Here is a 288,358-nt window from a genome sequence, read left to right on the forward strand (position 1 = left end):
CATCATAAATGAAAGGGGAGCCCCAGGAGAAGAATGGTTGAGAAATCAAAGGCAGGTGCAGAATCAAGTTGTGGGGGTCACTTGTGAGGTCCAGCAATGGAGGCAACGTGATCTTATCTCACTGCCATTAACCAATTTTTGTGGCTTTGTGAGAACTTTTTCATACCTAGGAAATTCAGATCATTTATCCTAAGACACAAATACCTGGCTCCCTGCCACAGTTCCTGGATGGATGCTCTAGAAGTGGTCCTTAAACTGGGATATGCCAGTTGGGCGCAGCCTGAGGAAGGAGTATTGGGTAGGAGCAGTGTTGAGTCTGTGCTGGTCCATGAGTGTGTTTGGGCTGGGCGGGGAGTTTTCCCATGTTCAGAACCCAGTTGCTGGATCTGGGGGAGGAGCACATATTTACAACTTCATTCAGGGATCAGACTCCAGGAATCTGCTAATGATTAAACTGTGTAATCCATTGAAAGTTATTAGAGACCTTTGGAATTCGTGCTTGTTGGCATGTAAGAGAATTGAAGGCACTTCTAGAACGTGTTTCCTAAATTCACACATCCTCTGCATCACACCATGAATGTACTTCTGCTAAAAAAAAAAAAATAAAAAAGATACTACATCAGGCTCAGAAATAAAACCTCTGAATCAAGCTGCTCATATGACCCAGCTGCTTATTGACTGAGGGATGATCTGTGAAGGGAAACCATAGGGCATTGTTTTGTGACAAGTCAATCTCACAGTGAGATGCGTGAGCTGTGAGGATGCATTCACTCATCAGCCAAAATCTGCTCAAGGGTTTGGGTGGTTTACTGTCTACATTCCTGGAAGCATTCAGTGCAGAAAAGGCCAGTTTTTCCTTAATAATTCCAGCAGATTCTTCAGGATGTAGAAAGGAATGTATTTGGGCTCTGAGAGAAACAATATTTTCGTTCAATGACTATTCACTGAATGTTGACCATGGGCCAGGCACTGTCCTAGGTTCTTAAAGTACATCAGGGGATAAAACTCACAAAGATTCTCTGTCCTGGGGATGGTGTGTGTGTGTATGGAAACTGACAATAAGTAATAAACATAATAAAGTAAGTAAATATAAAGTTTGTCAGAAGGAGATAGGTGCTAAGGGAAGAAAAATGCTAAGATAAGAGGTATCGGGAGTGCTGGAGGGGGACAGTGGCAGCATTTAAAAAGCAGTCAGGGGACTTCCCTGGTTGTCCAGTGGCTAAGACTCCATGCTCCCAGTCAAGGAGCTGGAGTTCAATTCCTGGTCAGGGAACTTGATCCTGAATGCCATTAACTAAAAGATCCTGCATGTTGCCACTAAGACCTGGCACAGCCAAATAAATAAATACATGAATATTTAAAAAATAAAAATAGCAGATAGTCAGGGTGGACCTCATTGAGAAGGGGGGATCTGGGCAAAGATATGAAGGAAGTAAGGTCCACATGTTACCATGGAGAGATGACAAGCCCTCCTGTTTATCTCTGCATCTCTTCTCCCAAGAATCTAGTCAAATACTTTATAGGCAGTAGTGGTTTAGTAAAACTTGACATAAATTAAAGATGACCAGACATTTCTTCAGTATGAAATGGGTGGCTTTTCAACAGATGAATGGATGAAGATGTGTTGTACAGATAGACTGAAAGACAGACAGGCAGATAGACAGAAAGAGAGAGGAAATGGAATGGAATACCACTTAGCCCTAAACAAGAATGAAACTTTGCCGTTTACAGCAACATGGATGGATTTGGAGAGTATTATGCTTAGTGACACAAGTCAGACAGAGAAAGGCAAATATTGTATGATATCACGTGTGTAAACAGTAAAACAAACTAGTGAACAATACTGAAACAAGCTCACAGATGCAGAGAAAAAACTAGTGGTTACCAGCAGGTAGCGGGAAGGGGAGGGAATATTCGGGAAAGGGAATTAAGAGGTACAAGCTACTATGTATAAAATAATCAAGCTGCAAGGATATATTGTACAGCACAGAGAATATAACCAGTATTAAATAATAACTACGACAAAATTAAAGATGACCAGACATTTCTTCAGCATGGGCTGGGGTACCTTTTCTCAGAAAGGGAGATGAATAGTTTTATCCTTGATGTGTCTCTGTTTTCTTTTCTTTTTAAAATGTCTATTCATATCCTTTGTCCATTAAAAATTTTTTTATTTATTTATGTTTATTTGGTTGCACTGGGTATTTAGTTGCATGTGGGATCTAGTTCCCTGACCAGGGATTGAACTCAGGCCCCCTGCGCTGGGAGTGCTGAATCTTTGTCACCAGACTCAGCCACCAGGGAAGTCCCTCTATTTTCTGTTTTTATTCTTTCACTATCCTCTTGCCCTTTGCAATCTGGAGTCTGTCTGGATCACCCTAATGAAAGGACACCATTTTCGCCTCAGCCAAGCTCTAGTTAAAGGTGAATGCTTTTTCTTTTCAGCAACCACATTCTAGCTAGTGATGCTACAGGAATGTGTACTGACTTTCCCCTTTCTGGTGGCTACAGGGTCAAGGCAATTCTAGGACACAGCTTTTTTCTTCTTCCTCCTCCTGCTATGAGAATCCTGGTAGGAAAGCAGGAAGAAAACCCTGCCTCAGCTGTCAGAGGGGTAAGCTGTTAACTTCCTTGATTCAAGGGGAAAATAGAATTGATTGACAGACTAGAGAGAGCTGTTCCTCATTTACCCACCAGAAGATATTATATGGCTGTAAGCAGTGTTCAGGAGCATGCGAAGGTAATAAACTATGTGTATAAGCTCAGTTCTCCAGGGAAGGAGAGCGGCTGCCAAACCCACACTCAGATTGTTTCTTTCTCGTTTTTTTTTTTTTTTCAGGTCCTCTGTGCATGCCATGCTTAATGAAGGTAATAAAAAGGTAAGATTATAAAGAAGAAAGAGACCCATCAAGGACGGAAGTTGCTTTATTTGCTCTCCTGTCAAGGAATTCTTCTCAACCCATCAGCATTTCAACACAGAAGGGGTGACTGGCTGAATGGAAGGCGTAGAACAGAAGAGCAAATCAGGGTCAGATGGATTATTCAGTGGATTTGCAGTGGCCCCAGCTTTATCATAGTTTTTTTTTTTTCTTTTGATGGATATCTACCCATCCACCTCTCAAGAGACTGATAGCTTGTTCTCAAAAAGTGGAGCAGTTTTCATTTTTGTTTTTGGCAAAACATGTGCGGTTCAGCATGTAGGATTTTAGATCCCTGGACAGGAATTGAACTGATGCTCCCTATATTTTGAGTCCTGAGTCCTAACCACTGGACCACCAGGGAAGTTCCTGAAGCTGCTTCTTGATCTTTGAGTACTAGGCGGTGTGTCAAAAACCAGGTCAGAGCTCAGACTCTGCTGTACTGGGCCATCTTAGACAGGTGGTGTGTTGTCTATTTGCCTCCTCCACCAGTCTGAGTACACAGCTGGGTGAACTGCAGGCACCAAGTCAACATTCATATAATTAGGCTCTTCTATGCCTTTGGAGAAGTCAATGGCACCCCACTCCAGTACTCTTGCCTGGAAAATCCCATGGATGGAGGAGCCTGGTGGGCTACAGTCCACGGGGTTGCTAAGAGTTGGACATAACTGAGCGACTTCACTTTGACTTTTCACTTTCATGCATTGGAGGAGGAAATGGCAGCCCACTCCAGTATTCTTGCCTAGAAAATCCCAGCGATGGGGGAGCCTGGTGGGCTGCCGTCTATGGGGTCGCACAGAGTCAGACACGACTGAAGTGACTTAGCAGCAGCAGCAGCAGCAGCATGCTTTTGGTGCCTCAGTTTCCTCAGCTGTAAAATAGTATCTAATACACCAAAAATGCCCTCCCCATTTTTTCCAACTGTACATGAAAATACTTCATCAACACATTATTCACTAGACTGAGATTAAGTCTATGGAGCTTATTAACTCCTTAAGGTAAGAGTCTTTGTAAATAAACACTAGAGAGTATTGCCTTGCCTTTCCTGGAAATTTCCAGGTCGTAAGAAGTCCCGGGAAGTTCTGACAGGACAGGATAATCATGTTACCATTGCACATAAAGGACATATGTTGAACACAGTATATCAGATTCTGTGCTTCTCTGTGTTAATTTCTTTAACCCTCACAAGATAGGGGTGGGGACTACTATTCTCCCCATATTATAGATGGGAAAACTAAGCTCATAGAGCTTGACTAGCTACGTTTCCTAATATTAACAGTTAACAAGTAGCAGAACCAAGACTTGAACTTGGCCATCTAGCCCTAGAAATTTGTCTTGTAGCTACCAAGCTAGAACAGCTCTTCAGAAAAGACTTTCACTGGAATCTTAAGCAAGCTTTGCTGTAAAGGAAATATACAGGCTCCCAGGTGACTGCTCTTTATTTAGAGTTTGTCACCTTCCTCTTCACTGCTCATTTTTTTTTCCCCCTAGTTTAAATTTAAGAAGAATTGCTGGGGCAATTATTCGTTTTGACAGGCAATATAAATAGCCATAGAAATCCTTCCTGTTCATGGATTCAGCAAATACAGGCCACTGTATTTACAATGGGCTAAGGACAACGGGAATTATTTGGAAGCCACAAATTTTGTCCTCCAAGAGCTTTGCTGTCCATCAGAGAAACAAGAACAAACCCCTGAATCCTGAAAGGACATGGTTGGTGAAACAATGTGTTTTATGTATCCAAGGGGAGGACACAGACACTCTGCTTTGTAGAAATTGAACTTATAAGGGAGATACAAAGTCAGGGAGATGTCTTGGGGAGGGGGCAACTTGACCCCAACCTTGTGGGGTGGATAGGACTTTGATGGGAGTGGAGGTGACAATGCAGTTCCAGCCTAGTGTTACTGGCAGGGGTTACCCTAGAAGTTCCTGGAGCTAGACTGGTGGGGTTCAACCCCTGGTTCAATGACTTATTAGCTTCAAGTCCTGAGGAACTTCCCAATTTGACCTCTCTGAGACTCAGTTTTCTCATCCAGAAGGAGGCAGACTGAGGGAAAGAGAGAGTCCCAACAGATGAAGTGTTCCAAATAGATAAGAGGAGCATGATCTGTTAATGGGTAACCTGAAGCAGAGGGGTGACGGAAGAGGGAGGGTTATTAACCTCATCCTCTATAACTGAGGGAAAGAATAGTCATTTGAACCAGCAAGCGCAGTGAACTTAGTGAAAGAATGGTCATTAGAACCAGCGATCGCAGTGTAGAGGGAGCCGCCTCTCAGGGAGCACTGCCCTTTATAAGAGGGGCGCAGCTGGATTAAAGGTGAAGGAAACAGAACAGACTAGGACAACGGACGCCTCAGCCGCGACCCTCCCACCGCCTGCCTGGCTCCGCCCCTCTCTCCCTATTGGTTGAGCCCAACCAGGAAGCCACCTCCCGCGGGAACTGGGTGGGATCCCACAGGTCAGGCCCCCAGGATGCGAGTCTGTGAAGACAGGCAGATCGCGGGTCTGGAGGGCAGGACAGAAGATACCTGTCACAGAGGGGGAACACGGAAGGCAGGTAAGGTAGGCTGGTGCCATTTTGTCACTGTGCTGGGATATGATTCTGAAGGCAGTGGGACCGTGGAGAGTTTTTGAGCAGAAGGGACACAGTGACAGAATCAAATCAACGCTGGGATGGAGACCGTCTGGGCTATTTTACCTCAGGATCCCTGCCCATCTGGTGTTATACACTTTCCTTGAGGCAACCAGAGCAGCTGCCAGGACCTTCCCTCCTACCCCTAAGGGCAGCAACTCCTGCCTTCAGTTTGTGGCGGGATTCCCCAAGAAAACTCTTTTTTTGGGATTGCCCCTCTCTCTCCTTTCTTAACTGTTTTAAAATCTTGCGGGTTTTAAAATCTGCCCTGATAACTGTAGCCTGGTTGGCTTTGAACTTTCTAGAAAGACGGAAAGCTGGATCTGAAGCAGCTACTTGAACCACAGTCTCACAGCTGTGATAGAGCCAAGTCACCAAACACCGGTTCCGAAGGAAAACGAACGTGCCTCATTACGGCCTGGCGCAGATCCCTCTGACAGACGCATGAGGTAATGACTCCAAATGAGCACCTTCCCACGGACAATTGGAAAAGAGGCTTCACATTGTGCTTCAGCCCGTAATTCGTTTGCTGTAGAAATGACTGCGCTGGTTGTACTGCACATTTCCTCTCTGAACAATGCCTTTATTGAATCAATTTAAATATTCTTGGAAGGAAGCACTTTGTGACAGAAGCAACCTGATGCCTGGATGTGGGCTTGAAACATGGAGGTGACCCTGGAACCCAGTCTTTAAGGGCTGTTTCTCTACCTGCTGATGGCTGTGTGTACATCTGCCTTGCCACAAAGGATTTGACCCTGTCTTTTCCCCATCATTTTTGGGTGGAAAAAGACTGTGGGGGAAGTGGCAATGGAAACCAGCAACAGGGACCTCAGGGAACGGATGGATTTGTTCCTGTCCCTTTGTGAGGGGGGCTTTGAAGAAGATGTCGGTCTAGAGATGGCTTGAGATGAGATCAGTTGGGAAGTTTCAGCTCTTCTTCCTTCCAGGTGCTAATTCCAAGCCTCTGTACCCCAAACCAAGGGTGCTACTGCTTCCTCAGAAAAACAATTGAACGGTAAGACATTACATTTCATTCTAGAAAGACATTAGTTCTTGTGCCTCTTATCCAAACCGTAGGCCACTCAGAAAGCTGGCTGATTGCAAAGAGGCTCGATTTCAAGGTGGGAGGAGTAAATGAGACTCCATTTCTGATGAACACAGATGAAGTTGCAGTTTGCCACTTTCAATCAACGACACTGGGTGAGAGCAGTAAAGGTCACCGCCAACCATGTGTTATAAGAAAAATCTGAGATCCCTTCGCATTCCGGTCCTCAAGGGCAGTTTTCTGCCTCTTCCTGCTGTGCCCCTTGCTTAGAGGATGACAGATGAATCTGGACTGGGCTTCAGTTTTGCTTTTGGTTGCACATAAAATAATTGCTTTAGAAACAATACCCTTGTGATTAAAAAACCACTGCAGCTAAAAATATTGAAATCAGGAAGCATCCCAAATAAAGGATTTGCCAAACACATCATCTAGGACAAAAAATTTTGCTGGCAGAACGTAAAATAAATATCAAAAGACTAAACTAATAAGGCACTAGGAAGCGCTAGAGTTCTACTGGGTACCATTTGTCCAAGATGTTTATACATCTCCACGTAATTACAGCTAATCATATAAACTCTTTGTTTCAGCTTGAAATCTGTTCAGGTTAACACCTTCACTTCTGTGTTGATTATTTCTTTCCCATCTTCTGATCTCCTTCTGCCTCTTTTTTTTTTTTTTAAAGAATAAATTACTGTCAGAGCATGGGCTTGCAAAGCAGGGATTTGAGTCTATCTAATTATTTTTCCCTCCTTTCCTCATCTTTTTATTTCCAGCAACTCCCAGATGCACCTCAGATTCTCTCAATAAATCCTTATTTTTTTTTTTATCTGTTATGCTGATCTCCCTTCTTCCACTACCCCCCTTTCTCATTCTTTCTTATTTCCTTAACTGCATTTTCTTTGTTTTATAGGATAGTTATAAGTTATACACATTCAAGTCTTGTGGATGGATTGTTCTGTTTCGTGGGCTAAGGCAAATATATGTCATGATACCAACTTATTCTCTTGGAAGAGGAAGTCTGGGACTTCCCTGGAGATCCAGTGGTTAAGACTCTGTGCTTTCACTGCAGGGAGAACAAGTTCCATCCATGGTTGGTTCAATCCCTGGTCAGGGAACTAAGATGCCATGTGCCATGTGGCTTGGCTGACAAAAAAGAGAGGGAGAGAGAGAAAGACTTACACTGAAACCAAGACTATTCTTACTCCTTTGTCCGTGCTTTCCCTGACCAACTGACCAAATGCAAGTTGGGCAACAGAAGGGGTGAACAATGGTCATGGTCGTAGTTATAATCCTCTCCTTATCCCCTAAAGGGAAGCTGTACCCAGGGACTGGAAATTTTGTGAATAGACTGAGGTGTTCCATGAGAGAGATGGGAGTTCTATACTTCTATGGTTTGAACATCTGTGTTCCCCCCAATTCACCTCCAAGTGATGGCATTAGGAGGCAAGGCCTTTGGGGAATGATTAGGTCATGAGGGTGGAGCCTTCATAATTGGGGTTAGTGCCATTGTAAGAAAAGGGCCCACCCAGGGAGCTAAGTTGTCCCTTCGGCCATGTGAGGGCTCAGGGAGAAGGTAGCTTAGCTGTCCATGAAGAATGTCCTCATCAGAATCAATCCGTTTGCATTTTGACTTTGGACTCTCCAGCCTCCAGACTGTGAGAAATAAATTTCTGCTGTTTATAAGCCACCCAGGTAATGGTATTTTTGTTACAGCAGCCTGAGATAGATACAGCCTGGACTGAGATAGATAGAGAGCAGTGTTTTTGAGACATGAAAGGCAGAAGCCAGATGATGCTAGGGTAGAACAGGGGGTCTGTCTCATCCATTCCTTCCTTCAGCACCCATGTCCCCAGAATGGAGAGAGTCAAGGGCAACCGCAGGCACCAGGCAGAGCTGGTCTTCCTGTTGGACCTCACACCGCCTGACTCATCATTCCCTTGGATTATCACTGTTGGTCATAGCTAGGCATGATCCCAAGGTTCAGAGGTAGGAATTTTTACTTTTCTGTGTTCCAGAAAGGCCACCGGGATGTTTGAGTAACATTGTTTTAGAATATTTTCCCTTCTGCAACATTTCAGTTTATTTGACATTCTCCCACCATTAACAAGGAGAAGGCGATGGCACCCCACTCCAGTACTCTTGTTTGGAGAATCCCATGGATGGAGGAGCCTGGTGGGCTGCAGTCCATGGGGTCGCGAAGAGTCGGACACGACTGAGCGACTTCCCTTTTCACTTTTCACTTTCATGCATTGGAGAAGGAGATGGCAACCCACTCCAGTGTTCTTGCCTGGAGAATCCCAGGGATGGGGGAGCCTGGTGGGCTGCTGTCTATGGGGTCACACAGAGTCGGACACGACTGAAGTGACTTAGCAGTAGCAGTAGCACCATTAACATCTCCAACGTTAAAACAATACGGCATCAGTTTGCTTCCCGCTCCCTGTGATTTCAAATTGCACCTTTTCCGATGGCTCAGTCCACAATGACCTTTCCATTTTGAACTCCCCTATGTAATACTCAAATCTCCACGAGGGTGGGCACTGCCTTTTGCTCTCTTTGGATTCCCAGCATTTAGCAAAAGGCATGCCATGGGAATGGAGCTCAAGAAATACCTTCCAGCATTTACCACCTATAGATGGTGTTTAAATTTTTTTTTTCACTTAAATATATTTTGCTTTCCAATGGGATTGTAGCTGTTAGAGGGCGTTGCCTGCATCACCACCTCAGAGTGTACTGTTTTTTTTAAGTAGTAGCTCATTAGAGAATTGTTTCAATGATGATGATTAAACTCCGTAAATATTTTATTGAATCCTTTCCCTGTGCTGAGGTTCCCTTGTGGCTCAGCTGGTAAAGAATCCGTCTGCAATGCTGGAGACCTGGGTTTGATCCCTGGGTTGGGAAGATCCCTTGGAGGAGGGCATGGCAACCCATTCCAGTATTCTGGCCTGGAGAATTCCATGGACTGTATAGTCCATGAGGTCACAAAGAGTAGGACACAACTGAGCAATTTAACTTTCACTTCACTTTCTCTGTGCCAGAAAGTGTAGTGGCTACATAGGATGAAAGCATGAAAAAAAAAAAAAAGAGAAAAAACTTTGGAAGTCATAATATACATGATAATAGTAACAAATCTCTGGGGTCTGGCAAAGTGATGCACCTTATTTGAATAGCTAATAAGGTGTAGACCCGATTTCATTAGATGATTGAATGGTATCACCGATGCAATAGAGATAAACTTGGGCAAACTTCAGGAGATGGTGAGGGATAGGGAAGCCTGGAGTGCTGCAGTCCATGGGTTTACTCGACTTAGCAACTGAACAACAATAAACCGAATTTCAGAAGTACTCTGGATTTATCATCTGATCACCTGACATGATTAATGCAAGGCAGGGATTGAATTAAATATGTTTGAAGTGTTCTGAGTTTTTTAGTTTTTTGAGTCAGTGAACTGCATGTATTGCTTCTCATGTAATAACTTGCCCAAAGAAAATCTGAACCAACCATCCACACAGGCTCCGTGCTGGGCACTGGGCAGAGAGAGAGGATGTATTGGATAAAATACAAAGCCTCCAGGACTCACGAATGGGACTCACACCAGCACTGCTTACCCCTCCTGTGAGGCTGATCTGCTAAGTGCAAGAAAAAAAGATAAAAACCAAGTGTTACAGGAATGATTAATTTTGACTGCAGTGATCCTGGCAGACTTCACAAACAGACTGACATTTGAGTTGGACCTTGATATTGGATTTTGACAAGCAGAGACTGCAGGAAAGACCAACTCAGGTGAAGCAGGATAAACAAAAGCATGGAAATCTGAAAGGTTCTGCCCTCAGTAGGCAAGGAAAGTATGAGTTGGTTGGGGTTGGAAGACATTTTTCAGGGGCTGTGAATGATCTGACACGGGTTGCCCTGGCATTTTCAAGGTCAAATTAGGCCTCTGGTCAAGTTTTATTTGGCTCAGCACTAGGTTTTACATTTTTTAAAAAAAATTGCTACCAGCATTTAAAAATCAGGAAGTTTCACATACACGTACAGATTTTGGTGGTGGTTTAGTCGCTAAGTCGTGTCCGACTCTTGGGATCCCATGGACTGTAGCCCGCCAGTCTCCTCTGTCCATGGGGTTCTCCAGGCAATAATACTGGAGTGGGTTGCCATTTCCTTCTCCAGGGGATCTTCCTGACCCAGGGATCGAATCTGGGCTTCTGCATTGCAGGCAGATTCTTTACCGACTGAGTTATGAGGGAAACTTCTGTTAAAAAAACAATCCAGCAGTACCGTGCCTCTGGGTGACAAGTGGCTGAAATTGAGTAATGGCTGTTCCTTACAGATAGGCAAGTGGAGTTCTGCAACTTGAAACCATCTCTGGGTAACTGGCCGCCGTCAAATGGCATAGACAGGCAGGTGAGTTTGTGCTCTCTGACCCAAAAGCTTTACTGACTGCTGTGTGCTGGGAGAGCGGGTGTCTGTTTCAGGGAGTTTGATCCAAGTGGGGGACTTAGATGCACATATGGATGGCTCTTGGGAGTTGGCAGACTCTTCAAGGAAGGAAACGTGTTGGAAGGTCATTCCAGATGCTGCTCCGAGAAATCTTGTTTGTCTAATGAGATCCTCAGCTGACACACCTGGTGGATTTTGAAAGGAAGGGGATAATGACCCTCACAGTTTAAAAAGATCTCTTTCCATGGCAACCCATGATGCTTTTGTCAATTTGAGAGCTTGTTAGCCTCCCGGTCTCTGGTTTACCTTTCCCTGATAAGTGAGTTTTCTTTTTCTTCTGGAATGCAGGCTGGCAGCGTGCCAACAAGAATTGGAATTCATTTTCGGAACAAAGGAGGACATGTAGGCATGTTTTTCTCTTTCATTTCCTTTGTTCGGTGCTTATGCCAATCAGGTGTTCCTACTCCTTGGACCTTTGTGAGCTAACTTTTCATTTCCCTTTGGCTCGTGGAAAAGGGCACTTTGGGTGCACTGACTGACGCCTATGCATTTGTGCTAGACTTTGGACGTGAAGGCATAGGAGCGCCCCTAAATGCAAGCGTATGATGATACACACACAAAATGCAGGTGTTTGCGGACTTCGCACGCGGGCAGATGTCTGAGCTCTAGTTCACAGGCCAACAGGCTGAGCCTGCTGCCCAGTCAGAGTGAGAGGTTCCTAACTGACAAAACCTCCTTTTTAGAAGAATAAAATAGAAGGTTACTGAGTCTTCAAGCTAATCTGTCTAATTAGATGCCTCTGAGCAAAATGCATAAAATTTGCATGAATTATCCTAACAGGCGAAGCATAGGACAGAGGAAGGAAAAACTACAGGAAATTTGCATTTTGATGGGAGTAGGGGAGGCCTGGAGACTATACTCCAGAAGGTCCTTTCTGCTTTTATGTTTAGGAACTACACTCAGGAGGAGCTGCCCTGTGCTGCATGTTGTCAGCAAAGACGGCCCTGGCATCCTTGGCTTTGCAGGCAGCTCCTCCAAGTCTTGTCTGCGGACTGCCTTCCGGGGAAGCTGGGGTCGAGCCCAGTGGGAGGAAGGTTCCTTAAATTAAGGCAGTGCCAGGGGACTGGGGTAATCTGTTTCAGTACTGGCCTATCCCGGGCTGGAGGGACAGTTACTACCTCTTGGCCTCTAGGTGGCGCTGTTGCACCTACTGTAAGAAGCACTTTGTAGCTACATCCCTGATATATTTAAGATGGAGGGAGGGGAGAAAAAGAATATTGAATAAAATACAGCTGCCTCTTCCTGCTGCTCTCCTGTTACCCACTTCCTAACATCACAACCCTCTCCACCTAGGCACAGCCGCTCCATGAAGCCTAAAGGACACGATACGTTGTTTAACCTCGTATGCTTTGTTTAAAGCCAGTGGTTCTTTTAGTTCCTTTGCTCTGTGTGCACATAGCAAGCTCAGGGATAATTCACCGGAGAGCTAAAGTCCCCAAGATAATACTAGCTTCTCTCCGTTTTACTTCCCCCACCCCTACCCTCTCAGTTCTCTTTGTTGCTGGGATGTTCACACTGCGGTGGGAAGCTGGACTGCTGTAGAGGCCTTTCTTTGGACCCGGAGGCAGCGGTTAATAATGGAAATGAGGGCTGAAGGGAGCAGGTGGGCAGTGATGTCACAGGGGAGATGGTAACCTGACCCAAATGGGGAAGGGACAGAGGGAAGAGAACCCATTACTGCCTCTCCTTTTCCATTCTTCCTGGCCGTCTTAAAAACCTGTCTCCTCCTGGGCTGACAGGTTTAGGCCAAGTTTGCGGATCACATTCTGATGTCTCACTAGAGGTAATAATGTGGAGACGGAGAGGGACGTGCTTATTTATTAACATACCCTCTGTTTTCCTGGTGCTGAGACTGGGCATCCTACTGACCCGTTAGACAAAGGCTTCAGAACAGTCCTAAAGGTGTTTGCAAAAAATATGGTGGGCCTATTGGGAGATGGGACTAATTCTCACCACATCATAGCATATACTGTCTGCCCTCTGTATCTGTGGACTTTGCATCTGCAGATCTTATTAATACATCTGCAGATTTTGCATCCATGAGTAAGGAGGGCCAACCACATCCACTGTAGGTCACTGTTTTGCATAAAGGGCTTGAGCACCCGAGGATTTTGGTGTGAGCTAGGGCTCCTGGAGTCAAGCCCTTGCTCCTATGGAGGGGAGGGCTGATTGCAACGAACAAGAGGGAAAGATCCGGGGGAAAAAAAGAGATAATATTTGGCAGCACTATAAAGTTGGCAAAGATGTTTTCTCTCTGATATTAATCATCTCCTTTCCTCCAAATAGCAGTGTTATCCCTACCTCACCTGGGAGGGTCTTGGGTCCATTCAGTGACTTGTACAAGTTCACAGAGTGAAGGAACAGAGCCACTTCTTAAAACCAGGCGGCCTGCCTCCAAGTTCTACTCTCTCTCCATAGCTGTTTTATTTTTATCCAGAACAGATTCTTCAGTTGGGAAGCAATAATCAAGTCTAGCCATGAACATTTGCCTTACTTGCCACCCAAGAATCAAATCGAGATATGCTTAGGGCAAAGTAATAAAAGAGGCAACAGTCTTTTTTTTTTTTAATGAAAATTCTGACTTGACTTTGACTTGAGAAGCAATAACCTTAGGGTATATTCTTTGTTAGCTTTCAATTCTGCTGTAGTTTTTTGTTTGTTTTGAATTTTAGTTTATCATTTTATCTGTTTGAGCCTTAATGGTACCCTCTGTAAAAGAGGTTGAATAAACTTTATCTAGGCCTTGGGCATCAAGGGAAAATAAATTAATGTTTTACGAGTCACTCAAGGGTCTTTGAATGAAAAATTCAAGACAAGCATTAGTTATTTTTATCATTGTTTTAATAGCAATTTATTAAGCCCAAACCTTAGGGAATCATGGAAGAATATATGATTTCCCCTGCCTGATTACATCTTTGAGTTTTGTAAAAGTTTATAATGGATGAAACAGTACTTAACAGCTTCATAAACCAAACTGTTACGCACGTTTAAATGGTCTTCACTCTTATTATCTTAACTAATGAATTTTGCCAGGCGTCTCTGCTATAGCTGTATGATTTATAAAGATTATATTTACTTTTTCTCCTTATAAGAACCTAATGAGACCAAATTGGTTGCATGTAATCAGCCACTGGCCTTTTTCATCTCTTTGGGTTTTATTTACGAAAGCTTATTAGAGCAAACGTACTGAGTAATAGGCAGCGATCGCTAGGTTTTGCCTAATGATCCCAAACAGCCGACACAGAATGCAGATAATGAAATGACAAGCTGATTAAAATGCAAAGAGAAAAGGAAATGTACTGGGGACCCTTTCGAAAAATCCTTACCTAGGCAGAACACCCATTAATGTGTTTTCAACCTGAGAACGTCTTCTCGTATTGAGACTTGCAATGAGATTGTGACACACGTCTCAGACGATGCATGCTGAGCTCTTTGTTTTCCAACAGTGTGGGGCTGGGTTACAATAGATGCACAGGTGATTGTGCAGAACGGTGACTGCAGTGGCCCCAAAGTTTGGATGACCCCTAAGCCACTAACATGGCTATTTTCCTCCCAGAATCTCTTTATTAGAGCCAACATCTCATACAACTTGGGTCGATATGATCCAAGTTAGAATTCATCACATGTCAATCCAATCCCCCCTCAAAGACAGAAGCAAAGTGCATGATGACAGGGCTGGACCAAATACCCCCTACCATCACTGGTGTATCACGATTCCGCACAATCTTTAGTTGTCTTTCATCCAGAGCATCTTTTTTTCTGTTTGTGATGATGTTCCTTTCATTTTACTAAAGTGAAGACTTGCCACACTCTCGGCAGAACATTGAGCTGATTTTTTTCCTAACCTGACTTCAAAGGTCCTCAGGGATGAGGGCCAACTTTATTGTTTTCCCAGATGTAAACCTTCACTGTTTTGTCCTCTATAATGTTCTAGCCTGTCATGATTTGGCCATTCATAAAACTTTCTAGAACTGTTTGAAGCGCTTCATACATTTGTTTCCTCCTGTACGACCTATTGGTGTAATGCATTGGCTAAGTTTATTACCCTTTGGGTGAACAACTTCCTCTGTAAAGTTGCAAAAGATGTCCCCTTATACTAGTATTTGGAGACTTGGCAAATAAATTTGTTTTTACCTTCTTCACATTATTGAAGATTTTACAGTTTAATACAATGTTCTCTTTCTAGTCTTCACATTTCTAGGCAATTGGACCACCACTTGGTTTGTGAAACATTCTCTTTAGGCTAGTCCATTAGGGTAGCAACATTTGGGTTATTTGTTGACTTATTCAGCCCTTTGCTCTGAATAAAATTTGTTTCCTTCACCTGGGCTATACTGTACTCATCTAGAATAACCAAAAATAAAGGATAAAAGCAATCATGGAATCAGAATGTTAGAGGCCATTCTTACTGTAGGGTGAAGAAAGTCCAGCTTGAAGAAAGAAGATGACTTGCCCAAGATCACACTGTTAGTTGAAGAGCAACCTGGATTAGAAGCGGACTGTCAGGCTGATGTTCTTTCCAAGGTCTTAAGGTCCAGTGGACAACTGTTGTTCCTGCTTTGTTTTGGTTGTTTTGTTTTTATTGTTGTTGTTGTGCAAATGTGACCACAAGTTCATGGTCAAAAAGTATCGAGACTGGGACTTCCCTGGCAGTTCAGTGGTTAAGACTTTGCCTTCCAGCGCTGGGGGTGCGCAGCTTTCCTGGTGGCTCAATCAGTAAGGAATCTGCCTGCAATTCAGGAGACCTGGGTTCGATCCCCGGGTTGGGAAGATTCCCCTGGAGAAAGGAATGGCTGCACATTCCAGTATTCTTGCCTGGAGAATTGCATGGACAGAGGAGCCTGGCGGTCTACAGTCCCCAGGGTCACAAAGTGTTGGATGTAACCAAGTGACTAACGCTCTACTTTCTACACTTGCAGAGAGTGTGGGTTTGATCCATGGTTGGGGAGCTGAGATCCCACGTGCTGCGGAGCCAAAAAACCCCAAATATAAAAAAACAGAAGCAATGTTGTAACAAATCCAAGTAAGACTTTAGAAATGGTCCACATGAAAAAAAATCGTAAATAAAAAGTATTAAGGGTGAGATTATAAGTCAGTTATCCCAGTCAGTGCTCCTCCATCCCCTACATACCTCCTGTTCTGATGAGTGTGTTCCTGGCCATGCTTACCGAATGCCCAGTGCCACTTCCTGTCCTTCCTGTCCCCTCTACCCACCAATGTGATGTATATGGGGTGTGGTCCTTGCTGTCCCCCCTGACCTTTTCTGCTGCCCTCCATCAACGTGCCATGTGGTCCCTGCTTGGAGATTTCCTGATCTGGTACCATAGGGTGGCCTGGGGACTCTGAAGGATAACACTCTTATAGGATATACACCATTTCCAGCTGAGATACTCAGGGCCCCAAATTTGTGGGGTTTTTTTTACGCCTTTCTTCCTCTTGTAGCCAGAAGTGGGGTCTGGCTGCTCGTTGATCAAAAGCCAGTAAAGAGGCAAGTTTGGTGGAAAGTTTGCTTTATTTTAGATGCCGGAAACTGCAGCAGGGAAGGGCAGACTCCTGTCCAAAGGTGGACTCTCTTCCTTGCCCCCGCCACCCCCACTGACAACCAGTGGACAGGGGCTTTTATAGACAGAGGGAGAGGGCTACATATAGAAACAGTTCTGACAGTCATCTTGAAATTGGTCAGCAGTGATCCGACCAGCGTCATCTTGATTGTTTTAAGTACAGTCAGTCTTCAGTTCCAGGATCAGTTTGTTCCCAGTTCCTTGAGGCCAGTTCTTAGAATAGTGGCAGCTGATGTCATGGCTACAGTCCGGTCATCATGTAGTTAACTTCTTAACTGGTGGAGGTTTCAGTATCTGTAAGACAGCTCACCGGATATGGCTCAGAATATTACCTATAGCCCTTGAGAAGGAATGAAAAGTCCTTGACTTTGCTTCATGGCTAAATTATCATTGTTTGGTCTCCTTTGACTGTTTCCCTTTGTTGCTACATTTTCTCATTTCTCTGATTTCCTGGCAAAGTTTTTCCACAGGCAAAAGGCAGATTGAGGACATGGGGTGGGGGTGTGGGGGAGAGGACCATAAGTGTCCTGTTCCATTTCACTCTTATTACAATGACACAAAGTGTGAATACTGTGGAGCCCCGGACATCGTGACCACCCCATGGGATGATTTTGCATGGAAGAGCCTTTTCCACTGCCTTATGGCTTTCAGGAGTTGTTTTGAGGCTGCAGGTGGTCCTTCATGTATGATTCTGAACCTACCTTTTGCATAAAGGCTGCAGTTCTGCTATTTTGATCCTCCTCCATCTTCAGGTCTTTTCCTCCCAGAGGTAGGCATGGGGGTTGATGTGACTGGACATTGAACTTAGCCAAGAGCAGCATAAGGGCACCTGGGACAGGGCACTTGAAGGCAAGAACTCAAGGGAGAGGCATATAGAGATGAGGGAGGAGGAAAGATAGGTTTTCCTATTCCCACCGTTTCATTGCTGTTCATTACAACTCTCCTCCAGCAGCTGTGGTTCACTTCGTCCTCACTTTGTTGTGTTTTATAGTTGTTAATCTCTTTCCTGAGTTTCTCCAGTTCTGCTGCTTGGAATGCTCTCATAGGCACATTTCTTCTTGAATGGCTGAGCAATTTTTCTGTGTTGCATTGTCTTGGAGAAGTTTTCCTTCGTGAACTCTCTCCAATTCTCCGCCTGTTGGTGTTAGATGTTCTTGACATTTACTGGTGCTTTGTGGGTTTCTGGATTTGAAGCAAACATTGTCTTTCGAATTCTGAGCCTAGAAGGATGATATTTCAGAGCTCAGTGCCTCCCTTGGCTGAAAGAATTGCCCAGACTTTAATGCTGTGCATTTATGGGCATCTTGTAATAACAATGGTGGATGTTATTATGAGTCTGTTACCCTGAAGACTGCAAAGTGTATCTACAGGGCTTGCTTCACGGAACTGCCCAACCTGCCTGCCTGTGTAAAGGTTCCAGGTACCTCAGGGCTCTACCTTTCTTGTCACTGTAAACTCATGAGTAGAGATGACATAATTTCTCTTTTCCAAACTTTGCCCTCTACCCCCACCTCCTCCCCCGCCTTTTGAAGAATGCTATGCACACAGTGGGCTCTCAGTTTTCTAGATGGGCTTGTAAATCTCAATCCTTAACTTAAATGCCCCCAGCACAGCTTTACTGTAATTTAAGAAAACCCAATATATAAAAACTAGAATTTACAGAAACATATTATTTGTATTACAAAAGGATTTATCATACGGCTTCCTCTAATAACAAACTCCTTTAGCGGATTCAAGTATTTTTTTTCTTAGAAGGCAATTTAATGTAAATGGAAACAATAGATGAATTTGGCTAAGGGTCATAGTGATTGCATAAAACAGGAACCTTTGCTGCTTTGAGACTCAGGGCTAGGTATCTCTTTTGATCATATAATTTTGTCATATACAGAGGTAACTGTTATTATTATGAACCACATGTTCTCAATTTATGGAAATAGCCAGTACAGTAAGGTTAAGAAATATAGAACTAAAGAGCAGCCATCTCCTGGGTTTCAGCCTAGATACCAAGATCTATCCTATCATTGGTAAGTGGAAAGGGAATTGCACACACACACACACACACACACACACACGCACACACACCCTCTCTTTCCTAGGTAGGAAGAGTACAGGGCACTGGCCTGCAACCCAGAATAACCCTGGCTTTGCTTGTGTACCTTCCCTGATGCTGCTCCGACATGTCCTAAACTCCCTGATACTCTATCTTTGCCCAACCGGGTGGACAGCTTCCCAGCGACTGAGGTTTTTCCAGGGGTCATGTATGGGTGTGAGAGCTGGACTATAAAGAAAGCTGAGCACCGAAGAATTGACGCTTTTGAACTATGGTGTTGGAGAAGACTCTTGAGAGTCCCTTGGACTGCAAGGAGACGCAACCAGTCTATCCTAAAGGAAATCAGTCCTGAATATTTATTGGAAGGACTGATGCTGAAGCTGAAACTCCAATACTTTGGCCTCCTGATCTCAAGAACTGACTCATTGGAAAAGACCCTGATGCTGGGAAAGATTGAGGGAGGGAGGAGAAGGGGACGACAGAGGATGAGGTGGTTGGATGGCGTCATCGACTGGATGGATATGAGTTTCAGTAAACTCCAGGAGTTGGTGATGGACAGGGAGGCCTGGCGTGCTGCAGTTCATGGGGTCGCAAAGAGTCGGACACGACTGAGTGACTGAACTGTACCGAACTGAGGTCATCCCCCCTGCCCCAGGGCAGAGTAAAGAAGCGGACCCCAAGGTTCCCCAGCTGGCCCACCACCGGGCTCAGCTCAGCCGCGGTAGGAAACGCGCCGTCCCTGGCTTTTTCCTCTGATGGAAATAGTCGCGACCTCTCAGCCATTTCTCTCTCACTCTCACTCTTGAAAGCCAATTTCCTGCTCCAATCTTATTCTTCTGAATAGAAACACGGAGCTTGCATGGAGAATGAGAAACTACTGTATCACAGGAAGCAATCACACAGAACACAAAAAGCCATTCAAAGTAATTAAACGACTCCCATCCCCTTTTCTCTATTTCTTTTCAGCTCCGCGCTGATGGGCTGTTTATCTTCGCCACCACAACAGCGGCAGCCTCAGCAGCTGAGGAAGCGGCGAGCCGTTTTCTGCCTCGGCTCCTGCCGAGAGGGCAGAATTAAGACAAACACTTTCATTCTTGGCTGCCAAAGTGTTTTAGCTTCTGAAAAGCAAGGCAGGTAAACGCCATCACCCCCGTAAGGAAATAAATAAATAAAGCCCTGGTGATGAGAGAGAAGCTCTCTGGGTGATTTTCCACCTGGAGGAGGAAAAAGGGGTGGGACCAGTGAGGATGGGGTGGGAGGCTTCGGGGAGCGGGGAAGGATGGGGAGCTCATTGTTTCTAGCTCCTGGAAGCTTTTGTTCTCTTTCTGCTGGGGTAAGGAGGCTGGGGCTTAGGTCCCAGCTATGCGAGAGCTTGCCAGTGACCTAAAAAAAGGGTGATGTGTTTGCAGCAGGCTTTGCTGGAAAGCAAAGGGGACCGCCCTTTTCCAGGGCAGTTGCAGAAGAGAGAGAGAGCTAAGAGGCTGGCCTGAGGGCTTCAACAATACCCCCGCCCCCACCCCCACCCCGCCTCCCTTGTCCTGGTCCCACCATGTCTGTGGCATCGTGTCTTAGGGCTTAGAGCCAGAGAGACAGGGAAGATCTGAAAGTGGGTCACTAGTCTCCACTCTTCTGTCTGCCCAGTCTCACTAATGCAGCTGGAATGAATTTGTTCGCTTGCAAAAAATCAATGTTTCTTCCAAATACATGGCGTTGGGATGCTGATGAGAGAGAGCCTGAGGAGGTTGCCTAAGAAAGGGCTTCTGGGCTGTCAAAAAGTCGGTCACTCTGTCAATAGCACATTTTAGGTGGGACCTGAGAGGTGTCAGAACGCATCCACAGGAAAAAGCTCGAAGCAGTGGAGTCTCCAAGGGGCAGGCTGCGCTGCTTTGGAATGCAGTCCCCTTGCGTTGACTCATACCTGCTCTTACCCCTCAATACCAGCCCTGCTGGTATTGACCCATTTTGGGTTTTAAGAAACTTTGGTTCCAGTAAACAACCTTGCCCAGATAGAAAACTGTGCAGAAGATGGCCATAAAATGCCAGATCAAGCTACACGGACCATCTCAAGTCTACCTGAAGACTAAAGAACCTGCATTCCATTCCTCACTCACCACCGTCACCGTCGATTCACTGTCACAGGTTTAGCTTCCTGGTTTCTGTCAATTTCACTGCAGGTCCAGAGGCCCTGGATCCACTTCTTTCCTAGTTCCACCAGCCCTGCATGGAGTGGCCTTGTTTGGTTCAGTCTGGGGAGCTGGCACCTCGCCCAGTCCCCACTGACAGACCTGCAGTATTCCGCGCTCATTTTGCATCTGTCATTATCTTTCGTATGCAAGGAAGTTTACCGTGCACTGAATGCAAATGGGCAATATATATCTTGCATTTTATTATTTTGAGCCTTTTGTTGCCAGGGACAGTCCTGCCTTGCCAGGATTCATCCACAGGACCCTCGGTACGTGGTTTCCCTTGCTTGCCTGCCCCTCCTTCTTTCTGAAAGCTGCATTTATCCAAGGTCTCTTTCCGTGGAGGCCTCTGTGCCCTCCTGCTCTGGCCCATGGGGTAATGGGAATGCCCACACTTCAGATGGCAGAGTCTTTGTGGGACAGTTTACTTCAACCGTGACCCGGATTTTGGGGGGCAGGGTAGTGGAGAGGAAAAACTTGCATACCTTTCACCTATCTTATATGAGACTATTTCAGCAGATAGAGAACTATGAAAATATTTCCTGATAGGTCATATCGAACGATGCTGTCTAGACAGGAATGTGAAATCCTTTTTCCCCCTTTTAAACATTTTTAACAGGACCTAGTCTTGCTATACTTTCACTTGCTTTGCAAAAGTGTTCAATATGCTAAATGAAAATGATAATTCAATTTATTCTCTCAGTAGGAAACCTTGTAAGGTACAAGGGAGGTGGGGCATTACCTACTGGAAATTAAATTGACTCTTTGGGGGCAATGGCGAAAGATCTTGGAAATCGTGACTCCCAGGGCAAGTGCCTTGACATTCAAAGGTCACTAGGGTTAATATGCCTCCTTAAACACTCCTCTTACTCCATAGGGTGGCTTCAGGTAATGTGACACATTTTAATTCTGACTTTGGGTGAGAATTGGAACTAGTAAGTCGGTGGGAAATGCTTTCTTTTAATAATATTTTCTTGGAGATGTAGCCAGTGAATATTTCTGGTTTTAGGACAAGGGGGTATCCACAGTTGAATGTCAGACACCAGCAGGGACATCGTTCAAGGAGAGAGAGTCTGTCAAGGTCATGGAAGGTTGGGGTGACTGGAATTGCTTCCAAGCTGTGGTTGAATTTGAGAAGGCACTCAAGAGAACTCAGAGTCATATAGCAGAAAGGTCTACTACTTCATATATTTAGTTATACTCCATCAAATCAACCTTGATTTCAACAGGACTTCCAGTGTATAGAATTTCAAGTTCTCTGTTTTTTGTTCCATAATATTCTTTTTTACAAAGTCTTTGTTGAAGTTGTTACAATATTGCTTCTGCTTTATGTGTGTTTTTTTGACCAAGAAGCCTATGGGGTCTTAGCTTCTCAACCAAAGATCGAACCTGTACCCCCCTGCTTCCGAAGGTGGTCTTAACTATTGGACTGCAAGGGAAGTTCCTGTTCCATAATATTCTTATCCATGAAAATGTTGACAATTTGAGAATGTTTCAAATTATCCTTGTTGTAAGCTCAGTGGTAAGGCTTAGCTCCTGTTTCTTGATTACTGTAAAGTCTCCATTGGTTTATCATTTGTTGAAGTGGGTTGACCCACCAAGGGAAAGCCTGGTGCAAATTAAATAGGAGAATAAAAATTAAAAAAAGAATCAAGCACTCGAGGGAATTTGTTTTCATAAGTTTGAAGGCTACTTGTTTTGTTTGTATCTATAATGCTGTGATGGAGAAGGAAATGGCAACCCACTCCAGTACTCTTGCCTGGAGAATCTCGGGGACAGGGGAGCCTGGTGTGCTTCTGTCTATGGGGTTGCACAGAGTCAGACATGACTGAAGTGACTTAGTAGTAGCAGCATGATGCTGTGAGGCAGGGTCCTTGAGTGGGGTTATTTTAGGTCCTTTGTACTTGAGTGCGTGTGTGAATGTTCCAGTTGCCATGACACCTCCCTCCTTCCTCTTTGTAATAATTTCTCTTTACTTTCCAAATAAGTGGGAGAGGTCTCCTGAACATTATCTCATAAGGGGAAAACCCATGCGACCCAGAGGGTCATTCTGATCCTCAGTAACACTAATGGCAGCATGTCTATCCAGGTGGCGCCAGTTTCTTGTGCCCATTTTCCCAAAGTCACCTTGATAGTCTGGTTCATTCTGTCAACCATTTCTGAGCTTTGCGGCCTATTCACTGTATGTGGTTTCCATTTAATTACTGCTTTGCAAACCAGTTGGAGTAACTCAGCCACAAATGCAGGCCCATTATCTGATCCTATACTCCTTGTGGAGTCCTAGCAATAAAGGATTGGAAGCAGCAGACATTGTTTTAGCGGCTTGTTTTAGCAACTTGACTGGACCACAGGGAATCCAGATGTTTGATCAAACATTACCCTGGGTGTCTGTGAGGGTGTTTCTAGATGAGATTAACATTGGAATCCATAGACTATGTAAAGCAGATTGCCCTCCCTATATGCACCATTTCTTTAGAATACATCTCCACCCAATCTGTTGAAGGGCTGAGTAGAACAAAAAGGCAGAACAAAAAGAACAAAAAGAACAAAATGCAGAACAAAAAAGACACATACATTTAGTTGTATCCAATTCTTTTCAACCCCAAGGACTGTAGTCTGCCAGGCTACTCTGTCCATGAGATTTCTCAGGCAAGAATACTGGAGTGGGTTGCCATTTCCTTCTCCAGGGGAATCTTCCTGACCCAGGGGTCAAACCCAAATCTCCTGCACTGGCAGGTGAATTCTTTACCACTGAGCCACCTGGGAAGCCCTTGGACTTGAGTGACATATAGGCTGTTCAGTAATCATTTTTTAAAACAAAAATATTATTTCTTCTGAATGAAAAAGAAATCAGTGCTTGTTCAGTGTTTGATGGTCAGGATCTACAGTTGCTGAATGGACATGTGGAAGTCTGTATTATTACAAATGGAGTCCTCATTCAAAGATTGTATGATAGTGGGCAGTATTAGTCCATTCCAGAGAAACAGAATAAATAGAAGAGGGAGGCAGGGTGGGGGGGAGAGGGAGGGTGGGAGAGAGAAAGAGAGGTAAAAATGAGATTTATTATAAAGAAATGATGCATGGGATTATGGAGGCTGAGGTTTCAAGATTTGCAGTTGGCAAGCTGGAGACATCAAGAGAACTTATGTTACAATCCCAGTTTGAGTTTTGGAGGCCTTTTCTCAAAGGCCTGAGAACCAGGAGAGCTGATCCTGAGTTCTCAGACAGGAGAAAACCATTATCCCAGCTAGAAGACATTCAGACTTGTTCTGCTCAGTCCTTTGACAGATTGGATGGAACTCACACATATAGGGAGGGCAATCTGCTTTACCTAGTTTATGGATTCCAATGTTAATCTCATCCAGAAACACCCTCACAGACACCCAGAGTAATGTTTGATCAAATATCTGGATTCCCTATGGTCCAGTCAAGGTGACACAGTTAATGAACCATCATGAAGTTACTATAGAGGCTTAGCTTCCTGAGTCAGCTCTGCAGTGTAAACTAAAAACCTAGGAAAATGACTTTGTAAAGCCTACCCAGCATAGCATGATGTGATCCCATCAATTGCAATCTTAAAGACATCCTAAGGAAAGAGCTGTTTCAAAGAGACAGAATACATTTTCATCTGCTCTGGCTTTCCCTGCCCAGACTTACTCTGCCAATGTTTCAGGCTGCCCCTTATTATCAACTTACATAATTTGGAGAAGGTTGAAACAGTGCCCAGGATTCAGGATGGTATATGGATCTACTAATCCTTTCAGTGGGCAATTGGACTTTCCTTGAGTATACAATTGGGAGCTAAGTTTCTCATGGCAGCAGTTGCTGCTGGTCCCGAATTTAATTATTACATACTTTTGTATTAATAAGTGCAAATACAGCACTGCTGGGCCAAGAATACAGCCTCCAATCTGTTCCCAGGCTTAAAAATCACCAGCGCCTTCAGAGGAGAAGTGCTCTTCATATCACTAGTGCTGCCATTTTGGAAATGTCAATGATTGCTGGGTTTGTCCCATGGAAGACTTTGGCTCTGGGATATGAAGTGAGAAAAATGACATTAGCTTTGTAGGACCCCTTGTAGAACAGGCAGCCTCTTTCTGCCATCATCTTCGTATCTCTTAGGAATTTTTTCAGCCCCTTTGGCAACTGAACACCCTTTCCATTGACTGTGGGATATTAATGGGTCATGTAAACAAAGAACCAGTGAAACTAATTGAAAACAAAAATTTAGTCAAACAGCCATTTAGGGTCCAAGGGAGGGAGTTGGAGAGGAAGTAGATAGCAGACAATAGGCAATATGATATCAGATAATCATTTTTTTAAATGTATTACCCCCAGTGAATTTATTGAATGTGTGAGCAGGTTTCCATGAAACCAGAGCAGCCAGCTGAATGGTCAATTCAGTCAATTAGCACTGGCTTCTTTTCAAGCTTGTTCTCAGAGGCGTATATAAATTATGCAGGGTTGGCTCCAGGCTTCCATGCAGGTAAAACGTTTGTGAGAAAGCAACCTCTTTGCCCTCTCAAAATGTGCTCCGTTTGCAATTCCTAAGGCTGTGTGGTTTCCTATCATGGTAGGGTTGGGCTAGAGATGGAATTCTTTGCAGTTTGAAAACCTGAAACCAACACAATGTGGAGCCAGAATAGAACAGGCCTGGTAATTACGAATCTAACTATTGTCTTCTTTCAACCAGACAGAAACTTGGAAGATGAGTAAAAAGGTTGAAATCTATACATATTTTCTTGCATGTTATTAAACTAAAGAAATAAAGCTTCCCTCGTGGCTCAGTGGTAGAGAACCCTCCTGGCAATGCAGGGGATGCAGGTTCGATCCCTGGGTTGGGAAGATCCCCCAGAGGAGGAAATGGTAACCCACTCCAGTACTCTTGCCTGGGAAATCCCATGGACAGAGGAGCCTGGTGGGCTATAGTCCATGGGGTCGCAAAAGAATCAAATATAACTTAGTGACTAAACAACAATACCCCTAGAATAGTCTTATTAGAGACTCAAAAAGTTTATGACTATTTCCCCAACCCTATATCCTTCAATCAGATGTCAGTTCATGCTCTTTGGACCCCCTTGCAAAATTTTGTGCTGTTTTCTCTTCCTCCTCCTCCTTCCACTCCAATCAGGCACTACAGTTTTTTGAGCATTTATCTTATTTCATTTTACTTAATAAATCCTTCTTGCAACTCAGAAATGCCCGTATTTATCTTCTTATATTTTCCAGACTCCCAGCACAATGAATTATGCATATATTTTGCAAATAAGTGAATGAATGAATGTATACTCATCTTGACTTGAACCTTACTTGTAGAACCAGAGGCATGATTCAAATTCACAAAGAGATAGTACACTCTAAAATGCTGAGAGTTGAATTTGAATGTCAAAATCACTTTTTTTTAAAACAAAAAAAGCCTTTCCCCATGGTACATAGAGGGGCATAGCTATTTTTGAAAATGTTGATAGACAATTCCTGCAAGTTTGTATAATGTGAAGAAAAAGTTTCAAAATTGTAACACTTTTGTCCTAAATCAATTGGTTTGGAGAATACCTCCTTTATTGCATGTCTTAAATTTTATCTTGTGAAACATGGCATGTATACAAAAAGGTTTATAAAATGTATATATCCAGTTTAAAGAATGATATTAGAATAAACATTCACATAACCACCACTCAGGTTAAGAAATAAACTATTACCTTAGAAATGCCTTTGTGTTTTCTCTGAGAAAGCCTTATCACACATTCCTCTCTTGTACTCACAGACAACCACTGGATGTTGAATGAATCATTTCCTGTTTTTTATACTTTCAATTTCTTTTCTTTATACTTTTAATGAATGCATATCTATGAATAGGTAGTCAACAAGGTCTTGCTTAATGTTTTCTAACTTATATATAATAATGTTCTTGGATGGAAAGATTTAATATCATGACGATGTCAGTTACTCCAAGATTGCATTAAATTTGATTCCCAGATTGAACAAAATTTACATATATTTAGTAAATTTAAAGAAAAATCTCAGTGTTTCTGGGAAGCTTGGGAATATAATTCTTAAGTTTATGTAAAGTGGGGAAGGGTCAAAAATAGACAAGACACTCCTCAAAAAATGGCAAAAAATATGTTGTGTAGAATGGGGCCTTTACCTAATGGATATCAAGATTTTTCTTTTTAAAAAATTATTCTATTTAATTGGAGTGCAATTGGTTTACACTGCTGTGTTAGTTTCTGCTGTATAACCGCATGGATCAGCTCCATGTACACATATATTCCCTCCTTCTCGAGCCTCCCTCCCCCCACCACCTCCGCCCATCCCTCTAGGTCATCTCCACCAGCTTCCTCTGTCCATAGGATTCTCCAGGCAAGAATACTCAGATGGGTTGCCATCTTCTCCAGGGGATCTTCCTGACCCAGGGATTGAAACTGCATCTTGCATATCCTGCATTGGAAAGTGGGTTCTTTACTTCTAGCGCCACCTGAGAAGCTCCAAATAGGTTCATGATAAAGCTAGAGCGATTAAGATGGGGTGGCATTGGTGCAGAGACTGACAAGTAGCCCCCTAGAGCAGGGTAGTTAGATCAAAAGCAGGTTCATGATTATGTGGGAACTTCATATACAGCAGAAGAAGCCCTGCAGACCATCAGAAAAATGAACTGTCTATCTAGCAAACCATGATCCATATGAACAAAATAAAATTGGATCTCTTACTTCAAACCATATACAATAATACAGGCCTGCTGCTGCTGTTCCTAAGTTGCTTCAGTCGTGTCTGACTCTGTGCGACCCCATAGACGGCAGCCCACCAGGCTCCCTCGTCCCTGGGATTCTCCAGGCAAGAACACTGGAGTGGGTTGCCATTTCCTTCTCCAATGCATGAAAGTGAAAAGTGAAGTGAAGCTGCTTAGTCATGTCCAACCCTCAGCGATCCCATGGACTGCAGCCTTCCAGGCTCCTCTGTCCATGGGATTCTCCAGGCAAGAGTCCTGGAGTGTGGTGCCACCGAATTAAAAATGAATATGAAGGTTAAGAGGGCTTCCCAGGTGGTGCTAATGGTAACCCACCTGTCAGTGCAGATGTAAGAGATGCGGGTTCGATCCCTGGGTTGGGAATATCCCCTGGAAGAGGGCACGGCAGTCTGCTCCAGTATTCTTGCCTAGGGAATCCCATGGACAGAGGAGCCTGGCAGGCTACAGTCTGTAGGCAGAGTCAGACACGACTGAAACAACTTAGCATGAACACACCCACACATGAAAGTTAAGAGAGTCAAAACTATAAACATTTGTGAAAAAATGTAAGAGAGTATCTATCATTTCTGGCTACAAATGACTTCTTTCACAAGATGATTGTTAAAAAAAAGCACAGACATAAAGGAAAAGTTTGATAAATTCAACTACATTAAAAATAAGAACTTCTGTTCATCAAAAGACACCATAAAGAGACAAACCATAAACTGAGAGAAGATATTTTCAACAAATGTAACTGACAAAGATTTAGTATCCTGAACATATAAAAACCTCTTATGAATCATTAAGCAATAGGAAAACAGCTAAATTCTAAAAGGGGCAAAAGACAGGAATATAAATTTCAGAGAAGAGGTAACCTATAACCAATAAACATATGAAAAGATGCTCAATGTCATTAGTATTCAGTGAAATGCAAATTGAAATCACAATGAAACTTTATTGCATATCTACCAGATGGGCAAAAGTTAATAAAAGGTCTCTCTCTACCCTTTGTGAAAATGTGGAGAAATAGAACGGAATCTCTGATCCACTTCTGGTGGAATGTAAACTGGTTCAAAACAGTGTGACATTAATAAATTGAAAAGCACTGTATTGTGCTGTCTTATTAATAGAAAAAAGTGATGACAGGGAAGGTGGAGGTCCTTGGAATTATCACTAGATGCTCTTAGAAGTCAAACTGTTCGGAGGAAGGTTGGGATATACATTACTGGTTGAGGAAACTCTTGATGGCTTTTTTGAAGCTTGGTATTTCTTCATGGGTCAGTTTGTTTCTTAGAAAACAAGTGAAGTTTCATCAATTTCATAAATCTTTGGCACTAAGAACTGGTTTATGTAACTAAAGTAATCACAGTGTAGCTCTGCCATGCACACAGCTTTGGTGGGACCTATACTTGTGGTGTTAGGAGTGTATTAAGTTAGAAATGGTGCTGTGTTCTGCTTCATCGCTCAGTTGTGTCTTACCTTTTGTGACCCCGTGGACTGGAGCCTGCTGGGCTCTTCTGTCCATGGGATTCTCCAGGCAAAAGTATTGGAGTGGGCTGCCATGCCCTCCTCCAAGGGATCTTCCCAACCCAGGGATCGAACCCGGATCTCAGGGATGGAACCCAAGTCTCCCTCCCATTGCAGTCAGATTCTTTACTGTCTGAGCCAAAAGGGAAACCTAAGAATACTGGAGTGGTAGCCTATCCCTTCTCCAGGGGATCTTCCCAACCCAGTAATCGAACTGGAGCCTCCTGCATTGCAGCCAGATTCTTTACCAGCTGAGCTATGAGGGAAGCCCTAGAAGTGGTGGGGGAATCTCAAAGGTTGTCCTGTCTAAAAGCTCTTATCACTGGTCCCGAGTGGGTTGGAAATTTCAGGTCTCGACTAATGGTATATAGACTGGGGAGTAAGTTAGGTGAGTTATAATGCCTCAGGTAGAATTCTAGCTCTTCCAGGGACTATATTTATTTATTTTTAACATTTTATTTTATATTGGCATATAGCTGATTAACAATGTTGTGAAATTTTCAGATGGACAGCAAAGGGACTCAGCCATGCATATACTCAAGGGACTTTAAAAACACTGTGAGTTGACTGTACATTTCTAGTGGCATGTACTGTAGGAACAAGAAGAACGGTTAAAAAAACACCATAAACTGATTATGCTTTTAATATGATTGACAATAGTTGTAGTTGCTCTTGTAAATATTGTGTATATTATAGAATGAATTTAAAGAGTGTCTGTGGATAATCTAATTCTATCGTTCCTGACATCGTTGAGAACTGTATTTCTTTATGTGGGAGAAAGGAAATAGAGATGTAAATTTGAAAATATTAAGTATAAACTTTGAGGTCTGAATTTGAAGTGGTATTGAAATGAGTATAAACTCATCATGTATTTTGTCTTAATTGTTTTCTTAGTTCTGTCCATGAAAGAGGTCTAGAAGGAATGCTCAATTCAGCTGTTGCTCAATTCAACTAGACATGTTCAGTCTCTAAGTCATGTCCAACCAACTTTTTTCGACTGCATGGACTATAGCCCGCCAGGCTCCTCTGTCCATGGGATTTCCCAGCAAGAATACTGGAGTGGGTTGCCATTGCCTTCTCCCGGGGATCTTCCCCACCAGGGATCGAACCTGCATCTCCTGAATTGGCAGGTGGATTCTTTACCACAGAGTCACTTGAGAAGCCCTGCTTAATGCGGTGGCAATATGCAGATTGTTGTCTTTAAATACCACTTCTACTAAAAGGAACCAGCAATCCTTGGAAAGATGTCTGGGAAAGGAAATTACATGAAATTAATTTGGAAAATGTTGTCTGGACAAATAGCAATGCAGCTATCAAGAACCACTAGGGTTTTGCCAAAAAGTTTCAGGAGGCAACTTGAGTTTGGCCAAATATGGATTAAAAGAATATCAGTAAACATAACTAGGCTGCTCTGTCCATGGAGTTCTCCAGGCAAGAATACTGGAGTGGGTAGCCATTCCCTTCTCTGGGGATCTTCCCAACACAGGGATCTTCCCAACCCAGGGATTGAACCCAGGTCTCCCAAATTGCAGGCAGATTCTCTTCTGTCTGAGCCACCAGGGAAGCCCAAATTTAAATACACATAGAATTAAATCCATGAGTTTACCATGAGTTAATAATAACCCTGAGAAAACAAACCTAACTCTCCATCGTGGAATGTTGCCAGTGAATCCACTTATTTAGAAAACTGGTATTCTAAATACTAGTTTTAGAAAAAGGGAAAGAATTTAGAAATTAGAAAAAGGGAAAGAATCAAGCATTTATGCTGTTATTCCCATGAACTATATGATTGGATAACTGAATGGTAGATATTGGGAAACTAATCATTATAGAAGTATTCCTGCTAGTTAATGAAGAAGGAAGGTGAAATTAGAATATCACCATTCGTCATCCCCTAGCAATGGCACCCCACTCCAGTACTCTTGCCTGGAAAATCCCATGGACAGAGGAGCCTGGTGGGCTGCAGTCCGTGGGATTGCGAAGAGTCAGACGCCACTGAGCGAATTCAGTTTCACTTTTCACTTTCATACATTGGAGAAGGAAATGGCAACCCACTCCAGTGTTCTTGCCTGGAGAATCCCAGGGACGGGGGAGCCTGGTGGGCTGCAGTCTATGGGGTCGCACAGAGTCGGACATGACTGAAGCGACTTAGCAGCAGCAGCAGCAGCAGCAGCAGCAGCAGTGAAACCACCGGATCTAGACGGTGAACATCTGTGGCTGCTACCACTGTAAAAAGAGAAAGAATCAGGCGTTATGGACCTCATCATGGAAGAGCACACACTTCTCATGAAACAGTTTGCTAAGAAATCAAACTTGAATCTGGTTGCTCCTCTAGGTCAAGCCAGCAGTACAGGAAGTTCGAAGAACAAAGAAACACCTTTGACGACAACATGGAGGTGTAATTAGTGGAAGTCAGACTGTTCGAATTTCTATAAGACAAATGATTCGGTTTCCTTAACAAGTAATTTGCAAGATAAAAAGAAAAAGAAGGAAGGAAGGAGGACTTCCTTGGTGGTCCAGTGGCTGAGACCCCCGTGCTGAGGGCCTGGATTCGATTCCTGGTCAGGGAACCAGATCCCACATGCTGCAAATTAAGACCCAGAGCAGTCAAATAAATAAATAAATATTTAAGAAAGAAGGAAGCAAGGAAAGAAAGAAAGAAAGAAAAAAGAAAGACGGAAAGAAAGCAGGTGTTTATAAGTTAAACAAGCCTGACAAGCCAAGATGTGCATCAGTTGGAAAGGCTGGGCTTTATCTGGAGCTTGATCCAAACAAGCAAACAGGAAGAGCCAATCAAAAGCATTAGCTTTGTTCTTAATGCTTAAAAGTATTTTCTTAAAAATAAGTTTATTCTCTGTAAACCTTAGTTTCCCCATCTATGTACTAAAGATAGTAAACATAGCCTCTCACATACGACTTTTGTTACTGTTTTATTGCTAAGTTGTGTCCGACTCTTTTGAGATTCCATGAACTGTAGCCCGCCAGACTCCTCTGTCCATGGAATTCTCTAGGCAGGAATACTGGAGTGGGTAGCCATTTCCTCCTCCAGGGGATCTTCCCAACCCAGGGATTGATCCCATGCCTGTTGCATCTCCTGCACTGACAGTCTACCTGCTGAGCCACTGGCAGAGCTGGCACTCAAATTCAGGTTTCCCGGCTGCTGTGTTCAGGGCTCTTTTTCCTCCCTCACACTCCATCATCATCCATGTCACTGAAGTCTAAATGACAAAGGAAGAAAAAGGCCTAAGTACAAAGGGCACATTATGATCTTTGCAATATTGCCAGAAATCCTTGTGAAATAGGAGAATTTACTGAAAGATGTGAAAATAATGTTGTACGTCCTCCCATTCTGCCTTTATACCTTCAGTGTTTCCTGAATATCAGACCAGTTGAGAGTTGCCTGGTGAAGCTCTACAACCTTAATGAGAGAAGAAGGAAGGAGGACATGCTCTTTAATCCTCAAAATAGCTTTGAGCATTAATATTATTGTTATAACCATATTTCAGATGAAGAAACTAAGGATTAGAAAAGTTAAGTGTCAGCCAAGGTCACTTAACCAGAAGGAGACTGACCTATGACTCAAATCCGTCAGTGCTTTTTATTTTTTTAAAATCAGTTTTTATGAAAGTTGCAAGATGAATCAGCCATCAGTCCAGTTCAGTCGTTCAGTTGTATCCGACTCTTAAGCCATCAGTTCAGTCCAGTTCAGTCACTCAGTGGTGTCCGACTCTTAAGCCATGCATATACCCACAGCCCCTCCCTTTCGGATTTCCTTTTCATTCAGGTCACAGTTCACTCAGGGTTCCTGTGCTATCTATACAGCAGGTTCTCATTAGTTATCTATTTTATAAATAGTACCAATAGTGTATAAAATGTGATTTTTTTTATATTCCATCATCACAGAGATAAAGCATAGACTTTAAAAAGGGAACAGTTCTGGTATTTTCATAAATCGAGAGGCAAAACCTTGTTCACTAGTTAAAAGAAACTAGCTGTTTCTCCACTCTTTCCCTTCAAAATGTGGCTTTAAACCCTAAAATGCGATCATTGTTAAGACCAAAAGTAATGGCCACAGTAAGATCTCAGTTATTCCAGTTTTAAGTGCTTCATGTACCTATTATTCCTTAATTTAAGGCCCTATCCATTATCATCAGGCCCATCTGATGTGCTCTTACACTTCCCATCGGGGGCCCATTCAATTCCTTTGTGGTCATTATGCATTAGCAGAAGGAGAGAAATTTCAGTGAAGACACTACCAGTATTAAAATTAATTTTTCTCTTATTCTTGTAATTTGCTGTCATTATCATGGAAATCATATCTTCTTAAGACTGTAGAAAATTCTCTCTTCTGGTTGTTTTAATAAAAGATTGTATTTAGGGATGTCAATTGAACCTTGATTGTGAGCTACATGTGAATTAAGGAGCTGAAAGAAATGAACTTAAGATTAACCAGTGTTCAGAAAGAAATCATCTTACTGTCACTACCAAGTCTTTGAATTCCCGGATGTTTGAGAGAAAGAAACTCTAGAATCACAGAATGAAAATTAGAGAATATTGTTTAAATGGGAGAAGAGGAAGACCAATATGTTTTTTGATAGTTCATAAATTACTCTTTTTTTTTTTTTTACTACTTCTGTCACGTAGTTTTGTGTCTTAACGAGATCTACTATGCAGTCTGTATATTACACATTTTTAGAAACTGACCTGAACTGACTTCTCAACTACTAGCCCCTCTGCAGGATTGAGTTTTGTCATGGATGGTTCAGAAATTAAAATGATTAAACTGTTACGTGATTGAGTTTACAAGAGGGACCTGCTGATGTGAATGAAATCGACTCCAATTCTATCATTATAATGAAATATCTTTAACTCTCAAACAGATATTAGTATCATCGCTGCTCAAAAATCACTGCAGAACTTTTCATACCAGAGCATCACTCACAGAATTCCAATTTGTCATAGGTATTGCAAGAATCATTGAATCTTCTGGGCCAAAAACAAAACAAACAAACAAACAACAAGCAACCAAATCAGTGCCAGGGCTCACTGTAACCTGGATCAGTAGAGATTTCCTCTAGCTCTGGGCTTCAGTTAAAAGCTTTATCCTTGGGCTTTGCTGGTGGTCCAGTGGTTAAGAATCCGCCTGCCAATGTGGGGAACACAGGTTCAATCCCTGATCAGGGAAGATCCCACATGCAGTGGGGCGATTGAGCCGTGAACTGCAACTACGGAGCCACAATTTCTGAGGCCGTGAGCCTGAGAGCCCGTGCTCTGCAACAAGAGAAGCACCACAATCAGTCCCAGCGCCGCAGCTAGAGGATAGCCCTAGCTTGCTGCGACTAGAGATAGCCTGAACACAGCAACACAGACTCAGCACAGCCAAAAATCAAAATGAATAAATGAACTATAGAAGGAGTTTCATCCTTGATACATGAGTCAGAGCAACACATCAAAAATGACATGTTTTGATTTCAAAAGGTGAAGCTGAAACTCCAATACTTTGGCCACTTGATGCGAAGAGCTGACTCATTTGAAAAGACCCTGATGCTGGGAAAGATTGAGGGCAGGAGGAGAAGGGGACGGCAGAGGATGAGATGGTTGGATGGCATCACCGACTCAATGGACATGAGTTTGGGTGGGCTCCAGGAGTTGGTGTTGGACAGGGAGGCCTGGGGTGCTGTATCTCATGGGGCCGCAGAGTCGGACACGACTGAGTGACTGACCCCAAGTGCTCAGCCCTTTTATTTTATTTTTTGGTAGTACTTGGGGATATAAAGTAGAACAACTTGTCTTTCACTTTGGAGGATGGCCAGTCTAGACCACTGGACTTCCAGACTGTTCCCTGAGTTGAATCATCTTGGCATTTATTGCCCATCTGCCGTCACACCACCTGAAGCTTCTTGGTCACCACATTCTACTCATGTGATGTCATCAGTAACATGGACCAGAATGATAGTCTAGGACATGGTGAGATCCTCAGAATCCCTGTAAACAAAAGGTTTGGATAGTTTTTTTTTTAATTTTAAAAATTAAAGAAAAAGATATTCTGGCTGTGCTGTGCAGCATGTGAGATCTTAATTCTCCAACCAGGGCTTAAACCTGTGCCCCCCGCAATGGAAGTGCAGAGTCCTAACCCCTGGACCACCAGGGAGGTCCCCCAAATTTGGATAGTTGATGTGGCCCTGGAGTAAGAGAGTCGAAGTTATACTCCTGACCAAAAATGCATAGTAATCCACTTCTGGTGATTTCTGTTCCATGCTTTAGAAAATGAAGCATTTTCCAGATCAAGGCTAATTTTCCAGATCAGAAGCTAATTTCTGCTTCTACCTGCTTTATTTTTTGTGCTTTTTACTATAGCTACCAGATGGAGAATGAGCAACCATGGGCCCTCCCAAAATGAAAAGGCTTTCTACTGAAAAAAAAAAAAAATAAAAAGGGATTCTCACTATTTTTTTTTTTTTTCCGCATTGTTGGGCTCTGAAGAAGAAAGGAGATCTTCAAGGGGCAAGTTAAAAAAAAGGAAACAATATAAACTGAAACTAAAATTGTAAACAATGAGCACATTTGAAGAGGTTGTCTGCAGGGATTTTACACCACGTGCACCTGCATATCTTCCCTCTGTTAAGTGTGTTTTTTGAGGATACGTGAATAAGGCTTCCCAGGTAGCACAGCGGTAAAGAATCTGCTTTCTAATGCAGGAGACATGAGTTCTATCTCTGGGCTGAGAAGATCCCCTGGAGAAAGAAATGGCAACCCGCTTCAGTATTCCTTCCTGAGAAATCACATGGACAGAGGAGCCTGGCGACTGGGCACACACGCATGCATGCACTCTAGAAACAAAGGGCTTTGGGTAGTTGAGAAATGAGGGAGTTAAACTCAAGACTCCCAGATCCACCATGTGAGACTGGGAATGAACTGTGGAGATCCCAAGAAGTAAGGCCTCTCTGGCTTTCACTAGAAGCAAAACTAAATAATAATATACAAATAGTGCTGCTTATTTAACTTATGTGCCGAGTACATCATGAGAAACGCTGGGCTGGAAGAAGCACAAGCTGGAATCAAGATTGCCTGGAGAAATATCAGTAACCTCGGATATGCAGATAACACTACCCTTATGGCCGAAAATGAAGAAGAACTAAAGAGCCTCTTGATAAAAGTGAAAGAGGAGAGTGAAAAAGTTGGCTTAAAGCTCAACATTCAGAAAGTGAAAATCATGGCATCTGGTCCCATCACTCATGGGAAATAGTTGGGGAAACAGTGGAAACAGTGATAGACTTTATATTTTGGGGCTGCAAAATCACTTCAGATGGTGACTGCAGCCATGAAATTAAAAGATGCTTGCTTCTTGGAAGAAAAGCTATGACCAACTTAGACAGCATATTCAAAAGCAGAGACATTACTTTACCAACAAAGGTCCGTCTGGCCAAAGCTACGGTTTTTCCAATAGTCATGTATGGATGTGAGAGTTGGACTGTGAAGAAAGCTGAGCATTGAAGAACTGATGCTTTTGAACTGTGGTGTTGGAGAAGACTCTTGAGAGTTCCTTGGACTGCAAGGAGATCCAACCAGTCCATCCTAAAGGAAATCAGTCCTGAAAATTCATTGGAAGGACTGATGATGAAGCTGAAACTCCAATACTTTGGCCACCTGATGCAAAGAACTGACTCATTGGAAAAGACCCTGATGCTGGGAAAGATTGAAGGTGGGAGAAGAAGTGGATGACAGAGGATGAGATGGTTGGATGGCATCACTGACTCAATGGACATGAGTTTGAGTAAGCTCTGGGAGTTGGTGATGGATAGGGAGGCCTGGCGTGCTGTAGTCCATGGGGTCGCAAAGTGTCGGATACGACTGAGCAACTGAACTGAACTGAATGTAAAGAGGAATGTCTTCTCAGTTTAGATTCTGAGGTTTTCCACAGGTCAAAATCAACATTATGGGCTCACAAGTCATCTTGAGGGAGAGAGATAACATTTAGTTCCTTAAAGATTTCAGACGATGGAACTATTATATATGGATATAACTTTGTGTATTGATTTTCAATTGTTACTGTATCTTGTTAACAGAAATCTAGTGGGTTAAAACAACACAAATTTACTCCTGTACAGTTCTGGACTTTAGACATCTAAAATCAAGGTGTTGCCTGGAATGTGTTCATTTTGGAGGCATCAAAAGAGTAAAAGGTTTCTGTTACTTTTCCAGCTTCTAGAGGCTGCCTGCGTTCATTGGCTCACAGCCCTTGCCTGCATCTTCAAAGTGCATCTCTTTAACTTCTGGTTCCATTGTCCTATTTCCTTTCTCTGACGTCATTTTCTTGCTTTTCTCTTATAAAAGAACTCTTGTGATTTCATTACCCTGGGTCAATCCAGGTAATCCAGGATGATCTTCCCATCTCAAGGTCCTTAATCACATCTGAAAAATCCCTTTTGCCATATAAGTTAATATTCACAGCTTTAGGTTATTAGAATGAGAATATCACTGGGGCGGGGTGGGGGGAAGTATGTTATTCTGTGTACTACACTATGCATGAATATTTAAAGATTTTTTTTTTAAGAATGGAATGACAAAAATGACAAGGACCATGGCAATAGATGAGTGACCATATAGATTTGAAAAGAACCAAATAAAAATGTTAAAGTAAAATGCAATTTTGTCAGTTAAAAATAAAGAGATGATGTGGGCCAAACAGTATATGCAGCGGAAGAGAGAACTAGTGAACTGGAAAGTAAAATTGAAGAGTAATTCAGTTGGATTAAAAAGAAGGAAAGAATAAAGAAACCAATATCAAGAATGAAAAAAAGGGCATTGCTACATACTTGACAGACATTTTTTAAAAATGAAGCTATCATAAATAATTTTATTTGAGCAAATATTTTAAAAGTGAATAAAATAGATAATATTTTGGTCAAAAGCAAAGTCAAATAAAGGTGAAGACTAAATATAATCTGTAAATTTTGTGACGTAGCCATTGTACATTTAGGGAGAGCTGTTGAGGAGTAATGATGGGGCAGAAGCCAGGTTAGAAGAGGTTTACAAGAGAGTAGACAGTAACCATGGAGATCTATGGCGTGGGCTGGTGCTCACTGCTTTTGGGCCCAGATGGTACTGCAATAGTAGGTTTCAGGTCTTCAGCAGCTATATTTTGGCATGGCTAGAACAAGCATGGGCTGACAGCACGGATCCTGAGCTCTCAATATTAGAAGGCTTAAGTGTGGATTAGATGTCAATTCATGGTTTTATCTAGAGTTGGCTCCATAAACCACACATTGGTACTGGAGAGCTAACATATTTGGCTTGATTGACTCACCCTAGTTCCTTTAATGTCAAGCCTACAATAAAATTATTCTTGTTGATCCAGACCATCTGAGAATTTCCCACACGATTCTGGTTTTCTTTCAATAGAGAGATTTAGTCTTCCTCCATAGCAGATGTTTAAGCCTCAAAGGGAGTCTAACTTTACTACTTAATTAATAGTGAACAGGATCCAGTTATAGGATTAGATAGCCCAATGCATTAAAACAGGCTTTGAGCCCAAACTCCTGCCTCTAGTTACTTGCATTTGGGGATGGAGATTTGACAGGAAGGGGAGATTTGCTCCTGCAGCCCATTTCCAGGAAGTGACTTTCATCTGAACTACATTGATGGTACTTCTCCTTGGCATCACATCTCTTGTGTTAGAAGATCTTGGTTTTATAGAACAGCTGCAGCATTGTTTCAGATGAGATTGCAAGTAAAGTCATGGCAGGGAGTCTGTTAATGAGACAACCTCAAAAATTCAGCCTAGGAAAAACCTCCTTCCCTGGGGTTAGTATTAAAATTTTTATAAATAATGTCCACATGTGCTTAAAATGGAAGTGTTTGGTTCAGTTTATGAAGTTTACTTTCTGGATAAAATTCAAGTAATTTATTCAGCTTAGAACTTCTCTTGGTCCTTAGGGATCAACAAAGAAGGGCAGGAGGCATGAAACTATGCATGTACATCCCCTGAGGAATAACTCAGGGAGAGAGCCAGCCAATAAGAGCCGCTGTGCTCTTCCACAAGCTCCCCCTGGGTACCCCTTGCTTGCTTGATTCTCTCAGGGTTTCTTTTCTTGGGTGTTTCATCCCCCTTGATTATTATTTTTTAAAATTGCATGTATTTATTATCATTATTAGGAAAAATTGGGAATTTCAGGGCATTTTTAAAAAGAAAATGTAAATTATCTTCAGTTCATCATCCAGGAAACTTCTGTTAATTGTCTGATATGTTTCCTCCTGATCTGAGGAGTATGTCAGCTCTAGATTCCAGACCACTTAGGTCCAAATCCTGCAAAATATTAGCTGTGTGACCTTAGGGAAGTTGTTTTCTTTCATTTTTTTAAAAATAGAATATTACTCAGCCATAAAAAGAAACGAAATTTGGTCATTTGTAGAGATGTGGATGGACATAGGGAGTGTCATACTGAGTGAAGTAAGTCAGAAATAGAAAAACAAATATCATTTATTAGCTCATATATGTGAAATCTAGAGAACCAGTATGAAAGTGAAAGTGAAGTCGCTCAGTCATGTCCAACTCTTTGCAGCCCCATGGACTGTAGCCTACCAGGCTCCTCCACCCATGGGATTCCCCAGGCAAGAGCACTGGAGTGGGTTGCCATATTTGCAAAGAAGAAATAGAGATACAGATGTAGAGAACAAATGTATGGATATCAAGGGCAAAAGTAAGGGGTGGGAAGAATTGGGAGGTTGGGATTGACACATATACACTGTTGATAAAACAGATAACTGTGATAGTGAAGGACAGGGACGCCTCGAGTGCTGCGATCCAGGGGGTCACAAAAAGAGTCAGAGATGACTCAGCGACTGGACAACAAGAAATGAGAACGTACTATAGAGCACAGGGAACTCTACTTAATGCTTTGTGGTGACCTGAATGGAAGGAAATCCAAAAAGGAGGGGTTCTATGAATATGCATGGCTGATTCATTTTGCTGTACAGTAGAAATAGCTCAACATTGTAAAGCAAGTATAGTCCAGTATAAATTAATTGGAAAGTATTTCTTTGTTTCTTCTTTCCCAGGAAACTGGAGCTTCATCAGCTTGTTTTCCTTTCCCTTAGAGTTTTTCCCCCCAATAACAACCTATTCCTACACTTCAAAGTAAGGACACTGGATAAAGAGGAAAAGTTGGAAGAGGACACCTGCAAACCTCAGACCAATCTAAACAGAGTCACAGTAGTTGGTCAGGATCTTAGGGAGAGTGTATGAACAGGAGATGTTAGCTGATAAGAAAAAGGACTCCATCCTGAAATGTCTTCTTCACCTTACTCTTGTTCATTCTCCATTTCTCATTTTTGTTCATGGCAGGAGGTATGTGTATCTTATATTAAAGAAACGATCAATCATTTTTTATAACCAGGAGTGTTTATCATTTGTCTTCAAGGTAAAATGTGTCCTACAGAATACACAGTGTAAAGATTTTTAGACTGAATTCATACACCTGTTTCTTTATAGGAAGGGAGAGTATCCTGTATCTTTGGGCAACTATATGATATTGGGCCACATGGTAGATTGTTAACTTCCAATGAGTCTTACCTTATAGTATTCAAGAACTTATGTATTCCTCTCCCACATGGACTTGACCTGGGTCATTGGCTTGCTTTGGCCAATGACCCAAGTAAGACATAGTCAAATGCATGCAAATTGGGGCTTTATTCTTGGAATGTGGCCCTAGGCCGTTGCCATGTCAAAAGCCAGGATGAAAGGCCACAGAGAGTGAGGGGCTGAGCCGTGTCAGAGTCTTTGCTGAGCCTCACTGCTAGCAGCCTTTCCAGCTGGGTGAGCCACATGGTGTGCACCGAGTGAGTTCAGCAAGGAGCACCCAATCAATCGATAGGATCCCCCCAAATAATGTCCCCTCTTAAGAAAAGCAGTAAGTTTGGGGGTGTTTTATTGCACAACAATAACTAAAATAGGCCAGCATCTTAAATTACCCTATTACATTAAAAAAATAATGTATTTATTTTAATTGGAGGCTAATTACTTTACAATGTTGTAGCGGTTTTTGCCATACATTACATGAATCAGCCATGGGTGTACATGTGTCCCCCATCCTGAACCCCCCTCCCGCCTCTCTTCCCATCCCATCCCTCAGGGTCATCCCAGTGCACCAGCCCTGAGTGCCGTGTCATGCATCGAACCTCGACTGGCAATCCATTTCACGTATTTTAATATACACGTTTCAATGCTGTTCTCTCAAATCATCCCACCCTCGCCTTCTCCTATTACATTTTTTAGGGTAATTATATTTACGATATTTCACAGTAAATCATTAAGTGTAGACCTATACATGTGGAGAAGGCGATGGCACTCCACTCTAGTACTCTTGCCTGGAAGATCCCATGGACGGAGGAGCCTGGTAGGCTGCAGTCCATGGGGTCGCAAAGAGTTGGGCATGACTGAGCAACTTCACTTTCACTTTTCACTTTCATGCATTGGAGAAGGAAATGGCAACCCACTCCAGTGTTCTTGCCTGGAGAATCCCAGGGATGAGGGAGCCTGGTGGGCTGCCGTCTCTGGGGTCACACAAAGTTGGACACGACTGAAGCGACTTAGCAGCAGCAGCAGCAGCAGCAGCAGACCTATACGTATCCCTGGAGATATACATTAAGGACCAGACTGATGGTTGTCAGGGACTCGGAGAGGAGGTGGAATGGGGAGATGCTGGTCAAATGGTACAAACTTCTAGTTATAAGAAGTTATAAGATGAATAAGTTCTGGGAATCTAGTGTACAGCGTGGTTACTCTAATATTGTTATAGGTACTTGAAAAATATTCAGAAAGTAGACCTTAAATGTTCTCACCACACATCCACATAACTAATTAAAAGTTAGCTGTTAACTAATTTTATTGTGGCCACCACTTCATAATGTATACATATATCAAGTTATCATTTTGTACACCTTAAACTTACACAGTGTTATATGTTAATTATATCTTAAGCTGGAAACATTTTTTAAAAAAAGACTATATAGAAACGGGACAACTTCCCATAAGGCAGAATGAATTCGATTGTTCAGGACTCTATGTTTATATACTCTGTAATTAAGGAAGGTTGGGCCCAAGGGTACATGTAATTGGATGGCTAGAGAAGACATATGGATGTGTGTATTTGTTATGTGCATGTACATTCAGAGAAAATGAGAGAAAGAGAGAGAGCCATCAGGGAAATGATTGGAAGGAAGCTGGTTAAATAGATATGGTTCTCAGTGGGTGATGATGTCCCAAACAACGCAGGTGGGAGAAACATGCTAACTTGCTAGTTCAGGACTTAATGATTAAAACAGTCTCCACGTGGTGTTGAAGCGCCATCTCATAATTAAAAGTCAGGTGAATAAAATCATTGGTATTCCATGGGATTCATTCCTACAATTCTTTTTTACGTTTTCTTTATATTGGTTTGAAATTCTTTGCAAATTAAGTATTTAGTGTTGGAACCACAAAGAAAAACGGGGCACTGATAGGTATACACTACCGTGTATGAAATATAAAAGTAGTGACAGTGTACTGTATGGCACAGGGAACTCTACTCAGGGCTCTGTAATAACCTAAGTGTGAGGGAAATCTAAAACAGAGGGGGTATGGGTATATGTAGAACTGATTCACTTTGCTGTACAGCAGAACCTAACACAACATTGTAAAGCAACTAAACTCAAATAAAATTTTTTTTTAAAGGCAAATAGTCTTACTTCATACCAAGTTGCCTATAGGACTGTACTGCTGCTGCTAAGTCACTTCAGTCGTGTCTGACTCTTAGCGACTCCATGGACTGCATGGAACCTACCAGGCTCCTCCATCCATGGGATTTTCCAGGCAAGAACACTGGAGTACTCCAATTTTTTTTTTTTTTTTTTACTACACAAGATGCAGAAAAAATAGACTTTTCCCAACGAATAGGAAAAGACAATATATTAAAGGATATTCACATTAGAATTATGTTTGTGAAGCAATGCTAAGCCTTATTGAAAACGTTCTTATGTGTACAGGTATGTGCATGTGTGTTTTGCAAAGCACATTTTCAGTAGCTAGGATGTTTTGCAAGTCGAGGTTTCACAGCCCTTGTACCATCATTGAGGACACTGAGGCTTTAGGAGTTGGACAGTCTACTGGTTACCCCCTTCTTTTCTGAACAGCTTCACTCCCTGTATACCTACAATGGTATTTTGCAGTGAAATGAAATGAATCGTTTTGCAATAAACACTTCCCACAGATCTGCAAAGTAGTGAGGAAACTATGAATAAATATGCACCTAATTAGTTTTGATTTATAATAAGCAATTAAAATGTACACACCCACCCATCCACCCACATCCACACTCGCATAGATACATCACCGCATATATGAAAAGACACCGCGACTCCTGTTCCCATTTGGGATCTAAGCCTCTTGACTGTTCTGGCATAGAAACCCACTTTCCTGTTAGATGAGAAAAACTGGAAGTGGTATTAATCAAATCCTTCTCACTGCTTCCCTAATTATCTTGCTGTTATAACAGCGATGATTTCTTGGGAAGAAATCACTTGATGTGAAGTGAAACGCTATTTGCCTAACACTCCATCCAGAGTCACCAGGTTGGATGGCTTTCTCTCTCCCTAGAAGGTGGTAAGAGCTCACATGGAAAGAAAGCAGGTGTGGCCTTGGGATGTGGTATGTCCAGTGTTGCTTGGAGTCTAATGATACCTTGCCCTGCTGAGGAGTATGAAGGAGAATTTCAGCCAGCTTCTTTCTAAACGATTAGCTGAAGCACTCTTCTTTGCACTCAAATCATTTTTAAATTACAATCTTACTTCTTCCCTCTTCTCACTTTATACCCTCCACCTGCATTACAGGGCTCCACCACCCACATTCTCTTTGAAAATTGAAGTATCTCTAAGCCAGTGTCCATGAATTTGAGTCCACTCCAGGAGATAGTGGAGGACAGAGAAGGCTGGCGTGCTGCAGTCCATGGGGGTTGCAAAGAGTCGGGCACGACTTAGTGACTGAACAACAACAATGTCAGTGTCCATGGTGATGTTGTTCACAGCGTGTCTGCAATGGCTTCGGGTTAAACGACCAGACTTTTGTTTAACAGCAGTGTGGCTGAAGGTGTGGTCTGGAGACTCAGTGCCTCTGCAGAGGGCAAATGGGACTCCAGGGACAGTGTAAGGTGTTTGCACTTGCTCTCCCATGGCTGTGCTAGAATTTTCCTGGGAAACAAACACAGAGCAAAAAAAGAAGTTTCTGCATTCCTAGGAAAACCAAGCTGAAGACCGATGAATCGAATTCTCCTACCGGCATCTTTGAAGTGCCTCGTAATGTGTGCCAGTCATCTTTTCTCAGTCCCCCTCTGTTAGAGACCAACCGTCTGGGTTCCTTGTTTAAGTTTCTTGTGAAAACACAGATCCTTGGAATCTCTGGGAATAGGAGGTCTAGCGTGGGAGCCAGGAGTCTGTGTGTTGTACAAGTACCTGGAAAATCCTTATGCTCACCAATGCTTGAGAACTTCTGTTCAAGATGAGTGAGAGGGACTTCCCTGACTTGCCAGTGGTGAGGACTTCGAGCTTCCATTGCAGGGGGCAAGAGTTCGATTCCTGGTCAGGGAACTAAGATCCAATGGCCAAGGCGGGGGTGGGGGGGAAAGATGAGTGCAAGCTTAGGTAGAATGAGGATTAACACCTTGACACACAAGACTACTCTTAGAATGAGGTTTGTAATTCACTGAGGATGATGTTCTTTTATTTTCCTGAAGTGATTTGTATCATCAAAGTCCTATTTGTGTGCATGTGTGTGTGTGTATGTATACATATATACATATTTATCTATCAATCTGAGGCATTTGGTCTTCAGAATCAGTAGAAAAAGGACGTTAACATGTATCGAGTGTCTACCACCAGTCAGGTACTCTGGCCCCATTTTCCTGTTGTGCTCAGTGGCGAGTTGTTTCCGACTCTTTGCAACCCCATGGAATGTAGCCCACCAGGCTCCTCTGTCCATGGGATTTCCCGGCAAGGTACTGAAGTGGGTTGCTACTTCCTCCTCTGAGAGATCTTCCTCACCCAGGAATTGAACCGGAGTCTCTCAAGTTTCCTGCACTGGCAGGTGGATTCTTTACCACTGTGCCACCTGGGAAGCCCTTTACTGTTGTTACATTATTTTATGCACATGCTGAACAGTAATGCCACCTTCATGTTATGGAAGGGATTGGAGGGCAGATATTAATGATTGACTTTGTGCTCATAATCTATCATATGTGAGCATAGCAGAGGCTGTCAGTGGTCCCCCTGTGTTGATTGTCCCTTTCTTTCTATGTGATAAACTAAAGCTCTTTGTAACTGGGCACATGGACCTAAGGACGAATGATTGCATTCTCCAGCTTTCTTTGCAGCTGGACGTAGGCATGTGATAAAGTTTAGCTCTTGGTATATAAAGAGAAGCCATGCAAAGCTTCCAGAGCTATCCTTTTGATATTTTCCATTTTATTTGATTAACTTTTATCTTGCAGAAAATGCCAAAATTTTAGGAAAGTAGAAAGAATAATATAATAAATTGCTAGGTAGCTGTTACCCAGCTTTAATAGTTATCAACACTCTGTGAATCTTATTCTATTTCTTCCCCATCCTCTACCCACTTGCAATGCCCGTCTACCGTTCTGGCCATGAAATACCTCTGAGAGGTGAGATATACATTGCCCTCGCCCCTTGTTACTTCCTTCCAGCTGGAACACATATGTGACAGGTGACACCTGAGTAAATATCTCCCATCACAGGTGAAAGTTACAAATTGAAGATGGCAGAGAAAAAAAGAAAGAAGGACCCTGGATTTCTGATATGTTTTTGAATTCATCCTTGCATCCTGGACTATATACTGCTAGACTTTTGTGTGTGAGAGAAATATGTTTCTGCAAAGTTTAAGCCACTGTTCTATAACTTGCAGCCAAAATTATCTCTAATGTTTACTGTGGGTCAAGTAGAAGACACCACTGAATCTTTCTTAACAAAACAAAACAGCACCAAACCATTTTTGTCCACATTCCTGGCTTAGAAATTCAATGTCACACACAAAAATGAAATTGATAATTAAAGATGTTCACATCATCTCACATGCTAGTAAAGTAATGCTCAAAATTTTCCAAGTCAGGCTTCAACAGTACGCTAACCATGAACTTCTAGATGTTCAAGCTGGTTTTAGAAAAGGCAGAGGAACCAGAGATCAAATTGCCAACATTTGTCACAAAGAGTTGGACACGACTGAGCGACTGAACTGAACTGAGCTGAACAGATTTCAAATGATCATCAGTGAAGTCTTTACTGTAGACTTGGTATATATAGGCCACCAAGTTGGAGATGTGTTGATTATAACATGACTTTAGTAGTTGAATAATTAAAGTTAGTTAATAGAAATTGAGGTAGAGACTAATTATAATTTGTTCTCTATTATCTGCTTCCCCCCTCACCTTTACAGTAGGCCCCAAGTGTTCAGCTAAACACATGGCCCTAAAGTGTACATTTCCTGGCCTTATTTGTATCCAGGGGCCATCAGGTTACTAAGCTCTGAACAATGGAATGCAAGTTGGAGAGAGATGTTAGGCTTGAGGGAAGTATCTACAGGTGACAGACAAGCTCTTCTGTGACTCCATTCTCCCCTTCTCACTGCCTGGGATGCAGATGTGATGATGGGAGCATGCAGGCTTTTGGGACCATGAGGTAGAAGCCTTGTGTTGAGAGTCTGGAGTTAGAATGAGCCCAGCCCCAAACCGCTTACCTCTAGACGTCATTTCTGTGTGAGAGAAATACAATTCTATTTTATTTAAGTCATGTTATTTCAGGTTTTCTATTGCTTGCATTCACACCTAATCCACTCTGATTAATATTCTCACACTTAAAAGAAAAAACCATGAAGTGTGACTGAAATTTGAATTTTGTTTAGGTTAGCTGGATTTTTATATAATCAAGGCTACCATAATGTTTTAAACAGATCATACCTTGAGTACATGATTTATAATTTCTTTTTTTTTTTGCCGTACTTCACGGCTTGTGGCAGAGAAGGCAATGGCAACCCACTCCAGTACTCTTGCCTGGAAAATCCCATGGACAGAGGAGCCTGGTAGGCTGTAGTCCATGGGGTCGCTAAGAGTCAGACATAACTGAGCAGCCTCACTTTCACTTTTCACTTTCATGCATTGGAGAAGGAAATGGCAACCCACTCCAGTGTTCTTGCCTGGAGAATCCCAGGGATGAGGGAGCCTGGTGGGCTGCTGGTCTATGGGGTCACACAGGGTTGGACACAGCTGAAGCGACTTAGCAGCAGCAACACAGCTTGTGGGATCTTAGTTTCTCGACCAGGGATTGAACTCAGGCCACTTCAGTCAAAGTGCTAAGTCCCAACTCCTGGACTGCCAGGGAATCTCCTATGATTTGTAATGTACAATTGCAAATATGTGTTGAGAAGGCAGTACAAAATATTAATCCTTGTCCTGAGTCTATACGAGAAAGTAGACTTGTTATAAACACACTCCTTCCCATCTTTTTCTTATAGCCATTACCTAAAAATTCCTTGTTCCCAAATCTTGTTTTGATATTCTTTTTGGAGTCTCCAATGTAACTATAGACACTTGGTCATGGGAAATGGAATATTCCCTGCTGTATCAGTAAACAAATGATGTCACAGTCATTAGCAAGTGTGCCACCACAGATGGTGAACCCTGAGGGAACTCAGGAAGGAAAGAATACCTGCCATCTAGCAGCCCTCAGACTGCAGCCACTCCCCACAGTGAGCCCGGAGGAAACACAAGATGTGAAAACATAGCTTACTAACCCCAGATAGCTGAAGGGCATATCAAAGGAATGATTTCAGTGAGCCCAGACTCTTGCATCTTCCTATACATAGAAAAGCACAAAGTTCTTTAACTTGGGACGTCTGGTTTTCTTTAATTTGCAATAATCTTTTGACATTCAGACTACCTGCCCTTTGTTGCAAAACTTCTGTATAACCTGGATCCTCCCTTCACCTCTTCAGAGCAGTTCTTTCAGGGTTAATTGAGATGTTGTCTCCTGGGCTTAAGTCCTAAAAATGTCTGCTGAATAAAACATAACTCTCAACTTTTAGGTTGCTAATATTTTTTAAGTCTACAGTTAAAAACTCTAGATATTCTTTGAATTAGAAAACAGATGGGTGGGCACAGTGAGTCTCTCCTCGTTTCTTCTTTCAATCCCACCCTCTGACTTTCTTTATCCCACTCTGTGCATTGGGAGACTGGCCAGTATGAAACCTATCAATGAGTTCTCTCACTTTGCAGTTAGATGAATAGCAGGCACTCACAGGTGACAGGAAAGGCAGGAAGAGTAAGTCAGGAAATTTATTCTGATGGCTTTCTAACTTGGCTGCTTCTCTTGAGTAAAAGCTTATATCAATCAGCAACTTCTACATTAAAAAAAGTGTTTCCCAACTTAATGACTGTTAAAAAAAACAGCCTTTCTTTAGATCATGGTTCTGAGTGGTGGAAAATTATGTTGGGCTCAGTTGGCTAGTTCTGGTCTGAGCCTGGCTTGGCTGGGCCATTTTGGAATCTGCAGTCAGTTTGTAGGTGGTCTGGCTATTGACTGGCCCAGGATGGCATCCTTGAGAAATTTGGTGGTTGGCTGACTATCACTTGGGACAAAGCAAATAAGGACTTTTGTGTCTTGTCATCCAGCAAGCCTCTAGGTCATTCTCAAGGAAGTTGGGTGGGTTTATTTATTTATTTTTGGCTTTGCTGGATCTTCATTGTTGTGCGGGTGCTTTCTCTACTTGTGGTGGGCAAGATTCTCATTGTGGTGGCTCCTCTTGTTGTGGAGCACAGGCTCTAGGGATCAATAGTCCTCAGTTCAGTTCAGTTCAGTTGTTCAGTCGTGTCCGACTCTTTGTGACCCCATGAATCGCAGCACGCCAGGCCTCCCTGTCCATCACCATCTCCTGGAGTTCACTCAGACTCATGTCCATCGAGTCCGTGATGCCATCCAGCCATCTCATCCTCTGTCATCCCCTTCTCCTCCTGCCCTCAATCCCTCCCAGCATCAGAGTCTTTTCCATTGAGTCAACTCTTCGCATGAGGTGGCCAAAGTACTGGAGTTTCAGCTTTAGCATCATTCCTTCCAAAGAAATCCCAGGGCTGATCTCCTTCAGAATGGACTGGTTGGATCTCCTTGCAGTCCAAGGGACTCTCAAGAATCTTCTCCAACACCACAGTTCAAAAGCATCAATTCTTTGGTGCTCAGCCTTCTTCACAGTCCAACTCACATCCATACATGACCACAGGAAAAAGCATAGCCTTGACTAGACGGACCTTAGTCGGTAAAGTAATGTCTCTGCTTTTGAATATGCTATCTAAGTGGATCATAACTTTTCTTCCAAGGAGTAAATGTCTTTTAATTTCATGGCTGCAGTCACCATCTGCAGTGATTATGGAGCCTCCTCAAAAAAAGTCTGACACTGTTTCCACTGTTTCCCCATCTATATGCCATGAAGTGATGGGACTGGATGTCATGATCTTCGTTTTCCTACATGGGTTTAATTGCACCACATGTGGGATCTTCCTGCACCAGGGATCAAACCTGTGTCCCCTTAATTGGCAGGCAAGTTCTTAACCACTGGACCAGGGAAGTCCCTGGATAGGATTTTAAAGGAGCAAGTGAAACACACCAGAGGTCTTGGGGCCTCATCTGCTACATTCTGTTGACTGATGAAACACAAGATCAGCTCATATTCAAAGGTTGGGGCAGGGGAAGACACTCTGGGTTTTTAGTAAAAAAAACAACTACAAAGCTGTATTGCAAAGGGATGCTATGCCCTTGCACAAGAATTGGGGTCCTTTTGATAATCTAATAAGTCACATCCTCCATCCAAATCTCTCTTCATCCAGTTTTTTTCTCTGAGTTTGTGTAAGTTTTCTCTGTGTTTGTTCATTATCCTTAGGGGTGCTAATGACTCATGCTGTCATTAGCAGATTGCTAAGCTGTCCTTGTTCATACTTTCCTAAAGAGACAGCTTCACTAAACTTTCCTGTTATCCAGCTTGAGTTTGTCTTCTGTTCTCCACCAAGATCTAGCCTGAACTATTGGAGTTTTTCTACAAAACCTGGCAAGCAAAATATCTGTTTTTACCTCTGGAAATCTCTCTTTTACGAAAAAAACAAAAACTTTAAACTCGTGAAAAAAAATGTGAGAGCTAACAAAAATTAAACCATCTTTTTGAAATATAGAACATTTTCCATCTTTATAAATGGAAACATAGAAATCTAGATAAATCAGGAAAGCAGAAATGAAGAATGTGCAGAAGAGGAAGCCAACAAGGAACAAGCCTTGCTGCATGACTACACAGAAAATCTCAGAAAACGGAGATGTCTGAAAGTTGAGATAAAGGATGAGGAGAAGGACTTCCCTGGCAGTCCAGTGGTTAAGACTTTGCCTTCCAATGCAGGGAGTGTGGGTTAGATCTCTGGCCAAAGAGCTAAGATCACACACGTCTTGTGGCCAAAAAACCAGAACATCAAGTGGAAGCAATCTTGTAACAAATTCAATAAAGTCTTTAAAAATGGTCTATATAAAAAAATCTTTAAAAAAGAGGATGAGAAAACAGGAGGATTGAATAAGGTCTGCAGGAAGGGTGACTAGAACCCCTAGGATGCCTTCTAAACCCTTGTGAAGACAGCTGGGTTTTCTAGAGAAATTGAATCCTTGAGAATCTGGATTTGTGGATAACGGACATAGTGATGAGCAGGAGCAATTTGCCTTAATGAGAACAGGAGATGTGAAATGAGAATGCATACACTAAAATATCAGAACCCATGGCTCCCTGGCCATCTCTCAGCCTTCACCATTCCAAGAATGCTTGTAGCCAGGTACTTACTGCTTTTATGCTGGCATAGCAGAAAATTGGGGCCTTCCTCTCTGCTGAAGTTGGCTGTTCCTAGAAAAAAAGATCTATAGATACTGACATTTGGATGTCCCCCAGTGAAAAGGTCAGGCCCTGACAGATGATAGTGGAGCTCACTTATTGACTATCTACCTTATACCCAGAAGTTCCATTTAGCTGCTCAATGCCTCAGTCCTCAATATGCATTAAGACAAGGATCACTGCATAATCAAGAAAAGCATCAAACATGACAGTGTCAAAAATCAACCAAAGGGAGTAAGAATAAACTTGAGAATACAGAAACAATGCAGAGAGCAAAAGAAAATTTTAAAATAAAATACACAAAAAACCCAGCAGAGCTGTGATCCGTATTCTCAGATCCATAAACGTAGATATGTCCATAAAACAAAAATAAGATAGACTGACCAAAAGCAACAACAACAACCCCCACTCTCTACCCAAAGGCAACATAAAGGAACCAGGCCTAACTCTTGGAATGTAAAATTATAACAGCAGAATATTTTTTCTTAAAATTTTTACATTATTTTTAATTGGAGGATAATCCCTTTACAATATTGTGATGATTTTCTGCCACTCATCAACGTGAAACAGCTACAGGCATACCCGTGTCCACTCGCTCGTCAGCCTCCCTCCCACCTCCCTCCTCCCCCCACCCCTCTAGGTTGTCATGGAGCACCGTCTTTGAGCTCACTGCATCACACAGAAAATTCCCACGGGTTATATGTTTTGCATATGGTAATGTATATGTTTCAGTGCTGCTCTTTCAAATCATCCCACTCTCTCTTTCCTCACTGAGTGCAAAAATCTGTCCTCTATGTCTGTGTCTCCTTTGTGGTCCTGCACGAGGGATCATCAGTACTCTTTCTGGATTCCATACATAGATATTAGTATACAGTATTTGTCTTTCTCCTTCTGACTTACTTCACTCTGCATAATAGGTTCTAGGTTCATCCACCTCTTTAGAACTGACTCAATGCATTCTTTTTTTATAGCTGAGTAATACTCCACTGTGTGTATATACCACAAATTCTCCATCCATTCACCTGTTATGGACATCCAGATTGCTTCCATGTCTTTACTATTGTAAACAGTGCTGCTCAGTTGAAGAGTTAGAAGATAAAGTTGAAGAAAATTCCCAGAATGTATGAAATGAAAAAATGATAAAAATTGGGGGTTCAATTTAAGAGCCCTGGTGTCAATTATAGGAATTTACAATAAAGGAAAAGAGAAATTGTAGAGGGCATACCAAAGAAATAATTTAATAAAATTTCTGCAAAGTGAAAAGCATGAGTTTTCATGTATGAAGGATACTAAGTATTCACCATAGTTAATAAAAAAAATCACATTGACTTCACTGAGGGTCCAGTGGTTAAGACTCCAAGCTTCCACTGCAGGGGGTATGGGTTTGATCCCTGATTGGGGAACTAAGATCCCTTATGCCATGTGGTATGGCCAAAAAATGAAATATAAAAATGAGTCCAGCACTAGAAGGAATATGGGATGAGATCCAGGAAACAAGATGCCCATGGGAGGGGGGTAATGGGCATTCCCATGATAAGGGTAGAAGGGTATTTTGTTACCCTTATAACAAAAATATTTGCAATAGGACAGGACAGAATTTTCAAAAGCAGCTGTTCCATACTGGAGCATCGCCAGGCAGGGGTGGACGAGGTTCTTCATCTGCCTGCATTTTGTGAGGGTGAAGAGCTCAGCTGTCAGAAGCTAGAATCGCTGGCTTTCAACTCAATTTCATCACTTACTATCCACGTAGCCAAATTAATGAATTTAATTATCTGTTTTGCAAAATGGAATAATAATAGTCCTACCACATAGGGTTGAGGTGAGGACTAAATTCATACATGTGGAGGGTTTAAAATAGTTTCTGGTACATATGTGCTCAGTTGCTCTTGGCTTTTTATTATTAAAAATGTTTCAGAGTTCTGTTGGATATTTTGGGAGAGGAATTATTGATAGGCTTATGGAATATTGAACAAATACATCTCTTTCCATGACTCAATTATAAATATTGAAGTAGTGCAAGTTACAGATATCAAGGCTATTTACCATGAAAATTATGTGAGCATTTACTATTGATTTTACCAACACTGTGGTTTAAGTGCTTTGGGAGGTTGGTGGAGGGTGTGGTATGTGTGGTGGGGGAAATAAGTTAGGTGAATGGACATCAAATGATAAACTATCAAATTGTAAACTCAAGTATAGCAGTATAAGCATATTATTTATACAGGCAAAGAGTTAATATTGATTGTCTCTAGAATTGGGTATTAGAATGCAGGAAATATTGATCTCTATTATGAGCCCCATGACACTGTTTCTCTTTCTCTTTATTTTTCACTTTTGCTCCATCGCACTGTTCAATTTTTAAAAAATATGTACATGGGTACTTTGATAAAAATTAAAAAAATAATTAAATTAACATACGCTATAGAACACATTTAGCAAGGTAGGCAAGCCACATAAGCTTTATTATCAACAGTGATATATTTAAAATTCTTTGATTTTTTTTTTGTCCAAAAATTAACTTCAGGGATTTGGAAATTGCAAATATTAAGCAATCTTTAAGTCTTGTCTCTAGCAATATTTCAAAGCCAATAGTGCTCAATACAGCTGCAAATAAAAATCATTTGGGTTATACGTTCTAGTCACCTAGGGAACTTTTAAAACTTCTGATGACTCAGATCAATTAAGTCAGAATCTCTGGGAGTGGATCAAAAAATCAGTATTTTAAAACTCCCCAGGTGATTATTATTTGTGACCAAAAATGCAGACAACTGTATGAAAATATTCTGAGTGATATTTGATACACTTTTTTCACTCATAGGCTTTATAGTAAGCAATGCCCACATTCATCAGCTTGCTAGGAACAGATGTGAAACTGGAGATAGCTTACATAAATAGATAAATATAAAGTATAAATATATGTATGTGTGGGTGGTTATGGGTGTGTGTTTCCTACGTACTGTAATTTGGATTAAGATCACGTTTGAGCACTTCTTTTGTTAATTTTGTCAAACCAAATCTTTACACACTTTTTTTTTTATTAGTTATTTAATGCATGAGTCAGATTCCCAAGTCTTAGAGGTTTATATAGTGATTTCTATTGTTGAAACATGCTGATTTGTGTGAATACAAGATTTACTAATGAACTAATGAATAATAACTAAATTATACTGGGAAGACCTAGTATTAATTACCATGGAATTCATACTGCAGTTTATAAATCAGATAAAAAATCCAATAATTATAAGACAATTGCTATGTAATTACCTTGACTTCACATAGTAATTACAGGATAATTTTGTCAATAGTTCACATCATATATCCATAAAGAGAACTGCTATTACTTTGCACCCTGGAGTTAAAAATAACTGGCTAGATTATTTTAGCATTGCTTTAGGAGGGGAAACAATATATGATCTTTAGTTTAGGATGTAGATATCATCTCAGATTTAGTTTGTAACCTGCTCAGAACTTGGCACTGTAGTCACTGATACCAGAGATATTTAACAAGTTAATGCAATTAGGATGGAAGGATTTAAGCATTCTATTATTCTGTAACATCTGATGTTTAAATTAAAATCATAGCTGCTGAAGCAGATGAAAGTGGATGTGGAGGAATGCACTTTGATTAAGAACAATTATAACATGGTAGAAAATGCTGCTCTTTGTTTGAAGATACAACGGGGAGAGTTTTATTCTCCCTGAAATGGAGTTGGTCAAAGTCTTCGTTAGCAAGCGGGTAGAGTATGACTTGCTTGGCTCTTTGCAGGGAGGTTTTTCTTTTTTCCAGATGTTTCAGCTCCTCTGGCAGCACACTGTGCTAGGAACTAGGGAAGAGACATCCAAGAGAAGGAGGAAGCAATAGAATTGCTGCGAAATGAGGGAAAAACCTAATACCGTCCTCTGCCCAGCAGAGGTGCTTACAGTCTAAGGCCAAATCTAAAGAAGGACAGGGCCTTTCCTGGTGGTCCAGTGGTTAAGAATCTGCAGTGTGATGCAGGAGACACAAGTTCGATCCCTGGTGGGGCAACTAAGATCCCCATGCCGCGGTGCACCTGAGCCGGCCCACAACTAGAGTCGGTGCACCACAGTAGGAGATCCTGCATGATGCAGTGAAGATCCCGTGTGCTGCAAGCAAGACCTAAAGCAGCTGAATAAATATATAAATATTTAAAAGAAGGACAAACATGTTTCTGCCCACATGCGAGTAGAGCTGAGTATGTGGATTCTCTTCCTGTGGTTCAGCATAAAGATAACACATGTACCAGTGACAGGTGAGTCATTTCTGGGAGTGATGGAAAGACAGTGTTAAGACTTAGATGTCTATGTCTTATCTCTACCATCCACACAAATGGGTAATCCTTGACAGACAGCATCCTGGGGGAACAGATAAATCCCACACAGGGTGGGGTTCAGGAAAATGTGCAGAAAATCCTCTTTTTTCATTTAGGGTCATGGAAGTCCTCAGGTATAGAGTTGAGAAGATGGTCCTTCAGAGACTCTAGGCTGAGGTACTGGATAACTCTGGATTTGGAACATTTTATTCTAACTGTTTACAGTAAGAACCGCAACAATCTTGGAAAGGTTATAAAAATGAAGTTCATGTTATATATCATGCATTCTTTATCCATTCATCTGTCAATGAATATTTAGGTTGCTTCCATGTCCTGGGTGTTGTAAACAGTGTTTCAACGAATACTGGGGTGCGTGTATTCTTTTAGACCATGTTTTTCTCCAAATATATGCCCAGGAGTGGGATTGCAGGGTCCTATGGTAGCTCTATTTGTAGTTTTTTAAGGAATGTATATACAATGGAATATTACCCAGCCATTAAAAAGAATGAAACAATGCCATTTGCAGCAACACAGATGGGCCCAGAGAGTATCACACTAAGTGAAGTAAGTCAGAGAAAGACAAGTGTCGTATGAGATCACTCATTTGTGGAATCTAATTTTTTAAATGACACAAATGAACTTTTTTTCCAAAATAGAAACAGACTCACAGTACGGTTACTAGGGGGAAGGGTTGAGGGAAAGGATACTTAGGGAGTTTGTGATCAACAGGTCACACAGCTGTATTTAAAATGGATAACTAACAAGAACCTACTGTAGAGCAGAGAACTCTGCTCAATGTTATGTGGCAGCCTGGATGGGAGGGGAGTGTGGGGGAGAATGGATGCATGTATACGTATGGTTGAGTTGCTCTGCTGTGCCCTTGAAACTAATACAACAATGTTAATTGGCAGCATTCTGATATAAAATAAAAAGTTAAAAAAAATGAAGTTGAATTAAATGATAACACCCAGTCTATTAACTCTCAAAGCTTTCTTGCTGGGCTAAGGATGCCCAAAACTCAGCTCCTGGAACCACGGGAAGGTTTATAATTAGGAACCACAGAGGTGTTTGGAACATCTTTGAACTACAGCAAAATAGGCTGCAGACTTCCTGATTCCTGTCCACCCAAACATAATGAGGTCATTGCTGGTGGATCGATAAAGCAGTGAAACTACAAACAGGATGCAAACTGCACTGGGGCAAGACTTTGCAAGTGGAACAAATGCTTCTCTAAATGTACCCTTCTTATCCTGAAGTCTGAAATGCCCACCAAATTAGGGGGGAAAAAAAGAACTCCAAGTGAGGTCTTTAATGCCTTCCACTAAGTATCTTCCTGTTAACTGAAGTCTTTTCTCCCACTGTGCACTAGGGATGTATCCAGTAACTCAGTCACCTGGAATCTCATCTTTTTCTAGGCAAAGCTGGCAGTTTCTTGTTACCAGACTCTTCCCTTTATCTGAAACAACTCATCCATCAGTATGTCTCCTGCCCAAATCTTGTTCTTTAAGGTCCAGCATAAATGTTACCTCTGCCAGAAAGCAAATTCTTACCACCTCTCTAAAGAGACTCCTCTCTTGGAAATCCTAGACATAGTCTCTCTTTATTTTTATACACATCTTCTCTATTGGCTCTTAAGTTCCTGGGAGCAGGTACCATGATTTACACATCTTCATATTATTGCAAGATATGTATTAACTTTCACAATACAGTTGAAACTGAAGTGAATGTACTATTGGTATTTCTTTTTTTAAAGTCCAAGCATTTTTAGGCTATATAAGTGACTGAACTCCCAGAGTGCTGATCCACGGAGTAAACATTTTCATTGTGGGATTTTTGACCAAAAAAAAGGTACATTTTATCCTAGAAGTATTTTCTTGTTATCCTTCTGATGACTATTAACAACTTGCTTTATTCCCGTGTAATTGTTTTCCTTTCCTTTTTTTTTGTTGGAATATGATTGCTTTACAATGTTGTGCTAGTTTCTGCTGTACAGTGAAGTGAATCAGCTCCACATATTCATGCATCTTCTCCCTCTTGGCCCTCTTCTCCCCACTCCATCCCACCCCTCGAGGTCCTCACAGAGCACTGAGCTGAGCTCCCTGTGCTCTACAGCAGGTTCCCATTAGCTATCTGTCTTACACATGGTGGTGTATGTATGTCAGTCCTGCTCTTCCAGTTCGTCCCACACTCCACTTCCCCACTGTCCACATGTCAGTTCTCTGCCTCTGTGTCTCTATCCCTGCCCTGAAAATAGGTTCATCTGTACCATTTTGACACTGAAGGTTCAAAGGTGATGTCTTTGAATAATGTTAACAGGAAAGCTAAGACTATATTATTAGACATAAGTGGCAATTTTGGAGGAGTTAAGGTATAGTTCCCTTATAGCTTTGCAGGTACCGTCAGATTTGAAAGTGGGAGTCTTGAAAAAGAGGTCATGTGTGCTGTTGGAGGAGCCTGGATAGGGGGTTCAGGAGATCAGGGCTGCCCATTTTCCTCCATAACTAGCCTTGTTGTTTCCCTCAGTAACTGTGGGGCAGGCCGGGGAACACCTCTGCAAAATCAGGGATTTAGCTTAGGTGATCGCCAAGGCATCTCTGAGCTGTAAGCCTTCGTGGGTCTTAAGACCAACATGCTGTGAATAAACACCTTGGAGAGAAATGCTCCAATGAAAAGGAAATAGATGGCGGTGATGAAACTTTGAACTGCTGTATTGGAAATGGTAAGTATGAAGCACAGATCATTTTTCCTTCAGATGTGGTCCCAGGAAAATCGTGGCTAGATATCCCTCTCTCCCTTTCCTTATTTCCCCAGTCCTTTATCCTTGTCACAGTCCCAAGGGCATTGTTCTCATATTTCTCAATGGATCTCAATGAAAGTGGAGCAGAAGGCAGGTTAAGGTATTGCTTCTCTTGCAGAACTCTTTACGGGAGGCACAAGAGGCCTGGCAAGTTTCCAAGGCCCCAAGAAGCATGGGACAGGCCCCGAAACTGTCATCCCATCCACCCTCATCTCCGGAAAGAGTTGAGCAATTAGGATAAATCACTGGTTCTGATTCTTTGAGAAATGTCTGCTATTATAATTTCCATTATACTGGCACCATCACCTTCAAAACAGCTGAAACGATTTTAGCTGAAATCATTTTCCCAGAACATGTGGAGTTAAAATGTTTCAATTATCAGGGTACTACAGGGCTGCGGGATCAGCCAGGGAAGAGAGGTACTAAATTTGCTTTCTGCCCAGTCATCACTACATCACGAACAAGCATGAGGTTCCCACCGTCACAAACGGACTGCTCCTCAGCCTTCCGTGACAATGGCGATTTATCACAAGGGCATGTGTGTGTCCCTACAGAGTTGGATGTTAATGTACATTAACTGAAAAACAATCCTAATTGCGTTCTGTGATTAATCAGTGTATTATACAAACACTCTTACCAGGTTGCTATTTCTATCTCCGTGGTGTAATTGACAAATCTTCTGAATTATATTAATGTAGGATGAATTAGAATCTAATTATCTGGAAAGTTCAGATTTTAAAGAAAGTAACTCAAGGTCTTATAAGCAGTATTTTCTTGGAAAATTACAGGCTAGCAGCTGTATAGGTTCATTTCTCTGAAGTGACTCAGTTTTTCTGACTGAGCAAAGTATACATTCATTTTTACCATTTCTTGTCTTCTGAATTGTTGAACATTCAGTTGGCTTTCATTTCTCTTGACCAAGACTTATTTGAAATGACCCTAGAGATATCTTGCAAAACTGTATTAGACTTTAATGAGAGATTGGAATATGGTGATGAAACATGATTTACAAAGTAAAGAACAGATCCTTTGTGAGAGTTTTGATTATTTGTTTGTAGCTTCAGCCTGATTGTAATGAGTGGTGTTTCTTTATTGGCTCCCAAAATGTTTGACTTAAACAGACCAAGGAAATGCAAAGGCTATCCATTTGTCCACTATAGAAGAAAGTAGTCAATCAAAGACTTGGTTCCTATCTCAAAGGGAGAGGCCACTGGGATGAATTTAACTCAAGGCCATTTATAAATATGCTGAAGAGTAAAACAAGACTGGAAAATGTCATGATTAATTGTCCTGGAGACAGTCATAGAAAAATACTACCATTTTTCTAGGGAGCATGCATCCCTTACAAAATGAAGTCACTTCTCCCCGAACTACCCAAAAAAAGTGGCCAGCAGAAGTGTACCCTCCAATAATTCAAAAGTAACTTTAGATGCTCCAGTTGATTTACCTTCTTAATTATGTTTCACATCACTTGACACCCAATAAAAACTCAGCATATTTTCATATTGTTTACAGTTGAATTAATCTTTCAAAAAAAAAAAAGGTGAACATTCTATAATCTATAAAGTAGTTAGGAAAACAGATCTTTCCAATCTTAAAGGAAAAGGACCACAGAATCACAGCCCCAAACTTCATTCACAGCTGCTGTAAATAAGTTATATAATCTTCTGGAGATTATATAATCATTTGGCAATTTGAATAAAAAATTGTATAATATACATTTAAAGAAATACAGCAATTCCCATTCTGGGAGTTTACCATGAAGAAATAATGTGTGTATAAAGATATGCTGCATGTATCAGAAATATTCCACACAGTTTGGCTTATAGTGCCAAAAATCGGAGCCAAAGTAAATATTCAGGAGCAGAGACTTGGTAGCATAAATTAGCAATCATGAACATGGAGGATGCAGGTCATATTTTTTTGGAATATAGTGTTAAGTAAAAAACGAAACAAAATGTAGGGTATGAAGCCATTTTATAATTGAAAATTACTTTTTCAGGTATAGGAAGAAGTCTGGCAGGCTATGAATTAGTTTTCAACTGTGTTTTTATTTCTATTTTTGTTCATTTGTTTTCTTATTTTTGGAGTATAGTTGATTTACAATTTTGTGTTAGTTTCAGGTGTATAGCAAAGTGATTCATTTATACATATATGTGTGTTCATTCTTCTTCAGATTCTAATTGTTTTCCTAAGTTGCTGTACCATTTTGTATTCCAACTGGTAAGGTATGAGAGTTCTAGTTCCTCTGCCTCCTTGTCAAACGCTTGGTATTGTCTTTTTTTTTTTTTAATAGTAGCTGATATCTGAAATATTTATAAATACTAAGTCACTTAATCCTATTAGATGAATAGTATGATTCCTCTGTAACTCACAATAAATAATAGTAATAAAAATTTAACAATTACTTAATAATAAATAGATACCTCATCAGTTTTACTGATGAAGAAACCAGAAGAGACATCAAATTACTGTCTTAAGATTTCACAGCCAGTAGGTGGCAGGACGGCATTGAAACCCAGGCAGTTTAACCTAAGAACACATGCCCTTAGTATTATACTCTGCTTTGATGGTCTTTCAATCAGTATAGGAGAGAAAGGCTTTTAATATTTCCTCTGCCAGCTTGAAAGTTCATCTATTTCTCATCTTGGAAAGTTATGCAAAATTTATTGAATTTCAATTTAATTTTCCAAAAACTGTGCAGTGTGGTTCAGCATAGCACATTCCCGTCAGCTAATTAAAGGATGTCAGTAGGCTGGCTCCTGAGAGATCTTTCAGAGCGTCATGAACTTGCTGGGCTCCCTATGGCCCAGAAACTTGCTCTCAGCCCTGAAAACCAGAAGCCTGATCCTTTTGGTGTTCCAGAAATGAGTAAACTCAGCCACGCTGGAGAAATCAGGATACAAAGTTCATCAAACACTGATCCATTAAACACAATGGTAATTTATTAATTTACAGTGAGACATATGATGATCAAAGAGAACAAAAATTTATTTTTATTTGATGACACTCCTTCTCCCTGTAGAAAAGCTTTGTCGGAGCCAAATGATCATGTGAAGTTTTCCAAATGTACCTAGAAACTTAAGTAGGAGAGTTCACTGTTTTTAATAGCCTGAAGGCTTTAAACACTTATTCACAGAACTAAGTCTTGGTAGTTTGTACCTGAAATACTCTTATTTTTCATTTCCATGGTTTGCGTCAGTCTGCCCGGGGACCACTGAGAAAGATCAAATGCTTTGAATGAAAACGCCCAACATCTGCCTTTTCATCGTTTCACCTCTCATCTCCTCACTGATATCACGTTTCCTTAGACATGGATCTTTGGCCTAATTAAAATCAATTCTTATTCATCTTCAACCATCTAATATTTGTTGATGATCTATTATGTGCTAAGACATTTTAGAAGTAGGGGATATAGATTATTCTAGGAATCATTCTATCCTTTTAAGATTTTGAGGTATCTCTTACATGATAAATAAGGCTGCCCTAAGAAGGTTATATATTGACATGAAATAGATCTATTTCCACGAAGTGCTAATCTTTGATTTATCTTGGTTGTTAAACATAAAAATTTCTTTTATTTCCCCAATCTATAGAAACTCCACTTTTTTAGCAAATTCATTTCCCCCTTAATCCTTTCTTATTACCACCAATCAGAAAAGTATCCTCTGCTGCTTTTGAATTAGGAAAGTGCTTTCGTTTTAGGTCATATTTTACTGTGCTTCAAAGTTATTTGTACATATATTCCCTAGTTTTCCAGATGATAAATTTACTGAAGACAGAAACTAAAGCATATTAGCTTTAGCACTCTAGCAGGTTCTTAGCCACTTGAAGGAGCTTAATGACATAAATCTACAGAATGAAAAAAGGATGGGAAGACTTTCCTGGTGATCCAATGGTTAATATTCTGTGCTCCCAATGCAGGGGGCCTGGGTGCGATCCTTAGTCAGGGAACTAGATCCCATATACTGCAAGTAAAGATCCTGTGTGCTGCAACTAAGACCTGGTGTAGCCAAATAAATATCAAAAAAAGAAAAGAAACAGAAAAAAGGATGGGGCAAATAGTCACCTCAGTTCTATGTATGAGTCCTATTGTTCTCCATTCATCCCATCACACGACTTTTTTCTTTAGCTCCGTACATGTAGATGGGCCACTATTTTCAGGCAAGGTCCACATTTTGTTCCCTTCTGCCACCTTAAAGCCCTCATCATGGACCACGGCCCCAGGAGTGCCCTTCTTTCCTCTGGTTCCTCCTTTGCTGAATCTAATTACAGGTGTGCAGGCTGCAGCCAGCCCTTCCTCCCTCCACTGGCTGCAAGGGACATTCCTGACCTAATGGTCTGACCTGCAGTGCCACCGAGGCAGGTTTGTGCTGGCTCTCAGTCTGATGCAAACAGCAGAGAGAAACGACGATGCCCTGCTCAACTCTTCCCCAGTTAAGCTGTCATTGAAAAGGAGACACCTGCTACCCAGAGAGTCTTTATGTTTCACTTTACCACAGGAGTCTATGGTGGACTTGTCAACTGATGGCTCTGGGGCTAAGTTGGGAAAAAATTACATTATCTTCCCATGAAACTACCAAGTAAGGAGGGAAGTTTCCTGTGTATGATTGGATGCCGCCACAACACAGCCTTATGGATGGTACAGAAGCACAAGCTATATTTTAGAAAAGGAGCTGTTCTATGGAAGAGCAGAACAGGGGTGGACAGTATCATTGTGCAGGTAGTGTGCTGGAGTCAGTGTGGGTCTTAGTTCCATAGCAGCTTTCTCTGTCATTCTGGAATTGTTTGTCCAAAGACGGCAGCATAAAACCGTGGATATGGCATCTTCTGAATTTAGTATAGTTTGGGAGGAAGGAGGCAAAAGTGTTTAAGTCCCAACTCTATAACTTATTGTTTGACTTTGGGCAAAATGTTTAACTTCTTTGAATCTACTTCTTTATCAGTATTGTGTGGAGGTTGTTGTTCAGTCACTCAGGCACGTCTGACTCTTTGTAACCCCATGGACTGCCACACGCCAGACTTCCCTGTCCTTCACCAACTCCTGGAGCTTGCTCAAACTCAGGTTCACTGAGTCGGTGATGCCATCCGGCCATCGCATCCTCTGTCATCCCGTTCTCCCACCTTCAGTCTTTCTCAGCATCAGGGTCTTTTTCAGTGAGTCAGTTCTTTGCATCAGGTGGCCAAAATATTGGAGTTACAGCTTCAGCATCAGTCCTTCCAATGTATATTCAGGACTGATTTCCTTTAGGATGGACTGGTTGGATCTCCTTGCAGTCCAAGGGACTGTCAAGAATCTTCTCCAACACCACAGTTCGAAAGCATCAGTTCTTCAGTGCTCAGCTTTCTTTATAGTCCAACTCTCACATTCATACATGACTACTGGAAAAACCATAGCTTTGACTATATGGACCTCTGTCAGCAAAGTAATGTCTCTGCTTTTTAATATGTGTGGGGGTTAAAGTTTGCCTAACTAGTTCTTCTTTTTTCTTTAACAAATACATTTATTTTTAAATATTTATTTATTTTATTTTTGGCTGTGTTGTGTCTTAGTGGTGCAGATCTTTGTTGACGTATGCCAAGTTCTTTCTAGTTGAGTTGTGGCTCACGAGTTTAGTTTTCTTGCAGCAGGTGGGATCTCAGTTTTCTGATCAGGGATCGAACCCATATCCCCTGCATTGGAAGGTGGATTCTTAACCGCTAGATCACCAGGGAAGTCCCTGTCTAACTAATTCTAATAGTTTAAAACTATGATTAATTAATGTGTCTCAACTCCTATACTTAACATTACTTAAAGTGCCAATCAGCATCATTTTTACAAGGGAGAAATTTTTCTTGAGATTTACAGGGAAATCTCCTGTGCTCCGGGTGGGGGAGGGGCAGTGAATAGTTTAAATTATGGGATAGTTTTTCAGAAATGCCATTTTTATTACTTTCAAACGGGCACAGTAAATATGCTAGGCTAACAAAATGTTGCCAGGGTGTTTTGCCAAATATAGATCTTTGTGTGAATGTATCAGAATGATAGGTAATTAACTTTTATTGTTGATACATCAGTGTGAGCTCTGAAAATGTTTAAAAACTGTTTATTCCCTTAAGTGGTTTCACAAGTACCTTTGTCTCTAGACTCTTATTTACATGATATCCTGTGTAAAATTCGGTGCAAAGATGAAGCTGAAATAGTATTTTTCTCTACTACCAGACCTTAAAGACGAGTGTTTACGATGTTTGGAATGACGAGGAGCTGGTATTTTCAAGATTTTGCTGGATGCATTTTTCTTAAGCTTTTCCAGCTTTCGTTTGCTTATTTGGTTTGCTGAATCTTCGTTGTTGCATGCAGGCTTTCTCTAGTTGTGGCGAGCAGGGGCTGCTCGTCATTGCTGTGGGTGGGATTCTCATTGCAGTGGCTTCTCTTGTTGCAGAGCACAGACTCTAGGCTTCCTGGACTACGGATTGAACCCGTGTTCCCTGCACTGGCTGGCAGATTCTTATCCACTGGACCACCAGAGAATTCCTGGATGCATATTTATCAATCATTATGAAGCTCTAGAATCCTGGAATCTTTGCAAGATTTTTCTTCATATCAGTGCCATTGATTCAGAAATTTTGCTTCCTTGTTTGGTTCAGCTTGAAGTTTTAGCTTAACTTGAAAACTCCAAGAGGTTCTTTGGAGTTGAATCTCTTTTACTCAGTGAGTCACTGAGCACCCTCTGCTCTCCAGATTCTATCTATCTTTGTAATGACTAGAACCTTTGTTCCTATTTTCTTATCCTGTGGGTGCATGCTCAGCTGCTCAGTCATATCTGACTCTTTTGTGACCCCATGGTCTGTAGCCTGCTAGGCTCCTCTGTCCATGGGATCTTCCAAGCAAGAATACTGGAGTAAGTCACCATTTCCTACTCCAGAGGATCTTCCAGACCCAGGGAATGAACCTGTGTCTCTTGCTGTCTCCTGCATTGGCAGGTGGCTTTTTTTTTTTTTTTTAAATCACCAGCGCTTCTTGGGAAGCCCATTTGTGGAATATCTACCATGAGTAAACTGTACAGGACTGAACAAAGATGAATAAGACACAGCTCTGCTTTTAGGAGCTTGTTCACAACCTAGCAGAGGAGGCTAATTCCTTTATAATTATATTTCTGTTTTCTAGGAGAACTGATTTTTCCTTTGTCCTTAGGCTTCAGTATCTACCACATTCTGCTGAAAGAAGCTAGCCCCTTTTCTGCAGTGGTGACAACAAAAGGCACACTTTTGATTAGGCTTAAACTATGCCAAGAGAGAAATGACCTCAAGACAATATTACTTGGCTTAATTGCAGCTTCCACAAAGCAAACAATTTACTAAATTATTGGAAACTGCAAAATAGCCTAGTGATATATTGAAAATCCCAGAACAAGTGAATAGGGATAAAGAATAATGGGATTTTTTTCATTTTTGCTTTGAAACAAGAAATTAAACTCAGTTCTTGGTAGTGGGTTGGAGGGAAGGGATGAGGAGAATTTTGGCTCAAAGTGGCATCAAGTGATAGCTCACATGAAGGAAGAAAAAAAACGAGCTAGGGTGTCTTGACTGCCTTTACCTGTTGACAGAGAAGCAAAGCCAGGTATGCCATCTGCGTAGTGTGACCTCAAGGCCAAGATGACTTACAATGGTTCTTCTCCTGGCTGGCAGCAACCAAAACTCCCACCATTAGTGTTTGCAGGTAGGTGCTTTCTGGAGATATTTACTCCACAGATGGATTAAGACTTCGTTACCTAGAAGGTTAATGTCTTAGATAGCTTATATATAGCACAGCTTTACTTATCTAGTGCTTGGTCAGTTGCTAAGTCATGTCTGACTCTTTGTGACCCCATGGACTGTAGCCCGCCAGGCTTCTCTGTCCATGGGGATTTCCCAGGTGAGAATAATGGGGTAGGTTGACATTTCCTTTTCCAGGGGATCTTCCAGATCCAGGGATCGAACCTGTTGTCTCCTGCTTGGCAGGCGGATTCTTTACCACTGAGCCACCTGGGAAGCCCAAAGAGCCCATAAAATTAAGTTTCCCCTAAGGGTGGCAAGGAAAGCATCACTGACTCAATGGACACGAATTTGAGCAAACTCTGGGAGATACTGGAGGACAGAGAAGCCTGGCCTGTTGCAGTCCGTGGGGTCCCAAAGAGTCAGACATGATTTAGCGGCTGAACAACAACAACAAAAGGTGGAGCAGTGGTAAAGAATCCGCCTGCCAATGCAGGAGATGTGGGTTCGATCCCTGTGTCAGGAAGATCTTCTGGGGGAGGAAATGGCAACCCATTTCAGTATTCTTGCCTGGAGAATCCTATGGACAGAAGAGCTTACAGTCCATGGGGCTGCAGAGTTGGATATGACTTAGCGACTAAACAACAAGGGAGTGAAGTGAGCTGGGGGAAAAGAATGAGAGATTGATAAAGTTTGATGAAGGGTGGGTAGGAGAGAGAGGAGAGAGAAAACAATTTAGAGTTGCTGATTGGTTTTAGAAAAATGTGTTGAAGGTTTTGATCTTCCGAGGGCTAGAGAAATTAGAGTCCTGCCTTCTCTCTTCTTTATCTTTTCCTTATCCAGAGGGATGGCTGAGGTCACTCAGCATCCAATGGTAACATGTGTGAGCTTACTTGTAAGGTCAGGAGTGATGGTTTTGCTATGAACCAAACCAGACACCAGGAGACTCCTGTCCTGAGTAAGAGAATATTTCCATGGGGCTGGAGATAGCGCTGGACTGGATGCCAGGTTCCCTGGTTCCCCAGCTTGGCTCTGCCAGGATTTACTGTGTGGCTTTAGGTCAAGCTGTTCCTTTTTCTGGAGACCCAGTTTCACTAACTATCCATGCCAGGGGTGTTGGAGGGAGGGGGAGTATAAGAGTAGTTGTCTTGGCCCTAGTTGGACGTCATGTCATTTTTTATAAAAGCAGAGAAATCTGTAGTATTTGAGAACTGGATCTTACATAGAGTGGTCTCAGAAATATTTAAACTTCAATTTCACTGGAAGATGTGGTTCTCAACTCTCACATGCTGTAACTAAAGGGGGGGTCCAGCTGCTCACTGCTTAAGAGGCAATAGAGGGGCAAGGCTGGTGAAAAGGAAAGTTTGCTTTATTCTGAAGGCTGGCAACTAGGGGGCAGAGGGCAGACTCTTGCCCAAAAGCTGACTCTTCTCCTTGGCAATCAGGGGGCAAGAGCTTTTATAGACAGAGGGAGGGGCTGCATGCAGAAACAGCACAGTCTGTTCTGGTGGTTAGTTTGCAATTGGTCATCGGTGGTCTGACCACCATCATTTTGGTTGTTTCAGGTACAGTTAATCTTCTGTTCCAGGCTTGGTTTTTTTTTTTTTTTCTCATTTCCTGAGGCCAGCTCTTGGAATTGTGGCAGTTTCTGTCATGACTACAGTCTAGTCACCATATAGTAACTTCTTCCACCTGGTAGGGGTTTCAGTATCTACAAGACAGCTCACAGGATATGGCTCAGAGTATTATCTATAGCCCTTGAGAAGGAACTAGAAGCCCTTGACTATGCTTAGTTGTTACTGCTGTTTATCCGTGAAGTTGTGTCTGACTCATTTGCGATCCCATGGACTGTAGTCTGCCATGTTCCTCTGTCCACAGAATTGCCCAGGCAAGAGTACTGGAGTGGGTTGCCATTTCCTTCTCCAGGGGATCGGACCTGAGTCTCCTGCTTGGCGGGCAGATTCTTTACCACTGAGACACCAGGGAAGCCCTTGACTATGCTTAATGACTACATTACAATTATTTGGTCTCCTATGACTGTTTTCCTTCATTTCTGTGTGCTCTTACTTTTCTGATTAAACTTAATTTTTGGTTAAAGTTTTTCCACGAGAAAAAAAGGAAAAAGGCAGGTGGAGGACATGGTGGGGGTGGGCTGGGCGGGGAGGAGGGTGGAAAGGACCATGGGGACCAATTCCCTTGCAGTGCTGCTTGGGGTTCAGTTCACTTCAGTCGCTCAGTCGTGTCTGACTCTGCGCGACCCCATGGACTGCAGCACGCCGGGCCTTCCTGTCCATCAGCAACTCCCGGAGTTTACGCAAACCCATGTCCATCGAGTCAGTGATGCCATCCAGCCATCTCATCCTCTGCTGTCCCCTTCTCCTCCCGCCTTCAATCTTTCCCAGCATCAGGGTCTTTTCCAATGAGTCAGTTCTTCACATCAGGTGCCCAAAGTATTGGAGTTTCAACTTCAGCATCAGTCATTCCAATGAATATTCAGGACTGATTTCTTTTAGCACGGACTGGTTGGATCTCCTTGCAGTCCAAGAGACTCTCAAGAGTCTTTCTCCAACACCACAGTTCAAAAGCATCAATTCTTCGACACTCAGCTTTCTTTATAGTCCAAATCTCACATCCATACATGACTACTGGAAAAATTGTTAAGTTCTAATCCTGTTATTATACTTGGGGAGAATTTATTGTATACTAGGGTTGAGATCCAGGCTCCCCACCCAAAAGCCTTCCCAAACCTTCTTCACCTTCAGAGTCATCTTCCCAAGTCTGCATATGTGGCCCCTGGAATATGTCCAGCCTTGCTCTGAGCTAGGCGGCAAACATCTACTAAGGGCAGAGGCTTGGATTTTTTAATATAACAACACAGCCAATTTACAGGAGTAATATGATTTTCTAAATCATTGGAATTAGCTAGTCAAGTCTGAGAGTTACAATTATTCAGAGGCTCAGAAGCCCTAATAACATCTGGCAAACTCCAGCTGGGGCAGAAGGAAACAAAGCAAAAACACCCACACCATACACAACAAGCAAATAAACAAAAAACAAGCTCAAGGCACCATCATCCATTTTTATTACGACATCCTTAGGGTCACCGTGTCAAGGCATGAAAGGAAATTAAAAGGAGGCATCTGAGAGGATACTGCTTACAAGGATTCTTTACTTAGAGCTTGTTAATTTTCACAGTACAGTTGCCCTGGGTTGTGAATTAAAGAAACATATGAAAAAAATATCACGCCTTTAACTGTACTGGAGGCCCCATGTATACTCCTGTGCCTTTTGATGAGAAGCATTAAACATTTTTAATTTAGTACATCAATTTGAAAATCTAATTTTTTTTAATGCTTTGTAGCGGCAGACACGTTCACGGTGCTGTCACGACCATTGAAGAATTATGAGAAACTTGAACCGCAAAAAGTAAATTAGAAAAATCTCATTTCAGTTACTCTAAAAAGAGGGGAAATTAGATTTTGATTAAAATCACTCACACATACAATTTTAGGTAAACTAATTTAGCAAGACTGACTATATCATTTTTTTTCCTGCCAGTATGTCCTTTTAATACTGGTGGTGAGGTATTTGTACCCATAACCTTTTTCACAACCAAAGGATGAAAAAAGGAACTCTAATAAAGTGGTCTCTTGACCACTGTGTACGAGGTCTGGTAGGGAGAGATTAAAGTAGTGTATTTGTCAATACAATAGACAGAAACTGGGAATGAATTAAGACTCCTTATACAGTCTTTTCAGCTGGCCCTCTGCTTTGGCTCTTCAACTGTTTTTTTATTTCAACTTGGAAATTTTTACTTTAAGGAATGATGTGTCAGCTAATGTAGGAATTAATTGCATCATTAGTGCTGCATAATGTAGTCTATGGCCAGAGGCCTCAGTCTGGGTTAGACGAATACTGCCACCTCCAATGTGAGACCAGAGAACAGTAACTCATGGTTCTCATTAATTACAGGCAGACCCAGGTTGTCTCCAAAGATGTTGCTAAGCTGAAGTGAAACGATGCATATGGATGTGTTTCGTAAACTGTAAAGTACTGCTGAAGACTGTGGTGTCAGTATCATTCTGACATCTACGTTTGGATGACTGCCCTGTGGCACGTGAGCTTGGCTGTCTGAAATCCCAGCCTAGAAGCTAGGTTCTAAGGGGGGAAAAGATTGATAGAGCATTTTAGTTATTAAGCATCTCATACCAAATCTCATTTTGAAAATTGCATTGTTAATGAATTAGAAACTTTTAAATTAAAGCTGAGGGGTGAATTATTAACTCTGTAAGAACGGGAATGGCATGGCTGGTCTACAGAAGATAGTGTCCAAAACCCATCTCCTTCCCAACTGAGCACTAGACATGAAGAAGCAGCCTTCCTTGAACTTGCCAATGAAATGTAATGAGACCTCCATGACATTAATGGGTGTGAGAGCCTTTGAAAATGGCAACCTAATGTAAAGACAAAATACCACTTCAAAAGAAATGACGAACTCTATGAGAATTCTCTGGCGGTCCAGTGATCAGGACTCGGTGATCTCACTGCTGAGGGCCTGGATTCAACCCCTGGTCAGGGAACAAAGATCCCGTAAGCCATGTGGTGTGGGCCGAAAGAGAAAAAAATAACAAACTCCAGAATAACAGTTCAATGTTAGCAGATGGACAAGGAGAACAGAAAGAGAAATTTTTATTCACCAATCCCTTTATGGCCTCTGTCTCCCAATCCTGGTATTCCGAAGGAATAAGATTGAATCAAGAGATGGAAGAGCTGAGAAATAAATTAGAAAAGTTAATTAAACCATGGGCTTTGAGTGGTAAGGACATCAGTAGTGGTTCATCATTTGTAACAGTTGGGCCACTCTGACGGGGCCTGTTGATGGTGTAGGAGCCTGTGCGTATGCAGGGAGCAGAGGGAATACAGGAAACCTCTGCGCCTTCCACTCAGTCTCCCGTGAACCTAAAGCTGCTTGAAGAGGTAAAGTCTAAGGACTTCCCTGGTGGCCCAGTGCTTCAGATTCCGCCTGCCAACGCATCACAACTAGAGAGCAGCCCTGCTCACCTCAACTAGAGAAAAGGTCACACAACAGTGAAAACCTAGCACAGCCAGAAATAAATAAAATGAATTTTAAAAAGTAAAATCTATTAAAGAAAAACACCTAAGATACATGGATAAGCACCAATTAACAAATTTGAGGTTACCAGAGGAGGTTATAATGAACATGGAATTTGAAACAAACAAAAAAAATTTTTTTTTAGTCTGTTTCTTATTAGGGCTTAGAGTGATATGAAAAACATGTCCTTGGCATTGGATACAATCATTTGAATCCTAACTCTATGTTATTTACAAACTCTATGGCTTTGGGCAAATTAATCTAAGTCTCATTAATCCCAAATATAAAATGTATACTGTATCCACCCCAATACTGATTTCATGGCATTATTGACAAGATTAAATGACCTACATATGTGAGAAATGCGGTGTGTTGGACTTTATAAGTTCTTAGTAAATGGTGGTAGTAGTTGTTTTGTTGTATTAATATTATAACCTTTGTAGTGGTTAGGAAAAAAATGTACTGCTCTGAGGTTATCATGTGCCATTTGTTGTTAATAGTTGGTAAAGTACTTTATAGATTAAGAGATGCATTGAACATCATTTGTTAATATTCACAACAGATCTGTCAGAGAGATATTACCGCCTTTTGTTGCAGAGATGAGAGGTTGTTTTCTTATGCAATTGACTTGCTTAAGATTATATGGTTAGTATTTATGCTAGAGAGAAAATAAAAATAATTCTCTGAATTTTGAGGAAAAACAACTGAAATAAAAAGATGTAGGAATTCAATGACAGGAAACAAAAATGAAAAATGGATGGTAGAGTTCAGGAAGGGAACTGAAAATAATCAATAACATTTTATCAGAATGAAGGGCCATGTTAGAAGCAGTATGTAGAATAGATAGAGTCTGAGTATGGAGAAGATGCTTGAAAAAAATCACATAAAATCAAATGTGGGAAGAACCAAGATATAAAAATGATTCTGTTGCTGAAAGCTCAGCTTCTCTGTACACTGGTGCCAAATGAAATCTCAGAGACAGAGTTTTGGGTGAAGTAGAAAAGAACAGCTTTATTGCTTTGCCAGACAAAGAGAGACACAGTGGGCTTCTGCCCTCAAAAACTATGTGTCCCAATCTGGGAGTATTTGATGAAGATTTTATAACAATGGTCTAAACTGGCATGCTGCAGTCCATGGGGTCACAAAGTCATGACTGAGAGACTGAACTAACTAACTAACTAAAGACAGGGTCTCTGACAAGATTAGGGTGTGATCAGGGCTTGCATCCCCTTACTCTCATTTCAGGTAGTTGGTCACCAATCTTGACGAGTTCCTCTGGTGAATGACTACTGGAACTTATAGTTGAGAGACTAGGCTCTTAGACCTTTCCTTGTATGGGAAAAAACCCATTCAAGGCAGTCCTATGAAGACCTGGAAGTAGGAAGCTAACCACGTATCCTGAGAAGTAGACATTATTTCTAACTGCTAGATACGTGGTTAGCTTCCTACTTCCAGGTCTTCATAGGACTGCCTTGAATGGGTTTTTCCCATACAAGGAAAGGTCTGAAAATGATGTCTGCTTCTCAGGATCCTGCTCTCTGGTCATAGGCACGCTTGGCTGGTCAGCCTACGGTAATCTTATTACTCTGGTGAGATGCACCCATGACTTCACTCCATCCAATTTTAGGGTGGTGTGAGTAGTAAGAAGACTGTCGTAGATCCCTTCAGTTTCCTTTTAAGCTACTGCTTAGGTCCTTGCTCTTTTCAAACTTTCAACAGCACCTGATCTCTTGCTTTGAAGGAATGCAAGAGAGCTTCCAGGTGAGGAGGAGACCTGTGGAACACAAACTCATTCATAGCAGTTAGCGATTGACCAATGTGTTGGACGCCTGTTTATTTTCTTCCTGCATTAGCAATGTTGGTCTCCTGTACACAATTTCATAAAGACTCAATCCTAGCCCACTTCTAGGGCCCACCAGTATATTGTCAAGATCTTGTCCCATTTTAGATGAGTTTCCAGGCATAGCTTGGAGAGAGTTTTCTTCAGGGTGTGATTCATCTTAGCCTTTTCTGCAGTTTGGGGTCTCTGTGATGACTGAAGTTCCCTTTTAATACTCAAGCTTTATTTGCTGTTTGTGTTATTTCTGCAATAAAAGCAGCTAATTGTTGGCTTTGAATAGTAGAAAGAAGGTCTGTATATAGGAATGTCCTTAAGAGTTTTTGTCACTTCCACTGCTTTTTTCCTTCTGGCTGGAAAGGCCCCCACTCAACCTTGATACAGGTGTAATCCTCTTAAATCTTTAGCCAAAATCTCTTTGAAGAGGGCAGGGGGAATTTTTAAATCCTGATGGCATCCTTGAGTCTGATAAAGCTCAGAAAATTCAAGTTCACAACAATACAGGTCTGAAATCACATCCACAGTGGCCACCTAGTTTTACCTTAGTGACTCCATTTTGGCTTTCAAATGCATTCCCCTCCCCACTGTCAAAGCAGATGCACAAGGCATGTGTGAAAGGCCACAAAATAGGCTGCTTTTAAAAGGTAAACCGTGTACAGACTGCAGTGACTTCCTCATACCTCAATACACGTAGATTTCTTTCCTCTGTCATTTCCCCTTTTGCTTCCGAGTCTTTCCATAGAAGACATTGATGATCAAAATGTCTATCCCTCGGTGCTGGGTTGATTTAGTTCTCTGTCCCAGGTGTAGGTTGTGTTCCTTGGTGCTAGACCTCCTTTATATTTGCCTGGTTAATTCATGCTGCGTGAAAACTGATCAGATGGCCTTGGAATGCGGAATGAAGCAGGGCAAAGACTAATAGAGTTTTGCCAAGAGAATGCACTGGTCATAGCAAACACCCTTTTCCAACAACACAAGAGAAGACTCTGCACATGGACATCACCAGATGGTCAACACCAAAATCAGATTGATTATATTCTTTGCAGCCAAAGATGGAGAAGCTCTATATAGTCAGCAAAAACAAGACCAGGAGCTGACTGTGGCTCAGATCATGAACTCCTTATTACCAAATTCAGACTTAAATTGAAGAAACTAGGGAAAACTGCTAGATCATTCAGGTATGACTTAAATCCCTTATGATTATACAGTGGAAGTGAGAAATAGATTTAAGGGCCTAGATCTGATAGATAGAGTGCCTGATGAGCTATGGATGGAGGTTCGTGACATTATACAGGAGACAGGGATCAAGACCATCCCCATGGAAAAGAAATGCAAAAAAGAAAAATGGCTGTCTGGGGAGGCCTTACAAATAGCTGTGAAAAGAAGAGAGGTGAAAAGCTAAGGAGAAAAGGAGATATAAGCATCTGAATGCAGAGTTCCAAAGAATAGCAAGAAGAGATAAGAAAGCCTTCTTCAGTGATCAATGCAAAGAAATAGAGGAAAACAACAGATTGGGAAAGACTAGAGATCTCTTCAAGAAAATGAGAGACACCAAGGGAACATTTCATGCAAAGATGGGCTCGATAAAGGACAGAAATGGTCTGGACCTAACAGAAGCAGAAGATATTAAGAAGAGGTGGCAAGAATACACAGAAGAACTGTACAAAAAAGATCTTTGTGACCCAGATAATCATGATGATGTGATCACTAATCTAGAGCCAGACATCTTGGAATGTGAAGTCAAGTGGGCCTTAGAAAGCATCACTATGAACAAAGGTAGTGGAGGTGATGGAATTCCAGTTGAGCTGTTTCAAATCCTGAAAGATGCTGCTGTGAAAGCGCTGCACTCAATATGCCAGCAAATTTGGAAAACTCAGCAGTGGCCACAGGACTGGAAAAGGTCAGTTTTCATTTCAATCCCAAAGAAAGGCAATGCCAGAGAATGCTCAAACTACCGCACAGTTGCACTCATCTCACACGCTAGTAAAGTAATGCTCAAAATTCTCCAAGCCAGGCTTCAGCAATACGTGAACCGTGAACTCCCTGATGTTCAAGCTGGTTTTAGAAAAGGCGGAGGAACCAGAGATCAAATTGCCAACATCCGCTGGATCATGGAAAAAGCAAGAGAGTTCCAGAAAAACATTTACTTCTGTTTTCTTGACTATGCCAAAGCCTTTGACTGTGTGGATCACAATAAACTGTGGAAAATTCTGAGAGAGATGGGAATACCAGACCACCTAACCTGCCTCTTGAGAAATCTGTATGCAGGTCAGGAAGCAACAGTTAGAACTGGACATGGAACAACAGACTGGTTCCAAATAGGAAAAGGAGTACATCAAGGCTGTATATTGTCACCCTGCTTATTGAACTTATATGCAGAGTACAGCATGAGAAATGCTGGACTGGAAGAAACACAAGCTGGAATCAAGATTGCTGGGAGAAATACCAATAACCACAGATATGCAGATGACACCACCCTTATGGCAGAAAGTGAAGACGAACTAAAAAGCCTCTTGATGAAAGTGAAAGAGGAGAGTGAAAAAGTTGGGTTAAAGCTCAACATTCAGAAAACGAAGATCATGGCATCTGGTCTCATGGGAAATAGATGGGGAAACAGTGGAAACCGTGTCAGACTTTATTTTTTTGGGCTCCAAAATCACTGCAGATGGTGACTGCAGCCATGAAATTAAAAGACGCTTACTCCTTGGAAGAAAAGTTATGACCAACCCAGATAGTATATTCAAAAGCAGAGACATCACTTTGCTGTCTAAAGTCCATCTAGTCAAGGCTATGGTTTTTCCTGTGGTCGTGTATGGATGTGAGAGTTGGACTGTGAAGAATGCTGAGCGCCAAAGAATTGATGCTTTTGAACTGTGGTGTTGGAGAAGACTCTTGAGAGTCCCTTGGACTGCAAGGAGATCCAACCAGTCTATTCTGAAGGAGATCAACCCTGGGATTTCTTTGGCAGGAATGATGCTAAAGCTGAAGCTCCAGTACTTTGGCCATGTCCTGCGAAGAGTTGACTCATTGGAAAAGACTCTGATGCTGGGAGGGATTGGGGGCAGGAGGAGAAGGGGATGACAGAGGATGAGATGGCTGGATGGATCACTGACTCAATGGACATGAGTCGGAGTGAACTCCGGGAGTTGGTGATGGACAGGGAGGCCTGGCGTGCTGCGATTCATGGGGTCACAAAGAGTCGGACACGACTGAGCGACTGAACCGAACTGATGTTGAAGAAGCTCAGAGGTACGTGAATGAGGAAATCCTTTGTAGGCCATACACTATATCATTTGTGCCCAGCTGTCACACAGGCATGGTACATGTGCTTTTAGCAGTATATCTAAAGCAAGCAGTGACGCATCAAGAATAATTACACTTTGATAACTTCACTAGGTAATTTTCCTCTTCTCCTAAACATACAGATTTTAATTAACAGATCAAGAATTTTGCATCTATTGAAACATAATGTTTTCCCCTAAAATTACTCTCATCTGCATTGAACATAGTCAAGCCAAGCCTTTTGTTTTTGAAGGAAATCTAGTCCATTGACCAGATAGACCCCTCCACAATGACTCTGGCATCATTCCTCAGGAGTCTCAGACTACATATCCAAAAGACCTCTTGGGTCCTGGAAAGTTATGCCAAAGGCCTATATCAGATTTTGTTTTGCTGGATTTCTCTTTTCTGCTGCTGCTGCTGCTAAGTCGCTTCAGTCATGTCCGACTCTGTGCGACCCCATAGATGGCAGCCCACCAAGCTCCCTCATTCCTGGGATGCTCCAGGCAAGAACACTGGAGTGGGTTGCCATTTCCTTCTCCAGTGAATGAAAGTGAAAAGTGAAAGTGAAGTCTCTCAGTCATGTCCGACTCTTTGCGACCCCACAGACTGCAGCCTACCAGGCTCCTCTGTCCATGGGATTTTCCAGGCAAGAGTATTGGAGTGGGTTGCCATTGCCTTCCCTCTTTTCTAGAAGTTCCCCAAATATCAAATTCCTGCATATGCCAGTAGACAGTCTTTCCCATTCACCTGATAAGGTTGCTCAGACCCAAGACTCTCCAATTTCTGGAGGGACTAGGCAGAGAGAAAAAACTATTTCAGTTTTACCAGGAGAAGTGTAATTTACCCAATTGCTTTAAGTAATAATTAGCCTAAGCAGGGGGTTGGGAAAAAGGCTTTCCCATATCTGGAAAACATGAGTCAAAACCAGTAATAATTCAGATTAAAAAAAAGAAAAAATACAAAACTCCCAAACCCATAAACATTATAACTCTATTCACCAGTTCACTTAGTAACCAATCCTTTGTTAGCTTTTTATGAACGCATCAGATTCTTTATTTTTTTTTATACGCAGCTCAGCAGTATGACGTGAAATTTATCAGAGAACTGTATTTGTCAAAAGGCATCCTTCACATAAGTCTTCTTGAAGATGAAGCATTTTTGCAAAGGCATCAGAGTACAATAATTATAAATGACATAAAGACTTAAAAGGGTACAATTAAGCACCTGATTTCAGTGTAACTGGTAAATGAACTTGGTAACAATAACTAAAATTACATTTAATTTAACATGCCAAATAATCTTAGTTAAATATAGATCACTTAAAGGCAAAGGGACTTACAAGCTGTTATCAAAAGCAGTATTCCAAGAAAACTGTACTTAGCCCACTCCCAACAAAATCCATTGACACAAGTAGATTTAATCCAATCTTAGAAAATCCTGATCATGTACAACTCTAAAAACATATGTTTTCTCTTGGAGAATATCTCAAAAAGACATCTTTAGTTTTCTTCTCTGCCAAGGGGAAGCCAATATTGACTAATTAATGTTTCATATTTTATTTGAAAATGACCTATCTATTTAATTAAACTTCTAAGATTTAACTTAACTTAAAAATTTTAAGTTACCAAGTAGCTGAGGAGAATACTCTTAAGTACACATTCCTAAAACAATTATTCCTAAAGACTTTTTGTTCCTATACACTTCCCTGGTGGCTCAGACATAAAAAATCTGCCTGCAATGCAGGAGACCCAGGTTGGGTGGGGAAGATCCCCTGGAGGAGGAAATGGCAACCCACTCGAGTATTTTTGTGTGGAGAATCTCATGGACTGAGAAGCCTGGCAGGCTACAGTCCATGAGGTTGTGAAGACTCTGACATGACTGAGTGACTAACACTTCACTTCACTTACCCAAAAGCTCTTATCTCACTTGCATTGCTTCACCACTGGTGACTCTAAAGGCTTGTCTATATTAATCAAACTAACAAGCTTAAACCACCTTCCATAGCAGATATCAGTTCAATACTGAATATCCCAGGTCATGTGGTCCTAAAATTTATCTTGATCAATTTTCTAGACATTTAGGTTTATTTTTAACCACTTACTTTTAAGTCAATTAAACAGAGCTCATTTACAAATTAACTTTTACATAAAGATGTCTTTTTCATTATAGGGAACTGAAATGGAATAATAGGAAGTGAAGAGATACTTGGAATAACAGGCAAATTTGGCCTTGAAGTACAAAATGAAGCAGGGCCAAGCCTAACAGAGTTTTGCCAAGAGAATGCACTGGTCATAGCAAATACCCTCTTCCAACAACACAAGAGAAGGCTCTGCACATGAATATCACCAGATGGTCAATACCAAAATCAGATTGATACTATTCTTTGCAGCCAAAGATGGAGAAGCTCTATATAGTCAGCAAAAACAAGACCAGGAGCTGACTGTGGCTCAGATTATGAACTCCTTATTGCCAAATTCAGACTTAAATTGAAGAAAGTAGGGAAAACCACTAGATCATTCAGGTATGACCTAAATCAAATCCCTTATGATTATATAGTGGAAGTGAGAAATAGAGTTAAGGGCCTAGATCTGATAGAGTGCCTGAAGAACTATGCATGGAGGTTCGTGACATTATACAGGAGACAGGGATCAAGACCATCCCCATGGAAAAGAAATGCAAAAAAGAAAAATGCTGTCTGGGGAGGCCTTATAAATAGCTGTGAAAAGAAGAGAAGCGAAAAGCCAAGGAGAAAAGGGAAGATATAAGCATCTGAATGCAGAGTTCCAAAGAATAGCAAGAAGAGATAAGAAAGCCTTCTTCAGTGATCAATGCAAAGAAATAGAGGAAAACAACAGATTGGGAAAGACTAGAGATCTCTTCAAGAAAATGAGAGACACCAAGGGAACATTTCATGCAAAGATGGGCTCGATAAAGGACAGAAATGGTCTGGACCTAACAGAAGCAGAAGATATTAAGAAGAGGTGGCAAGAATACACAGAAGAACTGTACAAAAAAGATCTTTGTGACCCAGATAATCATGATGATGTGATCACTAATCTAGAGCCAGACATCTTGGAATGTGAAGTCAAGTGGGCCTTAGAAAGCATCACTATGAACAAAGGTAGTGGAGGTGATGGAATTCCAGTTGAGCTGTTTCAAATCCTGAAAGATGCTGCTGTGAAAGCGCTGCACTCAATATGCCAGCAAATTTGGAAAATTCAGCAGTGGCCACAGGACTGGAAAAGGTCAGTTTTCATTTCAATCCCAAAGAAAGGCAATGCCAGAGAATGCTCAAACTACCGCACAGTTGCACTCATCTCACACGCTAGTAAAGTAATGCTCAAAATTCTCCAAGCCAGGCTTCAGCAATACGTGAACCGTGAACTCCCTGATGTTCAAGCTGGTTTTAGAAAAGGCGGAGGAACCAGAGATCAAATTGCCAACATCCGCTGGATCATGGAAAAAGCAAGAGAGTTCCAGAAAAATATCTACTTCTGTTTTCTTGACTATGCCAAAGCCTTTGACTGTGTGGATCACAATAAACTGTGGAAAATTCTGAAAGAAATGGGAATACCAGACCACCTGACCTGCCTCCTGAGAAACTTATATGCAGGTCAGGAAGCAACAGTTAGAACTGGACATGGAACGACAGGCTGTTTCCAAATAGGAAAAGGCGTATGTCAAGGCTGTATATTGTCACCCTGCTTATTTAACTTCTATGCAGAGTACATCATGAGAAACGCTGGACTGGAAGAAACACAAGCTGGAATCAAGATTGCTGGGAGAAATATCAATAACCTCAGATGTGCAGATGACACCATCCTTATGGCAGAAAGTGAAGAGGAGCTAAAAAGCCTTTTGATGAAAGTGAAAGTGGAGAATGAAAAAGTTGGGTTAAAGCTCAACATTCAGAAAACGAAGATCATGGCATCTGGTCCCATCACTTCATGGGAAATAGATGGGGAAACAATGGAAACCATGTCAGACTTTATTTTTTTGGGCTCCAAAATCACTGCAGATGGTGAATGCAGCCATGAAATTAAAAGACGCTTACTCCTTGGAAGAAAAGTTATGATCAACCTAGATAGTATATTCAAAAGCAGAGACATCACTTTGTCAACAAAGGTCCATCTAGTCAAGGCTATGATTTTTCCTGTGGTCATATATGGACGTGAGAGTTGGGCTGTGAAGAAAGCTGAGCGCCGAAGAATTGATGCTTTTGAACTGTGGTGTTGGAGAAGACTCTTGAGAGTCCCTTGGACTGCAAGGAGATCCAACCAGTCCATTCGAAAGGAGATCAACCCTGGGATTTCTTTGGCAGGAATGATGCCTAAGCTGAAATTCCAGTACTTTGGCCACGTCCTGCAAAGAGTTGACTCATTGGAAAAGACTCTGATGCTGGGAGGGATTGGGGGCAGGAGGAGAAGGGGACGACAGAGGATGAGATGGCTGGATGGCATCACGGACTCAATGGATGTGAGTCTGAGTGAACTCCGGGAGATGGTGATGGACAGGGAGGCCTGGCGTGCTGCAGTTCACGGGGTCGCAAAGAGTTGGATACGACTGAGCGACTGAACTGAACTGAAAACATTTTATTTTTATTTTTGAAACTTTATTTTGTATCGGGGTTTAGCTAACAATGTTGTGATAGTTTCAGGGGAACAGCGAAGGGACTCAGCCATATGTATACATATATCCACTCTCCCCCAGACTCCCCTCAACTCCACATCACATTGAGAAGAGGTCCCTCTGCTCTACAGTAGGTTCTGTATAGCAGTGTGTGCTTGTCCATCCCAAACTTCCTATCTCTTTCCTCCATTCTTCCCCCCGGCAACTGTAAGCTCATTCTTTACCTTGTGAGACTCTTTCTTAACTTAAATTTTATATTGGAGTATGCTGCTGCTGCTGCTGCTAAGTGGCTTCAGTCATGTCCGACTCTGTGAGACCCCATAGATGATGGTAGCCCACCAGGCTCCTCTGTCCCTGGGATTCTCCAAGCATGAACACTGGAGTGGGTTGCCATTTCCTTCTCCAATGCATGAAAGTGAAAAGTGAAAGGGAAGATCGCTCAGTCGTGTCCGACTCTTTGCGACCCCCTGTACTGCAGCCTACCAGGCTCCTCCACCCATGGGATTTTCCAGGGAAGAGTACTGGAGTGGGGTGCTGTTGCCTTCTCCGATATTGGAGTATCTGTTCAGTTCAGTTCAGTTGCTCAGTCATGTCCAACTCTTTGCGACCCGATGAATCGCAGCACGCAGGGCCTCCCTGTCCATCACCAACTCCCGGAGTTCACTCAGACTCACGTCCATCGAATTCATGACGCTATCTAGCCATCTCATCCTCGGTCGTCCCCTTCTCCTCCTCCCCCTAATCCCTCCCAGCATCAGAGTCTTTTCCAATGAGTCAACTCTTCACACGAGGTGGCCAAATTACTGGAGCTTCAGCTTTAGCATCATTCCTTCCAAAGAAATCCCAGGGCTGATCTCCTTCTGAATGGATTGGTTGGATCTCCTTGCAGTCCAAGGGACTCTCAAGAGTCTTCTCCAACACCACAGTTCAAAAGCATCAATTCTTCGGCACTCGGCATTCTTCACAGTCCAACTCTCACATCCATACATGACCACAGGAAAAACCATAGCCTTGACTAGACAGACCTTAGTCGGCAAAGTAATATCTCTGCTTTTGAATATGCTATCTAGGTTGGTCATAACTTTTCTTCCAAGGAGTAAGCGTCTTTTAATTTCATGGCTGCAATCACCATCTGCAATGGTTTTGGAGCCCCAAAAAATAAAGTCTGACACTGTTTCTACTGTTTCCCCATCTATTTCCCATGAAGTGATGGGACCAGATGCCATGATCTTTGTTTTCTGAATGTTGAGCTTTAAGCCAACTTTTTCGCTCTCCTCTTTTATTTTCATCAAGAGGCTTTTTAGCTCCTCTTCACTTTCTGCCTTAAGGGTGGTGTCTAGCTGATTTATAATGTTGTGTTAGTTTCAGGTGTATAGTATAGTAATTCAGTTATGCATATAGGTATATTCATTCTTTTTCAGATTCTTTTCCCACATAAGTTATTACAGAACACTGAGTAGAGTTCCCTGTGTGATATAGTAGGTCCTTGTTGGTTATCTTTTTGTTTATAGTTTAGTGTACGTATATTAATCCCCAAAATATACATGCCACATAATCTATTAACTTATGTTAAACATTTCCAAAATTTCCCTGACTATTCAGGACATTCCTGACCTTTTGGTTGTTCTTGATCTTTTTTCCTGCTGGGATTCCCCATGAACTCCATTCTGACTTTGTGGTTCAGCATTAAGTTCAAAGAAACTATTTCATCAATATATTCAGAAGGTGACATGACTCTGGCAGATGGACTGTCACTAAGCAAACAAACAAAAAAAAAAGGACTGATTCCAATAAAAATAAAAACAACAATTAATTTATTTGGAAAATGAACTGTAAGTGAACAGAATTTTATTGACTCATTGAAAATATGAGAGGGAACAGCTCTAATGACAAACTCCAGGATGGTTGGAGTAAATCTTCAAGGTTACCCTTTTTAATGAAATGTCTGTTGGGAGAACTGAAAGCCAGTGCTTATATATGCCAAACGTAAGGGTCCTTTCCAATCTATGGAGAGAACAGGAAAAACCAATGAGTTCTTTTTCCTTTATTCCGGATTTTCAATGTTACCATGTACTTCTGTCATCTGACACTGTCTGGTTGCAGTTTTCTAAGAGGATGGTTGCTCTTTGCATCTGTATGATTCCTTGCTGATGACACAGAGGAAAATACCACTGTCATTACATGTGACTCTCATGCTCTCCAGATATAGGGAAGAATTATTTGCGAACTTCATCCTTCTGTTGAGAAGTAATTCCTCTATTGTGCAGGACACATCCTACATTATCTCCTAAACCACGATGATATTTAAAATATCACAATCTAGTTGGCATTAGTACTTTGAGGTTTTGCTCAAAGACATCCAATAGGTCAGTATATATGTTTTATGCTGACCAAAATCCTACATCTAATTTCTTTTCCTACAAGGGAATTTTCTTTTCATATGATATTGGGACATGATAAGAGATTTAGGCTTTTATTTCTCTTATTTATTTAGATCTCAATTTTTGCTTGATGTGTTCCCTTTAAAGAGTATTTTTCTGCCTTTGGTCCATTATTATTGGAGCTGATTTTTATATTACTTTGTAGGGAATATGGCAGGAGGATGATATGAATGTTGTAAAATAATTGAGTGAACATCTTATGACTTTTCTTCCTCACTGTACAAACCTTTCACCTCTAGGAGTGGGATTGGTCTGAGGGCCAGTGCGTGTGGGGAATCAACATAGATAATATCAATATATGTTTCTATTAGATCCTGAACACCACCTGAAGATAATTTGGAAGGTGTAGCAGCAGAAAATTAAACCCTGTAAATGCTGCCTGGCAAATTAAAAGACATAATTGATTATATTAGCTTTTTAAAGTGCTTCTAATGGCCAGAGAGAGGGTTTGCTTGGTACAGCTTTTCAACTTGCCAAGCAAAGTTTACACTGTCAACCAGCAAGGAATAGAAGTTGCCAAATGGCTCTTTCAAAAATTTCAACTCTCAGGTGCTTCATTTTATTTGATATTTTGCTCCTGATGCCAGACTGTCTGCTGGAGGCTATGGTCAGTGGGACAATAATAAAATCATTGTGTTGGAAGGGGTCCCCAGTGCCCATCTATTTATTCATCCACATCACAGCCAGCAGTTCTAAACCCACAGCCAGGCAAAGAGATTCTAGTGTCTTTTGAGTTGCTAATGTGATGGTCACGTCTCATACTCAGAGATCCCTGGAGAGGGTTTTTGGTCAGCACCAAGGCATACCATTCTCTCTCTTCTGAGCCACAGTGGTGGTTGCTCTGTGATGCACAGAAATCACTGTCCCTGAATCAGCAGCTAAGTCTTCCAAGACTGGATGGCTCTAACATCACGCAGGCTGGGCATTCTTGGGCCGTCCATTATTCCCTAGTGCCATTGGGCTACATTGGAACAACATTGGAATTCCAATGCCTGCTTTGGAAAAGCACCCTGATCACTCCTGCTTAGTCCCATAAAGTTCTTCATTACACATACACACACATTGCTGCTGTTGCTAAGTCGCTTCAGTCATGTCCAACTCTGTGTGACCCCATAGACAGCAGTCCACCAGGCTCCCTCGTCCCTGGGATTCTCCGGGCAAGAACACTGGAGTGGGTTGCCATTTCCTTCTCCAATGTGTGAAAGTGAAACGTGAAAGTGAATTCGCTCAGTCGTGTCCGACTCCTAGCGACCCCACAGACTGCAGCCTACCAGGCTCTTCCGCCCATGGGATTTTCTAGGCAAGAGTACTGGAGTGGGGTGCCATTGCCTTCTCCAACACACACACATTACCCAGAGTTGTTTAGGATGAAGCAAAGAAGGATTCTTAGGTCCCCTCCACCTGGATGTAATTGCATTTGCTTTTTGAATCCTGTCTCTGCTATTAATGAATCACTACATATTTATTGGTTACTTCTTATGCATACATCACCGTCCTAGATGCTCCAGGGAAAGTGACAAGAGTATCAGTCAAAAGTTTGAGTCCTCAAGGAGTTTACAATGTGTTAGGGAGACAGTGCATGTTCAACCTTAAAATAGCTACACATAAGTCAGTTATTTGTAAGTGTCAACTGACATGCCTTAGGGACTTGTTCTAAATTCTGCTGCATTGTAAGTACAGAGAAGGTAGGGGCTCAGAATTCCTGTAGGCTAACTTGGGGTCGTTCCCTCGTGTCTCCTCAGCAACTCTGCTAAGAGAGAACACAGAACATAAGGTCATTGTGCTTAGCTGTTGAGAAATTTCCAAATTCAACAAATGATGTCTCCACCGTGTCCTTTTCTACCTGGGCATGGGTATGTGTGTGAAAGTCACTCAGTTGTGTCCGACTCTTCGTGACCCCATGGACTGTAGCCTGCCAGGCTCCTCTGTCCCTGGAAGAAACAGTAAATGGTCATTGGCAAGCTATTTCCTGGCCTGCCAACTCTGTTTGGAAATATCACTTACTGGAGGACTGGAACAGACACAGAGCCAAGAAAATTTTGCTGTCTTGTACGTGCTCTCACATTTGTATGCTGAGCCTGGTACCAGATTTTCTCAATTCAGATGAAACTGTGACTGTGAAAGAGTATTTAAAAGCATAAATAATAGTAATCACCAGCATTTATGAGCACTGTGACCCAGGCACTTGCTAAGCATTTTGTATACCTGATTTATTTTAATACAGCCCATATATATGTGATTTATTTTAATCCTTATGACAACTTTATGAAGTCAACTACTATTTTTGGTACCACTATTTTGCAGATGGGAGTACAGAGCTTTAAGTGGTCAAGTTGCTTATTCAACATCACAGAAGTAACGACAATTGGCAGAACAAGGATTCTAGCCTAGGTCAGGGTACTTGAGTACTCAAGTTCTCCAAAAGTGTTAGTTGCTCAGTGATGTCCGACTCCTTGCAACCCCATGAACTGTAGCCCACCAGGCTCCTCGGTCCATTGGATTCTCTGGGCAAGAATATTGGAGTGGATTGCCATTCCCTTCTCCAGGAGGTCTTCCTGACCCAGCAATCGAACCTGGGTCTTCTACATCGCAGGCAGATTCTTTACCGTCTGAGCCAGCAAGGAAGCCCTTTAAATAATCTCTGCTAAAACATTTTATTTCTCCAATGGTTTTACAAATAATGGTGACGGCAGTTATTTTCCAAGGGCAGAGAGGGGCTCTCTGGCGCCCCCTGTTGGGCTCTCCTGTAATCCCATTTTGTCCTCATTGACCTTAGCAGGATGCACTGGACACCTCGGAATTTGGGTGGGTCCTCATTCAGACACAGGGTCCTGCCTTGAGACAAACAACCCTTTGTCAAGTCAGATTACACCTTTCACGTGGGCTCATGCCAGTTGCTGGCCATTTGTGATTCTCTGATTACAGTTGTCTGAGGACAACATAAGCCTTCCTTTGATGCTCTGGCATCTTCAAGTTGGCCGTGTCTGCTCATAGTTTTTTGCTGCGCCTGTAATTGTGGTTGAGGGTCTTTGCCTTCCAGATTCCTTCTTTCTCTTCAATATCACATCCCTGTGTGTTTCGCTGTGGGCTCTGGGGTCAGTTTCCAGATCAGACCCATTCTAGCTCTGCTGCTTACTGGTAACATGGCCTTGAGGAAGAAAAGTGAAAGTGTCAGTTGCTCAGTTGTGCCAACTCTTTGCATCCCCATGGACTCTAGGCTCCTCTGTCCATGGAATTCTCCAAGCAAGAAACTAGAGTTAGTTGCCATTTCCTCCTCCAGGGGATCTTTCCTGACCCAGGGATTGAACCCAGGTCTCTTGCATTGCAGGCAGACTCTTTACCAGGTGAGCCACCAGGCATTACTTGAAATTTCCAAGCTTTAGCTTCCTCATATCCAAAATAATTTAGTAGTTTGGGTGATGGTTAAGATGAAAGAATGCTTATAATAATGCTTCCCTGGTGACTCAGATGGTAAAGAATCTGCCTGCAATTCGGGAGACCCAAGTTCAGTCCCTGGATCAGGAAGATCCCCTGCAGGAGGAAATGGCAACCCACTCTCAACTGTTGCTTCTAACTGAACCCTTTGGTAGCAATGCTGTAGCCACCTCAGGTCACCTGATTGAAAGTGGGAAGAAAGCTCTTATTTTTCCAATGACTTGATTCAGACCATCTTCCTTGGCCACACGTGGAGAATTGTTCTCCTGATGACTATTTTCATGTTATAAATCTTCGTGCCTCACTAGTGATATAAAGCTTCATTAATTAAAGCCCCACTGATTCAGAATTTAAGATAATTTGTTCACAGGCCAAGCTGAAATTTACATTTGTACTATCTATGAAAAAAAGGTTCATTAAGTAAATCAATAAAGTAAAGAAGATTGCGGGAAGCCTGTTTAATCTAATTAAGAAAACAAACTATTTTCAAGCCCTTCGTAATACCATTGACATATAAACAATGTGCTCATTACAAATGACTTTTATGTGTTCATTAAAACACATTGAGGGAGATTCCTGTTTGACAACTTAAAAATGAATAGTGCAAGTAAATGTATTTAATGGAAAATAATGAAACTGCTTTTAAAAATACTCTGCAATTTTGCCCTCTCCTGTCATGAAACATAAAGTAAGGTGTTGGTTGAGCAGAGAGCAGACCTGGGAATCAGACAGATTTGACTTTTCATCTTGGCCTTGCCTGTGAACTTGGGTGTCAACTGGAAAAAAAAAAAAAAAAAGAACAACTTAAAAATTGAGATAGAACCTATCTTCTATTCGGCGGACTTGCTGAGCCCTTAAGGCTGGAAGTCAGCGTCTCAGGTGCCTCTGAGGGACTGCTTCTAGGAGATGAGGAAGGATTCAGGATATATAGGAATTTTTGCAACAAAAACTTCCAGTGATAACTATTAATTAAAGGAAACCAAACATCTCAAGTTAATGAATTTAGCGCTTTGCTATGCATGGGAAGATGAAACAGTCTGGGCTCATCAAAATCATTCCTTTGATATGCCCCTTAGTTCAATCTCTGTGTCGGGAAGATGCCCTGGAGAAGGGAATGGCTACTCACTGCAATCTGGAGAATGCCATGGACAGAGGAGCCTGGTGGGTTACAGTCCATAGGGTCGTAGAGAGTCGGGCATGACTGAAGCAAGTTAGCACAGCACATGCTTAGCTATTTAAGGCTAGTATCCTGCTTTTCTGCATCCTGAATCTCCCCCCACCCAGGGTGCACAGTTGGGCCCCTACAGTGGATGATGGCTTGAAGGCCACAGCATCCTTTGTTTACTTATATGGCAGGGACAAAACCATCCATGTGGGCAAGGTATGTCCTTTTTTTTTTTTGGCCGCACCATGTTGCATGTGGGACCTTAGTTCCCCAACCAGGGATCAAACCCTCACTCCCTGCACTGGGAGCTCCGTCTTAATCACTGGATCGCCAGGGAGTGCTTCAGTGCTAAGTTGCTTCAGTCGTGTCCGACTCTTTGGGACCATACGGACTATAGCATAAAAGGCTCCTCTCTCCATGGGGTTTTCCAGGCAAGAATACTGGAGTGGGTTGCCATTTCCTTCTCCAGGGGATCTTCCCCACCCAGGGATCGAACCTGCGTCTGTCACATCTCCTGCATTGATAAGCACTTTCTTTACCACTAGCGCCACCTGGGAAGTCCCAGGTATTTCTTTTCTATAAGCTGTGATTTCCTTTTCTCAAAGGAGTCTTGAGAAGAGTAAATGAAATAATATATGTAAAGTGCTTTTCGCTGTTCTAGACATAAAATGATAAAGCAACAAAAAGTAGCTATGTTGTCTCATTTCACCCATATCCGAGAACCTAAGAAAATTCTAACTATTCTTATTTTACATATGAGGAAACACAGGCTCAGAATAACTTCTCCTGGTACTAAGTGGAGCGGCACAGACACAGACTCAGATTGCCTGGTTCCTCGAATACCCTGCCCACCTTGACTCACCATGGGGTTCTGTTTGGGTGGCTGCCAGCGGAGTAACCTGCACCTCAGACACCCCACAAAGACACGGGGGCGTTCTGCTGAGGACACATGCTCTACTGCGTTAATCATCAGCCGTGGTGGACAGCTTGTTCGTCTTCTCTTCAGGGCAGAGAAAGAACAAAATCTTTTCTCTGTCGCATTTATCTTATTTTTAAAATTTGGAGGAGGACTAACTCGGCAGTGAGAAGAAAAACAAGATTACGGATATCTGAATGGGGCTTTTGAGAGGAGCAGGAAGATTCTGGTGTCTCAGAGAAGGGAGGGAAGAGAAAACCAACCGAGCGGTATTGAAAGCAGAAGGCTGACTGCAATCACGGCTCAGAGGAGCCGAGAGCCCTCGCTTTCCTCCTGAAAGCAGAGCTTCCAAAATGATGGAAATCCATTGTTGACAGGAGGGAAGAAATATGGATTAAACCTATAACTATGTTTAGAGCATCAGGGGATGAATTAGCCTAATTGGAATATTAGTCTCGGTTACAGAGAGTAATTGCTACAGGCTGCCTCTGTTTTCATTAGAAATTTAATTAAGTTTATCAATATTTGGCTTCTCCAGCCTTCATATTCCAGACTCTCCCTGGATAGCACTATTGTTTAAGAGGAGTTTTCTTTCATTTTGTTTTGTTTCCCAGGAACAACACAGGTTTGGGAGACTGCCCCTTCCCTTGGAGCCCGGCTTCTCCCACTCCTAAGACTGGCTGACATATCTAAGAGGGATGCACATAACCCAGCATTGTAAATCAAATGCACATCAGTAAAAACCACCACCACCAAATTAAATGAAAGAAAACAGGGACTTCCCTGGTGGTCCAGTGGTTAAGACTCTGAGCTTCCCTTCTACTTCAGGGGACCCAGGTTCGATCTTTGGTTAGGAAACTAAGATCTCACATCCCACATACCATGCAGTGAGGCAAAAAAAAAAAAAAAAAATCTGAATTCTTTATAAATTTTTCTTCATAAAAATTCAGTTATAACCACTTTCCCTAATTCTGAACATTTCTGAAAAATATATATTACTATATATTGATTTAGTCATAAGTCATGTCTAACTGTATATGGTGGTTTAGTCGCTAAAATCATGTCTGACCCCATGAACTGTAGCCCACTAGGCTCCTCTGTCCACAGGATTCTCCAGGCAAGAATACTGGAGTGGGTTGCCATTTTCTTCTCTAGGGGATCTTCCTGACCCAGGAGTCAAATTCGGGTCTCCTGCATTGCAGGCAGATTCTTTACCGACTGAGCAACGAAAGAATAGTAATATTGCATTCCTTAAAATAAAATAAAATAAAGTAAAATAAAATAAATAAGATAAAATAAAATAAAACGGATGCACTTATCCAAGTCAGTGAACTGAGCCTTTTCTAAGTCAACTTGGGGAAGCACTGAAGTGTTTCTTTAGCCACTTCCAAGAAGAGCTCAGAGCTTCTCAGTTCTTCGAGGAGGAGCCCTGGCTCCCTCTCTGTGTTCCTTCCTCTTCCTCTCCTCCACCTCTCGCCTCTCACTTCCTCTCCCCTGACCTTCACCTCTCACGCTTTCCACTCCCTCCTCCTCCTCTTCCTTTTGCAATGAGCTGATGTTTCTAATGAATAAATTCCCTTCTGCTGCTGCTTCTCTTTCTGCCCACTTCCACCATTTTATTTAACACAGGTTTTGAATCTATAGATACTTACTGTCTTGCCATTTTTATCCTCCCACCTCTCTCCACAGGGGTATAGATATGCTTGTAAATATACACGCATTGTTTGTTTTAGCTGAATCATTTTTAAAAATTGAAAAATTTTATGTATACCACATTTTGTATATTCAACTTTGAAATCATGTAAGTATGTTACATAATTATAAGAGAATAAAAAATTTAAAAGCCATCTCTACAAACCTAAATTAAAACAAAATGAAACAAAGGAACAAAGTAGTATTTCAAGTTGGCAAACCACATAAAACAGAAATTACTTCAAATGGCTCCAAGATACCTTAATTTGGCTATAGATCACTAGTGAATGGACTGTAAGGACAAAGAGAACCAAAAAAAAAAAAAGATATTTTCAATAAACATATACTTGGTGGTAGTATTGTTATTTTTGGTATTGAGACTGCTATGTGTATACTAAATGGGTAATTATGTTGATTTTATTTATTTTCAACTTTTTTTGTTGGAGTTGTTTTAGTTTCTGCTGTACAACAAAGTGAATCGGCTACATACATATCTATAGTACTTAAAGTAAGTGAAAAACATCAATATACTAAATTTCAATATCTCAGCATGTAAGAAGGCTTGTTTTGAAAGGAATTTTAAAACAGAGAATGAATGACTCTGAATGTGAAGTATAAGGATCTTCTCTCTACTGGAAGAATGCCTTAAATGGGGTCGTTTGAGTATGCAGGGACGAGGAAGAAACATGGGAATTGAATTGTTGAAGACAATTTGTACCAAACGGGTGTCAACGATTCTCTCCATCTCTGTACCAAGAAAAAAAGAAAATGGAAAAGGTCTTTCTTGCCACCCCAGCAAATGGAACCTAAAGTTTTTTCAACATTTTGTCCTCTTTGGTTAATAAGTTTCATTTGACAGAATAACTGATCCATTTCATCCTTTTTCTCTTGTTCCATGCCTGGTTGTAAAAAAGCAATGTGCTCTAGATTAAGGTTTTAGGGACCATCTCAGTGACATTTACCAGGACAATGAGACATTGGTGAGACATTACCCTCTCTAGTCTTCAGTTTCTCCTGTTGAAAAATGAGTGGGAGGAATAGATCTCCTAGGAACTTAAAACAGTCAAATTTACTGACTTATTTACATATAACAACATGAACCCATTTTAAGTATACAGTTCAATGAATTTTGACAAACGCAAGCATCAAGAAGTGATGCTCTTGAACTGTGGTGTGGGAGAAGACTTTTGAGAGTCTCTTGCACTGCAAGGAGATCTAACCAGTCCATCCTAAAGGAGATCAGTCCTGGGTGTTCATTGGAAGGACTGATGTTGAAACTGAAACTCCAGTACTTTGGCCACCTGATGCAAAGAGCTGACTCATTTGAAAAGACCCCAATGCTGGGAACGATTGAGGGCAGGAGAAGAGGGGGACAACAGAGGATGAGATGGTTGGATGGTATCACCAACTCAATGGACATGGATTTGGGTGGACTCTGGGAGTTGGTGATGGACAGGGAGGCCTGGCGTGCTGTGGTTCATGGGGTCAAAAAGAGTTGGACACGACTGAGCGACTGAACTGAAATGAACTGAACATAACCACCACTCAAATCCTTCTCAGCTCCTTTCCCCCCTAGTTCTTTCTATTTATAAACTAGTATATATTTTTCCTCTTTCAGATCTATGTCCATATTTCTGGTACCCATATCTACATTTGTTTCTGTTTATGTATTTATATATATAAATTTTAATTTTATGTTTGTATATGTTTGTTTCAACCTGCATTTTTTCACCTATCTCTGTTTCTATCTATTTAATACAGATAAAGAAAGGCAGTATAGTCTAGGATTTGAGGGTCAGGCTCCTGGGGTTTGAATTCCATTCCACCAATTATTATGCATCTTTGGGAATGTTATCTGATCTTTACATACCTGACTTTCTTCACCTATTAAATGGGATAACAACTTATCCCATTTAGAAATGTCTATTTCATGAGTTTGTAGTGAAGAGGAAATGAGTTAGTATACATAAACTACTTAGAGGAGTGTTTGGTGCATTGACTCATTGGAAAAGACTGATGCTGGGAGGGATTGGGGGCAGGAGAAGAAGGGGATGACAGAGGATGAGATGGCTGGATGGCATCACAGACTCAATGGACGCAAGTCTGAGTGAACTCCAGGATTTGGTGATGGACAGGGAGGCCTGGCGCGCTGCAGTTCATGGGGTCTCAAAGAGTCGGGCACAACTGAGCGACTGAACTGACTGACTGACTATTTAACTTGTGAGACTTCATAGTTATATTTGAGTACTGAGGGCAGTCTTACTGAGTCCAGGGACTAAATTACTTGCATTGCTGTGCTTGGGCCTCCAGCTCCTTGATTTGCTTTCTGAAACATTTAGAAGTGAATTTGCTATTTCCTGGGTGAATGGAAATGATGTGATTTTGAAAAAAAGAAAGGTCTATTTGCATTAGGTTGTATCTTCTTAGGAGAAGTAGACGTTCTAGGGAAGCAGTCTGGTCTCAACAAAGACTCATGCCAGCGGGGGTTACCCAACGCCTGGCAGTGATTCTGTTGAGCATTATGTTTCTTAAGCCCTTTTGCTTATAAACCTACATGGTGGTACTCACGATGTAACCCAGCTATCAGTTGCTTCTTTTTTTCTGTAATTGTAGCTATTTATTTAGTGGCTGTGCTGGGTCTTCACTGCTGCGTGGGCTCTTCTCTAGCTTTGCTCTCTAGCCGTGGTGCACAGGCTTCTCCTTGCGGTGCTTCTCCTCTTGTGGGCTCTAGCGCACGTAGTTGAAACTCCCGGTCTCTAGAGCACAGGCTCGACAGTTTTGGTACACGGGCTTAGTTGCTGCCAGGCATGTGGGCTCTTCCTAGATCAGGGATCGAACTCACGTCCCCTACCTTGGCAGGCAGATTCTTCACCACTGAGCCCCCAGGGGAGCCCCCGGTTGCCTCTTGGAAAAGCCTCTTCCTCTTTCCACATCAGACTTAACACTCAGCCACTGCAGCTTCTGTGTGTTTCTTACACGGCCTTGCCCAAGGCCTCGCAATCTATTACAACTGGCTTGCGCGGAGCGATTGATCTCTTTTCCTGCTCCTATTTCCTCATTTGCATGTCCTCCCCTACCTAGTACATTCTTCATCCAAAAAGGCTTCTTTAGTACCGGGGCCCACCTTCCTTAGAGCTCAGTGAGGAACTTTTGATAAATAAATATGTCCTTTTGGTTGATGGTATTAGCAGAAGTATCTCAGAAATGATGAAATTATTAGGGATAATAATGCTCTAAGGAGTAGAGAACACACTCCGGAACACATAGTATGTTGCAGAGTATGACCGCAATTTCAGCTTGCCTGTCCCCAGATCTAAGGGGTTTGTATTCCTCACATCAAACAGCTCAGATGGTTTCATTAAGCCTAGCGGAACCCAACAGTCTAGGGGACACAAAAAATGGAAGCTGAAACCTACATTTAGTCTTTTTTTGGTGTGTGTGAGAGCTTTTTTTTTTTTTTTAAATCCCCTGCTTCATGTACAAGTCACACTTCCTCTTTTTCTTCCAGTTTTGGTAAATACATATAATATTATGTTATATGTCTCTCTGTTCTTGAGTCATCAGAATGGATACCCAAGGTAATGGAAATTTCACTCTTCCTATTAAGCCTGCTGGACATCAAGTAAGTGTTTGTTTTCTTCTAGTTTCTTAATTCTGGTGCTGGTACTCCTGAGATATTTTTTCTCCTCGAGGAAAATAAAGGGATGGGAAAAAATATTAGAATTTCTGAATCCATTACTTGCAAACTCTCAGACTGATGAACGTTTTTTTTCCACGTGGCGCTGACAGGCTAGGACAGCTTATGTTGTTCTATGGTGTGTGATGCAGTTGTGTACCCCAAGAGTGTTGTGTTGCAAGCATGCTATTTTTAATGCAGAATTCAACTCTCTCTAACTGAAGGTTACAGGGTTTGCTTTATGCAGTCACACTGCTGAGAAACAACTGGAAAGCGGACTTGTTCCAGCCCATAGAAGTGACTGCTGAGCCCTGGCAGGATCACTGTGGCTTCCGAATCTCATCAGTGACATTGCTTACTGTATTGGATGTGTAAATGTAGACAGTGAAATAATAGCTAGCATTCTTCTGTTTGAAAACCAGAGCCTATGATGGATCGTCCTGTGTCTGAGCTTTGCTGAGGACCAGAGAGGGAATTAACGTGGGTTGCATCTAGTGTTTGTCAGATATTGGAAGCTGGTCTTAGCTGAAAAGGTAAAAGGAAGTGTCTCTTTTATAGTAAATGCTTTACTGTAAGCAGATATTAAAAGATGACACTGTTGATAGATCTTCCTGGTTCTCTATCAGTAGGACATTTGCATCTTTGGGATTCATCATGTTAATGTAGAGGCCTGAGGGTGACACCTTACTTTATCATCACACCTTAAAAACCCAATACATATGCACAACTATGCAGCCTTGCTTAGCATTTGTCATTAGAGCAAAGGGGTCTGGCAGTGGCTACATACCCCGGTGCATTGTCTAAATTAATCCATTGAGGGATATTGAATCACTTAATCACAACGCATTGCTGCCTTGGTAGGCACGTTCTCCCTTCATTAGATTTAATATATTTCTCATTATACAAATCTGCTGCTGTGACAATAAGTCTTGTTCATAAATCAGTTTGCCCTTTTGCTTTGTGGATGCAGAGAACTTTCATCAAACAAGACATAAACGGAGCTGTTAGTCAGGAGGGTCAGAGCAGTCATCACCAGATAGTAATATCTATTCATTAAGATGATTTTTAATAGCACATTTAAATCGGCAGAGGTAAAACAATTATGGTCTGAACTTCCTGTTTGCATTACAAACAGGAAAAAGGAAATGTAATAACAAGGAGCACTTGGAACTCCTCCAATAAATCCCCAAACTTCTTTCTCTTGCTCCTGCTGGATGTAAACCAGATGCTTGGGGACACAGAGTTGGCACATGTGGTCTCTCAGATGGTCATGATGCTATAAAGGCTGATTTAAAGTCCAAGGTGTAGGAATGATATGCATATAAAGATATGCAAAGTGCTTGGAAATCACTTGAAAAATAACTGTCAAACAATGGAGCTAGAATTATGGTTATTGACTCCAGAAAAAGAGTCCACTTTTATTCTTTCCCTTTCTCTACCCTAGTGCTCTGTTGAGCAGAAAATTTGAATAACATTTTTGTAAGACAAATTCTGATTGATTGCATATTTAGTACAGCTCCTGGCATACTTCTGGTCTTTCTTGTTTTCTTGATCATATTCTCTGAAGGATTGTCTCTGTTATTGATCTTTTCAAAGAACAAGCTTTTCTTCCCTGTTGATCAATTCTAATGTTTTCATTGTGTTATTATTTTATTTCATTAATGTCTATTTTTATCTTTATTTATCTCTCTTCTTCTCCTTTATTTGGATATTTTTCTTTTTCGTTTTCATGGGTTGGAAGTTTCTCTATTTATTTTCTGTTCATTTACCTTAGATCTCAAATGCATAAAAGTAGATTAATCATAGTCTTTGGCTCATGACATGGCATCCACTCACATTCTGTGTTAGATTACTTATTTAACATAAAAAGCTCTTGTAAAAGTACTATCCTACATGAAAGCTGGGACCTTGCCAGTCTTCATCTAACCGCATGGCTTCTAGCCTCTCTCCTTTCCTCCCTGTCCTTGGGGTCACCACCTTCATTTTTTGTTTAGGCTTTTTATTTTGTATTGTTGTTGAGTCTCTAGGTTGTGTCTGACTCTTTGTGACCCCATGGACTGCAGCCTACCAGGCTCCTCTGTCCATGGGGTTCTCCCAGCAAGAATACTGGAGTGGGTTGCCATTTCTTTCTCCAAAGAATACTGGAGTGGGTTGCTATGCCCTCTTCCAGGGGTTCTTCCCAACCCAGGGATCAAATCTACACCTCTTACGTCTCCTACATGGGTAGGTAGGTTCTTTACCACTAGCGCCACCTATAACTAAAATTATATATCTTTATTTTAGTTGTTTTATGCCTTATGAGAAGAGAATCATGTATATAATTATTTGGAACTTTCCTCCCATTTAACATATTTGAAGAAAGTAGAGAAAACCACAAGGCCATTCAGGTATGACTTAAATCACATCCCTTATGATTATACAGTGGAAGTGACAAATATATTCAAGGGATTAGATCTGATAGAGTGCCTGAAGAACTATGGACAGAGGTTTGTAACATTCTACAGGAGGTGGTGATCAAAACCATCCCCAAGAAAAAGAAAGGCAAAATGATTGTCTGGGGAGGCCTTACAAATAACTGAGAAAAGAAGAGAAGCCAAAGGCAAAGGAGAAAAGGAAAGATATACCCATCTGGATGCAGAGTTCTAAAGAATAGTAAGAAGAGATAAGAAAGCCTTCCTAAGTAGACAATGCAAAGAAATGGAGAAAAACAATAGAATGGGAAAGAGATCTCTTCAAGAAAATTAGAAAAGGAGTATTTCTTACAAGGATGGGCACAATAAAGGACAGAAACTGTATGGACCTAACAGAAGACGAAGATATCAAGAAGAGGTGGCAAGAATACACAGAAGAACTGTACAAAAAAGATCTTCATGACCCAGATAACCATGATGATGTGATCACTCACCTAGAACCAGATATCCTGGAATGTGAAGTCAAGTGGGCCTTAGGAAGCATCACTATGAACAAAGCTAGTGGAGGTGATGGAATTCCAGTTGAGCTATTTCAAATCCTAAAAGATGATGCTGTGAAAGTGCTTCACTCAATATGTCAGCAAATTTGAAAAACTCAGCAGTGGCCACAGGACTGGAAGGTCAGTTTTCATTCTAATCTAAAAGAAGGGCAATGCCAAAGAATGCTCAAACTACTGCACAATTATACTCATCTCACATGCTAGCAAAGTAATGCTCAAAATTCTCGAAGCTAGGCTTCAGTAGTATGTAGAACTGAGAACTTCCAGATGTTCAAGCTGAGTTTAGAAAAGGCAGCAGAATCAGAGATCAAATTGGCAACATCCACTAGATTATAGAAAAAGTAAGAGAATTCCAGAAAAACATCTACTTCTGCTTCATTGACTAAGCCAAAACCTTTGACTATGTAACAAACTGTGGAAAATTCTTAAACCTCATCAAGCTATTAAAATTATTAAAAAAAAAACCTTAAAAGATAAAAAAAGAAGAAACACAGAATTTTCAGCCCTACCCCGTACCTTCTGAATCAGAATCTCCAGGTGATTCACTTGCTCATTAAATTTTGAGAAATACTTGTGTCTAAAACAAAATGACTATAATGTCCAACTCCTTTCTAAATGCTGCAACTGTAACTGTCTGAATTTACACAGTCTTTGTAAACTTGAACAGCAGGACATCATATGTCCCTGGATCTTTCCCCCCCTGAAGGACAGAGGATAATTTCCTCATAATTATATTTGTCTCAGGGCAGGTAGCCTATGAGTCAATAAAGAATAATCCCACAAGCGAAGATTCTGATTGGCTTCAGCTCCATTTACTTCTGCATTTCCTCTCATCAGATACAACTGCAAGAAAATATATGGGCTTCCTCAAAGGGAGAAAGCAAACATTCACAGGAATCTGCTCTGGATTTCCTGTGCCAAGTGTTTGCAGATTGCATTTGAACAGTTTCTCTGCTCTGCCCGAAGGAGAGCTGATCAGCAGAACTGAATGGTCATCCCATGAAACCCCTACTTCAAAAAAGTAGTTGGATGAGGACTTCCCTGATGGTCTAGGGGTTAAAAAATCCACCTTGCAATGCAAGGTTTGATTCCTGGTCAGGGAACTAAGATCCTACATGCCGTGGAGCTACTGAACGTATGCACCGCAACTAGAGAGTCCTTGGGTCAAAACAAAAGATCCCACATGATGTGATGAAGATCCTGTGTGCCGCAACTAAGACCAGATGCAACCAAATAAATAAAAAATTTTTAAAAGAAAGAGTAGCTGGATGATGGCTCCAGAAAGCCAAAGGAGCAAAAAGATTTTCTCAAAACCTAGTTTATAAAGACTTGTAATCCTTTCCACCTTAGGACAAATGTTTTACCATTTTCTTCTTCTTGATCTATTTGCTTTAAAACATTTAATCAGGGCTTTCCATCTCCATCAAACTTTTCAGGAATAAGATCTGTGATCATTCAAGGCAACCAGCACTGCTGTAGTCTTTTTTTCCTACTCCTTCTGATCTATATGTGATTCTAGATATCATTTGGTACCTTTCTCCCCATTTTCCTGTTAAACCTGGGCAAGAAGTAGAATTTTCATCCCTTGAGGCATTTATTTCCAGAATTGCTGTCCAGCTGCTGATGTTTTCCGTGTCTTCTATCCTGAGAGTCTTGCAGGACAGCTGCCTGGCACAGATAATAAGGCTGGCAAATGGCTCCCCATTTCTGACACTTTTGTATGCAATTAAGAAGTGACAACTGTCTGGTCACTGCTAGTGTTGTGGGTTTTGGGGGTGAATAAACTCTAGATACTTGATTCATCTCTCTCTCTCTCTCTCTCTAACAGTGTTCTGTCTTAATCTGGCTGGGGTTTTCTGAGGGATCTCCATGTGACCTAAATGGCAGGACGTTTTTTTCCTTTCCTTTGCCTTTTCACAATGATCAGCCTCTGAGCCGGCTTTCGCCTCCGCGTTTCCACTTTATAATACATAGAGAGTGTTGAGTCTTCTCTCCTTGGGGTGGGGGTGGGGGGGAAGGCAAGGTGCACCATATCTCTTCTTTCAGGTTTTATCTCTTGTTTTTCTCTACAGTCACTATTGGTTCTGCAACCTGGTGATCGTTCCCCCCTCTTGATTTGAAATCTTTGTCAGCCTGAATCAATTTAAACAATTGAATTATGCACATGAAAATCATAGCATAGCAAAACAAGATGGACTGCTAATGATGTAAATACTGAGTTTCTCAGGATCCTTATGAATTTTGGAAATTTTAATTTCTTTGAGTGAGCCCACATTTTTTCATTTTTTAAATTTCAATTTGAGAATATTTTATTTTATTTTTTTTTAATTTTATTTTTTTTACTTTACAATACAGTATTGTTTTTGCCATACATTGACATGAATCCACCACAGGTGTACATGAGTTCCCAACCCTGAACCCCCCCTCCCATCACCCTCCCCGTATCATCTCTCTGGGTCATCCCAGTGTACCAGCCCCAAGCCTCCTGTATCCTGTATCAAACCTAGACTAGCGATTCGTTTCTTACATGATAGTATACATGTTTCAATGTCATTCTCCCAAATCATCCCACCCTCTCCCTCTCCCACAGAGTCCAGAAGTCTGTTCTTTACATCTGTGTCTCTTCTGCTGTCTCGCATATAGGGTTATCATTACCATCTTTCTAAATTCCATATATATGTGTTAGTATACTGTATTGGTGTTTTTCTTTCTGGCTTACTTCACTCTGTATGATCGGCTCCAGTTTCATCCACCTCATTAGAACTGATTCACATGTATTCTTTTCTTTTCTTTTCTTTTATTTTAATTTTTTAAATTTTAAAATCTTTAATTCTTACATGCATTCCCAAACATGACCCCCCCTCCCACCTCCCTCCCCACAACATCTCTCTGGGTCATCCCCATGCACCAGCCCCAAGCGTGCTGCACCCTACGTCAGACCAAATGTATTCTTTTAAATGGCTGAGTAATACTCCATTGTGTATATGTACCACAGCTTTCTTATCCATTTGTCTGCTGATGGACATCTAGGTTGCTTCCATGTCCTGGCTATTATAAACAGTGCTGCGATGAACACTGGGGTACACATGTCTCTTTCAATTCTGGTTTCCTCGGTGTGTATGCCCAGCAGTGGGATTGCTGGGTCATATGGCAGTTCTATTTCCAGTTTTTTAAGGAGTCTCCACACTGTTTTCCATAGTGGCTGTACTAGTTTGCATTGAAACCAATAGTGTAAGAGGATTCCTTTTTCTCCACACCCTCTCCAGCATTTATTGCTTGTAGACTTTTGGATCACTGCCATTCTGAACGGTGTGAAATGGTACCTCATTGTGGTCTTGATTTGCATTTCTCTGATAATGAGTGATATTGAGCATCTTTTCATGTGTTTGTTAGCCATCCGTATGTCTTCTTTGGAGAAATGTCTATTTAGTTCTTTGGCCCAATTTTTGATTGGGTCGTTTGTTTTTCTGGAATTGAGCTGCATAAGTTGCTTGTATATTTTTGAGATTAGTTGTTTGTCAGTTGCTTCATTTGCTATTACTTTCTCCCATTCTGAAGGCTGTCTTTTCACCTTGCTTATAGTTTCCTTTGTTGTGCAGAAGCTTTTAAGTTTAATTAGATCCCATTTGTTTATTTTTGCTTTTATTTCCAGAATTCTGGGAGGTGGATCATAGAGGATCCTGCTGTGATTTATGTCGGAGAGTGTTTTGCCTATGTTCTCCTCTAGGAGTTTTATAGTTTCTGGTCTTACATGTAGATCTTTAATCCATTTTGAGTTTATTTTTGTGAATGGTGTTAGAAAGTGTTCTAGTTTCATTCTTTTACATGTGGTTGACCAGTTTTCCCAGCACCACTTGTTAAAGAGATTGTCTTTAATCCATTGTATATTCTTGCCTCCTTTGTCGAAGATAAGATGTCCATAGGTGTGTGGATTTATCTCTGGGCTTTCTATTTTGTTCCAATGATCTATATTTCTGTCCTTGTGCCAGTACCATACTGTCTTGATGACTGTGGCTTTGTAGTAGAGCCTGAAGTCAGGTAGGTTGATTCCTCCAGTTCCATTCTTCTTTCTCAAGATTGCTTTGGCTATTCGAGTTTTTTTGTATTTCCATACAAATTGTGAAATTATTTGTTCTAGCTCTGTGAAAAATACCGCTGGTAGCTTGATAGGGATTGCATTGAATCTGTAGATTGCTTTGGGTAGTATACTCATTTTCACTATATTGATTCTTCCAATCCATGAACATGGTATATTTCTCCATCTATTAGTGTCCTCTTTGATTTCTTTCACCAGTGTTTTATAGTTTTCTATATATAGGTCTTTAATTTCTTTAGGTAGATATATTCCCAAGTATTTTATTCTTTTCATTGCAATGGTGAATGGAACTGTTTCCTTAATTTCTATATTTCTTTTTCTGCTTTCTCATTATTAGTGTATAGGAATGCAAGGGATTTCTGTGTGTTGATTTTATATCCCGCAACTTTACTATATTCATTGATTAGTTCTAGTAATTTTCTGGTGGAATCTTTAGGGTTTTCTATGTAGAGGATCATGTCATCTGCAAACAGTGAGAGTTTTACTTCTTCTTTTCCAATTTGGATTCCTTTTATTTCTTTTTCTGCTCTGATTGCTGTGGCCCAAACTTCCAGAACTATGTTGAATAGCAGCAGTGAAAGTGGGAACCCTTGTCTTGTTCCTGACTTTAGGGGAAATGCTTTCAATTTTTCACCATTGAGGATCATGTTTGCTGTGGGTTTGTCATATATAGCTTCTATTGTGTTGAGGTATGTTCCTTCTATTCCTGCTTTCTGGAGAGTTTTTATCATAAATGGATGTTGAATTTTGTCAAAGGCTTTCTCTGCATCTATTGAGATAATCATATGGCTTTTATTTTTCAGTTTGTTAATGTGGTGAATTACATTGATTGATTTGTGGATATTGAAGAATCCTTGCATCTCTGGGATAAAGCCCACTTGGTCATGGTGTATGATCTTTTTAATGTGTTGTTTTTAATGTTTTCATTTTTTAAAACTGGGATTAATTTAGCTCCCTGACCTAAATATTTCTTGAGGATATATTGAGGAACCTACGTACTTGAACTCAGAGCACATTTTTATGCTTTTGTTATGAGACAATTGTAGATTCATAAGTAGTTATAAGAAATAACATAGAGAAAGCTTGAAAATCTTCATTTCCCCCTACAGTAACTCTTGCACAACTATAGTACAATAGGACAACCAGAAAACTGGCATTGATACAATGCACTGACCTCATCTGATTTCCCTGTTTTACTTATTTATTTTAAAAATTAAAAAAACATTTTTTTGATGTGGACCATTTTTTAAGTTTTTATTGAATTTGTTACAATATTGCTTCTGTTTTATGTTTTGGTGTTTTGGCAGAGAGTCATGTGGAATCTTATCTCCCAGACAAGTGATCGACCACACCGATTGGAAGATGAAATGTTAACCATGTACCACCAGGGAAGTCCCAGGTATGACTGCTTCTTAACTCATTACATCTGTAGTGACTGTTTCAAATAACCTCATAGTCTGAGGTATTGGGGATTAGGATATCTAGGATTAAGATATTAGGATATCTTTTTGCAGGGTGGGGGGAGACACAATTCAACCCATAAGGAGTTCTGTGAAATGTTATAAACATGTGTAAATTTGTGTGACCAGCACTGCACTCAAGATAAAAAATTTCATCACCACAAGGATTTTTTTTTATAGCCATAGACCCCTTCTTCCCTCTCCTTTCTTCTCCCATTACACGCCCTTGGAGTATCTCTCATCTCTTCTCCATCTCTGCAATTTTGTCATTTGAAGAATGTTACAGAAATTTCAATTATACAGACCACTTTTCAAATCTAAAACTCACACACAAAGTTATTAAAGGGGACTTGAATGCACCTATGAATTTTCTAGATCATCAAATGGCAAGAGTTTCATCGCTTGGTTTTCCCCAGTTCTTTTCTTCTGGACTCTTTGCTGGCCTGTACAAAGTGTTAGTCACCAGTTCCTTCTTCCCCATCTTCTTTGCCCAGGGAGGACTGGGAACCATGAGACATGTTTGCTATCTGATGAACAGATTGAAACATTTCACCATCGCACTCCTCCATGGTAAACTGTTCTTACTGCAGCAGACACCTGGCTTGGATTTCCAACATGCAGAAGAGTTGTCAGTCTTAAGAAATGAAAGATTGTAACTCTCCCAAGCTCTATTGATGGCAAAACACATTAAGATATCAGCAATAGAGTCACACAGTCTTAGAGTTACGTGGAACTGTGAAGCCATTTTGTTCCTTCTCTCGCCTTATAAAGGATCGCTGCTGTTGTTAGTCACTCAGTTGCACCCAAATCTTTGCAACCCCATGGACTGTAGCCCACCAGGCTCCTCTGTCCATGGGATTTCCCAGGCAAGAATACTGGAGCGGGTTGCTATTTCCTTCTCCAGGGGATCTTCCCAACCCAGGGAATGAACTCATGTTTCTTGCATCTCCTGCACTGGCAGGAGGATTCTTTGCCCCCTGAGCCACCCGGGAAGCCCTTATCAAGGATGTATTCACACTAATACAGACAAGACACATTCTGCTGCAGATATGTGATCATTCTTTAGGATGATTTTGGGATCTTGGTAGGTTCTGAAGAGGTTGAATGCCCTTTTGTTGGGTCATTTTACACTCTTCTTATCTGATCTATCTATTTTTACTGTCTAATAGTCTATTTCCCCGAATTAGCTCATGTCCATTTGCCTTATTTCTGGGAATTAGAATAAAATTAGAAGTTATACAACGTGCTTTTCCACTTTCAGAATCTCCAAGCATAAGGTATCAAATTATATTTCTAAAGCAAAAGCATGAAAGCAAGTTTTGGATGCTTCTGAATGAAGCCAAAGGTCAATCATCCACTGTGGTCCAGAATTGCCAAAGCATTTTCTTACTGGACAGTAAGTGGGACTGCTCTCAAACCATCTTCGTTGTCCAACATTCCAGCTATTTTTGTCCCTTACAAATATTGCAGCAATTTAGCAATCTATCGACTTGACTTTTTTTTCTATAAACATGCTGCCTGATAGATGCATAATTCAAATTCACACACAAACCATGAGATGTTTGCTTAGCAAGAGCTATAATTTAAATGTAACCTCTGCAGAAAGCCATTCAGTAGTGCCTGTGTGTAAAGTGTAATTTAGTCTGTAGAAGCAATCTCCCCGCCGCCATTCTAATATGCGAGCTTGTTTGCTAAATAATCATTGTGGCGTTTTGCTCAAAGCAGTGGTTTTATGTATTTTTCCCCCACTACTCGTAAATGGTGCCAAGGTAAATGAGAGGTCTTTGGAAACTGTTACTGTCATATAGTTTTCATTTGAAAATGTCACAATAAAGCAATGTTCTTTGATGCCAAGAAGCATAGAACATTAGAACATGATAACCATAGTACCTAAACACAGTAAAATAACATAGCACAAATGGCTTGATTCTCTCTTAAAATGAGAGGCTTTTTTTTGCTGTTTTTTTATTCTAAAGGATCTGTTTGGAGGACAGAACTGGGAGTAAGATGAAGTATATAAAATAGCCACCAAGGTGGGAGTTTGGAGGAAATTATTATTATTTGCAGCTTGGGTCGAATGGAAAGGAAGAGAAATTTGGGAGAAAAATGTACTCCAAATAAGTGAGATGGAGATTACAGTCCAAAATATGCCATTAACACCAAATTACAAAAGTCTTTCCAAGAGCCAGACAGATGCACAAAGTAAAAGCAAAGTTTTAAAGGTGTAATTTGAAGAGTCAGGAAAATATACAAATAGAAAGTAAAAGAAAAAGAGGAAAGTTATATGCAGCCAGATAGGAAAGGACACTATTTTTCCAAGTACACTTTGGGTACTTTTTCTTGTCCTGCCTACTACATTAAGGAATATTATCTATACTTTTTTTGGTGTGTTTGAAAGTCCTCAAAAAAGTTGGTGATTGTTATATTATCCCTTGTATTTTTTTGAAAAAAAAAAAAAAGATGATACTTTGTTTTAAAAAATAATAATTTCATTTATTAGTTTATTTTTTGGCTGTGCTGGGTCTTTGCTGCTGTGAGGGCTTTCCTCTAGTTGTGGCGAGAGGGGGCTTCTCATTGCAGTGGCTTCTCTTGTTGTGGAGCACAGGCTGTAAAGCATATGGGCTTCAGCAGTTGCAGTGCAAGGCCTCAGTAGTTGCGGTTCCCCAGCTCTAGAGCACAGGCTCAGTCGTTGTGACACTCTGGCCTAGGTGCTCTGCAGCATGTGAGATCTTCCAGGACCAAAGATCGAACCTGTATCTCCTGCACTGGCAGGTGGATTCTTTACCACTGAGCCACCAGGGATGCCCCTTTCCCAATTATGATAATTTCTAGGGAATTTGAGTTTATTAAAGAGACTCCAGGAATGGTAAATAAATGACATCATCATGTAGGAATATTCTAAATGCTATCTGCATTGTTTTTATATATATATATGTATGTATGTTGTTGTTCAGTTGCTAAGTTGTGTCTGACTCTTTGTGATGCCGTGGATTGTAGCATGCCAGGCTTCTCTGCCATTCACCATCTCCTAGAGTTTGCTAAAATTCATGTCCATTGAGTTGGGGATGTTATCCAACTGTCTCAGCCTCTGCTGTACTCCTTCTTCTTTTTTTGTGACTCATATACTGGGAGGCATGATTATTGTCTTCCAGCAAGATAATGGAAGCAATTTGCTTCAGTTTCATCCTTCAAACATTTATTGGGTGATTACTATATGCTATTCTCTGTACTGGGCACTAAGCGTTCAAAAATGAAAGATTTTGCTTTCTTCTCTGGAAAACTCAATATCCTGCTAAAATCCAGGAGTGCCCACAGTGGCTTATTTTCCTTTCTGGAGAGTTCTGTGTCTAATGTTTCTCAGCTTATTTAGTCGCTACTTTCCCCCCATCACTTCTCATCACATCACGAATGACCAAAAATTGATCTTCTCCTATTATAGCTTCACCTTGATTCTGATTATTCCTCTTAGGTAGAAGTTATTTATCTTCAAGCCTTATGATTGCTTTCAAAAAAACAATCACTGCTGCCTGGCATTTTCAACCATGGGAGATTTTTGAAAGAATAGGTCTAATGCTCTAAAGCCAAATTTAAAGCAAGATTTCAAAAGTGTTTTGGGCAATGATAGCATTACTAGAATAAATACTCTCATAATCGTCACTTTACAGCAAAAAATACTCATCAGTTGCTGATGTTTTGAGGTGTTTCTTGAAAAAAAAAAAAAAGCTATAATCACATTTTGTATATGTGTTTTGTGTGCTAGTGTGGGTGCCTGCAAAGTCATGTTTGACTCTTTGTGAATCCATGGACCATAGACCATCAGGCTCCTCTCATCCATACATATTGCAAAATCACTGATGGGTCAATATTCACTATTAATATGCTTTAACTTATGATTGTCTCTTCTCTAGTAGTTAGTGAGAAGACCAAATGCAAGAAAAAACACAACCTTTACCTGTGAACCATTGAACTTGCTGGGTCCTAAAAGTCACTGTCTGGTCTCATGTAATGGAGAGCATTGGTCCTTAGAGAATGGTTCACTCCATCTTCATCTCCATCCTCTGAGATAGAAACTTCTGTGCTTTTTCCTTAGCAATACTGTCCCTGTCCTTGCAGTCACGTTACCTGTATGTTCTCAGAGCACCCACAGCACCTCCTTATTTGAACGTATAATAAATAACAACCCTTTAATTGTGCATTTAGACATTAGGTGTCCTCAGGGGAGAGTTTGCTTCTATTTTTCCCACCATTGAATCTTTGACACCTAGCACAGTGCCTAGCACAGAACAGCAAATTAAAATATATTGAATGGGGACTTCCCTGGTGGTCCAGTGGTTAAGACTCCATGCTTCCAATGCAGGTGTTGGGGGTGGGATCCCTGGTTGAGGAACTAAGATCCCATGTGCCTCATGCTTCATACTGAGTAAATGAATGGATGAATGAGTGAGTGAAATGCTAAATTTGTTCTTACACTATTCTCTTGTTTCTTCCTTTCTTTTAAGAAGATATTTACATTTCTCCCTTTAGCTGAAAATACAGAAAAGACAGAATTTTCCAAACGGCCTTTCTTGGTATCTGAGTTTTAAATCTCTTAACAGTGTTTTACTTTGATTTTTCAGATTTTTTTTTCTCCCTAAACTAGAATGTATATAGAAGTTTGGTCTCCCAGAGATTTTAAATATAGCAGAGTTGTGTTTCTGAAACAGTAGGCAAATAAGCATCCTTATGTTCCCTGATCATGTAATATAATTTGTTTTTTTGTTCACTGCTACCTCTTTCAGTGTATCTTGGTTCCCCAGAGTCCATAAAATGGTTGAGGAAAAGAGAAGGTACTTTCTTTGGTTTACTGAAAGTTGTTTTCTTACTTTTCCAATGGGATAAATATTAGATTCTATGGTGCTTTCTACCTGGAACTAATCAAAGTGTGAAATTCATGTTTCATGGCCCTTGCTGGTAGTAATTAACATATACAAGTCCTTTCAAAATGACTTTTGTAATTGCATTTTTTTGAGATTTCAGACGTTCAGTTTTTGTTACAAAATTTTGAGTTCTCTAAGAAATATTAGTTTTTGTTCCTAGTAACAATTCCTTAGGGAAAAAAAAAAAAAAAGAAGCTGTTTCTTTAGAATTGGTCATTTGGTTAATGTTTATCCAAGATTTTACTGAGTTATTTAAAAATACACCTACCATTTTTAGATCAAGCCTTAGGGAACTTATTATGCTTAAGTGTATAAATTGTGATATGTTAATATGCTAAACTATGATGAAATCATTGAAGGCATCATCATGTGAAGAAAACCCCAGGGAGGTTATTAGCAATTTAGCATTTACAGTTCATGAGAGAATGCTAATTTCACTTACTAGAGGAAAGTACAAAGATGGTAATCATTATGAATAAGACCCAATGATTGTAAAAGCCTAAAAATGGGAAGTTGATGATTGTACAGATATTCTTAGAATAAATGCATCTGATAGTGTAGAGAAAATGGAACATCTCAATTCAGTTGAATTTCCTTCCAATTTCTTTCCTTTTTTTCTTTTTTTCTGGAAACCCAAATTGCAGTGAACTGCCCTCCTTGAATGTACATCTCAGTCCTGTGATTTTAACCTGTACGGGTGAGCACTAGCTATTGCTACTCTTTAGTCGCTCAGTCATGTCCGACTCTTGCGACCCCATGGACTGTAGCCCGCCAGGCTCCTCTGTCCATGGGATTCTCCAGGCAAGAATACTGGAGTGGGTTGTCATTTCCTTCATGAGGAGATCTTCCCCACCCAGGGATCGAACCTGAATCTGCTGCACTGGTGGGTGGATTCTTTACCACTGAGCCAGCAGGGAAGCCTAGTGCACTAGCTATAGATTAGGATATATAAGCAGATCATGGAGTGTCACACAATAACTCTAAAAGTCTTACAGAGTAACACCATGTTGGGATGTCCCTGGTGGTCTAGTGGCTAAGACTCCACACTCTCAATGTGAGGGCCTGTGTTCAATCCCTTGTTATGGAACTAGATTGCACATGCAGTGAATGAAAGAACCCATGGGCCATAACTAAGACCTGGCACAGTGAAAGAAAGCAAGCAAGGAAAAAAGAATATTTTAAAAGTCATCACCGTGTCTCCTGAGTGATTTCTATCACCTACTCTTTTCTTGGCCCTGTCATCAGGACCAGCACCTCATTGCTCACAGTCTCATCTTTTTTCCCTATCCTTTTCCCCCTGCTCACTAGCTCTCTAGGATCTTAACTTGATTGCAAGATATTAAGAATGTATACATATATTTTAATGCTCTTTTTCAAGAAAAAGTCCACCATGTGATTTATAAGTAGGGAAATTGAGGCCCAAAGAGGTAACACAAACTGTTCAGTTAGAGAATCAGTTAGTGAAAGAGCCAGGCTCTTAACTCTTAGCTTGAGGTTTTTTTTCTAGTACGATATCTTAATTATTTCAATGGTGCTACTAGCTATTCCATTCTCACTGGTAATGAGAGCTAAATCAATCTTACAGTTGAGTAACAACGTTGCCTATCTTTTTCTGTTGTTCAGTCTCTCAGTTATATCTGACCTTTTGTGACCCCCATGGCCTACAGCATGCCAGGCTCCCTAGTCCTTCACTGTCTCCCAGAGTTTGCTCAAACTTATGTTCACTGAGTTGGTGATGCCATCCAACCATCTCATCCTCTATTGCCCTCATCTTTTGCCTTCAGTCTTTCCCAGTATCAAGATCTTTTCCAATGAGTCAGCTCTTCGCAGCAGGTGGCCAAAGTATTGGATTTTCAGCACCAGTTATTCCAATGAATATTCAGGGTTGATTTCCTTTGGGATTGACTGGTTTGAACTTCCCACTCCAGTGTTCTTGCCTGGAAAATCCCAGGGACAGAGGAGCCTGATGAGCTGCCATCTATGGGGTTGCACAGAGTCAGACACGACTGAAGCAACTTAGCAGCAGCAGCAGCAGGTTTGAACTCCTTGCAGTCCAAGAGTCTCAAGACTCTCAAGAGTCTTCTCCAGCACCGCAATTTGAAAGCATCAATGCAGTGTTCAGCTTTCCTTATGGTTAAAATACCTCATTCAAAATTGAAGTAAATCACGAGTTATATTTCTTATACAGATTAAAAAGGGCAAAATATGGGAAATTGGCAGACCAATACACAATAGTATTAGAAGAAGAGAACAGGAATAAGAAATATAGAAGTGATACAAATTGAGAGGAGCAGGAATGAAATGAGATGATGAAAGTAGAGAAATTAGTGACCCTGTGACACTCAGCCTTTCTGATGAGCTGCTCATCACAAACCTGCAAGCCTGAAGAACAAAGAAAGAGCCTAGAGATCGTGACATCAGTGGTTTATTGGGTAGGGGATCGTGCATGTATGAAGCAGAAAGGTCCTGGAGCAATACTCCACAGTGGGTGGCCAAGGAGGGGCTGGGCATGACAGCATGGTGGAGTCAGAGGGAAAGAGGTTACCAGGTTACCAGTTACAGAGCAAATTTGACTTCATGTTGGCTCATTGGTTACCAGGGAAACCAACAGTGAAACATGCCCCCTTCGCTACCCCTTTGATAAATTATCATAGAAGAGACATTCTGTTATAAAGATTAGAACTATCACTAGGTGGGGCTGGGGCAAGTAGGCATTTATTGATTAGGCTCTATGATTAAGAGGGAGGTCAATCATGTGAGTAGAGTGTAAATAAATCAGGGACTGATGAGTAGAGGGTGAGCAGAGAGGAAGAGAATAGCATCTTGGGTGGTTCTGACCACACACTTTCAGACAAGAAATCATGTAAGATACCTTGGGTTTTAGGTAAATTGTTTTCCTCAAAAAGGCATTTTTTTTTCATTAATAATAAGCACTCAGTAAATGTTAGTTATGTGTAGGTAACAGCTCTAAATCAGTGGCAAAATTATCCTGCTTAATCCTCTGTATGTTCACCTGAGGAATAGCTGTTTAGTCCCCACTTTACCTAAGAGGAAACTGTGGGTAGATATGTTTTAGAACCGTGTCCTATGTCACATGACTAATCAATAGCAAAGCGAAGATTTAAACTTAAGTCAGTTGAATTTCTTTCAAGTTTTGTTTTTTTTTCTTTAATATGATCAAACGCAGGTAAAGATTGCACTGACCTTTCAGTATCAAAGACTGAACCTCTATAAATTTTGTTACCTGAAAACTGGATTTGCCTCTAGGAGGGTGTCAAGCCAAAAGATACATCCAAGTCAAGGATTCATTGGAGGAAGGATTTATTACTTGAAGCAAGTTAGGTAAACACTGGGTATCTTTCCCAAAGCAGTGTCTCCCCAACAGCAAAACTGCACGCTCAGAGCCATGGTTCTCTCCTTTCAGCCTCGTAGATAAAATCACTTGGAGGCCTTGTGGAAACAGATTGTTGGTTAGAGTTTCTGATTTGGTAAGTCCCGGGTGGAGTCTGCGGAGAAGGCAATGGCACCCCACTCCAGTACTCTTGCCTGGGAAATCCCATGGATGGAGGAGCCTGGTAGACTACAGTCCATGGGGTCGCGAAGAGTCGGACACGACTGAACGACTTCACTTTCACTTTTCACTTTCATGCGTTGGAGGAGGAGATGGCAACCCACTCCAGTGTTCTTGCGTGGAGAATCCCAGGGACGGTGGAGCCTGGTGGGCTGCCGTTTATGGGGTCGCACAGAGTCGGACACGACTGAAGGGACTTAGCAGCAGCAGTAGCAGCATGGTGGAGTCTGAGAAACTGCGTTTCAAAGAAGTTCCCTGGTGATGCTTCGGGCTGCTGGTCTATGACATTTCCAGGGACACAAGCTCAGGATTCAGCCCCCAACCCAGCGCCAATACCCCTTATGACCTCTAGAGGGCGCTGAGCAAGACTCTGCAGGGGCTTGGCAGTCAGTGGCCTTGAAACAGGCTGTGGGTTTTCTCTTTTCCGGTTGATGGTGGTAGAAACTCTTTTTTTTTTTTTTTTTTTCTTCCGACTGCCATCTTTAAGAAGCTCGTTTTGCTCACTGGAGATAAAGATTGCCACTGTTCCCAGTTTTTCCCTTTCTCCTCTCTATTTTTTCTGAGCTGTTTGCTTCAGCTGTCTGTGAGATGGCGCTGTTTACCCTCCATTCGGTGTGGTGATTTCCAGCCATGCAGAAGCCAGTGACTCTGGGATTTGTCATTGTTAGCCATGGTCTTTGATTTCCTTCACACGCTTAGTTATCTGTTTCCTGAACTGTGTGTGCGTGTGTACATGGAGAGACGTGAAAGAAGCCGGTTTGTCTTATTTAGTGAGTTTTTCATCACATAACTCCAGCGTATTTTTTTCCCCTTAGGAGAACTCTGGTTGAGGGCTGATGCTTTTCGATGCTGTCTTGAAGCTGGGTATTACAATTTAATGCTAACTACTACCAATTATCATAAAACAAAACTAAGAAATTATGTTTATAACGTTTGGTTTTGCAGGCCTTAAATTGGTTACAACAGCGTACATTATCGTTATGGACATTAGTGTTAAGTGGGTGCATTAATATTTTACTTCTGTATTATCAGGGTTGAATGATAGCAAACACTAGCAAGCAGAGTGCAAAGAACTTAAAGGTTTTTTTCCCCCCATTACTCTTTTGCCTGTTTGTCCACTTATGTGATATGCACGCACTCCAAACCAGTTGTTCCAGCCAGCTCTGTAATCCATTTGGACCCAGACAATCAGTAGCAGGGAGGAAAACAAAGGAAATAAAAGATCACTGTGGCCCAGTCCAACTGCCCACTGGGTAGACATAGAGTCAGAACTCTGTTCTAGAGAGTTATGTGACTCAACTTACATTCTCTGTGTGTGTGTACATAAGTATACAATACTATATATCTCTTAAAAAGAGATTATACAGGACTTCCCTGGTGGTTGGGAGAAGGCAATGGCACCCCACTCCAGGTCTCTTGCCTGGAAAATCCCATGGACAGAGGAGCCTGGAAGGCTGTAGTCCATGGGGTCATGAAGAGTCGGACACGACTGAACGACTTCACTTTCACTTTTCACTTTCATGCATTGGAGAAGGAAATGGCAACCCACTCCAGTGTTCTTGCCTGGAGAATCCCAGGGATGGGGGAGCCTGACGGGCTGCCGTCTATGGGGTCACACAGAGTCGGACACGACTGACGTGACTTAGCAGTAGGAGTAGCAGTCCCTGGTGGTTCACTGGTTAGGAATCTGCCTGCCAATGTAGTGGACACAGGTTCAATCCCTGGTCTGGGAAGGTTTCACATGCCGTGGGGAAACTAAGCTCATATGCTACAACGACTGAGCCTGGACTCAAGAGCCCTTGAGCTGCAACTACCGAAGAGCCTGTGCTTTGCCATGAGAGAAGCCATCTCGTTGAGAAACCTGAGCACCGCAACTCGGGAGCAGCCCCTACTTGCTACAACTAGAGAAAAAGCCTGCACAGCTCTAAGACCCAGCACAGCCAAAAATATTAAAGTAAATAAAGAAATTTAAACATTAAAAAGGATTATACAAACATGTAGCATAGGCATGACAGCAAAAGAAAAAGATGTAAAGGGAATCGCTTTTTTTGTCATTAACTGTTACTTGGTCTCAGTTGTTAAGAAGCTACTCTTCCAAAAATATAAGTCCCTCCTGAGGCAGTTATGCCAGTCATCTATTCATTCAACAAATATTTACTAAGTGCCTTCTATGCGCCCAGCATTTGTATTAGCAGCTGTGAACGGAACAGTAAATAGTGTATAGTTCCTCTCCTCATGGAGCCTATAATACGCTGAAAGAGATAAGCAATAAAGAAGCAAATAAACAATTGAGCAATGGTAGCAGAGCAACAAAAGAAGCAGGGTGGTGTGATAGAGGACAGAGGATGGCAGAAGGACGTAGCATCCTTGGTTGGGGTGGTCAGGGAAGATCCAATGAGAAGACGACATTCAGCTGATGCAAGACAGAGGGAGCCATGTGGGTAGAGAGGACTGCGTGTGGGAAAGCCTTAAACTACCAGCACCCTCATCAGAGGGTCTCCTAAGAGCACATGTTTGAAGGGATATGTTCTCACTGATGGGTAGAGGCCAAAAGTAAATTTTGGATGTAAGATGGTGTCAGGGGAAAGTCAAGCTTGGTAGGCAGTCTGTGGTCATTGTGAGAACCACGGCTGGAGGGAAACACAAGGAAGTGTGACAGAGGCACAAGGGTCAAGTTTGCAATTATGCCTAAAACCCTGTGATGCCCCCGGCAGCCTATGTGCTAGAAAGAGCTTGCCCGAGGACAGTATTCTTGGAGAAAGGGCAGAGTTCCTTAACTCTTGGCCTCTTCTCATTTGGCTGGCTCTGTGGTGTGGCATAACCGTGGAGACAGGTGCACCCGATGTTTTTCCTTGTGGTCCCACCTGCGTGCCTGGGCTGTGGGCATGATGGGCTAGTCCACCTGTATAAATAATCCAGGCCTGTTTTGGAATGGCCCATCGATCTGAACTGCACTTGCTTTGGCTGTTCAGCGAAGACAGAAGGTCAGTCTTGTGTTCTACGTTAGGCCATGGCTCTATCCCACAATACTACTCAGCTGAATAGTGAAAATCGATTCAATTAGCCCATTGTTTAGTACTCAAAACATTTAGACAGTTTGCGCTTTTAACTGAATTGGCCATAATTTGAATAGGCATAAAAGACTGTTCAAATTAACCAAAATGCAAAGGGGGGAGGTGATTAAGACAATTCATCTAGTCTAACCACTCACTCAAACATTGAATGAAAAACAATCATGTGTTGTTGAACCCATCTTATTCTACCTGGGGGAGGGGGTTTTCAGAGTCAGGACTGCTATTACACAGTGGAGCCTGCTTGGCAATGAGAAACCCAGACCAGATTCAATCACTTTCCCTGTTCCCAGAAGCTAGAGATCCAGTTAGAGCTTTGGGGACTGATTTCTCAATGTTTTTCAAAGGGTAATATAGTATCTACCACTTATTGAGATGAATCAGATGTTACGAGATGGTTAGGGAAGAAGCTGTCTACACAAAGGAAACAATATATTTTGGGGTGGTGATGCTGGAGAAAAGTTCAGTATGCTCACAAATGGTTATTCGTTTGTATGCTAGAACGCAAGTGGGAGAGAATAATGAGGAAAAAAGGTAATTGCGGCATATACCTAGAGAAAACCATAATTGCAAAAGATCCATGCATCACGATGTTCATTGCAGCACTGTTTACAATAGCCAAGACATGGAAGCAACCTAAATGTCCATAAAGAGAGGAATGGATAAAGAAGATCTGGTGCATAAATACAATGAAATATCACTCAGCCGTAAAACGGAACAAAACTGTGCCATTTGCAGAGATGTAGATGGACCTAGAGATGGTCATACAGAGTAAAGTAAGTCAGAAAGAGAAAAGCAGATGTCATATATTAGTGCATATATGTGGAATGGCAACCCACTCCAGTGTTCTTGCCTGGAGAACCCCAGGGATGGCAGAGCCTGATGGGCTGCCTTCTATGGGGTCGCACAGAGTTGGACATGACTGAAGCGACTTAGCAGTGGAATCTAGAAAAATGGTATAAACAAACCTATTTGCAAAGAGAAATAGAGACACAGATGTAGAGAACAAAGGCATGGACACCAAAGGTGGTGGAGGTGCAGTGGGATGAATTGAGAGATTGGGATTAACATGTCTACACTGCTCTATACAAAATAGACAGCTAATGAGAACCTGAAAGTGTTAGTCACTCAGCGACCCCATGGACTGTGGCCCACCAGGGCGTCTGTCCCTAGAATTCTCCAGGTGAGAATATTGGAGTGGTTAGCCATTCCCTTCTCTAGGGGATCTTCCTGACCCAGGGACTGAAACTGAGTCTCCCATATTGTAAGGTGAATTCTTTATTGTCTGAGCCCCTCCCCAGTGACTCAGACAGTAAGAATCTGCCAGCAATGCGGGAAATCCAGGGTCACAAACAGTCGGACACAATTGAGTGACTAATACTTTAATGAGAACCTACTGTGTAGCGCACGGAACACTAGTCCATGCTCTGCAGTGACCTAAATAGGAAGGGAATCCAAAAAAGAGGGCTTATATGTGTGCGCATAGCTGATTCAGTTTGCTGCACAGCAGAAACTAACATGACACTGTAAAGCAACTACACTCCAATAAAACTCTTAAAAAAATGTTAGTAGTTGGGGCAAGTTTATGAAGGATTTGTAAGCATCATGTTGAGAACCATGAGTTAATTTTTCAGGCTAGTGGTTCTGAAACTTTAGTGTTAATCACAAATCACAGGGTAGGGGAGAAGGAAGCGGTGTTTACAGTGCAAATTCCTGTCTTATCTACTGGGATGACAATTCAATAGGTCATGAGCGAGGCCAGAGTAAGAATATGCCTTTTTAATGGTTCAGGTGATTTAGATGCACGAGGTCTAAGAATCACCATCCCAGAAGCTTTTCTGTAGGTAACAAGAAGCTCTGGGAAGGCTTAAAGCTCAAGAGGGTCTTATAGGATTGCACTCTTCTGGTCTGGCCGAATTCTTCCAATTATTTGCTGCATTCTCAGCTTTCCCGATGCTATGGTATATGACCTGCTCTTGTATGCTTCCTCATCGGTTACTGTCAGAGGGTACCCACAGGAGACTGATGTTAATTTTTTCCTGTATTTATGTACTTGGCTATGTTGGGTCTTAGTTGTGGTACTCGGGACCTCCACAGCATCATGTGGAATCTTTTGTTGCAGTGCAGGGGCTCTCTAGTTGCGGCATGTGGGCTCCAGACCACGTGGGCTCACTGATTGTAGCATTGGGTTTAGATGCTATGTGTCATGAGGGATCTTAGTTCCCTGGCCAGGGATTGAACTCTCGCCCCCTTGCATTGCAAGGCAGATTCTTAACAATGGGACCACCAGGGAAGTTCGGAGACTGATATTAATGATAACAGGAAGTAAGATTCTCTGGTACTGCAATGTTGTGTGGCTACCATGAAAATCCTTCATCCTGACTTGAAATATTTAGTTGTGGTTCAATTTTAAAACTTCCCCAACCACAATTAAGTTTTACATACATTTGCATGGCACAGTTATACCCAGTACTCTGGTGATTCTTTGGCTAATGCAAATGTTTTTGTCAAACTAATTTTCTACCACCAAAGCTACTCAGAGTTCCCAGGGTCTCTGGGAGGATGCTTCACCGTCCCTTAGTGCAATACCTTCTTATCTAGTCTCTAACACCAGTCATCTGCTTCTCAAATCTATTTTTCATATGACTGTCAGGGTTGATTTTTTAAAACTCTGGTAAAGATCATTTAACTTCTTAAATACAAAACAAAACCAAAACACCTTTATTTTTAGAAAGGGAGCTAATTTACATCATCTTCCTACTTTGTACCCAGAGGTAAATGTAGCAAATTACAGCTAATCTTTGTGAAGCAGGTCTTGTTATTTCCATTTGAGAAGGAAATCTGGGAAGCAACTGAGCTGAAATCTGAACTCGGGTTCCAGAACGTGTTCTCTTTCTAGTATATTATCAAATGGTTCAGTTAAAATAGAGGTAGCAGAACTACTTCAAAAAGAAAGTTTGGTTCAGGACTTCCTTGGTGGTCCAGTGGTTAAGAATCCACCTGCCAAAGCAAGGGACACAGGTTTGATCCCTGGTCCAGGAAGATCGTACATGCCTTGGGGCAACTAAACTGGCTTGTCACAACTAAGACCTGATGCGGCCAAATAAGTTATAATAATAAAAGGAAGTGGGGGTTTCCTTGGTAACCTAGATGGTAAGGAATCTTATTGCAATGCAGGAGACCCAGGTTTGAGCCCTGGGTTGGGAAGATCCCCTGGAGAAGGGCATGGATACCCACTCCAATAGTCTTGCCTGGAAAATTCTATGGACAGAGGAGCCTGGCAGGCTACAGTTCATGGAGTCACAAATAGTCAGACATGACTGAGCAATTGACACTAACACTTGGCTCAGTGGAAAAATCATTGACTCAGGAGTGAGTCATGAGGGTCCTAGTGAGTAAATGCTTGTTATGCGTCTTATCCTCTGGCCTCTTATCTGTAAAATAGAGATGGACCCAAAACTGATCTAGAATATACTTTTTTATTTGATGTTTTTATTTGATTCTTTCTCTCTCTCCTAGATTATAAACTCCATGATGGTAGGATTTTTGAATTGTGGTAAAATACATAACATGGCATTTACAACTTTAACCGTTAAAAAAAAATTGTTCCTCTGGGTTCCCACTTGCTGCTCAGAACAGCCACGGAATTCAAGGCAGCTTTGCTCAACCAGCAGCTTTTTTCTTTCTCGGATGCCCTTTTCTCTACTCTAATTGTGGCAATTCTACTTATCTTTTGTAACTCTTCCATGAAGACTTTCCAGATTCTCTTGGTCCTACACAATTGTTTTGTGCTCTCTTCACTGCACACTTGACCTCCACTATGCGGCTCAGATGGTAAAGACTCTGCCTGCAACTTGGGAGACCCAGATTTGATCCCTGGGTGGGGAAGATCCCCTGGAGAAGGGAATGGCAACCCACTCCAGTATTCCTGCCTGGAGAATTCCATGGACAGAGGAGCTTGGTAGACTACAGACCATGGGGTTGAAAAGATTTGGACATGACTTTTATACTTTCACTTCCATAGATCTAGTTTAGTTTTGCCATATGACATACAGCAGCATATATTACCATATTTTACAGATGTCTCCCTATTCTTCTGTCCCCGGTTCATCCTCTCCATCCTCTGAGGTTGGAGGTATGAAAGCAACTTAAGGTTTGGTTTCCTTCAGGCTGATCGACGTGGCAGGCAGCATACATGAATCTTTCTCTGCCGGTCTGCATTCACCAAGCTGTGTCGTGCTGTCGCTTCAGTCGTGTCCGACTCTGTGCCTCTTTAAGTCTCCTACATTTGTAGGCAGGTTCTTTACCAAACTCTCCTGGTGGCTCAGACTGTAAAGCATCTGCCTACAATACGGGAGATCCAGGTTTAACCCCTGGGTCAGGAAGATCCCCTGGAGAAGGAAATGGCAACCCACTCCAGTATTCTTGCCTGGAAAATCCCATGGACAGAGGAGTCTGGTGGGCTAAAGACCATGGGGTTGCAAAGAGTCAGACACGACTGACCGACTTCACTTTCACTTCTTTACCACTAGCACCACCTGGGAAGCCCTTGTTCTCCAGCATAGCCTCTCTGGAAGCCCTTGTTTTAACAAGCAACTCCCAAGTCTCAGTGGATTAACTTAACAAAGATTTGTGTTTCTGCGCCCTGTCCTGGTCCAGGGCAGGTTGATGGAGATTCTCTGCTCTCCATGGTCACATCCCCAGACCCAGGATTCTTTCTAGGGCCTCAAGTAGGGGGGTTCCTGAAATCCTTCTTGACATTTCTTTCTTTTTTCTTTTTTTTTTTTGCCTCAGGCCAGTAGGCAAAGGAAGAAAGGAATGAGGAGGGTTGAATGAGTCTTTCATGGGTCACGCTTGGATGTGGCAAAAAGCACTTCTGCCCGTATTCCTTTTTCTAGAGTTTGGTCTCATGGCTTTTCCTGATTATGCGAGAGGCTTGGAAATGAACTTTAACTGTGCACCCAGAAAAAACAAAAAAGCAAGTTTGATGAGCATTTAATTAAATTCTCTCACACAGACTAAAAGCAACTTGAAATCTCCTTAAGAGCTGTGTCGTAGTACATAGTTCAGGGGGAGAGACTTTCTGGGAAACAATATAAGTGAAGTCGCCGAGTGGCCAGAGAGCATCGAATGTGTAGCAGACTGGCCAACAGTATTTGATGTAAATTGTGTGTTGGTTACCCTGATGGCACCTCTGTTGAGGAAAGCCCCCCTCTTACTAGGTTAGAGTCAGACCAGAGTTAGGGTGTTTTGTTTGCTTATTGGTCCAGACTTGCAATTTATTTTATTTTATTTACTGGAGTATATCAGTTCAGTTCAGTTCAGTCGCTCATTTTTGTCCAGCTCTTTGCGACCCCATGAACCACAGCACGCCAGGCCTCCCTGTCCATCACCAACTCCCAGAGTCCACCCAAACCCATGTCCATTGTGTCAGTGATGCCATCCAACCATCTCATCCTCTGTCATCCCCTTCTCCTCCTGCCCTCAATCTTTCCCAGCATCAGGGTCTTTTCAAATGAGTCAGCTCTCCACATCAGGTGGCCAAAGTATTGGAGTTACAGCTTCAACATCAGTCCCTCCAATGAACACCCAGGACTGGTCTCCTTTAGGATGGACTGGTTGGATCTCCTTGCAGTCTAAGGGACTCTCAAGAGTCTTCTCCAACACCACAGTTCAAAAGCAACAATTCTTCGGTGCTCAGCTTTCTTTTTAGTCCAACTCTCACATCCATACATGACCACTGGAAAAACCATAGCCTTGGCTAGACGGACCTTTGTTGACAAAGTAGAGTCTCTGCTTTTGAATATGCTATCTAGGTTGGTCATAACTTTCCTTCCAAGGAGCAAGTGTCTTTTAATTTCATGGCTGCAATCACCATCTGCAGTGATTTTGGAGCCCCCCAAAATAAAGTCAGCCACTGTTTCCACTGTTTCCCCGATATTTGCCATGAAGTGATGGGACTGGATGCCATGATCTTTGTTTTCTGAATGTTGAGCTGTAAGCCAACTTTTTCGCTCTCCTCTTTCACTTTCATCAACTGGCTCTTTAGCTCCTCTTCACTTTCTGCCATAAGGGTGGTGTCATCTGCATATCTGAGGTTATTGATATTTCTCCCGGCAATCTTGATTCCAGCTTGTGCTTCCTCCAGCCCAGCATTTCTCATGATGTACTCTGCATAGAATTTAAATAAGCAGGGTGACAATATACAGCCTTGACATACTCCTTTTCCTATTTGGAACCAGTCTGTTGTTTCACGTCCAGTCCTAACTGTTGCTTCCTGACCTACATACAGGTTTCTCAGGAGGCAGGTCAGGTGGTCTGGTATTCCCATTTCTTTCAGAATTTTCCACAGTTTATTGTGGTCCACACAGTCAAAGGCTTTGGCATAGTCAATAAAGCAGAAATAGATGTTTTTCTGGAACCCTCTTGCCTTTTCCATGATCCAGCAGATGTTGGCAATTTGATCTCTGGTTCCTCTGCCTTTTCTAAAACCAGGTTGAACATCTGCTTGGAGAATTTTGAGCATTACTTTACTAGCGTGTGAGATGAGTGCAATTGTGTGGTAGTTTGAGCATTCTCTGGCATTGCCTTTCTTTGGGATTGAAATGAAAACTGACCTTTTCCAGTCCTGTGGCCACTGCTAAGTTTTCCAAATTTGCTGGCATATTGAGTGCAGCACTTTCACAGCATCATCTTTTAGAATTTGAAATAGCTCCACTGGAATCCCATCACCTCCACTAGCTTTGTTTGTAGTGATGCTTCCTAAGGCTCACCTGACTTCACATTCCAGGATGTCTGGTTCTAGGTGAGTAGGAGTGATCATACCTTCATGATTATCTGGGTCATGAAGATCTTTTTTGTACAGTTCTTCTGTGTATTCTTGCCACCTCTTCTTAATATCTTCTGCTTCTGTTAGGTCCATACCATTTCTGTCCTTTATCGAGCCCATCTTTGCATGAAATGTTCCCTTGGTATCTCTAATTTTTTTGAAGACATCTCTAGTCTTTCCCATTCTATTGTTTTCCTCTATTTTTTTGCATTGATTGCTGAGGAAGACTTTCTTATCTCTCCTTGCTATTCTTTGGAATTCTGCATTCAAATGGGTATATCTTTCCTTTTCTCCTTTGCTTTTCACTTCTTTTCTTTTCACAGCTATTTGTAAGGCCTCCTCAGACAGTCATTTTCCTTTTTTGCATTTCTTTTCCGTGGGGATGGTCTTGCTCCCTGTCTCCTGTATAACGTCACGAACCTCCATCCATAGTTCATCAGGCACTCTGTCTTTCAGATCTAGTCCCTTAAATCTATTTCTCACTTCCACTGTATAGTCATAAGGGATTTGGTTTATGTCATACCTGAATGGTCTGGTGGTTTCCCCCACTTTCTTCAAGTCTGAATTGGTGTATATATTGCCTTATAATGTGTTAGTCTCTTTTGTACAATGAAGCAAATCAGCCACGTGTATACATACATCCCTTCCCTCTTTGACCTCCCTCCCAACACCCCCCAGTCACCCCTCTGGTCATCACAGAGCACCGAGCTGAGCTTCCTGCCCTATACAGCCGCTTCCCACTAGTTATCTGTTTTAGATATGGTGACATAGGTACAGCAACCCTAATCTCCCAATTAATCCCACCCTCCCCTTCCTCTGAGTCCATACCTCCCCCCCCCGACACACACACACACATCTACATCTCTATTCCTGCCCTGGTAATAGGTTCCTCTCTACCATTTTTTTTCTTCTGGATTCCACATCTATGCATTAGTATATGATACTGGGATCTGGTTTTTATAGTGAGGCTCCCAGAGTAGGGGCTTCCCTTGTGGCTCAGCAGGTAAAGAATCTGCCTGCAATGTGGCATACCCCAGTTTGATTCCTGGGTCGGGAAGATCTGCTGGAGAAAGGATAGGCTACCCCCTCCAGTATTCTTGGGCTTCTCCTGTGGCTCAGCTCGTAAAGAATCTGCCTGCAATGCCGGAGACCTAGGTTCGGTCCTTGGGTTGGGAAGATTCCCTGGAGAAGGGAAAGACTACCCACTCCAGGATTCTGGCCTGGAGGATTCTACCCACTCCAGAATTCCATGGACTGTGTATAGTCCACGATGTCACAAAGAGTCGGACACGACCGAGCAACTTTCACTTTTCACTCCCAGAGCAGAGGGCATTCAGTTTGGAAATGAATGGAGATGCTCCTCCTTGAAATGTAACTGACCAGGCTTCTGCATTTATCTGGATGGACTGTGTGCAAGACAGCTGCTCCAGGCAGGCTCCAGGGGATTTACTGGAGGTGGAGGAGGGCACCCGGTCTGCCTCGCAGTTGATGGATCAAATCGGTTTCCTGCCGAGGCTCATGCGCCACACCAGCCGCTTGTTCCTCACTCAATCCTCCGCTCTCCGCAAATCCTTTACACCAATGGGCACTTCTGAGTTTGACAAATGGCACTGTCTGCCTGGAGACGAACGAGAGCGATCTGATTCTTATTTAAACCCAGCATATCTGCGGCAATGAGACATGTGTTGGAGCAGACAGCAACACCTGGAGCCCGGCAGAACACAGACAGGAAACGGGGGAGGACTGGGAATGGGGGAAGCCAGGGATGCCCAGAGGCTTGTGCAAACCATTCCCCCATCCTTTAGGGAGGAAGCGACCAGATAGTCTGATGTTCTTATTAACAACCCTTTCCAATTCTGAGGCAGGTTCCTTGGGGCCCAGTCCACTCCAATATTGCTGTGGAAAAGAATCTCCTGTTCCTTTTCTCTTACAGGACACAGGGGCCTCTTGAACATTCTCCTTTGTCACATTGATTTGTTTCAAGGCAGGCGTTTGCTGACAGCACCCCCATTAAGATGACCTCCCTGATTTATCAATCCGGCCAGGCTCCCTGACACAAAGGGGGTTTGGTACTTTTAAAAATAAGTTTTCTTCCCAGATGAAGGAAAGCGTGGAGAAAAGGGGAAAGAGGAGTGAAATGTGAAGCTTGTCAGTATGAAAGGCAGTTTCATTGTTTGTCCTTTAACCGGCTTTTGTTCCCACCAGGGGAGTGTTTGGGTCTCTCCCCAATTTGCTAGAGATGAAAGCCCAGTTGCCCAACCATGAAAGACAGGAAAGGACGTGGGGAGGAAGGGTTTTTCCTGTACTGATCCTCGGTCTTCAGATTGAAAGAGGACCCAGGGACCAGTTATGGTTGCTTAATCTATATGGGAACATTCCAAATATGAATCTGCAAGGCTTTGTGTCCTGGAAAGTTCTCTTGGACACCTCAAGTCCCCAGGGGTGGGAAATAACATCCTTGGTAGAGAAATTTTATTTTTTCAAAGCTCCTTTTGTAAAAGGAACTCAAATCTCCTTATTTTTTTTTTTTTAATCAACCATCAGACAAATTATCGGCCTGTGCTACCATCACCCAAGACACGAACATCATTCCAATGATTCTGGGAAAAACAGTCATCCATGTGGGCATGGGAATGGAAGCTAAAGATGGGAGGATGAGCCAGTATCTGCTGTAGATCAACAGCGTGGCGTGGTAGAAACTGCACTGGGCCAGTTTGCAATTGGAAACTGGAATAGGGCCTGCCTGACATCTTTCCAGCTCTCTGGCCATGGAGAAAGCATTCCCACAATTTGGATTTCATCTACTGCACTGTAAAATGTGGCTAGAGTGATATAGGTTATTTAGCCTCTGTTACGGAGAAGGCAATGGCAACCTACTCCAGTACTCTTGCCTGGAAAATCCCATGGAGGGAGGGGCCTGGTAGGCTGCAGTCCACGGGGTCGCAGAGTCAGACACGACTGAGCAACTTAACTTTCACTTTTCACTTTCATGCGTTGGAGAAGGAAATGGCAGTCCACTTCAGTGTTCTTGCCTGGAGAATCCCAGGGACGGGGGAGCTTGATGGGCTGCCGTCTATGGGGTCGCACAGAGTCAGACATAACTGAAGCGACTTAGCAGCAGCAGCAGCCTCTGTTAAGGTCATCCTTAAGATGAGGTTATATCCCCATAAGCCATTGTTAGGTTGAAAATGCATTTGAGGAAATTCCCTGTTGGTGCAGTTGTTAGGACTGATACTCTTGCTGCCAAGGTGCAGGTTCAATTCCTGCTTAGGGAATGAAGATCCCAAAGATCCCACAAGCAGCTTGATGCCGCCCCCCACCCCAAATGCATTTAATACCCCTAACCTACAGAATATCAAAGCTTAGAGCAGCCTACCGTAATTGTGCTCAGATCATTTCCATTAGCTTATAGTTGGGCAAAATTACCTAATACAAGACCTATGTTATAATGAAGTGTTGAATATCTCACGTCATTTTTTAAATACTGTACTGAAAGTGGAAAAGAGCATGGTTGTCTGGGTGCAGAATGGTTGTATCAGTTGTTCACCCTCGTGATGATGGGGCTGCTGGGAACTTCAGCTTCCTCTGCTCAGCATCTCAAGAGAGCAGGTCACTAGCCTGGGGAAAGATCAAAAGTCAAAGTACAGTTTCGGATGTGTGGGCGATCTGATTACGACATTTGTCACCCTATTGATCGCCAGGGTTGATTTGGCTGATCTGGCTGGCTGGGCGACTGCCCCCTTCCTCCCTCGCTGCTCCGTGTGCACCCCTCACGAAGCTGCATGCTTGGCCGAAGAGGACCACCATCCCCAAGAGAGGAGGACCAGTCTTCAGTCAAGGGTATACAAGTAGCTGCTATCCCTGGCTAGAACCTCCAAACAAGCTCCCAAGTACAGTTTCTACTGAATGCATATAGTTTTCCCCACCACCATGAAATAGAAAAATCAAAATTTCATTAGGTTGTTGGTTAATCATTTAGCAAATTCCCATGTTTTTCGAGGACTGAAGCAGATGCCTCAGGGTGCTTAATGTTTAGCGTTTTGATAAAGGCTGGTTGTCTCACCCTCCTGGTATTTTTTAAATATGCTTTCAGAGTGATCCAAAAACCACAGATAAAAGATACAAATGAAAAAAAATTAGCATATTTTTCTTCCTGTGTAGGTGGATGCCTATGTAAATGTGTATTCTGTGCTCTCAGTGTGTGTTAACACAGGAGCGTGTGAGTGAGTGATGTATGAAACACAGTGAAAGCAACTGAATTAATTCTACTGACATTGTTATGCCTCAAAATCTGAGGAAGAATGATGATTGGAGCCACCTAGACGCCTCCATGACTGCTACTGATGTCTTTTTCTACCCAGTAAAAATGGAACTACAAATGAACAAAACCAGGCAACCCCTGGCAAATGATGGCTGATTCATGATCAAATCTCTGAGGAAGTGGGAAGACTGACCTCCTTGTCCCAGAAGGGAAGGACTTCTCAGTCTCTGCCCTCCATCCTCTAACAACAAGGAGGAAGGAGGTGTTTCCGCCGAAGGAAAGGAGAGCGATGTCTGTGGTGGAATTACCTCTGTGGCTCCATAGAGGCCTGTCATGTCACCCCTGCTAATTAGCAGAAATGCTTTCTTGACATCCGTTATTAGAGGCAATTTTAGCCACAAAATTTCTGAAGGATGAAACCTTAAAGAAAAAATCCACGGAAGGATGAGAAAACTGGGTCAACCTGCAGGGCTTTATTTGAGTTGTCTGCAGAGGTGACTGAAGCTCTGGAAACTAATTAATACCCATAAAAATGTTTAGTTTTCAAATGGTCTATTCTAGCACTCCAGGGAGATGGTAGATGTATAAGCAGGCATTGCCACTAACTTGGGCAAGTCACATAACCTCTTTGAGAAGTCCCTTCTGTTTTTTAAAATTAGATTGCAAGACTGAAGAATGCCTAAGTACCTTGTCAAGTCTGCATTGCATAAATGTGTCTGTAGGACAATGGTTCACAGGGAGAGGTGGGGAGTAATTTGTTCCCTGGGGAAATTTGACAGTGCCTAGAGACATCTTTGATTGTGGTGACTCCAGGGAAGGGGAGATAGACTGTGGGGCTGGTACTGGCATCTCATGGGCAGAGGCGAAGGATGCTGTTAGACACCCTACAGTACATGCGATGCCCCCTGTTCCCCTACTAACAAATAGTTGTCGGGCCCAAAATGTCAGTAGTGCCAAAGAGTAACTCTGCTGTAGAAGTGAACAGTGAACTGATATGCTTGATTTCACTACTAAAATCCCTTGGAAAATTAAAAATGATACAATTTCTTGATGATTACCATCCAACATTTTATAAATATGATTTTCAGAGGCTAACATTAGGTCCAAAAATAGTTGGTGGGCTGGAGGCAGGGAGGCACTCCCTTATGATGGAAGCATGATGCAGGTCTAGGGAAGGGGCTGTGCCTAAGCCCCAAACAGCTTAGGGCTGGATTAGATAAAGGTACTTAAAAGTAATTTAATTGATGATGATGATGATAATTTTTGGTTGCACTGTGTCTTTGTTGCTCTGCACACAGGTTTCTCCAGGTGCGGCAAGCAGAGGCTAATCTCTAGTTGCAGTTCAAGGGCTTCCGTTGAGGTGGCCTCTCTTGTTGCAGGGCACAGGCTCCAGGGGGTGAGGGCCTCAGTGCTGCAGCCCCCGGGGCTCTAGAGCACAGGCTCAGTAGTTGTGGCACATGGGCTTAGCTGCTCTGCAGTATGTGGAATCTTCCTGGATAAGGGATCAAACCCAAGTCTCTTGCATTGGCAGGTGGAGTCTTTATCACTGAGCCACCAGGGAAGCCCATAGATAAAAGTACTTTCAATCATCCTGTATATGGGGCTGTTTGTCCTTGTTACAGGCATTAGGTGACAGAGATAAAGGTTAAAATAAAAACTATTTCTTCAAGCTGCTGATAAAGCAGGTACAGCTATACTTGAGCTATTTATGCAAAAACTGATAATCAAGTACCCTTCGGAGTCAAAGCTGCAACAAACTTGAGTGGCCTACAACAGCAAAAATTTATTATCTTAAAATTCTATAGTTTAGATGCCCAACACGGGTACTGATGCAGAAAATGTGGCCTCCATGCACTGGTGCTAAATCGAATCCTGGAGACAGAGTTTTGGATGAAGTAGAAATGAACAGAGGAGCCTGGCAGGCTGCAGTCTATAGGGTCGCACAGAGTCAGACATGACTGAAATGACTTAGCAGCAGCAGCAGCAATGAAGAGCTCGACTGCTTTGCCAGGCAAAGGGAGACACAGAGGGCTTGAACTCTTCGAAAACGGTGTGTCTCAAATCTGGGGAATTATTTATAGCAAAGGTTCAAATTTAGTCTGTCTGACCCTGACCTTACCCAGGGCAAAATGTACCCTCTACAAATGAGATTAAGGTTAAGAATCTTGAGATGAAAAGATTTTCCTGGATTATCCTTGTGAACCCATGAGTCTTTAAAAGAAACTTCCCTGGTTAGAGGTTCTCTGGACATGTTCCATAGACACGACGCATTAACGGCTACTGTAAAACCATTAAAGGTTCCCTTTGTAGACTAATGTTCTTCTGTTGCTTAAAGATAGTGCAGATAGTGCAGAGGTCTCTGCCTTGTAAGACACGAGCATCCCCCTTAGGACCGCCCATCCTGGTCATCAGACTAATAACTAGGATGAAGTTACAGCATAACTTGGTCAGGGAAGTTCTGGACCAGCTAAGAGAAAAGAGCATGTCAAGACTTACCTAACATGTTCTTGCATGGTCTGGGTTACATATAAGACTGAGTCTTGAGATGCTGGATCAAGGTGAAATATAAGATTGGAAAAGGAAGAGTTTATCTATATGGAAGTGCCCCATCAAACAGGATTTTAAAAGCTTTCAAGTTATTTTCTCAACACCCTACTGCTAGTCAAGGGAGAAAGAGAAATGAAAGATCATGAATTCAGTCCTAGCTGAAAACCATTCTATGATGGGTAGACCCCTCAAGCCTTGGTGATAGAAGCCTTGTTATAGAAATTTCAATCAATTAGGTATATCGTAGTAAGAAATGAATTAGGACCGAATTATTCTTTAAAAATTTATGACTAATTTCTGGAGAACCAAGACTTGGGTTCGAACCCTGGGTTGGGAAGATCCCTGGAGGAGGGTATGGCAATCCACCCCAGTATTCTTCCCTGGAGAATCCTACGAACAGAGGAGCCTGGTGGGCCACAGTTCATCGGGTCACAAATAGTTGAACGTGACTGAAGAGATTTAGCACAGACACACTTGCTTTAATGATAACAAATCTTATTCACCCCAAACCTACATAATTATCCAGTCCCTAGATGATTTTATGTGACATGCTATATACAGCTATTCCAGCAACTAAATTAACAGAGTTAAAATTCATTTTTAAGAAAAGCTGTGAAATCATATCATTTTAAAGCTGAGAGTAACATGGAGAATCAGTTCAAAGCTGTGTCACGACTGAGATCCCATAGGGTGATGACTGTATCCCCCCATATGAACATAATGCCGAGAACTAACTTTTGTAACTCAGTGTTCAGCCCCCTGATGAATCCCATAGATGTTACTTAACATCCCCAAGGTTGGACAGCATGTTCGTGCCAATGCAAAACTTAGCCTAGTTTTATAATCATGATTCTTTTTTAAAAAAGATCTTTCTTCTTCATGAACTATTCCTTAGTTCACTGAGAGATCAGCCATAAAACATAAACAGCCTAAAGAGAAGAGCCACACATTCACATTATTCATGGGGAAGTAGGGTCACCTTGGGTTAATGGAATTCCATCAGGCAAATAGATGATTAGAGACTTTTGGATGAGTCAAGGGTGTCTTTTGGTACCTCTAAAGTCTCACCTCCCTGATCCTTCCTTTATCTGGCTTAATTTCCTTTATCTAAATTTTACTGTGTGTTTTGCTGGTGCTGGTGGTCTTAGCGGGGGAGAGCCAGGGGAAAAGGTGAAAATGGGCCACTGAGATATTTTGTTACGGGCAATATAATGATCTCAGATGCGTCCTCTGGATCCACTGTCACAATCATGTCAAACCCACATTTCTTTTATTATTATTACTAATAATTATTTATTTTTGGTCATGTCTTCGTTGCTGCATGTAGACTTTCTTTAGTTGCAGTGAGCAGGGGCCATACTTTGTTGGGACGCACAGGCAGCTCATTGCTGTGCCTTCTCTTTTTGCAAAGCACAGGGTCTTGGCAATTAGGCTTCAGTAGTTGCGGCACGTGGGCTTAGTCATTGTGGCCCACAGGCTCAGCACGGCTCAGTAACTGTGGTGTGCAACTGGTGGGCTTAGTTGCTCCAAGGCATGTGGAATCTTCCCAGACCAGAGGTTGAACCCATGTCCCCTTCATTGGCAGGAGGACTCCTATCCACTGTACCACCAAGGAAAGTCCATCACGCCCACATTTCTTTGGGCTGCTCCCCAGCTACTGAGTGTGGATTGCTTGTTTTGAAGGACGGTGTGTTCTGGCAGCATCACAGGATTCTTCCAGCAGAGGATGTTGGTTTGGAGACATCCCAGCAGGCTGCCTAAACCTTCTTGGAATTACGATGCAGTTGAGATCTTTACCTGGCCACTCCTCTTTTTCCTTTTGCAGCACTGTTTCTGCATTCTCATCTGAAGTCTCCCACCTTATGTTGTTCCTCTTGCACTTCAGACACCTGCTTCTCAGAAGATCCACACTAATGTAAGTGGGCCTGAGACTGCTCCAAGAAAATAGCAAAAAGATGAAGACTTGGGACTGGCTAGCTCCCTTTCTGGTGGGCAAAGAGAACCATGTCTTGAGTGTTGGGTTGGCTGTTAATGCCCATGGAGCAAGGTGGTGGCCTAGTGGCAAACGATTCCACTGGTGGGCAGGTAGAAATTGTCTTGATGGAAGGGAAAATCATTGCAGCTGATATGGAAGAATGATGCCTACCAAGACAATGAAATTGACTGATTACTGCTAAATTCCACTGAAGCTCTGCAAAAACATAATGAGAAATTGAGGACTATAGGGAAATATCAATGAAAATAAGAGAATACCTGATTCAGTGAGTAGGAACCATAGAAATGAAACCAGACACAGGTATATAAACCACACCATCCATTTTGTGCCTTGTAACAATAGATTTCCAGTTACTAAAATCTCTGCGCATTTGTGTGTGTATAGCCAACTTTCAGACCTGAATTGAGGCTAAGGTATAGAAGGAAAGGAGGAATGGGACTTCCCTGGTGGTCCAGTAATGAAGACTCCATTCTTTCAATGCAGGAGGTGCAGGTTCGATTCTTGGTTGGGGAACTAAGGTCTACATGCCTCGTGGTGCGGTGGAAAAAAAAAAAAAGTGGAAAAAAAATTAAAAGTCAACTATACTTCAATAAAATTTTTTTAAAAAGGAGGAAAGGAGGAATAGATATTACATTTCTGAATCACACCCTTGTCTTCTAGAGAGGAAGATTAGCTCATCCAAGGGATAATAGCATTTTTTCTAATCTTAAAATTCATAGAAGGCATCATTGATAATATTTATTTCTATCTTGGATTTGCATAGTAGTTTTCTTCCAAACAATCTGGAACCCATACAGACGATGTTAAAAGCATGATTCATTTTGCTTGAAAATTTTATTAGAAAAATCTACTGCTGATTTGGTTTGCAAAAAGCTGGACTAAGGTCCCTTTATAACGTTCTCTCTGCTACTATTTTGATACTGTCTTCTTTGATTGAATGATTTCTATCCTTTTCTCTCTCATTCTTCCTCTCTTATCTTTGGTATAGATTGAGTAAAGGAGATTTCCTCAGCACTGATTGATCATGTTACTTTATTTTCTCAACTGCCTGAAAACAATTTTTTCCTTTGCTTTGGGACCAACCTCAGTTTTTTGTTACATCTTCAGTTCTAAAGTCGCTGATACAAAATGTTTCAGACTTGCAGCTCATAGATCTTGTTTTTATTTAATGCCGTTTGATTTTTGTTCTCTTTGCTCTAAATGATTAAAGACATTTGGGCCCCCTTATTTATCATGTAGGAATAGTCCGCAAACTCGTAGTACAAAAAGTGCAGCTTTAAATTATCGCTGAGGGAGTGAGTTGTTATAATTATAGGAAGCTGAAGGCTTCTGGTCAATGTAAGAAGCTGGCAGTATATTCTAGTTCAAACTCTTCCTTCCTTCAGTGAAAAAATCAAAACCTGTTGCTATGGACTTAATATTATGGACTGAACTCCAAAATCTCTACCTTGAAATTCTAATGCCCATTATGATGACATTTGAAGATGGCGTCTTTGGAAGTCATTAGGTCATGATCATGGAGACCTCAAGATGGGATTTGTGCCCGTGTAAGAAGAGACACAGAAGAGCTTGCCTCCTCTTTCTACTGTCCACCATGTGAGGAGAATAAAAAAAAATACCAAGCTCCTGCCTCAAGGGAATTTTAAATGGACAGTTTATTTTCTCAAATTAGTAAATTGGTGGAGGTGGGAATGAGACACTGTTTTAAAATGATGGGACTTCCCGATAGTCTAGTGGTTAAGACTTTGTGCTTCCACCGCAAGGGGCATGGATTTGCTCCCTGGTCAGGGAACTAAGATCCTGCAGGCAGTGAGGCCAGCAGAAAACATGCCCCTGCCACTCCCCCCCAAAACAAACAACAACAAAACCACATCACGTGCATTTCATGCGTCCATATGTAAGCAAAGTTTTGAAAAGAAAACAAGGAAAGGCATACTAAGATAACCAAAAATAGCTCTTTTTATTCCAATCTACTGTTCCAGCACTCCCCACCTGCCTTGTGCCCTTAAATCTTTATTTGGAAATGTGAGAATCTTGTAAATCCAAGAATTAGAATTACTGTAACAATCATTGGTGAAGCTATTTTTAAAACAATTTTCATAGCATTTCGTTTAATCATGTTGCTAAAACAGAATCTCTTCACCATGCAATCCAGATACATTATTGAGAGGGCTGACAATCTTGGTGTCTGCTTGTGTGAATATGGAAGTTCTACTGTTAGCAAATTTCAATTGCATAATACAGTGTTATCAACTATAGTCACCATGTCTTGCATTAGATCCTCAGAACTTGATTCTTCTTGTAACTGAAAGTTTGTGCCTGTTTACAAACTGATTCTAATTTTCCCTCATCTACCCACTGGTAACCAGTGAAGTTATTATTTTATTTTTTGTACTCCATCAACCATTTTTATTTTTTACTGACAATCTTCCTAAATGAAAGATAATTAATTGTTTAAGTTAATTTATAAGAAAGAGATTAAAAATCAAGTACAGATCTTGGTGATTCTAGAATTATCAGGAAAAATAAGCATCTCCCTTTTATTAGCAGTTTACTCTCATAGGAAGAAATGCAAAGACCTGGAAACGTTTTCTAAGTATCAGGAACTTGAAGGACATATCGATGGGACAGTTCCCAGAGGAGGCAGAATAGACAATGCTCATGGATAATGAAGCAGGGCATTCCCTGTGCTTCAGTAAAAGTCTTTCAAACAAGCTCTTGAAGTTGTCTCTTGTGCTAAAGGATTAAGCCATTAACCTTAACTGTGCCAATGCGTTTTTACTTTCAAACCCCACTTAATTAGTATCCAAGGTAATATTTAGTACAAACTTCATATCGAAGAATGTGTAAAAGCATTAGCTGCTCATAAACATGATGGTCTTTTGAGACACCAGAAAGGAAAAAGATGCCAGGCAGAATATAAACTGTTATGTACATAAATGGTAATATAATTTGAGCCAGGAGGATACATTGCCAGAAGGCTTGGTAACATACTAAAGTGTAGCACCATCTAAAATAACTTTCTATGATAGTAGAAATGTTCTGTTTATCTGTTCAATAGGACAGCCAGTAGCCACGTGTGGCTGTTGAGGATGGAAATGCGGCTAAAGCAACTGAAGAACTAAATTTTATTAATTTTAAGTTTAAATTAAATTGTTGCATGTGGCTCGGGCTACCATATTGGACAGTGCAATTATAATGACTTATGATAAATCATTGCAATACAATTGCATGAAATCCTGATCATGTTTAGGTGAATGATTGCCATATTAATAGCTCTTTGCCACCATCGCCTCCTCTGCAACCCCCCTCCCACTACCCTCCCCTTCCCCCTGCCATCCCCGACATTGGGTTTCCCTGTGGGGCTCAGTGGTAAAGAATCTGCCTGCCCATGTGGGAGACATGGGTTCAATTCCTGGGTTGAGAAAATCCTCTGGAGAAGGAAATGGTGACTCACTCCAGTATTCTTGCCTAGGAAGTGCCATGGAGGAGCCTGGTAGGCTACAGTACATAGGGTTGCAAAAGAGTTGGACAAGATTGAGCAACTAAACAACGGCACCAACAATCTTCCTTGAAAACCTCTTTGTTTTCAAAGGTAGTTTGCTTGACATCATAGTGGCTGTGTTGACAAGTCTCGTGCATAAGGAAAAGCAAGATCTAGAAGTCAAATCTAGCCTCTATACCCCGAAACTGAATTAAATCTCTGAGACAGAGTTTTGGGTGAAGTAGAAAAGAATGGCTTTATTGCTAGGCCAGGCAGAGGGGGCCACAGTGGGCTAATTAGGATGCTGTGGCCCACTCTGTCTGGTATAGCAATAAAAAAGTGCATGTTCTGACCTGGACGGGGTAGTGAGGAGTTTTATAGTTATGGTTTAAAGACGTGATCAGCTCATGGACATTCTTCTGATGGTTGGTGGTAAGGTAAATGGGAGTCAGCATTGTCAATGTTCCAACTGGTTTGGGGTATAGGTGCTTGTGGGCATCATACCATTAATTTCTCCCACCTGGCCTGAATTTCAGTTTCTGCAAAACAACTTGAAGATATTGCTATGTGTATCCCTTGAGGGGGAACCAGTACTCTATCCCAAGGCTCCACTATTATTTCTTGACTGTTCCTCTCTGTCTCTATAGCCCCTCCCTTCCCTAATTAGCATCTGTTTGGATGTGCCCTTTGGAACTCAGTGAAGGTCTTTGCCAACAAATGTCCATCTAGTCAAAGCTATGGTTTTTCCAGTAGTCCTGTATGGATGTGAGAGTTGGACTATAAGGAAAGCTGAATACCCAAGAATTGATGTTTTTGAACTATGGTGTTGGAGAAGACCCTTGAGAGTCCCTTGGACTGCAAGGAGACCCAACCAGTCCATCCTAAAGGAGATCAGTCCTGAATATTCATTGGAAGGACTGATGCTGAAGCTGAAATTCTAATACTTTGGCCACCTAATGTGAAGAACTGACTCATTGGAAAAGCCCCTGATGCTGAGAAAGATTGAAGGCAGGAGGTGAAGGGGATGGCAGAGGATGAGATGGTTGGATGGCATCACCGACTCAATGGACATGAGTTTGAGGAAACTCCAAGAATTGGTGATGGACAGGGAAGCCTGGCGTGCTGCAGTCCATGGGGTTGCAAAGAGCTGGACACAGCTGAGCAACTAAACTGAACTGAAATGAAGGTCTTAGAGGCTGAATAAAGCTCATTTCCTATCATCAAGAAATGGAGGACAAAGAAAAGCTATTGTGCCCAGGGGCCCCACAGAGTCTTGCTTTGTATCAATCTCAGGGCTGCTGTTGACTTCAGAGATTGTTTTTGCAAGGCCAGATGAAATGGAGAGATTAAGCTATGTCTTAATATCTTTGAAAAAAATATCTTCCTTCAGAAAAATTTCCCCTGAATTCCAGATTGTGTTAGGTTGATTAATTTCAGTCTAACACCATTCTCTCGCTGTGTTTGCTGGTTAGAGCAGTGAGCTGATGTGTCATTAGCTTTGTATTCTAAGGCCATGACTAATTTGTCAGGAAGTTTTCTTTATTGCACAAGCTCTCAAAGGTGTTTATAGATGTATTTGAGTTCCCTTTATGGCTCCTAGGATGCACATATCTAAATCACAACACCGCCCTCATCCACTTGGCTTATTATACACAAAGATGTACAAGACCATCTATAAAAGGAAGGACAAAGACCACGTTTGAAATACCCAGAGGCCAGTTATCTTCACAGCATCTAGGTGACACTATATGGGTTAGGTTATGGAGCAAGTTATTTTTTAGTTGCTCTGCTTGCTTTGTATCTAACAACTGCCCACATACTTAATGCAACAAGTTTCTTTACTAACAAGGAACACAATAACCATCTCTCCTCTCTGCTTCCCTTCTACTCTCTTCCTTCCTGTAACCTTCCAGAGTAATTACTACTATGGATTTTGGAAAGGCTATGTGCTCTGCACTGTGGAAGGGCCTGAGATAAAGCATAGTTGATTTTTGCTCTCAAATAGCCTGGAATGTGTCAGAGTTCTAAGTGCACAGAGATTGTTCTATAAATGCTGGTTACCAGAACTTGCAAATTACTGGGGAATTAATTCGTAGGAGGAGTGCTTATTGAGACCCAGAAAAAAGTGAAAGTTGCTCAGTCGTGTCCAACTCTTTGCAACCCCATGGGCTGTAGCACACCAGGCTCTTCTGTCCATGGAATTCTCCAGGCAAGAATATTAGAGTGGGTAGCCATCCCTTTCTTCAGGGGATCTTTCAGACCTAGGGATCGAACCCAGGGCTCTTAAATGCAGGTGGCTTCTTTACCGACTAAACATTGTACATATCCTCTGCCTTTGGGGAGCTGGCAGTTTAGGCAGGAGGGGAAAAAAGCAGCACACATTAAACAAATATTGAACAATTTAATTTAAACTGTGAGATGGTGATTATTTTAAATATAAATAGGCATTTTAAAGGACCCAAACTAGGGAATTCCCTGGTGGCCCAGAGGTTAAGATTTCACATTTTCACCACTGAGGGCCTGGAATCGATGCCTGGTCTGGGAACTAAGATCCCACAAGCTGTGCTGCATGGCAGAAGAAATTTAAGAAAGAAAGGAGTGAAACTAATGAGAAAAGAGGTAGAGAAGAGGAGGTCTCTGTTCCTTTTTGGCTTCTTCTATATAGGCAATAGCTTTGGTCTATGATTAGTAGATAAACTAAGCCAATCAAATCCATGACCATTGATGAACCTGTAACCATTTCCATATTAGCACTGTACACTAAATTTGTTGAGGTCTTAATGATCCTTATAGTTTAAGACAACAATTTTAATCATGAAAATTCCCACTGAGGCTGGGAAATAGTGCTAGACAGGGTGTGATTGTGTTGTAGCTCTCAGAGAAATTCTGAAGATCAGAAGTACTGAAATAGGAAACAAAAGAGTGCCCGATAGCTGCAGCCTTTGGCTCCAAGGAATCAACATAGGGTACCTTTGATCTGGCCTTCACAACTATTCTAAGTCCTGCCCTGTGCCTGGAGGTTGACCAGTGTAGATGAAATCAAGAGATGCCTTGGCCTTCTGCTTTCCAGCTGGGCTTGGTCAATGGATTAAGCTGGCAAGACACCAGAGAGAGAGAGGCTAACGGAGTCAGAGTATTGATTCTTCTGGCTTTCTACTTTGGAATCATGATGGGTTGGCTGCCTTCATTAACTGAAAGGTCACAACTCCTGTTGGGGGGTCCTTTTTGTGTAGCTGTCGCTCCTGATCCTTGCCCCTTTAGGTCTAGACATGAACCACCTACTAGTCCTAAGGTACAAATCCTTGCTGTACAAATCCTTGTTGACTTCCTGACTCCTGCCTGAACTCGGGTAGCCTCGGCCTGCAACAGCTTGAAGTGGGGCTTGGGTTCCCAGCTGGAGATCGAGGCTGGGTCCCAGCGGTGAGAGTGCCAGATCCTACCCACTAGACCAGTGGTCGGTGACAAGGGCCCTGGCTTTTCAGCTTTGCAGAAAAGAATTCCTACAAAGAATAGGAATAGTGAAGCAAGTAAAGTACTTAAGGAAAAAGAGTACTGTAGGTGTGGACAGACACATGGCCGGGCTGAGAGAGAGTCACTGAGGGGCACCCTGTGGCAGTTTGAATTACCTTTATGGGGCATTTCTTCCGGGTTTCCCTTGGCCAATCATTTTGATTTGCCTGGTTCACAGCCCATATTTGGCTTATCTCAGGATCCTCCCTTGTGTGCACACACATCTCTTTGCCAAGATGGATTCTGCTGCAAAGGCCTGTGGGCAAAGCATCCCTTGACAGCACTCATCTTTGACCTCCAAGGAACCTTTTTGTGCATGTGTGGTCTGGGAAGTCTCCAGACTTCAAGAACGAGAAATACATGGTCTGGGCAGGGCCCAGGTTCCTCCCTTAATTGCCCTACTATTCCCATCTTGGAGTTTCAGTCCACATGGAATGAATGAATCTCCAATCTCTTTACCCTGGGCACGAGGGTGGGGGTGGATGGGGGTGGAAGGCATCTACCTCCTGCCTATGTCCATTGCTTGGTAAATAGAGTTGTTATTACACTCAAGTACCCAACTGCAGCAAGCTGCTGATTTCCAGTTTAGTGTAGGTTCTGGGATGGCTGAGGAGCTTCAGTGCGGTGGTTATATCTACCCATGAGACCATTTCTTCCAAGCCACGCTGAGATGCTAACTTGGATGGCATACGTGAGTTTTTCTTTTTTAAACATTTATGAAATTAACACAACATTGTAAAGCAATTATCCTCCAATTTTTTAAAAAAGAGGAAAAAGCAAATATTTGTTTATTTGGCTGTGGGATCTTCAATTTTCATTGTGGCATGTGGGGTCTTTAGCTGTGGCATATGAACTCTAAGTTGTACCATGCGGGATCTAGCTCCCTGGCCAGGAATTGAACCCAGGTCTCCTACATTGGGAGCATAGAGTCTAAGCCACTGGACCATCAGGGAACTTTCAGCATGTGTGAGTTGGAGCATGGAGTAAACCTAGGTGATGCGATGACAGTGGTTGTAACCAATCATTTGCGGGAAAATACTGTGGACTCCACCTCTGAAGAGAGTTCCAGCATGCAAGGAGACCGAGCCGCCCAGTTGTCGGCAAACAGTGACTGCCATCCACTCTTGTCAACGTTTTTGGTAGCTACACCAGGATCACTTCCCATGTGCGCTTGCAAAAAGCATTGAATTGCATGCACTGCTTAATTAGCTAAAGCTCTAACAGCCCCATTTGCATGTGAAAAATGCTGTTTGCATGAGAAAATACAGAGTTTTGTGCACACAAATGATTTGCTTATACAAAATTGTATCTAACATTTTGGGTTCTCAAAAACTTATTACTTAAAGCTCATGGTCTTAGAGCAGTTATCATAAGATGGGAAAGCAACCTGATGTCAGTCTTTCTTTTCCCACGTGCGGTTTTATCCCAGGCCTTCACATCCTATCTGCTTGTCTTTAACTGCTCTCTTTCTGAATCTGCCCAGGAGATTCAAGGAGTTGGGGTGGAGGGGTGGTGGCGGGGCAGGGGGAAGAAACAGAGGCTGACATCCTGCTTCACTTCCCACTGACAGCTGAGCTCTTGTCATAGTGCCTTGCAACCAACATTGATGTGCAAATCAAGATCTCACAAGGATTTGTAAGTCCCAGGTGGAACTCCTCGCAAAAGCATTTTAAAAACAAAATAGCCTTTTGACGTGTGAACTGATTAAGTGTGATATGCCCTTTCCTTTGAGGATAAACTTGGAGAACTCTGAAGTAAGACCCACAGGATGGCTGGTCAGACATTAGTCACTCATTCCAAGGTAGTATGTTAACATCCCAGAGCAAACTTGGGGCTTTACTCTGGAGCAAAGTAAAATTATGGCACTGAAAACCTTTGGACTGTCCGCGTTGTTGTTGAGTAGCTAAGTTGTGTCCAATTCTTTTCCGACCCCATGGACTGTAGCCTACCCTCTGTCCATGGAATTTTCCCAGGCGAGAATACTGGAGTGGGTTGCCATTTCCTTTTCCAGGGGCTTTTCCTGATCCAGGGATTGAACCCTTGTCTCCTGCATTACCAGGTGGTGTCTTTATCACTGAGCCACCTGGGAAGGCCTTCAGACTGTCCATAGCCCACATGATTTTATTTTAGCCATGAAGTGATATTTCCTATTCAAATAAAGAATGTTTGGTATTGAAACTGTTAAGTAGTTTGAAAAGCTTACAATTCGTGTAAGTCAATCAACCAACTCTGTCAAATAAATATTTATTTCCTACTGTGGGCTGGGTACCATCTAGGCTGCCGAAGTGAAAATAAAGTGAAAGTGTTAGTCGCTCAATTGTGTACTCTTTGCAGCCCATGGACTGTAGCCCACCAGGCTCCTCTGTCTGTGGGATTCTCCAGGCAAGAATGCTGGACTAGGTTGCCATTTCCTTCTCTAGGGGATCTTCCCCACCCAGTGATTGAACCCAGTGCTCTCACACTGCAGGCAGATTCTTTACCATCTAAGTCACCAGGGAAGACTGCCAAAGAAATACTAAAAAAGTTATGGTCCTTAACCTCAGGGAAGTTATATACTTACTGAGTTAAAGGAAATACATATGAAATGAGATAAGTAGTGAAGAATATGGTAGAGTGTTATATTCATATTGATATTTACTGAACACCTATTAAATGTTAGCTATGGTAGTAGGGGTAAAATGGTTGGACTTTGCTTTGATTCAGAGGTGCTTACTATCTGGTTGGTGAGTGATGTGGGCATAGGTTGCATTTGTTAGAGAATTTGAGAAGGGGGAGGGCATAGTAGGCTGGGATAATTGAGAAATGACCGAATTTCAGCTGACTCTTAAATGATGGGTAAGATTTCAGTGGTTGAAGATGAGGAGTCAGCTTTAATCAAAGAAGAGGAATATAGGGCTGGAAGCTGGAATATACATGATAGAATGGGTTAGAAAAGGAGCTGACTGGCTTATTTTTTTAAGAAAAATATTAATTATTTTATAATAATTATGCAAAACTATAAAAAATTTATAATAATTTGAAACACAGTTAATTTGCAATGTAACAGATGTATAGCAAAGTGATTCAGTTATACATCTATTAGACATAAATATGTATATATATTTTCAGATTCTTTTCCATTATAGGTTATTACAAAATATTGAAAATATTCCCCTGTGCTGTACAGTATGTCCTTATTCGATTCCTATTTTATATACAGCAGGGTGTAGCTGTTAATTCCAAATTTCTAATTTATCCTTTCCTTGCACCTTCCCCTTTAGTAACCATAAGTTAGATTTCTAAGCCTGTGAGTTTACTTCTGTTTTGTAAATAAGTTCATTTGTATCATATTTTAGATTCCACCTGTAAGTGATGTCATAGAACATTTGCTTTTATCTGTCTTCATTTGGTATGATAATCTTTAGGTTCATCAGCATTGCTACAAATAGCATTATTTCATTCTTTTTATAGCTACATAATTTTCCATTGCATATGTATACAACAGGAGAGGCAATAGCAACCCACTCCAGTGTTCTTGCCTGGGAAATCCCATGGACAGAGAGGCCTGGTGGGCTATGGTCCATGGAGTCGCAGAGTCAGACATGACTGGGTGACTGAACTCACACACGTATACATCTTCTTTATTCATTCACCTGGCAATGAATGAATGACACGTTGTGTCCATATCTTGGCTATTGTAAATGCTGCTGCTATGAACACTGGAGTGCATGGGTGTTTTTGAATTAGGGTTTTCATCTTTTGGGGCTTCCGAAGTGGCTTAGTGTTAAAGAATCTGCCTGCCAATGCAAGAGATGCAAGAGACATGGGCTCAGTTCCTGGGTCAGGAAGATCCCCTGGATGGGGAAATGGCAACCCGCTCCAATATGCTTGCCCGAAAAATTCCATGGACAGAGGAGCCTGGCAGGCTACAGTCCATGGGGTCAAAAAGAATCTGACAGGACTGAGCACGCACACACTTTGTAACTTTCATCTTTTTAACTGGTTTATTTTTTAAAGACAGGAATTGGTTTGGAGAGTAGTAGGGGATGTGTCCTTCTCTCTTTGACTTTGCCCTAGAAACTTTAAAGACGGGGACCATCAGGGTACACCTCGGTGGGGAACATCAGTTAGGTGGCGTGTCATGCTGCCAGGAACGGTATTCCTTTCCACTCCTTTCTCTTTAATTGCCAGGCGTCTATCTTTTACAATAGAGTGCCTTTTCTTCTGCAGATAAACGCCAGGTGAGCTCTCGTTTTATATGTGGGAATGTTTCAGCAGTGTCCTCAGCAAAAGCCCTGTCATCAATCACGCTTGACAAAGTCGGGGATGAGGGAGGAGGGGAGAAGTTTGCTTTTCATTTAGGGAGGCACAAAGGTCAAAGCCAGCTTTGCTCTCAGTAGGGTTTTCAGTCCCAATATTCTGGTCTACACCTTTCTTTCTTTCCTTGTCAGACTTGTAGCATTTTTTTCTGCCCTTTTCAGCTTCTTTCTTATACGAAATGTATTTTACAAGTCTCTGTCAGGTCCTATGAAATATCCTTGATGCACAAAGTCTAGAGGGCCTTTAAAAAATTCCCTCATCTTGTATTATTCAGGGAACACTGATCAGTCCTTTCTTGTCTCTACATCTCCCTTCTTGGCTTTGCTGTGAAGACAGGGCTGGGACAGCCAGACTGATGGAGGAAGGAAAGAAGAGAAATGGCAAACAGAAAGAAAGTAATTCTGTGTTGGGCCAGCCACTGGCTCATGGTCAGAGCGGGGTAGATACAAGGGAGCCGAATGAAATTGCAGAGAAGTCTTGGACTGGCTTGGTGGGATGGGAGCAGTCCAAGCTGAACAACAGAGTGGACTTGCTGAGTAATTCAGATCGGACCTCAGTCTAGCCTGGATGATCAGTGCACGTTAGAGAATCAGAACCTGACTGCGGGCGAACCAGAGGCTTAGCTTAAGCTCTGTGATGGTGTGTCAGGGCTAGGCATGGGTCAGTGAACCAGTGAAGTTGCTCAGTCGTGCCCGACTCTTTGCAATCCCACTGTAGCCTACGAGGCTCCTCCATCCATGGAATTTTCCAGGCAAGAATACTGAAGTGGGTTGCCATTTCCTTCTCCAGGGGATCTTCCCGACCCAGGGATCGAACCCAGGTCTCCCGCTTTGTGGGCAGACGCTTTACTGTCTGAGCCACCAGGGGTCAGTAGTCAGATAAAAATCAAAACTAGGAAGACATCACAGCACAAGGAAGGATGGGGAGGCACTCAGTCCAGGTGTAGAAATGGAAACTGCCTCCTTCCTGAGATCCACAACGGAGAGGAAAACATGCTCTCCCCCGGGAACAGGACTTAACACAGGCGACAAGGTTAGCCACCAGCAGGGCCAGGCAGGTACCCAAAGAGTGAGGAGAGCATGCTGTAGGAAGGCATGAAGGGTGGGGACTGTGGTCAGTCAGACTCTGCCCATCCTGTCTGTCTGAAGGGAGAGGTTGCTCCTCAGGGCTAGTAGATACCTAGTCACCTAGAGGAAAACAAGCCCAGTACTGCCAGTTCTGATGTTTTGCAAAATAAAAAGTTAAAAAAACAAGAAAAAATTGGATTTTTGAAACCAATCTTCCTTTAAAAAAAGTCTTGGCAATGAATTCACATTTTTTGAAAAACACCATAAGGCCAGGATTGTACAGGCTAAACCAAACACATCTGCGGGCTACCCGTGTGCCAGTCCCGTAGGTGGGAAGAACGGGCTCCCTGCCACTGGACAGAATTGACATCTCCACTCCCTACTGCCTGACTGTCTGACTCTTCGACCTGTGTTATTAGCCCTTTGAAAGCCTCTGGATCCTTATAAGCAAGAGGTAGACAGTAATAATTTAGGTATAGAGTGCTGTAATAATTACTAGTGATATATGTGGAGTCCCTTATCTACTTTATTCTTTTAAGGACTTTAACACTAAGCTTTACATATTTCATGAGCACAGTTTGATCTGTTTTGACATATGCATACACCTATGAAACTATCACACAATTTAGTATAAGCAAGTCAAACGTTTTCTTGTACTTCTTTGCATTCTTGTCTGGAAAATCCCATGGACAGAGGAGGCTGGTGGGCTATATAGTCCAGGGGGTCACAAAAGAATCAGACACGACTGAGCAACTGAACCGCCCCACCACTAATTCTGCTTGGCTCAAGAAAAGGCATCCAGGGATCAGGGAGAGGCTGATGGGGTAGAGAATTCGTAGAAGTGGGAGGAAGAGGAATCTCACAGGGAAGGTCAGTCAACCAGTGGTCAGCAAAATCGTGGTTGCTTTCAGAGCACTCGGTGGAAACCAGGAGCCATGCTGCCTCTCTCTAGGGGATACAAAAAGGCAAGGATGCCTCTAGTGCGAATCGAGTCTCAGACAACTGAAAAGTAAATAACACAGAACGCAAATGTACACACGATAGCAGCAGGTAGTAGACGATTCGTTTCTAAATCCTCGTTGGCTCCAGCACCAGCAACCAATTATTGTATTTACTGATCTGGCTATGAATATGACAACAGTAACTTACTATGTCAAAGACTGAGGAGGCTATCTTACTTCCTCAGTCTAAGTAGAGAATCTACCCTACTTAGTAACTAGTAATGCCCACCCCCACCTCCCCCACCTCTTATTCGCCTAGTTCCCATCCCCCGCCCTCTCCCACGTCACCATTCTCCATTCTGTCTCAAATCTGTTTCTCTTTCTCTTCCTGTCTTCCATCTGCTGTCTTATTCTCCTTTCTTCTCTCATCCAAAGGGCTGTTAAGTCCTCCTATATATTCTCCCTCCTATGTATCTCTTTAAATCTGTCCCTCTTTTTAATTCCTAGTGTCTATAAATTTCTCATTTCCTAATTCACTTTGCTTAATCTAGAATTATGCATCACCTTGATGCCTTTCTTCCCCCCCCCCCCCCCCCCCCCCCCCCCGCCAAAGCTGACGTGCCTCTCTACTGTCTGTTGAATGAAGGTCAGATTCTTTGACATACTATTCAAGGTCCTTTATACACTCTTCTGTACCTAGCCCACAGACCTATTTTTCCTTCTGTTCCCTTCATCCTACAAACCCCAAGACCCTCACTTTAGAAGCTCTTTTTTGGGAAAGACCTCCATAGATTACATTCATTGTTTAAGGATAATTGATTCTGTGATTTTTCTTAGATCCTACAATAACTCTGTTTGAAACTTTATTACTTTCTGCTTAGGAATATACATGCTTCCCTAAAACATGTCTCCCATCCCCCTTAATGTTAATAACTTGAACACATCCCAATAACTTAATCCATCATTAGCTGAGGTCTGTTTGGTCATTTTTCCAAGAGCCACGCCTGTTTGATGCATTGCTCCCTGCTTGGTCATGACAGTCCTGTGATGCATTATGTCACTCAATATTTTCACCCCAGAATAATAAATAGCAGAAATGAGACATCTGCCTACAATTTATTCCTGTTATGTCTTTTCCTTCCTGAAAAGGAAATGCCAACACTTCTAAAATGAGAAAGCTAGGTCAACTTAACCCTTTAAAAAGTTACCACGGATCCAAGGGACAGTCACATCATTTTTGTGTGTGTGTCTTACATGTTTGGTTGAAACACAAAAATATTTTTGCCTTTAGCTTGAAAAGGTGTTACATTAATGAATTAAGAGTGAATGCGAACGTATGTGTCACCGCACTCACCACAGGGACTCACGGACATGATAGACTGGGCCCGGAGGGAGGCGGTTGAGAGTGGTGGGTGGTCAAGAGCATGGATTTTGGACTCAGGCCCTTCTTCTCTTGTTTACTAAGTGAATGCTCTTGGATCTACGATTGCTGAAGTCTTCAGTTCAAAAAAATGAAAATGACTGTCTATATCACATAGGGTCCAGGGTGGATGAAATGAGCTAGTATAAGCAAAATATCTAATATATATATATATATATATATATATATAAAATATATATAGCAAACTCTTAGTAAGTGGTATTATTTTTAATTTGGTAGAGAAGTATACAGACCATGATAACTCATACATTGGAGAAGGAAATGGCAACCCACTGCAGTGTTCTTGCCTGGAGAATCCCAGGGGTGGGGGAGCCTGGTGGGCTGCCATCCATGGGGTCGCACAGAGTCGGACACGACGGAAGCGACTTAGCAGCAGCAGCAGCAGACATAAAAGAAGTAGCTGTAGAGAAAGAGTATCTAACAGAGTTCTGGGGTAGATTTCACTGAGATTGCAGGAGTGTCTAACATTTATTGAGTCCTTATAATGTGCTAGGAAATGTTCAATTCTCACCACAAGCTTTTGAGGTTAGATGCGATTGCTCATCTCTGTTTCAGCTATGGCCGTATCAGCAGATCCCTATACATACGAAAGTCAGTAACTGGATACATTTGAGGATAGGAGGCAAAGGAGCTCCTGTACAGGGATCGAGGTGATGCACTTGAGGAGCTGAGAGTCGTAACAATGGAGAAGAGAGGAAGAAATCTCTACCAGGTTTAAAGGGGAGGAAGCAGGGACCGGCTTCATGCTTCTTTCCTGTGATTTCTAGGGGCGCTCAGAGTGCTTCGTATAAAGTAGTTAACAGTAAATTAATGAATTTAGAAAAATAATCTGTAAAATATGGTTTGTCACCACCAGTATATTCATAGGAAACAGCAAGAAGCATCCATATAAATATTTTGCTTATTTTTAGATTTTATTTTATTTATTTTTTTATGAGCTGTTTTTTTTTTAATTTTTATTTTTCTTTATTTTGCTTTATAATACTGTATTGGTTTTGCCATATATTGACATGAATCAGCCACGGGTGTACATGAGTTCCCAATCCTGAACCCCCCTCCCACCTCTCACCCCATATCATCTCTCTGGATCATTCCCGTAAATATTATGCTTTAAAAAAAACTTGAATGATAAAATCACTAGTCACTCTGTGGAGAGAGGTTTACTGTCTTGGGGGAAAATTGTTTTCTGTAAAGACCAACCATGAATTATCTGTTGATTAAAAAAAAAAAATAATAGAAGGCACCTGGAAAACAGGGAGAGAGAAGTAGAAGATCCAAACCGTAAAAGATTGAAAGCAGATGAGGGAGAAAGGCACGCGGTGCAGGCTGTACGGTGCTTGCTGCTGCTCTGCCAAGTCGCTTCAGTCATGTCTGACTCTGTGTGGGCTGCAACCTGCCAGGCTCCTCTGTCCATGGGATTCTCCAGGCAAGAATACTGGAGTGGGTTGCCATGCCCTCCTCCACGGGATCTTCCTGACCCTGGGGTGGAATCCATGTCTCTTGCATTGCAGGCAGATTCTTTACTGCTAAGCCACCAGGGTTTCCCTTGTGTATTTCTTTGAGCCAAAGTCGCTGGTCCACTGAAAGGGAACAAGCCAGCTTGCTGAACGATGTCAACACAAACCAACAACAGAACCTGGAAAGCGTCTCAAAAACGGTCCAACTGAATAAAAATTTAATCTCATCACTTGTCTGACACTGAAGACAAAACAACTGCTTACCTTACAGGGTCTTCAAACTTTTTAGCAGCTTTTGTTGGATGGTGCATACTGTCTTGGGCCTTCTCGCTGGCTTAGGAGTAAATAAGACTTATTATCATTAAAGCAAGTGGGCCTGTAATGCAGGAGCCCAGAGGAGATGTGTGTTGGATCCTTGGATTAGGAAATTCCCCTGGAGGAGGACATGGCAACCCACTCCAGTATTCTTGCCTGGAGAATTCCATGGACAGAGGAGCCTGGAGGGCTACAGTCCCCAGTGTCTCAAAGAGTCAGACATGACTGACATGCACATTGTTTTGCAGACTGGCTGCCAGAGAGAACATAGCTTGCAAAGCAAGTGCCATCAACCTGGGGCACTCTGATCCCAGGCACCCTCTAGGCTCTGCTTCTAGAGGAAGGTGTGATAAACTTCCAGTCATGTTAATAGCACCAAGCTTTTAGGTAAAAAAGCTGAAACTCCAGTACTTTGGCCACCTCATGCGAAGAGTTGACTCATTGGAAAAGACTTTGATGCTGGGAGGGATTGGGGGCAGGAGAAGGGGATGACAGAGGATGAGATGGCTGGATGGCATCACTGACTCGATGGACGCGAGTCTGAGTGAACTCCGGGAGTTGGTGATGGACAGGGAGGCCTGGCATGCTGTGATTCATGGGGTCGCAAAGAGTCGGACATGACTGAGTGACTGAACTGAACTGAACTGTACAGTCTACAAAGCGCCTTCACACACTTTATCCCTTGGGTGTCATAGAATCCTGATGGAACAGACCTTTTCACCCAGTTTATTAGATTTGAAGGGGTGAGTCTCAGAGCAGTCAGCTAAAGTGTCTCGGGTTGTGTGGTGAAGCTAGGATACCTGTCTCCAATGTCAGACTGGAGGCTCAGTGCTTCTTCCTTATCATCGTTTGCGTCTGCAGACTAGTCATGGGGCCTATTTCTAGAGCTGAGGTCTGTTCCCAGGTCAGTGTCCAGAAAACCCAGAAATAAGGACGGCACATACTCTGAGATGATTAAATGAGCTTCTGTTAGCTAGGATTCTATAATTATTTTTAATTAATTAGTCCAGTAGAGTCCATTCAATGGAAGAATCTACATATACTAATTGAAGAGTGTTTTTTTTTAAAAAACTCTTTAAGAATGCTTGAATCTATTCTGTACAATGATGGTAATATATAACACACAAACAACACACACATATTATAAATGCCATGCTATTCACTGATATGTCTGTTTTTTTTTTTTTTCACTAAAGAAATTCCAAAACGTGCTAACAAGTCTGCACCTAACAAAGTAGTCGTGGTTTCCTCTAGACCAGGGCTGTCCACAGACACATGATGCTGGTGGTTTAGTTGCTAAGTCCTGTCCAACTGTTTGACATTGCTTTACAATGCTGCGCTGTTTCTGCTCTACAGCAAAGTGAGTCAGCTGTATGTGCACATATATCCTGTCTGTTTTGATTTCCTTCTCATATAGGTCACCACTGAGCACTGAGTGGTGTTCACAGCCTCCTGTGCTATACAGCAGGTCCTTGTTGGTCGTCCATTTCAAATATAGCAGAGTGTACATGCAGATCTCAAGCTCTCTGACTATTCCTCTCCCCTCCCTTCCCCCCAGTAAAGTTCATTCTCTAAGTGAGTCTGTTTCGTAAATAAGCTCATTTGCTTAATTTCTTTCAGATTCCGCATATAAGAGATATCATAAGATATTTCTCTTTCTCTGTCTGACTTACTTCACTCATTACAACAATCTCGAGGTCCGTCGACATCAAACTTCAATTCTAAAAGGCTGAGATAGGTCATCGAAATGTGTGGATCTAGCCAGGTGTGAGAAAAAAGAAGTGGTTGAATCTACAGGGGATTTGGAAAATGTGGGTCCAGCCCAAATTCAAAATTAAAGCCCCCAAAGAAACAACTCTGTGCCAGTCTAAAATTTTTTGGGACAGTATTATCCTCAGTATAACCCAAGCAATCGGCCTGTGTTCTCTTTGGCACCAAAATACACTGAAATATTGTCTTAATGTTCTTCTACTACTGCCATTATTCCATTCCTACCTTCTGGTAACAATAGCCTGGAGCATTATTGCTTGAATTTATGATTAAAATATTACTCTTATACCATGTGTAATAATGCCTAGTCTGGAGAGGATCCTGTGGGCATTTTCCCCTATGATATTCTCTTTTTCGGTTATGACAAGGGGTTTTAGCATGGTGATAAGTGGATGTGGCAAAGGCCTTTTTCACTGGCTTAGGAGATTTTATCCACAAGGCCTTGTGGAAGAGTCCTTTCCTAGTCAGCTGGAATTCCCTGGGTGGAAGGGCTTCACTGGCGTCCATACATATTTTTGAAATTTTATTTGCTTTTATGGCTGTGCGCGGACTTTCTCCAGTTGCAGGGAGTGGGGGCTCCTCTCCAGCTGTGGTGTGCAAGGGCTTCTCATTGTGGTGGCTTGTTGCAGCGCAGGCTCTAGGTGCCCAGGTTTCAGTAACTGCGGCTCCCAGGCTCCAGGGCACAGACTCAGTAGTCATGGCACGTGGGTTTGGTTGCCCTTTGTATGTGGGACCTCCCCTGATCAGGGATTGAGCCCACGTCCCCTGCACTGGCAGGCAGACTCCCAACCTCTGGACTGCCATGGCCGTACTGGTGTCCATATCTGCCTGCCCCAGGTATGCATTGCCACTCAGGTTGTTGTGACTTACTATCAGTGTGACAACTAGGTAATGAGAAAAATCTATGTTTGGTCACACAGAGGTGTGCGACTGGTTATTATATTTCCTCATCTGGGAGACAATTCAATATAACCCTGGAGACAGGGATCTATTTTCATCTCTCTCCTCTCCTGCTTGCTTTTTCTGCAGTTACAAATGCACAGCTCCTTAAGCCACTGGAAGTCTAAAATGTTATATTTTCAGGGAAGCCATCTAAACAATTAAGAGGTTAAAAAAAATCTGCCTCTCCCTTCCCATGTATGAAATAAATATTGGTTATGCCAAATTGGCTGTCCTGTGCGCCATTAACAGTCTTCTGGTTGTCCAAAGCATGGTCTCAATGGCTAATCAATAGTGCCCCAGGGAACATTTATGCAATGTACAGAAGGGAAAAATTCCACTCCAACAGGACAGTAAATTTAGCATCTTTAGGCAAAACCTTACATGACTAAAACAAATGTGTGAGTATGTGGGAGTGTGTGTGTGTGTGTGTGTGTGTGTGTGTGTGTGTGGTGAGAAAGATTTGGTCAAGTGAGAACTTTGATTACTTGATCTATTTCCTTCTAATCCAAGCTTGGGCCAGCCGGTTATCGGCATAGATCATATAATATGGGGGTGGGAGGGAGGAGCTGTGGAGAGGAAGAAGTAAACAGCAAAGCTTCACATTATAAATCTGTTCCTTATTGCTTACAGCTCTAGGCAGCCTTAAGAATCAACTTTTATTAGCTCCCTATTAGGGGACCATTTCCCTTATAATTTGATTATTAGAATGGATATATTTGAAACCTACATTTCCATATAGATAGAACCACTCCATTTTTATGACCCTGATGCACTCTGAAAAACTCACTGAGAGACTCCATCTAAGTTTCCTCAGTTGATTGTTTTCAAGAATGAAATGAGAATAAAATCCACGGAGCTCAGAGAGAGAAGGTAGAGGCCAGGGAGTGGAGAATGGTAAAAGTTGGTGCTTGGAGCCTCATTAAATACAGGAAGTGTTTTATTTCTGTTGATTCTTGGCCAAAGACATCAATTAAGTGCAATTTACTTTTGGATTTTTCTCTCTTGGCTCTATCCAACGATATTTTTATTTTTTCCTTTTTCCTTTCCCCCTTAACATACGTATTGAGGATGCTCAAACACCTGCAGAAATACTGCTGACCTGTTTAGTACTAAAGAGCTCATTTCTTGATTCTGTGCTGGCATTAGTAATAATAGCTAACACTCATGAACCTTTTACTGTATGCTGAGCCCTGATGACATTGCCTTATCTTCACAACTACTCATGTGACATGTGCAACTGATTCCCATCCAACAGATGAGTAGGCATCTGTGGATCAAGGTGTTCAAGCAAATCACCTAAGGTTATGTACATAGTTTATAAAGGATGAGTTGGGAGTCAAATTCAGAAAGCTAATCCATTGGCCAAATTCTCTACCTTTCTGCCTTACTGCCTGCAAAGCATGTGCATAACCATTACCTCATTTCATTCCCACATCAGCCCTGAGATAGTTGCTGTCATCACTCCAGTTCTAAAGACACACATAAGGTGCAGAGGCATTACATTGTTTGGACCAGCCCATTAAAATTTCTGTTTATATTGTTGTATAATTGGTTAATAATGTGTTTTAGCTTCAGGTGGATAGCAAAGTGATTCAGTTGTACATATGTAAGTATTCTTTTTCAAATTCTTTCCCCATTTAGGTTATTATGGGATATTGAGCAGAGTTCCCTGTGCTATTTTAAATATAGCTGTGTGTATGCATCAGTCCCAAACTCCCAAGCTATCCCTTCCCCCTAGTAACCATAAATTTGTGTTCTAAGTCTGTGAGTTTATTTCTGTTTTGTAAATAAGTTCATCTGTATCATTTTTTTCTAGATTCCACATATAAGTGATTTGTCTTTGACTAACTTCGCTTAATATAATAATCTCCCATCATGTTGCTGCAAATGACATTATTTCGTTATTTTTTATGGCTGAGTAACTCCTTGGAAGAAAAGTTATGACCAACCTAGATAGTATATTCAAAAGCAGAGACATTACTTTGCTGACTAAGGTCTGTCTAGTCAAGGCTATGGTTTTTCCTGTGGTCATGTATGGATGTGAGAGTTGGACTGTGAAGAAGGCTGAGCGCCGAAGAATTGATGCTTTTGAACTGTGGTGTTGGAGAAGATACTTGAGAGTTCCTTGGACTGCAAGGAGATCCAACCAGTCCATTCTGAAGGAGATCAGCCCTGGGATTTCTTTGGAAGGACTGATGCTAAAGCTGAAACTCCAGTACTTTGGCCACCTCATGTGAAGAGTTGACTCATTGGAAAACACCCTGATGCTGGGAGGGATTGGGGGCAGGAGGAGAAGGGGACGACAGAGGATGAGATGGCTGGATGGCATCACCGACTCAATGGATGTGAGTCTGAGTGGACTCCGGGAGTTGGTGATGGACAGGGAGGCCTGGTGTGCTGCGATTCATGGGGTCGCAAAGAGTCGGACACGACTGAGCGACTGAACTGAACTGAACTGAACTGAACTGAACTGAATATCCCATTGCATATATGTGCCACATCTTCCTTATCTGTCTTTCTGTCAGTGGGACATTTAGGTTGCTTCCATGTCTTGGTTATTGTAAATAGTGCTGCACAGTGAACGCTGGTGTGCATATGCCCAGGAGAGGGACCGCTGGATCATCTGGTAGCTCTCTTTTTAGTTTTTTATAGGAACCTCTATACTGTTCTCCATAGTGATTACACCAGTTTGCATTCCCACCCACAGTGTAGGAGGGTTCCCTTTCCTCCACATCCTCTCCAGCATTTACTCTTGATAGACCTTCTTGATGATGGCCATTCTGACCTGTGTCAGTGTCTTTAAAGTCACTGCCTTTCTGCTCCTCATGTTGAGAGAGGTTTTGAAGAAGGTACAGATCCTATCTCCAGTCAACAAGGAGGAAGTTCCCAAGGGGATGCTATCCCTTGGGATATTCTTCACAGATATGAAACTCCAGAACACTCTCGAAGTTTAAAGTAATGTGGAAGGTGGAGCTCTGTGGAGACTGTGGGTGTCGCACACCTTGTTATGTCTTCCGTACCCTAATTATTTCTACCTCTACTTGATCATGGTTGGAAAATGCTACTTCATTTGAGACAGTAAGAACGACAAGGGGAAAACTGTTCTATTAGCAGAACAAGGGGAAATTAATCCCTTCTAGCATTCCTCCCCCCTTTGGCTTGTAATAGTGAATAGAAAAAAATTGATTAAATACGGTCATATAAAACCAGAATTGCTCCAAACTGATTCCCTTCTCATTATTTTTTATTCCGTTTTATATTCCTGGGGTGCATTCATTGACAACAAAAGGCATCCTCTTAAAAAATAACACTAGGGGTTGTTCTTAAAATTTGGATGAAAAATAAAAAATGATTTGGTTGGGTTTAAATGTAAGTCCTTTTTTATTTTTTTGGAGTTTCCTTTTCACTATGTACTTCAAAGGTGGGTAGACAAATATACAACTGCTATCATCAAGTAAGACCTGGGAGTTGGAGCTGAAGTAGATAATACTTCTCTGCAGTGAAGGGAAGATTTCCTCAGTAAGAATCCTCAGTTATCATTTTATTAATGATAATGCATAGGTGATCAAAAGTGCATTAGTTGTAATCTAGTGCAAATCCCTTATTCAGTAGGTGAGTTAACTGATACTTAGAAAAATTGACTTGCCCCATCTCTTCTGAGGATGAGATATGCAGGGAACCAGGACCCGGTGGAAGTGGAGATAAAGGGTAAGTATTGGGCTGGAAGAGAAATGTGTCCGGTGGGTTCTTTGAACAGAGGAAAGCTAAGAGAATGTTCAGGATCTAAATGTGTTAGTAGAGAATATGAGATCAGAGAAACAAAACTGAAACAATGGGACTTCCCTGGTGGTTAGGAATCTGCCTGCCAATTCAAGGGACCTGGGTTCGATCCCTGGTCTGGAAGATTTCACATGCTATGGGATAACTGAGCCCGGTGTCACTACTGCTGAACCCGTCCATGAGCCCCAACAAGAGAAGCCATGGCATAGCAGTCTGTGCATTGCAACCAGAGAACAGCCCTGGCTCACTGCAACTAGAGAAAGCCTGAGCACAGCAGTGAAAACCCAGCAGAGACCAAAATAAATAAATACATTGTTGCTGTTGTTTAGTTGCTAAGTTGTATCTGACTCTTTTGTGATCCCATGGAGACTGTAGCCCACCAGGCTCCTCTATCCGTAGGATTTCCCAGGTAAGAATACTGGACTGGGTTGCCATTTCCTTCTCTAGGGGATCCTCTCAATCCAGGGATTGAACCTGAGTCTCTTGCATTGGTAGACGGATTCTTTACCACTGAGTCACCAGGGAAGTCCAAAACAATTAAATAAATGGAGACTGAAACAGTGATCCATGTGAATCCCTAAAGCAGTGGTATTCTCGTGTGTCCCTGTAGAGATGTTTGCAGCACCCAGAGCTGAATGCACAAGTCTTACATTCAAGGGGTCACACAAAAAGTCTGAGCAGAACCAACATAAAGTCCTATGTTCCCATTTTTCCTGCTACCCTGTGGCTCACTTACTGTAAGGGGTGTGCTCTGGGTAAATCCCATGGACTCTGGACACTCAAGTCAGACATGGGATCAGCTTTCAAGTCTTTGACTGTGACCTTGGCAAATTACTCCTCTTGGTTTTTTTAAGTCGGGATACTACCTCATCGGGGTGTATAGATACAATAAAATAACATATGAAAGCATTTAAGACAGTGTCTAGCAAAAAGTGAGCTTGCAGTGACTAGTAGCTATGATAATCACTATCGACTCCAAAATCACTGCAGATGGTGACTGCAGCCAAGAAATTAAAAGATGCTTACTCCTTGGAAGGAAAGTTATGACCAACCTAGATAGCATATTCAAAAGCAGAGAAATTACTTTGCCAACAAAGGTCCATCTAGTCAAGGCTAGTAGTCATTTATGGATGTGAGAGTTGGATTGTGAAGAAAGCTGAGCACTGCAGAACTGATGCTTTTGAACTGTGGTGTTGGAGAAGACTCTTGAGAGTCCCTTGGACTGCAAGGAGATCCAACCAGTCCATCCTAAAGGAGATCAGCCCTGGGTGTTTTTTGGAAGGAATGATGCTAAAGCTGAAACTCCAGTACTTTGGCCACCTCATGCAAAGCGTTGACTCATTGGAAAATAGCCTGATGCTGGGAGGGATTGGGGGCAGTAGGAGAAGGGGATGACAGAGGATGAGATGGCTGGATGGCATCACCGACTCGATGGACGTGAGTCTGAGTGAACTCCAGGAGTTGGTGATGGACAGGGAGGCCTGGCGTGCTGCAATTCATGGGGTCGCAAAGAGTTGGACACGACTGAGCAACTGAACTGAACTGAACTGAAGAAGACATGCCCAGTGCTTTCGGTTTTTATTGTGAGCTGTGTTTCGCTCTGACACTGGTCTCCTTGATACCAGGGTCCTGCGTCTCTGAGAGCAGTGACTGAGGAGAGGATGCGATCATGACTGTGCAAAGAGAGTTCTCTGGGTGAAATTGGCTCCTGCAGGAATGGGCCTTTGGCTTTATCATCAGCACATTCTAACCAATTGAACACATGACTCAGGTAAGAAGCTGATCATCAGCTGAAGTCACAGCACAGAGTTTGAAAACTTAGTCTCAAGTAGCCAGGCTTCCCTGGTGACTCAGGTGGTAAAGAATCCACTTGCAATGTGGGAGACCTGGGTTCGATCCCTGGGTTGGGAAGATCCCTTGGAGGAGGGCATGGCAGTCTGCTCCAGTAATCTTGTCTGGAGAATCCCATGGACAGAGGAGCCTGGTGGGTTACGGTCCACAGGATTGCAAAGAGTTGGACACGACTGAGTGACTGAGCACAGAACAGACAGTACTAGTTTGGTAGGAAAAACCAGGATTTGTAACTATGATTAGGGATTAGGCACAGTTAATGAGTGGAAATTCCTAGGACTTTCGGACATAGCCTTTTTTTCTCCTTTCCTGATACATTGGTGAAAAATAATCACATGTACAAAAGATGATAATTTTATGTGAAAGAGAATTGATACTCTCTGCTTAGAAGTAGCCTGGAGAGGAGAAAATTGATATCAAAATACTATTATTTAACAATTCATATGAAACAATCATAAAGTAAAAAAATTTCCTAGTGAGAATATTGGAAAGAGAATTTATCTGAGTTTTTCTTTTTAATATTCACTTTTATAAAAGTATAATTGACAAAATTGTAATGTGTTTAAACTGTACAGTTGATGATTTGATATATGTATACTTTGTGATAGGATTTACATCATTGAGTTAATTAACACATCCAACACTTCACATATTTACCTGTGAGTGCTTTTGTTTCTCTGTTTTTGGCTAAAACACAAGTTCCACTCTCTCAGCAAATTTAAATTAAAGCTAAGTTTTATGAACTGTAGGGGCTTCCCAGGTGGTACAGTGGTGAAGAATCCGCCTGCCAATGCATAAGTCACGAGAGGCGTAGTTTCAGTCCCTGGGTTGGGAAGCTCTCCTGGAGAAGGAAATGGCAGCCCACTCCAGTATTCCTGTCTGGGAAATCCCATGGACAGAGGAGCCTAGCGGGCTACAGTCCATGGGGTCGCAAGGGGTCAGACGTGACTGAGTGGCTGAGCACTATATGATCATGAACTCTAGTCGCCTTGTTATACTTGAGATTCTCGGAACTTGTTCATCTTAGAACTGAAAGCTTGCTTTCTTCTTCTGACCTTTATTTCCCCCACTCCTCAGTCCCTGGCAGCCATCATACTAAGCTGTATTACTATGTATTACTAACATATATTACTATGAGTTTGACTTTCTGAAAAATGTATTCCACATGTAAGTGATACTATGCAATACTTATCTTTCCTGTCTAGCTTATTTCCCTTAGTGTAGTGACCTGCAGATTCATGCATTTTATCTCAAGTGGTAGGATTTCCTTCTTTTTTTAGAGACTAATATTCTACTGTATACCATACAGTCTTCATCCATTCATCCTTTGATGGACACTGATTGTTTCCACATCTTAGCTATTGTGAATAGCAATAATTATTGTTAATAATGGTCAATAATAGCTGTTTGAGATAATGGCTTAATTGCCTTCAAATATATTTCCAGAAGTGGGATTGCTGGATCATATTGAGTTCTAACATACGAGTTCTCCTAGAGAATATTCCACGTGTGTTTGAGAAGAATGTGTACTCTGTTGCCGTAGGATGGCATGTTATATATGTATATATGTCTACTAGTTCTGTCTGGTCTAATGCATAGTTTAAGTCCAATGTTTCTTTATTGATTTCCTTCTTGAATGATCTATGCATTGTTGAAAGTGTGATACTGAAGTCCCCTACAATTATTCTTTTCATGTCTCTTTCTTCCTTCAGATCTGTTAATATTTTCTTTACACAGTTAGGTACTATGATGTTAGGTTCATAAATATTTATAATTGCAAAATCTCTTAAAGTTGTTAATATTTATGATTCTTAAATACTGACAATTATTAAAATTGAACTGACCTCTTTATCATTATATAATGATCTGTGCCTCTTGCTACTGTTTTTGGTTGAGATTCTATTTTGTCTGATATAACTACCCCTGCTTTCTTTTGATTTTCTTTTGTGAAGAATATCTTTTTCCGTTCTTTCACTTTCAGCCTGTATGTGCCCTCATTCTGAAGTGAATCTCTTATACATACCATATGGTTGGGTATTCCTTTTTAATCCATCCAGCCATTCTATGTATGAGATTAGAGAAATGAGCCCATTTACATTTAAAGTAATTATTCATAGGTATAAACTTTCTATTGCAAATTTGTTAATTTGTTAATTGGCTGTTTTATAATTCCTTTGTTCCTTTCTTGCCCTCCTCATTTGTCATTTCATGATTTTCTCTAATAGTATGCTTGATTCTTTCTCTTTTATATATCTCGTATACAGTTTTGTTTCATAGTTACCACGAGGCTAACATCTTAGAGCTATAACAGTCTATTTTAAGCTGGTAGCAGCTTTATTTTGAACAGTACAAAAACTCTACATTTTACACCCCCATTTTATGTTTTTGATGTCACAATTGACATCTTTCATGTTTTCCCATTCATTGATTATTGTAGTTATAATTATTTTTAATCCTCTATGTTTTAACCTTTATGCCTTAGCTATAAATGATTTACCATCCACCACGATATTATTGTTGTTTCATCACTCACACTGTGTCTGACTCTTTTGTGACCCCATGGACTGTAGTCCACCAGTCTCTTCTGTTTGATTTCCCAGGCAAGAATACTGGAATGAGTTGCCATTTCCTTTTCCAGGGGATCTTCCCCGCCCAGGGATTGGACCTGGACCTGCTGCTCTGCATAAAGATTGTTTACCACAGAGTCACTGGGGAAGCCCAATGATATTAGAAAACTCTGAATTTAACTATATATTACCTTTGCCAGGGAGTTTTATTCTTTCATATGTTTTCGTGTGACAAATTATTAGCCTTTCATTTCAGCCTGAAGAACTCTTTTCAACATTTCTAGTGCCAGGCTAGTGGTGATGAATCTTTCTACTTTTGTCTACTGGGAAATTCTTTATTTCTCCTTTAATTATGAAAGACAACTTTGCTGGTAGACTAATTTTGTTTGGCAACTTTTTTTTTTTCCTTTTAGCACCGTGAATACAACATCACACTCACTTCTGGACTGCGGGTGTCTACTGAAAATTCTGCTGCTAGTCTTATGGACATTCCCTCATACTTAACAAGTTATTTTTCTTTCCTTCTTTTTTTTTGGCCATGCCTCAAGGCATGTGGGATCTGATTTCCCTGACTAGGGATCGAACCCTCGCTTCCTGCAGTGCAAGCATGGAGTCCTAACCACTGATCCACCGGGGAAGTCCCAACAAGTTACTTTTCTTTTGCTGCTTTTAATATTCTCTCATTGTCTTTAAACTTTAGACTATTTAATGAGTCTCAGTGTGAGCCCTTATAGGTTCATCTTATATGATCTTCTTTGGACTCCTGGATCTAGAAGTCTGCTTCTTTTCCCGGGTTAGAGACATTTTCTGCCTTTATTTCTGTGATCCTGAGTTTGCATATATTAGTCCTTCTGGTGATGTCCCATAAGTCCCTTAAACTATCTTCCCTTTTTTTCATTCTTTTGTCTTTTTGTTCCTCTGATTGGATGAATTCCACTTTTCCATTTTCAAGTTTGCTGATCCTTTCTTCTATTTAATGTAGTTAATTCTGGAAGCCCTCTATAGAAGTCTTTTCTTAGCTCAATTGTTATATTCTTCAACTTTAACCTTTTTGTTGTTGTTGTTTTAATATTTTCTATTTCTTTGTTGAAACTCTCATTTTGTTCATGTCTTGATGCCTGATCTCAGTGAGCATTTTTTTCTGACTGTTATTTTGAATTCTAGTGAGTAAATCACTTCTCTCCATTTCATTAAGATTGGTTTTAGAGATTTATCTTGTTCTATGATTTGGACCATATTCCCTTCCACATTTGATGAAAGAGTCACCTATCCCAGTACCGAGAGACTAGTCTCACGTGGGAGGTATGCCTACTTAGTCCCATCCAAGCACCTTTGTGACTTTCCAAACTTCTGTCTTTGTCCTTAGTGGCTTCTGGGAGTTAAGGGTGTGCCAACACCCATCAGTGCCCCCAAAGGCCTGCAAAATGACCAGATGTCTCTTAAGGCTCCTGGAGGAACTAATTGCCTGCACCTTCACCTCCTTGATTGGAGGCCTAGGTTTCAGGCTGCATCTGGGAAAGTCAGAATGTTAGATTTTCAGTCTAGCTCTTATTTGGAAGAAATCAGGAGCTGGTGGGTTTTTATTTTTTTCCTTTGTTACTCACTCTGTGCTGAGCCAGATTGACTAGTCATTGGAAGCGCTTGTGCACCCAGATAGAATTGTTTCTTTGTTTCATGTGGTCCCGGGGGACTCATGATTGCTAAGCTCTGTCAGCTCCCAGAGCTAGGTGACTTGGGAACTTGTCTCTTGGGTGGCAGCAGTAACAGTTAGGGTGCTAGGTGTGTTGACAAGTTCCTTCCAGGGAGAAGCTAGAGGCTTAGTTCTGAGCAGAGACAGCAGGGAGTGTGACTACCAACTTTATCAGGCTCCCAGGAGGATCCTAGTCAACGTCCACATGTAGGCTTATTAGGAGATGAAACCTTAGGCTGCAGCTGGGAAAACATGCCTTCACATCCCTTCCAGGCAGAAACTGGGAGATGGGGTATTTTTGCTTGCTCTGTGCTGAACCTGGGGAAGACAGCTGCAGGGAGTACTTATACACCTACTGGAAAATTGCTTTTTGTCTGTTTAATATGGACTTGGGGACTCACGAATGCCAAACCCTGTGGGCTATCAACGATGGATGGCTGAGGGGCCCTTACTTAAGTGGCAGCTATATAAGTTGGAGCACCAGCTGTGTGGACAAGCCACTTCTTGGGTGATGACTCAGCTTGCTCTTGGAGTGAGCTGGGGAAAGAATGTATGAGGGAAGTGCCCACAGTCTCTTTTGCCCTTTAGAGAGGATCACAGTCAGATCCTAGATTAGAGGCTCATCAGAGGCTGAGCCAGCTGGTAGTCCTGAGCTGCTTGTTAAGAGAGAATGCTTGAGCTGATACCTAAGGGTGTGGAGGTGTGTTCAGTCATTCAGTCATGTCCAACTCTGTGCAACCCCATGGGCTGTACCTAAGGGATGATTTGCAATGACATGATAAGGGAAAATGTAGCAAGAGAACATTTGCTAAGTAAAGGGAACAGTTGTCATTAACCGCAAGGAAAGAGAAAGCATGAAGGTGGTATAATCTGCTTAGGACACAGAGTTAAGTGTGAATAGTGGTGGTGCTTGGGGCAGGGAGGGAGAGCAGAGTCTGAATTGTTAAGGGACATTATCCAGAGAGCAAGAGAAGGAATAGATGAGTTTGAAGCCTAGAGGACAGATTAGACTTGTTCTTTAGGGAGGTTGCCCTGGTGATGGGCTTCCCTGGTGTCTCAGTGGTAAAGAATCCACCTGCAACATAACAGCTGCAAGAGACACAGGTTCAATCCCTGGGTCAGAAAGATCCCCTGGAGAAGGGAATGGCAACCCACTCCAGCATTCTTGCCTGGAGAATCCCACGGACAGAGGAGCCTGGCAGGCTACAGTCCACGGGGTCGCAAAGAGTTGGACACGACTGAAGCGACTTAGCATGCATGCATGCTATACTGGCTATACTGGGAAGGCTGAATTAGAGTGAAGAAAGAGAAACCAGTTAGCAGACAGGGCAAGAAATGATGATGGTTTGAACTTAATGACAATAGAAATAGGATAAATTTGAGAAATAGCAGAGAGAGAATTGACAAGACCAGTGACTACTGGGGTGTTCAGTTCAGTTCAGTTGCTAGGTCATGTCTAACCCTTTGCGACCCCATGAATCGTAGCATGCCAGGCCTCCCTGTCCATCACCGACTCCTAGAGTTCACTAAACTCATGTCCATCGAGTCAGTGATGCCATCCAACCATCTCATCCTCTGTCATCCCCTTCTCCTCCTGCCCCCAGTCCCTCCCACCATCAGGGTGTTTTCCAATGAGTCAACTCTTCACATGAGGTGGCCAAAGTATTGGAGTTTCAGCTTTAGCATCAGTCCTTCCAATGAACACCCAGGACTGATCTCCTTCAGGATGGACTGGTTGGATCTCCTTGCAGTCCAAGGGACTCTCAAGAGTCTTCTCCAACACCACAGTTGAAAAGCATCAATTCTTCAGCACTCAGCTTTCTTCACAGTCCAACTCTCACATCCATATATGACCACTGGAAAAACCATAGCCTTGACTACACAGACCTTTGTTGGCAAGGTAATATCTCTGCTTTTGAATATGCTATCTAGGTTGATCATAACTTCCCTTCCAAGAAGTAAGCATCTTTTAATTTCATGGCTGCAATCACCATCTGCAGTGATTTTGGACCCCCCAGAAATAAAGTCTGACACTGTTTACACTGTTTCCCCATCTATTTCCCATGAAGTGATGGGACCAGATGCCATGATCTTTGTTTTCTGAATGCTGAGCTTTAAGCCAACTTTGTCACTCTCCTCTTTCACTTTCATCAAGAGGCTTTTTAGTTCCTCTTCACTTTCTGCCATAAGGGTGGTGTCATCTGCATATCTGAGGTGATTGATATTTCTCCCGGCAATCTTGATTCCAGCTTGTGCCTCTTCCAGCCCAGCATTTCTCATGATGTACTCTGCATAGAAGTTAAATAAGCAGGGTGACAATATACAGCCTTGACATGCTCCTTTTCCTATTTGGAACCAATCTGTTGTTCCATGTCCAGTTCTAACTGTTGCTTCTTGACCTGCATATAGGTTTCTCAAGAGGCAGGTCAGGTGGTCTGGTATTCCCATCTCTCTCAGAATTTTCCACAGTTTATTGTGATCCACACAGTCAAAGGCTTTGGCATAGTCAATAAAGCAGAAATAGATGTTTTTCTGGTACCCTCTTGCTTTTTCGATGATCCAGCGGATGTTGGCAATTTGATCTCTGGTTCCTCTGCCTTTTCTAAAACCTTTTCTAAAATCTGAAAGTTCACGGTTCATGTATTGCTGAAGCCTGGCTTGGAGAATTTTGAGCATTACTTTACTAGCATGTGAGATGAGACTCCTGAGAGTCCCTTGGACTGCAAGGAGATCCAACCAGTCCATTCTGAAGGAGATCAGTCCTGGGTGTTCTTTGGAAGGAATGATGCTAAAGCTGAAACTCCAGTACTTTGGCCACCTCATGCAAAGAGTTGACTCATTGGAAAAGACTCTGATGCTGGGAGGGATTGGGGGCAGGAGGAGAAGTGGACAACAGAGAATGAGATGGCTGGATAGCATCACCGACTCAATGGACACGAGTTTGAGTGAACTCTGGGAGATGGTGATGGACAGGGAGGCCTGGCGTGCTACGATTCATGGGGTCGCAAAGAGTTGGACATGACTGAGCGACTGAACTGAACTGAACTGAGATGAGTGCAATTGTGCAGTAGTTTGAGCTTTGGCATTGCCTTTCTTTGGGATTGGAATGAAAACTGACCTTTTCCAGTCCTGTGGTGTAGGGTAAGGAAAAGATGACTCAAAGCTGACTCATAGTTTTCTTCATTGGATAACTGAGTGGATTAAAATGAAATTCACTGAGTTACAGAGAGCAGCCAGTTTCAAAGCCAAAGAGCAGATGAATTTAGCTTTTCATATGTTGACTCTGAAGAGCCCGTTAGTTATCCAGGTGATGGAGAAGGGTGTACATTAAAAACAAGAGATCTGAACTTGAATATGCATTTGGCATTTATCAATATACAGATGATACTTGAGGTCTTGGAGCATACATGGGTTGAAAGAGAAGAGGGCTGAATAAGAGAGCAAAATTAGACGACTTCCCTGGTGGTTCAGGGTTAAGAATCCCCTGCCAATGCAAGGGACACAGGTTCGATCCCTAGTCCGGGAAGATCCCATGAGCTGAGAGGCTACTGAGCCCACACATCACCAGTACAGAGCCTGTGCTCTAGAGCCCAGGAGCTGCAACTACGGAAGCTTGTACTGTGGAGCCTGTGCTCCATGAAAGAAACAGCCAGCACAGTGAGAAGCCCGCACCCCACCACTAGAGAGTAGCCCCTGCTTGCCACAACTAGAGAAAGTCGGTGCACAGCAACAAAGATCTACTACAGCTGAAAATAAATGAATAAAATCATTAAAAAAAAAAAAGAAAAGCAAGAGAAAGAGGCCTTAATATGTTACACTGAGCTCTGGATCTTACCCTTTTGCCTACATCCATCACTAAGATTTAAAATTCTATATTAAAGCAAAGATAGCCATGTCCTAAAATAGAGATTTCTGAAGAATGAAGAGTTCATTACCTCGGATACAATTAAATTGTTCAGGTGTTGAGTATCCATGAAAAGATAATATCATAAATATCCTTTAGGGATGTTGATCATATGAACTCCAATCTACTGAAATAATGCTTAGGATCACACTGAAAAAATGAAATAACCTTGCTGAAGCTAACAAGAAAATTGTAATTACAACTATATATATAATATGAAGACATAAATAATAATAAAAACATGCAAATAAATAGCCACTACTCTTCAGATCTCAAACCTTACAACTAGGTTAGTAACTCCTTTCTCCCAGGTATTATAAAATGTAATTACTTGAGCTTTGTAATTACCTAAAGTCTGAGCTTAAATCAGCCATGCTACCAAAGGCTCTTTTATAATCTATCACACACCAAGCACACATCTCAATTTATTTGTCTTCATTTGAGGAAGAATAACTGAGCATCAGGGAAAGTCAATCAAGAAACCAGAAAAAGCGCTGAAGATATAATGTACATGCATGATGAATCCAAGCAAGGGGAACTAACTTCCAACAGAGCTCTTCATCCTGCAGATAGACGGGCATGTTTCACTTTATATTTTGTGAAGGTGTTAATTCAGGTGTTAATTTCCTGCCTCAGTAAGATTGGCTCTAACGCTAGGTGGTTCCAAGGATTTTCAAATTCAAGAATACAAGAAGGCATCCTGTACTAAATCTTAGTAGGTAGGGCTCTCCTTTCCATTAGAGCAGGAGTTCCCAACCTCCAGGATCTAATGCCTTATGATCTGAATCCAAGCTGATGTAATAATGATAGAAATAAAGTACACAGTAAATGTAATGCACTTGAATCACCCCAAAACCATCGCTCCCCTCCCACCTTGTCCATGGAAAAACTGTCTTCCATGAAACCAGTCTCTGGTGCCAAATGGTTTGGGGGATCACTACACTAGAGGCAGATTTGAAACCACATGGATTAATGTTAGAAGGACAGCAAAGGTTTGAATAAGGAGTTTCAGGAATACTGATACCATGGGCATTTTCGAGATTGATTTTACTCTTTATTAGTAATTGCAATGGCAATTAGTGAATTCTTCTCAGACATTTTCTAGAGTGCTGACATACATGGCTTTGCCTCGGCTGGACCATAAAGCTCATTTCAGGACTTGGACAAAATCCAAGCGATTGGAAGTATTGTGCATCCTGCCTTCACATTGATCATCACGAAACCATACAGAGAAGTCTCCTTTAGTTCCATATTTCTTGATGTTATCTTCTTCCAGAAAGTGCTTGGATTTTTTTTTTAATGTTTATGATTTTAATCACAGCAGCAACAATAATAGTAACAATAACAAGCATTATTAGAATGAGTGACTTTAGTGAAGTTGCAGTGTCTGTATATAAAATCGATTATAATTTCTATATTATTGGGGCTTCCCTGGTAGCTCAGAGGGTAAAGAATCCACCTGCAATACAGGAGATGTGAGATGCGGGTTTGATTCCTGGGTCAGGAAGATCCCCTGGGGGAGGAAATGGCAAACCATTGCCAGTATTCTTGCCTGAAAAATCCCAGGCACAGAGAATCCTGGTGGGCTAGAGTCCATGGGGTTGCAAGGAGTCAGAAACGATTGAGCGACTAAGCACAGCACAGCATACACTAACCACAAACAATTAGAGTATTTAAACAGCTTTGTTGGGGTACAGTTGACATATAATAAACTGCATATATTTAAAGTATACAACTGGATAAGCTTTCATATACATACATTCATAAAACCATAACCACAAACAAGAAAACGAACTTATCCGTCAGTCTCAAAAGTTTTCTTTGACCATTTGTAATCCCCCCTTCTCTCCCCTCCATGCCCTGTCTCTACTCTCATCTGTTTTCTGTCACTATAAATTGGCTTGCATTTTCTAGATTTTCATATATATGAAATCATAGTCTATGCGCTCTTTGGCTTCTTTCACTCAGCTTTATTTTGAGGTTCATTCACGTTGCTTGGGATGCTTCAGCACTATAGCCATCACTGTCTACATTTTTTTTTCCCCTCTCTTCTCCCACAAAAGAGGAAGAGGAAATATTTTATCATGTCTCACTCAAGCCCTCTAGGTAACAAAAACCCTCTTCTCCTGTTTCAAGGAGCTTGTGCAAGCAAAAACAAAAGACAATTTCTGTCTTTTTCTTGGTAGCACATAGGAGAGGAAGCTTTTTATACCAGAAGAGATGAATAAAAGAGGTCACTGTTCGTGGACCCATCTCTGGGTTAGGCAGTTCTGTTCTCAGCACTTTGTGAATGCTAAGGTTACCGCATCCCTGTGGCTACCAGAATATGAATTGTATGGCCTTGAAAATGCCTAATGGTGCTACCTGTCCATTTTAAGTTTAAAAGTATATCACTCGTACAGTTGGCTTTAGTCTGCAGCGTTAGGTACTGGAAGGGCAGAAACTGAGCTTTCTCACAGCTTGTGGTGATAAGTGAACTGCTCCAGGCAGACTATCATTACCATGGGTGTGCGGTCTAATCTCCAATCGAATGGGCATTTTACAGCTTTGTTTAGCTTGGTTTATTTTCTTATCCTTGAACACTAGTGCCTGGAGAGGTGTCATATTCAATGCTTGCCTCTCATCTTCAATATCCTGGAGTATCGTGTTTAAACTATGATGAGCTATTGGGACACACCTTTCAAGCAAGAAGGTTTGAAATGGGAATACCAGAGTTCAGAGGGTTACCGGTCCAAAGCGAATCAGCCCCAGTGCAGCTCAAGTTTTACCCAAGGTTCCAAATATATCTCAGAATTATTGCAGAAAGTAATCTTAGCTGCCCTATTAGGATGGATTCAAAGAGAGCTGCTGAAGGATTGTATACATTGGTAAGATGAAATTTGTATGGCAAGTTATCCTGTCTGTATGAACAGAGAAGCAAAAAGCTTTGCCAAGGTCAATGGGAGACTCAAGATGAGCTTGGGTTGTATATATTCTTTGCGGCAGACATAGAACCTCTTTATCTGTCTGTACCTCTGTTTTCTCAAATCGAAGAAGTTGGTGAAGTCGTTAATTGACCCCTAAAATCTGTTCTCATTCTGTCTATGTGTCTAAGAGCTCAGAATTCTCAATTTCAGAACTGCTTTCTTGGCACATGACTGCATGGTTTCTATCTTGGAATTTCTTGGAAGTTCTCTCTTTCTGAGAACAGAGAGAAGTACATCTAAGCATTGTTTAACACTTATTAATTTATTTTCATTCATTGCACCTATTAGATATTCAAGCACTAGGATGGACACTATCAAGGCACAGGGGTTATACTTGACACGGAAAAGATATGTATATGTACACACGTGTGCAATCTTGTCTGACTCTTTACGACACTTTGGACTGTAGTCTGCCAGGCTCCTCTGTCCATGGGATTCTCCAGGCAAGAATACTGGAGTGGGTTGCCATTTCCTTCTCCGGGGGATCTTCCTGACCCTGGGATTGAACCTGCATTTTCTGTGTCTCCAGTTTCTGGCAAATAGAGTTTTTCAGTGGGAAGAATGGCCAAATAAGCTTCAAGTCCAACCAAGCTAAGAAATGAGGTCTATATGATACTATAACTGTGGTTCTCAGTGGAAATGATTTTGCTCCTGTGGGATATTTGGCAATGTCTAGAGACACTTTTGGTTGTTACATCTTGCGGGGAGAGTGTGGTACCTAGTGGGCAGAGGCGAGGGATGCTGCTGAACATTCTACCACATTCTGGATGCCTCCACAGCAAAGACCTATCCAGCCCCAAATGTCAATACTGCTGAGGTCGAGGAACAGCAAAAACATGAAGTCAGTCTAATTAAAACCACAGGGCCCTGGAGGCTTATCTCGCTTTCAAATGAATTCTACAGGTGTGTTGCGGAAAAGGGGCAAGAGACTTGGAGATGATTTGAAGTTTCGATTCAGTCGTGAAGTATGAGTAGATGTGAACCAGCTGAATTAACGAAGAACAGGAGAGAAGAAGAGCTTTCCAGGGAGAAGACCCAGGCAGAATTGGAGGGTGAGGGATCCTGGGACTGTGACTGAGTGGCAGGTCTTTCTACACAGTGCAGAGCCCCTGTGGGCTCCATGTGGGCAGAGGTGGCACAGTGAGAGGTCCTGGCTAAATTGCTAAAAATCTTGTGTTTTTTCTTGAAAGTGATGCTGAGATGCAGTGAATGATTTTAAGTAAGACAGTAACTTGGTCAAATCTCCGTGGTTTTTTTTTTTTTTTTTTTTTTTTGCCCCACCCGGTGGCATGTGGGATCTTAGTTCTCTGGCCAGGGATCAATCCTGCAATGCCTGCATTGGAAGTGCTGAGTCTTAACCACAGGACCACTAGGGAAGTCCCAAATCACTGTTTTCTAATAATCAGTCTTTGGGGAAAGGTGGTTCTAAAGGAGTGAGAGAGGGAGGCAGTGATGAGTTGTTTGTATTTAGCCCAGGCGTGATGTGCTGAAGACCCGTTTGGGTCTTGCAGTGACCATGCAAATGAAGATACAATCACAGTTTCAAAACCTTGAGACTATGGTGTTGTCACAAGAGGTTGCCAGTCAGAACAGAGAATACTAGAGGATGACTCTCAGGTTCCATCTCTACTAAATATACAGTGATGGCTTTTTACCAAGACAGGAAACATAAAAGGAGGGTTGGATGTGGATGAGAGAGAGCAGTGAAGGATGTGGAATTCCTACCTTGTTGGCGGCAAACGTGAAGCCAGCTTCATTAAAACCATTGGTCCTTGGGGCCTCATTGAGCTTTCAAACTTGCCTTTGCATGGAACCCATGGAATGATTTCCTGAAACATAACCTGATGTGTTAGCTTGGCTTAAAGATGGAAATACAAGAAGGCATCTATTCTGACAGGTTTACAAGCAGCACAAACTCATAAGGACATCCTTGTCAGAATTGTCTGCTTGGCCTTTATTGGAAGCAATTATTCCAGACAACTGAAGCATATTTATAAGGGCACCAACTAGACATAACTCAGGCTGTGTTATCTTGATGGCTGCTGACTCTTCGCCTGCAGACCATGATGGTGGTCACAGGTGGAGGAGGCCCTGCAATCACCTGGTTCTGTCCTCCTTTGATTGGTTACTAGGGTTGGAATGAAGGCTTGGTCTCCAGGGCAACAGAAGCCTCTGGGCTGATCAGTTTGTATTACCCTTCTCGAGGTGCTCTGGAAGTTTCCTGGCCACTTAGATTTACAAGAGACTTTGGTCTTCATGAAATTGCTTCTGATTTGTCTTACCAGAAGCATTTCCTTTGGGTAGAAATCTAGCCAGCAGGACATTAATTTGTTCTTAGTTTCTGATATTTGAATGTGTGTTCTTTAGTGTTTTCTGCATAATTTGGTTGCCATCTTGACTTTGTCCTTTTCTTGGGTTCCAGGAATGGGGTAAGATTTTATAGTTGGTGTGAGAAGATCTATTTCACCCCACTTCTAAGAATAGCATCCTACGTAACTAAACACTAAGATAAGTTCCTTTACTCTCTCTCTCTCTTTTTTTTTTTTTAACAATTTTTAATTACTTTATAAAATTTTTTTAAAATTTATTTTTAATGGGAGGATAATTGCTTTACAATGTTGCATTGCTTTCTGCCATACAACAACATGAATCAGCCATAAGTATACAAATGTCCCTTCCCTCTTAGAGCATCTCCCCAAAGCTGCACTGGGCTCTGCATCTTTAGCCTCCCATTACCAACATTACCCACTTAAGCACAAAGTTTGTGGCATTAGTAACTTCCCTCTGAGCAAAGGAAGTTCTGGCATCGTGGTTGTTTATCTTCTCTCTCTGCTTATCCTCTCTCTTCCAAAAACTGTTTTTCAGATCTTTGGTGTTTTTTGTGCATTTATTTATTGGAATAGTGTTTATTCAGCACTTTATCTTGGGTATCTGAAAATAAGTTAGAGAAATTGGAGTATTACTGACAGTGATAAGAATTATGTTGATAAAGCCAGAATCAAGAAAAGGAGAGCCTTGCATTTTAAATTATACTAGGAGCTTATAAAGAATGAACTAGAGTATATTGGAGGTCATTGGAAGGAAGAGCAAGTGGCTTGAGATATTGGAAATCAACTGAGTCCAGAGGTTGGTCCAAATCCTGGGAGGTCAGCAAGTGAACCAACTCAATAGGACCCATCAAAAGCTGTGTTAATAAAGTAAAGGGGTTAGGCTTGGACAGAAAGCCTAAGAGATAGTCTTCTTGGGGAGCGCTAAAGGCAAGGAAAAGAATCTGAGCAACCCTATGTCTACAATAATAATAAAACTTTTATTTGCATTATATTGTGCCATTTGCAAAGTACTTTCAAATACTCTCCTCTTTGTTTCATTTAATCTTAACCACAGCCTTATGAAGAAAGTTATTACTATCAACATTGTACACCTGCACATAGTAAGTGGTAGAGCTTTGAGAAGAGAGCCCTGGTCTTTTGGCAGGAGGTTCAATATCCTCCCCACTACATCCATATTCCTTCCGTACCCTGGAGGGAAGTGATTTCTTGCATTCTAAGCTGTCGGTTCAATGTGATGTTATTGATGAGCTCATATCGCAGAAGGGGCATAGAATACAATTAGGAGCAAGAATTCTGCTGTTTGGGGATAGTTGTCACAGTAACTCTAGGGATTCTTATAGGTTATAAGACTTCAACAGGAAAGTTTATCCTGAAGCACAATTCTGATTTCATAGTTTCTCTGCTTTAAAACTTGGGTTACCAATCTGTGGCTGAGGCTTTCCTCTCTCTGGTTGATACTTGCCACTCCAGCCTCTTTATTTCCCATCGTATATGGGGTCACACAACTGCATCAGATGACCAGGCAGGCTTAGTTAGCCCTTTATTATTTCCATCATGTTGCAATGCTCTTTTCTTCTGTTTCCACCTGTATGATTCTACCTGTCAGTCAATATCTGACTTATACGTAGTCTTTTCGAATACGGCCTCCATTTCCTCCTGCCTTGTCTATACTGTGTATTCCCATTGCATTTTGTTTGCATCTTTTTTTTTTTAATTGTTTTTATTGATTCATGTATGTGGCTGCTCTGGGTCTTAGTTGCGGCATGTGGGATCTAGTTAACCGACCAGGGATCAAATCTGGGCCTTCAGCACTGGGAGCTCCAGAGAAGCCCCTTGTTTGCATTTTTATAGCATGGGTTGCAAACTTAAATATGTGCATGAACCAGCCAGATGAACAGAGGAGGTTAAGTGTAAAATACATAAACAATGATGACTGTGGCAAGACCCTGAGCTCTTCACCTAATAGGAAGCCACTGCTCAGTTCTGGGCATAAAATGAGCCCAGTCGTGTGTGTGTGTGTGTGTGTGTGTGTGTGTGTGTATGAAATTCCTTGGTTTTAAAAATATTGGCAAATGGGAGGGGGGTTCAGGATGGAGGGGAAATATGTATACCTATGGTCAGTTCATGTTGATGTATGGCAAATACCATCACAATATTGTAAAAGTAGTGAAAGTCACTCAGTCATGTCCAACTCTTTGCAACCCCATGGACTATATAGTCCATGGAATTCTCCAGGCCAGAATACTGGAGTGGGTAGCCTTTCTTTTCTCCAGGGGATCTTCCCAACCTAGGGGTTGAACCGAGGTCTCCTGCATTGCAGGCAGATTCATTGCAGCTGAGCCACAAGGGTATCCTCAAATTAAAATAAATACATTTTTTAAAAGAAAAACATATTGGAAAATAAATAATTCAAATATTTTTGAGAATCTCAGTTGGTTAAATAAAAATCTGTCTGAAGGCTATGTTTGGCTGATGATCCTACTTTCTGACCTTACCCTGTAGAGTTTGGGGATGAATAAATGGTACAGATCAGAATATACTGTCTCAATTATTAATTATAAATACACTGAGAGGGAGAACAACATGAGATTATCTTTTTAACCATAGAGTGCCTTTTCTAGAATAGGTGCTTAGTAAATTTCTGTTGAATTGCAGGCAGCCTTCAGAGGGTAAGGATTGGAGAAAATGAGCTGGCTGGATGGAGTGTGCTATTTTAGGTTAGACAGGTTGAGACCACGCTTTTTGTAAAGTGTATCATTTGGGTGTTTTATTAATCACTGCTGCCAGTGCATTTAAATATTTTAATAATTGGTATATTTTACTCTTAGCATGCCCTGGGGCTTTTTTTTTTTTTTTAGAAATGGCAGTTTTAAAAAATGAAAATAGAATCCCTGCTCAATCAGCATTCACACTGCCAGGTGACACTTGGGTGCTTCCTCCGCTCCAAATCTGGGTCAGCATGGCATTTGGGGACTGGAATGCCTGCCCTGCCTTCCCTAGCAAATTTGACTGGCTGAAATTGGGCTCTTTAGGTAAAATTATCTTTCAGGTTAGAACCCTGAAAATTATCCCCTGAAACAATTCTCTCTTTGGAATGTGAATCTCCATACTTCTAGCAAAGCTTGGAAGAAGGGGAAAAAAATCACTTCGCCACCACACCTCAATGTTGCCTTTGCAACTATTAAAATATCTTTTCTAAGTTACAGATTAGCCATCTTTGGGGGAGCCTAAAGGCAGTGGGTCCCCACTCCAGTACTCTTGCCTGGAAAATCCCATGGATGGAGGAGCCTGGTAGGCTACAGTCCATGGGATTGCAAAGAGTCAGACACAACTGAGTGACTTCACTTTCACTTTTCACTTTCATGCATTGGAGAAGAAAATGGCAACCCACTCCAGTGTTCTTGCCTGGAGAATCCCAGGGACAGGGAAGCCTGGTGGGCTGCTGTCTATGGGGTCGCACAGAGTCGGACACGACTGAAGTGATTTAGCAGCTGGGCACAGGCAGGTCTCGTTTCATGGCACTTTGCTGCTACTGCCTTGTTTACTGTGTGAAGGTGTGCGATGATCCTGTTTACAGCAAGTTTATCAGTGCCATTTTCAACAGCATTTGCTTACTTTGTGTCTCGGCGTCATGTTCTGGTCATTCTTGCAATATTTTAAACCCTCCACCAGCAATAAGATTATGAATTCCTAAAGGCTCAGGTGATGCTTAGCATTTTTTAACAATAAAATTTTTAAAAATTAAGGTAATTTTTTATATGTAACACTATTGTACCCTGAATGTATAATACAATGAAAACACAACTTTCACATGCACTGGCAGACCAAAACATTCGGGTGTCTCACTTTATTGCAACATTTGCTTTTCTGTGGAAGGAAACCCACAACACCTCCGAGGTCTGACTGTTTAGAACTCCTTAAGGTTATTCAGCACTTATTAAAACAGAGGTTGGGCAAAGTGAGTTTATTTACCAAATCTGAGAAGAAGGTAGCAGTGAAAAGGATAGACATGTTGGGGGTTTGATTTCAGTTTTATTAGTGACAAGCGTCCTCGTTCTGTGCCAGGATGCTAACGTAGCCACTCTTGGAAAGAGATTGTTTTCTTGCTCTGTTGCTTCTCTTTTCTGCACTAAAGCATCACTGACTCATGGAACTGTGGGCCCCATCTTTCTTTGTTTTCACGCCAGGATTTTCTCGTGGTTGGCTCCTGCCATGGAAGGTTTCAACTTGACCTTTCTCTGTTCCCTTTCCTCCTGCATTTCATCCAGTGACCACACTTGTGGAGTCATCATCTGTAACCATCCTGCGACCCCCTTCACCGGCTCATCACTTCCCATCACGACTGCAGTCTTGCCTTTTTTGGTGCCAGGGTTTGCAAATTTCTCACTGTCCGCGTTGCTATCTAATTCTGTAAATCAACAATAGGCAGGATGTGAAGCCCGAGTCACGTCACAGGACTGTGATTTTTTTTCTTTCCCTCCCACTCAGCCATTCTGAATTGTCACTTTTCCCCCGATTCTTAGACACGGAGTTGAAAAAATACATAAACAGCTTTGTGACTCACCTGAGGGAGTCTTTGACCTTTCCTTTCCATTGTTTGCGCTTTTTCCCTCCCTCACTGAGGAATCAACAGTCTGCATTTTGAAACAAAACTCCTCGCTCTCCTCTAATAAAGGTGAAACAAGGTAAGGGAGGATTTTAAAAGACTCCACTGGGAAGAGTTTGGGAGGGATTATGAATAAGGAGAGGAAAAAAAAATGTAGACCTGAATATTTTAAAGACTATAAAGATATTTCCTTGCAAGCAGATTCTCTGTTTTTACCTTTAGCCCCTTGACCACACAGAACCCTAGACACAGAAACACACATCCACGTTATTCGGTCTTCATAAACACAATTCTCTGAATTCTGACTTTAAGGAGGATATGCCACGGAGCTAATAAAGCTAAAGCCCTGAATGAGGTCCCAGCAATATGTTCACATGGTTATATGCTCTGTAAAACTTGCCAAAGTAAGATATTTTAAACCACAATTGGTTTTTTTTCCATTCCAACTTTCCCAATGACCCACTGTCTCCAATGACCTTGGGGTGTTTTAAGGATCTCCCTAAGGGAATTCTGCTAAGTCAAGTCAGTGTGTCCGACTCTGTGCGACCCCATAGACGGCAGCCCACCAGGCTCACTTGTCCCTGGGATTCTCCAGGCAAGAATACTGGAGTGGGTTGCCATTTCCATCTCCAATGCATGAAAGTGAAGTTGCTCAGTCGTATCCGACTCTTTGTGACCCCATGGACTGTAGCCTACCAGGGTCCTCCATCCATGGGATTTTCCAGGCAAGAGTACTGGAGTGGGGTGCCATCGCTAGTTGAGGACATATTTCAGTTCAGTCGCTCAGTCGTGTCTGACTCTTTGCGACTCCATGAATCGCAGCACGCCAGGTTTAATGAGCTACATTTATGTGACTATCTGTCCCTTCCACACAGAGTTAAGTTATTGCCAGCCTGGTTTTCAGGAACACTCCCACCTACTGAGCTGTCTTCAGGGCAAACTGGTTAATTAGAAAGTTGTCACTTAACAGGGAATTTAAGTTAGCTGCTACACAAGAAAATTTTAAATGTCCCCAAATTTTGCAAATTCAGTATGAAAGAAGCTTGAAAGAGTTTTCCGTATACTTGGCAATCTTACTAATCAGTATGACATCACTAATGTTAAGTTATGAGGCTAAAATCTTTCCAAACGATTGATACAGGGAATTTTGATCTACCATAGCTAAATTAGGGGCTTCCCTGGTGGTCTAATGGTGAAGACTCTGTACTCCCACTGAAGAGGGCCCAGGTTCGATCTCTGGCTGGGGAGACAAGGTCCAACATGCTGCAACTAAAGATACTGCATGCTGGGATAAAAACTTTGGGGCTTCCAGGTGGCATTAGTGGTAAAGAACCCACCTGCCAATGCAGGAGATGCAAGAGACAAGAGTTCGATCCCTGGGTCAGGAAGATCCCCTGGAGGAGGAAATGGAAACCCACTCTAGTATTCTTGCCTAGAGAATCCTATGAACAGAGGAGCCTGGTGGGTTGCAGTCCGTAGGGTCACAGAGAGTCAGACTGTTACTGAAGCAACAACTTAGCACAGGCAGCTAAATTAAAGATTCAATTATTTGTTTTATTCTCTTGGTAGAAAATTATTTTTTATCACATTAGTATTATATGAATAGGTAATCAAATAGAAGTCAAAACTGTGGCAAAATATTATAGATGTGTGTCACAAGGTTAATTAATAAAAATATTATATTATTTTCTGGATTTTTGTGATGCTTGTGGCATTTTCCAACTTTTAAAAATTTGTGATCTGTTATGATTTCTCCTCCCATATATTTGTGTACCCTAATTTTTTTGTCCCTTTTCTTAAAAGGAGACTTCAAAGTTGTAAAAGCTTCAGGCCCCACAAAACCAGGATCCATACTTGATTTGAAACAACAATTGAGCTGAGAAACATTATGTGATTTGTCTCAATTATGTAGTTAGTACTTGGTACAAGACAACTTGAAGATAATAAATCTGTGTCCAGAGCTTACCTATTTATCTATGAGGTCATATTGTCTTTTATTTTCATAAATTAAAAAAATTATTTGTTTGCTGTTCAGTTCAGTTCAGTTCAGTCACTCAGTCATGTCAGATTCTTTGCGACCCCATGAATCGCAGCACGCCAGGCCTCCCTGTCCATCACCAACTTCCAGAGTTCACTCAGATTCACATCCATCGAGTCAGTGATGCCATCCAGCCATCTCATCCTCTGTCGTCCCCTTCTCCTGCCCCCAGTCCCTCCCAGCATCAAAGTCTTTTCCAATGAGTTAACTCTTTGCATGAGGTGGCCAAAGTATTGGAGTTTCAGCTTTAGCATCATTCCTTCCAAAGAAATGCCAGGGCTGATCTCCTTCAGAATGGACTGGTTGGATCTCCTTGCAGTCCAAGGGTCTCTCAGGAGTCTCTTCCAACACCACAGTTCAAAAGCATCAATTCTTTGGTGCTCAGCCTTCTTCACAGTCCAACTCTCACATCCATACATGACTACTGGAAAAACCTAGCCTTGACTAGATGGACCTTAGTGTACCAGGTATTAATTGCAACATGTAAATTCTTAGTTGAGGTATCTGGGGTCTAGTTTCCCAACTAGGGATCAAACCCAGGTCCCCTGCATTGGGAGCCCAGAGTCTCAGCTACTGGATCACCAGGGAAGTCCCCATACTGTCTTTTAATGGGGGGATATTTGGGTTGGAGAGGTTCAGAGGGAAGCAAGGCTCTCTCCAGATGTTCTGCTTTAGTGAAAATGGTAGAGGAGGTTGGAAGTGTTAGAGAGTTATGGGGAGATTGTACCCAAAGAACTTAGGTCTTTTCTTCCTCTCTCTGTTCTCATATCTGAAAACAGAAATCATAAGATATCTCTCTTTTTTCCTTTTCTGAGTATAGGCTTAGGGGTTTGGGATGTTTGTTTGGCTTTCTACTTATTAGGAACAGCACCGGGGATCAGGTGCTACCTGCTATGGATTGAATTTTTTCCCCCATCAAATTCACATATTCAAGTTGTAAGTCCCAACATGACTATATTTGGACACAAAGCCCATGAGTGCTAAGTTGCTTCAGTTGTGTCTGACTCTTTGAGACCTTGTGGACTGTAGCCTACCTGGTTACTCTGTCCATGGGATTTGTCAGGCAAGAATACTGGAGTGGATTGAAATGCCTTCCTCCAAGGAATCTTCCAAACCAGGGATTGAGCTCACCTCTCCTCTTCTCCTGCATTGGCAGGCCAGTTCTTTATCATTAGAGCCACGCTTTTACTGTAAATCCCCATAAAACAAACGTGAAAGTGTTATTTGCTCATTTGTGTCTGACTCTGGTGACCCCATCGACTGTAGCATGTCAGGTTCCTCTTGTCCATAGGATTCTACAGGCAAGAATACTGGAGTGGGTTGCCATTCCCTTCTCCATGGGATCTTTCTCAACCATGGTCAAACCCAGGTCTCCTGCATTGCAGGTAGTATCTTTACCATTTGAGCCATTAGGGAAAGCCATAAGGAAGTATTAAAGATTATACACACAAGTAAAGTAATGCTCAAAATTCTCCAAGCCAGGCTTCAACAGTACGTGAACTGTGAAATTCCAGATGTTCAAGCTGGTTTTAGGAAAGGCAGAGGAACCAGAGATCAAATTGCCAATATCCGTTGGATCATAGAAAAAGCAATAAAGTTCTAGAAAAACATCTATTTCTGCTTTATTGACTAAGCCAAAGCCTTTGACTGTGTGGATCATAACAAACTGTGGAAAATTCTTAAAGACATGGGAATACAAGACCACCTAACCTGCCTCTTGAGAAATCTGTATGCAGGTCAGGAAGCAACAGTCAGAACTGGACGTGGAACAACAGACTGGTTCCTAATAGGGGAAGGAGTACGTCAAGGCTGTATATTGTCACCCTGCTTATTTAACTTATATGCAGAGTACATCATGAGAAATGCTGGGCTAGGTGAAGCACAAGCTGGAATCAAGGTTGCCGGGAGAAATATCAATAACCTCAGATATGTAGATGACACCACCTTATGGCAGAAAGTAAAAAAGAACTAAAGAGCTTCTTGATTGAAAGTGAAAGAGGAGAGTGAAAAAGTTGGGTTAAAATTAACATTCAGAAAACAAAGATCATGGCATCTAGTCCCATCACTTCATGGCAAATAGATGGGGAAACAATGGAAACAGTGAGAGACTTTATTTTGGGGGGCTCCAAAATCCCTGCAGATGGTGACTTCAGCCATGAAATGAAAAGATGCTTACTCCTTGGAAGGAAAGTTATGACCAACCTAGATAGCATATTAAAAAGCAGAGACATTACTTTGCCAACAAAGGTCCATCTTATCAACGCTATGGTTTTTGCAGTAGTCATGTATGGATGTGAGAGTTGGACTGTACATAAAGCTGAGTGCTGAAGAGTTGATGCTTTTAAGTTGTGGTATTGGAGAAGCCTCTTGAGAGTCCCTTGGACTGAAAGGAGATCCAACCAATCCATCCTAAAGGAAATCAGTCCTTGGTGTTCATTGGAAGGACTGATATTGAAGCTGAAACTCCTGATTACAAAGAGCTGACTCATTGGAAAAGACTTTGATGCTGGGAGGGATTGGGGGCAGGAGGAGAAGGGGACAATGACAGAGGATGAGATGGTTGGATGGCATCATTGGCTCAATGGACATGATTCTGAATAAACTCCAGGAGTTGGTGATGGACAGGGAGGACTGGCCTGCTGCAGTCCATGGGGTCACAAAGAGTCGGACATGACTGAGCGACTGAACTGGACTGAGCTAAGGTCATAGGGGTGGGGCCTTAATCAGACAGGACGGATGACCTTATTGGAAGAGTAAGAGGCATGAAAGAGCTCTTTCTTTCTCTTTCTCTCTCTCTGCAGGTGCACAGAAGAAAAGCCATGTGAGGAACAGGATTAAGGCAGTCACCTGTATGCCAGGATGAGAGGCCACCAAAAACTACCTCTGAGAGCAACACCTTAACCCTGGCCTTCCAGCCTTCAGAACTATGAGAACATGTGCTGCTGCTGGTTAAGCCACTCAGTCTATGATACTCTGTTACGGCAATCCCAGTGGATGAATGCATCTTCTATTTCTGATAATCTACTGAAAAATGCAGGAATGAAGGGTTTACTAGCTCGAAGGTGACTGACATATCCTAGAATTGAAATGATTACTGTCTAAGAATTTGCATTGGGTTAGCTGCCTGCTTTCTTTTAAAGGAGTCCTTTGAAATAATTAATAACCAAATATGGGTTAAGAAAAAAAAAGGAAACACTTCTATAACCAAATGAAGAGAAAATATAGTTTCCACAAACTTTTCTTTTCATCACAATTACTTTTCCGATGAGGGCCTAAACTTTTGCACTAATGCTAATCAAATAGGCCACAAAGAGAATGAAGAGTCAAGTCGATAAAGGAAGATTCATTAAGGGAGAATAAAACAAATGTTGTCAGTTATAAATATGTATTACATGGACTATTTGCAGAAACCATGTGAAGGTGATGTCAAAAGCTCAGCCTTTCTGTACACCAGCACTGAATTGAATGTCGGAGACAGAGTTTGGGGTGGAGTAGGAAAGAATAGCTTTATTGCTTTACCAGACAAAAGGGGACACAGCAGACTGCTGCCTCAAAAAAACACTGTGTGTCCCAACCAGGGAGGATATGATGGACAGTTTTATAGCAGCAGTTCAAGGGTGAGGTTGCTAACAAGATTAGGGTATGTGCAGGGTCTCAGGACTTGCCAGGTGAAGTTAGCGGTAAAGAACCTGCCTGCCAGTGCAGGGGATGGAAGAGACCCGGGTTTGATCGCAGAGTCAGGAAGATCCCCCTGGAGGAGGGCATGGCAACCTACTCCAGTATTTTTGCCTAGGAAATCCCATAGATGGAGGAGTCTGCAGGCTACAGTCTGTGGGGTCACAAAGAGTTGGACTCAGCAACTAAACAGCAATAGCAGCAGGGGCATTTGCCATCTGCCTCTGCAGGGATTGAATCCTGTTCTGCTGCAGCTGCTGACTTTCAACAAGCCCTGAAGAAAGTTCAGGGTGGAGAATGAGTCACTTTTTGTTCCAGGAAACCTGGTGGAACAGGTCTTTAGATGGTTAGATTCTTTTTAGGAACTGATGTTATGAGTCCAATCCTTGCATCTGCTCATATCTAGAAAAGCACTAAATCCCTTCATGATGACTTCCGCTCGTTTTGTAAGATATATGCTTGATTGTATGAACTCCTCCTTCACCAATATCACATATATTGACCGTCCCCCTCTACCTCTTTGGAGCAGTTTCTCAGAGCTCTCTGAGGTGCTGTCTCCCAGGCTACAGTCCTCATTTTACCCCAAATAAAATTTAACTCACAACTGTCACATCATACATCTTTTATAAGTTGACAAGGATAAGAGGCACAATGTAGGTGAAAGCTTCTAACACCGTGTTCAGCCCAAAGTAGGAAGCAGTTACTGAATAAATGATGACTGTCGAATGACCTCAATTGAAAAGCTGATATTCTGGATTCTAAACTTCTAGAGGCTTTAAAGAGATGATCTAGGGCTTTTGCAAATGTCCTTGGTTCAGTGAATGTAGAACTCCCAGGATGTATTCAAAATGCAATTCTATTTTTTTACCAACCCTGCCCCAATATCATTTTTTTTTCCCATGGGCAAGTTACTTTTCTATGTCCCTAGATGAAAAGTTTGGCACATCCCATAGTTTTTCTGCTTATTCTTAGGTAACTGACAGTCACGTGATCATGAATCTAACAACACAAACACTGCTTTTTCTTGATAATTGGAATGCATCTGATCCAAGATATTAACCAACCTTTTTCAATCTTCCATTCAAAGCATTCCTTTTCTTTCCTTGGGTGTGTAGTTGATTGCAGTCTTCCTTCAAGGTTGGTTTCTTTTATCTCTCGCTCACCTCCTTCCCAATATAGCAATTTACACCATTTTGTTCCCCTAGTTGGGGACTAGGGAACTAAGAGATGAAGGGATAAAGCAAGCCTTTCATGGCTGTGCTCCACCAAGCTCTGCATGTGGTCAATGTTGAGTTGCCTGTCTCTGGGATCTTCAATGGATTCTTTAGAGCCTGTGTGCTAAGTCACTTCAGTCATGTCTGACTCTTTGCAACTCCATGGACTGTAGCCCACCAGGCTTCTCTGTCCATAGGATTCTCCAGGTACTGGAGCAGGTTGCCATTTCCTTCTCCAGGGGATCTTCCTGATCCAGGGATCGAAACTGCAATTGTCTCCTACATTGCAGGCAGATTCTTTACCACTGAGCCATTGGGGAGCTTCAGCTTTTTCACAACTGCATGGAACATACAGAAAACTATCGTAGAGCTCCATCTTAAGTACTTCAGTTAAATGTTATCATCTGTCTCATACCAGCTCCCCATCCTGCTTTGTAGGGGAGAACTCAGCAATTCAACATCTCTCTCTAAAGGAAATGTCACAAATCCTTTTTCTTTCTCTACTGACCGACTCTGCTTATATTCTTGATCCCTTGGAAGGATCCATGACTTACGGAGCTTTGTTTCAGTCATCCCTTAAAAATATGAGTGATGCTCATAGTAGTGCTTTCATGGAAACTTCAGTATTTACATTGTGTTCCACAAACAATAATTGATATCTAAGGGATTGGGGGCAGGAGAAGAAGGGGACGGCCGAGGATGAGATGGCTGGATGGCATCACTGACTCGATGAACGCGAGTCTGAGTGAACTCTGGGAGTTTGTGATGGACAGGGAGGCCTGGCGTGCTGCGATTCATGGGGTCGCAAAGGGTCGGACACTACTGAACAACTGAACTGAACTGAACTGAACTGAACTGATCAGACCATAAAAATTTAATCCCTCAGAGGGAGCTGTCCATTATTTGTAACTTTTTATATAATGGGGATCAGCAGAGATTTTTTATTTGTAAAGAGCTTCACTGTTAAGAAGATTGGTAAAGGATCGCATTAGTGAAACCGCTTTGATCAGGAATGCCTCCATATTTCTAATTGAATGACTATTTCTCATTTAATAAAATATAAGCCTGTTATGTAAACTGAACCAGCTTTCTGGCAGGTATAGCTACCACCATGGCTCTTGTTGAAACTAGCATTAAGGCAACCAAAAGGTCCTGTAGGAATCCCTGGCTTTTCAGATCTTGACAAAAAACTTGATCACCTTGGACTCCACAGTGCTTATTCCCATCATCTCACTTCCTGTTTTATTTGCTTAGTAATTTTATTGACAATATGAGAGCTGAGGACAGGGAGAGAGGGTCACAAGGAGAGATCTCAAGAAAAAACAAGCAAGGGGCAACGTGTGTTTTTTTCCCAACAGGGCTTTCATTGTTCATTGTGGTCCCTTTTTTACTGTATCTCAAACAAAACCATGACAACTGTATTTGTCTCTATTTTCTCTCCCCTTGATGCTCTGGCTCCATCTGTTCAGTATTCACCAATGAATTCAACATGGTTTTTTTTCTCTTTTTTCATTATAAACAAAAGTACACTTATGTGAGTTGATTTTTTTTTTTAAGTAAAAGAGAATAAAAATTGACAGGTGACAAGAAACATGCAGCTTTCTGACACCACACAAAACCACTCCTTCCTTTTTCCTCCTCCCTTCTACAGAATAATTAGCAATTTTCCCTCCCCAGCATTTTTAGATCAAATCTAGCCAAAGATCCTCTTGGAGTAACACTTTGCATGCAATATTAATATTTTTGTATTAATCGTAACACGTTTTTAGAATACTTTGCAGTTTACAAAACACATTAAAATCCACATGGCCTCTTGCTACTCTTCCCTGGTGGCTTAGTGGTAAATAATCCACCTGCCAGTGAAGGAGATGCGGGGTTGATCCCTGGGTTGGGAAGATCCCCTGGAGAAGGAAATGGCAACCCACTCCAGTATTCTTGCCTGGGAAATCCCATGGACAGAGGAGCCTGATGGGCTGCAGTTCATGGGGTCACAAAGAGTCAGACACCATTTAGTGACTACACAAAATAAAAAAATACGTATTATGGGCATTATTACCTGCACGTTACAAGCCTAGATATTGTTAAAGATACACTACTTTTGCTACTAAAATTTATGATCTAGATGTAGTCTGACATACAAATGATAAACTATGAGAAAAAGACAAATTTAAAAAATATGTATATTTGAAAATTGCTGAGAGAGAAGATCTTAAAAGTTCTCAATGTAAGTAAAAATCTTTTTGTAACTATGTATAGTGATGGATGGGCTTCCCAATCTTGCCTGGAAAATCCCATGGACGGAGGAGCCTGGTAGGCTGCAGTCCATGGGGTCGCTAAGAATTGGACACGACTGAGCAACTTCACTTTCGCTTTTCATTTTCACACATTGGAGAAGGAAATGGCAACCCACTCCAGTGTTCTTGCCTGGAGAATCCCAGGGATGGGGGAGCCTGGTGGGCTGCCGTCTATGGGGTCGCACAGAGTCGGACACGATTGAAGCAACTTAGCAGCAGCAGCAGCAGCAGGTGGTGCTAGTGGTAAAGACCCCACCTGCTGGTGTTGGAGACATAAGACATGTGGGTTTGATTCCTGGGTCCAGGAGATCCCTTGGAGGAGGGCATGACAACTCATTCCAGTATTCTTGCATGGAAAATCCCATGGACAGAGGAGCCTGGCAGGCTACATTCATAGAGTTGCAAAGAGCTGGACATGACTGAAGCGACTTGGCACACATGCATGCATGGTGATGTATGTTAACTAGACTTATTGTGGTGATCATTTTGGAATATATACAAACACTGACTTATTATACACATGAAACTAACATAAAGTTATATGTCAACTATGCCTCAGTAGAAATGCAGAAAATAGTATCATGTACCATAGAGTATGGATTTGATAAACCACAATAAGACTTTAGGAAAGAGAAAATACTTGGGCTGACTGCTAAATGAAAAAGATATAATTTTGTCTAATTAAGAAAGAAAAGAAGAGAAGTTTAGATAGATAGATGGGCAAGACTATATATGTATTAATACCTGGGAGAGCATGTAACTTGTTTAGAACAATTTTTGGAAGCTGAGCTTGCTTTTAATTTGATGTTGATTACATATTGTAATAAGGTTTAGCTGTATTGTACCAAATAAAGCAAAATATTAAAGTTAATGTAACTTTTGTTACTTTAAAAATGTGATTATTATATTCTTTAGAATTATATATGTAGCTTGCATTTTGTTTCTTTTGGACAGAGATGCTTTAGACCATTACATGAGAAAAGAAAATGAATTCCAATCTTTTTATAGCCCTTACATTTTTCTTTATTTTTTTGACGCTAATCATATTTTAAAATAAGTGCAGTGTTTTTACAATTTTTTCTTTGTGTTTGATGTTCTTCAAAGTTTTCACTGTAATTTGGCTAGGTGTAGATTTATTTTTATTTATTCTGCAGAGGATTTGGTGGGCTTCTTCTAATGTGTCTTTCTGAAATTCTGGAAAATTCTTTTCCATTAGGTCTTTGAATAAAAATTCTTCCTTTATCTCTACTTTTTTCCTATTAAGAATGTTTCTTTGATGTATTATACCTTTTTTAATTCTCTAGACTACAAGTATCTTAGTTATTATTTTCTATCTCTTCTTCTATGTATTGAATTATGGATGATTTTCTCAGGTTTTTCTTTCAATTCATTAATTTTATCTTTGTACTGTTAAATCCTTCCGTGATATTTTAATTTTACTGAGATACTATTGTTTGTTTATGGAATTCCCTTAGATTCTTAAACTTGTTATTATTATTTTTCACACTGTCCTATACTTGCCTTTGATTTCTGTTCTTTAAGCGTTTTAAACATAATACTTTCAAAGCTTCTTTCTTATTGCTTACTATTTTAAATGTTTAGGCTGCACATTCTTTCATCTACTTGCATTTTTAATTGTTTCTGATTGTACTTCATTTCCTCATGCTAATTGAAATATTTGGTTATGAACCCAGATTCAGCAATGGTCATTTCTATGGAAGTGATAACTGTAAATCTTGTCTATAGAAATAGCTTGCAGTACCAAAGAATGCTCAAACTACTGCACAAGGCACTCATCTCACACGCTAGTAAAGTAATACTCAAATTCTTCAAGCCAGTCTTTAGCAATATGTGAACCATGAACTTCCAGATGTTCAAGCTGGTTTTAGAAAAGGGAGAGGAACCAGAGATCAAATTGCCAACATCTGCTGGTGATTGATATTTCTCCCAGCAATCTTGATTCCAGCTTGTGCTTCTTCCAGCCCGGAAAAGTAAGAGGGTACCAGAAAAACATCTATTTCTGCTTTATTGACTATGCCAAAGCCTTTGACTGTGTGGATCACAATAAATTGTGGAAAATTCTGAAAGAGATGGGAATATCAGACCACCTGACCTGCCTCTTGAGAAACCTATATGCAAGTCAGGAAGCAACATTTAGAACTGGACATGGAACAACAGATTGGTTCCAAATAGGAAAAGGAGTATGTCAAGGCTGTATATTGTCACCCTGCTTATTTAACTTCTATGCAGAGTACATCATGAGAAACGCTGGGCTGGAAGAAGCACAAGCTGGAATCAAGATTGCTGGGAGAAATATCAATCACCTCAGGTATGCAGATGACACCATCCTTATGGCAGAAAGTGAAGAGGAACTAAAAAGCCTCTTGATGAAAGTGAAAGAGGAGAGTGACAAAGCTGGCTTAAAGCTCAACATTCAGAAAATGAAGATCATGGCATCTGGTCCCATCACTTCATGGGAAATAGATAAGAAAACAGTGGAAATAGTGTCAGACTTTATTTTTGGGGGCTCCAAAATCACTGCAGATGGTGACTGCAGCCTTGAAATTAAAAGATGCTTACTCCTTGGAAGAAAAGTTATGACCAACCTAGATAGCATATTCAAAAGCAGAGACATTACTTTGCCAACTAAGGTCTGTCTAGTCAAGGCTATGGTTTTCCCAGTAGTCATGTATGGATGTGAGAGTTGGACTGTGAAGAAAGCTGAGTGCTGAAGAATTGATGCTTTTGAACTGTGGTGTTGGAGAAGACTCTTGAGAGTCCCTTAGACTGCAAGGAGATCCAACCAGTCCATTCTGAAGGAGATCAGTCCTGGGTGTTCATTGGAAAGAATGATGCTGAAGCTGAAACTCCAATACTTTGGCCACCTCATGCGAAGAGTTGACTCGTTGGAAAAGACTCTGATGCTGGGAGGGATTGAGGGCAGGTGGAAAAGGGGACAACAGAGGATGAGACAGCTGGATGGCATCACCGACTCGATGGATGTGAGTTTGAGTGAACTCTGGGAGTTGGTGATGGACAGGGAGGCCTGGTGTGCTGCGATTCATGGGGTCGCAAAGAGTTGGACACGACTGAGTGACTGAACTAAACTGAACTGATGGTCTTGTATGGGTCTCTGAGAAAATCTGGATCAGTTTTTGATGTGAATTTGTTGTCTTGGAATTCATGTAAATTCAAATCCTAGTCCTAAAAATGGCTTTGGTCGGGATTCAGACTCTTTTTCTGAACATGGGCCCAAATGGATGGAGGATTACCTTGTCACACATCCTTCAGTGTCAAGTTCTTGTAGCCCCTTCTACAGATAGGCTAAGGCTTTGTGACTTTCAGCTCATGAAAATAAGGTAGCTCTTAAGTGCAGCTCTTAAAGTTACAGCCTGGACGCCCCTCTTTTTCTAGCACCTGAGGATCTTCCTTTCTTGGTGTAGAGTTTGGTTATGCTTCCAATAACTTGAATTATGTTTTATTCAACTTTCTCAAGTTGTTTGAACCAATGGGGTATGTACATCTCTCCATCATTCCAGAAGTATCCTGGTTGATGATATTTACTATTTTTTCAGTAACCACAGTGAAGTCTTCCATGATTTTGCAATGGGTTAATCATAAGTTAGAAAACAAATGAACAGACTTACATTGTTTACACTAATAATGTAAATGTAACAGATTTACAATAATTTACAATATTATAACTGTGCAATTTCATATTTACTTAAAACTATCTGGTGAAGTCAGTATTTGTTTGTTTTTGGATGTAAGATCACTGACCCTATTTTATCAGAGGATAATTATTCTATTATTAAGCTTGAATACAGACAGATATAGCCTTACATCCTGGTCTTGGCCTTTGAAACTTTGTTAGAGGTGATTCTTCATGGGTTTCTCATGGTTCTGAAGGTCTTAAGAGATATTGCTTGTCCTTTTCATCTCTATTATTTTTGCAGGCATGTGTAGTGATTCACCTTGGAAGGTAGAGACGTCGTCTCCTTCTGGATCAAATGGCAGGCATGTCTACTGCACACTATAAAAGACTGGGATTCCCTAAGCTCTGGGTTCCTCTCTCGTGATATGTCCAACTCCTTGTGCAGGCATCTGGATGTCACCCCTGAAGGACTTGGGCACAAAAGGGTCTGACCCAAATATGCGGATGCTCATCTTGCTTGATTTGCCTTGGTTAATGAAATCGTTTGTCTCTGACCTAAAGAGTCTCATGTCTTCTGCCAACATCCGTGAACCTTGACAGGTTAACGTGTTAACTTATAAGTTAGCTTTCCAGTTCTTGACAGAGATTTACAAGAAGTTATGCTAGGAGGGTTTTTTTTGGTCGGGAGTGGGGGGGGGTGGGGCGCAGCGGGGGGTGGGGATTTAACTTAAAAAGAAAGGAACAGATTTTGGCACAACTTCTCACTTTTCTACCTCCTGCCGCCTGCCTATTCCAAGCCTGGATATGAAGTCTGGAGCAGAGGTATCTACCTTGAGATCATTAGGTAGAGATGGATTCTGATATCACTGAGTCATTTAACAAATGCCAGCAGCTTCTCAATACTTTGTGATCACATTAAAAGAAAAGAAAGTGAAGTGAATGAAAACAAGTTCTTAAGTCAACAGAAACCAAGACCAAGACCAAATCAGCTACTGTTAGCTAGATCTCATATTTCTTTGACCAACACCTTCGGTACTATTCCCATTGATCATTTCCCTGAGAAATTGATGTTTATTCTATATAAAATATTGTGCTAGGTGCTCAGAAGGGTAAGAAATGTTCATTATTATCCTGCCCTTGAGGAGGATATGGCTTTTTGGGGAAAATGGTAATTAGTAAAATGAGGTAGTGCTATAAATTTCCAGGAGAGTCGAACAGGTAATAAACGTTATTGGAACTGAGGGGAAAGAGCCTGGCTGAACTTTACATGCTTGGAGGGCTGCCCAAACCACAGAGTGCAGGGGAGCCATTTCCTCAGGTGTCAGATGAGAATGCTGACTAGCATCAGATGTTTTGGAACTGTAGTTTTAATAGCAGAACTATTTTATTAATGGACATTTACAAAGACCTTCAATCTATAAACTAGATGAGATTCTGTGAAGCATAAACCCAGAGTCAGATCACTGGATGCCATGTCCTCATACCTTCCAAAGTCCAACAGGCACCTCTCTGAAGCCCTAAAGGTCATAGAACAGAATTTGAAAATTATCAGGCATGATGACTGCAGAGGTGTAAAGCTGAAAGCAATTAATTCCTCAAAGATCAAACTTGTCTGAGCTTCAGTGGGTCGCTGTGCTAGCCTTATTAACACAGTGAAAACCTAGCCAGACCCTCATCCTTTATATTTGACCATTTAGCCACAGACAGCAGCCTGAGCAGAACTCACCAGCCTCTAGACACATGTCATTCAAGAATGTGAACGAATCAGTTCAGAATCCATCATCACTAACCAGAAAAACCACTCACAGCTCATTCCTCACTGATTGTGGGTGGGTGACTTAGCGCCATTTAGTAAGGGAGGAGAGTTCTTACTTGTAAATCAGCAGTTTGAACATCATGAAAGGAAAAATGCTCTTTAGATTAGCTTCTCCCCCACTGGACCCAGAGAGAGAGGCTATTGTGGTCGTTAGCTTTTCCGGCATTAAATCTGCTGGGTCTGAGTAGTCCATTTGATTTCAGGTTTATCCTTAAGCTGCAGAAATCGAGTTGCTGGGTATTTACTTGGGATTAATGACCAGTTAGGAGAAGCTGTGCTTTATACCATTAACCCGAGCCAGGTGCTAATTTCTCGAACATGCCTTGCGAACAGAGGTCATTATTGCTTTTGGAAAGTGCGAGTGCTGCCTTAGAAACCACAAGCTTTATTTAAAGATGGAGTCATTTTGATTCGTCAACACGGCATATTTCTGGAGGACAATGGATGCCCTGTGTACAGGCCAATCTGATTGCCTGGAAACGTCTCTCTGTGCTTTTGCTGTTCAGCCGATAATCCACTTCTAGACGTGGGACGGCAGGCTGGAACTGTAGCAGCTTCTATTTTCAGCACCTAAAATCAATGCCCCCCTCCAGCAGCCTTGTCTGTTGCCTCATTATGTCGCCTGCCCCGTGAGCTGAGCTCGGCTTCCCTTTGCAGGAGACTAAAGTGAGTCAGGGAGTATGATAAATGCTTTCAGTCATATCTGCTGTCATTTGAATAATACTAGGTGTCAGGAAGAAATACATCCCCAGCCAATTTTAACCAACCAACCTGCACTGATACCCTCCTTCCCCTTAGTGTAGGAAGAAGCAGTGACCTGGAAACCTGGAATCCCCTCCTTCCCCCTCCCCTGCCCCAGCAGAAAAGCAAGCTCTGTTTTTAAGTTCTCAGGCTGGGTTGAACATTCTGTCTGGAAAGGTACTCTTTTCATTTATCTAGCAAAACCCAGAAGTTTCTCCTAGTTTGGAGAGGGGCATTTTCTCTACTTACCAGGAAAGAAAGTGTGTCCATTTTGCCAGAAACTTCCCAGCTCTGGGAAAACCACATCAACATTTTTTGACTAAATCTCATTCTGTGTGTGTGTGTGTATGTGTGTGCTTCTTAATTCTTATTGAAGTGTAGTTGATTTACAACGTTTAGTTTCATGTGTACAGCAAAGTGATTCAGTTACATATATATGTATGTATGGAAAGTATAAATAGACTCTTTGTGACCCCATGGACCATTCCCTGCCAGGCTCCTCTGTCCATGGAGTTCTCCAGGCAAGAATACTGGGGAGTGTAGCCATTCCCTTCTCCAGGGGATCTTCCCAAGCCAGGGATTGAACCCAGGTCTCCCGCATTGCAGGCAGATTCTTTGCCGTCTGAGCCACCAGGGAAGCCCATATATGTGAGAATCTTTTTCAGATTCTTCTCCGTTACTGGCTATTACAAGTTTCCCCGTGCTATATAGTATATTCCCTGTTGGTTATCTATTTTCAATCTGTACGTATTTCAATTACCCTCGGTGAATACGCCTACTCATCCTTCAGGTTTTCTACTGATGAAATAGAAGGGAACAAAGGGTGATGAAAAGTGTCATTGGATGAAGGAGTAGGGTATAAGGCATGAGTCCTGGTCCTTCCTCTCAAGTCACACAGGCTGTGACGACCTGCACCAACGCTGGTGTGGCCAGAACCGGCCTCAGCAGCGCTAAATCAGGCTTAGGTGCTTTTCAGTGGCCCCAGGGTCCCTATAGAGGCTATTTGCCATCCAGGTGAGGTCCCCTTCCTTCATCTTTCAGTGAGCCAGGGTCCTCAGCTCCACCCCTCTCCCTGTTGAGACTAGATCTCAGGAAGGGATTTGATCGGTTTGCTCTTGGTGGAATATTAATGGCAGTAGAAGACTGGCGCACCTTAAATGTGGATTGTGTGGATCCATCTGGGCATTGAAAATCTGAATGCTCTCAGAGAGTGCCATCAGGCTTTCTTGGAATCCAAGGATGAGCGCCCAAGGGCTCCGTTGTGTGTGCTCATAAACTGGAGCACTGAGAAAAGAAAGCCCAGATTTGTAACTTTCGCTGAGTTCACTAGGATAGCTATTCCCATAATGGCTGAGTTCAAGCTACCAACATCAAGGCACTGATTTTGGAGCCGGAAAGAGATTCATATAATCAGCTCCTGTGAGCCACCCTAACTCTTTTCCTGGCCCTTTTTAAAGGGATTTGCACAGTGTGGATTTTGCATTTTTCTTTATAGCTTTCTGATTTTCCTGGAAGTAAGATAGAGTAGTATTAAGGGTTAGACTGAGAAACTTCGCTTTGAATCCTGGATCTCTCCATTACTTACAAACTTTATGGTTGTGGACAATTTAACATCACCGAGCCTTTATTTCCTTGACTATAAAAATAAGGAAAATATATATCTCTCAGAGGTGTTCTAAGAATGAAATCATATAAAAGATGTGAAGGAAGCTAGCACATGTTAGTGGCTCAAAAAAATGGTTTTCAAATCTGCTTTTCTGGAAAGAAATCTCATGTCTATATTTATTTACTTCTGTTTAATCTTATTGTAGTGAAAGAAGTAGAAAACAGTAATCACGGAGGACATATATGAGAGTGGCCCCTGCTTCCACATAAGGAGGCAGGATCCTTTCTCGGATCTTCCTTTTCTGGCTCCTATTCTAGTGCTTGGTGAATCCTTTGCGGTGGAACTCAGTCATGACCAAACATCCTCTCAATTTTTTTCTTGGTAATTTTTGGCCATACTCCATGGCATATGGGCTTTCCTGGTGGCTCCATAGTAAAGAATCTGCCTGCAGTGCAGGAGCCGCAGGAGACGTGGATTTGATCCTTGGTTTGGGAAGATCCCCTAGAGGAGGAAATGGTACCCCACTTCAGTATACTTGCCCGGGAAATCCCATGGACAGAGGGCTACAGTTCATGGGATTGCAAAGAAATGGACACGACTGAGGAGGCGGAGCACTCAGGCTTGCCATGGCATACAAGACCTTAGTTCCTCGACCAGGGACTGAACCCATGCCTCCTGCACGCAAGGCAGGATCTTAACCCCTGGACCACCAGAGAAGTCCCAACATCTTCCCATTTTTGGATGGTGATACATATGTCTGATCCATATGCTCCTGCTTGCCTGAGAGACAGCTTGTGTATTCAGTTCAGTTCAGTTCAGTTCAGTCGCTCAGGCATGTCCGACTCTTTGCGACCCCATGAATCGTAGCACACCAGGCCTCCCTGTCCATCACTAACTCCCGGAGTTCACTCAGACTCATGTCCATTAAGGCGGTGATGCCACCCAGCCATCTTATCCTCTGTCATCCCCTTCTCCTCCTGCCCCCAATCCCTCCCAGCATCAGAGTCTTTTCCAATGAGTCAACTCTTCTCATCAGGTGGCCAAAGTATTGGAGTTTCGGCTTTAGCATCATTCCTTCCAAAGAACATCCAAGACTGATCTCCTTTAGAATGGACTAGTTGGATCTCCTTGCAGTCCAAGGGACTCTCAAGAGTCTTCTCCAACACCACAGTTCAAAAGCATCAATTCTGGCGATTCAATTCTTACATGATAGTATACATGTTAGAATTGAATCGCCAGTCTATGTCTGACGCAGGATGCAGCATGCTTGGGGCTGGTGCATGGGGATGACCCAGAGAGATGTTATGGGGAGGGAGGTAGGAGGGGGGTTCATGTTTGGGAACGCATGTAAGAATTAAAGATATTAAAATTTAAAAAATGAAAAAAAAAATAAAATTAAAACACACACACACACACACACACACACACACACACAAGCATCAATTCTTTGGTGCTCAGTTTTCTTCACAGTCCAACTCTCACATGCATACATGACCACTGGAAAAACCATAGCCTTACTAGACAGATCTTTGTTGGCAAAGTAATGTCTCTGCTTTTGAATATGCTATCTAGGTTGGTCATAACTTTTCTTCCAAGGAGGAAGCGTCTTTGAATTTCATGGCTACAATCACCATCTGCAGTGATTTTGGAGCCCCCAAAAATAAAGTCTGACACTATTTCCACTGTTTTCTTATCTATTTCCCATGAAGTGATGGGACCAGATGCCATGATCTTCGTTTTCTGAATGCTGAGCTTTAAGCCAACTTTTTCACTCTCCTCTTACACTTTCATCAAGAGGCTTTTTAGCTCCTCTTCACTTTCTGCCATAAGGGTGGTGTCATCTGCATATCTGAGGTGATTGATATTTCTCCCGGCAAACTTGATTCCAGCTTGTGCTTCTTCCAGTCCAGTGTTTCTCATGATGTACTCTGCATAGAAAGTAAATAAGCAGGTGACAATACACAGCCTTGACATATTCCTTTTCCTATTTGGAACCAGTCTGTTGTTCCATGTCCAGTTTTAACTGTTGCTTCCTGACCTGCATATAGGTTTCTCAAGAGGCAGGTCAGGTGGTCTGGTATTCCCATCTCTCTCAGAATTTTCCACAGTTTATTGTGATCCACACAGTCAAAGGCTTTGGCATAGTCAATAAAGCAGAAATAGATGTTTTTCTGGAACTCTCTTCCTTTTTTGATGATCCAGCAGATGTTGGCAATTTGACCTCTGGTTCCTCTGCCTTTTCTAAAACCAGCTTGAACATCAGGAAGTTCACGGTTCATGTATTGCTGAAGCCTGGCTTGGAGAATTTTGAGCATTACTTTACTAGCCTGTGAGATGAGTGCTTGTATATTGGTTTTTAGCAATTTCTCTGTTTGGATTTCAGAACTTTTCAGTACTTCCATGAGATGACTTTGCTTTTTAACAAGGATAAGGATTTTGAGTCAAGAGAATAGTCATAGCTAACATCCATTCATGCTTTCTGCATGTTAGGGACAGTGCTGAGCCTTTTTACAAGGACAATATCATTTTAGTCCTCACAATGACCCTATGAGATGGGCTCTATTATCCAATTTTACAAATTAAAAATCTGAGACTTAAGAATCTTAAGTAATTTGCTCAAGGTCCCAGAGCTGCCCAGTGATTGATCTTTAGTTATAAAATTTCAAGCATCAGTGAATTTCTACGTGGGGTAAGTTGGGGAAAAAGAAATCTCTCTAAAGGTCTAACAGTCATGCCTCATGGGTGGTCTTTGCATGGTTAATTCTACTGATGCTTGACTGTAAGAAGCTCTTTGAGGGCAGAGATCTTGTTCTATTCATCTCAATATCCTCTCATCAGTGCCTGGCATGCGCTTTGCACAAAGTGCTCAATAAAGGATTGTTGAGCCGAATCTTCAATTTACTCTACAGTGTACATTTATTAAGTGATAGATTCTTTTCTAGGCACTGAAGATAGAATAGTAGAAAAACAAAAATGCAGAAAAAAATTCTTGTTCTCAGAGACCTCATATTCTACTAGAAAGAAACGAAGCATATATAATAGATAAGTAAATTATTTTATATATTTTTTGTTCAGTCACTAAGTCATGTCCAAGTCTTTGTGACCCATGAACTGCAGCATGCCAGGCTTCCTTGTCCTTCACCATTTCTTGGAGTTTGCTGAAAGTCATGTTCATTAAGTTGATGATGCCATCTAACCATCTCATCTTCTATCACCCCCTTCTCTGCCTGTGCTTAGCCTTTCCCAGCATCAGGGTCTTTTCCAATGAACTGGCTCTTCACATTAAGTGGCTAAAGTATTGGAGACTCAGCATATTAGATGATAATTGCTACAAGAAAATAAGGTAGAATGTGGGAGACCTGGGTTTGATCCCTGAGTTGGGAAGATCCCCTGGAGAAGGGAACAGCTACCCACTCCAGTATTCTGGCTTGGAGGATTACATGGACTGTATAGTCCATGGGGTGGCAAAGAGTCAGACACAACTGAGTGACTTTCATAAAATTAGGGGGGCGGGGTGTTTCAATAAAATTCTGGTATTTGGGTAGAAACTTGAAAGGGTAAAGGAGTGAGCCATATGGTCATGCAGGGAAATGTTCTAGGCAGTGGGAAAGCCCTCAGGTGAAACAGCCAGGAGGCAACTATTGCTGGAGCAGAATGAGAAAGAGGGGAGGGTAGGAGGAGATGGATCAGAGAGTTGGCAGTTGTGCCTCTTGGAGGGTTTTGTAAAGACGTTGACTCTGATGCAATGAAAAGCCACTGGAGGGCTTGGAGCTGAGCATCAGAGACCTGAGTTATATCCTAAAAGGATCACTGTAGCTATTGTGTTGAGTGCAAATACTGAAGAAGCAAAGGTTGGGAGCAGGAAGACTAATCAAGCAGCCATAGTAATGATCTTGGCAAGTAAACGATGGTGGCTGGGACCAAAGTGGTAGAAATAGTCAGCAGAATTGGAAAGACAGGAGTCAAAGATGATTCCAAGCAAGGGGAGGCTGGGATTGCCATATCCTGAGCTGGGGAAGACTTCTAATGGGGCAGGTTTTGGGAAGAAGATCAAGACTGCAATTCTGCACAGGTTAAATTTGTAGTGTTTAGTAAGCATTTGTCTATTTGGCGGTTGGATAAGGAATATGAAGTTTAGAGGAGATGACTGCCTTGGAGATTTTTAAAAGTAACTGGGAGTGACAAGCATCTGGATGGAACTTAAAGCAGTTTGGAGGAAAACAAGAACAGAAGGAGTTCAAGGATTCAACCCTTTGGGCCCAAAGTCAGGGAAGAAAATGGAAATTCACAAAGAATATTAAGAAAGTGTGGTCAGAGTCTGGAGAAAAATCAGAACTATCTGGTGTCCTGGAAGAAAATTGAAAACTATATCTAAGGGGAAGCCATGAACAACTGTGTTAAATGTTACTGGTAAGTCAGTTAAGATGAGAACCAATCATGGACCCAGGATCTAACAATATGGAGTTCGCTGGTGACAATAACAGGAGCAGTCTCAGTGGAGTTTTGGTGCCAAAGCCAAAATGGAATGAGTCTAGGAAGGAGTGGAATGAGGTAAACTGAAGACAGAAGTAACTCTTCCAAAGAGTTTTAATGTAAAGGGGAACTGAGAAATAAAGCAACAGCAAGAGAGGAAAGCAGGACTAAGAAAATACTTATTATTATCATTATCTCTTAAGTTAGAGAAGAATAAGTTGCTTTGTGCTTATAGAAAAAATATTGTGTTGGCCAAAAAGTTTGTTCAGGTTTTTCTGCAACATGTAATGGAAAATCCCAGCAAACTTTTTTTGGCCAACCCAATATGATAGAGGTGAGAATGGGCGGTGTAAGAGACAGGCTGTAGGTCCCTGTCGGAATGGGAGATGGCGTCTTGTGCAGATGCGCAAGGGCAGAAGCAGTCGACCTTCCACCTCATTCATAGAGACAGGAGGGAAGACAGAATAGACACGTGCTGGTTTGTCTAGGCTTCCTTGGTCAAAGATTGCTCAAAGACTGTTTATTTGTAACATTCAGCATTTATTGTTGTGAAGTGTGTGTGTATTACAAATATGCAGATATATGCGTATTCAATGGGCTTCCCACGTGGCTCTACGGGTAAAGAACCCACCTGCAAAAGCAAGGAGACATAAGAGATACAGGTTTGACTCCTGAGTCGGGAAGATCCCCTAGAGGAGGGCATGGCAACCCACTCCACTATTCTTGCCTGGGGAATCACATGGACAGAGGAGCCTGGTGGGCTACAGTCCATGGGATCGCAGAGAGTCGGACACGACTGAAGTGACTTAGCACACACGCACGCAAGCATATATAATACAATGCAAAAGGTTGCCCATTTGGAAAAAATACATATATATGCACACACACATGCATATATATATATATATATGTAAGTATATGCATATGTATGTATACATATATGTGTGTACATATATATACATTCCAAATGGCATATGTATGTAGTGATATTCTCTAAGAGGTGGAAAACAATAACGAATAATTTTTCCTTCAGTGAGTTTTCCCAGCTCTTTAACAATATAAAGCTACTTAAAAATTTCCAGCCTTTCAAAGGCATACTGTTAAAGCTCAATTAGTTTTTTTTTTTTTCCCCTGGACCTCCCAGTATTAAATCAAAATGAAAGAGCAGTTAAATATATTTAGGACACTTTATTTAAAGTGTTTTTCAATCAGGAAACAATGAATTTTTTTTTTTTTTAAGAGTGAATCTTTGAAGTGAGTCAGCTGCTGTTTCTCTCCCATAATTGAAGCGAGAGAGAATTACAGAGAAGGAGTCCAGGGCGCTCTCTCGTCCAGACAAAGCTGTGATGATTAGTAGAATGAATTGCAAATGAGGAAGACAATAGGGAAGAAGGTTCTTTTATGGGGGAGACAGGATGGGTGGTGCAGAAAGGACTCTTAATAATTACAATCTATGCTCAGAAAGCACTTGGCAATGTGAATAATTCAGCAGCCATTAGAGAAAAGAAAACTTTGGAGAATGTCAGCCCATGGATGAGAAGTGAAGAGTATGAGGGCAACATCTGTGTCCATCCCAAATATCCTCTCTGGTGATGGGTGGAAAACAAGAAATGCAATCTGTTATGCCCTCTCAGTTAATTAAGGCACAAACATGAAAACAATTTTTACATTTCTAGGATTACTGGTCCCAACTCTTTGATGTCAAATCTTTCTTCCCTTTGGAGAGTAGATCCCTTAATCCATTTTGGTCAGATTCCACCATTTCCCAGATAGTTTCAGTTATTAAAAGACTGTTTTGCACTTGACTCATGCCCCATTCAAAGATTTTCTTGCTATCATTATATGTCAGGCTTACAACTAGGGAGATGGGAAGTGGGGAGGAAGAATTTTTCAATACTGTGTCAAGCAGGCTGCTTCTGGATGGTCCAGTATGGGATGCTGTTGTTTTTCAGTCACTAAGTCATGTCTAAAGTTATGACCAACCTAGATAGCATATTCAAAAGCAGAGACATTACTTTGCCAGCAAAGGTCCGTGTAGTCAAGGCTATGGTTTTTCCAGTGGTCATGTATGGATGTGAGAGTTGGACTGTGAAGAAAGCTGAGCGCTGAAGAATTGATGCTTTTGAACTGTGGTGTTGGAGAAGACTCTTAAGAGTCCCTTGGACTGCAAGGAGATCCAACCAGTCCATTCTAAAGGAGATCAGTCCTGGGTGTTCTTTGGAAGGGGAATGATGCTGAAGCTGAAACTCCAATACTTTGGCCACCTCATGTGAAGGGTTGACTCCCTGGAAAAGACTCTGATTCTGGGAGGGATTGGGGGCAGGAGGAGAAGGGGATGACAAAGAATGAGATGGCTGCATGGCATCACCGACTCAATGGACATGAGTTTGGATGAACTCTGGGAGTTGGTGATGGACAGGGAGGCCTGGCGTGCTGTGATTCATGGGGTCGCAAAGAGTCGGACATGACTGAGTGACTGAACTGAACTGAACTGAAGTCATGTCTGACTTTGAGACCTCATGGACTGCAGCATGCCATGCTTCCCTGTCCTTCATTATCTCCTGAAATTTTCTCACACTCATGTCTGTTGAGTTGGTGATGGCATCCAACCATCTCATCCTCTGTTGCCCCCTTCTCCTTCCTTCAATCTTTCCCAGAATTAGGGTCTTTTCCAATGAGTCGGTTCTCTGCATCAGGTCAGAGAAGGCAATGGCAACCCACTCCAGTACTCTTGCCTGGAAAATTGCATGGACGGAGGAGCCTGGTAGGCTGCAGTCCATGGGGTCACGAAGAGTTGGACATGACTGAACGACTTCACTTTCACTTTTCACTTTCATGCGTTGGAGAAGGAAATGGCAACCCACTTCAGTGTTCTTGCCTGGAGAATTCCAGAGACGGGGAAGCCTGGTGAGCTGCCATCTATGGGGTCGCACAGAGTCGGACACGACTGAAGCGATTTAGGAGCAGTAGCAGCAGCATCAATTAGCCAAAGTATTGGAGCTTCAACTTCATCATCAGTCCTTCCAATGAATATTCAGGGTTGATTTCCTTAATGATTGACTGGTTTGATCTCCTTGCTGTCCCAGGGACACTCAGCCAAGGAATCCTGTGGTCATGGGCACAGCTCAGGACCTCCCTCATACTGAAGTAGGTCCTTTGGTTAAGTGCTACCTTGTGTGTGATTCTATGACTGTAATTCTAGTGGTGGTGCTGGCTGAGCTTCTGTCCGCAGGAAAAGCAAACCCATATTCAGAATAAGTATCTATTTTTGTGAGAATGTATCGTGGATTCTTCAACATTCAAAGGACTCATTGTAGCCAGCTTGCCATGGTGTGGTCAGTTGATCTCAAGGGATACTAGCAATCCCAGTTTGGGTCTCTGTTGCTTAAAAGTTAGACATTCAGAGGTGGTGGTGGCTAGATCAGCCTTGGTAAGTGAGAATCCCTACTGTTGGTCCATGCATGGCTATGGCTTTGCCACTTTGTTCAGGAGTCTGTTTTCCATCACTTGGGATGGCAGCTGACAAAGACTGGCTCATATCAACTGACTGATTCATTGTATCTCATCAGTAATTTGCTGCCTCTAATGTGGAGGATGCTTTCTGATGGATGTTAAAGGATAATGTTATACTTGTGCCTGTATTGCCATCCATATACTTCTACTCAGAGCTCCTTATCTCACTGAATGTTGACTTTTTTTCGGCTCTGATCAGCACCCAAGACATTTTCTGTTGCCCATAATATATATATATATATATATATATATATATATATATATACACACACACATATCACCGCCATCCAGAGGCCAATGGAATCACAGAGTCATAGACCACACACAAGGTAGCACTTAACCAAAGACCCATTTTACTCTGAAGGAAGTGCTGGGGTGAGCCCATGACCAGGGGATTCCTTGGTTTTATTATGTATTGAACCATCCAGAAGCAGCCAGCCGTCTTGACATAGTAATGCTCTGTTCTGCTTCCCCACTTCCTGTCTCCCTGCTTATAAGCCTGACATATAATGAGAGCAAGGAAGTCTTTGAATGTGATATGAGAGTCACGTTCAAAATGGATAGTCTTTTAATAACTGAAGTTATCTGGGAAATAATGGAATCTGACCAAAATAGACATAGAGAGAGAGATAGATGAGAGATAGATGAATTAACCTCAGGCTTCTTTTCCTTTCATTCAAAGTAGATGATTAGTGTACTACTCAAACCATCCATTGGGAAGATGTTTTCTCTCTACTGCCTGTTTTTAACCATTTATGTGTTTGGATTCCTAGGTGGTGGAGTGGCTAAAGAATCCGCCTGCCAATGCAGGAGACATGGGTTTGATCCCTGGATCAGGAGGATTTCCTGCAGGAGGAAATGGCAACCCACTCCAGTATTCTTTCCTGGACAATCCCATGGACAGAGGAGTCTGGCAGGCTAGAGTCCATGGGGTCACAAAGAGTCAGACAGGACTGAACACACGTTTGTTTATTTTATTTTGGCCAAGATGCATGGCATGTGGGGTCTTAATTCCCTGACCAGGGATTGAACCTGAGCTTCCTGCCTTGAAAGGGTGGAGTCTTAACCACTGGAGAGCCGGGGAAGTCCCCCACTGTCTTTCAAGGCTATCTTTGGGTGAGATTGTGAAGCAGCTCTCGTCCGATTTTGGCCTGCACTCCCTGACCATGTACATGCATCCATAAACCAGGCTTGAGTTTTTCCTTTCTTCTTCAGCTTGTCCTATGGGACTTCCCAACACAGTCTCCTTGTGAGCTGAGAGTCGTGATGGTCTAACTGTGATGAATCTCGTGTGAGCTGATGCCAGCTTGACTGTGCCCTCTTTTCCCACTAGTGCTCAATCCCTTTGCATGGCCTTTCGATTAGCTTGACATTATTGCTTTGGAGGTCAGAGACCCAGCTTATGATGGGCAGTTCTGGTTGCACATTTACTTGGTATTTCATGGTTAACTATTTTCTCTCCATCAGGGTCCAGGAGCATGTTAGAGCTGTTTTCTTTTCTTTCTTTTTTTTCTCTTGTTTTTTAGCTTTTTGTTGTCGTTTGTTTCCCCAAAGGCTTATAATTCTCCACTGGAGGAGTCAAGGAATACCAGGTCCACAGAGTTTGTATTTTGATTCTCCTTCTGAGCTTGTGGTTAACACGCATCTTTTGCCATCACTGACACCTCAGACACCATAGTGTTGCCAGCATGTGTTCCCCAAGGGACGGGGCTAGTTGCACTGCTGGCTGACCCAGCGTGGGGCGCTTGCTACTTCCGGCTCCACTCCCATTATTCTTCCCCATCACCAGGTGTGTGGGCTGGGTTCGTGGGTGTGGAATAACTGTTGTTGTTGTTTTAGTTGCTCAGTCATGTCCAACTCTTGTGACCCCATGGACTGCAGCCTGCCAGGCTCCTCTGTCCATGGGACTTTCCAGGCAAGAACACTGGAGTGGGTTGCCAGATCAAACCCAAGTCTCCTGCATCACAGGCAGATTCTTTATCATGAGACACTTGGGGAAGCCCAGGTGTGGGATATATTGCCTCTCAAACTCAGAAGAGGCTTACTAGGTGATGTGTGTTGTTCTACATGGTAGGGGATACAAGCTGTGGCAGTTTTTTTCCCCTTAGACAGCTGTCTCAGCACGCTCCTGACACCAGACCTCTAAAAACTTAATGGAAGTGACAGGTCCATGGGACTTGTGGATTATTTGTCTTAAACCCTCCTCTATCCCAGCTGCTCTTGATTGGTTTGCTGGAGTAGTATCACACCATCAATGTCATGGCTCAATGTGACAATATATGGGCTATTTGGACAGAATAACAGATTGTGAGGCCAGGGGAAGAGCTGCAGAGCTGTGAACAAAACTATAAATGTATAATCTTCTCAGTTCCATGTGAATTCTATGTGAACTGATTTTACTCCTCTTCCCTGATAAGGATACAAAGAATACCTTCACCGAATCAATGGCTGCGTGCATTTATTTGACTCCTTGTAAGTCTGCTCTGTTAAGGACATAACCTCCTGTGTGCAGCATTCCCCAACAAGCATCCAGTTGCCACGTGGGCTGACTGGTGAATTCAATGAAGATGTAAGGCTGGCATTTCTGCATCTTTCAGATGTATACAAATCTGTCACTGTTTCCATTTTCTCTGAAAGTGAAGTCGCTCAGTTGTGTCTGACTGTTTGCGACCCCATGGACTGTAGCCTACCAGGCTCCTCTGTTCATGGAATTTTCCAGGCAAGAATACTGGAGTGGGTTGCCATTTCCTTCTCCAGGGGAATCTTCCGGACCCAGAGTCTCCCACATTGCAAGCAGACGCTTTTACCGTCTGAGCCATCAGGGAAGCTCATAAGGGTGTAACTAATCTCTGAATTTCACCCAGAATGCAATATTCTTTATAATTTGCTATCTAAGGCGGAAAAGGGACAGTCAGTTTCAGAGATTCATACTTGGCCTTCCATTGTCAATGGCTCTTGCCTCAAAGTTCAAGCACCCAACGTGAGATTGACCCCAGTCCAATTAAATAGCAATAGGTCTCTTTGAGAAAGGATTTCTTTCTTTCTTTTATGTTTTTTAGTCACACAGTAGTGTCTGATTCTTTGTGACCCCATGGACTCTAGCCCAGCTCACCAGGCTCCTCTGTCCATGGGATTCTCCAGGCAAGAACACTGGAGTGAGTAGCCATTCCCTTCTCCAGGGGATCTTCCAGACTGTGGGATTGAACCCAGGTTTCTGGCATTGCAGGCAGATTCTTTACTATTTGAGCCACCAGGGAAGCTCTGAGAAAGGATTGGGAGAATCATTAGAGTATATACTGCCATGGTGTTGCCAGTATATTGGGCAATATGTTTTATTTTATTTATTTTTTTTAATTTTAAAATCTTTAATTCTTACATGCGTTCCCAAACATGAACTCCCCTCCCACCTCCCTCCCCATAACATCTCTCTGGGTCATCCCCATGCACCAGCCCCAAGCATGCTGTATCCTGCATCAGACATAGACTGGTGATTCAATTCTTACATGATAGTATACATGTTAGAATGCCATTCTCCCAAATCATCCCACCCTCTCCCTCTCCCTCTGAGTCCAAAAGTCCGTTATACACATCTGTGTCTTTTTTGCTGTCTTGCATACAGGGTCGTCATTGCCATCTTTCTAAATTCCATATATATGTGTTAGTATACTGTATTGGTGTTTTTCTTTCTGGCTTACTTCACTCTGTATAATCGGCTCCAGTTTCATCCATCTCATCAGAACTGATTCAAATGAATTCTTTTTTTATGGCTGAGTAATACTCCATTGTGTATATGTACCACAGCTTTCTTATCCATTCATCTGCTGATGGACATCTAGGTTGTTTCCATGTCCTGGCTATTATAAACAGTGTTGTGATGAACATTGGGGTACATGTGTCTCTTTCAATTCTGGTTTCCTCGGTGTGTATGCCCAGAAGTGGGATTGCTGGGTCATACGGTAGTTCTATTTGCAATTTTTTAAGGAATCTCCACACTGTTCTCCAAAGTGGCTGTACTAGTTTGCATTCCCACCAACAGTGTAGGAGGGTTCCCTTTTCTCCACACCCTCTCCAGCATTTATTGCTTGCAGATTTTTGGATCGCAGCCATTCTGACTGGTGTGAAGTGGTACCTCATTGTGGTTTTGATTTGCATTTCTCTAATAATGAGTGATGTTGAGCATCTTTTCATGTGTTTGTTAGCCATCCGTATGTCTTCTTTGGAGAAATGTCTATTTAGTTCTTTGGCCCATTTTTTGATTGGGTCGTTTATTTTTCTGGAATTGAGCTGCATAAGTTGCTTGTATATTTTTGAGATTAGTTGTTTGTCAGTTGCTTCATTTGCTATTATTTTCTCCCATTCTGAAGGCTGTCTTTTCACCTTGCTTATAGTTTCCTTTGTTGTGCAGAAGCTTTTAAGTTTAATTAGGTCCCATTTGTTTATTTTTGCTTTTATTTCCAGTATTCTGGGAGGTGGGTCATAGAGGATCCTGCTGTGATTTATGTCGGAGAGTGTTTTGCCTATGTTCTCCTCTAGGAGTTTTATAGTTTCTGGTCTTACATTTAGATCTTTAATCCATTTTGAGTTTATTTTTGTGTACGGTGTTAGAAAGTGATCTAGTTTCATTCTTTTACAAGTGGTTGACCAGTTTTCCCAGCACCACTTGTTAAAGAGATTGTCTTTACTCCATTGTATATTCTTGCCTCCTTTGTCAAAGATAAGGTGTCCATAGATGTGTGGATTTATCTCTGGGCTTTCTATTTTGTTCCATTGATCTATATGTCTGTCTTTGTGCCAGTACCACACTGTTTTGATGACTGTGGCTTTGTAGTAGAGCCTGAAGTCAGGCAAGTTGATTCCTCCAGTTCCATTCTTCTTTCTCAAGATTGTTTTGGCAATTCGAGGTTTTTTGTATTTCCATACAAATCTTGAAATGATTTGTTCTAGTTCTGTGAAAAATATGGCTGGTAGCTTGATAGGGATTGCACTGAATTTGTAAATTGCTTTGGGTAGTATAGTCATTTTCACTATATTGATTCTTCTGATCCATGGACATGGTATATTTCTCCATTTATTAGTGTCCTCTTTGATTTCTTTCACCAGTGTTTTATAGTTTTCTATATATAGGTCTTTAATTTCTTTAGGTAGATATATTCCCAAGTATTTTATTCTTTTCGTTGCAATGGTGAATGGAATTGTTTCCTTAATTTCTTTTTCTACTTTCTCATTATTCGTGCATAGGAATGCAAGGGATTTCTTTGTGTTGATTTTATATCCTGCAACTTTACTATATTCATTGATGAGCTCTAGTAATTTTCTGGTGGAGTCTTTAGGGTTTTCCATGTAGAGGATCATGTCATCTGCAAACAGTGAGTTTTACTTCTTCTTTTCCAATTTGGATTCCTTTTATTTCTTTTTCTGCTCTGATTGCTGTGGCCAAAACTTCCAGAACTATGTTGAATAGTAGCGGTGAAAGTGGACACCCTTGTCTTGTTCCTGACTTTAGGGGAAATGCTTTCAATTTTTCACCATTGAGGATAATGTTTGCTGTGGGTTTGTCATATATAGCTTTTATTATGTTGAGGTATGTTCCTTCTATTCCTGCTTTCTGGAGAGTTTTTATCATAAATGGATGTTGAGTTTTGTCAAAGGCCTTCTCTGCATCTATTGAGATAATCATATGGTTTTTATTTTTCAATTTGTTAATGTGGTGAATTACATTGATTGATTTGCGGATATTGAAGAATCCTTGCATCCCTGGGATAAAGCCCACTTGGTCATGGTGTATGATCTTTTTAATGTGTTGTTGGATTCTGATTGCTAGAATTTTGTTGAGGATTTTTGCATCTATGTTCATCAGTGATATTGGCCTGTAGTTTTCTTTTTTTGTGACATCTTTGTCAGGTTTTGGTATTAGGGTGATGGTGGCCTCATAGAATGAGTTTGGAAGTTTACCTTCCTCTGCAATTTTCTGGAAGAGTTTGAGGAGGATAGGTGTTAGCTCTTCTCGAAATTTTTGGTAGAATTCAGCTGTGAAGCCGTCTGGACCTGGGCTTTTGTTTGCTGGAAGATTTCTGATTACAGTTTCAATTTCCGTGCTTGTGATGGGTCTGTTAAGATTTTCTATTTCTTCCTGGTTCAGTTCTGGAAAGTTGTACTTTTCTAAGAATTTGTCCATTTCTTCCACGTTGTCCATTTTATTGGCATACAACTGCTGATAGTAGTCTCTTATGATCCTTTGTATTTCTGTGTTGTCTGTTGTGATCTCTCCATTTTCATTTCTAATTTTATTGATTTGATTTTTCTCTCTTTGCTTCTTGATGAGTCTGGCTAATGGTTTGTCAATTTTATTTATCCTTTCAAAGAACCAGCTTTTGGCTTTGTTGATTTTTGCTATGGTCTCTTTTGTTTCTTTTGCATTTATTTCTGCCCTAATTTTTAAGATTTCTTTCCTTCTACTAACTCTGGGGTTCTCCAATTCTTCCTTTTCTAGTTGCTTTAGTTGTAGAGTTAGGTTATTTATTTGACTTTTTTCTTGTTTCTTGAGGTATGCCTGTATTGCTATGAACTTTCCTCTTAGCACTGCTTTTATAGTGTCCCACAGGTTTTGGGTTGTTGTGTTTTCATTTTCATTAGTTTCTATGCATATTTTGATTTCTTTTTTGATTTCTTCTGTGATTTGTTGGTTATTCAGAAGTGTGTTGTTCATCCTCCATATGTTGGAATTTTTAATAGTTTTTCTCCTGTAATTGAGATCTAATCTTAATGCATTATGGTCAGAAAAGATGGTTGGAATGATTTCGATTTTTTTGAATTTATCAAGTTTAGATTTATGGCCCAGGATGTGATCTATCCTGGAGAAGGTTCCGTGAGCGGGCAATATGTTTTAGTTTTGAAAACTGGCCTAGGCATGTGATCTGGGCAAGAGATGGTGACTTTTATTTATTTATCTACTCACCCATTTTTACTTACTTCTGATTATATGTACCAAGCTGTATCCTTGTTGATTCCCCTACCCCTCTGTTAGGCCATAGGATGCCTTATTAAACGTCTTCACAGCTCTCTAAGATGAAGACCTTTAGCTGCTTCTCTGACCTGGCAGCCTGTTGCAATAATTGCAACCCCTCAGCTCCTGGCAGTTAAATGCTGCCACCTGGTTTCTATTGCTTCCAGAGAAATATTCCATGACAACATTTTCCACCTCTGTCTCTGGTCCAAGAGGAGAGCCGTACTGAACGTGGTGATGCTCATACCTTCTCACCAACTTGCTCCTGATGGATTTGGCAATTATGTGCCCTCTGGCTTTTCCAGGAAACAAAATCATCATTTTCACCATGTAAGGCATGTCCTCTCCAGCATGCCCACTTCCCTGGATCTTTTAATTTCTTTCTCTAGTCTCTATCATAGCAACTCAGTGGTTTCAGTTTTTCGCAGCACACATGTTGCTTCATCCAGGCATCCTTGATAGGGTGTGAAATCCCTTATCTCAAGAGGATGCCTGGAGGTCGATCAACTTTCATTGTTCAGTCATATATTTCAGCTTTTCTCATCAAGCAGCCTCAAAATCCAGTCCTATGGGCATTCCAGTGATTCTTGTTGATCCACACTGGCTAATTCTGTAACTCCTTTGCACTATAGTCTTTTTCTTAGCTGGATGATATAATTCTGGCTGGGTTATGCTGAGGTTTCATCCTAGTTGTAGCTGAGAAAGTGGGATCTTTTCTTTTTAATTTGTTTTTTATATTGAAGTATAGTTGATTTAGAATGTTGTGTTAATTACTGCTGTACAGCAGTGACTCAGTTATACATGTCTATACACTCATTTTCATATTCTTTTCCCTTATGCTTTATCATAGGACATTAAATATGATTCCCTATGCTATATAAATTAATAGTAAAAACTTGTTTATCCATTCTGTATATGCCAATGAGTCTGGTAGTTCTTTAATTTTGGTTTTATATATACAGTAACGATAACCCTGTATGTGAGACAGCAAAAGAGACACAGATATATGGAACAGTCTTTTGGACTCTGTGGGAGAGGGTGAGGGTGGGATGATTTGGGAGAAAGGCATTGAAACATATATAATATCATATATGAAATGAATCGCCAGTCCAGGTTCTATGCATGATACTGGATGCTTGGGGCTGGTGCACTGAGACGACCCAGAGGGATGGTACGGGGAAGGAGGAGGGAGGGGGGTTCAGGATGGGGAACATGTGTATGCCTGTGGTGGATTCATTTTGATGTATGGCAAAACCAATACAATATTGTAAAGTAATTAACCTCCAATTAAAATAAATAAATTAAAAATTAAAAAAATTAAAAAAGAGAGCTGAAACAAACAAACAAAAAAACAAGAAAGTAACTCCAAATACACCATTTTAATAAGTTTTAAGTGTACAGTTCCCCTGGTGGGTCAGATGATAAAGAATCCACCCGCAGTGCGGGAGATCTGGGTTCGATCCCTGGGTCTGGAAGATCCCCTGGAGAAGGAAATGGCAACCCACACCAGTATTTTGGCCTGGAGAATCCCATGGATGGAGGAGCCTGGGGGGCTACAGTCCATAGGGTCATAAAGAGTCAGATACAACTGAGCAACTTCACTTTCTTTCAATGGCATTGATTATATTCACAACCATTATCACTGTTTTCAAAACATTCCATATAGAAACTCTATATTCCTTCAGCAATAACTCTCCTCAGCACTTCTACTGCATTGTACATTTCTACTAATTTGCTTATCCTGGGTATGTCATGTAAATAGAATCATAAAGTATTTGTCCCTTTGTGACCAGCTTATTTCACTTAGCACAATGTTTAAAAGATTCATTCATGCGGCAGCATGTATCAAAATGCCATTCCTTTTTATGGATGAATAATTTTACTTTGTTATGCATATACCATAGTTTCTTAATCCATTCATCTCTTGATGGATACTTGAGTTGCCTTCACCTTTGATTTCTGGGACTAAGTCTATAATGAACATTTGTATACAAGGATCTGCCTAAGTCTCTGTTTTCACTTTTGGGGGTTATATACTGGGGAATGGAATTGATGAATCATATGGTAAATCTACATTTAACTTTTTGACAAGCTGCCAAATGAATACTGGTTGTCTGGTCCTTTTACCCCTGAAAAATGTACCAGCTACATGACTTAAACCAGGCTGTCCTTTTAGTTTTCCATTTGACCCTCAGGAAATCCTCTCATTCCTGCTGTGCCAAATTTGGGATACAACTGATGTACATCTGTTCCTGCTCTGTGTCCTGATAGCTCCCTCCATGAAGTGTGCCATGCTTAATTTGCTGTTGAGCACAAGAGCAAATTCTCTGTCTATATTAGATGAGCAGATGAGTATCACATGCCACTTTCTTCTTACAGTCACCTCTGATCTTTACTAGGGCCTGGGCTCCAGAGAGTATGGAACGCCTCTTTACCCTCCCCTCCAAGGAACCATCAAGGAATCTCAGTGCAATGTGGGACCCTGCTTTGGTCTCTAGTCCCCTGCTCTAGGGGAACCGAAATGCCACTAACAGTAACAGAACAAACAGGCAGGAGAGCTTAAAGTGTCTGTTTTATGCTGTAAATATACAGAAGTCTGTTCAGCTTGACTTCCTGGGTGGTGGTCACAGAGAACAGAACCCCATCCCGAGTGAGAGCTGCTTCTCCGTAGCGGGGAAGGAATTCCTGGGGAGGGATGTGTTGCAGTGGCTGGAAGAGTCCACATGGCGGTCATCAGGAGACTTGGGTCACAATTCAGCTCTGCCGTGTACTTACTGCTTGGTGTTTGGAAAGTCATTTGTCCTTTGTTTATCTCATTTTTTTGGAATGGCTAAATCACATTGTCTCTCTATGTCATAAAATACCATTTTGAGGTTTAAATTGGGTTATGGGTGTGCAAACATACTGCAAAATACTTAAATGTTTTCCAAAGGTAATTTGATATTCTTGAGAAAGTAAGTGGTACCCAAGGTAGTTTTTGAGAGCGTTGGTCCTGAGGTGAAAGTTGGCTAAAATACTAAACTTGTAGACTACTCTTTTTACCTACTCACCCATCTATCTACCCATCCATCCATCCATCCATCCATCCATCCATCCATCTGTTGGTCCATTCATTTGTTTACTCACTCACTCATTCAACAATAACTGAGCAGCCATCATGTGCTGGGTGCTAGAGATACAGAGAAGAACAAAACATGCATCCTGTATTTAAAAAAGTGACCGTCTACTAAGAAAGGAATACATGTAAATAGACAAACGTAATACAGTGGGACAGAAGTTTTGATGGATGTAAGTTGGTGGGATATTTTGAGCACATTGGAGGGACATCTAACTCCTGGGAGAGTCAGAGAAAGTGAAGTTACCATCACAGCAAAGGCTGGGAGAGTGAACACATTTTGAATTAGGCTGGACATCTTCCGAGTATGTCCCACGATGCAAGTTACCACCCGGTTTGTGTTCTCAGATGCTGCCAATTTTCCTGCCAGGCAACATCTGCTGTAGCACCTGTAAGCCTCACGCTAATGATTATTAATGACACTCTCCTTCTGCATTAGAGTCGATTGTTGAGGAAGCAACAGCACACAGCCCCTCTACACAGCTTGTACCTTGGCCACTGCTGAAGGGACCCATGCCTTATGTTGGTGCCCCTGGGATCTAGCCACCCATTTGGGATCACTCCTGCCTGCAGCAAACAAATATTCATTTTGAATCTGGATTTTATAAGAGTTACATGGTAATAGTAGCTGTCATTTAAGTAGTGCTTGCAGGGTATCAGGCACTAGTCTAAATATTGAGTGAAATGTCACAGGGCCATGACATCTGCATTTTATTGAAGGGAAATTGAGGCACCAAGACGTTAAGGATTCCTAGATCACCCTAACCCAGGCAACCCAGCTCTGGAATTCCCAATCTTTACCACTGTGGAGTATTATCTTTCATACATAGTATTTAAGAGTTTATAAAGCAATTTCGTAAATACAATTCATTTAATTCTGCTAGCTGGTATAAAGCAGGTATTAATATTTCCCCATTTGATAGATGAGGGCACAGGGCTTTAGAAAGTCTTTGCAATTTGCCTAAAGTTTCACAGCTTGTATCTGGATCTTGGAACTAAGATTTCTAACTACAAGTAATCTTTCCAGGTAGCATGTTTATCCAGATTGACAGACAATGTCAAACAGGGTATTCATACAGAAATGGCTCATTTAGGAACATTTGAATCTTTGGCCCTTTCATCATCTTACTGCCTGTAGACACAGAAAAGTCTTCCCAACAACCCTGATCTCTGATTTTTCCTTTTTCCCTTTAGCACAGGAAGAAAAGCTAATTGCAATTCATGCCACGGTCTTATGAACTATGAGTCAGAAGAAAAGAAACACTTAATCACTTAATGCAATGATTGTCTTTTCAAGCAAGCAAAAGGGAATAGGGACGGGGAGGGGCAGGGAAGAGGAGAGCTTACAAGATATCTTATGGGAAACTCTTTGGAAACATGACTCCTTGATCTTTGCAGTTTTTTGGAGCCCTCCTGTGTAACTAAATATACACTTCTTTCTTATACTGTAGCCAATAAAGGGGCTTCCCAGGTATCTCAGTGCTAGAGAGAGAGTGGGTTTCATCATGGGGTTGGGAAGATCCCCTGGGGGAGGAAATGGCAACCCACTCCAGGATTTTTGCCTGGAAAATCCCATGGACAGCGGAGCCTGGTGGGCTATAGTCCGTGGGGTTACAAAAGAGTCAGACATGACTGAGCTACTGAAAACACACACACACACACACACACACACACACACACACAGTCAACAAACAGAAAGCTAGCTCACTGTAGTTCTATATTTGCTTTGATGTCAAAAGACAAATTCAAATGTGTGTGTGTTGATCAACCAAGGTCAAATCTTTATGAGAATCCATCTAACTGGGATGATGGATGCATTATCCACTTGGGATACCTGGGTTCCTTCTGTGCTGTTTACAAGGCTAAGTTACATTTGTTTCTTTGAGTCAAGCTTAGTTATTAGGAGGACAAACTCTGTCCTTGACTACTTTCTGCCCATCCCCTTCACCCATCAACTGTTCTTTCCTCTGTAGGTAGGCTCCAAAGTCATGGTTTATATCTGCATGTAGTCACAATTACTCTAGAAGAATCCCCCTGGCTCCCCATGATGAACACACTCTCTGGTTTATGCAGATTGCATTGTCCTAGTAAATCCAGTTCACAGCCAGTTTTGCCCTCCAGCATTGAAAGAACGGTTTGTTTCTTTGACTTTTTTGTGTTAGATGAAATGGTTGGTTTGTGTTTAGAACCATATGTTCTAAACATGTTTATTTCTAAAAAGGTTATTTTCATCTGATCTTGCCTATTTGAATTTGAGTAAGTAAATGTCATCATGATGGACCTGGGTCATAAGACATCTGTACGTGTGCTGTATGTTGAAGATAACTGATATTAACATGTTGAGTGATTCTGGATTAAGGCAGAACAATTAGACCACTGTTCAGGGCTAAGGATGTCACACAGTAAGGAAGAATTAGAGTCCAAGGATATTTCACAACTGAAATGGTTCTTACAGTAGACTGCTCTGAACTTCCTTATATTGCATGAAAGAATATGTCATGTTCTAGCGTGAACTGTTGACTCATGTTACTCTGCCTAGTAACAGCTCCTCAAAGTTGGTCGTTCTTTATCCATGGTGAAAGAATTTAAGTTTTTATGAAATACTGTGCATCAGATATAAATGCTATAGGTGTGTATAGCATTTTAGAAAGGAACTGAAGATAGAGAAGGGTTGCATATTCAAGCGTGTGTCTAAAACATGTGCCCCTATTTTCTTAACTCTAAATATTGTGACATCAGAAGTTCTCTGAGCCTCCATTTCTTCATTTGTAAAATGGGGATAAATATACTTGACTCATCAGTTTCAGATTTGTCGTAAGGATTTAAATAAAGCAAGATGTGAGAAGACACTTTTGAAATGGAGTTGTTAAAATGTAATGATTTCCTATTATACATATCAGAATTTTTATTTTATAATTTTAGGATACTCTTTTGAACTATTTATTGATATCTCTATGTATTAAAATCACTTTTATATCAGAGAAAACAAGTCATTGAATTTTTAGAGGAATCATTTAAAGGAAAAAAGAAACCCAACTAATAGTTAATACTATCAGTATTAACTGTGTTAAATCAGTTACATTTTATAAACACAAAAGAGAAGGAAAATAGAAATGGAAGAAGAAATGTACGTAATGTTTGAGGCTGTTAATATTCAGTTAGGTAAAGATTATGGTTCTCTTAGAACATGCAGAGGGAAGTTGATTATGGAGTTGAGCTGATATGTGCAATGGAAAATGAGTAATAGACAAAAGAGATGGCACACTGCATGCTTTCCTGCAAACTTCAGGATTTGGATAGCCAGGAAGATTTCCAGCATGTGTGGCTGCATCACACTTCTTAGGCACTTTTTGTTTAAAAAAATGGTCTGGTTGTTTGAATATTGGTTGTGTCTTTAGAGGCACATTTTTGATGATGCATCTCCCAGAGGAATGACTGGAGTATTATACCATCTTCCCAATGGAATAGACCAGTGCACCACTAAATACTCCCCTCTTCCAAGTTCAAGAGAAAGGGAAAAAAGCTCAGGCCATCCCATCTTAAAGTCCAGCAAATTTCTTAGTGATTCAGATAATCTGATAATACAAACAGAAACGATCTTAAAAAAACATTTTGATAAATTTCTTTATCTTACAGGTATATAAAGTAGCTAGAAAGAGTGCTTGCCTACAGGGACATAGCTATTTTTTTTTTTTTTCTTTTCTCTTTTTGTGGCTATGCCACATGGTACGCAGGATCTTAGTTCCCTGACCAGGGATTAAACCCGTGTCCCCTGCAGTGGACTGCAGGGAAGTCCCCCATAGCTAATTTGTTAAAGTTTGGTTTCCAGTCTCTACTTAGCTACTAATTTGATAAAAAATAAGATAAAAACAGAACAAGTTGCAGTAGTTTTGAGACAACCATTTTCTGGTTTGACTGAATGGATTGATCTAGTTAATTATGAACTTGCCAAGTTTCCCCCAAACCTCAGTTATGAAGGAAACCTACTGGCATTTACCTTAGAAATATGAGCTTTCATTGAATAAAATGGCATGAAAGTTTATTCTTTTTTATTAAAGCAACAAGAACATAATTCCGAATGCCAGAAAGGTCAGCTATAGTTCAGCTACCAAAAGCAAAGTGAGGAGATTGTTTTATTCTAACATGAAGTTCTTTCAGATTCAGAAGGCAGGAGTAGCTACTAAGTCATCTCCTAGGAAGGTTTGAATCTGAAGAAAACATTGGGAGTGATGGTCGCTTAAAATATATCCACAGATCTTTTGACATGCCTTCCTTCAAGAGGTGTAGCCTAATTTTCCTCTTTTGTAGGCTGGACTGAGTGACTGTCCTCTAACAGAATAAAGCAGAAGTAATGATGCGCAACTTTGGAGGCACGGTTGTAAAAAGGCAGGCAGTTTCCTTCCTGATCACTTTGTTGCACTGCTGTGTCTGGCTGACGTTAGCTCCATGTTGGGGAGAGGACCACGTAAGTGAGGAATTGAAGGCTCCTGCCAAGAACTAGCAAGGAACGAAGATATCCGGCCTATAGTCACATTAGTGCACCCTTTTGGCAGAATTAATAGATCCTTTAGCCATGGTGAAGCCATCAGATGACAGTAGACCCTACTGACATCTGTCTACATCCACCCAGCAAGCCCAAGGTGGTCAACGCATCCTGGTTAGCCAAGAACTTTTCCAGTTTTAGTACCGAAAACCCCATGTCCTAGGAATTCCCTGAGTCCTAGGCAAACTAGAAATGTTTGTCACCCCAATTTTCCTGAATTCCTCACCCATAGAAACTGTGAAATAATCACTGCTATGTTAATACTAAAGTTTGGGTTTGTTACACAGAAATAGATACTCACACTGGAGCAGTTGTTTAATACTGGTTGTGGTTGAAGCATCAAAATGCAGAAATGAAGATTTGTCTCTGACACTCATGTACACAATCTTCCCTTCAGAGTCTGATTCTAGTTTTCATAATCTAATGAACAACTGGCTGAAAACCCAGTCATTTTACCCACTGTCTTACCCCCATTCAGATGATTTTTTTCCTAAATGTTACGGTTGTTTTGACATCTGATGGATAATTATCACACTTCTAACCAGTGTTATTCAGTATAGTGTATGCAGACTACTGACCCCAGAATCAGCTGGAGAATCTATTAGAATGCAGATTTCTGGCTCCATTCTAGAAGGGGCCAGGAATCAGAATTTCTGGGGGCTGGGGATCAGCATTCTGTGTGCTTATTAGGCTTCTCAGGTGAGTCTTAGACATGGCTTTAAGAGAAATGATTTTTAAAATCCTGCTATTCACCACCAACTTTCAAGCTGATAGAAAAAAACACGTTGACTATTATAGGTTATGAAAGAGCTGTTATTGATAATAGGATTACAATTACCCTTGGTTTCAATCTTCTTAATTTCACTGGGGGAAGCAGAGGCATGAACACTGACAGAGCAGACGGATGAGGTCAACGATTGCTTTCAGGAGATGGTTTCATAGGTCAGCAAACATGCTGTGACTCATCTGGGGAAGTGCCTGGTGTTATCTAGTGATGGGAGCTGCGGAAAATCACTGAAAGTCCACTGGCTGGGAGGCATCGGTGCATATTTTCCCTTTCTTGTGAAGTTAGGCAGACATCTGAAGGCCAAATAATCTGTTATGAATGCAAACAATTATAACTGCAGTCAGGCTGTTTCTGAAGGGAGATGAGCAAACAAACAGAAGACAAATTGAGGAGGCACAGAAGAGCCCAAATGAGAAAAACGGTTGCAATTCAAAACAATCGCAGTTCCAGCACGATGACAAATATGAATAATAAACATGCCCACTTCCTAGCATACACATCTCTGCTAACGAAAAACCCTACAGATTGTACAAATAACGCGCCCATCATGAAAGGGGAGCGTACACCCAAGTGAAATCCTTAGGGAAAGCAACTCTTCCCAGGAAGGATGTGATACAGCAGGAAAGGAAACCAATGGAAGCAAAGGAAAAGGAAGGCTGGGAGACACTCCTTGTTTAGTTATAAACAGAGAGCAGGGAGTCAAGGAGAAGGGCATGACAGAGGATGAGATAGTTGGATAGCATCACCGACTTGATGGACATGAGTTTGAGTAAGCTCCAGGAGTTTGTGGAGAAGGCAATGGCAACCCACTCCAGTATTCTTGCCTGGAAAATCCTATGGACGGGGGAGCCTGGTGGGCTGCCATCTATGGGGTCGCATAGAGTCGGACAAGAGTGAAGCGACTTAGCAGCAGTAGCAGCCAGGAGTTTGTGATGGACAGGGAAGCCTGGCGTGCTGCAGTCCATGTGGTTGTAAAGAGTCGGACGTGACTGAGCAACTGAACTGAACTGAGGGGGTCAAGGAGACAGAACAGAGGGTTCCAAAGGAATTCCAGATAGCATATTTTTCTCTTTTTGATGGGCACATTTAGTTAGCATAGATTTGATTAGCTTAAATTTAATGAAATTGCATTCAACTCAATTCAATGTTATGAACTTCAATGCTTCATTTAGGCACTGAGCTTATCCAGGATTGAGTAGGGTGAGGTTCTCGTCTTCTAGGAGTTTAGAATCGAGAGAGCAGGAGTAGGGAAGAGCAAGCAGAAATATAAACAACTAGTGTGACGACTGTACCAGTCTCTACTAGAAGGGATACTGCATGTTCTCCTCCGCATCCTAGAGGGTGTATTTCCTGTGTCCTTCTGGGTGGAGGAAGGATAAAACTCATCTACAAAATTCATATAATTTTGTTGTTGGTGGGTTATTGTCTCAGATTTTTTAAACTGCTATGTTTATTTATCCAGAAGGACAATATCAGACGAGTTGATTTAGTAAAAATTATTAGAGAAAATATTTCTTTCTGACGCCTCTTCTTTAAATTATGCTGCCTCTGCTTAGTCGCTCAGTCGTGTCTGACTCTCTGCAGCCCCATGGACTGTAGCCCAGCAGGCTTCTCTGTCCATGGAGTCTCCAGGCAAGAATCCTAGAGCAGTTTGTCATTTCCTACTTCAGGGGATCTTCTCCTTCCAGGGATCAAACCTGTGTCTCTTGCCTCCCCTGGATTGGCAGGTAGACTCTTTACCACTAGGGCCGCCTGAGAATTACAGCAGATATTTATGGCTGATATTTATAGGTATATAGATTTCTCTCTTCCTCATAATAATTATGTGGAATATCTACTATTAGCTACAGTTTAGAGAAGATGAGAAGAGACTGAGGCAACTTCAACTAAGTATGTTGCCCAAGGTCACACAGCTAGCAAGGGGTGAAGCTGCAATTGCAACCCAGATCTTTCTAATGTTGTTAGCATGCTGTCTCTTAAAAGCCCTTATGTTGCCTTTTGAGATAGAATGGAAGAGATGAAATAAACTCCAAGTAAATGTACAAATAAACGAAAGGCATCCAAATGAAGAGGCAATTTTTTCTGACATGGGGTTAGATATTCCGAAGGCATAGTGGCAACTGAATTGAGTCTTAAAGGACAGAAAAGATTTTAATAAAGGCGTGAGAACTGAGGAAGCAGCAGGACCGAATTTATCAAGACACACAAGTTAAGGGTTCATTTTGAAACTGATCAGAGTATAGGGCACACGGCATCATGGAGAGAAGAACAAGACTAGAATGATAATTTGCAATTAGATATTTTAAAATTCATGATAGGAATTTGGCGTTTTATTCTAGAAGCAGTCATAAAGGCTTTGCAATTTTAAAGGAGGGAAATGAATGTCAGCATTTGGGGCAGAGCAAGGCTTACTGCAAGGGCGATGCAAAGAGAAAGAGTGTCTTAGGGTAAAAAGACCCAAACTCTTCCATGTCTTTGAGGGAAGCATTTTTAAGGGCAAGGTGGGGGAGTGGGGTTGCAGGGTGTATGATCAGCTCATATGCGATTCTCTGATTGGCCGATGGTGAGGTTACAGGGCAGTGTCATGGGGGTTACCATTGTCAATCTTTAAGCTCCAGTAGGGCTGGTGGCAATATAATTATTCATAGTCATAAAGTAGTTACCTTCTTCCACTTGGTGGGAGCTTAAACATCTGTGAAACAACTCAGGAAATTTCAGATACTATTACATAGGTACTTCAGGAAGGAACTAAAGATTCTGTGACTGCCATATAACTGATATCATGTCTAAATTCTTACTAGTTCTCCTGGCCCAGCTGCTTTCACATTGAAAGCATGCTTTCAATCATTTATTCTTGTGACTCAGGGGAGTCCTGGGAGACTACAGCTTTTCTATAAACAAGAGGAGACAGAAGACATGGCTGGCGGGGGGCGGAGGTGGGGGGCAGGTTCTGTCTCTGGAAGGCCTCGTAGTGTCCTGCTCAGTTACAATATGATGAACAAGAGAGGCAACAGAGGATCAGACAACAAATGTTGTCACAAACAATGTGTACAGTCTGTGAACCTACTTAAGAAGCTATTGAATTAGTCTAAGTCAAGGCTATGGGTTTTCCAGTGGTCATGTATGGATGTGAGAGTTGGACTGTGAAGAAAGCTGAGCACCGAAGAATTGATGCTTTTGAACTGCGGTGTTGGAGAAGACTCTTGAGAGTCCTTGGACGGCAAGGAGATCCAACAAGTCCATTCTAAAGGAGTTTAGCCCTGGGTGTTCTTTGGAAGGACTGATGCTAAAGCTGAAACTCCAGTACTTTGGCCATCTCATGAGAAGAGTTGACTCATTGGAAAAGTCTCTGATGCTGGGAGGGATTGGGGGCAGGAGGAGAAGGGGATGACAGAGAATGAGATGGCTTGATGGCATCACCGACTCAATGGACGTGAGTTTGGATGAACTCCGGGAGTTGGTGATGGACAGGGAGGCCTGGCATGCTGTGATTCATGGGGTCACAAAAAGTTGGACACGACCGAGTGACTGAACTGAATTGAACTGAAAGGTGACACAAAGCAAACAAACAAACAACAACAAACCCCCAAGAATACAGTCAAGAGCAGAGGAGTTACAGAGAATAGAGTTATCTAGGTTTGTTGAGAACCTACATGCAAGGGGTAAAGAAGAGAAAGCTGTTGAGTATCACTCCCAAATTTTCACATGTGATTAGGATATAAAGGTGTTATTAAACAAGGCAGAAAATTCAGCAAAGAGGTGGTTTTAATGAATAGTTTAGCTTTAGACAATAAGGTTTTAGAAACAAATGGAAAAGAGAAAACTTGTTTAGGAACTCAAGAGAGAGATATAGTCTTGTTACATGGATGGGAGCATTTATGCTTTTGAGTGATTTGTAAGATTATCTGCATTTTATCTACAGGAAATATGAGGCATGAACAGAGACATTCACTTCCCTATGAGGTTATACAAACATCTAACTTTAAAAAGTTGATTCCCACCAACTTTGATGAGGAAAATGGATAGTCTTTGACTATTATAAGCCTTCAGACCAAGGAGGAGAAAATCAATAGTTCATATCCTACAAACATTCTGCAAATTTTAGTCAGTATTCAGACTAGAATCAAACATTGGAATATGATGGTATAGGTATTTCCATAGTTCAGTATTCATACCAAAACTTTTTTGCTGACTTTTATCATTCTTTCTTAGTTGAAGAGCAGCTTTGCTAAATACATTGTTTCATGCTGTGTCTTGAAAGCTTTTTCTGAACTTTTGATGTTGTTCTTTCTACAAACCTCTCAAGAAATTTATAAGTAGAAACTGTATGTATCACAATTGAGAAATATGTTTCTACTCTCCAAAATTAAAAGGAAGAGATTTTTGCAGCTGTCATTTTGAAAATTAATTATCTTTTATGTCATATGTATGGTATATTATCACATTATTTTAGAAACACTGAGAGTATTATTTTAGCTAGTGTGCTATAGTGCTAAGAGTGTAATGATTATAATTATTTTCTGATGGAATTTAAAGGGACCCGAATGATTTTGTAGTGAAAGTTACCATTCAAGGAAAGTCTGACTTGCAGATTTTAGTTTCCAAAGTTTAGGAATAGGAAAATCTTTCTGTTGGTTTATAAAAACTCTAGAGATATAGCTTTCCCAGAACCTAGCTTCTGAAATTGGGATCAGGCAAGAGACTATCCAAAAAAATTCACGCCATGTGACATGTCCGACTCTTTGTGACCCCATGGTCTGTAGCCCACCAGGCTCCTCTGTTCATGGGAGTTTTCAGGCAAGAAGACTGGAATGGTTTCACTTCCTTCTCTGGGAGATCTTCCTGACCTAAGGATCAAATCTGCTTACCCAATAATACCCAAACTTAAAAATATTGTGCTCTGAATGAATGTTAGTTTTTGAAATATTTATTGGAGTATAGTTGATTTATAATGTGTTATTCTCAGCTGTACAGCAAAGTGAATCAGTTATACAGATACCTATGTCCACTCTTTTTTTTAGATTCCTTTCCCATATGGGTCATTACAGAGTACTGATAGAGTTCCCCATTCTATACAGAAGGTCCTTAGTTAACTGTTTCACATATAGTAGTGTGCATATGTCAAGACCAATCTCCCAATTTATCCTCCCACTTTTCCCCCTGGTGTTACTAAGGTATCCTGAGAATATAGATTATTCTTTCACGGAAATAATTAAATGATAAGTTATCAAAGGAGTCAATATAGTGAGAGCTTCAAATTCAGGGTTTTGCATCAAATAAGCCTGCTTTGAGATGAGCTTGGCCATTTATTAATGGATCAAGTTGGTCAAATGATTTGAACTATGGAAATTCTCAGTTCCTATAATAGCATAATTATAAAGAGGTGATTTGGGATTTATATGTCTTGACCATTCATTAGCTACAGGAAATTTTAATGATCTCTATTCAGGAAAGTCACTGAGAGGCAGCAGTATTTATGCATGATTTGTGCACACTATGGTAGATAAACTGGGGTTGGAGGTAAATAGAATGGTGGGGTAGGGCAAGGAAACTCCATATACACCCACTGTCTTCAGGCAAGATGAGTCCATGCATGCTTGGTCACTTCAGTAGTGTCCAACTCTGGGATCGCGTGGACTGTAGCCCACCAGGCTTCTGTGTCCATGGGATTCTCCAGGCAAGAATACTGGAGTGGGCTGCCATTTCCTCCTCCAGGGGATCTTCCCCACCCAGGGATCAAACCCACATCTCCAGCGGCTCCTGCATTGGCAAGTGGATTCTTTAACACTGAGCCCCTTGGGAAACCTTCAAGCAAAATGGTACCTACCAAAGACAGACCATGTGGGAAGAAGCCAAGATGCTCACTTAGAAATAATATTGAGGGTAGGAGTGGGTTTCATAAAGGGGCACTTACAACTTCAGGCACTTGGGGAAAAAAGTTGTAAAAAAATTATTCAGTTACTACTATATGCAATTTGTTATGTTATTAATATATACATCATTGCATTTTCATAATCTTGTAATATAATGGTTATTATGTCAATGTTGGAGATTGATTTCCTTAAACTTGGAAAATTTAATTGTCTGAAGACTATATACCGAGAAAGTTCTGAAGTCATGATTTAATTTCTGGGTTGTACTTTGGCCACCTCATGTGAAGAGTTGACTCATTGGAAAAGACTTTGATACTGGGAGGGATTGGGGTCAGGAGAAGAAGGGGATGACAGAGGATGAGATGGCTGGATGGTATCACTGACTCAATGGATGTGAGTCTGAGTGAACTCTGGGAGTTGGTGATGGACAGGGAGGCCTGGTGTGCTGCGATTCGTGGGGCTGCAAAGAGTCGGACACAACTGAGTGACGGAACTGAACTGAACTGAACTGAATGGTAAAGTTCACGAGCTTTCCGTGGTAACACTGCCTCCCTCACCTCTTTGTACATGCTGGACATGGGACTGAAAGAAATGGTTCAAGGAAGATAATATGATGGATGCATTGGCCCAGAGAAACCTATTGGAAGAGTTAAGGTGGATCTCATCCTAGCTTTCCCTTTCAAAGATGCATGTGCAAAGGTCATACAACAATATCCCACAAAACTACACCACCACCACCCAGGGCTGGAACAGGACCAATTAGGGAACCACATGCAAGGCTGGAAACAGGTTTTGGGACAGAGAAAATTCTCTGAATCTCAAAGTGTGGGAAACGTAAACATAGCTTAGATACAATAGACTGTGGCTGGAACAAGTCTGACTGGTCTGAATTCAATTTTGTAATTCTGAATTCTAGACTGTAAAACTTGTAATTATGGAAGATTTCCTTTGCTTGTAAACCCATCCATTTCACAAACCCTGTGAGGGCACCATTGCGTTTTCTTTGTCGGCTAGGGGTTTCTAAGCAAACTTACCCGGTCAAATGTAAAAATAGCTTGTGGGTTTGTTCAAGGGTAAAAAAAAAAATAGTCTTGGCAAACCTCAGTCAGTATAATAGGACATGACAGATACACAGCTTGGTATGTCCCTGTAGGGACCGGCGTGGTGATGGAGGCCCGAGGTTGGCTTCTAAGTCCAGATTTAAGGAAACAGAAGGATCAGAGACAATTCTGCATGTGCTCCTTCCTTCTGTAGCCATCTCCTTACATATATTACTCATTTGTTGACTCAACAAATATTGATGGAGCATTACCAGTGACCCAGAAACGATGCTGGTTGGTGGAAAAATATCAGTGAACAATTCAGAAAATGTCCCTTGTAGTACTTACATTTCTGTGCTGGGTGAGCAGAGGATAGACAATACACAGATGTATCAAGATGGAAAATAATTTCAGTTAGTGGTAAATCACCTCATGGGAAATAGATAGGGAAACAGTGACAGACTTTATTTTCCTGGGCTCCAAAATCACTGCCGATGAATCAAAAATCCAAAATTACTGCAGCCATGAAACTAAAAGAGGCTTGCTCCTTGGAAGAAAAGCTATAACCAATCTGAAACATATTAAAAGCAGAGACATTACTTTGCCAACAAAGGTCCATGTAATCAAAGCTATGGTTTTTCCAGTGGTCATGTATGAATGTGAGAGTTGGACCATAAAGAAAGCTGAGCATCGAAGAATTGATGCTTTTGAACTGTGGTGTTGGAGAAGACTCTTGAGAGTCCCTTGGACTGCAAGGAGATCCAACCAGTCCATTCTAAAGGAGATCCAACCAGTCCATCCTAAAGGAGATCAGTCCTTAATATTCATTGGAAGAACTGATGCTGAAGCTGAAACTCCAATCCTTTGGCCACTTGATGCAAAGAACTGACTCATTGGAAAAGACCCTGATGCTGGGAAAGATTGAAGGCAGGAGGAGAAGGGGACGACAGAGGATGAGATGGTTGGATGGCATGACAGACTCATGCACATGAGTTTGGGTAGGTTCCAGGAGTTGGTGATGGACAGGGAAGCCTGGCGTGCTGCAGTCCGTGGGGTTGCAAAGAGTTGGACACGACTGAGTGACTGAACTGAACAGACTGAATAATGAATAAGGAAGGAGTCAGAGAAGAAGTGGGAAGAGGTGGCTGAGGGAAAAATGTGAGGGTCAGGGTTAAGGTAGGTGGTTAGGGAAGATTTCTTTGAGGAGGTAGCACCTGACATTTGAACACATGCTCCAAGGGGGAAGGAAGAAGGGGCAGAGTGAGAACGCTTCTGGAACAGAAGAGGGTGACGTTGGAGAGGCAGAGAGAAGTGACAGCGGTTTATAAAAAGCTCAGAGAAGAGCGTGGATTCTCAAATATGTGCAGATGTGTTTTGATCTCAGTTTTTTTTCTAACTCATAACAAATAAAGCCAGATAAATTTAGTAGCGTATTTCCTTCATCTGAATAAATCCTTCCCCCCACCTTGCCTTCATTTCCTCCCAGAAGGATGTATTGTCGGAGAAGAAGTTAATTTAACAAGAAAAGCTGAAACTGACAATGTGGAACCTTGATTCTCTTACAAATGCAGTTCTGATTATTACAAAATCTGCCTATGACAAGTCTAATATGTTTCTCTTTACTGGTAAATTATTATTCATCCTGAAAGGTGTGAGAACTTAATCCATTGCATTTAAGGAGCTCACAGCCTGAGTACTGCAATTATAAACCCATTTCTTTTTCTTGAAAGGCTCTAAAAAGTGCTTAAAGTGTGCCAATGTACTTTCCCTCGGTGTCACTATTGGTTTAGCTCTGTTGACTGAGGATTTATCTACTTGGGATATGTTTTCTCTGGTCCTCTTGCTGCTAATATTTTGGTTGGAGCTTCATTTGCTTCATACCCCAATAAAACAAAACAAAATATTCCACCTGGTACTATTTCCACAAGTGCAAATACTCTAAGAAGTGGTACAAAATAATGTCAAGAGTGAGGATGTTGGAGTCGAGCAATGTATACATCTCCATCACTTAAAAACATTTTTTTAAAATTTTATTTCTGGCTGCACTGGGTCTTTGTTGCTGTGTTTGGGCTTTCTCTAGTGGTGCTTGGGCCTCTCATTGTGGTGGCTTCTCTTGTGGCTCTTAAGCTCTAGGGTGCTCGGGCTGAGTATTTGTGGCCCCGCGGCATGTTTGATCTTCCCAGAGCAAGGACTGAACCCATGTCCCCTGCAATTGCAGGCAGATTCCCAACCACTGCACCACCAGGGACGTCTTCCACTAGTTGCTTAGTGTCTCGGCTTAAACAGTTTACTTCCCTGAGCTTCAAGACGCTTGCTCTTTGGAAGAAAAGTTATGACCAACCGAGATAGCATATTGAAAAGCAGAGACATTACTTTGCCAACAAAGGTCTGTCTAGTCAAGGCTATGGTTTTTCCAGTGGTCATGTATGGATGTGAGAGTTGGACTGTGAAGAAAGCTGAGCACTGAAGAATTGATGCTTTTGAACTGTGGTGTTGGAGAAGACTCTTGAGAGTCCCTTGGACTGCAAGGAGATCCAACCAGTCCATTCTGAAGGAGACCAGCCCTGGGATTTCCTTGGAGGGAATGATGCTAAAGCTGAAACTCTAGTACTTTGGCCACCTGATGTGAAGAGTTGACTCATTGGAAAAGACTCTGATGCTGGGAGGGATTGGTGGCAGGAGGAGAAGGGGACTACAGAGGATGAGATGGCTGGATGGCATCACTGAGTGAACTCCGGGAGTTGGTGATGGACAGGGAGGCCTGGCATGCTGCGATTCATGGGGTCGCAAAGAGTCGGACACGACCGAGTGACTGAACTGAACTGAACTGAACTGAGCTTCAGCTTCCTCTTATACGAAATAGAGCTAATAAGACTTGTCTTCTCTGCTTGCTTAAAGGAAGATGTGGAATGTGGTACCTGGATGTCAGACAATGGACATTCAACTGATATTAACTTGTGCTTTAAAAACGGACACTAAATATTGCAGTGGTGGATATGTGTCTTTATGCCTATAGAGTGTACAACACCAAGAATGAATCCCAGTGTAGACCATGGACTTTGGGTGATTTTGATGTGAAATGAAGGTTCATGAATTGTAATTAAATGTACCAGTGTGGCGTAGGGTGTCATAGTGGAGGAGGCTTTGTGTGTGTGCTGGGGGGTATGTGCGGTGGGTATGGGAGATGCTCTGATTCACTGCTGTATTTTGCTCCCAGCCTAGGCAGCAGCTCAGTTTCTCAGTCGTGTCTGACTCTTTGCAGCCCCATGGACTGTAGCCCACCAGGTTACTCTGCCCATGGGATTTCTCAGACAGAAATACTGGAGTGCATTGCAATTTCCTTCTCCAGGGGATCTTCCCAACCTAGGGATTCAACCCATGAATTTGTGTCTCCCTCATTGGCAGGCAGATCTTTTACCCACTAGTGCCACCTGAGAGCCTAAGACTGCTTTAAAAATAGAGCTTATTAATTTGAAAAATAACATGAATAAGTATTAGTTGGATCACCCATCCATCATACAGTGGCTAGTCCAGCATCTGTCTGGATATCTTGCTGGTTTTTGAGAATTCTCTTGTCTTACTCAGGTTCTTGAGGCCTTGACCTCTGGTTCTACTGCATTGCCAACCTCAGCTCTGCCTTCTCCATCTGCCTGCCCTGTCCCTTGCTCCTTACTGAATGGTGCTGATCAGTACCATGCAGTGTGAGCAGAAGAATGTATGGGAGAATGTTTGGGAGAATGAGTGGGGAGGGAAAAAAAACCCATAGCCAATCCAAAGTGTTAACATTCCCATTCTAAACGTCTCTAGGTTCCACCGGCCATCAGGACAGTTCACTGGTACCATCACATAAAGCTTTACCCTCTTATCACAATTTATTAACCCTTGTACCTGCAGATCTGTTCTCTTATTTTTCTCTCTTCAGTCTACCTGGAGAAACTAAAAAAAAAAAAAAAAAAGAGCTTACTCTCTTAATGCAGATCAATTTTCTTTCTTTGGTTTTGTTAAGGATTATTATGTTTTAAAGGGGGAAATCACAGCTGTATAAATAACTTTAGAAATTAACATATGACAAATATTTAACTTATTGTTTAATGAGAGGTCAAGTAAGATATTCCAGTTGGATTCAAAGGAAACCTCGAAGAATCACAGGTATGTAATGGCAAAATTGGTCAATATTCATGGGGCAGTAAGAAAGTGTCTCTTCTATGGACACAATTTTCATGTCTATGCACAAGAATCATTTGTATTACTATCAATATTCTGCAACTGACAGAGTTTTTAAAAGAACAGAAAGAAAAATAAAAGAAGGCGATAACTTGGATGAGTATGCCAGAAAGGACTCCCTTCCCTGATTGGTTTATTTTTTCTTTTTTCTGTTTCAAAGTCAGTGTACAGTTTTTCTTGACAGCTCACTCCTGGCTTATCTTGACCATGCACGAAATGGACTGTTTTCACAGTATCTAAATTGTCCATCAGTTAGGCAAGATAGCTAAACAAAGATCTATTCTTTCTTCCCAGAGGAATGTGGCTGCCATCTTTGTTTCGCTTTTGCTACCATGTAAACAAAATGCCTGATACATTAAGCACATTCAGTAAATGCCGCTTCCCCTTTGCCCTTCCTGGCTTGGTCTCAGCCCAGTGTGTCTGTCACGTGCTTTGCAATATCTCCCTGAGCTGGAAGTACTCTTCCCTCTGAATGTCCATGTATTTGTACTGTGGCTGCTCCATCACAAAGTTGAGTACTATGAAGTTACATTTGATTGTATTTTGATTTAAATCTCATTTTAGCACCAGAAAATGGTCTTGAAGAAAACTAGGCATGAGTAGATGACATAGAATCTGGAAGGAAACAGACAAGATAGGAGTAGAAGTTCTTTGAAATCTTTCTAATTATTGTTTCATTGAGAAGATAAAAAGTACATCTATTCAGGTAATGAGGTAAAAGCAAGGAGAAGTTATTTAACTGCCTTTCATAAAATGGAAAAAGATCTTACTTTTTTCAAGCTGTTAGGATTATAATATTGTGTATAACTGTGTTTCTCAGAGTGGGTTCCATGGTCTAAGTGCATTAGAATCATCCATGGGTTTATTAAAAATAGATTTTTAAAATAGAATTTTTTGAGTGGTGGGCATTACCTACTGAATCAGAATATCTGGAGCTGAGGCTATAGAACCTGAATTTTTATGAAAGATCTTAGATGACTCTTAAGTCTACTGAAGTATGGACACTAGGGTTGTAGAAAATATGTTTATATTCCAGAGCAATGATGGGGAACTCCTACTAAAATGGCTAGTGAAGTCCAGTATAAAGAACAACGCCATAGCTTTCAAAGACCTAAATCTGACCAGTCCTCTGTCAAAACCTGTTAGGTCACCTGAATAATTCTATAAACCTCACTGGTCCTGGGTTTTTCAGAAAGGATTTGAACCTAAAGATCTCTACGACTCTTTCAATCATAAAGTTTGATTTATTCTTGTGCTAACTAAGCATGAGGATAAACCTTGTCCTTCTCGTAACAGTATGTTCAGAGAGTACCGTCTATTTGGATGGGTGGGGCTCATAAACATTCATTCAACTGCCTGATAACAGATCACTACAGAGAATATCACTGTGCAGAGCTCACTGATATCATTTCATGAACAATTAGCCATCTTTATTCTATTCATGTGATTGACTTGTGTGTGTGTTTTCATTTGCTTGGTATATGTAGCACTCTTTTCTCTTAAACAGAAGCAGAGATACACTTTTAAACTTCTTCCTGGGGGGACGCTGCCCCTGAAGCCTATGAAAAAATTAAATCAGAATCCAGGCACTCAGCATCATGGGCAACAAAAGCACCATTGTTCCTTCAGTAATAGACTGAATGGCACTGTTCCCCTCCCTTCTACCCGAGCTCAATTAATTCAGTTGGACTAACTTTTCTTCCTTTATTAACTGTCCCCTGTGCTTAATGGGACCAAATATGAGATGGAAAGAAGTCTATAGGACTAATCTGAGCATCGGGAACCACTGTGTGGGGCGTGGAGCTAGGTGCATTTCCGTCTTAATGAGGTGGCACCTCCTTGATGCTTTTGACCTTGTCCGTTGTAGGTGGGAATTGGTAGAAACCATTTCGACAGCTCCAAGTTCAGTTGACAGAACTGTCTGCACCATTCATCCTTATCCCTTTCTGCACCACACGAGAGGGCCGACTGTCTTTTTCTGTAAATAGAAAGTAACATACATTTATCCTGTCACAGAACAGACACAAACGTGGGTTGACACCTCCTGTTGGTTCACTCGCCCAACAGGAAATCAGCATTAATAAATCTCAGATGGTCCTTATTTTGTTTAGAGTTGCACACCAAATTGACAAGCTTCTTATAGCACCACCAAATCTGTGGCCAATACAGAACAGTAGATCCTGTAAGGTAAAACTCAGCGAAAGAAGCTGTGTGGCCAGAGCTGTTCCTTCCCGTGATGTCTCTGATCACCTAACCAGAGACACAGGTTGGCTTGCCCTTCACCTCAAATCCGACAAATCAGAAACACTGCTGCTGTCACTCCCATCTGTAAATCCATGTTTGCTGACCTTTGTGACACAACTTGAAGGTTAGTTTTAAAGTGTTTCCCAAGGAAAGACGATGGTGATCCTTAATCTTTGTTAATACTTGATCAGTCCCCCTGTTGAATGTTCTCGAGAAACATTAAGATGACGGCAATTTCGGACTGTCTTGTGTTAGTTTTTAATTTATTTTATTTTGCCCCCATTCACCCCCTCACATCTTTTCAGGGACAGCTCATTCTAATAAGTCAAAAACAGTAAAACAGACAAATGAAACCTTTTCCCACCACCATTCTCTTTCTCTTCTTAAGAAATTGCCTTGAAAGGGGAAAGAAGAGAATTGGTGCAACCCGCTTCCATGGGAAAGCTCTTCAAGAGCACAGGCTTTGTAATGTAGCAAGTTCTTCTGAGATGAATACAAGGTAGTTTGAATAATTTGATGGCTGTTTATAATTTCAAGGCTGTTGGGCATAGTAGTAAGTCATTGATTTAACAGTGATACTAAAGACTTGCTAGCTTAGCTCAAAACATCTTGTTAATGTCTGCATTTCTTGAGGAAAAATATCTTTCCTTTCTTTTTGTTTGAAGTAGAAAATCTTAGAAGGGTAAGACATGCGTCGAGTGACAGTAAGAACCGGAGTCTAGGAATACCATATGCTATTTTTGGCTCACTGGAACATTCCAGCTTCATCTGTTCTTAAGATGTCAAGAAGCCACTACCTGTAAAATGCTTATACTGCTGGAATAAGAGTGTGTGCTCTGTGTCCTTGAGAGTGAACGGCAATCTTTTTCTCTTGGAAGCTTTAAATCCTCTTCTCCAATTCTGAGTCTCTGCCAACATTTATGAATCATCATCCTTCCATTTACTTCTTAAAAAATGTTTTTTGGTTATTATTACTTTTTTTTTCCTCTTTGTAAATTCTTTTTGTAATTTTAGATTTGGCCACACTGTATAGCATGTGGGAGCTTAGCTCCCCAGTCAGGGATTAAAACCCATGCCCTCTGCATTGGAAGTATGGAGTCTTAACCCCTGGGCCACCAGGGAAGTCCTTTGTTTAAATTTAAAAAATTACTTACTATTTATTTGTCTATTCTAATTGAAGTGTACCTGACCTACAGCACTATATTAGTTACAAGTGAATCATGTAGTGATTCATATTTCTATGCATCACAAAATGATCACGACTAGTATTTTTACCTTTTTATTGCTAATTCCTTCTTTGCTCCTCACCGTTCTTTTCCCCACTCTTGTGTGCCCGATCATATTTCCAAAGTCCAAGATGTGCAAGAAGAAATGCATTGATAAAGGAAATTGCTTTATTTCTAGCATTGGTGATTACATAATGTTGTCAAAAATACATTGAGTTCAGAATCAGAAGGACAAAGTATTATTTTCTCAGTTCTGTTAGCTAGTTGTGTGGCCACTGACATTTTAAATAACCTGAGTTCAGTATATTTATCTGAAAAAGAAATTGTAGTAACAGCCTTACTTAATACATAGGATGGATATAAATATCAAATACATTAATCTAGTTGGAAATGTAACCATATGTTATTTCTGGAAGGAGTTAAAATGAAAAGAAAAAAACAATGAAGGACATTTTCTCCTATAAAAGCAGCAATTTCAGCATACTCCAGAATTTTACATATTGATAAAAGGTATATAAGTCACCCAGAGACAAACAAAGTCAGGCATTAGTTTTTGGCTTCCTTTTTTTTTTTTTTTTCCTGAGAAAATAGTAGTCTTCCCAGTATGGTTTTCCCATGAGTAGTTCTTTCCTATCCCAAATCAGATAATAAAAATCTCTGGGGCCCAAGAATCAACCAAAGTGGAGTAACATTGAAATTCAGGAATCTCTACAGACCAGAAAGAGTGACAGTGCAAAGCCTGGGCAGACAGCACAAGAGCCCTGGGCAGCCAGGCCAGCAAGGCCGAAAAGCACAAGAGCCCTGGGCAGCCAGGCCAGCAAGGCTGAAAAGAATCACTTGCTTTTTGAGGTTGGGATAAACACTCTGAAGGAAACACAGGTTGAGACCTCTGGCCAGGAAACTGAGTCCAGCACAGAGCAATGCGAGGTGCCCAGTGCACGCGGTGTAGCAGACACAAAGCAGTGCAGTGCTTTTCCAGTTTGGAGGCAAAGGCAGCACTTCCCTGCAACAAGGCGACACAAAGCAAGAGGCAAAAGCCAAAGAGACAGAGATGCGTGGAAAGAAAAAGTCACGGTAACATAGGGGGAAGGATTGGGGAAAGTGGTAGTTAGGGAGCTCGGGATGGACATGTACACATTGCTATATTTAAAGTGGATAACCAGCAAGGACCTATTGGATAGCACAGGGAACTCTTCTCAGGGTTATGTGGCAACCTAGATGGGACGGGAATTTGGGGGAGAATGGATATAGGGATATGCATGGCTGGGTTGCTTTGCTGTGCACTTGAAGCTATCACAACATTGTTAATTGGCTATCCTCCAATATAAAATAAAGTTTAAATTAAAAAGTGGGGGAAAAAAAGAATAATGGTAAGGGCAATAGTAACAGAAGCTAAAAGAGAGGGTCTTGAATGTTACCGAGGGGAGGACTTTCCTGGCGGTCCAGTAATTAAAACTTCACCTTCCAATGAAAGGGATGCAGGTTTGATCCCTGGAGCTGTCATCCTGCATGTCTCTTGGCCAAAAAATAAAACAGAAGCAATATTGTAACAAATTCAGTAAAGACTTTAAATATTACCAAGTGAGCCTAAATGTAGAGGTGGTGCCCACTGACATCTGGGGGAAGGTTCTAGAGGAACCCTCTAGGAGGAAATCAGGTGTGGATAATTAGAGGATCTTAGTAGGACCTCAAGACTAAGAATTAGCAGATTAGGAATTATAGAGGAACCAAACGTATGTTTTATGTCAATGTAATAAGGAGAAAAGGAAAGATGTACCTATTTGAATGCAGAGTTCCAAAGAATTGCAAGGAGAGATAAGAAAGCCTTTCTCAGTGATCAGTGCAAAGAAATAGAGGAAAATAATAGAATGGGAAAGACTAGAGATATCTTTAAGAAAATTAGAGATACTGTTTTATGCAAAGATGGGCACAATAGAGGACAGAAACGGTATGGACCTAACAGAAGCAGAAGATATTAAGAAGTGGTGGCAAGAAGACACAGAAAAACTATACAAAAAGGATCTTCATAATCAGATAACCACAATGGTGTGATCACTCACCTACAGCCAGATACCCTGGAATGTGAAGTCAAGTGGGCTTTAGGAAGCATCACTATGAACAAAGCTAGTGGAGGTAATGGAATTCTAGTTGAGCTATTTTAAATCCTAAAAGATGATCCTGTGAAAGTGCTACACTCAATATTCTAGCAAATTTGGAACACTCAGCAGTGGCCATAGAGCAGGAAAAATTCAGTTTTCATTCCAATCCCAAAGAAAGGCAATGCCAAAGAATGCTCAAACTACCACACGGTTGCACATGCTAGCAAAGTAATGTTCAAAATTTTCCAAGCCAGGCTTCAACAGTATGTGAACCAAGCACTTCCAGATGTTCAAACTGGATTTAGAAAAGGCAGAGGAACCAGAGATCAAATTGCCAACATCTGTTGGATCATTGAAAAAGCAAGAGAGTTCCAGAAAAAAACATCTACTTCTGCTTTATTGACTATGCCAAAGCCTTTGACTGTGTGGCTCACAACAAACTGTGGAAAATTCTTCAAGAGATGGGAATACCAGATCACCTGACATGCCTCCTGAGAAATCTATATGCAGGTCAAGAAGCAACAGTTAGAAATGGACATGGAACAACAGACTGGTTCCAAATAGGAAAAGGAGTATGTCAAGGCTATATATTGTCACCCTGCTTATTTAACTTATATGCAGAGTACATCGTGAGAAACGCTGGGCTGGAAGAAGCACAAGCTGGAATCAAGATTGCCGGGAGAAACATCAATAACCAAGAAGAACTAAAGAGCCTTTTGATGAAAGTGAAAGAGGAGAGTGAAAAAGTTAGCTTAAAACTCAACATTCAGAAAACTAAGATCATGGCTTATGGTCCCATTACTTTGTGGCAAATAGATGGGGAAACAATGGAAACAGTGTCAGACTTTATTTTCTTGGGCTCCTAAATCACTGCAGATGGTGATTGCAGCCATGAAATTAAAAGATACTTGCTCCTTGGAAGAAAAGCTATGACCAACCTAGACAGCATATTAAAAAGCAGAGACATTAAAGGTCCACCTAGTCAAAGCTATGGTTTTTCCAGCAGTCATGTATGGATGTGAGAGTTGGAATCTACAGAAAGCTGAGTGCTAAAGAATTGATGCTTTTGAACTGTGGTGTTGGAGAAGACTCTTGAGAGTTCCTTGGACTGCAAGGAGATCCAACCAGTCAGTCCTAAAGGAAGTTAGTCCTGAATATTCATGGGAAGGACTGATGTTGAAGTTGAAAGTCCAATACTTTGGCCACCTGATGTGAAGAACTGACTCATTGGAAAAGATCCTGATGCTGGGAAAGATTGAAAGTGGGAGGAGAAGTGGACAACAGAGGATGAGATGGTTGGATGGCATCAATGACTTGATGGACATGAGTTTGAGTAGGCTCTGGGAGTTGGTGATGGACAGGGAAGCCTTGCAAGCTACAGTCCATAGGGTCGCAAAGAGTCAGATTGAACTGAACTGAATAGGGTACACACATGCTTATCTTTTACTTTTTCAAAATTAAATAATTTGTTTTTATTTTTTCTAAGTTGAAAAAACATTGAGCTAATAGAACAGAAATGACCAAATTTGCGTTGATTCAACTAACATTCAGACAATATTTTCGGTGCTGAATGGGTACTAATCTTGGCAGAATCTGCAAAACCTATTGCTGAGATGTTGAAAATCCAGCTGCATCCAGAATAGGAACTGTCGCAGGCGTGAGCATGCCAGAAAAGGTCATAATAAAGCATGTCAGAAAAGTTGAAGATGTGACAGAAATGCAAGATTTTGTTCCTAAAAATAACTGTTTACCACACACACAGAAAGCACCTCTAGAGCTGGGCCAGTAAGCTGCCTACTCCCTCCCTGCCCCCATCTGCTGTACTTCTTCTCTTACTGGGATCCTCATGATATAATGGATGCTGAAGCAGTTGAGAATCCGGGACTTGCCTGGTGGTCCAGTGGTTAAGAATCCACGTTGCATTGCAGGGGTCGCAGGTTTGATCCCTAGTTGGGGAACTCAGATTCCACATGCCGTGGAGCAACTAAGCCCAGGCCTTGTGACTACTGAGCCCAAGCTCAGGAGCCCACGTGCCACAACTGGAGAGTCTGTGTGCAGAAACGAGAGATCTCACATAACGCAATGAAGATCTTGCACGCTGCAACTAACACCCAGCACAGTCAAATAATAAGTAAATATTGAGAAGTATAAAGGTGTAAACACATCACTCGGATTATTATTATAGCTATCCTTTGGAATAATCTGTGTCTGCTCTTTCTTGTTAATATTGTCTCCTTTGATGCTTTATTAAGGTTGTTAGCTCCTCATTTCAGTGTTCACCCTTCTTCCTTCGACCACCACCAGGACTCATCCTAACATGTGCCCAGCACTGCGGTTTGACAGCGCTCTGGTCTTCAGTAAAGCAGACAAATCTCTACACCTCGTGAAGCTGATAGCCTAACAAGGAGGTAGAAATCACATGCCTAGTGGTACAGCTATGGGGTGAAGGATACACACATCAGTACAAGCTGTGATGAGTGTAAAAATTCGCAGGGCTCATCTGTACCATTTTTCTAGATTCCACATGTATGCCCAGTTGCTCAGTTGTATCTGATTCTGCGACCCCATAGACTGTAGTCCTCCAGGCTCCTCCGCCCATGGAATTCTCCCGGTAAGAATATTGGAGGGGTTGCTATTTCCCCTTCCAGGGAATTTCTGCCCAGGGATTGAACCCATATCTCCTGCATCTCCTGCACTGACAGGCAGATTATTTACTGCTGAGCCCCCTGGGAAGCCACATTAATGCATATATGTGGAATCTAGAAAATGGTACAGATGAACCTATTTGCAAGGCAGGAATAAAGACTGCAGAAAATGGAAGGATGAATACAGTGGTGGGGGGAGGGGGGATGAGGTGGGTGATTGGGATTGATACATACTCACTACCCATGTGTAAAGTAGATAGCTAGTGGCAACCTGCTGTATAGCACAGAGAGCTCAGCTCTGTGCTGTGATGACCTAGAGGGTGGGGTGGGGGAAGTGGGAGGGGAGGTCCAAGAGGGAGGGGATATAAGTTTACAAGTCCACAGGCTCACATACAAGCCTATGCACTTGCATACAGGTCCATGGGCTCACATACAAATCTATGGGCTCGCAATGAGTTGGACACAACTTAGCAACTAAGCAATAAGAACATAGCTGACTTACTTCATTGTACAACAGAAACCAACACAACATTGTAAAGCAGCTACACCCCAATTAAAAAAACCAAAAAAACAACCAACATGTGTAGGGCTCACGAGAGGAAATAAGCAGGAAGTCTTGTTTCTATTGAGGGTTCGGGGAAGGCCTCTGGGAAGAAGTGGCTTTAATCTGAAACCTGAAAGATGGACAGAAACAAGATAATATAGGGGACAAGGGCTTTAAGCATAGAGGACAGTAGGTGCAAAGACACTAAGATGAGACTGATGTGGTATATTTTGGGAAAAAAAAAAAAAGAGAAAACCAAGGTGGTCCAGTCCAGGTAGCAAGAGGATGAGGGATGCACAGAGGAGAGGCTGGGGTTGGTTGCGTTACATTCAGCCTGAGGTTTTATCTTGTATGGGATCCCCAAGTTCCTTATATTCAGTCTTCTCACCAACTCATCTCACCCCTGCTCTCTCTTCTTTATAATTATTTCTGAATTCCTTATGCCCAGATTTTTCAAATAGCTCCATCTTCTGTTGGCTGCCAGTTGCCCTTTTCCTCCTTTGTATTTCATTTTATTCAATATATTTCATTCAATTATAGTTCAATGTATAGTTTCATTCAAATATAATTAAGCTATATTTCATTCAATATAATTTCAAAGTTACACACCAGAAAACAACGATGACTGTAAAACCACTATGATAGAGAGAAAAAAACAGTGATAGAAAAGCAGCTGCTGGAGCCAATAACTAGAGCCAACACCATGCGTGAGTGCACTTGATATTCAGAAAGGAGCTCTTCGTGGGGGCTTGGGGACCCGGTGCTCAGGACAAGAGGGCAGTGTTTCCTGTAACACAGGGAAGTCGGTCTCAGTGCAGCTGACTCAGGGCTCAAAGGCAAAATGGACTAGAGGAAGACATATTACGGGAACGTGGGTTTTATTTTCCTTCTCCTAACACCTGCTCCAGTGTTCTTGCCTGGAGAATCCCAGGGACGGGGGAGCCTGGTGGGCTGCCGTCTATGGGGTCGCACAGAGTCGGAAACGACTGAAGCGACTTAGCAGCAGCAGCAGCAGCAACAGTCATATCAGCTTGCTCCCCATTCATCACTCAGACAGTGGCCTGTCATACAAGCAAATGACAAAGGATTCTAAAGGACAGAGTGTCACCGGTGGTACTTAAGGTTATGCTTCCCTGACCAGGACCCTTTGGTTCCGTGCACCTGACTCTGTGACTCCGGGGGAGCATCCTTAGGGTTTTGACAGCAGCTTTCTCGGTGGCCTCATTAGCTCCGAGTATCCCAGAGGAGACAGGCGCATCTGAGGAGCGCTTCCCAGAGGTCTCGTTTCCTAGGTGACTTGCCCTTAATCTTTTAAATTCTCTCTCTCCCCTCAGTACCTTCCCAATCATCACTCCCATTCCGAGATATAGGGCTCTCTGGGCAGCAGATTGGGAAGGTGGAGAGGCATAGAGGAAGGGGAGTTAGGGAGGATAAAAAGCTTTTCCCTTAAGGAATTTTTTGGTGGGGACTTCCATGTTTTATATCTGTGCCCTTAAACATATTCTCTTCGGAAAAAAATGTTGATATAATCCCAACGGCTACCAATTTTGGGAAATTGTTACTCAACAATCAAAGGGATGAAAAAGTGATCCTCAGGTGCCTAAGTGCCTTTTGATCTTGGGAAAATTTGCCTTAAAATTTTCACAAGTTAATTATTAATATTACTTTATTATTGTCAAATTTTTCCTTAGGAAAATATAATCTCAGCAATTTCTAGCTTTTGTTACGTCTGTATCAGCACTAATTTCCTTTCTTTTGCCTGTTGCTTGGTTATTTTTATCTAAAGTGAGAATAATAGTCAGTAGATCCCACAGGGTATCCAATGTCAGGAATTATCCTCTAGATTTAAATATGTGAGTTTAAATACAGCTCCAGGTGAGACCCCTGGGGCCTCTGCAGCTGAGAGTATGTACAACCATAACTTGCATTCTCTTTTTGCATATTCCACATTACTGTCTTCCGAATATAACATGGGCTTCCCTAGATAAACTCTCCTAGAAACAAAAGGAAAACTAATAAAAATGATGCTTAGCCATATTATTTTTTGGCCGTACTTTTTCCTAAACTCAGAGGGTCACACCAGAAATGAAAGGCAAACAGCAAGAGTCCATCCTTGTGGAAGGAGAAATTAGCTGCGAACCAGAATCCCCAGGAAGTGATCTTGCTGGGTGACAAATGTGCAGAATTGGTCTAGTTAAATGGTCATTCTCTGTCTCATTAAGAAGAAAAACATTAAAAACAATCAAGGATAATAGCCTTGCTTTGTTGCTTTCACAGTGAGTGGTTAACCGTAGAGATGGAAGAACAATGAGTGAAGGAGAGTGAGCTTTGAGGCAGGGTCTAGAGGCTGGCTTTCAGACTTACTCTGAAAAATAAGGTTGTCCTAAATTCTAGATGCTGCAAGGGCTGGGGAGGTGTGAAGCTTTCTGTTCTGTCATTTTCTTGTCCCGTTTCCCCCTTTGCCTGTCCTCTCTACCCCACCTCTCTCTTGATGGAAGGCATCCCAGGGCTGGGCAGTTCTACATCACAGAGTATCCGTCTGGGAGGAGTTGCTTTTCTCTAATAATGTTTCTTGTCTTTTGGATGTGCTTTTAGATGCTCTGATGTCTAAGGTCTTTATGTCTGTTCACAAAATAAAGCTGATATTCTCTAAGAGTTGGTCCTTAAAATAGATGACTCTGTTCAAAGGGATCTTAAATAAAGACACAGTAAGTGTACAGCATCCAGATAGAAGGTAGGTACTGAAATATAGCTCAGGTGAGAGATCTAGTGGGAGATCATGATTTCGAGTCATCAGATACTGTGCTACTTAAAGTCCTCAGGGTATCTGGAAACTTACAGGGAGAAAGAAAGTATGTCAAAAGAGAAAGGAAACAGAACAGAAGTGAGACTTTGCAAAATTCCAACATTTATGGTGCAAACAGCTAGATGGAATAGCAGGGAAACATAAAGGTACATAATTAATAGCAATATGGAAAATACAAAGCATATGATGCCAAATTAAAAAAAGAACATTGACATCTGTGAATTTTTCATATCTGCTTGGGTAAAAATGAAAAGAAAAGATGTCTGAATATGTGTAACTAAATCCCTTTGCTGAACACCTGAAACTAACACATCTTAGTAAGTCAACTGTACTCCAATATAAACTAAAAAATTAAAAATAAATAAATAGACATTCATGTCTAGCAAATGCAAAAAAAAAAAAAGAACTAAACCATAATTCTTCCACATGTGATTTCCAGCAAGCATGCTGCACATGGGTATCTACAGTCCCTCAGAGGTAACCTTGAAACAATTCCGTCTGCCAATCAGCCAGCAGCAGAACAGAGCTAAAAATAATTAAATAGCTCATGCGGTGAGAGAAGCAATCTTGTTAAGTTGGGTTTCTAAGTGACCCCTGACTGACATACCTCCAACTTGGGGAAGTCTTTGGCGTCCACCGTGTCAAGACTGAAAGAGCAGCTTGTCTTTTTGGTGTAATGATTACAGAAACTACAAGAAGAGTGAACTTTCAAAGTTAAGCTTGTGAGAGTCTCTAAAAGGGATCCTTGCTGCTATCAAAAGGCAGTTACTCTGCCTGGCTGAGGGCCCAGCACTGGAAGAGGTTATATGACCTGGAAGGGTAAGCTGAGGGTCTGCGATTTAAATGAAGATAGAGGTTCTTAGACCCGGAAAGTTTGGAAAAATTGAGTCATTAATATAAACCAATTGTGTTTGTGATTCCTGGACTAAGGCTTATTTTGAAGATTTTTTTTTTTTTTTTGGATATGGACCATTTTAAAAGTTTTTTAATTTGTGACACTATCACTTCTGTTTTATATTTCGGTGTTTTGGCTGTGAGCTATGTGGGTTCTTGCTTCCACTACCAGCGACTGAACCCTCACCGCCCGCACTGGAAGGCGAAGTCTTAACCACTGGACCACCAGGGAAGTCCCAAGATTTATACTGAAGAGGTCATTAAGCATGCAACAAGAAAACCTAAAGGATTCTTGATGGACCAGTTCAAGGCAAGGTCTTGTGGGGATTCCCCACCCACAATTCCTTCTCTTGATCCTGGGAGAGAAAGACCTTCTATTCTCCTTGTTGCAAATAGCCGTTAGTCTCGCAAATGTAATTCTGATGTTGTAAAAGTGAGGAGTCTTGTAAAAGTGAGGAATCTTTCTGCTGATGTGGAACTAGAGTCAGAAGGAAGGAGAGAGATGCTTGTGAGTGATGAGTTTTCACAAAGAGCCTGGGAAGTTGGTGGTAAACAGAGCTGGGGCGAAATCTCGGATTTTCCTCTGGGATCATGGCTTATCAGTTACCTCTGTTCCGTGCAGGTCATCCCCACTGGGGAATAGGAACTCAGGGAGTGGGCAAAGAAGATGGAATGCTTTGAAACAAGAAGGGAGAGGGAGTTTTCCTCTGGTCTTTGGAAGGTGTTAGCTTGAGGAAGAGAACAATGGAATGAAAAATATTGTCCTGTGACAAAGCTGCATAGGCAATAGTGAGATTTGCTCTGGATGAAAAATTGGAATCAAAAGTGGAAAAGGCAAACTTTCAACAGAACAAGTCTTTTAAAAAAATCATTATTTTTTGGCTGCACCATGAAACATGTGGGATCTTAGGTTCCTGAGCGGGTTTCAAACCTGCATCCCCTACTTTGGAAATTCGGAGGTTTAACCACTGAACAGCCAGGGAAGTTCCCCAGTAGAATAAGTTTCAAGAACAGACAGGTATCTGAGTTCAGCTAAAGAAAAATGTTAGCTACTACCTAATTTTTTGACTTCGCTTTCTCCAGCTTTTTGTGGATGGGTCTATGATTTGTCCATGAAAAGAAGAGTGAAAGAGTGTCTGACTTTTTGCGACCCTGTGGATGGTAGACAACCCCCCCCCCCGCCCCTCCCGCACCCCCCCCCCCCCCCCCCCCGCCCCAGGCTCCTCTGTCCATGGGATTCTCCAGGCAAGAATACTGGAGTGATTGCCATGCCCTCCTCCAGGGGATATTCCCAAACCAGGGAAGATGATTTGTCCGTATCCATGGATTAAAATCCTGCCTTGGGTTTACACCTATGTTAGCCAGAGACAGGGAGTATAGCAACAGTCTCGGGCTGTTCCCCATACACCCCTGCTTAATCCACACACAGGAACACAGGATAAGGTCCAGGTCCCACTGGCCCAGTTAGGATTGCTGGTTTCTCATCTTTCTCTTGGAGATTTGTTGTGGCCAAGTAAATGTTCCATCTGTGTTCCCAGTTGCCACGAACTGCTTGGTCAAATGCTCTGGTTCCTGGCACACTTTGAACAACCCTAGAGAGATGTTTTAGTTGGAACTTTGATGCAGGTTTGTGGGGGCATTCTTTACCCTCTGTCTGCAAGTTTGGGGCCCACATCTTTGCTCTGCTTGTTGCTGCAGGAACTAGTCGCTGCACGTCTAGAATTCCGGGATGTTGTTTCAGTTGCATTGCCTGCCTTTGCCCTTTTTCACCCTGGGGGTCTGTTGCCACCACCGTGTTTAACACCTCTGGGGGCTCCACTGGGCCATTTCAACGCATGCGCACACCTCTAGGTATAAGAACATCAGCTCCCTGTTAAGTAGCATTTGACAAAGAGAAGATGGGAACCAGAGGGAAAACACTCCCTTTTTCTGTCTCAAGTGGATACTGTGGGGAGAGCTGATGTGTTTAAGTCCTTGTTAGAATCAAGCCTCCATTGCTCAAAGCGGTTCTCTTAGTAATCACTGTGAGCTTTCTTTTCCTATGTGCCTGCCTTACCCTCTCCAGGCCCTAGCTCCTGCAGCTCAGAAGCACCTCCCAAATATTAATAAAAACTGGTTCATTTAAGTCAGTCTCACACTCTGCTTTTACCAGGAAATCTAGCTAAGGGGTTTTTGTCCTCATCCATTTTCTTTTGTTAAATGAAGGCACTTTCCTCCCCCTTTTATCCTCTCTGGTGAAAAACCTTTAAAAAAATAATTATTTTTTTCACATAAATGATTTTATTTATTTTAAACGTTTTTGGCCATGCTGCAAGGCAGGCGGGAATCTTAGTTCCCCAACCAGGGATCAAACCCACACTCGCTACAGTGAAAGCACAGAGTCTTAACTACTGGACAGACAGGGAAGTCCCCAAATAAACTATCTTATAGCAATTTTGGATTTACAGAAAATTTGTAAGTATAGAGAGTTCTCATATATCCCATTATTAACACCTTACACACATATATGGTGCATTGCTGCTGCTGCTGCTAAGTCGCTTCAGTCATGTCTGACTCTGTGTGACCCCATAGATGGCAGCCCACCAGGCTCTGCTGTCCCTGGGATTCTCCAGGCAAGAACACTGGAGTGGGTTGCCATTTGCTTCTCCAAGGCATGAAAGTGAAAAGTGAAAGGGAAGTCACTGAGTCGTGTCCAACTCTCAGCAACTGCAGCCTACCAGGCTCCTCCGTCCATGGGATTTTCCAGGCAAGAGTATTGCAGTGGGGTGCCATTGCCTTCTCATATACGGTGTATTGGTTACCATTAACTAACAATTATTGTTAACTAAAGTCCATATTTCATTTGAAGCTTCCCATGTGGCATTAGCAGTAAAGAATCCACCTGCCCAATGTAGGAGATGCAAGAGACTTGGGTTCAATCCCTGGGTTGGAAAGATCCCCTAGAGCAGGAAATGGCAACCCTCTCTAGTATTCTTGCCTGGAGAATCCCTGTGGACGGAGAAGTCTGGAGGGCCACAGTTCATGGGGTCGCAAAGAGTCGGACATGACTGAAGCAACTTAGAATGCACACACGCTTTCTTCAGATGTCCTTTGTTTTTTACCTAATGTCGCTTTTGTGTTTCAGGATCCCATTCAGGACAGCACTTATGTGTAGTGGTAAGTGATGCCTTAGGCTTCTTTATCAGATTTCTCCATTGTAAAGTTACTTTTTCTCATACTTTCCCTATTTTGCTCTTTGGAAGGAAGTTTCTAGGTACAGCCCACACTGAATAAAGGGGAAATTATGCTTTTGTTTATTTAAATTTTTTTAAAAAATTTAAATTGGAGGATAATTGTCCTACACTGTTGTGTTGGTTTCTGCCATACAACGGTGTGAATCAGCGGTGAGTAGACATTTGTCCCCTCCCTCTTGAACCTCCCTCATTCTTGTTTCTTGAGGGCAGAGTATCTAGATGAATTATTTGGAATTCTCCTGCATAGGAGATTTGTCTATTCTGTCCCATTTATTTCTTTGCTCAATCATTCATACATGTCACCAAGGACTCAAGGATGTTTGTTCTCCTTTGAGTTATAATCCAGTATTACTTTATTTTCTTGTACAGTTTCCACGTTGGCCACTGGGAGCTCTTTCGGTTGCTTTCTGGATTCCTTTGATATAACTCTGTCATTGTGTGTTATATTACATTGTGTATTACATTACAAGATGCTCCAGGATCATCTTATAAATTTTCTGTTGTAGTCTTAAAATTCATCATTGCTCCAAAGTGCCCTGGTTCTTTTTATTGGAAGGTAAAGCTAGAAACCAAAAGGTGGGTGTTAGGTGTTCTGAAAAGCCTTTTTAAATTTTCTCTTTTATTCGCTTATTTCATTCTCTAAACAGAAGTATCTTTGTTGTTTGTCTTAACTGAGTGTATCATATAATGTCTACTTTTCGGGACGTAGTATCTATTCCATCTGATTATTATCTTCTCGTAGGATAGCTCATACCTTCTCTTACACTCAATTGAACCACACTTGATTTTCCTGGGAGTCAGTGTGCATTTTTAACCATTTACACAGTCCCAGGAATGTGACAGGTGAGCGTGACCATGGAAATCACTGGCCTTGCCTTACTCCATACCCAACAGAACTAATTGGCTTATGGGATGAAGAAATGACCTATTAAGAGGTCAGTTAAGGTGGCAACTTGAGGCCACACCATGTGGGACTAGAGTGTTTCATCCAAGATTCAGTTTATGCCCTGAACCAAGAACTGACATGTGATATCATGCAACCCATAGTCAGAAACATGAGTCAAGAAATCGAAGGGTGAAAGCTGAACTGGTCCCTCTCACAAGCATCCATGCATCCTTAGACATTATTGGTTTAGAAGTTCTGGTTCCCATAAAAAGAACACATGTACACAAAAGGATGAGTAAGATTTCCACTGGGTTGTAATTGACCCTGAGCATTAAGAGAACCTAGCTTCATCACTATATAGGGTGGCATAGAGGATATTGTATGAAACTCAGTGGTTACCAGGGTGTGTCTTGGTGTTTTCACACTTGGTGAGAATGATGAATGAGCCGTTGGATCAATCATGACCTGGAAAGTTTAAGGCTATCAGGTGCTGAAATTTCTCAGGGATGAAGGTTTGGAATACCCTAACAAGGAGCACCAGAGAAAGTGATGGCACCCTACTCCAGTACTCTTGCCTGGAAAATCCCATGGACAGAGGAGCCTGGTAGGCTGTGGTCCATGGGGTCTCGAAGGGTCGAACACGACTGAACAACTTCCCTTTCTCTTTTCACTTTCATGCATTGGAGAAGGAAATGGCAATCCACTCCAGTGTTCTTGCCTGGAGAATCCCAGGGATGGCGGAGCCTGGTGGGCTGCTGTCTATGGGGTCACACAGAGTCAGACATGACTGAAGTGACTTAGCAGCAGCAGCAACAAGGAACACATTTAAATCCATTAATGTTATGGCTGAGTGTAGGGAATATTTGGAATGGATGGTAGAGATAGGAGATGATGAATAAAAGTTATGGAGTTGGGACCAGTTGCAGCAGCAAAGACTGGAGTTTGTTTCACTCACCATTTCCTACTGAGTCTTTTGTAAAGATGGCGCTTACTACCATCATGAAGGCTGTATGATAGCAAGAATTTACATAGGGTTGAGTGGAGCCATGTCGTTCAAAGGCTAAACTGTGCTTGACTTCCTTGATAGACATCTTTGTTAAATTTGTCTCATATGACCTAATTAAGCATCAACGGCACTGTGGATTTCTTACTTTCTGCCCTAGGACTTTTCTGCTACCATCATACAGATGCTAGAATGAACCCACTCAACTTCTCTGCCTTTTGAATTAGCATCCTTTGGGACAACCATTAACCAATGGGCAATGGAGCGCCATTGTGTTTCTAGTTGACGCTTCTGACAGTTGTATGTTTCTCAGAAAACCCAGCAAAATCAAGTTCCCGTTGCCCACAGGTGTGACCTTGATACATCATGCTGATAATAGCTTTACCTGCTGTTCTGTTTTCACTCTCTTCAGATTCTCACTCTACCTCTCTTGGTTTATCTATAAGATAAACTACCTATTCAAACATCCTTGCATCAGGCTCTGCTTTTATGATAATCCAAGTGAAAATGAATGGGTAGGTTTGTGGCAGTCTAAGGGAGAGGGAGAGAAAATTGCATGAGCAGAGGAATCTGAAATGACATAAAAATTCTTTCTCTAGCTCATGCACTGGATTCTAAAATTTTTTCTCAAATTCTATAGCCTGGGTAGTTTTTTTTTTTTTTTTTTTTTTAATCTCTTTGCTTTTTCCCTTCACAGATTTTCATTAGGTTCCAGTTAGAAGTCAGGCTCTGTATGACAAGATCTGGAGAATACAGAGTCATACTCTTAACGACCTTATGAGGTCTTGGTACAGTGAAGAAATCTACAGAAGACTGTGTGAGTGCAACTGTGTGTGTGAGTGTGTGTGTGTGTGCATACACCCATGTGCACTGAGAACTTGGTCAGGGAGACGGGGAATAAAAGAATCATATTAAAAAAGACTTTCAGGTCTTTTCCCACCTGATCTTGGGTTCATATTGAAGGGCCAGGTATGAGCTTCGGGCAGCCGTGTGACAGCAAGAATCACCAGGCTGTTGCTAAATTGTTCTCACTAGAGAGACTGAACCGCTGACACAGGTATGATTGAGGGATTCACTGTTGTCTCTGTTGAGACACAAGAGGCTTAATGATTCCCCCCACCTTCCAGGCAGGCTGCTTGCCAAACACTGCCCTGGTGGAGATCATGAAGGTTCATGATCCTCCAAAATGTGACTGTGATGCACAGTTGCCACTGGCATTCAAATAAACTAGCAAGGAAATTGCATTCACCATCGCCCATGTTCTTCAGAGCCAGCACACCCCTTGTAATTAACCAATGGAGTTAAGAAGCAGAGTTCAAGGCACCAACATTTGCCAAGTGGGGAGACCCATGTGACCAACTGATTTGATTAAAAGGCATTTCCCTGTGGCTCTGTGCCCACAGCCAAGCAGACGCATATGAAGAGCCACGTACATATGTCTGGCACATGCTTATGTGTCGACACGCACACACACATACTTTTAAAGGAAAAGAGTACACTGTTATGGAGAAGAGCACTAATTCTAGGGCAAAATGACTGGTTCTGGAACACCCCTGGTGATCCAGTGGCTGAAACTCTGTGCTCTCAAGACAGGAGGCCTGGGTTCAATCTCCAGCCCGGGAACTAAGATTCCACAGGCCACAACTAAGAGTTCAAATGCCAAAAGAAAAAGCTCCTGCATGCCACAACTAAGACCCAGTACAGCTAAATAAAGCAATACATAAATAAATATTTAAAAAATATTTTGGGGTCTGAGTACAGGTTTGGCCCCTTAGTGGGTGACTTTGGGGATTGTATTAAATAATTCACTGAGTGTTATGAAGATTATTATGTGTCTATAAAAGACATAATAGATGCTGATAAGTGATAATATTATTAAAGCAACTACATTAAAATGTATTTCACATGTTACCTAACCTTATAAAAAGACAGATGGAGGAAGAAAGATGAGATTTTGAGAGAAAGAAATCAAGTATATGAGCAGAAGATGAAATATTTTGGATGAAATATCTAAAGAGATCACAGGTTCAGAGGAAAGTCCCACCCAGTACTGGGAGTCTGGGCTTCTTATTTTGCTAGCTTTCTCTCTTTTCCCCTACTATTTCAACTGATAACATCTTTTTTGTTGTTGTTTGGCTGTGTGGCATGTTGGATCTTGTTCCTTGACCAGGGATTAAACTCTCACCCCTTGGATTGAAAGTGTGGAGCTTTAACTGCTGGACTGCCAGGGAAGTCCCAACTGGCAATATCCTTTACATAAAATTTTTCTTGAAAAAGGGAAAGCTGTTTTTACCTCTTATTGTGCTTTTCTCTTTCTCCTTTCCTTTTCTGGTTATCCAAATCCTACTTTTCTTAAAGGGCTAGTGCGAGTGTCTTGCTTTCTGAAAAGTGTGTGCCAACATGCAGCCCCTGGGGTCATTTCCCCTCAGACCTTCTGAAGCATCTATGGCCTGCATCACCATCCAGGTGGCTCTCACCTGCAGTGCTTAGTTAAGGCACATAAATAAGGAAAGTCTTTCTGACTGGGCTGTAGGCATACAGAGAGCTAGACTCTCTTTATTGTTTTTTTTTTTTTTTTCTGTGCTGAGTATAATCCTTCATGCATAATAGAGGCTCTGTGAATGATATATTCTGCTATTGGTGATGATGATGTCGCCAAGAGATTATTGTGCTGTTAATAATACTTTTCAAAGTCTCCTAACTGAATATCTACATGGAGATGAGTGGAGGGTACAAGTCTGCATTATTGCCTTCAATTGATATAATACAACTTCTGACTTTTGTATATTTAATACAACTTATCTCCTCTTGCATAGTATCTATAAAAAAAACACTAATAACAGGATCTTCAAACATCTCCGTGAGGTAGAAAAAGAGTTATCATATTCCTATTGGATGGATCATAATAGCTAACATTTAATGGGAGTTTCCTCGATTCCAGGTACCATTTTAAATGTTTTTCTTTTGTATGAAAGCTTATCTAATCTTTCTAACAGTTTTATAAGGTAAGCTTTATTACTATCAGTTTTATACCACATACGAGTAAAGTGCAATGCAGAAGGTAGATTATATTTTGTACAATTATTTACCCCCTTCCATGTAAGAGAGTTGTAGATCCCTGCTCTTTGCCGCTTGACTTGCTCATGCTTCCTACAGTTGAGATAGACTTCTTTGCACTTTGAGATGATATCATCACTTAGGCCAATGAAATGTCAGTGGAAGAGACAGTAGGCTTATTTCAATCATTTGCTCTAGAAGCCATCTCATGGCTGATCATTGCTTTATTTTGTTTTATTGGAGCATAGTTGATTTGCAATGTTGCATTCGTTTCATGTGTACAGCCAAGAGGTTCAGTTTTATATATGAATATAAATATATATGAATATATATATATATTCATTCTTTTTCAGGTTCTTTTCTCATAGAAGTTATCACAGAGCATTGAGTAGAGGTCCTTGTTCCATACAGTAGGTCCTTGTTGGTTATCTATATTATATATAGTAGTGTGTGTGTGTTCATCCCAAACTCCTGATTTATCCCTCGCCCAGCTACATGTCCCCTTTGGTATCCATAAGTTTGTTTTCAACATCTAAAAGTATATTCCTGCTCATTTGTATCATTTTTAAATTAGATATCACATATGAGTGACATCGTCCAATATTTGTCTTTCTCTGACTTAACTACTTAGCAGGATAGTTTTTAGGTTCACCCAAGTTGCTGCAAATGGCATCATTTCATCTTTTTAATGGCTGAGTAATATTCTGTTATATATATATATATATGTACCACAACTTCTTTATCCATTCCTCTGTTGATGGACATTTAGGTTGCTTCTTGGCTATTGTAAATAGAGCTACAATGAACATTGGGGTGCATGTATTGTTTCGATTATGATTTTCTCTAGATATATGCCCAGGACTGGGATTGCTGGATCATATGGTTATTCTATTTTTAATTTTTAAAGGAATCTCCATATGGTCCTCCATAGTCTACGCCCATGCCACCCTAAATGCGTCCAATCTCGTTGCTTTCTTATAATCTGTTGTAAAGCCTATATCCGTCAATAAGGAAGATGCATGGAACAGAGCCACAGAGCCTCAGGACCACAGCTGATCCACAGTCACAATGGGACTTGGGTGAGAAACAGATCTTCACTGTGGCAAGCCCCTGAGATTTTTTGGGGGGGCTGTTTGTTGTGCAGCATAAACAAGTATACGCTCTCTAATACAGAAACGAGGTGATTTGTTCAAGGTTATATGGTTACTAAGTGGCAAAATTCAAGTTTAAAAGTAATCAATTTGGTTTGAAAAGCCCCATATTTAACCACCCCATCATCATGCTTCATAATAGATAAAGACACTAAGGTCTGGAGAGATTATTATCTCAGCTCTTCTAAATCACACAGGGAACATTTCACTGAGTTAGGGCTAGGACACTAAGCCCTGCTTCTGTTGCTTTAGTCGCCAAGTCGTGTCTGACTCTTTTGTGACCTCAGGGACTGTAGCCCGCCAGGCTCCTCTGTCCATGAGATTTCCCAGGCAAGAATACGGGAGAGGGTTGCCATTCCCTTCTCTGGGGGATCTTCCTGACCCCAGGGATTGAGTCAGTGTCTCTTGCATTGGCAGGCAGATTCTTTACCACCAAGCCACCCTGGAAGCCCACTAAGCCCTGAGCATTTCCGATGGCAGAGTCAGGATCTCGACTTGCAACGACACTATTGCCATCCCACTGGGAAAGTCTCATGGCCCAGTGGTAAGATGACTCTCTGAGGTGGAGCTGAAGTTGGCCAAACCTCCCTCTTCAGCATTCAGGCTTTTTCTCTGTGGCCATCCTCCTCTGTGGCTATTGCATATGAGGAATGAAGGAAGAGGGGAACTGTGCAGAGTTACTTGTTTTCTGCGAAGCCAGGGGATTGGAAATGTTTTAGAAACATCTCGGGTTGACACGAAGGATAAAACGTTAAACATACAGAACCCAACATGGCCTCTCTCGGGACCCCTGTCTTGCTCATGGCAGGATTCACTCCAACAGGGTTCTGCGGACTGAATGAAGGAAAACGAGAGCCTTGTTCAAACAAAGGCTTGAGTACAGAGGTAGTGAAGGCTTCGTGCTGAGTCCTGGGAGGGTGTTCATGAGAAAATGCAGCTTGAGTGCTAGTTTGCACCTAATGCAATATCAGTGTCTATTGGTGAAGGGTCAAGGCACTTGACGACTGAATTCAGGCCTTTTCTGCTTGGTTTTCTGTAGACATGAGCACCCCTAGGAATCAGAGAGGAACCTGTACTGAGAAATACATGGGTTTTAAAAAAATTGGAATATAGTTGCTTTATGGGCTTTCCAGGTGGTGCTAGTGGTAAAGAATCCATCTGCCAATGAAAGAGACGTAAGATATGTGGGTTCAACTCCTGGGTCAGGAAGATCCCCTGGAGGAGGACATGGTAACCCATTCCAGTATTCTTACCTGGAAAATCCCATGAACAGAGGAGCCTGGTGGGCGACAGGTAGCAAAGAGTCAAATACGAATGAAGCGACTTAGCACGCACACACATAGCTTCTTTGGTTTGTTGGTTTCTGCTGTTCAATGAAGTGAATCAGCTCTGTGTATACATATATCCTCCCTCTCCCTCTTGGATCTCCCTCCTCCTTCCTTCCATCCCTGACTCCCCTTCCCCCAACATCCCATTCCTACATGTACACATTTTAGGAGAATACAGTACAGAAATTACCACTGCCACGATTTACCTTAAAAATGTTTCCTAGCTTTACCCTTTGGGATGCTGAACAAAATGGTCAGGTCATGATCGTATTAGATGATTAATTTACCTTTGCCTCCTAGTAAGCTGCAGAAGCAGAGACCGGGGAGGTTTCTTTGATCTGCATTCTCTGACATCACTAACATCTCTAGCATTTTGCAGATGATGTTTCTGGGCTAGATGTGTTCAGTTGGTTTACCTGAGACTGTAGTATGGAGCAAACCAGCAAGTTGGCAACAATGTGCAGATTTCCAGAGCAATGAACTTTTTATCCATACCCTTTGCTCCTGAGGAGGTGAAACTGATGTCTTGCCCTGTTGAATAAGGGATAATCACATCACATCCCACTGACAGAAACAAAACAAAACAAAGCAAATCACGTTGCCTCCTTAGATAAACTCAGTAAGCAAGACTACTCTGTTTGGAACTAGTCCCCCCAATAAAAGAAGGCTTGAGCTCTAGTAAGTTGCTATCTTTCTGATGAAAATAATTCTGTCCTGGACTTTTGGAATTTTGACTTCTGTACTCATGTGATGAGCTTGCATTTAGATCAACCGTGTGAGGAAACTGATGCTTTCCCACCAAGGACAGACCTATTGTGTCTTTGTGGGTTAGTTCGAGTCTTCCAAGAAGCAGACACGAAAATGGGATTAGATGAACATGTGCTTTCTTCTGGGAAAAGTCTGTGACGGATAAAGGATGAGGAGGAGTTAAGCATCGCCCCCAACCACAATACAGGCGTGACGCCTGTGAAAACGGGGAGGGGTGGGGGAGTGGGCAGAAAGTCTCATACTGCAGTGGAGATCTGTGAACATCTTGCCCAGGCTAGTGGGGAGTCTCGGAACCAAATTTACCCATCAGTGAATCCCAAATTGGGCAGGGATTGTCCACTTACAGTCTATTACTATCCTCAGTGATTGGTGAGGGACAACCAAGGGGAGCGTGGACCACTATGACAGCAAAGTTAAAGATGTAATGGCTGGCTACTGTCAATCAATTATTTTCCCTGCAGTTGGCCTTTTGGAAGGAATATTGGGCCTCCAGATATTGGTAACCTCAAGACTTTTTCCCTTAAAACCTGTTTTATTTGGGTATCTCTTTCTTCAGAAGGCTGGAATTCCCTGCAAAGCATTGCAGGGAGAAGTAACATAATGTACTTAACACTTTATAGTGTGTGAGTCAGAGTTGAAAATAATTTGTTAGGTGCTTATAAGTAGTCAATAATTGTAGATGCTGGGTACAGCAGTGAATCAAACAAAAAGTTTGCTTGCCCTCACAGACCGCACATTCTCCAAGTGGAGGAAGGCAAGGCATAAATCTAAATATAGTTGACCCTTGAAGAACACAGCAGTTAGGGGCGCTGACCCCCTGTGCAGTTGAAAATCCATGTATAACTTTTAAATCCCTGAAAACTTAACTCCTAATAGCCTGCTGTTAACCAGAAGCCTTAATGATGACATACCGTTGATTAACCCTTATTTTGTTGTTATCTGTATGTCTATATACATTTTGTGTATTCATGACATACCTAACTTGCTCATAATTCTCTTGATATTTCTAGGCTATGTGGTTCATCTGTGAATTTTTTCAATTGTTGCAAACCTCCAAATTTTTTTCCAATGTATTTATGGCAAAACTCCACATTATCAGTGGACTCCTGTATTTCAAACCCGTGTTGTTGAAGGGTCAACTTTTTGTTTTGAATTGGTAAATGGTTTGGAGTGAAATAACTCAAGGGGATGGAGCAAGACAAAGGGTATTACACGAGTAAATACATGAGGGAGGTCTCTCAAAGAAGATGATATTTGGGAAAAGGCTCAAAGGGGGAAAAATGGGGAGCCATGTTGGAAATGATGTTCCCACACATCTTGGACTAGGTTTTCAAGGATATTTGAGTAGTAAACAGGCTTGGGAGCTTGGGAGAGCCTGTCCCTTTAAGTTGGGTACATTCATTTCATGATGCATATAATAAATATGGACTCTATCCCCCTCCCTGGAGAATTTCTAGGATAATAAAGTCTCCCTCCTTCCCCCAAAGAAGATTTGCTTCCATTCCAGAGTACTAAGGTAACAGCTCTTTCTGGAGGGGAGGCTGAACAGGCTTCACAGCAGTCCCCATGTGAGACTAGGCATCTCCTAAACTGAATGCTTCTCAACTGTGACACAAACACGCATGAGCTGCTTCCACCGGAGGCTGTTCCCGTCTTCCTGCGACTTGGATGGGCAGCAGAACCAACGCCAGCATCACGTGTGTGCTGCCTGCTGCTCCATGAGTGACAGACTGTCTAAACCCATCTGGGCTTGTCTCCTTACTGATCCTCTCTCTTGCAGTTTAGCTACTGCTTGACTGCTTGGCACCACATGGGTATTTAAGGGAAGGGAAATTCCAGGGAGAGGAAATTGCCAGTGCAAAGATCTTGAGGTGTAAACACGCCCGGTTTACCTGATAAACAGCAAGAAGACCAATGTGACTGAGTAGAATGAGTCGGGAAAAAGTAAAAAGAGATGAGTCCACAGAGGAATGCAAAGCCGGGGGGGGCGGGTGCAGATTATGTAGAAATTTGTAGGACATTTTAAAGACTTTGGTTTTCCAATCTCGCTAAGATGGAAATCTAGTGAAGATATTTTGAGAGGAAGAATGTAAAAATACGACATATTATAAGAAGTTCAGGGACTTCCCTGGTGGTACAGTGATTAAGAATCTGCCTGCCAGTGCAAGGCACACAGGTTCAATTCCTGGTCTGGGAGGATTACACACGCCACAGGGTAACTAAGCCCATGCATCACAACTACTGAGCCCATGCTCTGGGACAAGAAGCCATGGCAATGAGAAGCACATGTATCGCAGCTAGAGAGTCGCCCCTGCTCACTACAACCAGAGAAGGCCCACGTGCAGCAATGAAGGGCAGTGAAAAAAAATTTTTTTTAAATTTCAGTTTTTTTTTTTTAATGTTCATTTCAGCAATCAGACCAAAGCATAGGAGGGCAAGGACGCCAGTTAGGTAGTGATGGCTACAACGATATTGGCATGACCAGGGTGACATCAGTGAGTGTGGTATAAGTGGGCAGAATTGGGGTATTTTTGAAAAGATGGAATGAACAGTTTTGCTGATGGACTCGATATGGATTTTCTGTAAGGGAATGACAAGCGAAAATGATGATTTGGGCAACAATTTGAAGATTTGGGTTGCTAGTCATTAAAATAGGATAACTCTGATCGGGACATACTTAAGGAGAAGGGATATTAGCAGTTCAGTTCCAATGGTTGAAGTTATCAGTTAGACATCCATATGCAGACATGACATCATGACAATGTTATGTAGAGATAAAGTAACACTTTCTTTCACATTAATTTTTTAATATAAATTTATTTACCTTAATTGGAGACTAATTATGGCAAAACCAACACAATATTGTAAAGTAATTAGCCTCCAATTAAAGTAACACTTTTTTGTTGTTGTTGTTGTTGTTGATTTGTTTTTGCTGCTTCATGCAGAATGCGGGATCTTAGTTCCCCAACCAGGGATTGAACCTGCAGCCCCTGCATTGGAAGCCTGATATCCTAACTACTGGACAGCCAGGAAAGTCCCAAAGTAACATGTTTTTTTACTGACAGCTTTTGTGGGGCAAAACGGACATAGAATAAGCCATACATTTTTGTGTACAACTTAGTAAGTTCTGACATATGTATCCCTTCATAAAACCATCGTCACAATCAATATAATGCACGTTTCCATCAACCCTTCAAGTTTCTTCATTGCCTTTTGTATTTGTTTCATCTGCCTTCCTTTTAGTCCCATGTGATCCCTGACTTGCTTCGTGTCATTATAGATACATAAATGGAATAATGCAGTGTGTTCTCTTTTTTGGTCTGGCCTCTTTCACTCAGCATAATATTTGGAGATTGATCCATGCTGTTTTGTGTATCAGTATTTCATTCCTTTTTATTGTGGAAAAGTATTTCATTGCATGGATGTAACAGGGTTTATCAATTCACCTTTTGATGGTTCTTTGGGTTGTTTGCAATCTGGGAGTGTTACAAATAGAGCTGCTATGTAGATTCATATACAAGTCTTATGTCTATTTTCTAATTGAATTTTTTTACTGTATATCCTAGATATAAGATCTTTTTCAGATATGTGGCTTTTGAATATTTTTGTCAAATAACTTGCCTTTCCATCCCCTTAACAGGGCCTATCATGGCATTAAAGTTTTTAAATTTTGAAAAAGTCCAACATCAATTATTTTTCTTACATGGATCATGCTTTTGGTGTCTTTAAATTCTTTTCCTGTCCTAGGTCCCAGAGATTTCCTTCTATGTTTTCTTCTAAAGGTTTTGCAGCTCTGTGTTATACATTCAAAGCCATGACCCATTTTCAGTTAGTTTTTGTGTGTGGTGTGAGGTCTAGATTGAGGTTCACTTTTTTGTCTGTGGTTGACAGTTGTTTGAGAACCATTTGTTGAAAGGTCTGTTCATTCTTCATTAAATTACTTCTGAAGCATTTGTCAAAAATCAGTTGGGCATATTTGTGCTGTTCTTGATTATAGTAACCATGTACAAAGTCTTAGCATTGGGTGGAGTGATTCATTCTACTATATTCTTCTTTAAAAAATTAGTGTTAGCTATTTAGTTCCTTTGTCTCCATAGAAACTATAAAATGGCTTGCCTATAGCTATTAAAATCTTGCTAGAACTTTGATTCTTTATTACCAGTTTTAAGCAATTTGATTATAATATGCTTTTGCATAGTTTTATACATGTTTATTGTTCTTGAGTTTCATCTAACTTCTTAAAACTGTGTGTTTATAATTTTCATCAAAAGTGGAAAAATTTTAACTAATTTCTTCAAATATTTTCTTTCTCCCTTTTCATTATTTCTAGTTATCCACATATTAAGCCACTTGAAGTGCTCACAGACTTTTTTTTCACCTTTTAAAAAATTATTTTTCTCTTGGTGTCTCATTTTGGTTATTTTCTGTTATCATATCTTTAAACTCACTATCTTTTCCCTGTAGTATCTAACCTACTATTAATCCCATCGAGTGTAGCTTTCATCTCACACTTTGCATTGATTAGTCTTCATCTCACAGGTCCTATTTGAGTGGTTGTGATATCTTCTATGTCTTTAATTAACATTTGAACATATGGATCACTGTTACGATGGCTCTTTTAAAATCCTCGCCTGCTAATTCTAACATCTGTGTCCATTCTGGGTTGGTTTTGATTGATTAATTTTTCTCCTCATTCTGGATCATATGTTGTTTTTTGCAAAACTGTGAATTTTACTTTTTTGGGTGCTGGCTATATTTTTTAAAATTCTTATATGTATTTTTGAGCTTTGCCATGGGATGCTGTTAAACTACTTGGAAATAGTTTGATTCTTTCATTCTCCTAAGATTTGTTAGGTGAGATCTGAGTAGTTCCTGGTTCAGGGATGACTGTTCCCCACTATCTAAGTAAGATCTTTCTGAATATTCTACTCCATGCCCTGTCAGTCGTGGTATTGAACCTACTGGAATCATCTAGAAGAAAAACTAATGCGATATTTTTTAGTCAGGGTGGTGGAAATGGGCACTGTTTCTGGATCCAGTTTGAGCCCAGGCATTGTTTTCTTGAATCCTTCTCGATTCTTCTTTGTTCCTAAGTAGTTTACTCGTACACACACGCTGGTCAGGATTCACCCTGCAGATCCCTGACATTCTCTCTGTGTAGGTCTTCTATGCTAGCTGCTTTGATATCTTAGGACTCTCAGTTCTGGCTCCTCAACACAAGGGCTATGCCAAGCTTTGTCTGGCTTCCTCCTCCCTGCATCATAGCCTGGAAAGGTCTTTAAGGCAATAAACTTGGGCATTTGTAAGACTCATAGCATTGGTTTTTCTTCTAGATGATTCCAGTAGGTTCAAAGTGGGTGGAATGAAATTGACTCCAAGATAAGGACTGTTTTGTTATTGTTTTAAAGGCAGGCTTCTAAAGAGGCTTTCGTATATATATAGGTAGTCTTTTTTCTTCTTCAAATAAAAATTATGTTTGAAAATATGTTAATCAGAAAAGTTATTTAGAGCTCAAAAAGTCCTTAGAAACTGCCTCATTCTACCTCCTCACTTTATTGAGAGTGCTGAGGTCTGGAGCAGGTGAAGGTCTTGCCTAGGACAATGCCCATCGGGTAGTGTCAGAGCTGGAATTTGAACACGAGGCTCCTAAGTCAACTTAGTGTTATTCCACTTAACCAGTCACCTCGATAATGAGAAAACTGTCTGTTAGCATGCTTAGATTGTTATTACTGTAACTGCATGTCAAATAACTTTATATATATTTATATTTAACATTTTGAACTTTCAAAATACTTTCACATCTGCTATGGAATTTGATTTACACAATAGCCTGTGAAGTATTTTTAAAGTAATTTCATTTGAAAAATAAAAGAGAGAAAACCCCACCAATTAGGGCAGGTCTCAGCGTTTAAAAAGGATGTGTCCAATCAGACTGATGGAGAAAACGTTGTTTATCTTTCTCCCGTAGTGTCTTCTAGACAGAGATGGGGGAAAATAGCTTTGCAGATGACATCTTCAAACATTTTAGACTTCATGAAAAAGTCACATTTTTTTAGTGTTGACTATATCAAGGGTCACAAATTTATACATAGCCCAATTCTGATGTGCAGAGAAAACGTACTTTCCTTATGTTGCTATTCAGGCCTTATCTTGATACCACACTGGCTGTTTAGGTGGACACAATTTCGGTTTGATTCAATCTTATATAATACTTGGTCCATACTAATCATTTAAACCTTCCTCCAAGGTAAATGCCAGTTCTATATAGAAAATAATATTTTGGCTCTCAGCTATCTCTACCTCTCACAGTGAGAGAGTAGCTAAGAATATGAATATGAAGACTGAAGCAAAAACTTAGACAAACTTGGGATAGAAGAGAAGGCATGAGTCTTTGAAGACGCATCTTCTGTCTTTAGCAAATTGTGGAGTCATGTTCCTTGTTTGCTGGTTGCTTTTGGCTCTGCTGGGATTCATGATTTATGATTGAAGCCTGTAACTAGTGTAAATCACAGTCTGGCTTGTCACTCTCTTTTAAAATAATTTTATTTTATTATTATTTCAAAAATATTTATTCATTTGATTGCCCTGGGTCTTAGTTATGGCACATGGGTCTTCCATCTTCATTGCAGCACGTAAAATCTTAATTGTGGCGTGTGGGATCTAGTTCCTTGACCAGGAATTGAACCCAGGTCTCCTGCCTTGGGAGTGAGGAGTCTTAACCACTGGACCTGGTTGTTCACTCTTGGCTTGATTAGTTCAGGGCATGTGGGGAAGGAGACGTTTGGCTGTCCAGACATCACCTTGGCATTTACCCTGATATTACAGGTCCCTTGAGGTCTGGTTACAGTTATTATTCAGTTCTGCCTGTAGTAGGTTGCAATGATAATTCCGGTTCCTCAGTGCTTCTTTTGTCCATGTATTTTGCAATCCACTTTTCGGTTGCTCTTACTAAGGAAGTGGAATCTACTCCCCATGCTTCCCCATCTCTGCCATAAATCAAATCTATTTGTGTGACTTGCATTTGATGCTTGTTGGAACAGCAGGTTCTTTTCTTCATTTCAAAATGAGGCAAAGTGATGGTGTGACAGTTCTGAGCCTTGACAGTCAAGAGGCTTGCACATTTCCCCTTGCTCTCAATTGCCTCCACCATCCATGAGATGATGGAAAAGCTACCCTGCTGGAAGATGAGACATACTTGCAACAGAGCGGAAGCGACTAATAATCCCAGTCCAGCTCAGTCTAGATCAGCCAGAAGTCAGGCTACCCCAGAAATCTGAGCTAGTGCAGCCCAAATCAACTGATCACCACAGTCATGAACAATACCTACTGTATTCTGCCATTGAGGTTTATTGTTGCTCTTGTTTACAGCAAATGGTAATTGATAAACCACTTCACCCTTCAATATGGCCACTGTCTAGAAATCTTGCCAACCTTCTTTGCCTACAGTCAATGTCCTTCAACTAGACCCCAGCTGGAAAAAAAGCTTGTAGATGAAACAAGTTGGATTTAATTTCTCATTATAGTGAGAAAACCACAGAGTGCCTCAGTAAAAATATGCTTGAAAGAACCTATTAGAGAATTTGGGCTTGTGTTGGGTAATTTGGAGGAGGGCTTAAGAAAGCAGAGTCTTCTTGATTGGGTGTTGTCAGAAAGCGAAGGCAGTTCTATGATTGGGTGTTTCAGGAAATCTTATCTATAGGGACTAGTTTATAAGTGAGAATTAATTGTAATTATAAAGAAGTGGCAGCCTCTCACTTAAGGAGGGGAGATGCTGGGTGATTTGTGTTGCACAGTAACCTTTGTTCTCTGTTGCTTTATCATGGTCTCAGAGCCATTCACTTCATATAATGGTCTGGGAGATCATCAGTACCAAAAGGAGAACAAACTGGCTTGATGGTGAGCATCAGACCAGCTTGTAGTAATACTGAGATCTGATGGTGAATGCTAGATCAGTTCTAGAAACATCAGCAGCTGTGTTTTCGCTTTCTCATTACCTTGGAAAGTGTTCTGGAGGATCCACAGGGATTTCTGAATTTCACTGATGCCATACGTGGGCTGAAGGTGACTCTGCAGAGTTAGCTTTGGGTCCTTTCTCTTTTCTCAGCTCTATTGTGCACAGTATCTTGTGTCCTGATGAATACACTCCCAGGGTGTTGTGTGGGTATGTGGAGACTTCGAGATGAGGATAAACAAGAAACTTCAACAGATAGGAGGAAACACATTTCCTCCTCTATGCTGGCATGTTCCTCCCTTATTTACTGTCCTCTTCCTGTTCCAGGTCACAGGAAGGAAAGTGAAGACACTTCTCTCTGCCTGCATCTTGCTCCTCTTCAACTCTTGGGCTGAGAAGTGTGCTTATTTAATTTTGACTTTAGAGAAGCAGACTAGGGCAGTGTTATGAGCTCCTGAGAATTTCTAGCTCTGCCACATAGTAACCAGATCTTGGACAGAAAAAGGTATCTCATGGTGACTGTTGTGACACATGCCTCTTGTCAACAACTTCCTAAGGCGAGCAAGGGGGAAGGTGAAAAATGGAGAATTAGCTCTGGTTTTGAGAATATGGTTGTGGGTAAAGAATCAAAAGCATCTGTTTCTCTAAGATGTTGCTGGTTTTTCAGTAGATTAAAAAAATTTTTTTTAAATATTGTGGTAAAAGTAAAAATATAAAGCACACTATTTTAACAGTATTTAACTGTAAAGTTCATTGGTACTAAATACATTCACATTGTTTCACAGTGCTCATCTCCCAGAGTTTTCACCTTCCTGCACTGAAACCCTGCCCCCATTAAACACTAATTCTCCATTTGCCCTCCCCACCCCCCAGCCCCTGGCATCCACTGATGTACTTTCTGACTCTATGAATTTGACTATTCTAGGTGCCTCATACAGGTGGAATCAAACAGTATTTGACTATACCTAATGTATATTGGCCCTAGAGAAGGAAATGGCAACCCATTCCAGTATCCTTGCCTGGGAAATTTCATGGACAGAGGAGCCTGGGGGGCTACAGTCCATACGTTTGCAAAGAGTTGGACATGACTGACTGACTGAGCGCAATGTACATTGTAACGCAATTTTAAGGTTAACTTATTATATGTCCCTTACTCCTTGAAAGAAAAGTTATGACCAATCTATACAGCATATTGAAAAGCAGAGACATTACTTTGCCAGCAAACGTCCGTCTAGTCAAGGCTATGGTTTTTCCAGTGGTCATGTATGGATGTGAGAGTTGGACTGTGAAGTAGGCTGAGCACCGAAGAATTGATGCCTTTGAACTGTGGTGTTGGAGAAGACTCTTGAGAGTCCCTTGGACTGCCAGAAGATCCAACCAGTCCATTCTGAAGGAGATCAGCCCAGGGATTTCTTTGGAAGGAATGATGCCAAAGGTGAAACTCCAGTACTTTGGCCGCCTCATGCGAAGAGTTGACTCATTGGAAAAGACTCTGATGCTGGGAGGGATTGGGGGCAGGAGGATAAGGCGACGACAGAGGATGAGATGGCTGGATGGCATCACTGACTCAATGGATGTGAGTCTGAGTGAACTCCAGGTGTTGGTGATGGACAGGGAGGCCTGGCGTGCTGCGATTCATAGGGTTGCAAAGAGTTGGACACGACTGAGCGACTGAACTGAACTGAATATATGTCCCACAAGCAGATTGTACCTTCTCTTTCCCACCCTGTGCTATACCACAGACCCTCCCCAGTCATCTACTTCACACACGGTAGTGTACATATGTCTAATCCCATCCTCCCAATCCATCCCACCACGCTTGGCATCCATATATTTGTTCTTATGCCTGTGCCTCTCTTTTTGCTTTGTAAATAGGTTCATTTGTGCCATTTTTCTAGATTCCACATACATGTATTAATATATGATATTTGTTTTTCTTTTTCTGCCTTACTTCACTCTGTATGTCCCTTTAAAATCAATCACATCTCTACTGGTAGGACTAAGAGGATTAATTTCCTCCTTAAACGTCTTCTTTATGATCTATAGAAAAGATACATTTCTCCTCTTACCACGTCTTTCACTCTCTTTAGGTCAAGTGCACCTAGAATGAGGGCAGTGTGTTGTAGCCATTAGAGTATAGAGTAGAAGCTCTGGGGTCAAGCTGCCTGGCTCCATTCATAAGTTCACCAAGAACGTGAGCAAGGGAAATTTACTAATCGTTTCTCACCTTAGTTTCCTATCTATGATGTAAGTGTGATATGAAGATCTGCCTCACACCTCATTCATTCATTGGCATGATCACATGAGTGATTCACCAGTAGCATTTAGAACAAGGTCTTATGTCTAGTTAATAAAAATAACATAGCTTCTCAGAGCAGTGTTTGCCAAATAATTATACAGTACAGATATTTAATACAGTTATTATTAATATTTTTATTTGTAAATGAAGACTGGCTCTATTAAGCCAAGGAAATATTTCCTTCTCCCTTCTTGATCTGTAATATAAATATTCCTTGCATAAGAGCTCTTGTCCTAGAATAAGGAATGAAAGTTAGGTAGGTCCCTTTTTCCACTTTCTAGAGCTTTGTTCTCTGTAGTGAATGGCTCTTATAGTGTATTTGAATGTCATTGATGCTTAATGATCATTTGTTGAATGAATGAACAGCTAGTCTTTCCCATAGCTCTTGATTTCTCATCCTTTTATCCAAAAGCTTAGGGTTCTTTTGATTGTAAAATATTGCTTGAAACTGCACTTTCAACACCTAGAATGTCACTGTGGACTGATTTCCAAACTCATGAAAAGCAGTGACAGGAAGGTGAGTAGTAATAAGTTTATTATACAAGCTCTGTCCTTTGCAGAACATATGAGAAATGTCAGGTGGACTTGAATTCCCTTAAACTGTAAAGTTTATTTGTCCATCATGTCCATTTCTTCCTCTTTTTTCCCTGCCTGAAAATAAGTGTATCTTCACATTTAGATACAGCAAGGAGATGCACTGATGGATACTGTTTTTATACTGGAGTGAGAATTGATTTGATTCCTCATCATTTCATGAAAAGTCAGTGTTGGAAAGTACCAGAGGACCTCCAGGATGGGAAGGCTGCTCTGAGGAGCTGTGTGCTTCCCAGACTGCTGGTCTGTGGGAAGGAGGGAGAGGGAGTGGCAGCATGCCTTTCCTGGGTGCTGGAACCAAGAAACAGAGAGAGTCTGAAGCAATCCAGAGCAGTGGTCCCTACAGCATGGGCTCATGTTCAATGCTATGCAGAAAGAATTCATGACTAGTCTATCTATCGTTGCTGTTTCATCACTCAGTTGTGCCCTACTCTTTGCAACCCCATGGGCCCGCAAAGCTCCTTCGTCCATGGCATTTCCCAGGCAAGAATACTGGAATGGGTTGCCATTTCCTTCTCTAGGGGAACTTCCTGATCTAGGGATCAAATACACGTCTCTTGACTTGGAAGGTGGATTCTATACCACTGAGGCCATAGCTGATGTTTAGTTCATTCAAAAATTACAAAGATATAAATACAGAGATATTGGTGGTACTTACTCAAAAAAGTTGATACATTCTGGGATTTGTAAGAATCACTAACTCTAATGGAAATAAAAACAACAATAAATAATTGGGACCTAATTAAACTGAAAAACTTTTGCACAATGAAAGAAACTATAAGCTAGGTGAAAAGGCAGCCTTCAGAATGGGAGAAAATAATGGCCGATGAAACAATTGAGAAAGAATTAATCTCCAAAATATACAAGCAGCTCATGCAGCTCAATACCACAAAAATAAATGACCCAATCAAAAAGTGGGCCAAAGAACTAAACAGAGATTTCTCCAAAGAAGACATACAGATGGCTAACAAACACATGAAAAGATGTTCAGTTCAGTTCAGTCGCTCAGTCATGTCCGACTCTTTGCGACCCCATGAATCACAGCACGCCAGGCCTCCCTGTCCATCACCATCTCCCAGCGTTCACTCAAACTCACGTCCATCGAGTCGGTGATGCCATCCAGCCATCTCATCCTTGGTCGTCCCCTTCTCCTCCTGCCCTCAATCCCTCCCAGCATCAGAGTCTTTTCCAATGAGTCAACTCTTTGCATGAGGTGGCCAAAGTACTGGAGTTTCAGCTTTAGCATTATTCCTTCCAAAGAAATCCCAGGACTGATCTCCTTTAGAATGGACTGGTTGGATCTCCTTGCAGTCCAAGGGACTCTCAAGAGTCTTCTCCAACACCACAGTTCAAAAGCATCAATTCTTTGGCACTCAGCTTTCTTCACAGTCCAACTCTCACATCCATATATGACCACCGTGAAATGCAAATCAAAACCAAAATGAGGTACCATCCCACACTGATCAACTGATGGCTGCCATCAAACAATACGTTTGCAAACAATATAGCATTTATAACAATAAATGCTGGAGAGGGTGTGGAGAAAAGGGAACCCTGTTACACTGTTGGTGGGAATGCACACTAGTATAACCACTATGGAGAACAGTGTGAAAATTCCTTAAAAAAACTGGAAATAAAACTGTCATATGACCCAGCAATCCCACTGCTGGGCATATACAATGAGGAAAGCAGAATTGAAAGAGACACATGTAGCCCAATTTTCATTGCAGCACTGTTTACAATTGCCAGGACATGGATGCAACCTAGATGTCCATTGGCTGATGACTGGATAAGGAAGTTGTGGTACATATACAAAATGGAATATTACTCGGCTAGCTATAAAAAAGAATGCATTTGAGTCAGATCTAATGAGGTGGATGAAACGAGCTTATTCTACAGAATGAAGTTAAGTCAGGAAGAGAAAAACCAATACAGTGTACTAACACATATGTATGGAATTGAGAAAAGACGGTAACGACGACTCTATATGCAAGACAGCAAAAGAGACACAGATGTAAAGAATAGACTTTTGGACTCTGTGGAAGAAAGTGAGGGTGGGATGGTTTGAGAGAATAGCATTGAAGCATGTGTATTACCATATGTAAAGCAGATGACCAATGCAAGTTCAATGCGTGAAGCAGGGCACTCACAGCTGGTGCTCTGGGACAACCCAGAGGGATGGGGTGGGGAGGGAGGTGGCAGAGAGGCTCAGGATCACGGGGCCACGTGTGCACCATGGCTGATGCATGTCGATGTATGGCAAAAACCACCACAATATTGTAAAGTTATTAGCCTCCAATTAAAATTAATTAATTAATTTAAAAAAAAGAATCACTTACTCTTAGGGTAGGCAAGAACTTTTAAGGTCACCCGTCTTGTTCCACGTTATCTATTCCAGAATCTGACTGAGTAGCTATTGCTGTCTATCCAAATCCCCAGAACTCAAAGATTTAAAATGATAAGTACAATTAACCCTTGAATGACATGGAGGTTAGGGGATCTGATCACTCATGCAGTTGAAAATTTATGTAAAACTTTTGACTTCCCCTTAAACTTAACTACTAATAGCCTACTGTTGATCAGAAGCCTTACTCATAACATAAACAGTCAATTAACACAGCTTGTATGTTATATGAATATCTATATGTTCATATTGACGTATCAAATTTTTTCTTAATTTATCTTCATATTTCTAAGCTACACAGTTTATCTGCAAGTTTTTTCAAATTATTGCAAATCTCAAAAAAAAAATCCAATATACTTTTGAAAAAACTCCTTGCATAAGTGGATCCATGCAGTTCAAACTCATATTGTTTGAGATTCAATTGTATTTATAATTTCTGCCTTCTCTGGCTCAATTCATTCAAGAGTCTTTCCTTGATTGTTTGTGGGACAGGATTCAGGGTGAAATGTTGAGGATATGTGTGGCAGAGGATGGGTGGTGGGCTTGGGGATGGTTTCCCAGCCTTAATACTACCTAGCTGATCTTAGTCTTTAATAAAATTGGCTTTTAGAGATTCTGGATCTTGGCAAGAACAACAACAACAAAAAACTACCACCAAGCTTCTTTGCCTCCTGTCCTTTCCCAGCTTTTATAAAGTCAAAGGAAAATGACTGAAATTCATGCCCTGAGATGAAGAGGGATGCTACAGTTGTAAAATTCAACTCTCCAGCCAGCAGGAGGCCCCTCTGGTATGAAGAACACTTTTATAACCTGTTGTTGAGAGGCTCAAAACTGCAGGACTCCATATACTACACCCTCTCAGGGGCCATGTGGCCTGCATGTGAGCTTCCTCAGAGAATGAAGACCTTAAAATCCTCATTGTTAGCAGATAACCTCCTGTATTACACTGAAATCCCCCACCCATTATTGGGAATTTTTCTCTCTCTTGCTCCATAGAATGTCATGATTTTGGTTGGGGGTCAGGCTGTGGAGGATACAAATCCATGGCAACTGGAAAATGCACTTTAATATACACTAGAAGCAGTCTTGTTGCCTCAGTACAGTTACATTAAAGGTGATCAGGGCTCAAAAGTTGTACATGAGTCTATGGGGTCTGTTGGTTCTGTTAGATAAAGTTCTACTGATCTCAGTGAGTTGTGTCCATGTGTTTGTGGTTGGTCAGTTGTCAGAAGGGGATAGGCTGGCTGGTCTAGAGTGGCCTGGCTTTCATGTCCTGTGGTTGGTTGATGATTGATCGGTGTGATGGGGGTGATTATCATTCAGCATCCAGGCTGGTCCAAGTTCTTTTGCATAGTAGCTGGTCAGGGTTGCCAAAGAACAAGGCTTCTTGAATCTGGGTTCAGGAGTGGCACACAGTTGCATCTACCATATGCTGTTGGCCAAAGTCAGTCTCTCAAATAAACCCAGATTCGAGAAGGTGGGAAGGGGAAAGCCTTAATTCTTTGATGGGAATGGATGCAAAGTCATACGGCATAGCACCCACGGCCAGGGATACCAATGTAGGGAATAATTGGAGCCATCTTTGTAATTGGCATGATTGATGATGCTAAATATTTCAGCCAAATGAATCAGTGGCCTTAAAGGACACCTTATCCCTCACCACTGTAAGCGTCAACGCTCTCTACTGCTGCTGCTGCTGCTGCTAAGTCACTTCAGTCCGTGTCCTTATACAAACTGTCACCCAGCTTTTGCTTGAGCACCATCCATAATAGGAAATTTTACCTTCAATTATAGCCCACTTCTGGAACCAGTGAACTATATTAAACTGAAGAAATTACTCATCTGTTTTTCTATGAAATATTAGAATGATCTTCAAAATTCATAATAGATTTAAGAGTATATTTTTAATAAGATGCCATGCATAGTTTCTGAAATAGGGATCATCTCTCCTTCCTTCTCTATCTCTCCCCCCGCCCCCTGACCCCCTGTCAAATTAGTATAAAGGATTTGTGTATTTTTGAGAACCAGTATACTACAAAAACATTTGCCCAGATTTTGTCAAAAGACCCAGAGGTCAGCAACTGATGCACTCCAGATGGTGTTTTTTTTTCTATATGGCTTTTATGATGGTCTCTGCTATAGAACAGTTCCTGCTGCATTGAAAGAGGTACTTCCAAAGGGGTCACCTGGCATTTCCAAAGGGCACTGCAGACATTCCGAGTTTTCCTGGTGGCAATTCTGTGAGGTCAGTGAGAGTTTTCCCTCTTCTCAATTTATGGGTAAAGGTTTAGATGCAGGAAGTATGCCCTAGTTCACAGGATATGTTGATAGTTGAACTTCCATAAAAGCTCATGGCCCGAGACAGGTCAGTTTGCTGACCTGTGCTTTTATAGGTAGGTGACGACAGGTTGAGTCCTTGGACTTGGCTTCTACCCTGAAGCTCTCACTCAGCTGCAAGTCAGAGTCTAGACTACACAGCAAAGAGGGCTGTCAGAGTCTTCTATTTTAGGGTTGGGTTCTGATCTGCTTGTGAAAACAGTTTAGTGGGTAGACAAGCATTTTAAAAAGGGAAACAGAATAGAGATAAAAAGAATAAAAGAGAAAATAGATTTTATTCATGGAGCAAATGTTAATAAAAATGTTTTTATTGTATACATATAAATATGTATTTGTATATATGTAGGTATATACAGTGTTACAATTTGAATTATCATTTCTTCAGTTTAGTTCAGTTCAGTTCTGTCCCTCAGTCGTGTCCAACTCTTTGAGACCCCATGAATTGCAGCACACCAGGCCTCCCGGTCCATCACCAACTCCCAGAGTTCACTCAGACTCACGTCCATTGAGTCAGTGATGCCATCCAGCCATCTCATCCTCTGTTGTCCCTTTCTCCTCCTGCCCCCAATCCCTCCCAGCGTCAGAGTCTTTTCCAATGAGTCAACTCTTTGCATGAGGTGGCCGAAGTACTAGAGTTTCAGCTTGAGCATCATTCCTTCCAAAGAAATCCCAGGGCTGGTCTCCTTTGGAATGGACTGGTTGGATCTCCTTGCAGTCCAAGGGACTCTCAAGAGTCTTCTCCAACACCACAGTTCAATTATTTCTTACTGTTGGCCATATTAAAAAAAACTTTCTGAAGTCATTGTTGTAGTCTAGCATTCTTTATTTTAGAACTCAAGAACTGAGGGTCATGGATGTGAAGTAAACAGGTTACCTAGAAGGTCAGTGGCCAAAGGCAAATTTAGAATTTAGGTTTGCTAATTCCCATGGGAGGCTGCATGGCCTAATGGAAAGAGCAGAGAGTTTCCAAGTGGAAGTTGGCTGAAATCTTTGCCCCATTATATACTTGTTGTATAATGGTGGTGGATGCTTATCTTTATTTTACAGATGGGAAAACTGGGGCTTGAAGAAGTTAATAGTTAAATCTTATGCTTAGGGTAGAGGTTAAATTAAATTACATGATATACAGAAAATAATTGAGTCCTAGCTTATTTGGTGAATAATTATTTCAGGCCAGGAATTTTGTTCTCTTATTCCTGAAGATCTCCATTACTCTGCTTTTTAAATATAATATATATATAGATATAGATAGATAGATAGATAAGACTTTGGCACAGTAAATGATAAGAAATGCCTGAGTAATTCTAAATTTAACCCCATGTAACACATGAAAATATGTTTATGAGTTTATAAAAATTATAAGGAAGCGTATAGTTAATTATAGGAGTATAAACTAGAGTTTATAAAGATTATAAAGAAACACATAGTTAATCTAGTGGACAAAAATGAAATATATATACACATAAAAAGTTATTTTACAAAACAAAGCAGAACTTGATAATTTTATATTCATATCTTCCTCTCCCAATAAATACTATAACAACTCTGAAGAGGGAGACGCCACTGTGGGGTGAATAAATCAAAGGGGGCTGCCTGGAAGGGTTTGACTCAATGATATTTGAAAGATCAGTAGAATTTAGAAGGCTGGGAAGAAGGTAGCATCTTAGGAAAGAAGGAGCGCACAAATAAAGGCACAGAGGTGGAAGGCTGAATCTAATGATACTGTGATGAGCTTGGGTGATGTGGAAGCCACAGATAGAGAAGCAGCAGTAAGGAAGCCTGGGATCAAATTCGTGGAAGGCTTGGACTGCTAGACCCAGGATTTGGGATGGTAATTTTGCAGAGATGAGGTCCTGTAAGAGGTTTTGTCTGAGTAGTGGCATAATAGAGTTTTATTTTATTTTATTTTTCTATGTGGACCATTATAAAAGTCTTTACCAAATTTGTTACAATATTGGCACTGTTTTATGTTTTGGTTTTTTGGCCCAGAGGCATGTGAGATCTTAGCTTTCCAACCAGGGAACAAACCTGCATCCCCGGAACTGCATGGCAAAGTCCCAACTATTGGACTGTCAGGGAAGTCCGAGAGAATAGAGTTTTAGAATAATTAATTTTCAGTTGAGCAGAGTACATAGTATGTTGGAGACCATATGTCTTGTGAAATTTTAATCATGGTGGGCTGAATGATCTTCAATCTTTATAACCACATTTTTAACCACATGGTCACATTAAAAAAAAAAAAAGCAAAGGTAATTGACTCAGTTTGAGGAAATTCAAGTTTAGGGACAGACTGGCAACATCACACCTCATGAATCTGGGATAAAGCAGATTTGGAAAAACCTACCCCAAAGCATTAGACAAGAGGTGAGTAAGATGCTAAACTCTGGAGATCAGTCATGGAGAGAGGAACAGTCCAGTGTTGATGGGGCCAGACAAATGGTTGAGATGGAGGAATGACTAGTACTTGAATGAAATTGTAGAAATTGTCCTATCAAAGATGACTGATGGCCCCTAGAAGCATATGAAATGACTAGTTGGAGTTCAACAAGGACATTGCAGTTGACAGCCTGTGAGGGCAGGACAGGAAATGGATGATTTAAGGTTCTCACCCTTAACCCAAGAATCAAGAAATCACTGCCTCTAAGCTCAGCACAAAGCAAGTAATTACTCTACTTTTCTCATTCTTGAGGCTGTGGTCTTTTTGCTATCCTCATAATCCAGAATCCTTCTTCTTTTCATGTCATCCCAAGATTCAGTTTTTCTTCTTAAGATAGGACTGTTGTGAAAACCAAAATATATAGGATATAGATATCCTTTGTACCTCCTATAAGGGTGCAAAACAATCATATTGTCATTGTTTTTATTTTCATTACCTTGCTATTGGTATTTTCTTTCTGCAAATATCAGTATATGTTGTCAGAGGTAACTTGCTAAATAATGGTCAACAAGAATAATTTAAAAAATGTAATTAGCATCTTTGAGTAAGAGACATATTTTGATGATACTATTTGTATTTTTTCCAGCTTTATTGAGGTATAATTTACAAAAAAAGAGTAAAGTGTACAATGTGATGTTTTACTGTTTGTATCTATTGTGAAATGATTGCTACAGTCACACTGATTAACCATCATCTCAAAAGCTGAACTCATACTCCAGACTCTCTCCCTCGCTCTATTTTTTTGGCCACATGGTAGGATGGTGGATCCTAGTTTTCTGACCAGGGATCGGTCCTGCATTCCCCGCAGTGGATGCGTGGAGTCTTAACCACTGGACCACCAGGGAAGTCCCTCAAAAACTGAACTCATAAAACCAAAGAGGAGAATGGTGGTTTCCAGGGTCTGGGAAGTGGAGGGACATGGGAAGATGTTTGTCAAAGGGTGCCTAGTTTCAGTTATATTTAATTAGTGAGTCTTCAGATTCACAGCACCAGACTTTTCAGTTGAATCTCTGATGGACCCTGTAATAGAACAGTGAATAAGAATTTGGGTGTGTGCTTAGTCACTCAGTCGTGCCCAACTCTCTTTGACCACATGGACTCTTTGTAGCCCACCAGGCTCCTCTGTCCACGGAATTTCCCAGGCAAGAATATTGGAGTGGGTTGCCATTTCCTACTCCAGGGGATCTTCCTGACTCCAGGATCAAACCCACATCTCTTGTGTCTCCTGCACCATGGAGGATTCTTTACCACTGCACCACCTGGGAAGTTCTAATAAGATTTTAGAGATCTTTAATTCTTCTTGTCCTCCCTCCTTCCCTCTTACCCCTCCCCTTCTTCTTCCTCCTTCTTCAGTCATTATCACAGAGCCTTCAGCAGTTCCTCAAATAGCATGTTTTCCAGACTCTTTCTCATTATGACTATCTTTATCTTTTCATGTTCTTGTCCTGTGATCATCATCCCCCTTATATTAGGATGATAGAACTGAACACAGAGCTCCATCTATGGTGTAAGTTTAGTGAGTCACAGAGGAGTGATTACCTGATTTGTCCAGGACACAGAATTTCTACTAGTGCAGTTAAATACATTAGATTTGTGACATCAAAATAATGACACAAATTATACTCAAGTTATATACTTTTCTAGTTTTGCTCCTGGTCCCTCTGCCCTTTGTTCTATCAAGCTGTGATATTATTGACTCATCTCCTGACATTTCTAGCTGTCTCTGCCTCTCCCAATTTAGGCTGGTCTCCAGCACTGTCCCCATTGTTCCTACTATGGCTAAAGACTCAGCCCCTCCAGTACCCACACTCAACCCAAGTGGAGCAACAGAGTCTCTAGTTCAACTGATCTCTTTGGACGTGGGCATAAGTTCTGGCTGCTGGCTGCTGGCTGCTTGAACAGCCAGCAGTCCCAGACAGATACCTGAGGTTGTTAACATCCCATGGGATAAAATTTGACCAATGACTTTATGGAGAGAGGAGATGGAAGCAGTAGAATTTTCCCCTTTCTCCTGATGGACTATTCTGAGGTGCATTCAGTCTAAAATTCAGAGGTATTCTCTGTGAATGAAAACTCAACTAAATTTTCTTGCAAAGCTATGAGCAGCATGAAAAACACAACATTTAGGTGCTTTTCCTCTTTTCCTGCCTCACATTCCCACTTTCCTCAATCTAGCTGGTCAATGTTGCCATAAAAGCAACTGTACATAAACTTTGTCTTGGGTTCTGTCATCTAAGGAGCTTGGGCTAAGCCACATTCTAATTCATTTATTCTATACACATTTACTAATGCTTCCCAGGTACTCCAGAAATGTGCTGAAAAGCTGTGGCACTTAACTTGGAAAGTTGCCCGCTGCCTAGGAGAGGGAATATATTGTTTTGCGTGTTGCTTATGAATCATTGTTAAATCCCAACTTTTCTAACTGATATTAGCACAGTTGATGTGTAATATAGACAAACGTGAAGTTTGGCACTAGGATTTAAATAGCTCTTTTTCACAGCATTTTTTCATGTCATTTAACTTATTTTAAGGCTTTGGGTTTGTAGTCATATATAAAGTTCCATTTAATGAACGTTTGATAACGAATTGATTGTCCTCCTGAATCTGAGTTGTTGGTTTCTTGTTTTCCTTCACCTTCTCTCCCGTTTCTCTGTCTTCTTCCTCTTCCACAGTCGCCTCCTGTTTTTCCATCTCCGCCTCCCTCTCTGTCTCCTTATCCTCTTCTTCCCTCTCTTCCCTATCTTTCTCTTTCTCCTCTTCTTTGCTTACACATTTAGTGCTGAGAAGAGCATCTTGGCATGCAAATTTTGGTCTGATTTTTTTTTAAAACATCTTTAAGAAGGATTCCTAGAGATTGAAACTGTGTCAAGGGTACGAGTAAAATGTGTTAAGGCTCCTGATAGGGATTGCTAAAGGGAGGGGGGTTCAGGATGGGGGGACACGTGTATACCAGTGGTTGCTTCATGTTGATGTATGGCAAAAACCATCACAATATTATAAAGTAATTATCCTCCAATTAAAATAAACAAATTAATTAAAAAGTAAGTTTAACCCTAAAATTAAGCATCAACATTCCTTTGAGGTTTGCTATTTAAAAAAAATTATTTTTACTTTATTTTACTTTACAATACTGTATTGGTTTTGCCATACATTGACATGAATCCACCACGGGTGTACATGCATCCCCAAACATGAACCCCCCCTCCCACCTCCCTCCCCATAACATCTCTCTGGGTCATCCCCGTGACCTGAAAATTGGGACAAACCTTAAGGGAATAATCATGCAACACGAGGCTGCTGCCTGAGTTCTCTGTGAACAGAGGTCCAGCAGCATCTCCGACCTCATCCACCCCTAGTAGTTTCCTCTGGGATGGGAGGAAACTGACATCCCGTTATGAGGCATTCTTCTAGCTTGGGGCATGATTCCTTCTCAATGACGTTGTTTACTTTCCGTACCCTCCATAGTTTTTTTTTTTTTTTAATTTTTATTGGAGTTTAGCTGCCTTACAATATTGAGTTAGTTTCTGCTATACAACAAAGTGAATCAGCTATATGTATACACAAAAATGGGCTTCCCAGGTGGGGCTAGTGGTAAAGAACCTGCCTGTCAGTGCAGAAGGTGTAAGAGACCCAGGTTCCATCGCTGGTTCAGGAAGATCCCCTGGAGAAGGGCATGGCAAGCCACTCTAGTATTCTCGCCTGGAGAATCCCTTGGACAGAAGGGCCTCACGGGCTATAGTCCACAGGGTTGCAGAGTTGGACATGACTGAATCAACTTAGCATGCACACACATATACATATATCCCTTCTTTTTTAGATTTCCCTCTCATTTAGGTCACCAGAGAGCACTGAGTAGAGTTGCCTGTTTTATACAGTAGGTTCTTATTAGTTATCTATTTCATACATAACCTCTATAGTTTTTAAATAATTAACCTTGATCAAAAAGATAGAAACTAGTTAAGAGTAGTTCTCTTTGTCATCCTTATTACATATAATGGTATGTTGAATGCCCAGTGGAAACACTGAGAAACTTCATTTTTGAGGGGCTCCAAAATCACTGCACATGGTGACTGCAGCCATGAAATTAAAAGACGCTTGCTCCTTGGAAGAAAAGCTATGACCAACCTAGACAGCATATTGAAAAGCAGAGACATGACTTTGCGAACAGAAGTCCTTCTAGTCAAGGCTATGCTTTTGAATTGTGGTGTTGCAGAAGGCTCTTGAGAGTCCCTTGGCAAGGAGATCCAGCCAGTCCATACTAAAGGAAGTCAGTCCTGAATATTCATTGGAAGGACTGATGTTGGAGCTGGAACTCCAATACTTTGGCTACTTGATGCGAAGAAGTAACTCACTGGAGAAGACCTAATGCTGGGAAAGATTGAAGGCAAGAGTAGAAGGGAATGACAGAGGATGAGACGGTTGGATGGCATCACCAACTCGATGGACATGAGTCTGAGTAAACTCTGGGAGTTGGTGATGGACAGGGAGGCCTGGCGCGCTGCAGTCCATGAGGTCACAAAGAGTCGGACACGACTGAGAAACTGAACTGAACTGAATTGATGATTTCTGCTGTTCCTGTTATTATGGTTTCTTCTTCATTCTTGCCCTCTCTTTAGGCTTGCAGGATAAAATTCACCAATGTGAAATCAATATTCACAATATGCAGGGCCCACCATGGGCTGGAGGGTCTGGGTCTATGGACTGACTGTCATTGGCCTTGAGCTCTACTGCCATAATTCACTCTTGACCCTGACCAAGGAGGCCTCTTTGGGCCCATGCTATCAATCACCTAGCACTCTGAGCTGTGAACCAACATTTCCATCCTGCAGGAGAGAGCTGGAAACTCTGGATCTACATTCGTTTAATAGAATATAAATCTGATCATGTCTGTTGTCTATCAACAGGTTAATTTCACCAAGTTTCTCAATTTCTTCTTCCAGAAAAGAAAATGACTATCAAAGTTAGAAGACCATGCTCCTACCTAGAGCTCTCTGTTCCTTTGCAGAGATCCTGGAAAGAGACCTCCAACTTGCTTGGTATGGGCTTCCCCTGAATGTCACCATGAGTCTGACAACAGAAGACAAAAGAGTCTGGTTTGGACAAGAATGTCTCCTGTGCTGTTTAACTTTACGGCCAATAAACGTTCCTGGAGCCCAGCTGCAGAGATGGATAACACATACGTTTAGCTTTAACCTGCAAGCTGTTGAGGGCAAAAGAGCAGAGGAAATTCAATTCCAGGCTCCGGTTGTTCCTGATCAGACTTGACGTGTGTGCCTGAACAATAAGATTTGTGACCTCAGCAGAATAAATATAAACCTAATTCCAATTAGCATGTATAAATAGTTGTGCTCCAAGCACTTGGTCTCCACTTTGGACCTTCCAATACAGGGGAAGGGATGGAGTGCAGACTTTGGAGCCTAGTAGATCCAGGGTCTTAGTTTCATTTCTCCCATCTCTTAGAAGCTCCCTTGGGTATGTTCCTTCACCTAGCTAAACTTTGCTTTCTTAATCTTAAAAATGAGAATAGCAATAGTCCCTGTCCTATAACCTTGTTGTAAGTATTAACTGAGAGCAGGGCATGCAATGTGCTTCATCCAGGGTCTAGAGTTTTTAATGAGAAAATAGTAATAACTGCTATTAATAATAATAAATATAATAAAAGAGTACTATAATCATTTGCAACTAATAACAAATATCCTATAATGATGCATTTCATCTACCCTCCTGGCCTTTAATAAAAAGAATACTACCAATAAGCCTTTTCTTTTTTACCATTATCCTCATTATCAAGGGCTAAAAGAAGAGATCAAACACATCATTACACACATGACTCTTCCAAAGACCTAAAAGCAGTTCACAGACACAAAGGCTTTCTGACTCTTATGCTGATGTTTTTCCTCCTTTGTGTTTTCTCTGGACAAACGCACACAGTCTGTGTCATATCTTATTTGTATGATGGCATGGAATTTATTTTCTTTTTAACCCATATATCACCCTAAACTGGAATTAAGCCACCTCATGCTGCTGCTGCTGCTGCTGCTGCGTCACTTCAGTTGTGTCCGACTCTGTGAAACCCCATAGATGGCAGCCCACCAGGCTCCCTCATCCCTGGATTCTCCAGGCAAGAACACTGGAGTGGGTTGCCATTTCCTTCTCCAGTGCATGAAAGTGAAAAGTGAAAGTGAAGTCACTCAGTTGTGCCCGACTCAGCAACCCCATGGACTACAGCCTACCAGGCTCCTCCGTCCATGGGATTTTTCCAGGCAAGAGTACTGGAGTCGGGTGCCACTGCCTTTTCTGCATATCATGCTAGAGAGCACCTAATATACAGTTACGTGTGAAATAGGTATGCGAAGACACAAACTAATTTGAGCTCATTTTCAGAAATCAGAGTGGGTATCCTTATTGCCACTTTGCAAAGGAGCTCAGAGATTTCCTAGGTGAGGAGACCCTGTGAAGAATGACTCCAGTTCTTTTCAGACCCAGAAGTAAAACCTAAGGTTTGGACTTAAATGTGTTTCTCAGTCTTTTCATCTACGTTAAAAAAAATAAATAAAATAAAACAGGCAAGCGAGGAAACAAAAAACTAGACTTTTTTTCAGAGAAATAGGCAGAAAAAAACACTTATTTTAAGGGGGGAAGGACCTATGGATTCTTCCCAAAGGAGGGGACCTGTGTGTCTTAGGGGTTGTTGTTGTTTAGTTGCTGAGTCATGTCCTGATTCTTTTGTGACTGCATGGACGGTAGCCTGCCAGGCTCCTCTGTCCATGGAATTTCCCAGGCAAGAATACTGGAGTGGATTGCCATTTCTTCTCCATAGTATCTTCCCGACCCAAGGATCAGACCAGTGTGTCTTCCACTTCCTGCATTGGCAGATGGATTCTTTACCCCTGAGCCACCTGGGAATCCCAGGCATTAGGGGTTAAACGCAGGTTGTTACAATCATCGAGAACAATTCTAATTTAGTGTGCTTGGGAACAGTCAACATGAAAATAGTAATTAATGATAGAAGTAATAGTAGTAATGGAAATGTAGCAATGATAATAGATAATTTCTTAGATATTTTCCGTGCTGTGTGTGCTCAGTAACTTCAGTCGTGTCCTACTCTTTGAAACCCCATGGACTGTAGCCCACCAGCATCCTCTGACCATGGGATTCTCCAGGCAAGAATACTGGGACTGGGTTGCTATGACCCCCTCCAGGGGATCTTCCCAACCCAGGGACTGAACCCAAGTCTCTTGCATCTCCTACATTGCAGGCAGACTCTTTACCCACTGAGCCACCTGGGAAATCCATTATCTGTGTTAAGCATTTTACAAAACCCTACATTCTCTATCACATTTAAACTTTACAAGAAACTTATTATATAGGAATTATCATTCTATTATCCTAATTTTAGATATGTGAAAACAGATTCAGAGTTAAGCAAATCCCCAAAGTCATTTTAATTCTTAGAGAAATTTTTATGGAGTATCATAACATGATTCATAGGAAGATCCTGGGCTGAAATTGGGTATATAGATTTTAATACAACAGTCAGAAATCTCCCTCTTAAGCTTTCATTTTAGCAAGAGAGGCAAAGGACAGACAAAATAAATAAAACATAGAGTATGATACATGTAATAAGGAGAAAAATAATGCAGAAATGCAGGTTAGAAAGTGTCAGGGATATTGTTATATTAGGTGAGTGATCAGGAAAGGCTCAACTAAGAAGGTGATATTTGACTGGAAACCTAAAGAAACTAAGGCAACCAGCTGTGCAAACAGCTGGAGGAAGAACACTTCAGGAAGTGGAAAATGCCCCAAAGTTGGGAGTATGTCAAGAATGTTTGAAGAGCATCCAGGGGCCAGTGTGATGCGAATGAACTCATGAGATCAGAAAGAGGGTCAGATAAATCAGTAAGTAAGGTAGGAAGTCTTTTGAAGGGTTGAGTGGAGAAATATGATTTGGCTTCCTTTCCTTTTTTTAATATTATTTTCCTTACTGGGGTATAGTGGCTTCCCTGGTGGCTCAGAGGGTAAAGCGTCTGCCTGTAATACAGGAGACCTGGGCTCAATCCCTGGGTCAGGAAGATCCCTTGGAGAAGGAAATGGCAACCCGCTCCAGTACCCTTGCCTGGAAAATCCCATGGACGGAGGAGCCTGGTAGACTACAGTCCATGCGGTTGCAAAGAGACACGACTAAGTGACTTCACTGATAGTTGCTTTACAAAAGTTGGTTTCTGCTGTACAACGAAGTGAATCAGCTATATGTGTACATATGTCCCCTCCCTCTTGGACCTTCCTCCAATGCCCCACGCCCCATCCCAGCCCTCTGGGTCATCAGAGAGCACCGAACTGAGCTGAGCTCCTTGTACTATACAGCAGATCCCCTCCAGCTATCTATGTTACACGTGGTAGTGTATAGATGTCAATTCTAACTCTCATTCATCCCACCCTTTTCTTTATCCTCACCCTCCATGTTCACACGTCCATTCTCTGCACCTGTGTTTCTATCCCTGCCCTGCAAATAGGTTCATCCATACCATTTTTCTAGATTCCGCATATATTATTAATATGCAATATTTGTTTTTCTCTTTCTGACTTACTTCACTCTGGATGAAGACTCTAGTCCATCCATGTCTCTACAAATGCAGCAAAAATTATTAAAAATTTATAGAAAAGTTGCAAAGCTAGCACACAGTGTTCTCATATACCATTCTCCTAGTTCCTCTGATGTTAACATCTTACCTAACAATGGTACATTTATCAAGACCGAGACATTAATACTGGTACCCTCAGTTCAGTTCAGTTCGGTCTCTCAGTCGTGTCCAACTCTTTGAAACCCCATGAATCGCAACACGCCAGGCCTCCCTGTCCATCACCAACTCCCGGAGTTCACTCAGACTTACGTTCATCGAGTCAGTGATGCCATCCAGCCATCTCACCCTCTGTTGTCCCCTTCTTCTCCTGCCCCCAATCCCTTCCAACATCAAAGTCTTTTCCAATGAGTCAACTCTTCGCACGAGGTGGCCAAAGTACTGGAGTTTCAGCTTTAGCATCATTCCTTCCAAAGAACACCCAGGACTGATCCTCTTTAGAATGGACTGGTTGGATCTGCTTGAAGTCCAAGGGACTCTCAAGAGTCTTCTCCAACACCACAGTTCAAAAGCATCAATTCTTCGGTGCTCAAGCCTTCTTCCCAGTCCAACTCTCACATCCATACACGACTACTGGAAAAACCATAGCCTTGACTAGACGGACCTTAGTCGGCAAAGTAATGTCTCTGCTTTTGAATATGCTGTCTAGGTTGGTCTTTCTTCCAAGGAGTAAGCGTCTTTTAATTTCATGGCTGCAATCACCATCTGCAGTGATTTTGGAGCCCCCAAAATAAAGTCTGACACTGTTTCCACTGTTTCTCCATACTCTATCACTCCATAAACGACAGACTTGAACTAGGCTCTCCATGAATGTTCTTCTGTTCCAGGATTCATTCCAGGATTCACGGTGCATTTCGTCATCAAGCCCCCTTAGTCTTCCCTAACCTGTGACAGTTTCTCAGACTTCTCTCTCCTGACCTTGAGAGTCTTGAAGAGGATTGGTCATATTTTTTGTAGAACATCCTTCAGCTTGGGATTGTCCAGTTTTTCTCTGGGATTGTGACTTTGGGGGAAGAGTGTCACAGAGGCAAAGCGCCCTTCACATCATGACCTATCAGTGGGTAGCTGACATCTACGTGACTTCTGACTTGGTGACACCAACTTTGATCCTTGTTTAAGGTGGTGTCTTCCACCTTAAACTGTAAAGTTATGCTGTGTCTATTTCCCTACTCTATTTTTTGGAATTGAGTCAGTAAGTCCAGCCCGTGCTCAAAGCAGCGGGTGAATTAATTTACACCTCCCTGGCCTCCTTTTTAACAGGTGGTCCTAGTTGCAGTGCCCAGAAAAGCCTGGGAGGGAAGTCAGTTAGGACTTGGTTTCGCAAATCCAGCAGGAGATGCTGAGGGCTCGGGCTAGGGTAGCAGCAGTGGAGGGGGTGGGATGTTGGTGTCCGTGTAGATTTTATAGGTATATCCTTGTAGGATTTACTGACAGATTGCTGCAGAATGTAGAGAAGCACTGAGGAAAACAAGCACCTAGGAAAACAGAGGTGCCTTTGCTGAGATGGGGCTTCCCTGGTGACTCAAATGGTAAAGCGTCTGCCTGCAATGCGGGAGATCTGGGTTTGATCCCTGGGTTGGGAAGATCCCCTGGAGAAGGAAATGGCAACCCACTCCGGTACTCTTGCCTGGAAAATTCCATGGATGGAGGAGCCTGGTAGGCTACAGGCTATGGGGTTGCAAAGAGTTGAACTCGACTGAGCAACTTCACTCAGTGGTTTCTGAGATGAGGAACAGTATAAGGTGAGAAGGTCACATTGCTCTAAGTGAGGGAGGCATGAAGATGTAAGCATGGTTCTCCCTGACTCCAAAGTCCAAACTCACTTTCTGTGTTTACTCCATTCCTGTATTTTCACTTTCATCATCTGGGAAGTATCTGCAGATAGAAATTACAATAAAATTTCAAAGTATTCTTCTTGCAAGCTTACTCTACTTCTCTCCGTTTGTAGCTGGTTCTTCCTCCAGGGGTCCAGCAGAGGTGTGTTTCACTTGCTCCGTGGTTCCTAGGCAGCTTGCAACAGCAGTACTTAGCATGGGTAGCGCTTGGGGACAGCCATCTCCTATTGTGGTCATTAGGAACTTTTATTGGATTCCTTTATCATCTCACTGCAAATGCTGGCTTCTTCCCTCCTAATTAGACAGCCACTTTTTTTTTGTTTATTATCATTGACAAGATTCTCCAATAACAGATACCCTAAAGTGGTCCAAGTTGGTCAAGGTTAAGGAGATGCTGTATGATTATTCAGAAAAATAATGCTGTTTTAGAGATGTTTGGCTACATTGGACACACTGATTTAAGCAACTTAAGTGGAAAAGCATGCAGATATCTGACAGTTCCTCTCCTTTTTATGCCTCTTTTGTTGATTTTGCTGGGAACTCTGCAGTAGAATTGGAGCCAGAACCATATGAAGAGGGGGTCAGCTGAATCTGGCTGTAGGAACATAGATTTGAGGTATTGTTTTCAGCAAATCATGGGAACATGCTGGTGGTTATCTACCTGCTAAAAATAGTTTCTCATTATAGTTCTTGTTATGGAGAAGTCCTAAGGGATCCAGCCCCTTTCTACCTGTCCGTCCTTAGTGTTCCAGACCTCTACCAACCTCTGCCCTGACACTCTCAATTTTAGCCAAATCCACGTGTCCTTTGCACTTGTACCATTTGCATCAAGTCTTCTTCCTTTGGTTTTTGCCTGACCCATTGATTTATACTTTTTTACATCTCAGGTACAAGCTTGCCTTTCTAGAGGGGGCTTCTCCCACTTACAGATCTACAAACGGGACCCATCTGTTATTCACCACTCTCTAGCATAGAACGCTGTTCTTTGCAGGTCCTGCACTTTGAAGAATCTGAATGATTATGTATTTCCTCACTTGCCTGATTATTTTTTGATTCTCTCTGCAGGACTACAAACTCTTTAATGGCAGAGGTATTATTTTCTTTTTACTCTGCTGTACCCTCAGCAACTAGACGAACGCCTCGATTACTAGTGATCAACCAGTATTTGTTAAGTGAGTGCATTAGGTGTTCTGAGGAGTTCCTGAAAACAGATTGTGAACAATTCACTTCATCACCTTCAACAGGAACATGTGGGAAAATGTAACCAAGGGTAAATAAACTATGGGAGAACGTTTTTTTTTTTTTTTAAGGAAGCACTTTTTATTTAAGGAAGCTGCAATCTGGGGACCTCTCTGGCTGTCCAGTGGTCAAGACTCTGCACTTCCATTCCAGGGTGGATGGGTTCAACCCCTGGTTTGGAGAAGTAAGATCCCAAGTAAATTAATAATAATAACAATAATGTCACAATCTCAATACCCTAGTAGAAATATTTTTGCATATTTTCTTATGTTGTTGAAACAGACAATTGATTCTACATAAATTGTAGCTACCATATTGATACAATATTAAATTTTATATTCTCATTGTGCCATTTTACCATAAACATTTTCTGTACATCAATGTTTTTTTAAACTTTCAACTTTATATTTGAGCATAGTTGATTAATAATACTGTGATGGTTTCAGGTGGACAGCAAAGGGGCTCAGCCATGTATAGACAAATGCGTGCATCCACTCTTATGGGAAAATCTTTATCTATTCATTTATTTTTAAACTGTTAATTTTGTTTTGGGACATAACTGATTAACAGTTTTGCAACAGTCCCAGGAGAACAGCAAAGGGACTCAGCCATACATATACATGTAACCATTCTCCCCCAAAGTGCCGTCCCATCTGGGCTGCCGTGTAACATTGAGCAGAGTTCTGCATGCTATACAGTAGGTCCTTGTTGCTTATCTATTTTAAACATAGCAGTGTATAAATGGCCATCCCCAGCTCCCTGTCTCCTGCCCCCATTCCTTATGGGGAAACGTTTTGATAGGAGGATTCAAATAGCCGTTTTGAACTGTTCAAGGAGCAGCTACAGAGGGTGCAGCACAACATTCATGAGGGGAATCCAGCAGAATAAGGTCAGAAGCAGACATTTGAGCAGAGTTAGTAAATTTCTTCCAAGATGCAGCAGCCATGTGGCAGGCCACCTCAGTTCCACGGTTCCAATTAGTTTCCATGGACAGACTTTCTGCCGCATGTCAAGTACCCCAAGAATCCCAAGCTGTTTTACCGTGCAGTCCCCCAAGGAGTTGTCAACAAATAGAGAAGGAGGGATGAGAAGGCATTTTGGAAGTCAATTATCTTTACAAGTTCATTAATTTGTTTCCATTTCAGTCTCTTGGGAGCAATAGCAGAATCCTCTAATGTGTATTTGATTTTTAAAGATGGAAGTAAATGGGAATCTGGGCATCTCAAATTGGGTTTGAATCTGATGCCTAAAATAATAGTGGAAAGAATATAAAAAGATTCATGTCTTCTAGGGAAGTGTGCTCTCCTTATAAAAGGGGATCCTGAAACCAATGTAATTTGGTCCATTTACAAGCTGCAGCATTTGGTATTTAAGACTTTGGACTGTGTCCTTTTCGTCAGAGTCCTCGGTGTTTGGATGTGTATCAAATCAGATAAATGTGGGCCATGGAGCTGGTGTTCAGGTGTAATTCTTAAATATACTCTCTGGATCCAAAATCTGTTTAACCTTGGCAGGAGGCAAAGCCACTCCAAACTCAGAGGCAGGTGTGGGCATTGAAGCTTTGTGAGCTGGGCTATACCTCCCGGTCCATGCTGGAAGAATCAGGGAGATGCAGGAAGGGAAAAACAGATTCACAGTTCCTGGGCACAATTCAGATTTTCTAAAAAGCTAAGATGCTTTAAGATTTGAGCATAAACAAGCCAAAAGAGATGACTTTAGCAAGAAAACTTGTATCGAGGAGCAGAAGCCAATAAAAGGGGATTTTACACTATATCCATAGAGAAAACACCATCTCAGGTTTATCTCCCCTCTTGCGATTTTTGCTTTCTTCTTTCTTCTTTTTTTTTTTGCTCTTTTTGTTTCTTTTCTTTAAAAAAATTTCCATTGTAAACAACGATATTGAATAAAAAGTTAATTAATAAAATAAAAACTCTGATGTTCAGTCTCTCCGGGAGGAGGGACCCTGGTTTTTCAAATTCTAGATTTGTCTAAAATTTGTCATGTGCCGCTCTTTAACACTTTCTCCCAGTGCAGCGCCTAGTGCAGAGTGAGCTGTATAACAAAGCTGGTTCTCTCTCCACCTTACACCAGAACTGGCACAAAATGCACCCTTGTGTCTTTGCATTTTACATTCTGCTTTCCTTCCAACCCCAAAGATGTTTTCATGGCCTGGCACGGCACACTAAGGGGTTAATGACTGCCCCAAACATAGCTATTCTTAAAGAGCAAAGTGATGGAAATGGAGATCAGGCAGGTACCTTTGGAATGATGCAGTACTGACTTGTAAAACTATTTGGTCATGGACTTCATGATGGTGGAGTCAGGGATTGTAGAAAAACAATGTAGCATTTCATCCCAGCTCGGTCAAGCACGTTCTACCTTCCAGAGATACCCCACTGCCTTCTTCCCAGTGTTTTCTTCAAGGACATATAGATAGGACTTGTTTTGAGAGATGCTGGAAGGGCTGGCAAGCAAGCAGGGAGGCTCTGACCTGACTGAAAAATTCTGTCTCCCTGACTCTGGGAGCTGATAAAATTGCCCCCGTCCTGCTGGAGACAGTAGGTTAGTTTCAAACTGCTGTGTACCACGTCAGGGGTTAGAACACACGGAGAAAAAATTAATCTAATCTTCAGACACAGTTGTTCTTTCCTCAATCTACCACATCTACCAGAGAAATCAGCTCTGGCAGCTCAAGTGCCCGAGACCAGTACAACGTGTACTTTCTGCCTTTCCACAAATTAAACTCTTGGAGACACAGCGAGAGGAAGGAAAGAAGGAAGAGAGGAAAAGCAGCAGAAGAGAAAGGCAAGGGGGAGAAGTCTTGGGCAAGGGGTCAGACAGAATCGAAGCTTCCCCCTCCCCATGTCCACCCCCGTTCTTTGGATATCTGTACAAATAGTTTAATAGTTCAGACACATTAACAATATTGTCTCGACAGCTGAACTTGGTTTGGAGTCTCCTTTAGAAGAAAGCAGAGTCGTTTTAGTCTGCCTCTTTGCTTTTGAGACGAGAAAATTAACACAGTAAGAGATGCGGCTGTGCATATATTATCAGAGCCCCTTCTCCTAGCAGGGGTTAGAAGAGATTAGAGTTTTTTAACATGTGCGGCTTTTTGAAATAAGGTGTATCTTTCAAGGGATACTTTTAATTTGCACTTTGCTGCCGGTGTGTAGTTAGGAGAGGGCGACAGTCATATGGTGCATTAATTCCTGTCACTCAGGACTGGGCCCCCTACCCCCAGGCATGGCTGGCACCGGGGATCAGCAGGAGCGAGAGGAGCTGAGGCTTCTTGCTTGACCACGTGTCTGGCTGGAACACTGTTCACCACCCACCACCCAAGACTCTGGTACCATCCTTATCAAGGAATGACTTCCTTTCCAATGTGGCTTGGCCGTTTGAAGAGGTGCTCCTGTCACCTCAAATGTGGAAAATGATTGTATTTGTCAGGCTTCTCCAGAGAAAAAGAATCAACAGTGTGTATATATATATATATATATATATATATATATATACACACACACACACTACTTTGTATGTAATATATATGTGTAAATACTTGTACATATAAAATATGAGATAATATAATATAAAATTATATATATATACAAAAGGAGATTTATTACAAGCAATTGGCTCACACATCATGCAGACTGAGAAGTCCCATGGTCTGCTGTCTGAAAGCTGGAGACCCAAGAAAGCTGGAGGCATAATTCTGGTCCAAAGTCAAAATTAATGTAAAAAAAACACAAAATCCCTGTGGTGAATCAGCTATCAAAATTTTTAATAAAAACAGGCTCAGTGCTACCGATTTTTCTTTTGCTTCTGGCTTCAATGCGGCTCAGCTGGGCACTGACCCAGCCAATGCAGTTCTGTGGACAGAGACCTTTCTCCCTGACGTTGCTTCCTTGCCAAGGGAAGAAGGAGAGATCATAATGTAGCAGATGGGCCCCGGCCAGAGTGGTAACTTCTGCCTCTAAGCCTGTTGCTGAGACTTCGGTTTAATACGCTGAGTATTATCTCTTCTACCGCTCACCTGCTGGGGTTCTAGTAGAGGCAGTAGTTTAGTCCTTAAGTCTTGTCCAACTCTTGTGATCCCATGCACTGTAGCCCACCAGGCTCCTCTGTCCATGGGATTCTCCAGGCAAGAATACTGGGGTGGGTTGCCATTCCCTTCTCCAGATCCTAGCTCAGTGTAAAAGGAACTAGCCAATCGGGAACGTTCTCATCATACCTGGGGAAATGTGCCAAGGTCATCATTTTTTAAAATGTAATTTTATTTATTGATTTATGTATGGCTGCTCTGGGGTCTTCATTGCTTTGTGCAGGTTTTTGCGGGCTAGAGTCCATGGGGTGGCAAAAAGTCGGACATGACTGAGCGACTGACATTTTCACTTTTCAGTTGCAGTGAGTGGGGTACTCTTCAGTGAGGTGCCCCGGCTTCTCATCGCAGTGGCTTCTCTAGTTGCAGCGCACAGCCTCTAGGGCGCGGGCTGAGCGGTTGGGCGCACGGGCTTGGTTGCTCTGCGGCACACGGGATCTTCCTGAATCAGGGATCAAACCCGTGTCTCCTGCATCGGCAGGTGGATTCTTTACCACTGAGCCACCAGGGAAGCCCTAAGGTCATCATTTGAGACGCCTTCTCAGCTGCTTTGGAGTCAGGACCGCTTCCTTTGTAGGACTTTGGGGGTGGCCATGAATAAGACTCTGTTTTCTGGGACAAGAGTTGGGGGGTCTGAGGACAGCATTTTATGGAGCCTGGTGGATACTTTGTCCTCTTTGCATCCTACGTGACCCTTAACACCTGATTGCACTTCTGTCAGTCAGACTTCCTTCTGGTACACGATTTGAAACCCTCTCGAGTTCAAGTGTAAATGATTAAAAAATCTTCAAATACCGCTGGGCACTAGTACTAGTTTGAGTCTTTGATCTTTCCTAACAGAAATAGTGCAACAATAGGTACCAGGCAAGATGGAAGGTAGGCAAAAATAGCAGTGTTTTCTGCTGGTGTGAAAATCAGCCATAATATTCTGATTCAGTTCAGCTCAGTCATTCAGTTGTGTCCAACTCTTTGCAACCCCATGGGCTGCAGCACACCAGGCTTCCCTGTCCACCACCAACTCCCAGAGCTTGCTCAAACTCATGTCCATCGAGTCAGTGGTGCCTTCCAACCATCTCATCCTCTGTTGTCCCCTTCTCCTCCCTCCTTCAATCTTTCCCAGCATCAGTATCTTTTCCAATGAGTCAGTTCTTCACATCAGGTGGCCAAAGTATTGGAGTTTCAGCTTCAGCATTTTCCAGTGAATATTCAGGACTGATTTCCTTTAGGACTGATCGGTTGGATCTCCTTGCAGTCCAAGGGACTCTCAAGAGTCTTCTCCAACACCACAGCTCAAAAGCATCAATACTTCAGCGCTCAGTTTTCTTTATAGTCCAACTCTCACATCCATACATGACTACGGGAAAAACCATAGCTTTGACTAGACAGAACTTTGTTGGCAAAGTAATGTCTCTGCTTTTTAATATGCTGTCTAGGTTGGTCATGGCTTTTCTTCCAAGGAGCAAACATCTTTTAATTTCATGGCTTCAGTCACCATCTGCTGTGATTTTGCAGCCCAAGAAAATAGTCTCTCACTGTTTCTATTGTTTTCCCCTCTGTTTGCTATGAAGTGGTGGGACTGGATGCCATGATCCTAGCTTTCTGAATGTTGAGCTTTAAGTCAACATGTTTACTCTCGTCTTTCAGTTTCATCAAGAGGCGCTTTAGTTCCTCTTCACTTTCTGCCATAAGGGTGGTGTCACCTGCATATCTGAGGTTATTGATATTTCTCCCAGCAAACTTGATGCCAGCTTGTGCTTCATCCAGCCTGGCATTTTGCATAATGTACTCTGATAAAAGTTAAATAAGCAGGGTGACAATAAACAGCTTTGATGTACTCCTTTCCTGATTCAGAACCAGTCTGTTGTTCCACGTCCAGTTCTAACTGCTGCTTCTTGACCTGCATACAGATTTCTCAGGAGGCAGATCAGCTGATCTGGTATTCCCATCTCTTGAAGAATTTCCCACAGTTTGTTGTGATCCACACAGTCAAAGGCTTTGGCGTAGTCAGTAAAGCAGATGTTTTTCTGGAACTCTGTTGGTTTTTTGATGATCCAACAGATGTTGGCAATTTGATTTCTCTTTCCTCTGCCTTTTCTAAATCCAGCTTGAACATCTGGAAGTTCACGGTCCATGTATTGCTGAAGCCTGGCTTGGAGAACTTTGAGCATTGCTTTCCTAGCGTGTAAGATGAGTCCAATTGTGTGGTAGTTTGAGCATTCCTTGGCATTGCCTTTCTTTGGAACTGGAATGAAAACTGACCTTTTCCAGTCCCGTGGCCACTGCTGAGTTTTCCAAATTTGCTGGCATATTGAGTGCAGCGCTTTCACAGCGTCATCTTTTAGGATTGAAAGAGCTCAACTGGAATTCCATCACCTCCATTAGCTTTGTTCATAGTGATGCTTTCTAAGGCCTACTTGACTTCACATTCTAGGATGTCTGATTCTAGGTGAGTGATCACACCATTGTGGTTATTTGGGTCATAAATATCTTTTTTGTATAGTCTGTGTATCCTTGCCATCTCTTCTTAATATCTTCTGCTTCTGTTAGGTCCATACCATTTTTGTCCTTTGTTGTGCCCATCTTTGCATGAAATGTTCCCTTGGTATCTCTAACTTTCTTGAAGAGATCTCTAGTCTTTCCCATTCTGTTGTTTTCCTCTATTTCTTTGCATTGATCACTGAGGAAGTCTTTCTTATCTCTCCTTGTTCTTCTTTGGAACTCTGCATTCAAGTGGGTATTCCTCTTCTTTTCTCCTTTGCCTTTAGCTTTTCTTCTTTTCTCAGCTATTTGTAAGGCCTCAGTCAGACAACCATTTTGCCTTTTTGCATTTCTTTTTCTTGGGGATGGTCTTGATCACTGCCTCCTGTACAATGTCACGAACCTCTGTCCATAGTTCTTCAGGCACTCTGTCTCTCTCTAATCCCTTGAACCTATTTCTCACTTCCACTGTATAATTGTAAAGGCTTTGATTTAGGTTATACCTGAATGACCTAGTGTTTTTCCTTACTTTCTTCAATTTAAGTCTGAATTTGGCAATAAGGAGTTCATGATCTGAGCCACAGTCAGCTCCTGGTCTTGTTTTTGCTGACTGTATAGAGATTCTCCGTTTTGGGCTGCAAAGAATATAACCAATCTGACTTTGGTATTGATCATCTGGTGAAGTCCATGTGTAGAGTCTTCTCTTGTGTTGTTTGAAGACGGTGTTTGCTGTGACCACTGTGCTCACTTGGCAAAACTCTGTTAGCCTTTGCCCTGCTTCATTTTGTACTCTAAGGTCAAATTTGCCTATTACTCCAGGTATCTCTTGACTTCCTACTTTTGCATTCCAGTCCCTTATAATGAAAAGGACATCTTTTTTGGGTTTAGTTCTAGAAGGTCTTATAGAGACCTATAGGACTGTTTAACCTCAGCTTCTTCAGCATTACTGGTTGGGGCATAGACTTGGATTCCTGTGATATTGAATGGCTTGCTTTGGAAATGAACAGAGATCATTCTGTCATTTTTGCGATTGCATATATTCTGATTAGTTGACTTTTTTTTTTTTTTTTAAAGATGCAGGCTGTCATGCCATCTGGGACTTGGTCAGCTCTTCTCAATATTTTCCATAAGAGTACCTTTGACAGGGACTCAGCCCAGTTCAGTTCAGTTGCTCAGTTGTGTCCAACTCTTTGTGACTTCAAGGACTGCAGAATGCCAGGCTTCCCTGTCCATCACCAACTCCCAGAGTTTACTCAAACTCATGTCCATAGAGTCAGTGATGCCCTCTAACCATCTCATCCTCTGTCATCCGCTTCTCCTCCCACCTTCAGACTTTCCCAGCATCAGTGTCTTTTCCAATGAGTCAGTACCTCGCATCAGGTGGCCAGACTTCAATACTTTGGCCACCTGATGTGAAGAACTGACTCACTGGAAAAGAGTTAGGAGGAGAAGGGGATGACAGAGGATGAGATGGTTTGATGGCATTGCCAACACAATGGACAAGGGTTTGAGTAAACTCTGGGGGTTGATGATGGACAGGGAGGCCTGGCCTGCTGCTGTCCATGGGGTCATAAAGAGTTGGACATGACTGAACAATTGAACTGAACTGCACTGATTGTTGTTGATAACAATAAAGCAAATGTGTTTTTTTATTGATTTATTTTTCTATTGGAATATAATTGCTTTACAATGCTGTGATACTTTCTGCTGTACAACAACGTGAATCAACTATATATATACATTGATCCCCCCTCCCTCTTGGATCTCCTTCCCATCCCCATCCCACCCCTCTAGGTCATCACAGAGCCCCAAGCTGAGCTCCCTGTGTTATACAGCAACTTCCCACTAGCTCTCTATTTTGTACATGGTGATGTATAGGTATCAGTCCCCCAATTCATTCCACCCTCCCTTTCCAATAGCCAGGACATGAAACAATCTAAATGTCCAACAAGAGGTGAATGGATAACAAAGGCGTGGTATATATACATGACAGAATATTACTCAGCCACTAAAAGGAACAAAATGGGGTCATTTATAGAGACATGGATGGACTTACAATCTGTAACACAGAGTGAAGTAAGTCAGAAAGAGAAAAATAAATATTGTACATCAACCCCTAAATGTGTAATCTAGAAAGGCAAGTGTTTTGCAAATGATGAATTATCTCCCAGGTTCATCCAGCCTTTGAAATGACTCGGTGAGATACGAAACGTCATTCCTGTCCTATTGATGAGAAACCTAAGTTATTTGCTCAGTCATACAGTGAATCTCCAAGTGGTAGCATTGAGACTCAAACCGAAGTCAGCCGGCTACACATTCCTGACTCTTTAAGACTGAGACTTCTTCAAAACCACATCCTGACAGCACTTATGCCCACAATAACCCAGCTCAAGCTAGAAAGCTCTTAGATATAACTCTTTAAAGTGTGGCCCACTGAGATAGGAATGGTCCAAGAATACCATGTGGCAAGTGGGGTTTCCTCATGGAGACTTCAGTTTTATTAAGCATGTTGAATTATTTGCATAGATTTCTTTCCTCTGGCAGTCCTGGAGAGTGGTATTTAAGCAGGGAAGATGGCATATCAGACTCTGGAGAATGAGTCTATTGAGACTCTGCTCTTGAAGGGTATGTGTGTGTATGTTAGTCAATCAGTCGTGTCTGACTCTTGTGACCCCACAGACTGTAGCCTGCCGGGCTCCTCTGTCCATGGGATTTCCCTGGTTAGAATACTAGAGTGGGTTGCCATTTCTTTCTCCGGAGGATCTTCCTGACCCAGGGATTGAGCCTGGATCTCCTGCACTGTAGGTGGATTCTTTACCATCTGAGCCACCAGGGAAGCTGCCCTTGAGGTACTTTTCTATATTCAGCTTCCAAGTCTGCTGAGGCTGACCCTTAGGAGCCTTGGAAATTCCTACAAAGCTGGAATCACACTATCTTCTTACCTGGGAGCAGCAGATGCCTCGTGTGTACTCAGCAAAAGGCAGAGCTAAGGGAAAATGCCTTTGAGACTTTGGTTAGTAGGTCAATTAGCTCATATTTGGGGAGACATGACTTGCCTGCAGTATTTATCTATCTGTGAGTGTTAACAAGCTAGATCGTTATGGGCATACACAACCATAATAAGTGACTCCAACTCAGAGATGACCCGATATTTTCTTTCTCGGAGACATTATTTGCTAGGTTTGGTTTTCTTGTGATCTCACAGAAACACATTTCTTCTGCAATCCCTTCTTTGAAGAAATAATATGTCAAACCCAGAATCTGGCACCAAAGCAAAGATTTCTTTTACTTTCTGCATTCTGATGCTTGCCAGCATAGTAAAACTGGGACCGGATTGCAAGTTTCTACAAAGGGAGAACCGTGAAAAAACGTAAAAGAAAACAGAAGGCATTCTTGCTTAAAAACAAACTAGCTGGAGGTGGACTTCTCTGGGGGCCCAGTGGTTAAGAATCAGCCTGCCAATGCAGGGGACGCGAGTTCGATCCCTAGTGCAGGAAGATTCCCCCATGTCTTGGGGCAACTAAGCCCATGTGCCACAACTACTGAGCTGGATCTCTAGAGCCTGGGTCTGTCACGAGAAAAGCCACCTCAATGAGAAGCCCTCACATCACAACTAGAGGGTAGGCTGTGTGCAGCAACAAAAACTCAGCACAACCAAAAATAAATAAAATTTAGAAAGAAAAAGTTTTTGAAAAAGTTAGCTGCTGGTGGTGCGGGGGTGAGGGGGCGTAGCGGGTGGAGGGTGGAAACAATGACCTCATTCTTCATTCATTGATGATGTCTTT

At 41.7% G+C, this 288,358-nt stretch overlaps 1 long non-coding RNA gene and 1 other non-coding gene across 14 annotated transcripts; both read left to right on the plus strand.

The window, feature by feature from the left end:
* Positions 1 to 5,365: 5,365 nt before the first annotated feature.
* On the plus strand, positions 5,366 to 179,090 carry LOC138430868 (uncharacterized). Of its 13 annotated transcripts, XR_011253421.1 has the most exons (8): positions 5,366 to 5,476; positions 5,857 to 6,000; positions 6,499 to 6,566; positions 19,668 to 19,835; positions 102,504 to 102,595; positions 129,677 to 129,766; positions 154,479 to 154,624; positions 177,607 to 179,090. It is a non-coding gene; the product is annotated as an uncharacterized lncRNA (long non-coding RNA). The 13 variants fall into 13 exon arrangements; XR_011253424.1 differs by lacking the exons at positions 6,499 to 6,566; positions 19,668 to 19,835; XR_011253426.1 differs by lacking the exons at positions 102,504 to 102,595; positions 129,677 to 129,766; positions 154,479 to 154,624; positions 177,607 to 179,090 and adding exons at positions 10,921 to 10,994; positions 31,471 to 31,621.
* TRNAG-CCC (transfer RNA glycine (anticodon CCC)) lies at positions 173,943 to 174,015 on the plus strand. Its single transcript has one exon. It is a non-coding gene; the product is annotated as a tRNA-Gly (tRNA).
* Positions 179,091 to 288,358: the final 109,268 nt, after the last annotated feature.

The sequence above is a fragment of the Ovis canadensis genome, chromosome 26, assembly GCF_042477335.2.
Source record: "Ovis canadensis isolate MfBH-ARS-UI-01 breed Bighorn chromosome 26, ARS-UI_OviCan_v2, whole genome shotgun sequence".
NCBI lineage: Eukaryota > Metazoa > Chordata > Mammalia > Artiodactyla > Bovidae > Ovis > Ovis canadensis.